Source organism: Pectinophora gossypiella, chromosome 10 (genome assembly GCF_024362695.1).
Source record: "Pectinophora gossypiella chromosome 10, ilPecGoss1.1, whole genome shotgun sequence".
Taxonomy (NCBI): domain Eukaryota; kingdom Metazoa; phylum Arthropoda; class Insecta; order Lepidoptera; family Gelechiidae; genus Pectinophora; species Pectinophora gossypiella.
Window position 1 is genome coordinate 1405897 of NC_065413.1, and position 288358 is coordinate 1694254.

Below are 288358 nucleotides of genomic sequence, written 5' to 3' on the forward strand. Positions count from 1 at the left end.
AACGAAATGACGTTAAAAACTCAAAGCATTCCGCTGCGTCATAGTGTATCATTAATCATTTTGAGTGTGAATTAATAACGCGGTGGCGCGACGAAGTACCGCGGTGAGGACGCCATGTTATTGAATGAAAAGCAAATGGCGGCGGCTTAAAACAAAATGGCGCACTTATGACGACAAAATCTTGTGACGACGTAAACATTACAAAAGACCGCTTGGTGCGGAGTAATCCTCACCGTGGATTGGCGGAGATATTCAAACATTGTCTTTTTTCTTTGTATATTCCATTTCTCTGTCCTATCGTCTACAATAACATTAAAAAAAAATACCGACGAAAATATTTATTAAAATACAATACAATACAAAAGACTTTAAAACACGGATAGATCAATATCAAAACCAGTCGGAGCAGTCTTCACGTCATAGTTGTGACGTCATCATTACGAGGTGGAGGGGGCCTGCAGGGAAGCCTTGAGTCTGTTGTTTTCTGCAACCAGCGCAGCGACCTTCTGTTCATATCGCTCTCGGAGTTCCTGGAAATAGGAACGGAGTTCTGCATAAGGCTACTTATAACGAGGATCGCATCTTTACTTGTTCAGAATACACCTACGCTGAGCGACTTACAGGTTGACCAGTGTACTGAGCTACCATGAAGCCCTGCCCTTTTGCAATGGATTCCAGAAGGGGGATAGCTCAGTCAGGACTTGTATTGTACAGGTTTTGTATTGGCTGAGTTATCATGCACGCCGCTCACACATATCCGTCATACAGATTTCTGCTTCCATCCCTCTCTGACCCCCAATTTTGAAAGTCTCTTGGGCTCTCAGAGGCCTTGCTTATTAATTACACTACATTGGGACATCCCAAGGGCATACGCCCGGTTTCCTGCTTGTGACATTGAGCTTCATAATGATTTCACATACTCAACTTTGAATATAGCGAGCTGTGTTTATGATACCCTGAATATAGCGGGGAGCGCCTGTTTGAACCCCGGTACTGGACTTGCACCAATGAGTTATTAATTTATCTTAAGTGCAGTTTTCACTAACACAGTTGGCTCGATCATTACAGACGGCGATACGGCTCACCACCTATCACGTTGGTCTAACAGAAAGCTCGGTTAGTTTATCTTGCGATGGGTGTACCTCTGAGTGAGAGCCGAGGTAGCCCAGTTGGTAGAACGCTTGCCTCTCACTTTTGAGGTCGCAAGTTCGAATACAGCACAGGCGTAAACCAATGATTGGCGATTTTGTTTTCAAATTCATGTTTTTTTGTTTGTTGTGAATGATTATCACGTACTCAGCGGTGAAGGAAAATATCGTGAGGAAACCCACATTCACGAGAAATGCATTTTCGGAGTTAAACTTGTATTGGGCTGGTCTTCCCTTCGCGGGTTGGAAGGTCAGACAGGCAGTCGCTTCTGTAAAAAACCGGACCTGTCAAATCTTCAGGGTAGGTAAGCGGACCTTTTGAAAAACGGGATAATGCTAGGGACGTGATGATGGGTGTACCTCTGGGTACCGCAATTGGGGTATAGTCGTGAGCGGTATGTTACGTTTTATAAATAAAGATAGCATCTGCGCTCATTTTGACGGTTCTTCTCTACCTTGTACCGGCACAACATAACATAGTGTTACCTTGAATATAGCGAGTTGTGTCTCGTACTCCTTGCGCAGGTCATCGTTGATGTTGGTGCTGGTCTGAGCACGCTGCAGCACCAAACTGTGACGCTCTTTCTCAGCCTTGAATCGCGCGTCCATTGCTTGGAAGCGCTCCTGGAAATTGTGCGGATGTAAGAAAAATGGAGGCACCAAAGAAGATAAGATTCTTTATTTGCCATAAATGCAGTGTGACAGATGTTACAAAAAAATATAGTTTACCGTGCATTTAAGCTTTCGGTGTTTAGTTGGATATACCTACAGTAGACTGCAGTAAGTACGAAACAGAGTTGAGTTTCTCATACTTAAACAAGTCATATCTTCAAGCATTGGAGAAAGGCTTTTCCTTAGCCAACAAGAGGGGGATGGAGCTTGTGTTGTTTACCACCATAATGCTCTGCGTAAATTTTGGAAAGTTCCTTTTCTAAAACCAAATCGAACCCAGGATGTCTGGATTAGTAGATGTCGTCTATGGCATTACTGTTTTACATTATCTTAAAATTTGCTGGAAATTCAAATTAGCAAATGTATTGCGCTGAGGCGTAAATTATATTATTATCAGAATTTTTGTTCTATCGTGAGGGTTGTGAGGTGGATTACCAACCTCATTAACCCTGGTAACAGGTTACTATTGAGCCGTCAAAGGCCCCTAATGAGACTCAAGAAGAAGATCACAATTTTTAGCAAGGATATTATCACAAGTATTAACTTTCATCAAAGTATTTCTGGTATCAGGTACAGAAACTTCCATAGCTCTAAACTTTACAAAGTCAAGTATCCGTATCGCAAAAGTTACTTATAAGATTAAAACGAGGGTTTCCAGGTCAGGTAAATCAAGTTAGGGAAATGTCCGAAATATATTCACAATCTTTTAACAAAATGGTTCAGCAGAAATATATCGGAAAAATATGTCTTACTTACTTATATATTTATAGGCGCCAGGAGGAGAATATTATTTATATTTGTATTTGAGAATATGTTTTGGACATGAGTTTATGTATATATACAAGTACCTACGTCTTCTTTTGCCTAGCTCAGTGTCAAGATCCACTTTTCTCTTATCAATCTTATTTCGGAATCCTCAAGGATGAAATTATTATCCTCCACGTTCCAATGTTGTACCGTTGTAACCAATGCTATCCAAATACTATTATCTATATGCTATATGTATATCAACCAAAAAAAAATACCTCCATAGCCTTCACCTCTCCGTTGCGTATCTCGAGCAGGTCCTTGGTGATCTGGTTGATATCCTTCAGCGACTGCACCTGCGTCGTCAGCGCCTCTATCTGCAACTCCTGGTTCTTCACCATCTTCGTCTTGTCGAAGATCATGCCGCGGGCTTTGCTCAGCAACTGGGGATGTGACAGTAGCATAATCTTTTTTTCGAGTCAATGGCAGACTTGTATGGTGTGCCCCCAATATTTGGCTATGGAAATGGCATTGTCAGTAGCCAGCATCAATTCCTCCCACGTGCAGGTGCAAGGACCAAATGGCAGTAAGTACCTTATAAGGCAATCGAATTTAAAAAGTCACAAATGACTAGGGCCATCTGCTGTTTTTAGTTCGGACTGGCTGTTTAGGGACTGTTTTATCGACTGAGACGTAAAGCGCTAGATATTCAAATTTAGAAGTTATTGGCAATAGACGGTCTTTTAGCCCAGACGGTCTTCACCACATTGACCTTACCTTATAAGGCAATCGAATTTAAAAAGTCACAAATGACCCAAAGTAGACATCTGTCAGACAGTTAAACAGTTCGTATCAAATAAACCGTCAAGGAATAAGCCAAGTTGCAAATGTTCCTATTTCGACATTTTACTAAAGTACCTATAACTTGTGCCAATTGATACGCATTGCTGGTTCGCATCACTCTTGAGGCAAAGTGTTCATTGAAGTCGGACGGGTTATACGATAGTTTACATATAGATACATTTGCAACTTGGCTAGGCCCTCTGGACAATTAAAGAAAAATATTTTTAATTCTACCTATCGTCTTTACTCTCATGCTTACCTGCTTCTTGGTTTGTCACACAACAATTACACAAGTTTTATGGCAGTCAGTTTAATATGCACCGGTATGATTTTCAAATGCAATAATCTACTTATACTATTTTCCCTCTAGCATAGTGTGTATGACAGCAGGATAGAAAGATAGAGTAAAGCTTAGTGCGAAGAGACAGATCGAAAAAAAATTACTATTTTGACAGTTGTTGTCCACAATTGGCTTGCACAGCCATAAGAAGTGCACCACTTCAAGTCAATGATGTCAAAATTATATCGTCTGAAACGGACGTTTGAGGCGCAAGAAGACAATATATTCATACTATAAAACATGAGTAGTACCTCCTCGTGTTGTTGTTTGATGCTGTCGATAATCTCCTGGTTCTTGCCGGTGGGTTTCGACAGCGCCGCTTGAAGCTCCGTCTCCAGATTCTTCACACGAGCCTTCAGCAGGTCGATCTCTTCTTCACGGACCTGGCAGAGAATATATTTGGTAACGCCATAAATCTTAGAATGGACAACTCGGAAGTGACGGAGAGTTTTTTTTTGAAGTGATTTTTTGTAGATTTGCCACAAATGGCATTAACTACGTGACCATTTCGTTTGGATAGCATATCGTATTCTTCGGAATTTTGACTTGTCATCGTAGTGAAAGTATGCACCAATCTGAGTGGTGTATTTCGCAAATTGCCCATAATGAGTACTACCGTTATTTATCAACCGAGAATCTACCTGTCAGTCCTAAAATAATATCGTGGATAAACTCACTTTCAATTCCAATCGAAGCCCATCTTCTGACCTTTGATTTTTGATCTTCTCCAATTCTTCAATTTTCTTGAGTAGCTCTTGTTCCCTCTTCTGCCAATCACACTGCACAGTAAAAAAATGCTTACATATAAGTAGGTACCAAAACACTTCTTTTTTTGTGTAGTATGCAATGTCGTCAATGCATCTGAGAACTGTTATGGAAACTTAAAATTAGTAATAGGTATTTTAATTATATCCAACAGTCTTATAATGTACCACCACTTTGGAACGAGAACAAACGGAAACTGACACCCACATTTATCTACTTATTCTAAGTTTTTTAATTAATCCTGTTAGCCCAAGAGCCAGTGGCCCAATATTTGCCTTCCACCTCTGTTTTTAGTCTTTGACGACTCAATAGTAATCCTGACAGCAGGGTTGGTTACGCCAAAAATCAGAAATCAGAATCATTTATTCAATGTAATTATCATGGATAAACTTGTTGAAGGCCAATATACGTTATTTCAACTTCAACAAGCCTTCAAGATTGGCCTTCAACAAGTTTATCTTATATGTAGTATCATATAATATAGTAGTATAATATATAATATATAGTAGTATAATATAGTAGTCGTATATGTAGTAAAGGTGTTATGGCTGAGGAGGTTATCCACCTTACAATCCAAACGAATGAAAAACCTTTGACTTACAGTATCTTTGGCATCCCCATTGCTCTGGTTGTCGGTGGCTGGTGAGGCTGCCGGCTCTGCTGGAGGCGCGACAGTGGCTGCGTCTGTGGCTGCCGCAGCCACTTCTGTCATGGACCCCGAGTCCTTCTTCGCCTCTTCTACTTTTGTGTCTGTCTGTAAAGAGGGAACTTCTTGTAATTATAATAATTGTATTAGAACTCCGCTCAACTCATGAATATACATTATTGTACAAATGGAAGGAAGCTTGTACTATAGCACAGGTTGTACCTATTGTAAGTATCAGCAGTGCTTTAAAATTGTTAATCTTCTAGTATTATCTAACTGTACCAATAGTTATTCAATTGTTTGGAACAATAAATACATTGTAAGTATTGTATTATTATTATAATTAAATGAACATGTGAAAAAAATATTGTATCGTAGTAAATAGTGGATTTTTTTCTAAAATTTAATTTTTGATTTAAGTAATTCTCTTCGTTAAATTGTTAGCTGCTATCTTAAAAAAAGTGATTGAATCAACTTACGGACTTAGTATCGCTACTACAGTTTGAAGAAGTGTTGCATAGCTGCACGCCCTCCCCGCCGCCCGTTTGCTGCACTTGAGAAGGCTCAGACTGCAACACAGCATAATGCGTAATATAGAGGATGAAGAAGAAGAAGGAAGTTTTAGCCACATTGAAAAAAGTAAGATCGCATAATATGGGCATATACATAGACACAACAGATACCACATCATCATCAGCCCATTAACGTCCCCACTGCTGGGGCACGGGCCTTCCCTATGGATGGATAGGGAGATCGGGCCTTAAACCATCACGCGGGCCCAGTGCGGATTGGTGGTTATTAACGACTGCTAATGCAGCCGGGACCAACGGCTTAACGTGCCTTCCGAAGCACGGAGGAGCTCGAGATGAAAACTTTTTTTTTTGGTCACCCATCCGGCCGGCCTTTCCGAAAGTTGCTTAACTTCAACAATCGCAGACCGAGCGCGTTTACCGCTGCGCCACCGAGCTCCTCCTGCGCCACCGAGCTCCTCAGATACCACATATTGAAAGTAATTTTGGAAGGGAAAATAGACGGAAAACGGGGAATGTGAAGAGGTAGATTTCAAACTGGCTGGATAATACCAAAAAATGGACAGAATACAGGAACGCAGCTGCGCTCTTTAGACTCCCTCAGAAAAGGAAAGACTGCGTTGGTGGTCTGGTGACCGACGCCCGGGGCGTGATAGTTATAGAAGAAGAAGAAAAATAACAAAAGAGAAATTACGATTTCACCTTGAAGAAACACCTATATAATATTGCAGTAGCAGACAATTGGCTGCAAGATTAAGCTCGATGCAAACAGAGCCAGAAAAGCGGGACATACAAAATCCCGCGCCTCTGGACCCACATCTTTAGTGAAAACTTATGTATCCTATCCACAATGAAGCGGTTTTTTTTGTGACTTACCGAGTTGGTTGTGAAATACTTAATGCTCTCTGGCTGTTTGAGTGAAGGTATATGCCCAGTGGTAGACATCATATTAAAAAAGTGGTTTGTCAGTTCCTTCTAAGTACGTGTTTCCGTTTTAGCTTTCCCTTTGTTGAGTCAAGTCAATATAAGACAAATTGCTGCTTATTTTAGTATTTGTGACTTTGCCAGATCGCTTACAATACATCCGTTATATAAGACATGATAATAACTCACATAGACTAATTCACCATCCATCCATCGTTAATTAAAATCAATCACAAGTGTAAAATTATACCCTGCTCTACATTTAGCCCAAAATCAAATAGGTACTACCTATTCGAATAATGATAATAACCTTTCATTTTAGACCCATTAGAGCAGATTGTTCAATAAACAGAACACACATTTTTCATGGGAATTGCAAGTTTTTTATAAAAACATCTGGAAGACTTTATTCTACGAATAGACAGCGTTCATCATTGACGTATAAAAAGTATAGTACTATAATAATAGTAGTACTATAGTATAGTAGTAGCATTGTCGTACAATATGTTAAATACTATATATAGTACTATAATAATAGTAGCATTGACGTCTAATATGTTAAGTACTTACTTTAGTATACGACAATGATGAACGCTGTCTGAATATTGAGAAATCGGCCCTTATACTAGCTTAAGGACTATTATGTCTAGACAAAGAAGTCTAAAATAGCCCAATACGCAATCTGTTTAAAATAGAAAATTTTATTTGAGCTGAACAAATGTATAATATTTGTTTGAGCCCGCAATGTTGACGACGAACTAAGTTAGAACAAACTTTCCCAAGCTTAACCCTAAACACACACCAGTAACGCAAACATTAAAACTCGGCCTGTGTCTTGCGTTAGGGTGGATTTAGGGAGTAAATTAGGAGTCATAATGAATCGACCTACAAGCTTTTATAACGCGACGGCGCGGGAAAATGTTAATTTATATGAATTACTGCCACATGGTTTACATTTTAAAGGTCTATAATATACTTTATTGCACACGCGGGAAGTAAAAAATTACAAACAAAAGAGAAGTAGAAGAGTAATTACAAGAGTGAAGTGGATTGTTTTGTGAACATTCTAAGTGATGTTATTGTCGTGTTTTTGTGTTTATTATAATAAACAATTACAATATGCGGTCTTATTGATAAGTAGCAATCTCTTCCAGGCAACCTTTGGTTATAGGAGATATTGAATATGATACAGGCGTATAGTGCAGCGTAATACTATGTAATAATTGGTAGGTATCATGTAATGAAGCCGTGGTAGCTCAGTTGGTAGAACGCTTGCCTCTCACTTTGAGGTCGCAGGTTTGAATCCAGCACAGGCCTGATACCAATAGTTGTCGAATTCATGTTTGGGTCATACATGATTATCACGTGCTCAGCAGTGAAGGAAAACATGGTGAGGAAACCCACATTCCCGAGAAATGCATTTTCGGAGGTATGTGACCTAACCTGTATTGGGGTGGTTTTCCCTTCGCTAACCTAACCTAACCTAACCTGTATCGGGGTGGCTTTCCCTTCGCGGGTTGGAAGGTCAGACAGGCAGTCGCTTCTGTAAAAAATCTTCAGGTTAGGTACGCGGACCCTGTGAAAAACGGGATAATGCTATAGAGCTAGGGAGATAATGGTAGGTATCATGTAAAATCTTATTACGGAAAATGAGAGGGTTTCCCACAAACCTTCTAAATCCATTTCTGTTGCACGTTAAACGAGCGCGACGCGTGACGAGGCATAATTAAACAAACTCATTATAATTACGCGTACAATTTGCTCACACTCACAGCTAAGTCTAATGTTCGGGCTTATTTGACACGCTTTCACACACCACATTTTCATAACATCGCGCTTTAGGCAGAGGTATATACGCTGTTAGTGACATCGTAACGAAAACTTTGAGGGATGATTCAGGCCATGATTCGGCGTTGATATCAAGTGGATTTTCCTGTCGGAAAATTCTTGAAAATTTCAGGGGTTTATTAAATTATTTTCCGTTCCATATTGTAGCGACGGAAAATTCCACTAGATCGGTATTTGTTGCGATATCACTAACACCAAACCGCACTTGTATGGCTACCATGGGGTGTAAGTAACATAGTAACGAATACTGAGGCGGATGATTCAAACCATGAGTTGATATCAAATGGAATTTCGGTACGGATGATTATCCCTCAAAGTTTTCGTTACGATTTCTCTAACATCCTGTATACTTAGTACTCGTATATCACCCACTCCTTGCCAACTATGTTTAAATCCCATGTACCTAATAGAGGGTCTACCTATTGCCATTAACCGGGCGCAAATCCTGGACTGGAAAGCACCAGTGATATCAATTATCTATGACCAAAACATGAGTTTTACTAAATCTTTTAAGGGGCAATGTATACGTTTTTACAATAAGATTCCCATTGTCATTCAGAATTTGCCATTCAACTGTTTCAAGACAGTAGTCAAACAAAAACTTTACAAAAAAGGTTATTATAAAGTTGGTGATTATTTAGATGATATGAATGCATGGAATTAACTGTCTGAGAACTGATATTAGGCAGCTAAATTACTCAATTGTATACCAATATTTTATGTTTATTTTTATTTTTTTTAAAGAACGTCTAGGGCCCTGTGCTGAGGTTTTTCTTGCAGCTTCTTTTCCCCGGCTATACAGGTTGTGAGAAGCTGCAGTAGTTTTAGGCGGATGAGACGTTCGTTATGTAAAAATTGACGATTCAAAGTGTAACTATGTTACCTACTGAATAAAGATATTTTTGAATTTGAATTCAAGCTCATAAACTCCAATTCAGTGGTTTAGATTCCGAGTCGGGATTCTAACCCGTAACGCTACGATTGAAGTCACGGGTTCTACAAACAGGGCTATCATGGATTCACATTTTCATCATCACTACATAGTATAAAACAAAGACGCTTTTTCTATCCCTATATTCCTATGTACGCTTGAATCTTTAAAACTACGCAACGTATTTTGATGCGGTTTTTTTAATAGATAGAGTGATTCAAGAGGAAGGTTTATATGTATAGAAACATTCATTAAATAGTAGAGAAATACTGTTATTTTTGAGGTTTTTAATGTGATGTCGTAAATAATTTCATTTTTTCCTCAGCATTGCACCCGAGCGAAGCCCGGGCGGGTCGCTAGTTGTTTATTTTATTTATTTATTTATTAAATCTTAATACTTAAAATACAATTTGTCAATGCCCTGCAAAACTGTTTAAACAGTTTGTCTGCAGGAAAGAGTCTCTACTAATAATAATGTTACATTAATTTATCATGTTGCTTATTATTTTTTATATTTATTTTGACATGACTTACCTATTGTAGATTTGCCGCAAATGGCATTAACTAATTGGCCGGAAGTTGCTTATTAGTATGCTTGTAAAATACACTTACTTATTCAAAGTAGCTAAGGTAAACGCTCCTATTAACGCCACCCAAAAATCGACATCGTTTACCGCCACCTTTTTTAAATTGCGGATATTTTGAATTGTGTCCGAGATAGAAAATTGATTCAAATGTCAAAAGATACATGTATTAATTGACCATGAAACGAACATACCCCTGAGCGTGGGCAACAACAGTCTAATTTGTGATTGGTCTGTAAGTGTGCAGTGTCCGCTCAAGCAACGCGCTCCATACAAGCCACTACTGAAATGCATAAGCATACAACATTTTTTTCTTAAGGTTTTGTGTCCGATGAAACATATTTTTCTTCATTTTAGTAATTATAACTACTTGTTAATACGTTTAAGAACTGAGAAAGCATGCTATATTTGACATTTGTGTTAGTTTTAAATGATTAATTTGAGTTTTAAAATGTGGCGGTGATAGAAGCATACATTTGCAGTTTGGTTACTATTACCGCCACCTATGGCGGCGATCGATATTTGTATGATATTTGTATTTTTTAGTTATTTAAGGTAACATGCCAATCATTCATAATGTTATCATCTTATTTTATAGTATGGTTCATGAACTATATTAAAATCTATTAACGCCACACATTTGGTGGAATTCAAGTATCCTGTGCTGCATATAAGTTAATGTATTTTTTTAAGAAATGTATGAACAAGTAGTTGAAGTAATTATGAATTTCTAATTTAAATACTTTATATATTTATTAAAATATGCTTTGAAACTGGTTATTACATACGTAGCTCTCATTTTGAATATTTATTTGTTTTCTTAAGGCTAATTTTTATGTGGCGGAAATTGAAACACAGAAATTACATACATGTTTCTATTACCGCCACCATAGATTCCCTCTTATGATTTATAGACAGGGTGATGCATTATTCTTCGGACTGACAGAGACGGACGGACAGATAGAGACAGATGGACGGACAGACCGAAACGGACGGACAGATAGAGACAGACGGACGGACAGGGACAGACGGACGGACAGAGCCAGAAGAACAGACAGAGACAGAAGGACAGGCAGAGACAGACGGACGGACAGAGACAGACGGATGGACAGACGGATGGACAGACGGACGGACAGAGACAGACGGATAGACAGAGACAGACGGGTGGACAGACGGACGGACAGAGACAGACGGATGGACAGAGACAGACGTCAATTATGTATATAAATCTATGAAACCAAAAGATTTTTCTGTAGTTTATGTCATAATTCATTTAATAAAAAAATAACAATAATAATAAAGTTTATTGAAAACTCCTCATACAGAATCATTTCGTCGACTCCCGAAATCCTGAGGGAGATTGGGAGTTTCTATAGACAGCTATATTCCACGAAAACATCAGGCGAAAGCACGGCTCGAGACCCTCGAGCCAAGCTTACCCGACACTACACTGAAGATATCCCGGACGTCAGCCTGTACGAGATTAGGATGGCCCTCAAACAGCTCAAAAACAACAAAGCGGCAGGAGATGACAGAATCACAGCAGAACTTCTGAGAGCGGGCGGAACGCCAATACTCAAAGCCATCCAGAGGCTCTTCAATTCCGTCATATTTCAGGGCAAAACGCAGAGGGCATAGAGCGGAAGCGAGGTGATCCTGTTCTTCAAGAAAGGTGATAAAGCCCTACTGAAGAACTACAGACCTATCTCGCTTCTGAGCCATGTCTACAAGTTGTTTTCGAGGGTCATTACGAATCGTCTCGCTTGCAGATTTGATGACTTCCAGCCTCCCGAACAAGCCGGTTTCCGAAAAGGCTTTAGCACCATAGACCACATCCATACGCTGCGGCAGGTTATACAGAAGACCGAAGAGTATAATCTGCCACTTTGCTTGGCGTTTGTGGACTATGAGAAAGCCTTTGATTCGATCGAGACCTGAGCGGTGTTGCAGTCTCTTCAGAGGTGCCAAGTGGACCATAGGTACATCGAAAAGCTAAGGGACCTCTACCAAAATGCCACTATGTCAGTTCGAGTACAGAACCAGAGCTCTAATCCGATCCAACTGCAGCGAGGAGTGAGACAGGGAGATGTCATCTCTTCGAAACTGTTCACTGCTGCATTGGAGGATATTTTTAAGCTTTTGGACTGGAAAGGATTTGGCATCAACATCAACGGTGAGTACCTGACGCACCTTCGATTTGACGATGATATAGTCCTAATGGCTGAGACCCTGGAAGAACTGAACACCATGCTCGAGCATCTCAGTAACGCATCCCAACGAGTGGGTCTTAGCATGAACATGGCAAAGACAAAAATTATGTCCAACGACCATGTCGCACCCACTCCAGTTTAGGTTGGGTACGTTACACTCGAAGTTGTAGACCAGTATATTTACCTAGGACAAATAATCCAGTTAGGTAAGTCCAACTTCGAGAAAGAGATCTCTCGTCTGTCGAAGCTGCGGAATATCTTTTCGTCCAAAATACCAGTGTCTCAAGACGAAAGTCTTTGACCAGCGCGCGTTGCCAGTGATGACCTACGGCAGTGAGACGTGGCCGCTTACTATGGGTCTCGTGAGGAGGCTCGGTGTCGCTCAGCGGGCAATGGAGAGAGCTATGCTCGGTATTTCCCTGCTTGATCGAATCAGAAATGAGGAGATCCGCAGGAGAACTAAAGTCACCGACATAGCTCGGAGAATTGCAAAATTGAAGTGGCAGTGGGCAGGACACATAGCGAGGAGAACCGATGGCCGCTGGGGCGGAAAGGTTCTGGAGTGACGACCACGTGTCGGACGACGCTCAGTGGGTAGGCCCGCTACAAGGTGGACCGACGATCTGGTGAAGGTGGCGGGAAGCCGCTGGATGCGGGCAGCGCAGGACCGATCGTTGTGGAGATCCTTGGGGGAGGCCTATGCCCAGCAGTGGGCGTCATACGGCTGTTGATAATGATGATTATTGAAAACAGTTCGTTTACAGTTTTTGTTGGAACGCTGTCTTTCAAACTAGATGAACCTGTATTTTAAGAGACAGTGCCTTCCCAATTTATGTATCTATTAACTACATTAACAGTGGTAAAAATACGGTATTAAAACAACTTTTTTTTTAAATAAAGTATTTTATTGTACCTGAATAGTTGTTTAGATATCTCGTTGGCGGTATTCGATGCAGCAAAGGCGGTAATAGAAAGAAACCGCAATTTATGTGGCGGTAATAGAGGAAAGTGAGTTTTCGGACATAAAATAATTTTTTATCCAAAATATTCACTCAAAATTAAAAATTCTTGATGTATTTAGCAGAAGACAGTCATAACAATACAAATAAAATAAATAAGCTGCACTAGCAAATACAGAAGTACTTAATTTCTGAGAGGTAATCAGAGCATAGCTTAACCTGGCGGTAATAGGAGCGTTTACCTTAGGAGCATTTATTAAATGTTATGTTGTTTATTTACTTCCAGAGCAGCAAAGAATTGCTGACAAATTGTGAAATCAGATTCTGATATCTTTTTTTTTATTTATGGTTGTGATTGTGTACTGTAGTGTATTGGTCTCAATATAATTATATAAATAAATATCGGCTCGTTGCCACACACTACGTCTTCACTCCACCCCCGTACATACCCGTACAGTTTACTTTTTAATTGTGGCCACCGCGTAGTGCATTACCCAAAACGACAGAATATATATATGTGAATCGATTATATCGATTCAAGTATTTTATAATATACTATACATATGCCTGCAGTGGGACACTGAGTGTTACTAATAATAATAATAATAATTACATATTTATTTATATATTTAATTATACCTACGTGTATTACAATAAGATGTGTTTATATAGTTATGTAAACACTACATGTACTTTTGTGTGAGGGGAGGCCTGTGCCCAGCAGCAGTAGGATATTTAAATAGGCTATTTATGGTTACGTTTGTTTGTGTTTGTGTAAACATCATAGAAGGGAAGCTACAAGGAAAGCGAGTAAGGGAAGACCAAGAAGAGCTTACATGGAACAAATTAAAGAGAAGGTGAACGTCGTGTCTTACAAAGAAGTGAAAGAATAGGCCTTTGATAGACAAGAATGAAGAATGCTACACCGACAAACTCTCAAATTAATGATGTTTATGTTATGTTATGAGCAATCAAAACACTTCGCGTGTGCAAATGTTTTGTAAAATTTGTCAATGTAAGTATCTATGTTACCTAAGTAGAGACATTGTGCGCGAAACGTAGGTACGTATGTGAAGTGCGCACCGCGAAAGAAGTCCGCAGATTTTAATGGAACTAATTGACAAGTCTAATTCTTTGGTGAATCTGCGACATTAGTGCCGCGACAACGGGACTTCTACCGTGGCGCGGACTAAGTATACCTAATTATTTAAAACGTAGAAGTAGAAGTTTATTGTGTTTTGTCGCATGTTCAGACCAAAAATAATCAAAAATTCTTCGTCTTAGTACCTAGTATGTCGATAATATTTGTAACACACAGAGAAGGAATGGAGCATACTCCACCACGCTGCTTCACTACGGATTGGTGGAGAGACAATTTAAGAATCTTAAATAGGTATATACATCTTCTATGCACTCTACCTAAGTACCGGCGCTCTTACCCTCCCCGAGTCAAAACCGCGTACTCGAGTCCATATCGACCTCATAATCAAATCTGGGTGGTCCACATTGTAGAATCGCGGGCTAAATGTGTGCTCCGACGATTCAGCCATCGAAACTAATTAATATAAAACACGTGGGGTAATTTTGACAATATTTTGACGAGAACTGAACTGACAAGATTGAAAGAAAGCCACCTAATCTTCTGTAAAGAGATCGAATACCAGAAATAATAAAAATAAGAACTATTTAGACTCACCATATTGAATTCGAAATTTAAAGATATGAATATCCTTTGTATGTGTTTGTTTTTTAAGAACTCGGAAGGAATGGACACAATATGCACAAGTCACGCTCGAAACTAAGACAACATCTATTTCTGGAGAGTCGACGCCGTGGTAAAAATAGAATTTGGTGTGCCGTGAAATTCTCTATACTTACTTTCCCGCGCAGTAATTTCGATGCAATTTATATTGGAATGTTCTACTATTTTTACTATTGCTATTATGTTTTTTAACAAGAGATTCTTTAAAATAAATACTTAGGTATTTACATCATTAATGTATAGGTACCATTAGGTACGCTCTTCGCAACTTTTTAAGTTTTTAAGCCATCAAAAGAAACAAGCGAAACATTAAATCGTTGTTGTTATTAAATAGGTACCTTTACTGCACTAAAAATACTACACTAAAAATAAATTTAATACTGTTGTTTAAATTTCGCGCCACGCGACATAAAACTGACATAAGTGGTCAAAATAAACCAAAGTAGGTAAGAACTTATGCTCTACGAATAAATAACTTATGCATAATTTATGTTAAATGGTTTTTATGGGCAACTGTTATGTTGTAAATAATAAATTAATAAATAAATTCAAAATGTACTCAAAATTCAAAACCTTACCCTTCTAGGCGACAAGAAAAGGAAATTAATTTCGCTGTTCTATGGGTTACACACTTACACATACCTAAACGCACGCAATAATTTTTCAAGGCGATCTAACCAGTGACATCAGAATAAAATCTCTTTTTTTGAATTTCCGTTCTGAAAAGAATAACATTGTTTCTAAACGACAACCAGCTGATTTTGACATTGACAGCTGCTGTCCGTGTTGCGCTGACATTTCAAATTAGCATTTTGCCGTTACTAAGCGTCGTATTTCGCAGTAGATTTTACTTTCGCGCCAGTAAATTCTAAGTTTCTAGGGAAAAAAACTCCAAAACGGAATACAACACAGAATACTGTAAGTTGATTGATAATTATTTTAACTATATTAAAACGCTTACGGTTGAAATAAACAAGACATACTTACAGGCAGTAACATCATTATTCGGGAATAACTCTCACCGGTTGTTTGTTTTCTTATTTTGAAGTTTATTCGACACCGTATCAGTGTGGCCAAGAGGCTGAGCATTTATTTGTCAGCCAGCTATTACAAAATCCTAGTAACAGTAACTTTTACGCCATTCCACTCTTTTTATAAGACTTGACAATGCCTTCTAATAAATTTTTAGTGCAAACGAAGCTAGCCAGCAAGATAGTAGATCTACACAAGTTACGTGCTCTTTTGCGCTACGTCAGTACGAATCCTGCTTTGTTACTTGTTTCCAGCACAAGAAAAATGACTTCAGAAAAAAACGCACAGCTCGGCCAAGCGAGGGAAGCATTTCAGATGCTCTACCAGATATCCCAACTCCTCTGCACCGGGTTGGACCCAGAGACATTGACAACATGTATCAAACTATGCGAACTAGGTGTAGATCCCGAGGTCCTCGCTCATGTCATTAAAGAGATCCGAAAAATTGGAGACAATACCGCACCAACTAAATCAGTATCATTGCAACCTTGAAACTAAGGTTTTATACTAAATTCTTGATTTTTGTTTCATTATCTAATATTTTTCGTGTAATGAGACTTTTTGTTAATTAACTCTTATAACCAACAGTCTTCTCAGATAATTAATGACTTGTTAAAAAATATAGTAATTTAATGTGCTTTAAAAGTATTGCATATTGCCCCAATATTCATAATATATGTGATGACTATTTTCAGAGTATTTGTATTATACAGGGGGTCTAGAAAGCCCAAATTAATCTTTCGAACGCCGGAACGCGGATCTCGACCAGACACAATGTAAAATCTATTGTGTCTGGTATCTCGGCATATGAGAGGTTAAAGTTCATCTAAAAAAACAATATATTGCAAAGTCAACAAACTATGTAAAATGGTAATATTGCTTTTTATTTAAGACTCCCAATTTAGAGTTTCATTCTTGTTAAAAACTGTAAAATTAATAATTAATACCAAAAATAAGATAGTTTATCAATTTAATTATTAAGGTTAATAAAACAATTGTTGTAAAAATCAGTTTTATTTTTTAACTTCTGATTACAAAGTGTTTATTTACATAGAATATTGCATGGGAACAGGTACAATAATATAACAAACAATAGTTGCTACTTTCCAACATTGGGTGTTTACACCAATCAGAAGACTAGGAATAAATATTATCTTCATTACTATTGGCCAAGCACAACCCAACCCTTTAAGTAACAACCACACGTCACTTCCAACCATATAGGAAACAAATAAATAAGTCAAAAGTGACTAGAACATGCAATATTCTATGGAAATCGTTTTTAAAATAATGATAAATTAATTCTGTTACTTTTGAACAAAATATGGTGTGCATTTCACAACAACGGTTTCGAGTGAATCATAGAGCAATCAGTACGGAACTGAAAATATCACAGATGCGTAATCCACTCAATCATCTAGGGAGGGGTTAGAATTCAGACTACTTGAAATAAATTCAAATTCAGCTAACCATACAGTCTAAAGTTGAAGAGTACAGAGAAAACCTTCAGTTTTAGGTGTAATCAGTGCAGTAGTAGATATAAATATAGACAGTTATATTTAAGATTCACTTCCCACAAAGTAACTTAAGACTGCACAATCCCAACTATCCTATTAATTAGTTGAATGTCACTCGAAAATTACGAATAAAATAGATTTATACTCGAAAGATAATTTTAATCATAAAAATAATATTGAAATCAATTGTATTTTCTATTAATGACATGTCGGAAGATAGTAAGAGATAAAGGAAACAGTTAACAAAAAATAACTTTCAAATGACATTCAATTATCAAGAAGTCTAAGTCTAGGAGAACTGTTGAGGCTGTCCCTGGCTTTGACCGAGGACCGAAGGGTCCTCAAATATAGGCTGCTGTGGTTTGAACTGCTCAGCTGATAACCTTGTGAACATGATGCCGATGCCTTCTATCAGAGCGAGCAGGATGCCCCCCACCAGTGCACTACCGGCCATTGCAGGTACACCTGTGGAAAATTTCCATAAAAGACTTAAGAAAATATCTGTGATGGTGATTGGCAACTTAATATAACGCTATTTGTGAACTTCACAAGACAATGATCTACATAAATATTCCCATTAAAATATACCTAAACTTATCAAAATGGAAAATAAATCTATCAAGATAAAAGGTATGAAAGATGACATTGCACTATTTATTACTATTAATATTACAAAGCTTAGCCAACTCCCTCCTATCCTCTTGGGACATAAAAAGACTGAAACGTGTGAATGTACTTACAGACTAATGGACAATGCAGTGCTGGCTGTGTAGTTCAAAACAGTGAAAATAACAGAACAAATCTGATAATAGTCTAGCGACTGATGGCAGATAACAAGGGAAAAAAAAATTATTACAAAGCTATTATGTCTCACTGTTGGACACAGGCATTCCCTCAACCAACTTGAGGGTGTATGGAGAATACTCCACAATACTGAGCAGTATATCCACAACACTGCAGGTTGGTGGAGAAATAAAAACAACAACATTAAATTCTAGTTACCATTTCTAGCAGCGAGAATGCCACCAGTGAGAGCCCCACTCATGATGGAGTTCCAAGGATCTTCTTTTTGCCGTAAGTATACCAGAGAGCAGTCAATGGTTGAAAACATGCCACCCCACACGGCAAAGTTGCCCCCCACAATCGGTGATCGCTCTTTGACTGCTGCTAAACTGCCAATCTGAAAGATAGCATAATAACTTAAAAGGAATGTTGTCGATAAATGATGAAATTTTCTTATTTATTGTAAAGAGAGCTGTAGGCCTAAGACAATAAACATGTAAGATTTGAGTTTAATAACCTAATAAGTTTCTATAATACATTGAAAAATATAATAAATACCTACAAAAGTTACATTACAACTTTGCTGACTAGTCTAGTGCCTGCTTACTTATGGTCACCCTACATGGGACTATGTGTATGACCTTTTATATATTTCTATATATGCTTTTTAAAGCTACTTGCCAACTTTATTTCAGGCTAATGCTTTTGTAAGATATCAAGAGCCGCAGAAGTGCAACTTACCATTTTTCTACTAAATCCGATTGGAGCATTTCTGAAACCCTTTATGGAGTGAAATATGCCGCCACCAATGGCGCCCATAATGAATGCGCCGCCAGAATCATCCAGAATACGCCAAGGGCAAGGTTCTCGTGAATATTCATCCATTTTTTATTGATCTGTGGCCCTGCACACAAGTGTTAGATAAGATATATAACCTCAAAATTTCACAGCAGCAATAATATGGAAATGAAGTAAATTCAAACTTCACACTCACTGTAACTTAAATTTTATTTATTAGTCTTTATTTGAAATCACGGTTGGATGTTTATTATATTATTTTATTGAATTTTTAGTGTCACATTAGTCGCACCATGTTGCCCTTGCGAATATTTTCTTAAAAAGAAACTTTTCAATTAATTTTAGGTTTCGGATTAGTACTAAATTTGTGTTGTTAAAAGTAAACTTGTATAGTGCCACATAAAAAAAGAACGGCAGGTGAATAAGGTGGTTTTTCTAAGGGGTTTTCTTCCTACTTCTTTTATATTGTTTTAAGAGCAAAATAGCTATAATAAAGTTTCAATTTTAATTTAACAGAAATACAACTATGCAAGTTATCGGGCTTAAAAAGCTTGTACCCCAGAAAAGAAATATAAAATATTTTATGACGTAAAACGTCAAAAATTGAAAAATTTTAACAACCTTTGTGACTTTGTGGTATTTTGAGTTTATAGTTTTGTTAAAATTATTGCTTATGTCGGTATAAACTACAAAAATGACGATCCACAACATGTATATTTTTGATCGATACGGGACCTTGCTTTATTACGGCGAGTGGAATCGAACCAAACAATCAGGAATGTCTCTTGAAGAGGTAAGTGGCACTCCGCCCCTATTCCCCTGTTTTGTGACATACTGACTCCATAGCATTAATAAATACTGAGTATATTGATTTGTTAAACCTTCATGTAAAAGGGCATTTGAGTATTACACGAGAAAAGCTGTACTCTGTAGGTACTTTATGCCTCATTTACTCCTCTCTGTACCTGAGTCTCTCATGCCCTTCTAATTTATATTTACAAAAACCTTTCCATATTACTTATTTAACTACTATTTTATATCTTTTCAGGAAGGAAAACTTATGTATGGAATGTTATTTTCAATTAAATCATTTGTTACGAAGATATCTCCATTGGACCCAAAAGATGGCTTCATGCACTACAAGACATCCAAGTACACCCTACACTGTCTTGAGACACCTTCCGGCTTGAAATTTGTTCTAAATACTGACAACCAGGCCCAGGGTGTGAGGGATTTGTTGAAAAAAATATATGCTGAGATTTATGTTAAATATGCCATTAGAAATCCACTATGTGGTATTGGCGAGCAGATAAATAGTGAATTATTTAAAACCAAACTTGATGCTTTCATAAAACAGACCCCTAACTATGCAGTCAGGGCATCTTGATACTAGTTGTGTAGAGAATGTGTGTAAATATCTCAATGCTTGAAAGTAAATGTGTATTGTATTTTATACTTTAGACAATGTTTAAGTTTTAAATTAAGAAAAATTATAGTTGTAAAGTAAGAAAATAAATGTAATTAAATATATTGAACTGTTTCATTTATTAGATGATTTATACAATCTTGTTGTTTCAGTGAATAGAAGTGAAAAGCTGTGTTTGGCCATGTGGAATCCAAAAAAGCCTTTTAGCATCATGAATGTATAAGGTGTTACTTTTGCCTGTAATAACAGGATCCAAAGAACACAAAAGAACAGGATCAATTTAAAAAATCAGGGTTGCCAAATTAGATGTGTTACCTCCTTTCTAGGCAAATTGTGTACAGTAGTAGAAATTATTATTAATAATAAATTATTATTAGAAGTTACTATCGCCAGCGTTGACGATAATGAGGGACTTTCCAGGCTACGTTCCTCTAAAACAATATAGATGGCGCTATACAGATTTTCCTTAGTTTAACCTTCTAATTTCATCTTTTTTTTTTTGAAATGATGACCCTTTTTGTAAAAATAAAGAGAAGCAATATAGGTAGCAACATTTCTATACATAATGTGATCCAAATATCAAGTTACAATTATTTTTATATAAACTTCTGCCATTACAATGTAGGTAGTTTGGAGTAATTGTGTACTCGAATAATGAGAAAATAGGTAATTATGACGTTAAAGCTGTACAACGCCATAGCCGTATAACTGTAGCCTGAAAAGTACCTCATTAGGTACTTTCACATGTTTTTCACAAACCGACAAAAATCAAAAATTAGAAATATCAAACCATTTTCAATTTATTTGTTTCTCGTTTGGGATAATTTCTTCGAAGAGTTGGCAACCCTGATGCTTAGTGACACTGGCTGAGGCTTTTTGGCGGGAAACGGGAACGGGACAGTTGCTTTCTTCATTGAATGATCTAAATAATTAATACGAAGTGGTGTTTTGTGGTTGATGATCGCATTAAGTTAGTCGGAAGACATTCGCGAGTGTTATTATATTGGAGTATTCAATAAACAAAGTGTATCTGCCTATTTTCGCTTCGTGTCAAGAAGCCGCTTCATAACTCGAAAGTTTATGCGGACTTTCGAGTTAATTCGTTTGGGGTTCGGAGTAGGAGTCTACTCCGAGGGTGGGGGCTTAGGTTTCATCATCATCACCTTTCATCATTTCATCATTCATCAAGAAAAAAAATACGTAAGACATGGCTGTATGGGCATAGTTCCCTTTGCCTTACCCTTCGGGGAAAACCAAAACAAAAAAAAAAAAAAAAAGTGACACTGGCTGAACTTCAACTGACGTTTGTTGTTTCACAACAACAAACCATCGCATTGTTAACGAATTTTTTAATGCAATTTTCTGTATGTGTATTCTTGATAATATTTAATTAAGGACACAGAGAATCATTACTGTTAAAGTTTATTGTATAATGGCTCCGATTTCCATCTTCAGAGTACAGAGTAGTTGCTGGGATGAGTGAGACAGACGACACCGATGTTTTGCTGCTCATCCCGCCGAACTTCTTCCTTGTGCACAGCTCGGGCTCTGAAGATTCGCCGATAAACTCCTCCAGAACAGTAGTGCATAAGCCCCCTTCTTGTACAGCCCAGGTTATCGGCAAGTTGGTGAACCAAGTGCACTCGCTAGAATCGAGGTTGGAATCTTTGGAAATAAACACTACGGTAACCGATTTGAGTCTCGGCACTATTCCGAGACGCAAGAATTGGGACACAGACAGCTTGGACAGTCGAAGTCTTGATAGTAAGTACTTTACCTTCCCACGACGACGACGCAGGAGAACTATAAAAAAAGAAAAAAGAAACGATTTTTCGCTAGCAAGTTTCGATTCTTTAAGCAATAGTAAAACTGTTCCGCGCCTAAAGCTTAAAGAGTTTGGGCTAGCAACAGTGGAATCGAAGGATACTGTGAGCATAAATGACTCACACAGTATGGATGGAGACATCAGTAGCATAGTTTCAACACCAAGCAAGAAGAATGACAAATTACTTCTCCATGAAATTGACGAATTCCTGACCAAGGTGGAAGCTTATGAGACTCCTGATTCTAAATGTAAAGACTTAGAAGCTTCAGTGAGTCCTGAAAATGTTATTAAAGCCACCACAGACTACATATCAAGCAAATTTTCCAATCAAGACTGTAAAATAGATGAAATTAAACTGCCTAGTGGCAGAACAGTGCCAAGTAATGTTTTAGACAGGTATATTTATTTGGTGAAAAGCAATCCATCATCAGCTACACATAGTGAGAAGGCGCTGCCTTCAACAAGTGCATTAAAAACTCAATCCAATGATGATTCAGCACCCAATCCGTCTAGTATCACTTCAAGTGACTCGAGAAAACCTTCAGATGCCTCAAAACATGTAACGGAGGTCAAGTCCCCTAGTATTCGTAGGCTAAACTTCTCAGACAAGGATGTGCAGCCCACGTCAACACCAAAACGACCGCAGCCGTCTTCCTACTTAGATAGCTTTAAGCCATCTTCAAATAAAATATATGATAGAGCTTCAAAAGTTCTTGAGCAGTATAAGTCCCAGAATTACAGTCGTAGTAATTCACATTCTATGACAGATAGCTACTTGTTATCTAAAGAGGAGTTCAAAATGCCACAGATGAGGCCATTTGTATCAGAAAACAAGGAATCATTGAGGAATAGAATGATGGAATCCATTGACACAGATCTACTGAGTTTGAGTGAGTTGTGGGGAGAGAAAGTAGATAAGGGGGAAAGAGGAGACACTCTTAAATTGGAGGAAGAAAGATTAAAAAGAGAGGTAAAATGACATTTATGTAATATTTTAATAATAATTTAATGCTAAGAATGTTTTATTTTGATACCACATACAGTTAAAATTGTTACATGAATTAGCTTACCTTTAACTGACAGTACATAATTAACTATGGTTTTTTTTGATAACTTCTTGCTAAATGATATACCAAAGAGGGACTTTCCAGGCTACATTCCTCAAAAACAATATAGATGGCGCTGTAAAGATTTTCCTAAAGATAATGATCCTTTTTATTACACCCAGAAACAATTACATCCAGATCATCATTAAACGCTCTAAACTATGAGGCTGGCATAACCACCAAGAGTGGCTCAAGCCTTGAAAAAATTAGATAAAAAAAAAATTACATCTGCCATGCATTATTATTCTGATCAAAATAAAGAGAAGCAATATAGGTAGCACCATAATTCTACAGGGTGTTAGTGACATCGTAACAAAATCTTTGAGGGGTGATTGAGGCCATGATTCTGAGATGATATCAAGCGGAATTTTCCGTCGCAAAAGTATGGAATTGAAAATAATTAAAAAAAACACAAACATTTTCAGGAATATTCAGACTGAAAATTCCACTTGATATCAACTCAGAATCATGGTCTGAACCATCCCCCTCAGTATTCGTTACGTTGTCACTAACACCCATACCTACTTGTATGGCTACCGTATGTACTTGTGTGGGGTGTAAGTGACATCGTAACGAATACTGACGGGGATGATTCAGCTGATTATTCTGAGTTAATATCAAGTGGAATTTTCCTTCGCAAAAGTATAGAATTGAAAATAATTAAAAAACAAAAAAAAACATGAATTTTGCGACGAAAAATTCCACTTGATATTAACTCAGAATCATGGTCTGAATCATCCCCCTGAGTATTCGTTACGATGTTACTAACAACCTGTATAGGTACATAATGTGATCCAAATATCAAACAACAATTATTTTTATATACGCTTCTGCTATTACATTGTATTTTTAAATAATTAAGTATGTACCTGAGTCATCAGAAAATAGGTAACAAACAAACACATCTATATTATTTTTAGCATGCATAACCTGGAAAGTCCCTTATTGTCATAGATATGCAGAATCATATTTAAATAAAGTACCTACGTAAAAAAATAAACATCACACATATTTACTTTTTAGCATTGTGAGGATATGATCCAACAACTGCAAAAGAAAATACTCGATCAACAAGAGAAGTTGGCTGTGGCCATTAAGGTGGACCGAGCTAAGGATGCGGCCATTACTAAACTACGAGAGGCCTGGTTGAGACTCACGGGGAGTCTGGATAAAGCTGAGGAGAGACACAGAGCTGCCCTAGACAAGATGCTGAGGGAGGTAGACAACTTTAAACAGGTTGCTAATGAAGCTCAAAAGGTGAGTTATAACTGAAATATAGAAGTTCAAAATGCCACTGATGAGGCCATTTACATCAGAAAACAAGGAATCATTGAGGAATAGAAATACTATTTTCTTTTTGGGGAATGTAGCCGGGAAAGTCCATAATTCCGTTAAAATCCGCGGGACGTCTTTCATGGCACGGACTCTACTCTTGCCTAAATATATTTCTCTTTATTAAATAATTTATAACTGCTAGCTATACATTCTCTCTTCATTAAATGAGGTCTAAAATAAAAAAGTAGTCTAAAACATCATTGACTGGTACCCCAGAGATGGCAAAAGGCGAAAAAAGGAGACTAAATAAAAGGTGGGAAGATGACCTACCACAAGGTTGGAGAAGGTCAACACGCGGTAGATAGGAGTGTAACAACGTGCAACACGTTTTTGCCATTTTCTTTCCATCCTCTTAAGGAATGAAAACTATCCTATGTTCTTTCCTAAAATGTAATCTATCTCTAAATCGGCTTAGCAGTTTTGATGTGAAAGCATAACAGACAGATAGAGTTACTTTCGCATTTATAATATAAGTGTGGATTTCAATCACCTCACTTGAGTAGATATAACAAGGGTGAAACATTTTCCAGAAAACCAATCACTTCGAAGAGGAACTGTACAAAGCTTTAGATTTAGCTCACGATTACCAAGACAAGTGCAAGCAACTCTCAAACCAGATACGCGACAATCAGGAAGCCGTCGACAAAGTCGTAGCCAGCAAGCATGAGGCTCTGGCTAGAAAAGACGAGGAGATTCAAGTACTGAAGGATAATTATGAAACTGTCATGAGGTTGAACAAGCAGTCCACAGATTGTGTGAGAAATTTAGAAGAGGCTTTGGAAAAGGTAAGCTTATCTCTTTATTTTGATCTGAATAATATTGAGTGGAACATGTGTTGTGCCTGGGTGTACAAGGGTCATCATTTATACCCAAAAACAAATATAAAATATGCATAGATCTGTTATCCATGAAATTAGAAGTTTGAACGAAGGCAACTTTGTGCAGCGCTGTCTATATTCTTTTTGGGGAACGCAGTCTGGATTGTCCTTCATTGACTCCGTTAAAATCCGCGGGATTTCTTTCGTGACGCGGACTCTTACTCTTGCCTCTTTTATCGTAACAGGAACGCTCAGGCCACGAGGTAACAAAGAGCAAAGTATCGGAACTCCTCCGTAAGATGCAGTCAGTGGATGATGAAACAAGCCTGGTGCAACAAGAGAGGGACCTTCTAAAAGACAAGGTCAATGAAGAGCGAGCTCGGGCGAACTTGTTAGATAGGCAGCTCAGCGAGAAGCAGAACCAGAATAGTGAACTGATGCAGAGATGCGTAAGTACTGTGTCCTTAACTGGTTAACACTTAAATCAAATCAAATATACTTTATTGCACAATAACAGTAACATTGCAGAGTGCTGCGGGGCGGAAGGCAAGAGGGAAAACACTGCCCTATTTTTCCCTAAAAAATTAGCATGGAGAATGCTACACCGAAAAGAGCGTGGCTCTTAAATTAACGACGATGAACAGTAACATTCAAGACTTTATTATATTCACAGTTAAAACACCATAATTTACTATTTCTGATGTTTTCTTCTTTTATGTGGTTTGTTGGATTACCAACCTCATCAAACCTGGTGTCAGACTATGTACTGTACTTACATAAGAAGTAACCGGGAACAGGGTTCCGAACCACGGATCATCTTTTTTTCGGACTGGGTGATCAGCCTGTAATGTTTCAATCACAGTAGGAATCACAATGTGATTTTTATGATATGTCCCCCACAGGGACCTAAAGGAAGTGAGCCCAACGCTTAACCAGTAGACCATGGACGCTATTACCACTAGAATTCATCAAATAAGAATAACATGTTTATTCCGTGACCTCTATTGGCTTTAAGTTAGTAGAGTAATCACAATTGAAAGCCGTGAGTTTATATGTACCTTGTAGGACTCCCTAGAATCCGAAGTCAAAACCCTTCACAAACACCTGGAGCTCCAGAAGACAGAGCTTAAAACGCACTATCAGAAGCAGCTGGAAGACGCGGTGTTAGCCAAGCTTCAAGAGTTCCAGCAGCAGCTCGACCTGGCGGAGAGACAGATGGAGCACGACGCGAGGGTCAAGGAGAACGATGTCGTTGACAGCTTCCACAAGCAGATAGCCCGGATTGAGGAGCAGTAAGTTACATAAGTCATAAGACGAGGACCACTTCCTACCAATTGTTTCGCCTGCTCCTTACCTTGATCAAAAACGCGAGTTTTACCAAAAACCGGGGTTTTATCAAAAACCGGGATTTTATAAAAAATCTGGGTTTTATCAAAAATCGGAATTTACCGAAAACCCAAAAAGAACCAGATTATGATTTCTGTAGATTTTGCATTTCCAAGTAAAGGTTTTATGTTTATCTGTGCATGTTTTGCAGATTTTTTTTATTTTATTTTTTTCAAAAATTGTCTTTTTTTGTTCCAGACATAAACTAGAAGTGAACGTATTGGAAGAGAAGCAGCGGGAAGAGATCAAACTATACAGGTTACAGCTGGCACAGGCTAGCGAGAAGATTGGCTTGCTTGAGGTAAGATATGACAAGGATGTAAAGAAGGCAAAATTCACGCGAAAAAGTTACGCGTGGAAAGTTAGCATGACATGAAATGAAAAAATGATTATTTTCTTTTACAATAAAACCATAACTACTGGTGGAACGTCGTGTCTTATAAGGAAGTCAAAGAATTGGCCTTTGATAGGCATGAATGGAGAATGCTACGCCGACAAAACGTAATAAACGAACATAAATTCTCTTGAATTCATGATGATTATGTAAATTAAGAGAAATCGAATAGAAATCTGACTCGGACGGGACTTGCAGCAGCTCTCGAATTCCACATGGACAGGAGGAGTAATGGTTAACACGCTCGTCCCGGCTGGACAAGACCTACGAGTTCAAGTCCCATCCGAGCCAGAATTTTTTGGCCTGTGCTGGGTTTGAACTTCCGACCTCAAAGTGAGAGGCTACCATGGCTCTCGCGGGCAAGTGCTATAAAAAACAAAAATCTGTTAAATAATCAAATCTTTTTTAATTAAAATGGGTTTGCTCTTGACTTCGTTCTTCCACGAGGAGAAGAAGAGATTGACGTTGGAACGAACTTACCCAGAAAATGCCTATTCACCCGTGATTTAGGACCCCAGGGTATAAGATTCTATTTCATTATTTTCAATTTCCAGAACAAACTGGACACGTACCGTCGTCGCCGCGGCCAGATAGCTTCGCAGCTGCATAGCGTCATGGAGTCCCAGTGGCGGCAGGCGCTGCTCATACTCACCAACGGGAACCCCAGCGTCTCCTCCCTGGACCTCACTAGGGCTGACAGCGGTAAGAGAATAGGCCAATTTCCAACTAGTCAAATCAGCTATCCTAAACGTCAAAACACGAAATTACTATGGAATTTGCATGAAAAGCACACTTTTTTTTTTTTGACGTGCCTTATTGTAGATTTGCCGCAGATGGCATTAACTACTTGGCCGGACAAATGGGGAGCGCTGAAGGCTTTCACCCGGTACAACGTTTAAGACAACAGGCCTGAGGGTGCCCAGTTGGGCGAAAAGCACACTGTGACGTCATAGAAAAACGTGATAAAATGTCGGATTTATTATTACGTTTTTTGCACTGATATCCTTGAACAAATAGAGTCACATTCGCGGAGTTTTTCCAAAAAAGCGTTTGAAGTTCGAACCGTGTCGTTTTGGCTGCTCAAATAAAGTGCAATATGGGTTGTACAGAGTCGTTACACGCCGTTACTTGTGACAAGATGCGCCGCGGACACTTTATACCGACTTCAAAAAAGGAGGAGGTACTCAATTCGACCGTATATTTTACAGAGAATGTTTGGCTACTTATTATACGAGGTTTCGTCATTGAAATGTATAAATATTTTTAGAATTCTGATTCTGTTAAAATAGAAAAAGAAAATTATTTTCGTCAGTTTTAGATCTGTTTTTATTTAATCATTAATCTTTGACCTAGGATACTGCATATTACCTTCTTGATTAAGATACTGCCTTTCGATTGACGTTGATCGATGCCGTCGATCGATTTATCGATTGATCTGGCGACACCTTTAGGCACACACTGGTTTGTCCGAAATAACATACACACATAAACTCACGCCTATTTCCCACCGGGGTAAGCAGAGACTATAGAATTCCATTTGCTTCGATCGTGACACACTTCTCTTGCTTCCTCTACATTCATCAATCGCTACATGCATCACACACGCACGCCGGTTCAGAGTAGATCGTATTAAACCTTTTCTAAGGACATCTCCAATTTCCGAAATAAACGTTTTTATTATTAAGTACTTTTTTGTATCGTTATTGCGTGGGCGCAGTATCGACGCCGGCGGCGCAGGACTACGCCCCGCCGGTGCTGCCGCCGCTGCCGCTGCCGGCCTTCGAGCAGCGCGGCCGCGCCCGCCCCGCCGCCAGCGACCAGGGGTTCAACTTCGAGGCGCTCAGCGACACCGAGCTACAGCAGTACGTCAAACTGGTAATCCATTACTGTTCTTGTTTTTATTGTGTCATTTTTTATCCCATTATAAACAATATTATACAGGGTGTTATTGACATTATAACGAATGCTCCACATTTTATAGCAATCATGAATTTAAGCTGGACAGTATGGAGAACTGTCAAAGTTTAGGAACACTCAACAATGCTGCCGCCTATATTTGAGCTTCTAGTTTTTATCCTTATTTTTGCTAATATAACTTCCACAGCTACTAACAAAACCGCCGAACGTGTCGGGCGGTGGCGACACGCCGCCCAGCCGCGGCAAGCCGGCCGACGTCGACGAGGAGCCCACCAGCGACCGACCTGACAAGGACAGGAAGCCCAAGCGCAGTCTCGGACACAAACCACCCTGGAAGGGACCATAGCGTGAACTACTTACTGGAAGAAAAGTAGACCACCTAACCTACCTCTACCTCTCTACGAGGCAAAATATTGTCAAATGCAAACCCAGATGTTTAAAAAAAGATTTATTTTTACTCTGCCAATGTTTCGTCTCTGAAGCCATATCAAATATGGAAAAAAAATAAGCATAATATAACAGCATCAGCCTCGTACATCTTTTCCAGATGATTTATGCAATGTCTATGAGGCTTTTTTCATGGCTATACAGGGTGTTAGTGACATCGTAACGAAAACTTTGTGGGATGATTCAGACCATGACTCTGGCGTCATATCAAATCCAATTTCTCGTCTTATTTATTCGTTCCGTCATATTTAACGCGATATAGGCTCGCGTTAAATAATAATTTAAAAAAATGGATTTAAAGTACTTTTCTGGTTCTTTACGTCGACGACTTCTGATTAGTACCACTAAACCGTTTTTTGCTTTTCTTTGCTGTCGGCTTGTCTGTCAGAAGGTCTCAAATTTCAAAAACCAAAGGAAAGTTCATCAAAATTGAGCCTGTCCCTGGCAAATAAGAACTGAGACGCTTTATTCTATATATCAAAACGGCCGTCATAGCGTGTCGCTAGTTTCGCAAAATGTCAGGCAGAGCCGGCTCAAAGTCGCTATTTTCTAATTTAATATTCAGATAAACGGATACTCATTCGTATATTTTTCTTACAGATAAAATCTATTATTCTATTCGTATATTAAACTCGAATGAAATTCTATTTTATTAATGCCCCAAGTAGGCCTTACCACGTGTCTTATTCTTATATAAATTAACAATAATTTTATAGTAAGTTAATTTTATTCGTGTTTTGTATTGTTACTCGGATGAAATACATTCCTGTCTTGAAACACTCCATTTTAATGTTGGAATTATTATATTAATTTTGTAACTTATTATTGTATTTTTATTTATAATACTTTTGCTGTTATACTGGCATTTGCAGCTTCAAACTTTCGCTTTACCTTAGCACCCAACCCAACCGTTGTGGTTCAAATGTGGAACCACATTTGGTAGCACCTCATAGCACTTTCCTATGCTTCTATCCTTTTCTGTTATTGGGAACCGTCATTTGCTAGAACAAGACAGAGCGAGCTGCCGCCTACATTTGAGTTTCTAGTTTTTGGGTGACCAGAGACAAAAACATCAATAGACAAAACAAAACACATGTTTATAATAATTATAACGATTTATTGATGGAGGTAAATGCGAGTTAAAAATATACATAATTCATTTCTATATGATAATACAATGGCATCGATTTCTATACAATTTCTAAACAATGTACACTTATACAATACATCTTCATCACATGTTCTACGATATAAGGCAAGAACTTATTTGATCTGTGAATGATTAATGAAAGAGGAAAATTAAATTAAGAAGAAAGGACACAGCCAGAATAAGAAATTATCTTACAATTAGAAACTTACTAACAAAAGTATAAAAAATCTTTCTGAAACAAGTATGAAATTCTGTTTTAGAAAGTACTTTACTCATTTCTCAATAGAAAAAAAAAACAATTAAAATTTTCTCTCTGAACATTCTCCCAAATATTGGAAATCAAATGGAACTCTTAATAAAATTTTGTATATTCCAAATTTGCGCAAGACATAAGAATAATTTACTTACAATTATAAAACACGAAGTCTAACATAAAATAGGATTTTAAATATAAATCACTTACACAAGTAAACAAACATTACATCGAACTAAGTAGAATATGGGGTTAATGGGCGCTGACCTTTATAACCAATCATATTGGCGCCTATTCTGGCAGCACAAACTTAATTTTAATTTGGTTTGACAGCACTATAACTAGTTCTATCTCTGTCTCATGGTATAAGAAGACCAGGTATACTCAATCGTATGACAAGCTGTCATTGCTAGCCCTTGACGTAAGTGTTACCATTAAATTGGTATCTGCAACATTCCATAGACGTAAATTTTTCGAGATAATTAATCGAATTACTGAGTAATGTATTTAATAACTATTATTTGTCACATATATAAAAATGATTATCATCATCACCAGCCCATTAACGTCCCCACTGCTGGGGCACGGGCCTTCCCTATGGATGGATAGGGAGATCGGGCCTTAAACCATCACGCGGGCCCAGTGCGGATTGATGGTTATTAACGACTGCTAATGCAGCCGGGATCAACGGCTTAACGTGTCTTCCGAAGCACGGAGGAGCTCGAGATGAAAACTTTTTTTTTTGTGGTCACCCATCCTATGACCGGCCTTTGCGAAAGTTGCTTTACTTCAACAATCGCAGACCGAGCGCGTTAACCGCTGCGCCACCGAGCTCCTAAAAAAAATTATTATAACTGTACGTAAATCTTTTACTAAAAGTTCAAACTTTCCTTGCAAAGTAAATTAAAAACATTGGACGTGGGTATTTTTTTTTACGAAATGGCAACTTAGGGTAGAAGGACATCAGCTGGGCTAACCTTGGAATGCTAGCTGTCAGTTTTGAGCATACGTGGTTTTCTTATACCATGCTCTGTCTTAGACTCATCGTAAGTGAATGATGGAAGTATTTTAGTGCTACCAGACTAAAATAAAATAAATTTTAGTCCGCTAAAACCGTCACCATTGATAACCCAATAATTGTTTCTACATAATATATTGCAATGGTTAATTGTGTCAATTTCAACACTATTGCACATAAATGTTAATTTATTACTGATATTTTATTATAAAAACTTTCGCGTACCTTTCAAGGTACCTCGCGGGTACGCTAACTACACAGGTAATTGGGAACCGCTGATTTGTTATAATTTGTTACGATTAAAAACAATGTTCTGAGCTTGTGTTTATGACAATGTAATGTGAAACAAGTTTTGAAAAGACTTCTTTAAATAATTATTGCGATAAAATCAAACTTAGGCATGAGTTTTGTCGCTAACAGAACCTACCTATCAAATATTTTTTATAAACCATATGTTTAAGTAAACTATTGTAATTAGCTCTTCGGTATTTATCATAGATAATTTTCAGATGGATCCACGAGATTAGTTATAATATATATTTAGGATATAGTTTTGCGCCTTACCACCAACACTTGATGGATGATGTGATGTATGATGAACCACGTTGATGTAGGACTTTTCATCGATTTTAATATATCGACTTTATAACCAAAAAGTAAAACAAAATATAATAATGTAGGTAACAAAAATGATCCTGAATCGAATTCTGCGTTTGGTTGATAATTTTGCATTTCCATTGACATGTTTTAGTATTGTATATCGAGAGCAGATTCTGACACCTTTATTAATGTCAAATATTTTCCTACAGTAACACGATACCCTGGTTAAAACAGCCGTGACATCTTTTAGTTGTGATAAGGGGTTACTCCAGTTATTAAATAACTTGTAAAGTATACCTAGATTGATTTAAAAGATGTGTTGCTGTTGCAGTTGTATGTAATTTCCTATCCTCAATCATAACACCTTGCGAAATGACGTAGATTCATAAATTATAAATTGACTTTCAACATGTTTATCCATAATTACGTTGAATAAATGATTATGATTTCTGTACCATGTTTTAGGCATTTAGAAGTATGAGCATACATTTAGAAGAATATACAATAGTGCGTGCTATTGTAAAAAGAAACAAAGGAGATCATCGGATTTCGGCCCAGAAGTCAAAGTGCCGGCCAAAAAATAATTTTGCTATATTCCGTTAGATCTTATCCGTCTGAGTATTTATTACTATGGCACCAAAGCTGTAGGGTCAATATCTTCGGTTTTATTCGAATATAAAGAACTGTATTTTTCATACATTTTTGGTGAAAATGTAAAGTGCCGGCCAAGTAACAATAATGGTATATGTCCTAAGAACTTATCCGTCTGAGCATTTATTACTATGGCACCAAAGCTGTAGCGTCAATATTTTCGGTTTTATTCCAATTAAAAAAAACTTGTATTTTTCATACATTTTGGTGAAAATATGAAGAGCCGGCCAAGAAACAATATTGGTATATCCCGTTAAAACTTATCCATTTGACCATTTATTATTATGGCACCAAACGTCTATGACCATTATTTTGGCTTTTATTGGACTTTACGTTTTAGTTTCTATGTGAAAAGTGCCGGTCAGCAAAAAACACACGTCAAAACTACCGAAAAGATACCTGTAAACATTATTCACTATGACAATAAACGTGTATGTCCATTAGTTTGGCTGTTGCTGGATTTTTAAAATCTCGATTTTTGATTTATTTTGTTATAAAATTAAATATGACAGGTGCGTTATTTGAAGGATCGTCAGAATGTTTATTACTATGACATTAAACGTCTATGACCACTATTTTTAACTGAATTCGATTTCTCAAAAATCTGGAGTTTTCATAGATACAATACAATACAATACAAAGACTCTTTATTGCACTTGAATCACATTAAAAATGCATTAGTATTATAATTAAATTGGAAGTACAACAGGCGGCCTTATTGCTAAGGTAGCAATCTCTTCCAAGCAACTCCTACCACCAATACCAATAGTGTAGGCAATACCTACACTTTGGCGAAAAAAGTTTTATCTGGCGATAATTCAGGTAAAGGCATAATATCGTGGTCGTCTTTGGACACATTTTTCTAAATCAAAAATAGGTTTCCGTTTGACCACTATCTCACCTGATGGTGATACACGCTTTAGAAGCTTATTTTTTTTTCAAGAAAAGTGAGGTACTATGCTATATCGGCCGAGTACCACCAGGACAATTGTGATCGGCATGCATGCAAAGTACAACTGCCCGACTCCTGTCTTCCCTAACAGCTACTTCAGACGTCATGCCAAAATACGATTTTCGCCACTAGATGGCAAGCTTATCTTTGGAGGGTGGTAACCATCTACGGTCAAGATGAATCAATACCATAATTCAACCTAAACTTAGGCCGTAACGTTGAGTCGAATGCAAAAACTACAGCCAACGTCGTATCTAAAATCAGATAGTATTAATATAGAAGTTCACCTAACAACACACAAAACAAAAACACAAAGTATTTATCTGACTAATAACGAGTCATTGGGAAAGCTCTGCTTGTTGTCATTGTTATAATGTATATAATTAGTCCAATAAAAGCCAAAGTCGACATTTGGTAATATAGTAAAAAATACGTTTCAAGTCGTTTTCCAAAAGATTTGACTTATTTTGTTTCGCTGGCTGGCATTTTCCCATTTGAACCAAAACGGAAAGAGAGACGAATAAAAGTCAAAATAACGGTCAAAAATGTTTCGCGCCAGTTTATTAAATGTTCTAAAGGTCCTTTGTAATCCGCCGTACCACAATTTATGCCCAAAGCACTTTATTTTTAAACAAAATAAATAAGAAATCAAGATTTTTAAAATACAATAAAAGGCAAACTAATGGTCATACACGTTTGGCGCTATAGAAAAAAATGTTAACAGGCATCTACTCCATGCTCTCAACATGGTATTTTTGCTGGTCGGCACTTTTCACATTTGAACTAAAACGTAAATTCCAATAAAAGTCAAAATAATGGTCATAGATGTTTGGTGTCATATTAAAAAATATTGAGAAGCAACTATTAGACAGACTTGACGTATTTTTTTCGATGGCCGGCATTTTAACATATTAATCAAAACGGAAAGTCCAATAAATGTCAAAATAATGGTCATAGAAGTTTGGCGCCATACTAATAAATGTTCTAACGGTCCTTTGTAATATACCTGTATACCTCTTTTTCCTAACGAGCATAATATTTTTTTTTACAAAATGTATGAAAAATCGTGATTTTTAAAATCCAATTAAAGCCAAACTAATGGTCATACACGTTTGGTGTCATAGTAAAAAATGTTCAGAGCAATCTACTCGAAAGGTTCGATACATTTTTTTTCTCTGGCCGGCACTTTCAAATTTGGGCCGGCGAAAGTATGGAAAGCCGATGATCTCCTTTATTCGCTTTTCTCGAGAATATTTATAATACTCTAAGAAGGCTTAATTTTCCAGAATAATAAAGATTTTACTTATTGTGGCCGGTTTACTGATAAACATGATCTAAGTCAAAGTTTCATATGACAAAAGATACTTTTACGTGAGAAACAACTCTTTCTTCGATAATTTGCTTGCGTTAATTTAGCCATTGCGATATAGATGTTATTTGTTACAAAGGAAATATGATATAAGTACAGGGGGGGCTAAAATTATCACATCGAAGCAATTCATCTAAGAAAGCAATATTGCTTTGTGACATTTCTTTGCATTGCGCACTTACTTTTATATGCGCAAATTACAATATTGCTTTCTTAGATGAATTTCTTCAATGTGGCCATTTTAACCCCCCTGTTTTTGGTGATTCTCCTAATTTTTAGATGTCAAACTGAGACATCGGCTAACCAAAAATGTATTAATGTATGCTGGACCTATTGGCCCAGAGTTACTTTGGATAGAACATAACTTATCAAAAAAAAAATCGAAACACCTCGTAATGATTATCAGAAAAATATTACGAGAATCGAGTATTAGGAATAAAAAAATACATTTTACAGTGGGTAATATAATGTTTTTAACTCCTAATATTATTGTTCCAAGTTTAAAATTTCACTAAAATCGTGTTTTGTTGAACGAAAATTCGAAAGTGTTCAATTTTTTTTAATGAAAAGTATGTAGGAAAAGATTTTTAAAACGGCGTATCCGCTCCACTTAACCGGAATCGGGACAGACTAAGGGTAAGTATTTCTTCCTTCGTGTTGATTCTATAGACCGGAGTTCGCTAAATTGGCAAGTCCATGCCGATACTACGTACGGTCTTATTCCACTCAAGTAGACGCGTAGCTTTCAGGTTCCAGGATACAGTGTCTACAGGCGATCTCCTGATTGCAATCCTCATGAATGAAAGTTAAATGACCCGTGGTCTGTGTCACGGAACGTGTTAACGGCAAACTTTTAAAGATGATGGTACAACATAGTTCCGATGGTACAATATTGTGGTACATTATAGTTATGATGGTACAATAATACGGTACATTACAGTTACGATGGTACAGTGTAGTTACGCGAGTGCAGAGGCGGGTAACGAGCTGTGTTTGGGCTTGGCTTTGTGGACGAACACCTTGATGCAGCCGTTGAAGTCCGCGCTGACGAGCACTTGTCCGGCGTTGGACGCTGGCACCATGGCTTCTGCGCCCTTCTGTGTACATAAATAATATCATATTATAGCTAACAGTTGAGCCAATGCGAGGTCTGCGAGTGGCTCGATCTCCTCATCAATTCTGGTGCCAGGGTTACTAATGAGCCACTAAAGGCCCCCGACATAGCTCATGTAACGAATACCTACTCACTTAAGTAAATAGTAGCCGGGACCGACTGCTTAAGTGGCTCGATAACTTCGGCGAATAATTAAAACTGATTATCTTAAGAAGCCGTTTCCATACTTTCATAGAATTTCATTTATAAGCGCCTGAATATCCGATCACTGGTGACAGGTTATGATTCAGCCCATCGCCTTAAGAAATAGTTCTTTTTTTAAAGGACATTGTCATGCATTCCCGATATGGAGAAATTAAAAATAATGAAATAAGACTCACGACATCGTCTCTCTCCTCTCCCTCCCTGTTGGCCCTCTCCTCCTCCTCCCTCTCGGCGATCATGCGGATCATGTGGTCGGGGTTGGGCGCGAACACCGCACAGGTCACCACGGCGTTGTGGGCTTTTATACCTGGACATTTATCGGAATATACATGAAGCTATACAATTTTAAGGACGTTACCTGAAGAGTGAAGACTGAAGACATTTTCTGGGTGCTTCTCCAAAAAAGACTAAGATGACCAAAGACAAGGCTGTATGGGCTAAGTTCCCTTTGCCTGCCCGAATGGGCAAATCGAAAAAAAAATTGGCCCCTGAATAGAAGCGATCTACCGAGCCAATGTAACGTTCCAAATGGTTCCATACCTTCCCAGTAGTCGTTCCGGTCTCGCCTCACTGATGAGAACTTGGAGTAATCGTGGTAAGTCTTCCAGATGTAGATGCACTGGTTCTCCGAACCGCTCACTATGTACTTGCCGTCGTGAGAGAACGACGCCTAAGGACAAAGGTTTATTTTAAATACACTTTAAAGAAAATAGGGTTGATTCTGGCTCCGGCTAATTCAAATTCAAAAATATCTTCTTTCGCTAGGTAACATAATTACACTTTGAATCGCTATTTTTACATAACGAAAGTCTCATCCGCCTAAAACTACTGCAGCTTCTTACAATTTGTAAAGCCGGGGAAAAGAAGCTGCAAGAAAAACCTGGGCACAGGGCCCTAGACGTGCTTTAAAAAATACATAAAATTTAGTTCTACAATTTGGTAATTTGGCTGCCTAATATCAATTCCCAGTCAATTAATCCCATGCATTCATATCTGTCGATAGCCAAATTAGTGGTTTGCAGGTGGCTTGAAAACTCTCGTAAAATGTTTTAATTACTACCCTAAACCATAGGATAAAGAATAATACTACGTATAGAACGGTAACTCTCCGCTCCGCTCCAATTCGTATCGAGGGCCGAGCTAGATTTACCTCACCCCCTTTGGGTCTTACACGTACGAATAGGCCATCCTTTCACCTTGATCACAAAGAAATAGTTGTGTTTTGGGTAAATTTTCTTGGTATAAAAATCAGTGTAGTTGATCCGCCATCTTGGTATAATTCCATTAGCGTCGGTTTATAGCGACATCTATCGGTACGACGGAATATTACGTTACATTTTTGAATACTTTTGGAACAACATGAACGTAATGATAATACACAAATCCGCTAGATGGCGCTGTCCGGGACATTTTTTTTAAAATGACAGGACGTGGTAATTAATCAGTCTGACCTTGATCTGGCTGGAGACGTTGACGTATCCCTTGTACTTGCAGGAAAGGTTGAGGTCGCGCAGGTCGTACAGCCGGATGCGGCTGTCGTTAGAGGTCACGAGTATCTTGTCGTCTGTCGGCATCGGCTCTATGCCGCTGATCTTGCGACCCGTCGAATTCTTGCCCCTGGGGAGATAAGAGTGAGTCACTGCGGTCCTGTGGTACATAGCCTTGCTTCTCAATAGGGCGGTTCGAACGCCAGTAGCCCAGCACTGGACTTGCATCAATGAGTTAATAATTTGTGTAGTATAATAAGTGCGGTTTTCACTAACACAGTTGGCAGGATCATTATAAACGGCGATACGGCTCGCCACCTATCACGTTGGTCTAACAGAAAGCTCGGTGAGTTGTGGGTACCCAGTTCATACAGTCGTAAGTTTATGTTCTGAGAATAAAGATGGCATCTGTTTGACGCCCACGATAGATGACATACGATGTCGGACAAAGCTAATCCATTCCGCAGTCTATCCTGATACGACAAGTATGCCTACCTGGTAGACCGTACATCAATCTGCGTATGATATTTCAGCTGGTCGGTGGTGTAGAAGATGCAGCGTCCGTCGTAGGTACCAACGACGGCGAACTTGCCGTTCTGACAGAAGTTGGCCGCTGTTATCAGCTTTGTCTTGCCGTCCACCTCGTTCCATACTGCCACCTGAAAGTTAGAGGAATTTTAATATTTCTGCCGTTGCATTAGGAAAAAATCGTGAGGAAACCGACATTTGCTGGCTGGTTCTCCCTCCGCGGGTTGGAAGGTCAGATAGGCAGTCGTTTGTGTAAAAACCCGGACCTATCAAATCTTCAGGTAAAGCAAGCGGACAAACTAGTATGTCACATGTATGACAATGCTATTTGGATAGTTAGAATACTGCCACCAGCATTAAATGACGATTAAAAGACGAGAGAAGTTACCTTCTTGTCTGGTATGTTCCAGAGGCGCAGCTTGCCGTCGAGCGAGCCAGAGAGGAAGTAGCGATCGTCTCTCGGATGGAACACGATGGCCGTCACGAAGTCTATGTGCTGGAAGCAGCAGAGGCACTCGCCGCGGGATATGTGCCATAGCCTGCAATTGCCCATTTGGCCGGCCAAATAGTTAATGCCATTGGCAAATCTACATAACGTCAAAAAAGAAGCTTGTTTCTCGAACCACTTATTGTGGCTCAACCTTTATCAGATAGAAACCTAGATGACAGGTATAGTCTGGACCCAGCCCTGTCTTTTAAATATTTCAGGTAAAAATTTTATAGAGATTTTTTCAGAGCATATGACTCTGCTCAGCATATGCCTCAGAGATATTCCATACAAAAATCAAGACATCTGACGAAAATCGATTTTATTTTCTCTAGGCCATCGTGTCCCACTACTGAGCAAAGGCCTCCCCTCTTCTCTTCCACAGTTTCTTATCCAGGCACATGTCTTGTCAGTCCCCTTAAAAGGCATCCAGATCGTCTTTCCATCTTCTTTTGGGCTATTTATTCAACGTAATTGACAAAGAAAACATACATAGGTACATACAAAAACTCGCCACGCTGCTCCAGTGTTGGTGGAGGTTTTAAATTATCAATGTTTAATAGTAAATTGGTGCTGATTCCTGTCCACACCAACTAATTTTATTTTAAGTTATACCTGTCATTTTCTTATCGGTGGCAATGGAGGCTATATTTTGATTTTGACAGATCTCATTCAAGGTGGGAACATTACGGAATAGGTTTACAGGACGTAGCTTAGCTTAGCTACGTCTATAATTCCCCTTATAGTAAAGACAATGACAATTAATAATGCGTACAAAAATGTCACCCCAACTCACCTAACAGTCTTATCCATGGAACTAGACAGCAAGAAGTAGTTTTTGGACCAGGACACGTCGAGCAGATCACTGGTGTGTCCACTGTACACGCAGAAGGGACGCGGGCAGAAGGGAGCGGAAGGGGGCAGGGGCTCGGAAGGCATCGGGGGCGCGGGGGGGAACGATGCGAGAGATTCCTGTGAGGGGGTGGGGGAGGATTTCTGTTCCGCGTTGTATTTTGTTCGCATATCCTGTTGGGGTAGAAAATACAATTTATTTATTTGTTCAAAGGTTTATTACTGAACTACTGTATACTCGAAGGGGTAAGCGGAGTTACAGTTATACACCTACTTTTCGCCGGGGACCGCCTTTTAATACCCCAGTACCGGACTTGCCTCAATGAGTTATTGATTTATCTTAAGGTGGTTCGATACGGTTAGCTAGGCGCTCAAGCGTCAATAGATGGCGTTGGTGCCTTAATTTGACATAATTATTTATTTTTGGATTTTATACACAATATTGTTTCAAAGTTATACGTTTGCCGGTAATAGCGTAATATTTGTCATGATTTAACTAAATTTCAATTGAGTTGCAGTTCACGTAATACTTTTATTTGAATAAATAAAAGTTACCACCAAAAGCCGAACATCTCACACACACATTGATAGTTATGTTTGTTTACGAAACCAATTACTAATTTCGCCAGTTTAAACGTCAACGGAATAGTCTAGTTGGATGAATAACAGGATTCTATATGAGATGGGTCTGGCTGGATACTAGGGTTCCAACCTCGCTTTATTATTACTTTTTTCTACTCCTCTACTTTAATCTGGCATTTAAATAACCAAAAAGTCTAATATAAGTACATACATAATTAAACTCTTTGAAAAAGTGTACGCTCTATGGCCTATAAAAGCATTGTTTACAAAGTGTAACTGTACTATAATGTCGCCAAAAAAGCATTGTTGTTGTTTTTTTTTTTGACCTGGAAACTGGCACCTTTACTTTGTTTGGTGCCATAGATATACTATAAAAAAAAAGTATACATTTGCCGCCATTTTCCCGCGCGTTGGAAAATAAATTGGAAAATTTTTGTGTTTCGTTTCAAAACACTAAAAAGTATAAAATAAAAAGGAAAAATGACGTCGTCGTAGAAAAAGTATTGTATGCAACGTTGTATAACTAGGTCAAAAAATGCTCGTGGCGTCTCTTATTGCGATGTTCGCCAAGGCTCACATCGCAACTCACGCCACTCGCATTTTTTGACCCTTCTTATACAACTGTTGCATAAAATACTATTTTTTTATTGTAACATTTTTTTCCCATTTATCCTGCTTAGTTTTTGCTACAAATTGCTGTTAAAATATTTGATTTTATTTCATATTATTATTTATTATAATATATATAGCTACAAACCCATGTACCTATTGACTGACTGACTGACTGACTCACTGACAGGGTTGTTCTCCCAGAAGAAGCGTCGGAGGGTCAAAATGATGTATTGGGGGTGTGATCAAGATCTTCCGATGAGTATGGGAAAACTTCCAGATCTTGGAAAACTGCTCCGCATCAGGGAGACACCCTACAGTCTGGCGCAACTATTATACCTGGATCAAATTTTTTTTCGCAAAACCTATTTAAATCTTGGTCAAATTCTATCGTGGGTGAAAAAAAATCCAAATGGCGGAAAAACAAGATGGCCGCCATACAAAAGTTTGTTTTTCCAGAAAATGTTTCGTTGGTAAAAATTGTGTATGGGAGTGTAATCGGAACGTCTTGTTGAGCATGGAAATACTGCTAGATCTTCGAAAACTGCTCCGCATCAGGGAGACACCCTACGGCCTGGCAAAACTATAGCACCTAGAACTTTTTGGTTTTCACAAGACATATTTAAACCTTGGTCAAATTCAAGTGGCAGTGAAAAAAAATCAAAATGGCGGAAAAACAAGATGGCCGCCATACAAAATTTTCGTTTTTCTCGAAAATGCCTCGGGGTGAATGTGATGTAAGAGTGATGAGATCAAAATGTCATATTGAGTATGGAAATACTTCCCGACCTTCAAAAACTGCTCCTCATCAGGGCGGCACCCTACGGCCTGGGAAAACTATCGCACCTGGAACGATTCTTTTTTCACCAAACCTAATAAAATCTTGGTCAAATTTTATCGCCGGTAAAAAAAAATCAAAATGGCCGAAAAACAAGATGGCCGCCATACAAATTTTTGTTTTTACAGAAAATGTCTCGGATGTAAAAACGATGTATAGGGTTGTTATGGGAACGTCTTGCTGAGTATGTAAATACTTCCTGATCTTCAGAAACTGCTCCGCATCAGGGAGACACCCTACGGCCTGGTGAAACTATCGCACCTGGAACTTTTTAGTTTTCACAATACCTATTTAAATCTTGGTCAAATTCAATCGCCGGTGAAAAAAAATCAAAATGGCGGAAAAACAAGATGGCCGCCATACAAAATTTTATTTTTCCAGAAAATGTCTCGTGAGTAAAAACTGTGTATGGGGGTGTAATCGGAACGTATTGTTGAGTATGGAAATACTTCTCGATCTTGAAAACCTGCTCCGCATCAGGGAGACACCCTACGGCCTGACAAAACTATCGCACCTGGAACGATTGTTTTTTCACAAAACCTATTTAAATCTTGGTCAAATCTATTCTCTGGTGGTAAAATATCAAAATGGCGGAAAAACAAGATGGCCGCCATACAAAATTTTGTTTTTCCAGAAAATGTCTGAGAGGTAAGATTGATGTATAGGGGTGTGATCGGAACGTCATCTAGAGTACGAGTATACTTCAAGGTTTTCAAAAACTGCTCCGCATCAGGGAGACACCCTATGGCCTGGCGCAACTATCGCACCTGGAACGATTCTTTTTTCATAAAACCTACTTAAATCTTGGTCAAATTTTATCGCCGGTGAAAAAAAATCAAAATGGCGGAAAAACAAGATGGCCGCCATACAAAATTTTGTTTTTTCCAGTAAAAGCCTCAGGGGTAAAAATTATGTATGAGGGATTTGATCGGATCGTAATGTTGAGTATTTAAATACTGCTCGATCTTCGAATTGCTCCGCATCAGGGAGACACCCTACGGCCTGGCGAAACTATCGCACCTGGAACTTTTTTGTTTTCACGAAACCTATTTAAATCTTAGTCAAATTTTATCGCCGGTGAAAAAAAAAACAAAATGGCCGAAAAACAAGATGGCCGCCATACAAAATATCGTTTTTCCAGAAAATGTCTCGGAGGTAAAAATCATGTATGGGAGGTGTGATCGGAACGTCATCTTGGAAAACTGCTCCGCATCAGGGAGACACCCTACGGCCTGGCAAAACTATAGCACCTAGAACTTTTTTGATTTCACGAGACCTATTCAAGTCTTGGTCAAATTCTATCTCGGTAAAAAAAATGGCGTAAAACAAGACACGCGAGCAGCTTGCTGCGAGCGAACCACGCGACATCTAGTTATTATTATAATATATATAGCTACAAACCCACTGACTGACTGACTGACTCACTGACTGACTCACTGACAGGGTTGTTCTCCCAGAAGGAGCGTCGGGGGGTGAAAATGATGTATGGGGGGTGTGATCGGGACCTCCCGGTGAGTATGGGAAAAATCCCAGATCTTGGAAAACTGCTCCGCATCAGGGAGACACCCCACGGCCTGGCAAAACTATCGCACCTGGAACGATTCTGTTTTCACGAAACCTATTTAAATCTTGGTCAAATTCAATCACCGGTGAAAAAAAACCAAAATGGCGGAAAAACAAGATGGCCGCCATACAAAATTTTGTTTTTTTAAAAAATGCCTCGGGTGTAAAAATTATGTATGGGAGGTGTGATCGAAACGTCAAGTTGAGTATGGAAAAACTGCTCGATCTTGAAAAACTGCTCCGCATCAGGGAGACACCCTACGGCCTGGCGCAACTATAGCACCTGGAATGATTCTTTTTTCACAAAATCTATTTATTTCTTGGTCAAATCCAATCGCCGGTGAAAAATAACCAAAATGGCGGAAAAACAAGATGGCCGCCATACAAATTTTTCGTTTTTCCAGAAAATGTCTCGTGGGTAAAAACTGTGTATGGGGTTGTAATCGGAACGTCTTGTTGAGTATAAAAATACTTCTCAATCTTGAAAAACTGCTCAGCATCAGGGAGACACCCTACGGCCTGGCTAACCTATCGCACCTGGAACAATATTTTTTTCGCACAACGTATTTAAATCTTAGTCAAATCTAATCGCCGGTGAAAAAAAACCAAAATGGCGGAAAAACAAGATGGCCGCCATACAAAATTTTGTTTTTTCAGAAAAATGTCTTAGAGCTAAAAACAATGTAAAGGGGATGTAATCGGAATGTCATGTTGAGTATGGAAGTACTTCTCGATCTTTGAAATCTGCTCCGCATCAGGGAGACACCCCACGGCCTGGCAAAACTATGGCACCTGGAACATTTTTGATTTCACAAAACCTATTTAAATCTTGGTCTAATTTAATTGCAGTTGAAAAAAAAAACAAAATGGCGGAAATTCAAGATGGCCGCCATACAAATTTTTCGTTTTTCCTGAAAATGCCTCGGGGGTGAATATGATGTATGAGGGATGTGATCAAAATGTCATGTTGAGTATGGAAATACTTCCCGACCTTTAAAAACTGCTCCGCATCAGGGAGACACCCTACGGCCTGGCGCAACTATCGCACCTGGAACATTTTTGTTTTCACGAAACCTATTTAAATCTTGGTAAAATTTTATCGTGGGTGAAAAAAAAAACAAAATGGCCGAAAAACAAGATGGCCGACAAATAAATTTTTGTTTTTCCAGAAAATGTCTCGGGTGTCAAAATGATGTATTGGGGTGTGATCGGAACGTCATCTTGGAAAACTGCTCCGCATTAGGGGTCCGGCCTGGCAAAACCATAGCACCTAGAACTTTTTTGATTTCACGAGACCTATTCAAATCTTGGTCAAATTTTATCGCCGGTGAAAAAAAAACAAAATGGCGGGAAAACAAGACACGCGAGCAGCTTGCTGCGAGCGAACCACGCGAAATCTAGTTATATTATATATAGCTACAAACCCACTGACTGACTCACTCACTGACATAATTGTTCTCCCAGAAGGAGCGTCGGGGGGTCAAAATGATGTATGGGGGGTGTGATCAAGACCTCCCGGTGAGTATGGGAAAAATCTCAAATCTTGGAAAACTGCTCCGCATCAGGGAGACACCCTACGGCCTGGCAAAACTATCGCACCTGGAACGATTATTTTTTCACGAAACCTATTTATTTCTTGGTCAAATCCTATCGCCGGTGAAAAAAAAACAAAATGGCGGAAAAACAAGATGGCCGCCATACAAAATTTAGTTTTTTTAGAAAATGTCTCGGGAGTAAAAACTGTGTATGGGGGTGTGATCTGGACCTCCCGAAGAGTATGGAAATACTGCTCGATCTTGAAAATATGCTCCGCATCAGGGAGACACCCTACGGCCTGGCAAAACTATAAAACCTGGAGCAATTTTTCTTTCGCGAAACATATTTAAATCTTGGTCAAATCTAATCCCTGGTGAAAAAAAACCAAAATGGCGGAAAAACAAGATGGCCGCCATACAAAATTTTCGTTTTTCCTGAAAATGCCTCGAGGGTAAAAATGATGTATAGGGATGTGATCGGATCGTCATGTTGAGTATTTCAATACTGCTCGATCTTGAAAAACTGCTCCGCATCAGGGAGACACCCTACGGCCTGGCAAAACTATAAAACCTGGAGCAATTTTTCTTTCGCGAAACATATTTAAATCTTGGTCAAATCCAATCCCTGGTGAAAAAAAAACCATAATGGCGAAAAAACAAGATGGCCGCCATACAAAATTTTCGTTTTTCCTGAAAATGCCTCGAGGGTAAAAATGATGTATAGGGATGTGATCGGATCGTCATGTTGAGTATTTCAATACTGCTGGATCTTGAAAAACTGCTCCGCATCAGGGAGACACCCTACGGCCTGGCAAAACTATAAAACCTAGAGCAATATTTTTTTCACGAAACCTATTTAAATCTTGGTCAAATTCAATCCCCGGTGAAAAAAAACCAAAATGGCGGAAAAACAAGATGGCCGCCATACGAAATTTTCGTTTTTCCCGAAAATGCCTCGGGGGTAAAAATGATGTATGAGGAATATGATCGAAACATCATGTTGAGTATGGAAATACTTTTCGATCTTCAAAAGCTGCTCCGGATCAGGGAGACACCCTACAGCCTGGCGAAACTATCGCACCTGGAACTTTTTTGTTTTCACGAAGCCTATTAAAGTCTTGGTCAAATTTTATCGCCAGTGAAAAAAAACAAAATGCCCGAAAAACAAGATGGCCGCCATACAAATTTTTGTTTTTCCAGAAAATGTCTCACGAGGTAAAAATGATGTATTGGGCTGTGATCGGAACGTCATCTTGGAAAACTGCTCCGCATCAGGGAGACACCCTACGGCCTGGCAAAACTATAGCACCTAGAACTTTTTTGATTTCACGACACCTATTTAAGTCTTGGTCAAATTCCATCGCGGTAAAAAATGGCGGGAAAACAAGACACGCGAGCAGCTTGCTGCGAGCGAACCACGCGACATCTAGTTATAATATATATAGCTGCAAACCCACTGACTGACTGACTGACTCACTCACTGACATAATTGTTCTCCCAGAAGGAGCGTCGGGGGGTGAAAATGATGTATGGGGGATGTGATCCAAATGTTCCGGTGAGTATGGGAAAACTTCCAGATCTTGGAAAACTGCTCCGCATCAGGGAGACACCCCACGGCCTGGCGAAACTATCGCACCTGGAATGATTCTTTTTTCACAAAACCTACTTAAATCTTGGTCAAATTTTATCACCGTTAAAAATAAAACAAAATGGCGGAAAAACAAGATGGCCGCCATACAAATTTTTGTTTTTCCAGAAAATGTCTCGGGGGTAAATACTGTGTATAGGGATGTAAGCGGAGTGTCTTGTCAAGAATGGTAAATGTTCTCAATCTTCAAAAACTGCTCCGCATCAGGGAGACACCCTACGGCCTGGCGAAACTATCGCACCTGGAACGATTCTTTTTTCACGAAACCTATTTAAATCTTGGTCAAATTCTATTGTGGGTGAAAAAAAATCAAAATGGCGGAAAAACAAGATGGCCGCCATACAAAATTTAGTTTTTTTAGAAAATGTCTCGGGGGTAAAAACTGTGTATGGGGGTGTGATCTGGACCTCCCGAAGAGTATGGAAATACTGCTCGATCTTGAAAATCTGCTCCGCATCAGGGAGAGACCCTACGGCCTGGCAAAACTATTGTGTCTGGAACTTTTTTGTTTTCACGAAATCTATTTAAATCTTGGTCAAATTCAATCACCGTTGAAAAAAAATCAAAATGGCGGAAAAACAAGATGGCCGCCATACAAAATTTTCGTTTTTCCCGAAAATGCCTCGAAGGTAAAAATTATGTATAGGGATGTGATCGGATCGTCATGTTGAGTATTTCAATACTACTCGATCTTGAAAAACTGCTCCGCATCAGGGAGACATCCTACGTCCTGGCAAAACTATAAAACATGGAGCAATAATTTTTTCACGAAACTTATTTAAATCTTGATCAAATACAATCGCCGGTAAAAAAAACCAAAATGGCGGAAAAACAAGATGGCCGCCATACAAAATTTTCGTTTTTCCCGAAAATGCCTCGAAGGTAAAACTTATGTACAGAGATGTGATCGGAACGTCATGTAGAGTACGGGTATACTTCCAGGTTTTCGAGAACTGCTCCGCATCAGGAAGACACCCTAAGGCGTGGCAAAACTATCGCACTTGGAACATTTTTTTTTCCACCAAACCTATTAAAATCTTAGTCAAATTTTATCGCCGGTGAAAAAAAAAACAAAATGGCCGAAAAACAAGATGGCCGCCATATAAATTTTTGTTTTTCCAGAAAATGTCTCGGGTGTAAAAATGTTGTATAGGGGTGTGATCGAAACGTCATCTTGGAAAACTGCTCCGCATCAGGGAGACACCCTACGGCCTGGCAAAACTATAGCACCTAGAACTTTTTTGATTTCACGAAAACAAGATGGCCGCCATACAAAGCTTCGAACTAATACAGGACACGCGAGCAGCTTGCTGCGAGCGAACCACGCGACATCTAGTTATATTATATATAGCTACAAACCCATGTACTGACTGACTCACTCACTCACTGACAGAGTTGTTCTCCCAGAAGGAGCGTCGGGGGGTAAAAATAATGTATGGGGGGTGTGATCGGGATCTCCCGGTGAGTATGGGAAAACTTCCAGATCTTGGAAAACTGCTCCGCATCAGGGAGACACCCTACAGTCTGGCGCAACTATTATACCTGGATCAATTTTTTTTTCGCAAAACCTATTTAAATCTTGGTCAAATTCAATCGCCGGTGAAAAAAAAATCAAAATGGCGGAAAAACAAAATGGCCGCCATACAAAATTTTGTTTTTCTAGAAAATGTCTCGGAGGCAAAAACAATGTATTGGGGTGTAATCGGAATGTCATGTTGAGTATGTAAATACTTCCTGATCTTCAGAAACTGCTCCGCATCAGGGAGACACCCTACGGCCTGGTGAAACTATCGCACCTGGAACTTTTTAGTTTTCACAATACCTATTTAAATCTTGGTCAAATTCAATCGCCGGTGAAAAAAAAATCAAAATGGCGGAAAAACAAGATGGCCGCCATACAAAATTTTATTTTTCCAGAAAATGTCTCGTGAGTAAAAACTGTGTATGGGGGTGTAATCGGAACGTATTGTTGAGTATGGAAATACTTCTCGATCTTGAAAACCTGCTCCGCATCAGGGAGACACCCTACGGCCTGACAAAACTATCGCACCTGGAACGATTGTTTTTTCACAAAACCTATTTAAATCTTGGTCAAATCTATTCTCTGGTGGTAAAATATCAAAATGGCGGAAAAACAAGATGGCCGCCATACAAAATTTTGTTTTTCCAGAAAATGTCTGAGAGGTAAGATTGATGTATAGGGGTGTGATCGGAACGTCATCTAGAGTACGAGTATACTTCAAGGTTTTCAAAAACTGCTCCGCATCAGGGAGAGACCCTACGGCCTGGCGCAACTATCGCACCTGGAACGATTCTTTCTTCACAAGACCTATTTAAATCTTGGTCAAATTCTATCGCGGTAAAAAAATGGCGGGAAAACAAGACACGCGAGCAGCTTGCTGCGAGCGAACCACGCGAAATCTAGTTTTTCCTGATAAGTAAGTACATATAAAAAGAAAACCAGTTAAGTTTGCAGTAAGTTATATTGTTATTTTATGTTATTTATTTACAAACGGCAATATCAAACAGGCTAACGAAAATTATTGATATTTGAAGTAAGATTCAGATTTCGTTTATTCAGATTAGGATATAATATTTATCTCTTTCTGATTGTCACTACTTTATACAATGCAAAGCAAACAGCGCGCTTGTTCACAAAGTAGTAATAAAATAATTGCTACCACATAATTGAAATATCAATACATTTTTGTTTTTTTGTTACTCTTCGAAGTACTACCTCTGGCAAAATACAATTTTTATAAAATGTTACTAATTTTGGCATCATATTTTTAATGAAATTTTCGTCACGCTGTACTTCCAACACTGTGATGTCAAAACTTGGAGAAACATAGCCAATGAAGTAACATTTCATCATTTTTGAAACCCGCAGTTGACCCTGGATCTGCAATCAGAACACCCGTTTTTGTAAAAAATATTATATTATTACAAGCAGTATTATATCTGCTATAATAATTACAATATACCTGATAGTAATAGTTGTGTTTTTTATTTATTTGTAATGCACCAGTGTCATCAACCAAAAGGGGAAAGTTTTTACGATCTTTGGCCGCAGAAAAAATGTCTTGATTGTTGCGAGCCAATGAAGGAAAACATTTTATTTCCAAAATAGAATTTTCTTCTTCTATTACTCCTGAAATACATAAAATCATATAAATAATACTATCATATAGATAACTATGGACACATTAATAATGTATACGTGAAGGCATATGTAGGTAATATCATATAGTATCACATACCATCTGGGCTAGCTCCAAGAAAACCAAATTCTTCATCAATATATAACCCAGCAGGCCGTACGGCTTTGTTCATTTTTTCTATGAACAAGGTTCTGGCCACTGATTCATGGTTTTGGCCGTAGGCCATGTCATTGGTCAAGATATTGTTTTTATATAAAACACTCTCCACTTGGTTATGGCATGGTGTTGTAGATTTTCGCTTGCATATCTGCAACAAAGTTAAAATTACATAAATCATAGTTTTTTTTTTAACTCTGACTCTGCTCCACATGGGAAAGTATTTATACTAATAATTGAATTTACCATTCCGAACTGACTAGCGGTAAGCCTGTCGCATCTATATGTAGTGTAGACATCATTATCGTGTTGTCCAATTGTTGCACTTTCAATATATTTTATTTGATCTATTGTCGTTTCGAAGTCTTTCAGTTTTAGAAGACACGCTTCCTTTAGATCTTTCCCTAAAACTGACTCATCTACATCTTTGGCGTTTGGACCATAATTGTGGTCAGTTTTGGGTTTAGGCGCAAAAAGTCGCCTGCGAATGTATTTTTTGCGCCTTTCCTTGGACTTTTCCGACTGGGCAATGTACTTTTTAAAAGTTTGTCCAGGGCTACTTCTTATATGTTTCTTCCAAGCATTTGTGTGCCATTTCTGACCACGAGAGTGCGAGAGACCTGTTATAAAAAATATCCTTAAAAATTTTCTAAGTCTTTTATCCCATAGTGCCTTGAAGGCGTATAATATTATGTGAGTATAAAAAATATTGTGTGTGGATAAAGTATGTATGTATATAAATAAATATATATACTGTGAATAATATAGAAAATGAATTGAACAAATGCAATAATTACATAACATATTCTTACCAGCAATATATACTCTTCGCTGATATGAGCCACCCTTGTACAGACTCAATCTTTTCCCGCAGACAAATTTGCTGACAACACTCATGAAATTTTCAACAACATTTGTTGTGTTGTTTGATAGTCGATGGCATTTTGACATGACTGCCTCGTTTGCTGCACAAATGTGGGCCCAAACTGCAGGTGCCTTAGTTTTAAGGTCGTCTAAAGAATTTGTGTCTTTTTCATCACTGTTCTGGCAGAATCGACAATAATATGCCTTACAATCTTGGTGGCAGCCAAATACATGAGATGGGCCATTTTTGAGATCCTCTCTCATTGAATTATGATCAGCTTCCATAATTATCTTTCTTGAAACCGCTGTAAGTTTTTGTAATTTTGGCTTGAGAATCTTCCGGCCAAATAATGGTAACTTTGTATTTCCTATAATCTGAAATAAAAGGTTATCTAAATATATAAAAGGAGAAACTGACTGACTAACTAGCTGACATATTAACGAACAGCCTAAACGGCATGCAGGTACCTTTGTAAACTTAAAGCTTAGTTGCAACAGGATATCGGAAACGGGAGTTATTGGGAAAAAGCATTTGTATGAAAAAATCTAAAGCACGTAAGATAGATGATTTCAATCTAGCATGCATACATGCATACCTTAGTAAATATAAAGTTTACATGGTCAATTAATTTATCATTAGATCAAGTTTAACATAAAATAGATATACTAAGAAAAAAAATTCACACTAGATCTATGATGGATCTGGAGAATGGATCTACTGAGATTGAAGGTTATTGACTGTGTTTCGAACTAAGTGCACTAAGATTAAAAAACTTATGAGAAATTGGTAAGGCAGAATGATTGTATTTTATTTTCATTGGTATTTTACCTTGTACAATGCTCCAGTGTAATTCTTAATCACATGGTTTTTACATTCAATTTTTTTTATTTGGGTCCCATATGAAACCTTTTCTCTTAATTGTGCATACACAGATGAATCTCCATCTCCTATAAATATTAAATATTTTACACCATGCATCTCTTGACTCCTCTCAAACCCTTCTACTAGGATGTCCGCCTCCATTCCCGTAGATGGTCCTTCGTAGTTCTTGAAACACATATGCTCCGAAACTTGTTCTTTTTTTTTTCATAAATGTGACAGTGGTAACAATATTTGTTTTTTATGCCTAAGAATAAGCATTTCTTGGTCTCTTTTCCAATAATGCAGGCCTAAAAAAATTAAATTTTATAAATAATGCTTACAAACAGAATTTACTGGATAAACAAAAGATATTAGTAACAAACTTTATAGCTGTTATACTTACAAAATATCTGTATTTTCAGAAACAAACTTACCATGCCTGATGGAGAGCTATAATCATGGCCATATGATCGTTTAGGCCAGCCTCCATCCACATACACTGTTATGTATGGAATACCATTTGCATCTACATTATTTTTTTGCATAGCAATAGCCTTTTCTCTTTCTCCATTTTTTTGGATCTCCTCAGTTAGTTCATCTTTCCAAACTTCACCTAATAATTTTTCTGTCTCTCGGAATTTGGAAGCTGATATTGTAGGTATATCCATCAAGTTGGTGATGTGTGCAGCCTGTGCATAATAGCTTCCAGCTGTTAATGTCCCCCAAACAAACGCTTTGTTAAGATTTTCATCTTTTTCATTGCAGTATCTAAATTGTTTCTCACACATACTGCATTGGAAAGTAAACATACTGTTGAAACCATTTCTAAACTCCTCAACAAAGACTATGCTGCTACCACCACATTGCGAACGGTGTCTCTCAAGTTTGAAAGCCCACATAAGGACATGTGGTAGATCAACAAACCTGTTACCAGACAGACTACCCAAACTATCTGGTGCATATTCCACAGTTAACTCGTGGCTTTTAACAGTGGGATCAATCAGTGGCCAATTTACCTCCAAAGGTTTTGATCGGGGGGGCTCTTTCTCAGTTCTTTGCTGAGTGTCAGTAAAATTTGCTTCCACAAGATTTTTTTTTTTACTTCCACTGTAGGTTTTGAGAGTATTATTTGCTCTAAAATTAATAGAGTGAAAGTTACAAAAGAGAAAATGTTAAAAATACTTATAAAATATAAAAATAAAGTTAAGTTTTTCCCTTACACAGATTTGTTTGAAGGCACGTCGTTTTCGTCATTTAGTTTTTTTTTCTTGCACCATACGTCGCTACGGCTGTAAAAGTAACGAAGAGATGTACAATTTTCAAAAATCTAAGGTCGTGCGTTACGTAAAGCACGGTCACGACGCGTGCTCCAAGCGCTCGTATCTTATTCAGCACAATACAAGCACAAGCACTTCACTGTACTGCACAAGTGATCACTGCATTGCACTTACCTTTTTATTTCTCCATGATAACGTTTCATTTGTGCTTGGCTTCGTTTTCGATTTTTCCGGGGGCCAGAATACTGGTGGTTTAAGTAGTCTTTGCGACTAGTTTGAGGTTCCATATTTTAATCCGCCCGGCCCCACAAGTTTCACAAAACTCGATGAATAAATTATTTAATAAAACAAATAACCAAACTATTACAATATAAATTGGAAGTGGAAAAGAAACGAATGACATGACATGACAGGAACAGGTTAGTTTTTTTTTTGTTTTGGTTTTCCCCGAAGGGTAAGGCAAAGGGAACTATGCCCATACAGCCATGTCTGACGTATTTTTTTCTTGATGATTAATGAAATGATGAAAGGTGATGATGATGAAACCTAAGCCCCCACCCTCGGAGTAGACTCCTACTCCGAACCCCAAACGAATTAACTCAAAAGTCCGCATAAACTTTTGAGTTATGAAGCGGCTTCCCGGCACGAAGCGAAAATAGGCAGATACACTTTGTTTATTGAATACTCCAATATAATAACACTCGCGAATGTCTTCCAACTAACCACAAAACACCACTTCGTATTAATTATTTAGATTACTCAATGAAGAAAGCAACTGTCCCGTTCCCGTTTCCCGCCGAAAAGCCGGAACAGGTTAGGTTATGGTCGCATTCAGAATCGAAAAAGATTCATTTCGACGTATAACCTTACCGATTCATAATGAGCGGGTTGTTCGATCATCTGGCAGCAGAAATACTGTTATTATAAAACGTTCGGGTGAACGTAATTTATGAACGCTTCTTTAACGAAGGGAGAGGGCAAGTGACACACCGTTTCACACACGAGCAAGAGCGGCAACGTCGCATTTTCAGCGAACTGACAACGTAGCTACGCACACTAATGGATATTCCGAAGCGTATGACACTGTAACCGTTCACTAATACATTAACAAATTTTAAACAAATATTGATCTCGTTTTTACGATGATTTAACAGTATTTTCTGTTGAAAAGCAATTTCACGCAAATATATACAAAAATAAATGCAAACGAAATAAGTTTCAATGTAAAATTAAGTGGCGTGTGCCCATATTTGAATAAATAAACTAGTATGGAAATCGAACCACCTTAAGCGCAAATTTCACAGTTGCTCGACCATTATAGACGATACAACTCACTACCTATCACGTTGGTGTAATAGAAAGCTCGGTGAGGTGTGAGAACTTAGGTCATCTTGTGATGCACCTTTGACTACCCCAATTGGGATATATCTTGAGCTTATTGAGCTGCAGACATGAATTCAAACTCATAAAGTCGAATTCTGTGGTTTAAGAGCACGAGCCGGTAGACGTAAATTTAGGTGTATTGTGACCTGGAACATGTGGTAGGCATCCCTGGTGACCCAGGTGCGCAGCAGCTTGTCCTGGCCGGCGGTGGCCAGCAGGCGGCCACACACACTCAGCTTGCAGCACCACACGGCGCCGATGTGGCCCGACATCTCCTGCAAACACAAGTGTTATCAACAGTTACATATAAGCTATTTTTTCTATTCTTTGGTGTGATTCTTTGTAGATTTGCCTACTTGGCCGGACAAATGAGGAGCGCTGAGGACTCCACACGGTTACACATAACCACACCCCGGACACTATACAAAAATCCCATTCTTACAGTATGTTGTGTAACGCTTATACCTGGTATTAAATGTGTTCATCTAGTTATTAAACAACTTGTAATGTATACCTGCATTGCTTTAAAAGTTGTGTTGCTGTTGCAGTTTCTTGTCGTTTGTTCTCCTCAGACATAACACTTTGCGAAATGACGTAGATTAAAAAAAATTGACCTTCAACAAGTTTATCTATGATAATTACGTTGAATAAATGATTCTGATTCTTAAGCGCGAGATAAACAATTCGTGCACTCTTCCTTACTCTTTAAGACTAAAGTAAGACCCATAGGGGGTGAGGTCAGGGTATGAGTCAAGGGGGCTCAATACTAACCCTGACCAGGGTTGATGAGGTCAATCACTGATCTCACAACCCACATGACAAGTCATTTCAAAAGGTATTGTGGTTGCAGATAATCAACAGGAAACTGAACACATATTATTTTTTTTGTAACATCGCAACTTACCTGAACATGTCTAACACATCCATCGAAGTCATACGGCCCTTTATGCGAATTGGATGCTTTTAGCTTAATGTTATGTTCGCCTCTGACGTCATCTGCTATGTCTGCGACATCTTCCTTATGTCGCGCGTGAGACACCTCTTGTGCTAGCGATTTAGCAGCATCTACTGTCTTCTTTACCGTACTGCCGAAGAATCGCTTTAACCTGGCCACAGAAGTTTGACAATTAAAAAAGAAGTAAGTCTAGAAAGTAAAAACAGTTAAAAGGAGAATGCTCCAAAAGATCTGAAAGTAGTGCCAATTAGTGAGTCATCATCAGACCTCATACATCTTTTCCAGAAGAGTTATATAGAGTCTAGGAGGAAATGGTTCATAATCTGCTATTAAATCAGTATCAGTAAAACTGATTCCATGGGGTTTAAACACTGGCCGCGATCGGCGATGATTATTGCGTCCATACGTTTCAAGTATATATTTTGTATATTATTTTGTTACATAACTTCTAAAACCCATGAATTGGATAGTTTCCTAGGTCGAAGATAAATTATCGATTTTGGATTTATCGTCCATACATTTTGAGCATTGTCCTTTTATCTCAGAGAAATTATAGACGGGAGTTGCCAAGCGTACGCGTTCAACTCTGCCAAAGTACATGAACGACCCGTACGTATTTTGTTATTTCTGTGACAGTTTGTTTTGGTATGTTTTTATAAAGACCATGGTATAAGAAAACCAGGTATGCGCAATCCTAAGACAAGCCGCCATTTCAAGCCCAAAGGCGTAAATTTTATTATTGAAAATTAAGTGAATTACTGACTAATGTATTTAATTACTTTTTTTTTGTCGTGACTTATTGTAGATTTGCCGCAGATGGCATTAACTACTTGGCCGGACAAATGGGGAGCGCTGAAGGCTCTCACCCGGTACAACGTTTAAGACAACAGGCCTGAGGGTGCCCAGTTGGGCGCGAACCTCGGTCAGTGCGTCGTCTGAGAGGAAAAATATTTGAAAGAATTAATCGACCCTAGTGGGTCGATAGCGATAAGCGCTGAATGAGGGAAATCGTCGACCACGCCGGCGGGGTCGGTATCGGGGTCCTGAAGTGTTTGGTGTCGCGAGCTGATTGGCTGCCTCTATGGCTAGAGTAATAAAAAGAATAGGTAATACTTTTCAGTACCGTCCCTAAGCGGAATGTATTTGGAAGTATTTAATTACTATTACTCTTGTCATATATATAAAAATCATTAAAACTGTAACTCTTTTACTAAATGTTTAAAATTTCCTTGCAAAGTAAATATAAAAACAATGGTCGCAGGTAATTTATTTTTACGAAATGGCAACACAGGGCGGGATGACGTCAGCTGGGCTAGCCTTGAAATGTTAGCTGTCACTTTTGAGCATACGTGGTCTTCTTATACCATGATAGAGACGACGATTTTTCTTATGAATGTGTGGCAGTGAGTAGATGTGTACTGTACGTGTATACCACAACTTTACTCCTACAAAAAGTGGCAGAAAAAATTAGTGAAAAGCTAGCCCAAAGTCAACTCCCGTCTATAATTTATCTGAAGATTCCAATATCAAAAGCTTTGCACATGTTATGTTGTAAAAAAAAAAAACAAGAAAATGCTAGTTCTTTTTTAAAGTAACCAAAAATCTTTTGTTGGTGTATGTTAGAAAAAAAAACCACTATAAAAGCATGTTTCAAAGACTCACACTTATTCAGAAACTCGCTTTAATGCTAATATTGAATGCGTTTTATAAGCTGGATAAAACAATAGGCTATTTGACAACCTAGTCAAATGGGATACTTTTTACGAAACGTCACAACGAAAATTTTCTTTACAGTTTGTATAGAAGTACTGGTCTGTGACGTCATCAATACAAGCGGTCTGTCGTCATACTCTCCATTGTTACTTAATCCATAATGAAAATTCGAAAATAAGCCACAAACCGTTGGTTTTCTGTTAGACCAACGGTGAGGTGTGGGTACTCAGTTCACCTCTGACTACCCCAATTGGGATATAGTCGAGACACTCGTGAGTTTATGTTATATGAAAATAAGCCCATAAATAAAAATTAGATTGATTTTTGTTCTTAGACTGGCTTCTATTTCTAGATTAGCATTTTATAATTTATTTTTGATCCAGTCAAATACCCTATTGTGGACTATTACTAAAGCATAAGATTTCAAGCTAAAGCCGTCACCTGGCATTCATTTCGTGAGTGAGTTTCTTGTTTATGTTGTCTTGGGAATGACTTTTGACTAAATTTGTAGGTGGATACGTTGGTATTCTAAATTGGATAGATACAAAGATAGATAAATGAATACGTTTTCATACATTTTATAATAATAGTGTTGCGGTCAATACGTACTTGTGGCATGGAGTAACTAATATACGTAATACAGACTGTTCCACGCCATACTAGGAAAGTTGCGGTGCAAATGGAGCGAGCCAGAATTTGTATTACGTATCAAAGTGTTTATGAGTAGTTCTTCGAACACCGGAATCTATATCATTACCGTAAAAGATACAATATCCTAGAATCTTTCGCTTTTTGCAAATATCCAGTTAGACCTTTTTTTAGTTTGCTGTATAATTCTAATTGTACTTTATTTTTCAATACTTACCTTTAATGGTACGCTGTCTCAATACTTTATAAATAAATAAAAATAGACCTTACCTAAGTTGGTTACATATTTAATTTCTAACTGGATATTTGCAAAAAAAAAACAAAAGATTCTAGGATATTTTATAGTATACATAAACTGCCTATATACGTCCCACTGCAGGGCACAGGCCTCCCCTCAATCAACCGGAGGGGGTATGGAGCATACTCCACCACGCTGCTCCAATGCGGGTTGGTGGAGGTGTTTTTACGGCTAATAGCCGGGACCAACGGCTTAACGTGCCCTCCGAAGCACGGAATCATCTTACATTTTCGGACAATCAGGTGATTCAAGCCTGAAAAGTCCTTACCAAACAAAGGACAGTTTCACAAAGTGATTTCGACAATGTCCCCATCGAGAATCGAACCCGGACCTCCAGATCGTGAGCCTAACGCTCTAACCACTAGACCACGGAGGCTGTTATATTTTATAGTATACGGTGCATATATTCAGTTAGGACGTCCGTGAGTTGGTGACATACATACGTTCTCATTGGATATTTGCAAAAAACATAACATTACATACATACATACATAAACTCACGCCCGTAATCCCAAATGGGGTGGGCAGAGCCACAAGTAATCAAAGACAACTTGCAGCCACTGTTGATACGAAGTCCTAAGATGGATATGATGAACCTTATGGTGATAAGGGATCAGCCTATCGCCCATAACATTAGTCCATCATGTTAGAGGACGCAATCCCTCTGTCGGTAACATAAACATAACATTCTAGGATATTTTTGCGTTCACGGTAATGATATTTGACTTCTAGTGTTCGAAGAACCACCAATGATACCAGGTTCCCAAGATACATGGTCTATCTAGTTTGGGTTCCTGTCTTTCACACACGACGTATGGAATTGGTGTAGACTGGTATTTGGTAGCTAGCGCGAAAGAAATATTTTTTTTTATGCGACACACCATCTCTAAATAAAATTTATTTCCATATGTAAGTTTACACGGTTAGCGCCATCTAGTTACTCCATGGCATAAACGTTTTTTTTTTTGTTTTCCCCGAAGGGTAAGGCAAAGGGAACTATGCCCATACAGCCATGTCTTACGTATTTTTTTTCTTGATGATTGATGAAATGATGAAAGATGATGATGATGAAACCTAAGCCCCCACCCTCGGAGTAGACTCCTACTCCGAACCCCAAACGAATTAACTCAAAAGTCCGCATAAACTTTCGAGTTATGAAGCGGCTTCTTGACACGAAGCGAAAATAGGCAGATACACTTTGTTTATTGAATACTCCGATATAATAACACTCGCGAATGTCTTCCGACTAACTTAATGCGATCATTAACCACAAAACACCACTTCGTATTAATTATTTAGATTATTCAATGAAGAAAGGAACTGTCCCGTTCCCGTTTCCCGCCAAAAAGCCTCAACCCATGGCATAAACGGCCACAACGAACAACATTTGCTTGCATTGTGCACTTACTTTTAAATGCGCAAATGTCAAATGGCAATATTGCTTTTTTAGATGAATTGCTTCGATGTGGCCTTTTTAACCCCCCAGGTCGATTAGCCGGTGCATATTGCCAAAGAAAACTTGAGCTTATCTGTTCTGTGTGTGATGTCATTTTATTTAAAAAAAAATCGGCGAGGCTACCGACTGGTGCCGGTCCGACTAACCTAAATATTTCATCACCAGCCCATTAACGTCCCCACTGCTGGGGCACGGGTCTTCCCTAGGGATGGATAGGGAGATCGGGCCTTATACCACCACGCGGGCCCAGTGCGGATTGGTGGTTATTAACGACTGCTAATGCAGCCGGGACCAACGGCTTAACGTGCCTTCCGAAGCACGGGGGAGCTCGAGATGAACTTATTTTTTTTTTGTGGTCACCCATCCTATGACCGGCCTTTGCGAAAGTTGCTTAACTTCAACAACCGCAGACCGAGCGCGTTTACCGCTGCGCCACCGAGCTCCACTTAAATACACTTCTCATCAAAAAAATCGAAACACCTTGCAAGTTTACGTTTTGTCAGGATTATCAGAAAAATGTGTACATTTAGGAATAAATGTTAAATGTCATTTAATAGTGAGTAATATGAGCTTATCAAATCTTAATGTTAATGTTCTAAATTTAAATGAATTTTTCATAGGTTTCGTATTTTGTTAAATGAGTCATTTTTATTCCGTATGGAGTATAAAGGAAATGGATAAAACAACACACGTAAATGAAAAAAAAAGCTAAAAAACGTTTATTTAATAACTTGTATTCCCTCCCCGAGCTCTAATTACTGCTTCCATACGGTTCTTCATCGATCGGATGAGAGTCACGATCACATGCTGTGGTATATTGTCCCATTCCTCTTGGATTGCATCTTGCAGCTGGCTAAGTGTTTCTGGGGCAGGATCTCTTGCTCGAATTCGTCTCTTTAATTCATCCCACAGATGTTCAATGGGATTCATGTCCGGGCTTCTTGCTGGCCATTCCATAATAGAGATATCGACTTCGTTAAGATAATCTCGTACGACGCCCGCGGTGTGAGCCCTAGCATTGTCGTGCATGAATATGAAGCCGTTGCCAATAAAATGTGCATAGGGCATCACATGAGGCTCGAGACACTCTTCGACGTACCGATGACAGTTTAGTGCAGGCAGACGTGGCCCAGACACGAAAGCAAGCTCTGTCTTACCGTCGGCGCTGATTCCTCCCCAAACCGTCCACGAACCGCCACCGCAGCTGACCTTTACTTCAATGCAGCATTGTGCATAGCGTTCTCCGTCTCTTCTGTAGACCTTGTTCCTTCCGTCGTTACCATACAGCATAATTTTACACTCATCAGAAAAGAGAACTTTGCTCCACTGTAGGTATGACCAATTTAGGTGCTCACGTGCAAAGTTAAGGCGCGCTCTTCGATGGTCTGCAGTTAATTTCGGCCCATTTGCTGGCTTATGCGGTACCAGTCCACGATCCTTCAACCTTCTTCTAATTGTAGAGTCACTTACAGCCACCCTTCGTACAACACGAAGCCGCTGCTGCAGTTGAAAAGCGTTAAGGCGTCGATTTCTTAAAGAAGTTGTTACAATAAATCGATCATCTCGCTCAGAAGTGACCCGATTCCTGCCAGATCCTGAACGGCGCGTGAACAAACCAGTCTCCCGATAACGTTTATAGACTCTATGAACAGATGACAGGCTTAGATGCAGTCTTGCAGCCACAACACGCTGACTAAGGCCAGAATCCAGCAATGCCACAACTTGGGCGGCTTCTGTGGGCGAAGTATCCATACGTTTTAGAAAAAAAACCTTTTTTCAGACGTCCCAAAGTCACAGTATTGAAATAAAAAACAAAAAGTTTAAGGATAGGCGCCAATTTTTAGTTTTTAAACGCTAAATGTACTCCAACCCTAAACACACATTTGTCTCAAAACAGTGATTCATTTCGTTTATAAGATAAACAAATGAAATTCTAATTTTGAATTTAGAATTTTCGCTTATTACTGTAATGCCCAAACTGCCAGCTATACATTTATGTATTTTTTTTCATCGTATGAATTCTTTTTTGTGTTAAATTCGGACAGAAACAATGAAAACGGAAGTGTTTCGATTTTTTTGATGAGAAGTGTATTTATGTATATTTTTTACCTACCTAGTATAATAATATTTACTAACATAGTTTTAAGGGCATTGTTACTAACACTCTATGGACTTAAGTTGTCTGAAAATAAACATTTTATTTATTTATATTTTTTTCATTACGTGTGTCAATGTTGTATGTTTTCCCGGCATGTGTTAGCTACTAGATTGGATGATGGCAATAGGATGATGGTGTCAAAAATGAAGTACTTACTTCTCAGTCTTACGCTTAATGGCTGTGGTCTGTCTGTCCGTGGCCTCACTCTTCTTCTCTTTAGTCTCGTCTTCTGCGCCGCCCGCACACACGCTCTCACTTTCCTCGTCAGTTTCCCTATAAGAGAAAGAGATAAAACATCTACATACTTCTTAAAACAACTAATAGGCTTGAAGCTTTGGAGCAGTAAGGGCCTGTTTCACTACTCTTTGGTTAATTGTCTGATCTGAATAGGGCAGTTGATTGGTTTGTTTTTCTATTCATCAATCAATTCACGTGAAAATGCCGATTAGTCTGAAAACCGTTTTTTAATATTTTGTCTAACGACGGAGATATTGATAGTTAAACGTCTGTGATAGGGGAATATTCCGTCCCGTTCTAGCTTATGGTATTTGTAATGTAGCTGATTGTAGCTTGTATAACATGTGACGTCACACATTTCTATTGCCATTAATTTATAAATCTCAACTTAATCAATCAATAATACTTTATAACTCTCTCTCTCTCTCTTTTACTTTTTTTTTTAATCTCTGATTTCGGATGACTGTAACTATTAAATTTTTCAACGAATTTCGATTCTGTTTTCACATTTGGCTATCATTATAAAAAGTATAACGTTTGATACTTATCAACTACCCTATTGGAGACAAAGTTTCGGATAGCAGAGGTACCGTCTGTGAGATAAGTTCTGGATAGGCTATCATACACTTATCAGTAAGCAGTGAAACAGGTCTTGAGAGTCCAATGTTAAATATGCGAAGATATTTATTTATTTAGATATTTTAATTTAGTCTTACAAATTGTTTTTAGACTTTTGGATTAGACAGACTATTAGCATTTTTAATAACTTTTCATAAAGTAATATAAGTTAAGTTAGTAGTTTCATAAGTAATATAAGTTATATACACTACTTTAGGGTCAGCGCATATCACTGAAAAATTATCATTATTACCATTCTCATAAAATGCAATACTGTTTGACAATGACAAATTGCTCGCGTCGGCTCGAGGCGACTCGAGGTGTTACTTGGTCCCTACTAATACATAAAGTGCTTTCTTGTCCCTACAAGAGAGCACTTTATGATAATGTTGATATAGTAAACTATTTAATGTTTTCAGGAAGTGCTTGCCTTTTACTGGACTCTTAATGTATTACAACCAAACATTTTGGCAATATTACATAGAACTTTAAGAGACAAAATGCGTTACAGGAGTTGCACTAAACTGTAACGACTATACTTATTAAGTTAGCGACTGCCTAAAACGTTTGTAGGGCCTGAAGTTGGTAAAATAGAATAAAAATTCAAACTGAATAAAATAATCTTCGCATATTTAGCCTAGAACATAAGCACACGTTATAATGTAGCCCATAATAAGCGAATAGTTCCCAGCAAAACCACCATATTAGGAAGTGATGAAAATGACCCAAAAGACAACATTACACAATTCTTTTAACTGATAACTATACGACAATAATAAGAAAAAATAGGTACATATATTTCTATTGTAATAAAACTATAACTACTAAAGTGAGCCTATGTTCCGCTGAATAATTATACGCAAATTTTCATTTCCCAAAATGTTTTGATTGCCAACCATCGTCTCGGGTAATAATGTTTGCCGCCTGTTTCATTTCCCAACAGCAGCGCACGAGTTGAACGAGAGACGTTTTCTTTACTCCCACAGGGAAACGATAAAGCGTTATGTATATTTAGTCTAATTTAAAGCAAAAAGCAATGTCTTCTTCTATAGTGTGGGTTGTGAGGTGGATTACCAACCTCATCAACCCTGGTGTCAGGGTTACTATTGAGCCGCCAAAGGCCCCTGATATGGCTCATGTAACGACTACTGACTTACATCAGTAAGCTGTAACCGGAAACAACGGTTTAACGTGCCTTCCTAAGCACAGATCCCCTTACTTTCGGATAATCAGGTGATCAGCGTGTAATGTCCAAACTAGGGATCACAAAGTGATTTTTGTGATATGACCCTACCGGGATTCGAACCCGGGACCTTCGGATCGTGAGCCTAACGCTCATCCACCGGACCACGGAGGCCGTTAAACAATACCAGTTAAAAAAAATAGAAAAAAAAAAGAAATGGTATAATAATACCGATTTTCGTTGTAGGTTCTATCAAAATATAATTAAAACCATGGTATAAGAAAACCAGGTCTGCTCAAAAGTGACAGCTAACATTTCAAGGTCAGCCCAGCTGACGTCATCCCACCCTGCCTTGCCATGTCGTAAAAAATATATTACCTTCGACCAATGCTTTTAACTCACTTTGCAAGTAAATTTTGAACTTCTAGTAAAAGATTTACATTTTAAATTATTTTTATATATGTGACCAGAAATAGTAATTATATACATTAGTCACTAATTGACTTAATTTTCAATAATAAAATTGACGTCCTTGGGATGTTGGAGATACTAATTTAATGGTAACACTTACGTCATCAAAGAGCTAGCAATGGCGTCTTAAATTGAGCATACCTGGTTTTCTTGTACCGTGATTAAAACTAAAACGCTAAAGATAGTTATAGCTTCACCAATAGCTGTGACAAAACTCACAAAATCACCCATAAAACAAAACACCTAAATCACAAACATCACAATCCACACAAACTCAAACGCACAGTGAATGAGGGTGCTAAAGCCGGAAGAATAGATGTTAAGACCGCTAGATATGTAGCATGGTTTAAACTCAATCCATCTAGTGTGACTTTTTTATAAAACTTAGGAAGCCTGTCACATATTGGTGCTGATACCAGCGGCCTTAGCAACGTAAGCACGCGACTCTTTCTCGCCGCGACAGAGATCATCTATCTCTTTCTGTGCAGTACTGTGAGAGAGTGACGGGAGATGCATGTCGAGGCGAGAAAGATTCGCGCGCTTACGGTGCTAAGCCCGCAGAAATCTGTATGTGTGACGCCTCAGGGCTGCCAACTACAATACCTAATTTAACCGTCATTACTTAGGTAGGTACTGCTACTTACGCAAGGATATTTTACAGTCATAAGTCAACATTAAAAAAATAAACTTTTCAAAATAAGTAATTCGAATCAGAATAAAAAACTGCGCCGCATTTCAAAATTCGAACATTTTACCAATTTTTATAAATTAAAAAAAACAATGGTCCACGCGCTGCCCTCACGATTGAAGACTAAAGTAAGACCGAGAATACCACCTAATTTGATGAATTTGAAACATTTTTAGTTGATGATGTCCCGTCTCATTCTTTTATATCGGATTAGAAGACAGGAAATGTTTGTCGTAATCAACACCAATTGATTAATGTTTTACAAAATATAAGACATATTTAGAAGGGAAATTAAATTATTATTTAAAAGGGAATTTACTTAAGATCACACAAAAGTCCACGCTACATTCCACGCAGTCTAAACACGACCATGGACACGCTTCATAAAGCTTTAGTAGTAAAAATATCGAATTTTCGCTGTAGCCAATAGCAGGCGCACTATTGTTGTAAATTAATTATCCAGTTTCCAGAAAGGTCTCTGTATTTCGCCGTTCTTGATTTGTGCTGACTTTTACTGCTAAAACCCAACCCGCACAATGAAATATACAACTCGTTTATATGTTAGTTAAAGAGATAAAAGGTACTACAAGAAGTGCACAAAACACTTTTAATCGACCAAACTAAGTTAAGCTACTTTAGTCAATCACCTTTCACCTTTTATCTCGTTAACTAATAAATAAACAAGTTGTATATAATATTGTGCGGGTTGGGTGGTACAGTAAGGGTCAGCGCAGATTAAGAACGGCGAAAAGGCGAGAACTTGAGAACTGATTAATTAATTTACGGGGGCCTGTTGTATTTCCTAATGTTTATAGTCCTAAAGTCGATTTTCCGAACATCATTTTCCTAATATTTAATTGTACTAATGTTCGATCATCCTAAATATTGATTATCCTACCGTAATACTTGTCCTAATATTCTTTAGTTCTAATATTAATGTCCCTAAAGTTTGAAATTCCGAATTTTTCATTCCCTATATGATCTATTTGACATATTTTGGTTAGTTGTGACCATCGAGGCCCGAAGGGCCGAGAGGCGGCGGTGAAGATTTGTTTCGTAACGACAGCAGTCACGGGTGCGAGCGAAGCGAGCACGGAAATTCGCGGCACCCCGACACTGTAGATATAGGTTACGAAGGCTGTATGGCAGGGGGCGAGCAAAGCGAGCCCCCTGCCATATAGCCGAGTGGGTTAGGTTACTTGTGACCATCGAGGCCCGAAGGGCCGAGAGGCGGCGGTGAAGGTTCTCTATTGTATTCCCTAAAATTTCTTATCCTACTTTTTATTTTCCTTCACATTTTATTTAGGACTATACATTTTAGGAATATAAACGATTGTAACTATGGACATTAGGGCTTACCATCATTAGGATGAAAAAAAATAGGGCAATGAACACTAGGAGTTAACAAAATTGGACTAGGATCATTAGGACATTCGATACTTAGGACTAAAATGTGAAGGAAAATAAAAAGTAGGATAAGAAATTTTAGGGAATACAATAGAGAACCTTAATTTACAATAAGAGTGCGCCTACTATTTATCCATTTATCAAGTCTTGTAGCAATGGGGGGTTAAAATGGCCACATCGGAGCAATTCATCTAAGAAAGCAATATAGCTATTTGACATTTGTTTGCATTGCGCACTTACATTTATACAACCAAAAGTCAAATTGCAACATTGCTTTCTTAGATGAATTGCTTCGATGTGGCCATTTTAACCCCCCTGGCCTAAGATAACGCCTCTATGAAGCGTGTCCTTCCCGAAGTAAGATCAGTGTGAACCTAGTAGTCCGCGCCATGCTGGCCAGCGAGTACAGGCTGACGGACAGCCGCCGGCGCCACCCCGCCGCGCGGCCCGCGCCGCCCGCGCTGCAACCAGCCGCGCCTCCACGTCTTAGCTACCTTCTTTTTTTGATGTGACTTATTGTAGATTTGCCGCAGATGGCATTAACTACTTGGCCGGACAAAATCTTAGCTACCACACCCCGCACACTTCATACGAAACACCTCGTTTTACGCAGACCCTACACGTTATCGTACACGCGCATCTGTGTGTATGACATCTGAGGGCTGCCAACTAAAATACCTAATTTAACCGTCATTACTTATTTACGCAAGGATCTTTCGCAATCATCAGTCAATATTACAAATTCTATTTTTTTTTTTCAAATAAGTAAATCGCATCAGACTAAAGAACTGCGTCGAATTTCAAATTTCAAACATTCACGTATCAACCTTTATAAATTAAAAAACGGCGGTCCGCGCGCTGCCCTCACGGTTGAAGACTAAAGTAAGACCAAGCGGGGTGAGGTAAACCTAGCTCAGCCTTTGGGAGCGGAGAGTTGACTTTGCCCCCTCAAATGTTTGTTTTCTTAACTTTTGCTTTTCCCGCCCTTTCTCGCTCTGTGTGCAGCGAGAGTGCTGGTTTCTACCAAAGCGGAGACGAGAGGAGACGTGGAAAAAGAGAGCGACAGAACATCTTCTCTCGCTCTATCGAACGGTGTGATTAGGCGATTCCGCTTGTCTCCGCTCCTTTCCTCTCCTCTTTGGAAAAATCCACATTTCTCGTTAGTTTCTGTGACACTCTATTTCCTGTGTGGGCAATACTATACAGGGTGCTCAGAATATCAGTCCTATACTTTATGCAGAGTTAATATCAAGTGGAATTTTCCGTCGCAAAATTCATGATTTTTCAATTCCATACTTCTTCTTCTTCTATCGTGTTCTGGTGTCAGGGTTATTATTGAGCCGCCAAAAGCCCCTGACATGGCTCATGTAACGACTACTTACTTACATCAGTAAGTAGTAACCGAGGCCAACGGCTTAATGTGCCTTCCGAAGCACGCATCATCTTACTTTTTGGACAATCAGGTAATCAGCCTGTAATGTCCTAGCCAAACTAGGTAACTAATCACATAAAGTGATTTTTGTAATATGTCCCCACCAGGAATCGAAACCAAAGCCCTACGCTGAGCCCAACGCTCGACCACTGGACCACGGAAGCCGTTAATCCCATACATGCGATGGTAAATTCCAATTGATATCAACTCAGAATCATGGCCTGAATCATCCCTCTAAGTTATCGTTACGATGTCACTAACAGTCTGTATATGTTATAGATTCATGGTAGGCCTCTTGTACGCAGTTAGTAGGACACATTATAAAAGATTTTTTTGATAATTATACTAGTAATTACCTGGTGTTCTCCTCGTCATTCTCTCGTCCGATGTACTCGGAAGTGAGTCTCATTATGTGCAGACTCAGAGGGTTCATGCATTGTGGAAGTTTGTGTTCCGCTATGCTTAATGGCACTCGTTCGCCTGTGAAAGTTTAAATAATTGGGTAGTTTCCTAGGTCAAAGATAAAAAAAATAAAAATAAATAATATTTATTTCTCTCACTAGCTTAGAACTTAAAATACTGGTGTCTCTGATAGGCGCAGGCCTGTGTTACAGATCACCAGGCCCCAATCTTCGGACATTACGGAATACATAATATGCTTATACAGCGAGCTATTACTTTATACGAGAAAGAACATTTTATACAACATACATAAACAGCCTATACACGTCCCACTGCTGGGCACAGGCCTCCCCTCAATCAACTGGAGGGGTTATGGAGCATACTCCACCACGCTGCTCCACTGCGGGTTGGTGAAGGTGTTTTTACGGCTAATAGCCGGGACCAACAGCTTAACGTGCCCTCCGAAGCACGGAATCATCTTACTTTTTCAGACAATCAGGTGCTTCAAGCCTGAAAAGTCCTTACCAAACAAAGGACAGTCTCACAAAGTGATTTCGACCATGTCCCCATCGGGAATCGAACCCGGACCTCCAGATCGTGAGCCTGACGCTGTTACCACTAGACCACGGAGGCTGTTATGTGGGTGAATGTGTATGAGTTTTTATGTGAGTGTGTGTAAAAGTGAGTATGTGACTGATTGATAACTGATTGCTAAAGACAGATCTAAAGGTGACAAAAACGTTTCCTTTTTCCTATTTAACTTATATCTGAATTTTCAATAAAGAAAATTATATTAAGTTCGAAATTTTATCACGATATTTTATGACGTCACAGTGTGCTTTTTCATACAAATTATGGAATTTGTATGAAGAAGCCATTTCGCGTTTTGACGTTACGAGTTTGTACGGAAATACTGTCCTGTGAGGCTGTGACGTCATGAACAAAAGCGGTCAAACGTCGTACTCATTGTTAGTTAAATTACAAATGAGTCGAATAGTAATGTATGTACGAGTACGAGTACTGCATACACACACACACTAAACACGCACGCACGCACGCACGCACGCACGCACGCACGCACGCACGCTCACACACACACTCACACACACACACACACACACACACTTGACACACATGTGTACACTTTGAATCCATGTCACATTTAACTTTTTTGACAAATTAAACCGTAAGTCTCATTAAATGTCAAATATGTTAGTGCGACAGGGTTCTAAAGTGGGTACATGATATTGCTCATGACTGTACCTGTGTCGAGGTTGAGCACGCAGACCTGCTCGAGGATCTCCATGTCGGTGAGGCAGTGCCCGGAGGTGGTCCTGGTGCGCACGCCCAGCTGCAGCTGCTGCTCGTCGCCGGCCGAGCGGCGCCGCCCGCCGCCCACGCTGCTGGTGCCGTCTGAGTTGCTGCGTCTGTGGACATCATAGTCGTAGGACATTACAGGCTGTTCGTTATTTTAACATTTCCCACGCATTTGAAATTCCCGCCCTTTCCTTTTGCCATTTGACAAGGACAGACGGAACGACCGCCATTTTTAAAAGATACCACTTCTTCCGATTGCCGCGCGGACGACGCAAGTACCTCGCATCAAATATTAAAGAAAACGTCAAAAACCTGAATAAAACCTACATGGAATGCATTCCCGACGATTGTGAGTGTTTATGAAGTGAAAACAATATTGGATTTAACATTGGCGAGACAAACTGTAAGTTTTTTCCTAATTCTTCCACTGTCGCAACCCCCCTCCATTATATTTCATACACAGGCTGATCACCTGATTGTCCGAAACGAAGATGATCCGTGCTTCGGAACGTTAAGTCGTTGGTCCCGGTTGTTTATGACCAAATCAACCATAAATATTTTTGTACTACAATAGTTGGGATAGTCTATGGCTAAAACACATAATAACGGGTTCTTACCGCGTTCAAAATAGGGATATGAGACTACCGATATTTCGACACAGTTGCAAGTGCCTTGATCACGGGATGACTGAACGTGGTAAGAACCGGTTATTATGTGTTTTAATTATGATAATAACCGCGTAAACTTAAAACAATGTATAGTATATGGCTAGTTAAAAAAAAACTCAATGTTATAAAATGGTGTAAGTTTTTTCGTGCCACAAAATAAAATATCGTGATTCTATAAATCCGCCTTTTTTCTATGTTGCCCTCATCGAGCTACTCGAAGGACTTAAAATTATACATGTAGGGTACACCGGTTACTAGTTAGTTACTGATGTAAGTAACTAGTCGTTACATGAGCCATGTCAAGCCTTTGGCGACTCAATAGTAACCCTGACACCAGTTAATGAGGTTGTTACTCCACCTTGCAACCCACACAATAGAAGATTAGAAATATCCCGTCTAACCTGGTAGCAGAACCAAGACTGGAGGTTCCGGTGGTGGGCGCGGTGCGGCCCTCGCTGTGTGTTCTCAAACCGTCACTGCGCACGCGTTCATCGTCCAGAGGCTTCACTACGTAGTCACCTGCAGTATGGATGCATACGTAAGAGCCATATGATAGTAGACAGTGAGTCCATCGGTCACGGAGGCCTCACGACCCGGAGGTCCCGGGGTCGAATCCCGGTGAGGACATAACACACATAATCACTTTGTGAGCCCTGGTTTGGATAGTTAATGTCCTAACATGACAGGCTGAAATAAAGATGTTCCGTACTTCGGAAGGCACGTTCAGCCGTTGGTCCCGGTTACTACTTATTGGTATAAGTACGTAGTCGTTACATGAGCCATGTCAGGGGCCTTAGGCGACTCAATAATAATTCTGCCCTGACGCCGGGTTGATAAGGTAATCCACCTCATAACCCACACGACAGAAGAATAGTAGACAGTAGACTGGGAAAGGAATAGACAAGCAGGATCACGTTTTTGTCTCTTTCACTCAAAGCGAGAAAGCGAGACGTTTCAGTGCCAAGGAACGTTGCGCCTTTAACTTTGTAATTGCAAGTTTAGATAGATAGATAGATAAATGATTTATTTGGTCTACAGACACACATGCATACAATACAAATCAACAACAATACACACCCCATACAAAATGTTTGACACACGCTAGGTATGTATGTGTGTGTCGGGTCGGGGTCGGTCGGTCGGTCGGGAAGTTTGGTATCCATAATGTGGTCTTACGCATTTTTTTATTTTATTTTTTTTTTATTTAAGGAAAACATAAAGCTTAAAATAACACACTTAAGGTAGTACAGAAGCCAATTAAGTTTTCACCAAGAATTAATGCATGCACTTGGTTATACAAAAAGAAGTAAAAATAAAACACATATAAGTAGGATGATTAAAAGATAATACGAATCTAGACATAATAGTTATAATATTAGTGAGTACAGTATATCTTTGAGTACTTACTCTTCAGTAGTCAGTTTAACTTACTAATAACAAACAAAATAAAGAAAGAAACAAAACACACATACTTATTTTAATTCATCTATGACTATTGGGTAGTTTCCTAGGTCAAAGATAAATTATGAAATTCTAATTACTAAATAAATACATATCTAAAGGTGACAAAAACGTTTTCGTTTTTCTACTTAACTTATTAAATAAATAAATAAAATAAAAAGAGTTTATTTCGGACATGTTCCATAGTGGTTAGTAACAAGCAATAAACAACTTAATCTAGTGTTAGTAATAGAACGATAAAAATAAAATAAAATAAAATAAAATAAAAATATTTATTTATTATTTATGAATTTTCAATAAAGAAAAAAGTAATATTAGTGCGATATTTTGTCTCGTTTTTCGATGACGTCACAGGTTGCTTTTTCATACATCACCATCACAGGCCTTTACATCTTTATCAGATGATTCAAACAGCGTTTCTGTGGCAGCTTTTAAAATGGCTGTAAAGTCCGATGCGAGAGCGACAGTAGCGGCCGCACGACTGGCATTGTAGTTGAGGGTTATTAGACGGCACAGGTGGTAAATCAGCCCTTTCATTTCTATGTCGCCTCTCGCGTTTTTCATACAAACTAGGTTTAAAGAAACTTTATTCTCATTAAAGATAATGAATCACTTACATGAGAAGGAGAACTTAATTACATTAATATGTTGTCGTTCATATCACACTTACATCGCACTATTGTAGGTCACACATAACACTCGTTAACACAAAAATCGGTATATAGGTACACATTATAGTTTGTTGTATTGGGATTTATATCAATCACCTCCTCACAACTACTATTTAGGTAATTTGCTTAATATATTCGGCTAATTTATGCTTAAATTCATTAATTGATTCATATTTTTTTACATGTGAGGGTAATTTATTATAAAGTTGTGCTCCCTCGTTAGTAAACATTCGCTTACCGTAGTTAGTTCGGATCTTCGGAAGTACCAGTAAACTGGCCCGTCTTGTGGAGCGTTTAGATGCGTGTCTCTTTTGTGTGAACTTAATTGACGTGTGGATAATTCCGCTTGTTATTTTTCGAATAAGAATGCATGTGTAGTATATAACTGTTTTATGTTCATTAGATTACTCTGTTCGTACAATTTGGCTGTTGGCATTGAATATGAATACGGATAGTGAAAAAGAATTTTGATAAGTTTGTTTTGGATTACTTGTAATTCGGATAGTTTGGTTTTGCATGCACTACCCCAGATTTCTATAAGATACATAAGGTGCGACTTAACTAGGGCATTGTAGATGGTCATTCGCACTTTACGGGGAGCACAGCGTACTAGATCTCGCAATGAACCTATTAAGGAACATAGTTTTTTTCCGACAGCCTCAATATGACAAACTCCATAGTAATTTCGTGTTTCGACGTTTAGTGAAGAGTAACTGATTTGACTAGTTGGAAACTACCCTATTATGGGTTAACAACAAAATAGATGTGATCTTATGTATACACATACATACATACATAAACTCACGCCCGTAATCCCTAATGGGGTGGGCAGAGCCACAAGTAATCAAAGACAACTTGCAGCCACTGTTGATACGATGTCGTAAGCTGGATATGATGAACCTTATGGTGTATGGTATTCCAAAAACGGACATGAACAATCTCTCTCTCTCTATTTAAGAGCTGCGCTCTTGTCGGTGGAGTAACCGCCATTCCTCTCTTCTTCCCGCCAAAACCTTCACCTCCCGATACGACACGACCTGCACCTTCTTATCCCCTTCCTCTCTTCCCTTAATTTTTTCCTTCTATAATGTTTGTTATAAATGAACAATCATGACATGGCTATTGAAAAATCATGCATCTAATCAATTCTCGGTGAGGAGCTCGGTGGCGCAGCGGTAAACGCGCTCGGTCTGCAATTGTTGAAGTTAATCAACTTTCGCAAAGGCCGGTCATAGGATGGGTGACCACAATAAAAAAAATTTTTCATCTCGAGCTCCTCCTTGCTTCGGAAGGCACGTTAAGCCGTTTTGGTCCCGGCTGCATTAGCAGTCGTTAATAACCATCAATCCGCACTGGGCCCGCGTGGTGGTTTAAGGCCCGATCTCCCTATACATCCATAGGGAAGGCCCGTGCCCCAGCAGTGGGGACGTTAATGGGCTGATGATGATGAATCAATTCTACTTTGTATTACAAACGTGATAAGAGTTTCGTGCTGTGATCATGATCATCTAAAGTGTAAATAAGTTTTATTTTATAATACCCTGTGGTCGTGGAATGCCCGCCTCTACTTCACAGCCATAACACGTCCCGGATTAGAAATAAAAATAAAACAGTTTAAATAAAACATTTTCAACGTTTGAACGGACTCGGTGGTCCAGTGTTTGAGCGTCGTACTCACGATCCGGAGGTCCCGGGTTCGAATCCCGGTGGGGACAAATCACAAAAATCACTTTGTTTGGTAAGGACATTACAGGCTGATCACCTGATTGTCTAAAAAGTAAAAAGTACCGTGCTTAGGAAGGCACGTTAAGCCGTTGGTCCCGGTTATTACTTACTGATGTAAGTACGTAGTCGTTACATGAGTCATGTCAGAGGATGGCGGCTCAATAATAACCCTGACACTATGGTTGATGAGGTTGGTAATCCACCTCACAACCCACATGGTAGAAGATAATATAATTATAATAATAAAAAAGTTTATTTAGGTAAAATCTACGACACACATATACATTTTAAGCATTAAAATATACACACATTAATATTTAGTTGGAAAACATAAAGGTATATGGGTGCCGCAGCTTATCAAAAAAGGCCAGGGTTCAGTGAAAATTTACCCAGAGGGCAACACTGATTTTCAACCCACGCCGATCGGTGAAACGCGAGTAAAAAAATAAAATAAAGAGTACAAAAAAAACGACTTAGTGTTACACATAGAAGGTAGAAATAAAATACTCAAAGGTGTACCTCGGACAGCCTCCTTGATGTCGAGGGCGGAGTCCTGGTGCCTTCTGGCAATGCTTCCTCGCGACGAGCCGCTGCCTCGCTCACTGCCGCGGGACTCGTGCAGGCTGCTCACTGACCGGTCCATTGCTACGGACAAACGAATCAATTACTTAACATAACATATTATACGTCCCACTGCTGGGCACAGGCCAATCAACCGGAGGGGGTATGGAGCATCCTCCACCACGCTGCTCCAATGCGAGTTGGAGATGTTTTTACGGCTAATAGCCGGGACCAACGGCTTTACGTGCCCTCCGAAGCACGGAATCATCTTACATAGCGAAAAGAACAAAGGAATCAATTAATAATAAATAAATAAAATAAACTTAATTGCATCAATCATTAATATACACAATAGTGTTAGTAACATCATAACGAAAACTTTGAAGTGGAATTTTCCATTGCAAAAGTATAGAATTGAAAGTAATTTAAAAAGCTTAAAAAAATTGGGTAAAACCCACTTGATATTAACTAAGAATCATGGTTTGAACCATCTCCTTCAGTATTCGTTAAGATGTAACTAATACCCTACGTAATTTTTGACGATTTTATTGAATTTTGTACAAGGACATGTTTTCATCTTTTTTTAAATACTTCAATGTGGCCGGTTTGGACCCCCGGATCCAGTATCTCGATCGAAGTACCTTCACCTGACGCTGCTCGAATTATATCCTACAAAAAGCTTTAGTTTGTGGCGGACCCAACTAGTTGTCCACCTAGTTCCGCCCACATGCAACAGATGGCGCCACATTCAATAATGCAGTCTTCAAGCAGTCGTGAAACGCGCTATCGAAGTTTACACATCGAGACGCATATATACAACTTCGAACATAACACCGTTGGATCGTCGATCCCTAGTCACACTACTAACTTGTGACTAGCGGGGTACTATGCTCAGTTCGGTACTACGATAACATCCTTTGGCGGCAGCACGTCCTCGCCGCCAAAAGTTGATGGTATTCTTACCATATTTAGAGTGCGAGAGTTCGAGTGAGTCCTGGAACTCCCTGGTCAGCGACTCTATGGTGCTGGCGGGGCTCGGTAATGCCATGCTCTGGTTCACCACGCTGGAGAGAGGCGGCTGCAACAAGATGGTAAGGTTAGACAGAGACAAAAAAGTTTTCTAAAATGGCGTCTAACCTCTTATGACCTCTACCTATCTATGTATTTGACCTGACCTAACCTAGTTAGATAGACAGTCGCTTCTGTAAAAACCGGACCTGTCAAATCTTCAGGTTAGGTGAACAGACCCTGTGAAAAACGGGATAATGCTAAGGAGATGATGACTATGTATAGAACGGCAACTCTTCGCTCCCCACAAGCGGATGAGCCAGGTTTACCTTGCCCCCCCTCGGTCTTACTTTAGTCTTTAATCGTATAGGCGTCAGACGTCACACAGATACGCGTGTACAACCTTCAGGATAGGTAAGCGGACCCTGTGAAAAACGGGATGACGGTAGGGCCTCCGTGGTCCAGTGGTTGACCGTTGTGCTCACGATCTGGAGGTCCCGGGTTCGAATCCCGGTGGGGACAAATCACAAATATCACTTTGTGATCCCTAGTTTGGTTAGGACATTACAGGCTGATCACCTGATTGTCCAAAAAGTAAAAAGATCCGTGCTTCGGAAGGCACGTTAAGCCGTTGGTCCCGGTTATTACTTACTGATGTAAGTACGTAGTCGTTACATGAGTCATGTCAGGGGCCTATGGCGGCTCAGTAATTACCCTGACACCAGGGTTGATGGGGATGGTAATTTACCTCACAATACACACGATAGAAGAAGAAGAACGGTAGGGAGATAATGACTACGTACGCGGCTGAGCTAGGTATAGACTCCCCCCCCCACCCTTCGGTCTTACTTTAGTCTTTAACCGTATGGGCATCAGACGTCACACACAAAAAGGGATAACCCTAGGGAGATGATGGTGATGGTAATGACCTCTACGACGAGAGACTCCAACGTGGGTTTGTCGGGGCGGCGCGGCACGTAGCGGTAATCGTCAGTGTCGGTGGTACAGACACTCAGGTTGTCGCCGTCGGCCGTCGACAGCGATTGCGAGCCGTGCAGCTTATCTGAAATAATAAGTTCATTCATGTAGCAACGCAAACCAGAGGCGGTGGCTCCGATTCCTGCAGACACCTCCTAATTTTATTTTAAGTTAAACCTGTCATTTTCTTATACGCCGAAAAGGAAAGCGACGGATAATTGTCAACCCGAGCGAATAAAATAGACGAGATCGCTAGTATTGTAATCCGTTTGACGTGCTGTCTATTTAACTCTGTCGGGTTATTGGCTGATGTAAAATTTTTTGACGGTTGTTTTAGCTTAAAATTGACGTGTATTCCATAAACTATATGCCTGTCGATTACCCGTCCCTTTCTTTTTTAACGGATAAGAAAATGACTGGTATATACTGGAATTAGCACCAATGTGTATGTTATTATATTATTAATGTCACATCGCATAAACAAACACCGCAATCCTTCTTTCTCTTTTCTGACGCATAGTATCGTCCTTGCTTTTCTTTACTAGAAGGTACCACTCGAGATTATTCAAGAAAAGAGTCGACAATTCTGGTACGAGACCAGTTTGTAAAGCGATCGGAGCAAGAAGAAGTAAAAAAAGTGAAAGTAAAGAAAAAATGGATGTGAAGGACAGTGTTTTGAACAGTGTTAAGTGTAGTGTCAAGCGCAGTGTTAAGCGCAGCGTTAGTGTAGTTACCTGTATAGTAAGTATTTCAAGTGTGTGTTATATGTCTTTTGATGTGATGTTATTGTAATTTATACTATATAAATATGTAATCCGTGTCTAAAATAATAAATGTTTCTTTCTTTTTTTGTTTAAGGGTGTCGTCGTCGACGGATACGTCTGGGAGGACGTCATCATCACCATGTAATGTGTGTTACAGTTACTTCGTTTCTTCTTCCTGGGCGGCGCGACGGGCCCGGGCGGCGGCGGGCGCGGCTCGGCGCACGCGGCGACGGCCACGATGGCGCTGCCGCGGGACTGCTTCAGGCTGTTGGCCTTCGTACTCGCTATCACATCCGGCTCCGCTAGCCCGCCCACTGGAAACACAAATTAGAATTATTTCTTTATTATTGATGAGTAAATATGAATAATTTTAAATTTCGAATGGCCGGGTGCATGAAAGAGCTATTCGACTGAATTCGCTTCAGCCGAATGTTTTTCTTTTTTCCGCTGATTACATTTTTTTAACTTTAACACGAATATTATTTTTTAATTATTTTGATCGAAAATCATTGCAGTAAATTATTGCCATTGGCTGTCTGTTTTATATTTTAAGGTGTATTTTGTATCACTAGCTGCAGATCTTCCAATAATTGGCACCAGAGTTGAACACATACCATTTTGATTTCTACTGTCGGAGGGTAGTGGGTCGTCAGATATGGTGGAGGGTTCCCTGGACGACAGCGACGGCGCGGGCGCAGCGTCGCGTATGTTCGCTGAGAAAAAAAAATGATTTAATTGGTCCATAGATTATTAGTTACAACTGCAAGTAACTTCTTTTTTTATGGGAGATAGGCAAGCTTATGAATACAATCTTACCTGATGGTGACGAAAGTTATATAATAACTTTAAAAAAGAAACATCTAGAAAAAAATACAAAGTAAGAGGGATGACATAGAAATATGACTTATCGTATTATTTCCTTTCCACATCATTCATTGCTTCTTTGGTATCGCGCAACCACAACTAGCGCTTGTGTTACTACGCAATGAACGGCGGGTAAATCAATGTAGCGGTCCAGCCAGAAGTGTCTTGGTACGACCGATTCACAGGCGACATGCGGACTCTTTTAATTTAATGCTGAATATTTCTCTTGTTTATGATCTGATAGATGTAATAAAGTGATACTTACGATGAGATTCGGAAGCGCCGCTCAGTATTCTGCCGATTCTCCCTAGAGAGGTCATACTTTGCAGACTCATTGTATCGTGGGCTATTATTCTGTAACAACATAATAATTATGTAACCATATACAGGGTGTTAGTGACATCGTAACGAAAACTTTGAGGGATGATTCAGACCATGATTCTGAGTTGATATCAAGTGGAATTTTCCGTGGAATCATGGTCTGAATCTTCCCCCTCAGTATTTGTTACGATGTCACTAACACCCTGTATACAAGTTTAGCCGTTATGGATCTGCCAAGAGGCCACCAATCTCTCCTCTGGAATAATGTAATAATTCTCAAGTATTAATAATAATTCTTAAGTATTCTTGTCGAACATTATAAAGAAACAAAAACACAAGTGCAGTGACGTACACGCATCAGTTTATGCTGCTAGTGTTCTTAACCCTTTCACGGGCAGAGACCATGGGTCATTGGTGGTTCATAATAGATAGTATGACACCTTGGAATCGGGACGTCATTCATTAGCCGTTCAGTCCTTTAAAGTGTTATATAATAATAATACTAACTTGAAAGGCTGTTCGAGCGCGTACTGGTGGTCAGCAGAGCCGGTCTCGGGTACCTCGTCCTCCTCCTCCGTCTGCATGCAGCGCCGCAGCTCCTGAAACCTCTTGCGGCCTTGGACCACCTGCAAAGGATATATACAAAATAAAAATATATAGGAAAGCAAATGAGTAAAACCCCTCCAGCAGGTGTCGGCCAATACCCGTATGACGTTTATCTGCGCAGATAGTATTCGCTGCGTTTATTGGTCAAAGATTGGTCTAACAGAAAGCTCAGAGAGGTGTGGATACTTAGTTCATCTTGCGATGGATGTACCTCTGACTACCTCAAATGGAATATAGTTGTGATATGTTATGTTATTAGCCACAACCCTCGATATAGTTGCTGTGCTGCAGCTGCTGGGGTTTAAATGTGTAATAAAAAAACGCAAGCCACGCCCATTAACTGTACCAGCGGGGTATGCACGGAATGTGTTGTCGCTCGACCACTAGACATAGTGAATGCTGTCTGGCGCGATAGGGTAACTGTAGGGATAGTTTATCAGACTATCACCAACATTGAAAAGGATGTTATTGACAAGTTGGGTAAGGATATAATTAATTCATAATTTTTATAATACCCCAGAATAAACAGCTGAGATATTTTATGCTTCAAAATCAAATCATACATCCTTTATTGAAGATAAGACAATTAAATATACATTAAAAGAAGAGCTCTTTTCTTACTTCTTGTTCTCCTAATAAACACTATAAACCTCTGCCTACCCCTATAAAGATACAGTGTGATGCTATGTTACTTTATGTATTGTCGTTACTTCTTATTCAGTGTTGATTTAATTATAGTTTTACTAGCTAGAGAAGCAAAGTACATTTTCAGTTTTCCTTCTTCCCATCTCATCCTCTTGAAACACAATAAATAACTTACATTTTTAACAGTAGTCCTGTCATCTTCGACGGGAGTTACTTCGGTGGTCGGCACAGCATTGTCTCCAGATGCTGCAGGTTCTGTATTCCTGCTGCCTGACTCCTCGGATTTACTTGTTTGTGGACTCTTGTCCTGCCCTGTCCTCTCCCCTGACCCATCTGGTACCTTGACATTCTTGCATAATGATGATCTTCTGTGAAGAGCATAAAAAAGCATAATATATATTATGCTACTTAGTGTGAGACATATTTGTGACGCATATTTATGAAACACAACGTCCGTGCCTCACCCAGCAGGGTCTACATAATACCAGCTGCGTGGTTCACTCCGCGACTTGTGCTGAGTAAGGCCCTTTTATCTCAGGATGTCCACCACCACCTTATGATCATTCTAATGAACATCCTCCTATGCTTTTTGTAATTATTTTGTGAAAAATTTTAAGTATTTTAATAACATTGTCTTGTCTTTATGTGTGGCGTCCTTTTATAATAAATCATTTCTATTCTATTATTTAGACAGATGCTTCAATCAATAGGATGGGATGCAGCAAAATCTGTTTATAACTGTTATTTACTGTTTATTACTATTATAGATGAGACTATGACCATGTAATTTATGATTATACATTTGATAAACATGAGTCTATCTCTAGGTAGGATTGGGGTGTAAAGTTCCTAGTGGCTGTGAGGGCTGATTTTCTGAGGATAAGGCTCAGATGAAAACATCCAAACTCACTGTTTTTAATTAAAATTCATACAAACATTATGATACAGTAGTTTGATGGAGTACAAAAAGAACGGAAGTGAAGATACAAATGTTGTCATAGTAATAAAAATATAAATTTAAAGTTGGGGTTGCCAACATCTCTTCAGAGATCAACAACAAAAATTCAAAATTATTTTCTGATGATCACAAATTCCATTCAGAATCTATCTTATCTCAAAATGAGGTTCTGTTAAACATTCTTACAATTATTGTTATCTATTTATCAGTTGAATGATGGACAGTTATATTCTTCTTTTTATCATGTCACATCTACAAACTAAATAATAAATATTATATGAAGAAGAAAGTAAACAATGAAAGATATTTTAAGCCCATATTTATTAGCATTTTGATCAAAAAGGCCTCCTCTGTCTCTCTATCTGTATAGTCCTGTTTTAAATAAAACAGACTTGAATATGCCGTGATGTGGAAACTTTCCCGCTAATAATAACCCCTTATCAGTAAATTATTCTGACATTTCTTCTTTTGTAAACCACGGACCTTTCAAGACATAGACATTTTGAATTTATCAAAAGATGACAATACCCTACAAAGACAGTTTGAAATCAAAAATAAACATCAAAGATGACTTTCATTGATTTGAAAATCGCATGCATCAATACACAATAGTCATACACCGCGACCTGTCGCTCGTCAAGGACGGAACAAGATTGTTATGAAAAACATCTGTTATAACGATCCTTATCCACCTCTATTTGCATCACATTACATACGAAAAATAACCCAATAGAAGACTTTAAATCAATAACAGTAGGTCACGAAAGGTTCAAACATAAATTATAACACAAATGAAGCACCATTAGTCACATAAATCAAACGTTGTGTAAACAAATTACTTACTTAGACCCCTTTATAGGTGTGAATTCTTCAGCATCATAAAACTCGTCTGTGTCACTACTATCACCCATTGTGGACCAATCGACGGGTAACAACAAACACTAACTACGATTGTCAATGATAATATTTACTTCATAATGCTGAGAGAAGTTAATTTTTGCAAAAAAGGAAAGTTGAGATCCACCACTCGTTCATTTAACAATTTGACAGATCCGGTTGACAATGATGACAGTTCAACGTACGTTCAGAAATTGAACAATATGATACGTCGTATCGTAGTCGTGTGGAAAAGTTTTTACTCTACTTCAAAAATAAAATGAGCAGAGATCCATGTTTTTTGATTAATTATAAAAAAAAAGAAAAATAGATATAGGCATAAATTATTTCTTGAAAGTCCCAATTCACTTCTCAAAATAACTTGAAGATAACAGAAATGAAATGACTACCTACCTACCTTATTCATGCTTAGCGTACAAGTAGCGTAAGTTTAGGATGACGTGTCTATCCAACTGGATCACTTTAATCTCGTCATCACCCGTAACATGGAATTCCCCAAGTTAAGTGACCAGTAAATGACGCGTCAGAAAACTCAAAAAATGTTATTTAGCATTCCGGTTTGCGGACAGTATCATATCTTAATACCTACTAAAGAACGAGGATCACCGTGACGCTGTACAAGAAACTTAGTTTTAATTTAGCGTGCGTGCAGCTTTTTATCAAACGAGATCTTAAAGAAGCCTGTATTCCTCAGTATCTAAATTATCTTCAATTTCCGTAGCATAGCACGCGGCGCGGCGCGGCGTATACCTATGAACCGATGCTATTAAAGTATTAAGTATAAAGGTACTATGCGGCACGAAAGAAGTCCCGCAGATATAAATATTTCTATCCAGACACTGCGACTTACTTTCGTGGTGCAGGTTCTAGGTTTCTAGCTACGCGGTTAATAAACCAACTCTATTTGGCTAAAATATCGATGTACTTGTACTACCTAATACCTATAATTTTACGGCTATAAATTACCTAAGTATAGAACAAATTAGGTAATATTTAATAGGTAGGTAGGTACTATATTATTAGTTACCTACATAGGCAGGTAGAGCCACTAGACACTAGCTAGGTAACTATCATAGTTACATCCACCACCCTGATAGGGATTGCGGGAGAAAGTCAGCCTGTCTGGCATTCATCGTTCAAAAAACAAAACAACACACACAGACTAAGCAAACCAACACTCGTGACAAAAGATTTCCCTGAAAATGACACTATTCGAGGGTATTGTGTGGACACTGAGCTGTGCGTCGTCACGGCCCGTGGCGCTGTATGCCTGGCCATCCTTGCGCGGAGGTCAGACGACACCGGAGCCTCAGCCTTTGACCTCGGGGTCGGAAACCTGTCTCGTTGAAGGACTGTTTTGTTTAGATACGTCTGACGACTGTTGAGGTGTTGTAGAAGAGCAAATGAGGGAAGGAATGGTACCGGACTTGCACCAATGAGTTATTAATTTACACTAACACAGTTGGTTCGACCATTATAGACGGCGCGCCGCGATACGGATCACCAGTCACCACCTATGGTCTATCCATTTTACGATGGATGTACCATAAAATCATCCGGAAAAGATATATGAATGTATGAGGCTTGATGATGATATACGTAGGTACAAAGTTTGGGTTGCGCCTGAAAAACTAATAAAGCAAATATTCAAATATACAGAATAGAATGTCGATTCGAATACGGATTAAACTTCGGTAGGTATATAATTTAATATTTCGTCCTGTTCTTTTATTTAGAGATAGAAAAGGACAGGTATGAAATAAGTTTAGTCCTGTCGAATAAATCAATTGGATACTGCGTCATAGAGTTTCGAATCGACACCAATTACCAAAAATAATACAGATAATGTTATCGATTCTGTCACGCTTCACGTTACAAAATATTAATTAGATATAAGGCTAAAGTAATGTGATAGAGTATCCACTCTACAAATATTTATAGAGTAAATACCATTTACGACCCACTTTATCAATTATGACACATTTTATCCGCGATGTTGTAATATTTGTAATAAGTAGGTGAGTAGGTACGATAAGCTGCAAAAGTCCAATCAGTTTCTTGCAAAACAATAAATTAACAGGTTGCACTTAAGACCTCCTGTAGGCTCTGCACGGTAACCGCACCGCGCGCGGTTAGAATTATATCGAAGCCTTCGACCAATAGCCGTTTGACGTCCATCTACGTAGATAGCATTCGTATCGTTTATTGGTCGAAGCGCTCAATATAATTCGCGCCGCACGCGGCGCGGTTGTCATGCAGAACCGGTAGGTTGGTTACATGTCGTTTCTGTAATAGACCAAAAACACCTACAAGAACATAAATTTTATAATTATGACAACTAATGGTTCATAATTTTATCACTGTTTACAAAGAATTCGTTGGGCTCAGTGACTAAACTTTTGCTATTTGATTGAAGGTAGGTAAGTACATGTAATGTACCCAGTATGAATGAATGGACTCATTGTAATGGATAAATACTATATTGACATTAAACCGTTGTAAATCCCGGGTTTGGTTTCCGCTCGGATCAATTTCATTGTGTTTCCTCTACCCACCCCCTTTGGGATTTTGGGCGTGAGTTTAAATGTGTAAAAAGTATATTTTATGTCCCACTGCTGGGCACAGGCCCTCGACCGACTCTCTATGTAGGATTATTGCATTATTTTACCTTAAAGGTTGACTGACTTTCAAAATGTTTTCAAAACATGAACAACAAACAAACTAAAACGTAAACATTTTTTTTGCCCTCAGCTATATTTCAGATAATAGTCACTAAAGCAGGAGCCTCCTACCTACCTAACCTCGTATAAATTTGCCGGTGACAAGTCCGATTTTAATGTATTTTTTTCTTTTTGAGGTATATTTTTTTAAATAAGTAATATTTAAAATCAGAAACATTTTCAATATCGATATCATCAAAGTCATTTTTTCATGACTAAGTTCGTAGGTAACGTTTTTCACAAGTCATTATTCATTGTTGTGAATAAGTAGGTAGGTATTTAAGTACAGATAAGACGAAAATACATTCGATTTCATCATGAAAACATTACTTACAGATCTGTTAACAATCGTCCGGTTAACATCCGTCCTCTGAAAAAATGCGCAAGTCATCATGAGATTTGTCTGAGAACCTACAACAACTAGACGATGTAGTTCTGTGTCATGCGACTATGCGTGCGTCCCTCACTTAGTATAAAACGCAAGCCCTCCCTCCTCTCAGTTATTCAGTCACTAAATTCCGTGCTGGCTGAACGTCCAGTTGTGCTCGTGCCCGGATTTTGTCTTAAAAAAAGTAAGTTAACTTTTTATTTTTACTTTTTAACATTTCTTTGCCGGAAATAGTGCAGTGACATATTCGGAAACTTTATCGATATTATCGACAGTTTTGTGTTTTTATAAACGCTCGTTGTTCTTAATTGCATAAAGAATTAAGATAATAAAAACGCACGGATGGTTTATGAACACTAAGACGCCAATTAGAATCCTACTGTATAAATGACATACGGTATTACGTGAGGAATATTATCAAGTAGGTAGGAACTACACCCTACTTATTTAGCACGATACAGTTTATTGTTTGTGCGTACCTCTACCGACTGTAAATAAAACAGTTTCTGTAGTATCTCACCTGACTTTTACTCGCGAGGCAGCTTTAATTTCGAAAGTGCTCTATATTCGGGGTCAAAACAATGGTTTCGGTCATTTCCAACTATCGTACCACTGTGAAGTGAAAGGTAGTAATAAACTGGTTAGTTGAAATTGATTGGCATGCCATGACAAATTCGTTATCTACCTACGTGTAGATACCTAAGCCTCCCACACGTCATTTTACCTGTAATTAACGTTCGTTTGTTAACCAACTGACCAACTACCCACATAGTCCCTATGTCGGTACATGGACATAAAAAGACCTTACGAAAAATGCCAATTTTAATTTAAATTTATGGAAATTAAATCATTATAAAACTAAACAAGGACGTGAATGAAAGGAATATTTGAATGTTGTTTCAAACGCCGGCCGGTGTTTTTATGGTCGGCGTCGTCCATAAATAGGATGCTGTTTTTTTAGATATTGTGAACACACGTCTGTGATTGATGACAAGATACGTTAGGGGTTAGCGTCAAATTACTATTATTATTAACTCATTTTTATTTCACTGGAGACCTGAATAATCTGAGTTAGGCTTTTTATTCTAAGTGGCGATGGTATTCTCTTCTACTCATATTTTCCAGTTATTTAATTAATCTACTTACAGTTAGAAGAAAATAATATGTGCCTAGGTAACAAGTTATCATACTTTTCTTAAATGAAAATAACATTGTTTAGTTTCGTAAGTATTTTCCGCCTTTAGTCATAACTCTCTAAAAAAATGCAAATATCTTTTACACAACTACAAACCGCAACGGTAACGGGCGTAATAGCGGAACGTGTAGTTTCAATATTATTCAATGTCTGTTACAAGTAGCAATTTGAACACCATTTTCTTGCCAAGGCCACAATGTTTGTTTGAACACAGAAAATGACCCTAGCAACCAAGCCAAAACCGTTATGTTTTTTTAGTAAACATGATTAACTAAAAACTTTTTGGACTTTTTGGAATGTAACGTAACAATTTAAAACTTACGAATTATAAAAAAATGTTTATACATAGCCTATAGGTTATTTTACCTACATAATTTATATAAAGTAAACAATGAAAATCATAGGCTTTTAGAACACAAAAGTAATGGTTTTTAGCCGTTTATTTTCGTTTAATGAAACATAAAAGCTTATTGGAAGGTTTTGTGGTGGTTTTTCCAATTACATACCAACTTAATGCCACTATCGATCGGATGGCCCTTTAATATTCAACATCCATAGTTGTTGTGCCTACTATAAATTATACGTTAAAGCTGCCAGCATACTACGTTGTTTCTTGTTAGTTTATTATAAATATAATAAATACATTTCAGTTCTTATTATCTACTGGTTAAAGTGCTTCAGGGACTGGACGGAATATAATAATGTGCTTAATACGAAGGCTAGGTGATCCACAAGTACTAAATAACACGAACATCATCATCAGACCATTAACGTCCCCACTGCTGGGGCACAGGCCTTCCCTATGGATGGATAGGGAGATCGGGCCTTAAACCATCACGCGGGCTCAGTGCGGATTGATGGTTATTAACGACTGCTAATGCAGCCGGGACCAACGGCTTAACGTGCCTTCCGAAGCACGGAGGAGCTCGAGATGAAAACTTTTTTTTTGTGGTCACCCATCCTATGACCGGCCTTTGCGAAAGTTGCGTAACTTCAACAATCGCAGACCGAGCGCGTTTACCGCTGCGCTGCGCCACCGAACTCCTCGATGATGACTACCTACTTACTACCTATCGGAAAAAAACACTTCAAAAATAAAATATTTCAGTATCTAATACAAATTACGCTAATTATAATACTGACTCACCCATTAATCTTTCTGCAGTATACTTTAAAGATTTTTGCATTTTTTGCATGCTTAGTAGATGATATCCGGTATTTTTAACCTTGGTTTTCTTTTTAAGATTTCTAGCGATTCGCTAACAGAATTACTAGCAATATCTGAATTGTAAAATATGTACTATCGACAAATCGGTTGTATATTTTATCGTATATGTTAATTATGTGTGTCAGTCGGTAATGAAATAATTGTATCTGATTCGAAGTAATACTACCGTAAATAAGTTTTTTAGTTCAATAATACTACCTACTGTAAATTATTTTTAATTACTTTTTAATTTACAGCACATGGCGTCATGGCCTCTAGTTCTCATTATCATTGTCATGGTCTACAACAACAATAAAGCATATAAGTTGAAAGTAATTGCTAAATTCTATCAATTTCATTGTCGCAGCCTTACTTTCATCAAATTCCATGGCCAAAGCCTTCAAACTGTACCTATTCGTATACTGGTTGTCATTATGGCAGCTAAGTTAATAGTGTAAGCCTATATTTATTGAATATAACAGTTGGTACGTTGAGTTGACATTCGTAACGTACACACCTAACTTATACTGTACAGTCATGAGCAATATCATGTACCCACTTTAGAACCCTGTCGCGCTATCATATTTGACATTTAATGAGACTTACGGTTTAATTTGTCAAATAAGTTAATGTGACATGGTTTCAAAGTGTATACATATTAGTACTCGTGACCGTACACAGGAATCCCGCCTATATATACTGTTTTCATTTGTTTTACAAATGTTTATATGTTTTGTTAGTGTGCAATAAAATATATATTTTGATTGATTCATTGAATCCCCTTCTCCATCGGAGAGGGTACTGAGCACATCTACGCCATGTCCTCCGGGTACGGTACGGGTATGGGTTAGTGGAAGAAGAAATAGATGAAATCATTCATACTCAATTAATATCGTCCGCTAACCAACTACAATATATGGTACTGTTCCAACTCAGTAAAGAAATCCGAAAGTCAACTATATGTCATCACATCAGAGAGATCACACAAGAGCCACGCTCTTGTCGGTGTAGCATTCTCTATTCTTGTCTATCAAAGACCAATTCTTTCACTTCCTTATAAGACACGACGTTCGCCTTCTCTTTAATCTGTTCCATGTAAGCTCTTCTTGGTCTAACTATAGGTATATCATGTGAAATGACGCCGAAAAACGTATTATTTTTTACTAGGCCTATATTATAAACGTTTTTGTTACAGCACAATGACCATCGACCTGTACTACGTGCCGGGCTCCGCGCCGTGCAGGACCGTGCTGCTGGCTGCGCGTGCGCTCAACATCAACCTCAACCTGAAGCTGGTAGACCTGCACCACGGCGAGCACTTGAAACCTGAATATTTGAAGGTAAGCTGTTTAATATATATATATACCATTTATTTCAGGCTACAAAGAACCATACTTACAATAAATACCTTAAACTGAGTATACAAAACAAAATGATAGGTAAATGGTAGGTATTAAAACTTTAATATAAAGAAATAAAATATGTACGCATAAATTATACTTAATACGAAAAGTATTACAATTTACAACAAAATAGTTCACAATTCGTTCAACATTTTATCGATATCGACTTTTGACATGCTCGATCATTCCTATCCCCTATCTCAGATTCAGGCCAGAAACAGAAACCCCACAAAAAAAACTACAATAATATAAAACTAATAAAATTGTTTTGAGGATTTGTAGAACAACTTATTATACCTATTCATTAGGTTATTTACAAATTATATAGTAGGTTAGGTATCACTTGTGGCAGCAAGGAAAATAAATCACATAAATATAAGTTATTGTACCTACCTAGTACTGAGGATAAATAGTTTTCATAACATAATTAAATTGTTTATTAAAGGGATTGGTTACCATCAGGATATTCCTTACTTACAGGAAATTTTTCAGGAAGAATTTGTAGTCAAATACCTACCTAGATATAATAAAAACAATTGATGACATAGAACAGATCCGTACCTATTCAGTAAAATTTGCGCCGCCTTATAGGTATGTAGGATATAAGTAGATAGGTAACCTACGTAGATACCAACATAATATTTATTTTTGTTTCCGTTCACATAGGTGTCTAAGTAGGTAAGTACCTAACAACGTACCTATTTCTAATGGAAATTAAAATACTTATGTAAATTAAAATAAATATGATCTTTTGTCACGGAATAAAGATTCTGTGGTAGGAGTAAGGTACCTACATTGCGTAGATAAGAACTTACCTACCTAAGTTTCATTTTTAAATATAGAGTAGATAGGTAGGTTCTTTTCTACGAAAAATATCAGTGAAAATTATAATATGGCTTTATCTAGAATTTTCTTAATCTATATCCTAACTAGGTAAGTACCTATCTGTTGTAACGAGACTTGCTTGGCATTCGGCCAGCATTTCCCGTTGAGTTACCAGACTCAATAAGTCTTATTTACGATTTAAACTGAGAGCTAAATTCCACTTTAACGTGTAAGTACATTCTATGGCACAGCACAAGTTGCATAGCCATGAATGCAAGGCCAAATAGAGTTGTTGAATGACGTAATTTTGCGGTAGGAATTTAAGGGCGATGAACTTTTATGGGGACATGGTATTTGTTTCCATTATCTACCAGAGCAATAAACAAATAAGATTTTGCTACGAGAATAGCATCATTTCATATTTATCTTTGAGTTTTCAAGATGATGTTCAAATATGGGTTTATAATGTTTTTCTACGATAACGAAGTTGTAATTATAATGCTAGTCATTGTTGATAAAATTACGTAATTCTTAATATAGATTGTGAGAATGTGATTTATAACAGGTACCTAAGTACTTAATGCTGTTATTTATAGGAATATTTTGTGGTGAATATACCATAACAAAGCAGGACGAAGGACAAAATACTAGGTGTTAGTGACATCGTAACGAAAACTTTGAGGGATGATTTAGACCATGATTCTTAGTGAAAATAATTAAAAAAACACAAATTTCATGAATTTTCCTACAGGAAATTTCACTTGATATCAACTCAGAATCATAGTCTGAAATATCCCCCTCAATATTCGTTACGATGTCACTAACACCCTGTATAATACTTAGTCTTGCTTTGATACATTTTTTTCTGTCAAATGTGTGCATTATCCGGTTGGCAACCAACCAAGTTACTTAAAATTTTTGTCCCTACACGATTTGAATAAAAAAATATTTTTAAACTACATAGGATCTAAAAAGCTTTTTATTGACGATTAATTATTATTGTATGGACAGTGCCCTAATTAAAGCGACCACTTGTTTTAAAAGTGTCCTAATAATTATGTAAAGGTACTTATGTTAGTGTAGTGACTGTAAGGAATGTACGAATGAGAGCCCACAGACCCTGAACGCTCTCCAAGTCCGGCCAAGCAGTCAATACCATATAATATGAGCCTAATCTACACGACAGAAAAAACCAGTATCTGTCTGTTCCATGGAAACGTGACGAAAACCCACTTCCTCCGACAGCTACTCGTAGTACCGAAATCTCCATGAACCGGTTGATTGCAGTTACAACACGTAATTACCTGAATACCTGTTCCGAGACTGATACCGTTCGTTGAGTCAAACTGCATCCATCCATACTAATAAGTATGAAAGTAACTCTTTCTATCTCTTGCCTTTTCACGTTAAAACCGCTTGACCGAATCTGATGAGAATTAGCACTATGCAGACATTAAGTACCTACCTACATTGCATGAGTACGTTAACTACGCAATTCACGTAGGTCACGAGCATTAATAGGTATGTATACATTTTGGTACCATGTCACATTAACTTTTTTGACAAATTGAACTGTAAGTCGCACTAAATGTCAAATATGTTAGTGCGACAGAGTCCTAAAGTGGGTACATTATATTGCTCATGACTGTACTCGCATATTTAGTTAGTGAATTATACTCGCTCCCTGTTCGAGACGGTTTACAGTGTATAGTCTAAGTCTTATGCTCCAGCATCATCGTAAACTATAGATACACTGTTAACCGTTTCGAACAAGGAGGTTCGTATAATTGAGATAGAACTTCAATTACAGGTGTTCGTTTAATCTCTTAATAATACTACCGCGCCTATCTATACCTGGGTCGGAAAAACACGAATTCGTGACTCATAGCCTTTTTGTAAATAAAACAAACGTTTCCTAGTTTTTTACTTTCAAATTACTAGACTTTTAAGAATTTGACAAGGTCATTATAACTACCTATGTGTAGGCAATTTATTTACGTATTGGTAATAATATTTTATAGGTAATGGTAATAACTATATTACTAATCGTATCACGCGGATACTGACTTTGAAAGCGTTGAAAAATTTCCGGAGTTGGTACCTACTTCTATATTATAATATAGTTAGTTACTAAAATGCGGGGCGTTTGGCGATGTCAGGGTTATTATTGAACAGCCACAAGCTACTTCAGACGACTAAAGCGCAAAACAATTCTGCTTATGACTAAAGCCCATAGCCCAAGCCCGTAGATGTATACGCATTACGAGAGAGGAAAATACGCTTGCATTTTGTTAGCACAAAGACTGCAAAATAAGCAACCTAATTAAAAAATGTCTACTTACTTACATTGAAAGAATATCAACTAAGTACTCGTACAATCTAACGATTTAAATCTCCCTTCTAGCTGAACCCTCAACACACAGTCCCAACTTTAGTCGACGACGGCTTCGCCCTGTGGGAGTCCCGCGCCATCATCACCTATCTGGCCAACAAGTATGGCAAGGGCTCCGCCCTGTACCCTGAGGACCCCAAGGGTCGAGCCATGGTGGACCAGAGACTGTACTTCGATATCGGCACCCTGTACCAGAGATTCGCTGATTATTTCGTAAGTATTCATTTAACCTAAAATAACAATTATATTCACTCCTACGTCATTTTGCAAGGTGTTATGGCTAAGGAGAAAAAACATAGAAGAAATGACAAAGAGCTTAACATCACATCTTTTAAATACTAATACGATAGTGACGATATTATCAAAGTAAGACGATTCCGTGCTTCGGAGAGCACGTTAAGCCATTGGTCCCGGCTATTAGCCGTAAAAAAAATCACCTCCACCAACCCACAGTGGAGCAGCGTGGTAGAGTATGCTCCATACCCCCTCCGGTTGATTGAGGGGAGGCCTGTGCCCAGCAGTGGGTCGTATATAGACTGTTTACATACATACACATACATAAACTCACGCCTATTTCCCACCGGGGTAAGCAGAGACTATAGAATTCCATTTGCTTCGATCCCGACACACAAACTCTTGCTTCCTCCACATTCATCAATCGCTTCATACACGCACGCCGGTTCAGAGTAGATCGTATTGAACCTTTTCTAAGGACATCTCCAATTTGGTCATCGTAAGTCCTTCTCGATCTTCCTCTGCCAGCCCTACCATCAACTTTCGCTTTATATACCGCTTTTGCAATTCTATTATCCTTCATCCGCTCTACGTGTCCAAACCAACCTAACATTCCCTTCTCAATCCTAGTCACTATATCGTCTTTTACACCACATATCTGTCTAATCACACTGTTTCCTCACTCTATCACTCAGCTTCATATAGGCTATAGGCTGTTTATGTTAATGTGTTTCAACTATCAACCTTATAAATTTAAAAAGTTCTGTGCTTCGGTCCCGGGGTACTAGACCCCTACCTCCTTCGGTTGATTGAGGGCAGGCCTGTGCCCAGCATGTGGGACGCATAAGGCTACTTACGTTATATGTAAACTACTAAGTAAATGAAAAAGCTATCAAAAAACATACTAAGTATTCGCCGGATAGGTTCTCCCTAGGCCAAGTACCTAAGTGGCGAAGCAATCCCTAAGTATTCAGCTTTGGAATGTTCGTACGTTGCTTACGTTTGTATTCTTAATGGTTTTACGTCTATAGAAGTGATTAATGTATTTTGTAATGAACAACCATTGCTATTGACCTTAATTGTGCCAGACGGTTAATTTTTTTGTCTGAAAATAGCTTGTGAAGTAGCATGACTATGGTTTTATATCTTCATCTAACTGATTCATGGTTGAAACCCTTCCATTGAAGTACTTTTGTATAAATGTAAATATCAAGGTTGACCTAAAACCAACGCTGATGGTATTACGATAATATGGTTTTGTATAAATACTTTCGCCCACCTATAAATAAATTGCGTTCGTGACTGTTGATGGAGATCGGTGCTATTAGTACCTAATAGTAGAGTAACTGTAGTAGTCTCTCTCTGTTAGCTCTAAAATATCTATTTTTCAACATCATACTATAAAATGAATCCATTAAAAATAGGTATCAGTGCCCACGGCATGGGGCTTTTATCGAAAGGCTTTGACCAATAAGCGGTTTGACGTTTATCCACGTAGATAGCATTCACTGAATGAAATAAGACCGCTTTTTGTGTATTTCTTATTATATTTTTTGTATTTTCTTTGTTCTCAATAAAGTATCTCTGTCTCCTATACACATCGTTACATATAAAAGCGAAAGATAACTGACTTACTGACTGCCTCACTCACTCATCACAAAATCTCAGAAACTACAAGCTCTAAAAGTCTCAAATTTCGGCTTCCTTTCAGGAGGTAGGTGCCTACTAAGAGGTATTTTTCGAAATTCTTCCCCTAAAGGAGTGAAAAGAGGAGGCAAAGATATATATGTGTCTTATATTATTACACCCTTATATATTTATTATGTTGCCTTTGGCGGCTCAATTATAACCCCAGGGTTAATGAGGTTGGTATTCTACCTCACAACCCACATGATAAGTAGGAGAAGATTATTACATAAACACATTTTTCAGTACCCACAAGTGTTCGGCGGCGCGCCGGCTGATAAGGAAAAGTTGGCTAAGATCGAGGATGCTCTGAAGCTGTTGGACACATTCCTGGACGGCCAGAAGTACGTCGCCGGGCCCACCCTGACCCTCGCCGACCTCAGCCTGGTCGCCTCGGTGTCCAGCTTCGAAGCCTCCGATGTCGACTTCAAGAAATACTCCAACGTCAAGAGGTGAGCTAAGCATAATAAAAAAAGTAATTAATTTCATGGTGGTTAGGTAATTAACTTAATGTTGTTAGCAGGGAAAAATTTGAAACTGTTTCCAGGTAATACCTACGTAACTTTAATGTGCGCTGTTTGCATGTTTTTCTAAAGTGTTGACTACAAATCTTCTTCTTATCGTGTAGGCTGTAAGGTGGAATACCAGGCTCATCAACCCTGGTGTCAGGGTTATTATTGAGCCGCCAAAGGCCCCTGACATAGCTCATGTAACAATTACTCACATACATCAGTAAATAGTAACCGGAACGGTTTAACGTGCCTTCCGAAGCACGGATCGTCTTACTTTCGGACAATCAGCTGATCAGCCTGTAACGTCCTAACCCAACTAGGGATCACAAAGTGATTTTTGTGATATCTTCCCACCGGGATTCGAACCCGGGGCCTCCGGATCGTGAGTCCAATGCTCAACCACTGGACCACAGAGGACTACAAATAACTCGATCGATAAAAAGGTTATATCATCACAATGCGTAATCAAATCACTGTCATACGCGCATGCCCACTCGTCCTCTGAAACCCATGATTTTTCCTACCATACATGGTTGTGTGGGCGAGATTAAGAGAAATGAAATGAAATAAAATTTATTCGCTCTAGAGACAAAAGCCCTGATGCCGGGCAGCAGCGGTATCAGTACTGGTTGGAGGCCGAGGAAATGAATTCTGATAGGGCTCTAGCTAGAACATCACCGATTGAGAAATTGGTCGGTGTACTGCGGAACGGAAGGCGATTGGGGCAACCACCGTTCTACACTCCCTATCTATGGAGTAATGAAAATGGAGGCGATTACTCCACCGACAAGAGCGCAGCTCTTAAATAAAGGGAGTGATACACAGAAGATCTTAAATATATATTGTAACAAAAACTCCATCACTCAACCATATAGCCTCACCTTTTATAATATATTTCATTGTTATGACTTATTTGTTATGTGTACAATAATCTAGAATATTCCCGCAGCAATTCACATGCCATTTTCCCATCCTTAATTTAAATATTTTATAAGAAGACAATATTCTACTCGTTATGCATAACATTAACGCGAAAAAGTGAAAAGTTATTTCCCATATTAATTTAATAAAATATATATCTAAATTAAAACGTAAGTGTTATAATGCGTCGTTTCATTGTTACAGATGGTATGAGACAGTGAAGTCGACAGCCCCAGGATACCAAGAGGCCAACGAGAAAGGCTTGGAGGCTTTCAAGGGCCTGGTCAACAGCATGATGAAGAAGTAACATCACCTACCATTGTCGCAAGAGGGGGTGCAATTAGCAACTCAAGTTTTTCACTACAAAATCTGTAGGCGATTAATAGCAGGAGCGATAAACGCTCACTTAGTACGGCCCAGGACTTTGTTCCAATTTCAAAAATATGAAGTCGTATTTCCAATCTCACCTTTGTTCTCACACTGATTTTCAAATTCTAATTTCTGTTACTGTTTTATTATAAGTTAGATGTAAGTCACAACACAATAAAATTATTTAAAATGTTTATTTGAGATTTCATTTTTACATTTATAAGCGTTTAAATAGGCTAAAAAGCACATGATCATCTTGCTAAAGTTTATGCCTCTCAACTTAGGGTCCGCTTAACCTGACTTGGAATTATTTAAAGGTGCGAATTTTTACAGAAGCGACTACTTACCTAACCTCCGAACTCACCAGCAATTAGTATCCTATAGGCAATACTTTTTTGGAATAGGGATTCGAGAATAGAGCGTTCCAAATTAAGTATCATTCATTTCTTAGTCGGAGGCCGAATTGGTATTTTAGCAGTGTTAAAAGTAGAAACTCCAGGATTGGATTGTGTATGAAATATGAAATTCCCATTGGACAGCCTACGAGCTTGAAGGATCTCCGATTGACCGTTTAGGGAGCTGTCAATTGACGAGTCATTTTCCGGCTTGATGAGCTTGAAGTGGGGATCTTCTGGTACGTGGATCTGATGCACAAGCAAGCACATTCGGTTCAGCAACGCAGACTGACTTATAGGCCACCTGCTCGGTTGAGTTACATAGTTGACATCACTTATATTTGACATCCCCGGCCCTGATTGACTGCGCGCCAACTGCGATTTTACTTTTTTAAACTCGGCTATCAGTTTAGTGAACTCTTTCATGCATTTTAGGTCGAATACCTTGTATCCTGGAAAGGTGTTCTTTATGGATTCCCACCACCTGAAAAAAGATTCCATTTAAACGTAATAACATAACAGTCTTACTTTCGGACGACCAGGTGATCAGCCTGTAATGTCTTAGCCACACTAAAGTGTTTTTTGTGACATGTCCCTATCGGAATTCGAACCCAGGACAGGACAACGCTCAACCACTGGACCATAGAGGCCGACTCCAGTGGGTAACGTCCTTAAGTCGAGGACGAAAACGTCAACTTAAAATACCTAGCAGAATACTCGCCGAGTTGCGGAAGTTTCCAGTAAACATCTTAGAATACGGATGCAAAACTCGACAAAAAACGCAGCTACCGACTTACCTCTTGACATTAGAGAAGGGGTCAAGGTCTACGCCAGCAGCAGCTATCAAGGAGACGGTGACCACCAAAGCGAGGTCAGCGAGGGTCAGTTCAGGTCCCGTGACGTACTCGTTACCCTCCAGGAAGGTATCCAGGTACTTCAATGATTCCTCCAACTTCTTCAGCTGAGCGACCTTCGGCGGCGCGCCGGTGAGTAGAGGTGGGTACTAGAAAAGACATCTATTTTTTTAAAATACAGACTTATGCAGTCATTTCTCGCGCCACGCGGCGTGAATTATTATAGCCGTACACGGTACGACATCTTTTAAACATCACTATACGGGAGAATTTCAGAGAAACATACATACATACATACATAAACTCACGCCCGTAATCCCAAATGGGGTGGGCAGAGCCACAAGTAATCAGAGAAACATATCTGCCAATTTATTGTTTCATACTTTTAAGAGTGTGATTTTCCGTAGTCGTGTTTTAGTTTTTAAACTTTTGCATGCTATAGATTTTATAAGCTAAACAGGTTAAAAGCGACATCAAAATTAACATCTGTACAACCCTATTTGCGAATAAAAAAATGATATTGAAAGTGAATTTGCAAGTCATGTCGCTTTGCAAAGAGTAAGTAATTGTTTTATAGTCTAGTCAGTGAAACAAAATAATGTGAAATAGGTAGTGTAGACGGGTAAATACTAGGTACTTACCACTTATATAATAGCGTATAATAGCGTGCGTGTGTGCGTGTGTGTATAGGTCATCGCATCATTATAATGTAGTCAGCCTTGCTTATAGTTGCTTGGGTTATTTACTGGTTTATTATTTATTGTCTTAGTAGGTACTTAAATAAATGCGAATAGTACTTAGTAGACGGCGTCATTGGTCTTTGGCACACGTAGGGGGAAAGAGGGGGGAGGTGCTCAGCAGTGAGCAAAGACCCTCTCATCTTCCACAGTTCCTTATCCAGACAGATGTTTTGCCATAATAATTCCTCTTCAAAGGCATCCAGATACCAAAAAGAAGTGAGGAAAGAAAGCAAGGAAAGGGACCCAGATAGTCTTTCCATCGTTTTGTAGGCCAAAGGTATTCCCATTTCCAACAAAAGTATTCGTATACTTACAAAATACTGCGTAAAACTGGGGTTCAGAGTTCCCAAATCGAAGTCCAAGCGTTGGTCAATCAACGCTCTCTGCTTCGGGTCTTTAGGGTATAGAGGGTGGCCTTCGCTGTACTTGTTGACCAGATATCTGGCTATGGCCCTGGACTCCCATAAAACGAACTCATCATCCACTATTGTGGGAACCGTGTGTTGAGGATTCAGCTGAAATTTGAATTGTACCGTCTCATCATCTTCCTAGAATTAATTATCCCGTTTTTCACAGGGTCCACTTACCTAACCTGATTTGACAGGTCCAGTTTTTTACAGAAGCGACTGCCTGTCTGACCTTCCAACCCGTAAAGGGAAAACCAGCCCAATACAAGTTAGGTCACATCCCTCCGAAAATGCATTTCTCGGGAATGTGAGTTGCGCGAAAGCGCCTGTGTACAGTCATGAGCAATATCATGTATCCACTTCAGAACCCTGTCGCACTATCATATTTGACATTTAATGACGGTTTAATTTATCAAAAAAGTTAATGTGACATGGTTTCAAAATGTATACCATATTAATAGTCGTGACCGTATCTATAGGCGCTTTCTGTGACGGCCTCTGTGGTTCACTGGTTGCGCCACAGGGTTCACCGTTAGGCTTACGATCCGGAGGTCCTGGGTTCGAATCTCGTTGGCCTCATATATTCACAAATCAGTTACCCCAAGTTTGTTTAAGACATTACAGGCTGAACACTAATTGTGCAAAAGTAAGATGATCCGTGCTGCAGGCACGTTAAGCCAGGTTACTACTTACTGATGCAAGTAGTCGTTACCTGAGCCATGTCTGGGGCATGTGGCAGCTCAATAATAACCCTATAGTAGAAGAAATCCACACGATAGAAGAAGACCACTTTCATCAAAAAAATAATGCACGCTTGCCTAGAAGGCGGCTTCTGATCACAATACCTTCACAAACTCCGGTTTCAGTTGATCCTTGTTAATCATATCAACTAGATGATGGTTGCAAGTTATATTTAAAGCTGCCAGCACCATAAGCACCAATCCACACGGCGGAGACCCTAGAGAGTAATACAGCTCTATCATTTTAATGGTCTTCAGCAAAGGTTCTTCATTTTGTTCCGTCGGCGAGTCATGGTGATTAGGGAAGATGAAAATTATGAGATAGAGTTTGTTATTGTTTACATTTTTTGATATTTTTGTGGTGGTGACGTATGTCATCGGAACAAGACGTGTCTGAACTCTGAAGAGGTCCGAAACCTGAAGGTAGGTAGATCATAGATATTCCCAGTTTTCCTTTAATTCCTGAACATCATCATTTTCCTAGCGTTATCCCGTTTTTCGCAGGGCCCGCTTACCTACCCTGAAGATTTGACAGGTCTGGTATTTTATAGAAGCGACTGACTATCTGACCCTTCAACCCGCGAAGGGAAACTCAGCCCAATAACTACAGGTTAGGTTACATACCTCCGAAACGCATTTCTCGTGAATGTTTTTCTATGCATGGTCAGGAATGAAACCTAAATAGGAAAATAAATAAATTTAACAGGGTGTTACTGACATCGTAAAGAAAACTTTGAGGGATGATTCAGACCATTATTCTGAGTTAATATCAAGTGAAATTTTCCGTCGCAAAAGTATGGATCTGAAAATAATCAAAAATACTGAAAAAAATTCATGAATTTTCCGACTTCCAATTCCACTTGATATCAACTCATAAGCATGGTCTGAATCATCCCACAAAGTTTTCGTTACGATGTCACTAACACCCATACCTACTTGTATGGCTACCTGTATGTACTTGTATGGGGTGTAAGTGACATCGTAACGAATACTGAGAGGGATGGAGCAGCTCATTATTCTGAGTTAATAGCAAGTGGATTTTTCCATCGGTCTGAATCATCCCTCTCAGTATTCGTTACGATGTGACTGTATAGGTAAGTATCTAAAAACATTTCATTTTAAGTAAAAAAAGTTGAAAACGTGACAGTGTTTGATCCACAAAAACGACCAGCCAGACCAATTCTCTATAATTCGGATAAAAACAAACACCACTTTATTAAAAGCCAGGCGTGAGAAGAAGCTTACAACTAAATTTGTCAGCATTATAACACAGTGGGCAATGTACGAGTTGTTCAAGGTTGCCGGCGCCGGCGCTGCAAGAAGATAACACTTGGTGTTGTTGTTAGTTTGTTGCCGGTTGATATACTAAACGCGCGCGTTCTGTGTGGTAAGTTACTTTAATATTGTTTCTTGCTTAGGTAGGTACTTTTAGTTAAAGTTAACGTAGGTATAGGCCGGACTTAGTTATAATTCCATATACCTATTATTATAGTTTAAGGTCCATAATAAATAAGTCATAATTTAATTTAATTCTGGCATTTAACATTAGACGATTTCAAGGGACTACTTTCTTCTATCGTGTGTGGGTTGTGATATGGATTACCAATCTCAGTACCTAACCTACCAAGGCAATTATTAAGACGCTGAAAACCCCTGACATAGCTCATGCAAAGGGGTAAAGGTGGTTAAAACTCAATTTCTCTAGTATAACAGAGCCTTTAGTGTGAAGTGCATGTGAGGTATTGTACTAGTAGTAAGTACTTATCTATTTTATCATAATATCATGTTCTTACCCTAGGTCTCAAACGATTTCCGTACTAAATTGCATCAAAATCGGCTCAGCAGCAGGTAACAGACAGACAGATTTTCGCATTTATTTCCAATATTATTAGATAATAGTGTGGATTGCTATGACTAATCAATCGTATCGAGTTGCAAAATAGGAAGATAATTGGACGAATTGTATCCACAAAATAATACTTCTCATTTTAATCTCTTAACGCCGAGATTTCCAGACACAATAGTTAAACAATGGGTTTTGGATTTTAAAAGAACATTCGGTCTTACTACTTTAAAAGCATTGCATAATATTTCATAATCATTACAAAAGATTAGGTAGGTACGAATATCAAAAAGGAAATTATACTTTATTTATCGCTAATCGACCACCATCTTGTTATCGTATGTCTAGGTAATTAATTTAGATAATCATAAACAAGACATGACATATTTTAGGATGTCACAGAATAAAGGACCTCACTCAGTAAAGCCAGAAACAGCCATAATGCTGTGTCTAGGTGAACACGATAGTCATAAGTGGCCATATACCATGTCCAGGTACCTAATCAAGATAATGCCGATCCTTCTACCGGGTAAGCTGTGAGGTAGGTGACCAACCTCATCTGCCAAAGGCTCCTGACATGGCTCATGGCCATAATATATGTCCAGGTAATCAGGATAATGCCATAAGTTGCCATAATGCTGTGCCCAGGTAACCAAGATGGCCATAGACCTGTACTACACGCCGGGGTCTGCGCCCTGTCGACTAGTATTACTAGTGGCAGCAGCTCTTAACGTGCCGCTCAACCATCATCTAGTGGACCTGCGTGCCGGAGAACAGTTCAAGCCGGAATTCTTGAAGGTAGGAAGATGGTTAGGGGTTAGGAGAGTCGTGGTAGCTGAGTTAGAAGAACGCTTGACTCTCATAAGGATCGCAATAACTAATTATTTTCGAATTTAGGTATGTTTGGATCATAAATGATTGTCACGTGCTCGTCGGTGAAGGAAAAGATGCATCGTGAGGAAATCCACATTCCCGAGAAATGCGTTGCGGAGGTATGTGACCTAACCAGTATGGCACTGGTTTTCACTTCGCGGGTTGGAAAGGTCAGAAAGGGAGTCGCTTCTAAAAAACCGGACCTGCCATATCTTCAAGTTAGATAAGTGAACTCTATGAAGAAAACGGAATAACCTAACGCTAGGGAGATGAAGGAAGGTGTTAGGTAAAAGTTCGTGGAAGAAGCATAAGAGGTGTCAGGATTGTACTAACTCTGGAATTCTGTGGTCTGTGTGGCGGGAAATTGAACTCACGTAGTTTCCAGAATCTGTGCCCGGCTTGGGATAGGGGACTATCACATGGCACTTAAACATAGCTGGCGCGGAGTGGGTGTATGCTATACACCTCTACCTACTCCTTTGAGGATATAGGCAGGTGAAATGCTATGTTATGTCCGACAACAAAATTTAGGCTAGAAAACACATTAGCTTTTCGCCATGCATTACTCATAATAATAACTTTCCATTTTCAGCTCAACCCTCAGCACACAGTACCAACGATAGTAGATGAAGGCTTCTCTCTGTGGGAGTCTCGAGCTATCAGCAGATATCTGGTCAACAAGTACGGTGGGGACAGCAACCTGTACCCATCAGATCCTCAAGCCAGGGCGCTGGTGGATCAGCGACTCGACTTCGATATTGGAACTCTTTATCCGAGATTCTCGCAGTACTTTGTAAGTGGTAAAATCCTAATTTATAGATCCCAGAAACTAAATTAACTCAGCCCCCAAAGCATGCTTGCTTGAGCCAATAGATTGGTTATATCGGACGATATCGCGGTGTGTGATATACCTCCAGTGGAGCAGCTTGATTATTATTGCTTATGGCAACAAAAGCAGCTTGATGGAGTGTGACAGGGCTCCAACCTTATTTAGCCTGGAAAGACCCTCGTTGTTACGCGCAGAAAATAGTTTATTTATAATTTCTTCGCCAGTTAAAAAAACTTATCTCAATTTCTTTCGCAGTATCCTCAACTATTCGGCGGTAAAGCCGATCCAGCCTTGTTAAAGAAGCTGGAAGAAGGGCTGGTGTTCCTTAACACGTTCCTGGCCGACCACAAGTATGCTGCCGGCTCAGCACTGACCCTCGCCGACCTGAGTCTCGTCGCCTCTGTATCGACTTTCGAAGCTGCTGGCATCGACCTGCAACCATATCCTAACGTTTTGAAGTAAGTTTAGTTTCACATAAATATTATCTATCATGGACGTCAAAAATACAACAAATAAAAATGAAGATGTATTTTTATGTCCATGCATATTATACGTCAATGCATAATTAATTAATTAGGTACCACATAGTCGCGCGTAGTTTTAGGGTCTGGTAGCACGCTATAGCGTGCTTACATAAACTGCCTATATACGTCCCACTGCTGGGCACAGGCCTCCCCTCTATCAACCGGAGGGGGTACGGAGCATACTCCACCACGCTGCTCCAATGCGGGTACCTATAGCGTGCTTAATACACGCAAATGACGTCGTCGATTCTGTGTGCGGTCGCTCTTTCTCGCTTTAGCAAATGACGATTCTGAGTAACAGAAAAGGATAAGAGCATAGGAAAGAGCGATGCAGTGCTGGCAGATGTGGTTTGACTTTTCTGTTCTGAGGGTTTGACCGGTGAATAGGCTCTTACGTGGTATTCACTATACAACGATATAGTCACGCCCGTATCCCTACCGAGGTGGGCAGAACCACAAGTCATCAAAGACAGCCCGCAGTCACTCCTGATGTTCCGTTAGGCTGACGATCTAGACGTTCGGGTTCGATTCCCGATGCGGACATTGTTGAAATCACTTTGTGAGAATGTCCTTTCACCTAAATCACCTGATTGTCTAAAAACCTAAGATGATTCCGTACTTCGGAAGGCACGTTAACACCTCCACCAACCAGCAGTGGAGCGTATGCTCCATACCCCCTCGGTTAATCGAGGGGAGGCCAGTACCCAGCAGTGGGACGTATCTAAGTATATGGGCTGTTTATCTATTATGTAAATATAACTTATTCCAGGTGGTTCGACCTGGTCAAAGCCACAGCACCGAAGTACAAGGAGGCGAATGAAGAAGGCATCAAACAGTTTAAGGAATTCATAGCCAACTTGAAAGCTAAGACTGAACTTTAGTTTCTGCAATTTAAGATTTTTGTATCTACTTTTCTAAGAGTCTAAGTGTTTTTTTTTTATATTTTTAAATAAATGAATCGGTAAATATAATGGATACAAAAAATTTAAATGTTTTAATAAACGTAGTACCTACCTATACGGGCTAGCAACTTTCGTTGCAACGGACCCTTCACATACTTTGATGTGTAGACAATCAATAGTGGCCTATTGGGGTCTATAACACAGAGCACACTTTGGTGGCAATCAGTCCCTAATTCGAAAATAAAACAACATACAAGACAATGAGGGACTTCGTTCCAAAAAAAAAATAGATGGCGCTGTACAGATTTCCCTTCATTCAACCTTCTAATTTCATGGATGACGGGCATCATCTTTTATCTTTGTTTGTGTGCGTCAAGCTAGCGGCCTCAAAAAAAAAAATGGGCACGAAAAAATAATTTGACCATACCAAAAAATAGTACTCTTATTGAAAAAAATAGTACCTGTTGTAAAAAAAATAGTACCATCACGGTTCTGGATTTATAGCCATGTTTTATTGCACTTGCTAGCTTGACGGTGAGCGAAATTTGGCGAGAGTTAACGACAAGGTCTTTCGCTTTGATTTAAACGCCAAAAAATAGTACCGAAATAGTACTCACCCCCTGCAAAATACCGAAATGAGTACTTCAACGGTTCCAAAGTTATAAAGGCAGTTCTTTGATCCCGCTGGCTTGACGTTTTGAAAATACCTATTATCTAGGGAACGCTTGCATACTTCAGTTTGTAACTAATGTCAATAAACTCGTATGAAATAGTACTCCCTACCATCATAATTTGGAACTGATTCTCTTTGTAGAAATATGTCAAAAAGTCATTATAACCTATGTCATACATTTATCAAGACAGGTACCGTCGCGAACAAAATTATTACACATGCTCAAGAAGAATGTTGTCAGATTTTAGTATTTTTTCCTCATTTTTGGGTAAAAATTCGTGAAGTGCCAGGGTTGTCAGATGAAAGTAATATCATTGTTGAAACTCTTTGAGTTATTCTACAAATACTGCAAATTGTTTATTAACAAACACTTCGATCCGTAACAAATTGAACATGAAGGTATAAATTATAAAATAAAACAGTAGATTAAAAATTTATTATAATGTATTAAAATCACAGATTGTTTTCAATAAGAACTAGACCCATGCAGCCATTTTCTATTAAAATTATTGCATATGGGTGTATGCAATAGCAATTTTTTGTAATAGCAACACTCTGAAGTGCAAAGAAATGGTAGGGTAGACCTCCAAAATGGCAATACTGGCGATGGCAATACTTACGAATAAATTGTGAGGTTATGTAATTGTCTACGTGACTGTATCAACAACAAATGTATGGCATAGGTTATGATGTTTTTTTAACATATTTCTACAAAGAGAATCGGATCAAAATTATGATGGTAGGAAGTACTATTTCATACGAGTTTATTGACATTAGTTACATACTGAAATATGCAAGCGTTCCCCAGATAATAGGTATTTTCAAAACGTCAAGCCAGCGGGATCAAAGAACTGCCTTTATAACTTTGGAACCGTTGAAGTACTCATTTCGGTATTTTGCAGGGGGTGAGTACTATGTCGGTACTATTTTTTGGCGTTTAAATCAAAGCGAAAGACCTTGTCGTTAACTCTCGCCAAATTTCGCTCACCGTCAAGCTAGCAAGTGCAATAAAACATGGCTATAAATCCAGAACCGTGATGGTACTAATTTTTTTACAACAGGTACTATTTTTTTCAATAAGAGTACTATTTTTTGGTATGGTCAAATTATTTTTTCGTGCCCATTTTTTTTTTGAGGCCGCTAGCTTGACGCACACCTTTGTTTTGGGTATAAATGATAACCCTTGTTATTACACCCAGGCACAACACATCTTCCACCCATTATTATTCCGATCAAAATAAAGAGAAACAATATAGATACCAACATAATTCTATATTATATCTGATCCAAATATCAAGCATCAATAATTTTTAAATATGCCTTAGCCATTACATTATATTTTTGATTAATCTCTTCTTCTTATCGTGTGTATCTGGTGTCAGGGTTATGACTGAGCCGCCAAAGGCCCCTGACATGACTCATATAACGATTACTCACTTACATCAGTAAATAGTAACGTGTGCGTTGCTTCTATGCTGTTCTGGGAGCAAATAAAAAACATAGAACACGTTCAGCTGCTTGTCTTCCCGGGCATGTCGTAAAAACCGACAGAGGGATTGTGTCCTCTAACATGATGGACTAATGTTATGGGCGATAGGCTGATCCCTTATCACTATAAGGTTCATCATATCCAGCTTACGACATCGTATCAACAGTGGCTGCAAGTTGTCTTTGATTACTTGTGGCTCTGCCCACCCCATTAGGGATTACGGGCGTGAGTTTATGTATGTATGTGTATGTGCGTTACCCCAACAAGAAAGTATCTCCTAGAGTTATATGAGTAGAACGTATAGTTGGTGCCTTATCTGCTGTAAATGTGCCCCCACATAAAAAATGTGTGCCCCCCTGTCGTTTCGAAAAAAAATCGAAAAAACGATTCTTGCTGGGGTAACGTTTTTCTAGCAGGAAAATTCTAAACGAATGATCGGAGAGAGAAAAACTGTGCATGGCCAGATAGCTTATATGTGTGCCAAAATGTGCCCCCAAAAATAAAATCTGTGCCCCTTCAGATTTTCGAGATATTGCATTTCCTGCTGGAGTAACGTTTTGATGAATAGTATATCTCTAAAACCATTGCATGTGCCCCTGTAGAATAAACATACGCGAGTAGCTCTTAATGTGTGCCCCTTTGTGCCCCAATTAGATTTTAGAAAATATTTATAGTTTTCAAGTTATCGCGGTTTTATGAAAACCCGAAAAAACATCGCAGCGCCTAAATGAGACAAGGCATAACTTCGCTGAAAACTGTATTCGGTCTTTCTTGACGCTAATAATAACCATACAAAGTTTCAAAAATGTTCATGCATGCGTTTTTGAATAAACTTGCTAAAAGTAAAAACGATGGTGTCATAACTTTGACGGCAAAATACAAGGAACTGGCACAATCCCAGATGTGTAGGTGTAAACCAAAATCTTGTGCCTTTAGTCAAAAATATATGGTGAAAATATTGAGCTTCAAATGTTACGCATTAAGTAAATATAAACAAAAAACCAAAATATGTAAACAACGGCTGGTTATCCGACCAAACTGAATGACTACTAAAAAGCGACGGATTCATACTTAACCAACGGCCAACGACCAAGCGCCTTCCGAAGCAAGGACAATCAGATGATCAGCCTGTAATGTCCTAATCAAACTAGGGATCACAAAGATTATGTGCCCCGAGCAATAAGTAATTATAACGTTAAATCTGTACAGCGCCCTCTATATTTTTAGGGAACTTTTTCTGGAGTTCCTCATTAATTTTATAACGACGATAAACAATAAGAACAGCAAGAAATTTACATTATATTTTATTATCTTTGTCTTTAATAAAGTAAATTACAGATAGGCACTAAAAAAATAACCATGCATATGTAAGACCATAATACAATAATATATTTCTTAGATACAACGAACACCTCTCGTTTGAATAACCAAAGGGGACCAAATATAGGCCTATGTACCGTGTGGGACTATTTGAATGGCTCCACGCCCGGCATGAGTATTCACTGTTCAGTGTTCTTCCCTGTTACGACGGCACTAGATCTAAATTTGTATGCAACCAACGTTTGCATGTGGAGGCACGAGTCTTTAGCTGTGTGAATTTGAACTTTGCGACTAAGGTGCAACGCTAGTACTGTCACGAACTTTAGTTAGGACCCTATCGCATTAACTTGTCAGACAAATTGGAATCAAATACCTGCTGAATGTCAAATATGTTAATGTGACAGGGTTCTAATCGTTCGCAACCGTAAATGTATAATGAAAGTTGGTTAGTACTCAAGCATACTTGGTTAAGAAAGCAGTATTAGTAAGTAACAAGGAACAAAAGGTACTTTTTTCTTGTCGATAGTGAGTTTGTATAAACTTGAGTACGACCGTTGCATCTTAATACTGTTCGAAGTGGAATGCTAAGCCGGCCGTAGCCGATTCGACTAGGTTTTGTTAGTTTTGATACTGGCGATACCAGCATCTATTAACATGGCAGCGTTAGTGCTTAGACTCGATAGTGCAGGGGTTCCCAACCGGTGGTATTCGAATATTAATTAATCGACTTCGGGAAAATAATCAATCTCGGTGAAACGCGGGATGTGTCTACACTCAGCGGGATCCCCTGTCTGGGAGACATAAGAGTGATGCAGAGAATTAGATCTGAATTTGTTCTACTGAATTATCCTGAAAACAGAATTTGTTCCGTTAAAAAAACGGAAATACAAAGTTTTCTAACCGACCTCCAGCCAGCGGGATATTTCCCAAAGTTAAGTCTGATGAAGTATAAATTGGTATTAACTTTTAGATCTGTATTTATTCTGTTCAACAAAACAAAAAAACTACTTCTGACGTCCTTACTTCAGCTATAATCAAGCTGCAATGAAACCTCCAGTCAGCGGGATATTTTCCAAAGTTAAGTCTGATGAACTAAAAATTGATATTAACTTTTAGATCTGTATTTATTTTGTTCAACAAAACAAAAAAAATACTTCTGACGTCCTTACTTCAGCTACAATCAAGCTGCAATGAAACCTCCAGTCAGCGGACTTTTTCTCTCAATGACATTCTTTTGTAACTTTTACACTAAAATAATATCGTTCAAATTCTATACATTTTAATTTAAGCACTAGATGTACGAATAGGTAATTTAAGTGAAATTATAGTCGTAAATAGGTAATTTTTTATTAGATTAGTGTAAAAGTTACAAAAGAATGTCATTGAAAGAAAAAGTCCGCTGACTGGAGGTTTCATTGCAGCTTGATTGTAGCTGAAGTAAGGACGTTAGAAGTAGTTTTTTTGTTTTGTTGAACAGAATAAATACAGATCTAAAAGTTAATACCAATTTATACTTCATCAGACTTAACTTTGGGAAATATCCCGCTGGCTGGAGGTCGGTTAGAAAACTTTGTATTTCCGTTTTTTTAACGGAACAAATTCTGTTTTCAGTATGATTCAGTAGAACAAATTCAGATCTAATTCTCTGCATCACTCTTATGTCTCCCAGACAGGGGATCCCGCTGAGTGTAGACACATAAACGCGGGTACTTAGCTGTACCTTTGACGACCCCAATTGGGTATATAATGAGTTTTATAATATTATTTATCTAGTAGACTTCGAAGTTGTGTCTATAGTTATATGACGGCCCTTTGTATGAGCGATGGGATGATCACCTATCACCATATGGTTCATCATATCCTTTAGGACTTCGTATCAAAAGTGGCTGCAAATTGTCTTCTAGTTAATTGTGGCTGCGCTAAGAGTCACGGGCGCGAGTTTATGTATGTAAATTGTTAATATTGAAGTGAAGGATTTAGGTATTTTTGAAGATAAAAACGGTTGGGACCACTGCGTTAGTGCGACACAATGAAAACGCGACTAGTGTTAAAAAAAAAACTCAAGTCGGTACGATCAGTCAGACGGTACTATTGGAAATAAACGTGTAGGTGTAAACAGAGCTGTTCCATCCACCCCACATATCAACTTTAACGAGGCAAAAACGAAACAATAAAAAAGCTTTAATAAATTGTTAAGACGGGGCCACATCAACACATACGACGCGGCATGCGTTGAGTTTCAATGCGAAGATAAACTTGTCTCAAAGTTGCAGCGCACAGCGCGCGTGACAATTGACGTAGTCCCGGCTTAACATGTCTCGCCATATCCACCGAAGGCACGTAATATCAGTAAAGAAAAGACTCCTTTTAAAAAAGCTATATCGACACTTAGTTAAAAACTACTGCTAGTTTATTACAAAACAATTAAGACGTACTTTTAATTATGAAGCTATGATTTGTGTGATATTTCTTTTTTTATTTTTATTATTTTTCTTCGCCGTCCAGTCCAATTATTGCTCAGTATTATTATCATAACGTCTTCAAAATAAGAATTTCATAACGAAAACGAATGTTATCTAGCAATTTAAATTCACTAAATAAATAGATATAATATGAATTATCTACTAACTCGAAATAAAAATGTATTTCCCCTAAAAAAACTGCAGGAATAATTTACGCGTTATTTTTTCTTTAAATAACTAGGAGCGCCAAAATATATATCGTGGTTGAAGTGCTACAACCGAAGCTGGATCTAACTCGTGTATATTGAACCTTCTCTTCACGTTTACATTTAATTATTATAGATTTTAACTTTATTCGTTTTGGACACTAAATATCAATAATTACACAAAGCTATCTACATGAGCCACTCTTATCTGTTTTTGATGCCCCGTTTGAACTGACTTTAATTTTCGCTATTATTTAACAAATTATTGCTTTGACATCAAGCCGGTGAGTCGTCACAGACGTACTCACAACGTAAGCATGTGCTAGCTAATCGGAACAGATACTGGAAAACTCATCAGTTCAAACGGAGTAGTGTTGCCAGTCGAAAATATCTCGAAACAAACTGGATAATTATTGCAAGGTTCTATTACGTATACAACCATTGATTTTGACGGATTGTGGGATATTGTTGGGAGTGGACATTTTAGGCGTACGGAGATATTTCCGCGTGGCAACCCTGGTGTATCGTAGTCTGCGGTCGGGAATGATTCGTAATGATTGCGTTTAGTTTGCCAGCCGCCCGTTCCCTCATCGGCTCCGTTAACTGGACATCCTGAAACAGAAAAAAATAGTACAAGTTCTGTGCAGGGATTGCAATCCGGAAAAACGGATCCGGTGCTATCAGTTTGTGGGAAAATAATATAGCTGTTTCATGAGTAGGTACTTAAAATGCGTTGTGCGTAGTGTTCATGCGTGCGAGTCATTCGTCGCAGTCGCACCACTACGCTTCGCCAGTACCACCCCACTCACTCCCCCACATCCGCGTCGCGCCACCGCCAGACAGTAATTGTTTTCTTGTTGTCTATTTGTCTTAGCATTGGTTAGGAAATAAAGTCGATTTTATATATTTGTGATTTATTTTTTATAAACTACCTACATATAAGTGCAGTGACACTTGATTAACTCACTTATTTTGTACTAAAAAGCGAAAATCATTTTGATTTAATCAATCCGGCCGGATTGATGGGAATCCGGTCATATCCGGCCGGACTGAAAATGACGCCGCATTGCAATCACTAGTTTTGTGCTTCGGAAGGCACGCTAAGCCGTTGGTCCCGGGCTACTAGCCCAAACACGACCAACATCGTGACCGTACTTGTTCATAGCTGGCTGTTTGATTTCGCGAAACGTCGATCGATGTCCTCTTTATTTTGCTTGCTTGAGATACTCTTTATTTGCAGTCCAACAGACAAGTACATAGGAAGAACAAGTGTTATTACCTGTGGTCGCCCCCCCTCACTGGCAGCACTGCTTGCGCACGGAGTCAGCCTGCGAGGGCCGCACGTCCGCCGGCTCGGCGTCGGGTCGGATCACGTCGCCCTCCGGCGGGTCGCGCATCTGCTTCTGAGACACGATCCTGTAGATTTCTGCGGGGATAAATAATCACTTGTTAATGTTCTACCGTTGCATTCCGTGACTGGAACCGACATAAGTCGGATCGTTACAGACGGTTCACCGAATTTCATACGGTCCCGAGCATTAATATGTATACACTTTGGTACCATGTCACATTAACTTTTTTGACAAATTGAACTGTAAGTCTCACTAAATGTCAAATATGTTATAACATCACGTCTATTTCCCGTTGGCGTAGACAGACACAACAGAATTCCACTTACTACAATCCTGACACACCACTTCCGCTACTACCACTTTCCTCAACGATCTCCGTGGTCCAGTGGTTGAGCGTTGGGCTCACGATCCGGAGGTCCCGGGTTAGATTCCCGGAGGGAACATATCACAAAAATTACTTTGTGGTCCCTAGTTTGGTTAGGACATTACTGGCTGATCACCAGATAGTCGTGCTTCGGAGGGCACGTTAAGCCGTTGGTCCCGGTTACTACTTACTGATGTAAGTAAGTAGTCGTTACATGAGCCATGTCAGGGGCCTTTGGCGGTTCAATAGTAACCCCTGGCACCAAGGTTGATGAGATTGGTAATTCACCTCACAACCCACACGTTAGAAGAAGACCATTTTCATCAAAAAAATCATGCACGCTTGCCTGTCTAGACTACTCTAGCGTGGTGGTGGGCGCGTAGGCTTTCTGGGGAAAGGGGCAAATATGTACAGTAAAATTAATCATCTGAAGGACTGTAGAAAGACTTCGAGAAAAAGACAATAATATGGTATATGCTCGCTGACACTCACAATAGGAAAGTGACGTGTACATAATAAGTATTCGTGACTAATTGAGCCAAACATTTTATGTGACATATTTATGAATCATTAAATACGTGGTCGGTTCCGGCCTACGAGTGTTTATACTGCCGTCACAAACGAATACCAGTTGGCAGTCCAAATTTAGCATTGTAACTGTAACTGGTCGGTCGTATGAATAATTGATTGCTAATCATGAATGGTTGGAACTATGTAGAGCTATTTTATGTCTCACTAAGTAAATGAAAAAAAAAAAGAAAAACAGCATCACGCCTGTATCCCTGAAGGGACAGTACTGAGATGTATAGAATCCACTCCTCGCTAATCCCATATAATAGGGCGCCTTAGGAAATGTCCTTAGGAAAGGTTCAGTACGATCTACTCAGAACCGGCGTGCGTATATGAAACGATTGATGAATATGGAGGAAGCAAAAGAAGTATGTCAGGATCGAAGCAAATGGATTTCCAGTCTCTGTTTATCCCGGTGGGAAATCGGCGTGAGTTTATGTATGTATGTATAATAGGGCGCCTATTCCATTCCTGTCCTGTCCTTTAACCGGGCATAGCACGAAATTTTGAGCTTTGGAATCACAACCCGGAGGCCCCGGGTTCGAATCCCGGTGGGGACATATAACAAAAATCACTTTGTGATCCATAGTTTGGTTAGGACATTACAGGCTGATCACCTGATTGTCCGAAAGTAAGATTGTTCGGAAGGCACGTTAAGCCGTTGGTCCCGGTTACTATTTACTGATGTAAGTGAGTAATCGTTACATGAGCCACGTCAGGGGCCTTTGGCGGCTCAATCATAACCCTGACAGCAGGGTTGATGAGGGTGGTATTCCTCACCCATACGATAAGAAGACCGGGCACAAATTGTGGAAACCACGTGGTATAAATTATGTATGATCCAAACATGAATTCAAACCCACTGCGATGTAAATTACGCCTTCTCCGAACAGGGCAATCGCCGATTTACTTGACGCTGAGGTCGTCAACCTTGTGGAGGCTGCTAATAAAAATGAAACAAAGTGGTCCCTAATCAAAGACAGGTTGGAAACCACTGTTCCCTTAGAACTAACTATACTCGTAAATAACACGTCTTGTTTCTATGGCGGATGTACACTTGAGTTGTAATCGCAATAACAGCCTAATTAATGATTTATTGTCAAGATTGATTATCTTGATAACAGTGAATACAGATGGCAATTAATGAAACAAAACGTAAAAACATTTTATAAATTGTAATAAATAATTTGTTTTGTTAATATTCTTTATCTTATGTTTGATTAGTCTATTTCTTTACTGTAAGTAACTGTTTTGTTTATGGTAGAATAAAATACTCCATTTTGTATTCTTTGGGAAAAAAAAAATATACCATAACATAGGATGATGAGAATGACATATCTTTCGTCTTTTTCTTAGTACTATATATCTGACGGAGGGACGGGTAGATCCATCTCATTCTCGGGTTCACACATTGTCTTTTATTTAAATTATACCATAAACGTCCAGTAACAAACGTGTATTCAAATATCACAATTGTAATCACAACAAATAATGGCGAATGACACTGATACGAAACGATTAGAAAACGCGGCGAGTTCGTTACGGGCTGGCTTGACCACCGATCCGATCAGTCGCGAACCGAGTCCCGTCAAACTTGTCAAAGTGACAAGTTGTCCTTCATTCATTCAACTGTTCATCTGTTATGTTGTCCATCTTGAACCTAGTACAGGTGTGACAACTTGATAACCTAATTATTAATGTTGCCATTTCTTAACCAGCCCAGTAGCGACCTCACCCAAGCTAACTGCTTGACGTTTTCGATTCATAATCGAAACAACTGCTTTACAATTTCGGAACTAGATGGCGACACTATACGCACTCTCCGACATATCTATCCTGTTGTCATGCTCATGCTACGTTAAATATGGTGTAGTTTGACAGTTCTATTAGCTCTATCTCTGTCTTACACTCGTCGTAAGTGAAGGACGGCACTATTATCAGAGCTGACAGATAGTGTCTAGGCCGTATTGAAGCAATTCATCGCATCTTCATCGCCTCATTAGCGTTGTCCCGTTTCTCACGGGGTCCGTTAACCTCAACCTGAAGATTTAACAGGTCAGAGTTTTTACAGAAGCGACTGCCTGTTTGACTTTCTAACCCGCGAAGGGAAAAACAAATTCGAAAATCATTGGTTTACGCCCGTGCTGGGTTTCGAACCTGTGACCTCACAGTGAGAGTCAAGCGTTCTTTTAACTTGGCTACCAATGCTATCACGGAATTCATCTAAAAAACAATTGTACGGTCATGAGCATTAATATGTATACACTTTGGTACCATGTCACATTAACTTTTTTGACAAATTGAACTGAAGTCTCACTAAATGTCAAATATGTTAGTGCGACAGGGTCCTAAAGTGGGTACATCATATTGCTCATGACTGTACGCGTCAACAAATGTCAAATAACTATTTATTTATTTATTAATAATTATTTATTTATTTATTAATAATTATTTATTTATTTATTAGCAATATTGCTTTTTTAGATGAACTTGCTAGAAAAAACTCGTATCACATTAGAGGAACTACCCGCATTTGCTATTATCTACTATTACTTCATTAGCATTCAGCTTTGTCCTCCACCTACTTCAATTAGGGTTAAAGTCCATAAAAATCGATATGGGCTTAGCAATATCGGGCATCTCTGAATTAATGTAGGAAAGTGAGTAGAACGGAACGTAAGATTGATAAGTAAGAGAGAATACTATGGAAGGACTAGCTTTTGCCCGCGACTTCATCCGCGTGGCGAGTTATAAAAGAGAAATCTTTGTGTGTGTGTGTGGGAGTGCATATCAAATTTCAAACATCTAATTTATGCAGTTTAGATTTTTCATACAATGTTTTTTTCCCGCTAAATCCCATTTTTCAAAATACAGCCATAACTAAACTTTATATTTACTAAGGTATGCATACATGCTAGATTGAAAATCTATCTTACGCGGTTTCGATTTTTTCATACAAATGTTTTTTCCCGTTAATTCCCGTTCCCGTGGGAATTCCGGGAATTCCTTTCTTAGTGCACCTCTACGGTACCTAAGCTACGTCCCTTCCAAATTTCAAGTGCCTACGTTTAGCCGTTTAGGCTGTGCGTTGATATGTCAGTCAAGTCAGTTTCTCCTTTTATATATATTAGATAGATAATGAATGGGGATTTGGCTGTCTATGATTATTGGGGTCGGAGTGTGAAGGTGCATTTGTTTTTTGTAAAAAAAGGAAAACATAAAAGGAATGAAGATAAATAAAATATCCCTTTTAATTATATATCCAACATGAATGAATAAACACTTGGTTGCTCATGCTCACACATTAATAGGGCATTTAGGACCACAGTGCAATTTATTTAAAATATCTAATCTTAGATATTATCACACCTCGGACACTTCATACAAATAACCTCATTTTACACAGACTCTACACATTGACATAATCGTACACGCGCATTTGTGTGTGTGACGTCTTGACACCATACGATTCCCGTGTAAACTATGTTCGAGGGGGAATGAGGTAAACCTGGGGCGCTAGTGGGGAGCGGAGACTTGCCATTCTATATGTAGTATTATTCCTTATTCTATGATATTACTCAGCTGATCGCAAAATCTGGAAATACCTTGTATTGTTCACTTTAGCTCCCATTGCGTTGCTAGATCGGGCTTATACTTACCAGTTAGAATGTTCTGGAATGCAGGCTCCACGTTGGTAGAGTCGAGAGCGGAAGTTTCAATAAAACTAAGTCCGTTCCTTTCCGCAAACGCCTTCGCCTCTTCTGTAGGGATGGATCTGAAAATTACAACATAACCTATATATACAGGGTATTAAGGACATCGTAATGAAAACTTCCGAGGGATGAGTCAGACTATGATTCTAGACTATCAAGTGGAATTTTCCGTCGCAAAAATATGGAAATGAAAATAATTTAAAAAGACATTAAAATTTTCATTAATTTTTAACAGGAAATTTCACTTGACATCAACTCGGAATCGTCTGAATCATCCCCCTCAGTGTTCGTTACGGTGTCACTTAAAGACCCATACGTACTCGTATGGCTACCTGTACGTACTTGCACGGGATATAAGTGACATCGTAACGAATACTGAGAGAGATGATTCAGGGCAGGATTCTTAGTTAATATCAAGTGTGACCGGTCTCTATTCCCCCATACATTTTATATCTACACCCGATGCATCGGGTCATATCGATTGGGTAGCATAATACCCCTTTATCATTATTATGATTACTTCCGGCCCTATGGGCGTCTTGTATATCGTGGCTAACTTTGCAAACTGACGTATCCGAAATTTTTTGCTAAAATAATTTGCGTCTTATTGACAATTCTAAAGGTGCAAATCATATTCGCCAAAAAAATCTGATAAGTGAGTTAGTGACGTCAGCGACTTGCCTTTATTTTTATATGCAATAAAGTGTATGTATACATACAGATCTCTAGGCTAGAACGGTGTCGCGATTGAAATTTAAATAAAGGCTTGGGTTCATTTTAAATTCAAATAGCTGAAGTTTTCTTGAGTGCAAACTGTTACAGTCTACAACTGAACCAGATTGTGGATGTAAGGTCAGAATACAATTTGTACTTCGCCTTTCACGTTGAATGTATTTTTTTTACCTTTCAAGATGTAGAGAGACAAAAAAATATGATTTTGATTATTAATAACTACACATCATCCCCCTAGAATTATCCCTTTTTTCACAGGGTCCTCTTACCTAACCTGAAGATTTGACAGGTCCGATTTTTACAGATGCGACTGCCTGTCTAACCTTCCAATCCACGAAAGGAAAACCAGCCCAATACAGGTTAGGTCACATACCTCCGAAAATGCATTTCTCAGGAATGTGGGTTTTCTCACGATGTTTTGACGGTGTTTTTTGTTTGTGATTATTAATAACCACACATTTGATGAAAACACTTTTTCACCTTAATCACTTTTTGTACCTTAAGTTTGGTTAGGACATTACAGGCTGATTACCCGATCGTCTGAAAGTAAAATGATCCGTGCTTCTGAAGACACGTTAAGCCGATAGCCCCGATACAAATACGTGTAGTCGTAGTCGTCGTCGTATACGTAGTCGTTACGTGAGCCATGTTAAGGGCCTACGGCTCAATAGTAACCCTGACACCGGGGTTGATGAGGCCCGTTTTTGACGTCACAACCAGAACCCATTCGAGAGAAGCTACTTTATTCAGTAGAATATAATAGAAATAGTTTATTATAATTTGGCACACACAAAAGACAATACCATCATTTAAAATTTTCACATAACAAGTAGTCGAAATGATCATAAAGTGTGGTGGACGTCCTAAGACAAAAATGCCTCACTCAGCACAAGTCACGGCGTGAACCACGACGCTGGTATTATGTGGATCCTGTTAGATGAGGCACGAACATCGTGTTCCATAAATATTCCGCTCGTATGTGTCTTACCTGAGATGCCTGAGATCGCTCTTGTTGCCCACCAGCATGATAAGTATGTTCTGGTCGGCGTGGTCGCGCAGCTCGCGCAGCCATCTCTCCACGTTCTCGTAGGACAGGTGCTTGGCTATGTCGTAGACCAGTAGCGCGCCGACCGCGCCGCGATAGTAGGCGGATGTGATCGCGCGGTACCGCTCCTGCCCCGCCGTGTCCCAAATCTGGGCCTTTATGGTTTTGCCATCGACCTGCAAAGAGGGTTGGGTTTGGTAAACACTCTTAAACTTTGTGTACACAGTACACACGCGTTGTTTGTACATTTACAAACATGTGCCTACTTTTAGAGATGCAAATATCGCGATTTGTTTCGCTCTTTGCATGGATATTTTTTAAATTTTAACACTTTTATATTTAAGCAACCGAATAACGGGTTCTTACCACGTTAAAGTCACGGATATGAGACCCCGGTATTACGTGTTTTAATTACGATAATAATCGCGTAAACCTCAATGTTTAACACCTTTAATCCTTTAACTCCAGCCGTCGCAGCACGAGGATCTTTTATGCGTCTATTGGTCGAAGCCCTCGATATAATTCAAGCCGCGCGCGGGGCGCAAACCTCGCTGATATGATAGAATTATTTAATCGCGTCGCGCGCGACTTAAAAAGTCTTTTTATTGTTGTTTTGTTGCAGATTATGTTGTTTTATGCTGTTTGTGGTGACCTTTAATAATAAACGTTTTAAATTGTTTCTTTCTTTCTTTGTAACGGTCCCTCTCATGCTGTCACTGCAGTTCTAATTATCACATACAGTACCTATATTGGTCAATAATTTTATCATTCCCGGAGAGACGTGTTAGTAAAAAGTGAGTATGTAATTAAAAAACCCATAACCGACATGTTTATCTTATTTTTAATATAATATGATAATCTCATTTACAAAGTTTGCCTTCCTGATAAAGTCACTGGTACGGATCAAACATTAAAATTTAGGTAAGTACGTCAATTTATTATAGACACAGACATACATAAGACCGGGGTAAGCAGAGACTATGAAATTCCATTTGCTTCCATCTGGACACACTTCTCTTGGTCCCTCCACATTGATCATTTCATACACGCACGATGGTTCAGAGTAGACTATAGACAGACACAACACAATTCACGTGGGATAATATAGAAGTAGTTAAACATTGGTGCTAATTCCTGCAGACGCCATCTAATTTTATTTTAAGTTATACCTGTCATTTTCTTATCCGTTGAAAAAGAAAGGGACGGGTAATCGACAGGCACAAAATTTATGGAATACACGTCAATTTTAAGCAGAAATCTAAAACAACCGTCTAAAAATTTTACATGAGCCAATAACCCGACAAAGTAGACAGCACGTCAAAGGGATTACAAACCAGCGAGATGCCTATTTTATTCGCCCGAGTTATTCAATGGTTTTAAAATTAACTTGTTGACAATCATCCGTACCTTTCCTTTTCACAGATATAAAAATGACGGGTATAACTTAAAATAAAATTAGGAGGTGTCTGCAGGAATCGGGGCCATTGTAAGTTTTTTAAATGTAATAAACATATTATTTTTAATGTATCCCATCAAAATTTATAACTAAGCTAGATTAAAACTCGCGAACTCTGATTTCACTTTTCAAGTACACAACAAACTTCGATGTTTATGTATGACATCATCATTTCTAGATGAAACAATACAATACATGTAATCTAAGTTCTTACTTTACTCTATGACTTTGTGAGTCAAATCAATGTTCATCGGAGAGTACCTATGTTGAATCACGAGCACAACAGTTAGAAACAAGATGATAAGAAACGTATTATTTAATGAATTTATTGTTTGGTAGAACTTACATACATACACGAACGCAAGTCCGTGACCCATTGGTATTCATGTACAGTCATGAGCAATATCATGTACCCACTTTAGAACCCTGTCGCACTATCATATTTGACATTTAATGAGACTTACGGTTTAATTTGTCAAAAAAGTTAAATGTGACATGGTTTCAAAGTGTTTACATATTAGTACTCGTGACCGTGCATAGATACATTAACATAAATAACCTGTATATACATCCCACTGCTGGGCACAGGAATCTCAATCAATCAATAATACTTTATTGCACAACGACATATACAAAGAACATAAACATACGAATAAAAACATAGGCACAATAGGGTATTTATGATTACCGCCTCCGTCCGAGTTCGATTCCCGACGGGGACATTGTCGAAATCACTTTGGGAGAGTGCAACACATTTTTTTTACATTTCTTTACATTTCACGACTTTACAGTGCAGAAGCGCCAATGCGCCGTGAAACTTTCAATATAAACAATAATATAATTAAACATGCTTCTCCTATGTGAGGTAAACCTAGCTCAGCAGCTGGTGTGGAGCGGAGAGTTGCCGTTCTATCATCATTCATCATCATCAGCCCATTAACGTCCCCACTGCTGGGGCACGGGCCTTCCCTATGGATGGATAGGGAGATCGGGCCTTAAACCATCACGCGGGCCCAGTGCGGATTGATGGTTATTAACTACTGCTAATGCAGCCGGGACCAACGGCTTCACGTGCCTTCCGAAGCACGAAGGAGCTCGAGATGAAAACTTTTTTGTGGTCACCCATCCTATGACCGGCCTTTGCGTAAGTTGCTTAACTTCAACAATCGCAGACCGAGCGCGTTTACCGCTGCGCCACCGAGCTCCTCAATATAATTGCCGTTCTATTCGTAATATTATTCCTTATTCTATGACCGTAGTCCAGATGACAGTAGATGAGAAATTTAGAAGTCACGGGGAGGAAGCTAGTGTTTCATAATCTTTGCCATGGCAACAACCTACCATAGGAGACGAATACAATTCATTGATTGAGGTTAATTGACGCAGATTTTGGACAGACCTTTGCCCTGTTCAAATTTTGTCCATATCGTGTCGTTCAGACATCCGTATACAATTATTTCTCATAAAGGTGGCTGGCTGCAAGCGGGTTTCCGGCGAGTTGACTACTGCCTAGCCTACCCTTATATGGATCACGGACGTAGTTTTCTTAGTACGACTTTATGTGATCAGTCATGATAATAAATCAATTATTTACGGACTTCTGTTCGAAGTATCAAGCCTTTATGCATATCCGGCGAGCATGAAGACTGATTAGAGCGGAAGAATCGAAAGTGGTGTGTCAGGATCTTAGAAGTGGAATTGGGTCGTGTACTAGGTTCAAGAGGTCCGTGAGGGGTTTAGCGGTGTTATTTTATTCTTTTTTGTTAATTTTTCGTTGTATTCAATAATAAAAAAAAAGAAAAGATAAATTATGACATTCTGATTACTAAGACATGATTACTAAGAAGACGGATTTTAATCGTCCTGGTTCGACTCCTAGACTTAGAATTTTGTTTGTGAGTTTGAATTCATGTTTGGATTGGTCCATCACGTGGGGGTGATCACGTGGTATCCAGGACACACGCCCGGTTAGCGGTAATAGGCTCGCCCCCTACATGGGACTTAAACATAGCTGGCGAGGAATGGATGCCCTTTAGGTACAAGAAGAAAGGGGAGAGATAATTCCCGCCCGTAACTTTCTATTCACCACCTCTAGTCTTCAGGTTTAGTGGCAGACGATCTTTCCTCCGCGTATGACTATTCCGGAAGAGATATAGCGTGAACACACGCTTCTATGTAGGAAAATGAGCCATTGTTAAGAATACTTTCTTATGTGAAAGAATCTTTCGCAAATCCGGCGAAGTATGTCGGTAAATGAAAATCGTGTGGAAATCGATGCATTATGGAATCTATCTTCTAGGTGAAATTATGTGAAAGATAAACTAAGAGATAAGCAACGGTTTACGCTGGGGATGGGCGCTGGAAACAAAATTTCTTGTTCTTAGAAAAAGAAAACAAAAAAGCGCGAAATTAATTCCATTCAAAATCAAAAATAACGAAAAAAGGATTGCTTATTTTTCTGGTAATTAGGTATGTAAGCAGACAAAGAACCAATTTTAATTAAATAAATAACAATTCAACCACAATATTAAATGTCAGTATTGCCAGTCACAGGAACTTTCCTGCAAACTAGGGTGGTATTAACAAACAAATCTCAGCTGAACCTGCCCTCAAGATCATGCTAAAGTCCTTGTTTTTATATAAAAACTGTCACATTGACATGATATTGAGGGCAGTCTCAAGGCTGAGATCAGTTTGTTAATACCACCCCTAGTTCTGATATTTTTTTCTGAAAGTTTTTTTTTTTTATTTCAGTGCACAACAGGTGTTAGTGTAGTTTTATTAATATAAAATAGCTATTCAATGCAATATGAACTCTGGACTGCAGTATAAGTGTACCAATTCCAGTAAAAACCTAGTTTTAAGTTATACTCATCATTTTCTTATCTGCCGAAAATATCTTTATTATATCTAAATAATTTAAATTAAATAAACATCTATTTCTAATATAAAAACAGTACAGTGTACAGTGATACATAATTTCCTTTAAAAAGTTATAATGTATAAAGTAAGTACAAGGAAATAAATAGGTAATTAAAAAAGAAAGTCACAAATATGCTTTAAAAGCCATGCTCTTGTCAGTGTAGCATTCTTCTCCATTCTTCTTTCAAGAGAAAAAATTGAGCAGTGGTTTCTCCCTTGCCTTCCAAGTGGTTTCCTTCTTGAATGATTAACTAATATAATTAAGTCTTGAATTACATTTATGTAAAAAAAAAGTGATGCTAACTAATTCAATTTACTCCACTAAAATGTCTAAATATGGTGTGAGCTAAACAATGTAACAGATTGGAGAAACCAGTCTAAACAACACACAAACAGCGATTATTCATTAATGTTACCATAATGACATCAATACATTCTCAGTCTCAGGCTTGTCATCAAATAGTTACTTTGTTAGGTACTACAAGTACAGATGCCTACCTATGCAACAATAAAAAAGCTACAAGCAATTAGTAAAAGGCACTGTTTTTTTTTCTTAATACTGGCTGCCTTTATTTTGATCTTTATAAATATAACTTAATGAAATAAATTAAAATAGCAATATAAATCAGAAAATGGAACTGTATGTAAATAATAATTAGTTACAGGGAGCAGGCAAACAAAAACATGTTTTTTTTTTAAGACAGGGAGTTTGCTGCCAACATGCTTGAAAACAAACAACAAAAAAATGATGGAAACTTTACTTATTTGTGACTAAACTAAAACATAGATAGTAGAACTACAATAACAGGTATTATTAATAACGACGTATCAAATTGTGACGCTAATAAAGAGGTCACCACAAGTTCATTACACTTAGCCCACAAAACTAAATAAAGACTCACCTCTATACTTCTAGTTGCAAATTCCACTCCTATTGTCGATTTTGACTCTAAGTTGAATTCATTTCTAGTGAAACGCGAAAGAAGACTGCTTTTTCCCACGCCAGAGTCCCCTATTAGTACAACTGGAACAAAGAATAACACACATTCAAATCTTAACTATAAAAAAAAACAATATCTAACCTATTATAATAGTTTTATTACGGGAAAACTATGTTTGATAAAATGCACGGAGATTAGATCATACAAGGATTTCGGTTCGTGACTCAGTCAAGATTTTACGAGAAATCGATCGTTTCGTACATAATCAGCTGTTACAAAACATAAGTCTGTCTTAATACTAAATTGGCCATAAGTTGACTAGTTTTAAATATAAACTTAACATAAAAAAGACTAAGGAGAGTCCTAATATGTAACAAAGGGAATAATAATAGCAATTTACAATATTTTCTACGTCATTTATAACGAACAACGATAACAAAGAAACAGCTGGAACCGTCAGGATTGCGATTGTGTTTGATGAGAAGTACATTATTTATATAAATTACGGGTTTACCTTTGAACAAATAATCGTATTCGTCCTCTCTTGTGCCCATTTTGATTATCTAGAGCTCTCTTCTTCGACGTCAAAATCGGTCAGATAAAAAACGTCAAAGATGAACGTAAACAAAAATAATTGCAGACACAAATATCACAGTTCTTTGAAACACTGCACAGCTTCCAAAATATCACTTTTGCACAGGGATTATTTGGATATTTGTGGGCTTATTCTAATAAAATTCTAAATTCCAAGGGACAAAATGGCGGATTGTTTTACGCCCCTCTTGAGTACGCTCATCAGTATAACTCATAGATAATGATGTTGTTTTAGAGTTTCAAATGACAATAGGAATTAGATATTTTTTCTTACTAAACAAAGGTGAATCTGTTGGAAATTGCATCAACTAGATTCGTGAAGGCAACACATTGATTGCGTTATTCATTTTAATAATTTAATGTTATTTTTAAGATTTATATCCAACTTAAGAACAACAGTGAATATGGTTTTGGAACGGACCTTACAGATGGAAAAAGAGATGACAGCGCATGCGTTGACGTTTCACAAGAAATGACGTTTGCAACATATGGATGCGATCAAAATAAACAAATTATTTTTTTCGTTTATTTATATTTAACGACAACTAATTATCTACAAGGGTTATTATCAATCTATGCTGTAGCAGCTACGGCGGCTGTATCGTCTTCATCGTCACTATCTTCTCGAACTTCCTTTGGTATTTCACGTTCGACATGCACAAAGGGATCTATTTTTAACTTCTCCGGAGAGGGCGGGCTTCCGATTACGCACCTGTTCAATTAAACAATAATTATAATGTTTACACGTTTCAAGTTGATAGGTATTAAATTATTATTGTTACATGTGAAAATTATTTTTTTCCTGTTGAACCATCTCTAGAACTAAGTATGTTGGAAAGGGTAATGATATAGAAAATAATACCTAGTTATGAAGTCTCCTTCTCTCTTAGGACGCGCAGACTGCAGGTCTTTCAATAGAGCATCAATATTCTCCGCCACTTGTTTAGGCTCCATATTCAACTGCAAATACAACCAAAAAATAAGTTTTTCTTTCACAGTGAATAAATGAATTTTGAATTTTAATTTTAATAAAGGATAAGTATTAAATCAGACAGAAGCCTAGTCTGAAGGCCCTTACAAACAAGAAGCTGTAGGAAAAAGAGTCATTAAGTGTAATAAATTGATATTCACTAAGAGTTGAACTAACTACACCTGGCTGCACCGCATCGTACTTTCCTATGTTTTCTGTCAATAATAATCATAATAACTCTGACGTCTGGGTTGATGAGGTTGGTAATTCACCTCACAATTCACACGATAGAAGAAGCCTGAGAACCGTCATTTGCTAGAGCGTGATATGAGCGGGACTGCGACCTCACTTCAACCGGTTCGTCGATTCTGCCGCGTGCGGTCGCATTATCTCGCTCTAAGCAAATGATTCTAAGTAACAGAGAAGGATAGGAGCATAGGAAAGCGGTTCAGCCAGATGTAGTTCAATCCTAAGTGGGCTTGAACAAGGGGATTGAACAGTGCACCGCAAAAAGAGAGAGATAGCATTAATAACAGTAATAAAATATTCACGCATACACATACCCTCCCCACAGGTATCTCAACCTTCCCAAAGCTCTCCTGGGTGTCATCTTTCGACACTCTGTACTGTACCCCAGCAGCAAATTTCTTCACGAGTTCTGCTAAATCAGGATCCAGAGTTCCATTTCTGACGGTAGGGAACTTCCGCTTCAAAAGACCACGGATTGGGACTAAGTCTGTGATGATGTTGGGATGCGCGATTACATAGTCGTAGTCACCTAGCTTTATCTCGCCTTCCTGTGGGGAAAAATATTATAATATTTTGAGTACTTACAGCACTAGCATAGTTATCTTGTTGAGTGCCTGCAATTAACAACCAATCAATAATTCTTTATTGCACATATAACATATAGGACAGTCATAAATGGATGAAATAATTACAACAGGTGACCTTATTGCTAAACCGCAATTTCTGTCAGCAACCTTAGAGCACATTATAGAGCACTGGCATCAACTAATCCAATCTAGTGTATCAAATCCCACTGCAGGGTAAATAGCTCCCTATTTTTTTCCAATTTTTCACAGTTTTGTGCATAGAATACTCACCTGAATTTTCTTAATAAGATCAGAACCACCGGCCATCTTGGCCCCGGCGTCGGTAGCTTCCTTGATCAGCTCAGCACCCTTACAGAAAGCGAGAATGGATCGCTCTTCATCTCTAGGGAAGAAATGAGGAAGGAGAGTCAGACGAGTGAAGTTCTCCATGTAACGATTCTGTAAACCAAGTAAACGTGAAATTAAAAGATATGAATAACAACAACAACACAGGTAAGGTAGATAATTAATTATAACTCATTTATTTATGACAAAAAGAAACTTGGTATGTATGTATTACTATGCTATTGCATTAGGGTAAAATTGTAATGGTAGATGTAAGTGAAAATAAGAAAAATTGTACTGATTGTTGATAATGTGTTTTTTTTTCAATAGTGGTGCATCTAGACCAATCTAAAGCAACTTTTCACATCTTCTATGTTACCTAAACCCAATTAAAATAGCTTTCTTAAGAAAAAAAAAGAATCAAGAAGAAAAAAAAAGAATCAAGAAGAAGAAGAGTTGTATCAGAATAATTTATTTAATGTCTTTTTCACACTAAGCTGTAGCATAAACTCTCATCTTTTGGACATCCTATCATTCTAAACACCAGCTACTGTCATTTGTTTTTTAACCAGAGTATAATTTAATTTAATGAGAATAGTTTTTTACCTTTTTTACAGCAGCCATATTGAAATGTATCTCTGCAAAAACAAGTGCATCGGGCACATTGTACATGGTGGGATGGTGAGTCTGTTGATGGAGTTTGACTGCTTCTTCAGCCGAGTACACTACCCAACGGTAGTATTTAATGGGGAAAACATCATCCTTTGCTAGTTGTTTGTACGAATCATCTACAAATTTTGATACACTCAGTTTTGCGCCCCTGAAATTGAATTGTGTAACAGCATAAATAATTATTAATTACATTAATAAATGAATAATAAATACAGCTCAACACAAGTATAAAATTTATTAGCCCGCATCTTACTTAATAAAGTTTGTACTTACTTGTCTTTTCCTCTTTGATTGTGTGGTATAAATCCCACTTTAGTGACTTCCACTTTAACTTTTTTTGCACGAGCCTTGGCCCTAGTGCCTTTACGTGCCGCATAGTATACCGTTGCTGTATGAACTGATCTCTGCAAAAATATAAGAGTCATTCTCCTATAGGGTTAGCATAAAAAAACTAATTTATTTGCTTGATTAATTATTTGAATAATATATTCTTTGGAATGTAATAAATAAATTGTAACAAAACGTAAGGCATATCCCTATTCTGCCTTTCTTTATATCTTCTATATTTACAAATTAAAATTAAATTGTTGCGATTTCGTAAATGACTTACCAAACATGTAGTGTTTATCTTACAAAAAGATAAGGTGTTATTCAACACTGAACCTGAAAAATGTAATAAGAATGTTATATATTTATAAGCATTCTTGTATGATTCTCATTAAAATTTATGAATAAAGATAGATAGTAAAAGTTATGAAGTGATTGATAACTTACGAAATAACGTCCCAGCCATATCTAATGGCTGTAATAGTTAAAATTTTAAATAAACATAAAAGTAACTTATATTTATCGCAAGAACCTTTTTTAAATTCTTTGAGGTTATATTTGTTTTTTTTTTAAATGACAACTTTAGAAATGGCAACAAGGTTAGTGATATTTCAGCCTTGTGACTTGCAGTTGTTGTATTTCCCGACAATATAACAGTATAGACGACGCGACGGTCCGCAATTTAATTATTTTTTAAAATGTAATGAATGTAACAGAACTAAAAATATAGTGATGGCAGTTGAATCTCTTGACACGCTCTTGATTTTATTGTATTTTTGGTTTATTTATATTATTTTACTTTATCGTTAAATTATTTTGTGCGTGGAACGGAACGCTGTGTGGTTTCTTGTCTATGAATTTTACAGATAATAAAATACTGTTCTAAATATATGGATAGTACTCCTTGTTGACTCCTTGTAATAAACAACTTTTTTTTACCGCCATCTATGAACAACTCCTGGGTCGTGGGACTATTCTTATTGCAATTTTTTTAAACCGAGACCAAAGACCGAGACACTTACCTTGTTGCGTGGACTCACAGACTACTAAGAGAACCTAGTTCAGACGAACGTCTCTCATACAAAACAAAAGCCTCAGAATTTAGAGTTTGACACTTGATTTGACATATTTGAAATTATATTGCCACACGTAAAAATAATTGTGGGGTTGCCATGGTAATGATATGGCACGGCTAGGCAGAAGTGGTTTTAAATTATTTAGATAACTTAATTTTCGATGACAACTCACATAACACTGGCGAAGCTTGCCTAATGCTAAGCCTTCGCAAATTGTCATCACACAAACACTGTAACTTCTGCACTTCTAGAGTTCTTCCTACCTCACTTTTAGGAACTGGTGAAATATAGCGTCTTTTCGTCTTTTCGCTTACTTATCTTACACTCATACTGTACGGATATCACAGTTTTCTAGTTGAGAGGCTAAGTACGGAATTAATTCAACGCAAACTTCACTCGATCACTTACAATTACAAAACTGCAATGTAACAATGATTGATTTTGGATTTTGTTTGGTTAAAACGCTGGGCGGGCAGCGCTTGCCCTTGTGTCTATGTTTATATCCTAAGATTGTCCCAAGATGGCGGAGGATCTCAGAGGGGTGAAATGAAGTAGGAGAGGGGTGAAGTAAATGTCATTTTCTAAATTCTGTACGTTTGCTCTAAGGTACAATTTTTTGTATGAACATTTCCGGCCGTGGGTTACCCTTCCTCCATTGGTTGACTCTATGGTCAATCAAACGGCTTTGTCAATTTGTCAAACGAGCGCAGCGCAGCCGCAGTCGAAACAAAACATTTATTTTAAATTCATAAAAGAAAATTCCATTATTTACTTTATAAAATGTATTAACTGAGTAGTCTTTAAGTGGAAGTACGTATTTAAGTGAAAATGGAGAAAGTTAATTGCACTTTATTATTGGTTTCGCTGTTTGTTTTGCTTTGGGGTGTGGCCGGTCAATATGAATGGCAAACTCGCGATGCTTTTGATGATGTCCGGCTTAAAATGGACAAGGTAACGGCGGATAACTGCTTTATTACGCATCTGGACGACTTATACCTGCCCGAGGACTCCGTGTCTCACCACCCGGATGTGAAAGAAATCAATATCAACCCCGTATTCCCGAATCGAACTGCGATGTTGCACCTCCACAACATGGCTATGAATAGGGCATTTTTCTGGAGCTATATACTCCAGTCGAGGTTTATTCGTCCAGCCATAAACGATACGTACGATCCCGGTATGATGTACTACTTTCTTTCGTCGGTAGCCGATGTTTCGGCGAACCCGTACATTAACGCTAGTTCGATATATTTTTCACCGAACATGTCCTACACTTCTTCGTACCGTGGATTCTTCAATAAAACGATGCCGAGATTTGCACCACGAGCGATCAGAGCCGACGACTTCAATGACCCTGTCCATCTACAGAAGATATCAACGTTAAACACATTTTATGTGGAAGATTTGGGTGCGTTTGACCCGTCAAGTTTATCAAAGGACTATACGTCAGACTTCTATCGGATCAATGAGTGGTACCAATTATGGTTGCCTGATAAAGTGGCACAAAGGCATGACACTAAGACTACATATCAAGTGGAGATCAGATATGCAAACAATACTAATGAGACTTTTACATTCCATGGACCACCTGGGAATGATGAGGTGAGAAACATTTTTTACTCTAATTTAAAAAAAAAATATTTATTCTTTATTTTGTTCTAAATTAAAAATTATTGAGACTGAACACCCTGGGTGATCATGCCAGCCTCAAAAGTGCTTTTGGATATCCCTTAGGCAAAGAGTTGGTCAACCAGATAATACCTTTAAACTAAAAGCTTTACTTGTTACTGGTTCTGCTAATCAGCAATTTATAATTTTCGAGCCCTATTGGTCTAAGGCCAATCAGAAGTCGCTGTTCCGAGAAACTGTGTAAATAAACATGTTTTTATACAGAATATGTTAAGATAACTCTAGTAACCTATGTAATGATATGCATGTGTTGAAGTTTCTACAAAATAACTTTTAGGTAGGTATTATAAAATATATATATATATTTTTATAATAATAAAATGTATTTATTAGTCCAAACGACTTAATAACTATTGATACAGTTGGATAATAGCAGAAGTACAACCTGCACTATAAATACCAGCTATCTCCCATTGATACAATAATACATTATCTGCAATTTGTTAATCTGCAATAAATTTGCAACTCTAAAACTATATTCGGCTTTGTTCAGCATTAACTGCAGAATAAGCTAGTTTCCAACAGTAACTTCAAAACACGAAATTACCATGGAATTGTATGAAAAGGCACACTGACAAAAACATGATAAAATGTTGGTTTTTCTTTATATTATTTTCTTGATCATTATTCATAAATAAGTAAAATTAAAATGTTTTTCGTCAGTTTCAGATCTGTCTTTATTTAGTAATCAGAATTTACATACATACATACATAAACATACATAAACTCACGCCTATTTCCCACCGGGGTAATCAGAATTTAATAATTTATATTTGACTTTGGACACTACCCAATTCTCTTCTAATCTTTTTATCCCCTGTTGGGATGTAGGGCTTGAAGAACAGAATTCCAATAATAATAATAAATAATAATAATAAATATACTTTATTGAGTACAATGGACACAAAATATAGAGATAAGGACAGCATATACAGAAAAGCACAACAGGCGGCCTTATTGCTCATGCAGCAATTTCTTCCAGGCAACCTTTGGGTACAGGAAAATCCTCCAATCCTCGTGATCTTGCAGCCCCTGTAGCTTGCTCCCATGATGTGCGCAGAGTTTTTGATTCCCGGTCAACCGAGCGTTGCCTGGCCTCTTGGCCCACTACTTAATTAATTACACCTATGATTTGTGCATAATTACTTTTTAATAAAATAAAAAACAAAAATAGCCTTTATTCACCGATATTATTACATAGTTTTACTTTATTACTTAATTATTTATGTTTAATTATATGTCGGGCTGTCCTAGGACATACGCCTCCTCCTTATTGCGCCACACCTGTCTGTCGCCTGTTGACCTGCTCCAACCTTGTGGTACATCATCTTCCCACCTTTTGTTTGGTCTCCCTTTTCGCCTTTTACCATCTCTCCCCATAGATGGTATTACTTTTCAGGACTGTTTTATTTATAAACCTTTTTTGTAATTCAGTCTCCAGGCCCTGTGAACTGGACGAAGCCATATTTCGACTGCGGCAGGCTGAACAAGTGGTTGGTGGCGGCTGTCTCGCCCGTTGCTGACATCTACCCTCGCCACACGCAGTTCAGACATATTGAGTACCCTACGTAAGTATCACCTCATTTTACAATTATATTTGTTGTCACACAATATAAGCTCGTGTTTATATCCCAATTGGGGTAGTCAGGTACATCCATCGGAAGATGAACTAAGTGCCCACACTGCACCGACATTTTTGTTCGACCAACATGTGTTTTTGCTATGGGGACATTAATTACAACACACATAAGTTGATTTAATCTGGGCACACCATATACTATTTTCCTTTTCTGTCAGTCAGAACCGTCATTTGCTAGAGCGAGATAAAGTGCGGGAGTGCGACTGCGCTCCGACCGCCACGTAGAATCCGCCGAGTATGGTCGCATTATCTCGCTTTAGCAAATGACGGTTCTGAGTGATAGAAAAGGATAGAAGAATAGAAAAGTGCGGTTCTGCCGGATGTACTTCAACTCTTCGGGCCTTCAAATCAGCAGCTGCTTGGATGAATTTATTAATCTGTGCGATAGGAGCATGCGAACCCCGTTACAAACACGCGAATTCAAAAGTCAATTGAGAGAGAGAGAGAGAGAGAAAATTTATTGAACATTATACAATATTCTCTTCAGTTATATTCTACTATTCCTATTGTGTTTCAAAACATTCTCGTCAGTAGACAGTCATGGAATAACAATAGGAAATGTTTTATTGTGACCATCCCTCGCGGCACGGTAACTGCACCGCGCGATTCACTGCGTTTATTGGTTGAAACCCTCGATAGAATTCGCGCCACGCGCGCTTCAGTTACCATGCAGAGCCTGCATGTGTTCAGGATCACATGTGGTGTGATAAAAACCACAATGGTCAAAGTTATTGTGAATATTTTATTTTACCCGCAGGTACACAGCAGCAGTGGTCATGGAAATGGATTTTGACAGAATAGATATAAACCAGTGTCCACCGAGTCAAGGCAACGATCGACCGAATAGATTCGCCTCCACAGCACGATGTAAAGTAGACACCACAGAGGTAAGATTATTTGTCCAATAAAGGATATATTGGGACTTACTGAAATAAGGAAGTCAAAGAATTGACTCAAGATAGACAAGAATGGAGAATGCTACAAGAGTGGAAGTCACGGAACTTCCTCCCAAAAATACACTGGATCTTATCAAGCAGATTGGTTTAGAGGAGGACTTGGGTACAATAGATCTGGCAAGGTCGCAGTGGCTATTTGCGCTTTATCAGTTTAGGAGTAGGTCTGGCTCCGGACTCGGCCACCATCTCACGCCGGCCTACTGAAGTGAAAGGCGCAACCCCCGCGGCAAGGGCCCGCCGAACAGGAATTGCCCCAGTGGACGGCAGAGAAAATGACTCTTTCCCCCTGGGGCCGGGTAATGGTCTTGAATGAAACAAAACCGTATAGTAGGTTATGGTATTGTAACTAATAATATCTCAGTTACGTCGTACATAACTTATACTTATAGGGTAATATAAATAATGTATGTGCTAAGTGTGTGCTAAGACCCGTTTACACTCTGCAGTGCGAGCCCATCCACGGCTGGGGCTTCCGCCGCGGCGGCTACCAGTGCCGCTGCGCGCCCGGACACCGCCTGCCGCGCCTCGTGCGCCGCCCCTACCTCGGCGAGGTCATCGAGCGAGCCACCTCCGACCAGTACTACAACAACTTCGACTGCAAGCCTATTGGATGTGAGTTTACAATCCATATTAATATTATAAATCGGAGTGTATGTATGTGTCTGTCCGTTTGTTTGTCCGTCTTTCACGGCAAAACGGAGCGACAAATTGACGTCATTTTTTAAGTGAAGATAGTTGAAGTGATGGAGAGTGATATAGGCTATTTTTGGTGAGGGGGGTGAGGTAAACCTAGCTCAAAAGCAGCTAGCTCTGTTAGATAGAAAATAATCGATCGACTTAATATCGACTGATACATCACTATGCTCATGATCATCACATCACTAGTAGGTATTTTGGCAGATCTAATTCGTACCGCGCATTGAGACGATTGTAAAATGTTATCTTATTGAAATATAATAACGGCTTCCATGGTCCAGTGGTTGAGCGTTGTGCTCACGATCCGGAGGTCCCGGGTTCGAATCCCGGTGGGGACAAGTCACACTGAACACCTGATTGTCCGAAAAGTAAGATGATACGTGCTTTGTGAGGCACGTTAAGCCGTTGGTCCCGGTTATTACTTACTGATGTAAGTACGTAGTCGTTACATGAGTCATGTCAGGGGCCTATGGCGGCTCAATAATAACCCTGACACCATGGTCGATGGGGTTGGTAATGCACCTCACAATCCACACGATAGAAGAAGATTGAAATATAATCAACAATTGTACTGACTGGTCGTTCTGTTTAATATTTCGTCGTTATTCCTTATTCTATGCTAGGGGTCCAACGGATGCCAGTAGAGTGGGTGAGGGCCCACCCGTTCACGCGCGCGATGTACATGGACCAGTACTACGAGTATGTGAACGCGACGCCCGGGCCCGCCGCGCTGCATACGGAGCGGGTCAACGTCTATGAGGTGCTCAACTTCATACGAAGCGTCCAGCCCAACAACTGCACCAAGTAAGTACCGTGCCACGATCAGTGATATGCCGACCATGCTATAACAAGACCAGAGGGCTTAGCACAGTAAGCACACGACTCTTTCTCGCCGCGACAGAGATCGTCTGTCTCTTTCTGGGCAGTACTGTGAGAGAGTGACGGGTGACATAAGTCGAGGCGAGAAAGCGTCGCGCGCTTACGGTGCTAAGCCCGTAGGTATGCTCAAAATTGACAGCTAGCATTTCAAGGTTAGCCCAGCTGACGTCATCCTTTCCTGCTTTGTCATTTCGTAAAAAATAAATTACCCACGTCCAATGTTTTTAATTTACTTTGCAAGGAAATTTTGCACTTTTAGTAAAAGATTTACCTACAGTTTTAATGATTTTTGTATGTGACAAATAGTAGTAAGTAATTAAAATACAGTTTCAAATTACAAAAAGTCAAATAATCCAACTTAAAATTACTTAACCTAGAACCCACTCCGTGTCAAACCTGGCCCAAAAGTGCCCATGACACTAGCAGCGTTACCGCGCTGGATTGCCACGGACAACCTCTGAGCCAAGTAAGACCCGGAGCGGGGGTCAAAGCCCTGCTCTCTAAGGCGACGGCCCACGTCCACGTCGGTCGTCGTCGTCAGTAATTCACTTAATTTTCAATTAATCAAATTTACGCCCTTGGAATGTTGGCGATACCAATTGAATTGTTACCATTCAGTTACGTCATCAATGGGCTAGCAATGGCGGCTTGTTATAGGATTGAGCATACCTGGTCTTCTTATACCATGGTGCCGACAATAAAAAGTCGCAAAAGTTATTATAAGAAATAATCTAAAATAACAGCGCCATCTAGCGGTTGGCGATGGGACTACGTCGAAGACGAACAGATGGCATTGACAACGCAACGGTAATACTACTGAGGAAATACAGATGGCCTTACCTACCGTTCCAGGCCGTCACATGTACCTGGTCTACTTACTGTGTACAGTCATGAGCAATTTCATGTACCCACTTTAGAACCCTGTCGCACTAACATATTTGACACTTAATGAGACTTGCGGTTCAATTTGTGAAAAAAGTTAATGTGACATGGTTTCAAAGTGTATACATATTAGTACTCGTGACCGTACCACCTTAACTGTATAGGTACTTGCAATGTAACTTGCAATGAATGCATATGAAAATGAAAATTAATAAATATACCAAATCTTTCATTTTTTGATGCTGTCTGTAAAAGTTTTATATATGTTGCTGTATGTGTACCTAAATAAATATATTTTTAGGTACAACCCGTCGGACTTGTACCTCAACGGCGACATAGCGTGGGGCGCGGAGGAGCAGCTCGAGAACCAGGCCAAGATGGCTGTTAGACTGGCCAACTTCATCAGCGCTTTCTTACAGGTATGACAACATACATAACATAAACAGCCTATATACGTCCCACTGCTGCGCACAGGCTTCCCCTAAATCAACCGGTGGGTATGGAGCATACTTCATCACGCTGCTCCGCTGCGGGTTGTATGATTCTGATTTCTGTAGGTCTGCCGTGATCTTGAAGAGGTTGTTAGCGAGCGAAATCACACATGACCAACTCAGTATTAGTAGTTTAGTAGTTTGATGGGTACGTTTGAGCCAGGAATGATCCGGGGCGGGCTATTCGAATAATGACGAAGCTTGTTTCTGATTTCGGTTTGTATTTTGACGAAACATTTGTGGATTTATGGTTTATTCTTGTTTTTAGTTCCTTTTTGACGAAGCCTGTGGTGGATTTAATGATCTTGTTTAAAATCTTTTTGAATTAAATTAATTTTGTATTAACGTATAATAAAAATTTATATTGTTTCGCTGTACTAACATAGTATTCTTAAGCTTTTTTTTTACTAACAGTCTATGGATTTGTAATTATCTGAAAATAAACAATGTTTATTTATTAAAGAGTAAAAGATCGCAAAATTATATAATGTAAAAAATCTTACTTTACAACCCGTTGCTATGCGCCATATAATCAACAATACCTAGGCAACGGGGGTTGCCAGATCTGACGCCAACAGAGGTCATGTACAGCCGCACTTGGTATATGGAAAATGTCATTGCAGGTGTCAGATCCCACGGAGGTGTTCAGCGGAACGCGCGTGGCCGACAAGCCGTTGACGGAGGACCAGATGATCGGCGAGACGCTGGCTGTAGTGCTCGGGGACTCCAAGATATGGTGCGCAGGTCAGACATAAATAAATAAAATAAAATAACCTTTAAAAATACGAACAGAATCACGTGGCATGCATGTTAGGGGAAAAAAACTTATCGATTTCGACAAAATTTATTGAATCGATCGATAATGTTATCGATCGTATAAAAATAATATACGACACTGTACTGGTGCTAATTCCAGTACGCACCACCTAATTTTATTTTAAGTTATACCTAATAAAATTAACGTGATAAAATTATCGATCGATTCAATAAATTTTGTCGAAATCGATAAGTTCTTTTCCCCTCACATGCGTGGCACGTGATTCTGTTCGTATTTTGACAGAACGACATGACATATTTGGGTTCACGTATAAGCACCAGTCGACATAACGACACAATTATATCGTCAGAGACCAGACTCGATAAAATGACCGTGACGAAATTTTATCACGTTGCGCAATGTTAGCCCTACTGGTCTTATACCATGGAGGATAACTTAGTCTTAACTTTGGACTAAAAAAATATACCTCATCATTCATCATGTCACAATTTTCTCTAACGCCGTCACCGATCATTGTAGGAACATTCTGGGACAGAAACAAGTTCACCAACCGCACGTTCTTCGCGCCATTCGCCTACAAGACTGAGCTGAATACCAGGAAATACAAACTGGAAGATCTGGCACGACTGAACAGTACCGGTAAGATATTATTAAATTATTATATTTCTTTGTACAATCTAAAAAACTACATCAAAGCTGTAATAGTCTGTAGAAGAACGCCTCTAAAGTCGCAGGTTTGAATCCAACATGGGCCTTGACCAATGATTTTTGAAAATCCGAAAAGAAAAGGGATTGGTAATTTACAGACTAGTCGTGTGCTTATATTATATTGTTACAATAGAAAGATATTGGTGCTAATTCCTGCAGACGCTATCTTATTTTATTTTAAGTTATACCTGTAATTTTCTTATCCGTTGAAAAAGAAAGGGACGGGTAATCGACAGGCATAAAATTTATGGAATACACGTCAATTTTAAGTAGAAATATAAAACAACCATCTAAAAATGTTACAGCATGTCAAACGAATTACGTACCGGCGAGATGCCTATTTTATTCGCCCGGGTTATTCATTCGTTTTAAAATTAACTTATTGACAATCATCCGTCCCTGTCCTTTTTGGCGGATAAGAAAAGACGAGTATAACTTAAAATAAAATTAGGAGGTGTCTGCAGGAATCGGGGCCAATGTTTAATAATAATGTGAATCAAGTCTAGTAAATGTTTGTTAGAGCAATAAGGCCGCCCAAGTTGTACTCTATTCAATACAATACAACTACACTTTATTGCACCAAAATAAACAGAAATAATTACAAAAAGTCTCTTATCTAAGTACATGGAAAATGGCGGCCTTATCGCTTAAAGCGATGTGTATTCATGTGTGAGTCTGAAATTATATTCTGTGCAATGAAGTGTATTTGTTTTTTTTTTTCCCACAGAGCAAGTCTACACGAACAAACCCTGGTTCCAGTTCTTGAAGCAGCGTTGGTCTACCAATTTCGACAGCCTTGAGAAATTCTACCTCAAAATGAAGATAAGAGACGACGAGTTGGGAAAGTATTTGAAACGCTACGAAAGATACCCTACGTTCTATAGGGCTGCCAACTTGAAACATGGACACTGGACCAGGCCTTACTTTGACTGCGACGGACATCTCAAACAGTGGGTGGTTACATACGCTGCCCCGTTCTTCGGTTGGGATAGCGTTAAAGTCAAGCTGGAATTCAAGTGAGTTTAAATACGAACCGCTTTATCGTTTATACCCTGCTAAGATTCTTCAAATCCTACCTCTTTTTTGACGTGATTTATCCGATTTATCCGGGGCTATAGGCGTGATGTTATTGTCTATTGTAAAAAATAAAACCGTGTTTTTGGTTGCTCGTATAGGCATGTACCAACACCAGCTCCAGCTACTCAAATAGTTTTCCATAACCACTTTTTTATATATGTCGAATTGTAGATTTGCAGCAAATGGCATTAACTATTTGGCTGGACAAATGGGAAACGCTGAAGGCTCTCACCCGGTACAACGTTTAAGATAACAGGCCTGGTGCCCAGTTGGGTGCGAACCTTGGCTCAAGGCATCGTTTGATGGGATAATATTTGAAAGTATTAATCGACCCTAGCGGGTCGATAGGGATAACCGCTAAAAAAGGGAAAGGGTCGACCACGCCGACGGGTCTCGGGATTCTGAAGTGTTTCTTGTCGACATAAGTAACAGTGAGTACGATGTTTGACCATGATGACGTCACAGATATTTCCATACAAACTCCAAAGAAAACTTTCGATTTGACGTTTCGTAAAAAGTATCTCATTTGACTAGGTTGTCAAGTAGCCTATTCACTATGTTTGTAAAAGCTGCTAAGGACTAAAGTAAAAGGGCGAGCACGCGCGGACTGTCTTGTCTCGCTCGCATTTACGCGGCAAAGCAGCGATTACAATGAGATTTTTGTATGGAATATTCGAGGTGTGAGTATGACGTAACCAAAGCATATTTTCTTCCGCAGAGGCGTAGTGGCGGTGACGATGTCCCTGATGTCTCTGGACATCAACCAGTGCCCAGACAAGTACTACGTGCCCAACGCGTTCAAGAGCACCGATAAATGCGACAGGACGTCTTCTTATGTCAGTATACATTATATCATACAAATACGTCTATATACATTGGTGCACACACACCCAGACATGTAGTCACCTCACACACAAACGCACGCAAGCACACACGCTCGCACACGCACACACACACACATACACGCACGCACGCACGCACGGGTTTTCGCTGTAAGATGACGATTTGGTATTTGTAGCAGTGTTTTGAGTAGTTTAGAATTGTCCATTGACCAGCTATTTTTTATTTATTTATTTAAAGGCACATCAATAATACAAGCACATTACACATAATCACATACACTATTTTTGATCATTAGACAGTTAATAGTGAATTGTTCGTTGGCAGTGCGTACCGATCCTGGGTCGCGGGTTTGAGGCCGGCGGCTACAAGTGCGAGTGCCTACAGGGGTACGAGTACCCGTTCGAAGACCCCGTCACCTACTACGACGGCCAGATCATGGAGGCCGAGTTCCAGAACATTATTATGGACAAACCCACGCGCCTTGACATGTTCAGGTAATCTTCTTCTATAGTTTGTCAACCACGTGGGTGGGTTAACGTCGTGTCTTATAGGGAAGTCAAGGAATTGACCTTTGATAGACTGGTATGGAAAATGCTACACCGACAAGAGCGTGGCTCTTAAACTGATGATGATGAGTGTGTCAGGGCTACATATTTTATAATCTTCTTCTATCGTGTGGGTTGTGAGGTGGATTACCAACCCCATCAACCCTGGTGTCCGGGTTACTATTGAGCCGTCAAAGACCCCTGACATGACTTATGTAACAACTACTCACTTACATTAGTAAGTAGTAACCGGGACCAACAGTTTAACGTGCCTTCCGAAGCACGGATCATCTTACTTTCGGACAATCAGGTGATCAGCCTGTAATGTCCTAACCAAACTAACGCTCTAACAACTAGACCACGGAGGTGTTAAAAAGACTTAACGGATTTTGTATAATTTCAGATGCAGGCTAGCCGGCGCCGCGTCCGTGCAGGCTAGTATGGTACTGCTATTTGCCGTTTTGTTCGTGCTTTTAAGGATCAGATAAGTACTGACTAAAAGAGAACAATAGTAACTCGTCTGAAATCTTCACACAAGCACATTGGTACAATGATTTTATATTATAAAAAAAAACTCGTTTAAAAGGCGGAACGAATTATTGTTATGTATATTTGTCCTTTTGTTACCAAAGTGCTAATAGTGGGTCGGTTTATAGTGAAAATTTCCTAAGCGCCTTTTTCTCTTCTATCGTGTGGGTTGTGAGGTGGATTACCAACCTCATCAACCTTGGTGTCAAGGTTATTATTGATCCGCCAAACCCGCCGGCGTACATACATCAGTAAGTAGTAACCGGGACCAACGTCTTAACGTGCCCCTTTGAAATATCACATTAGGATGTATTTTTTGTGAACATAATCAATCAGTCAATTTAAACCAATCCATAAATTAATTGAAAGAAAACTACGTTTTATTAAAGAAAAATCACACCAGAATGTGATTTTACAAAGCCGCTTACGAGATTCTCACTATAAGAAGACGTTACGAAAGTAATCCATGAAAACGACTCGCATTTATAAAGACAGGCATACGCACCAAGTGTATTTTAAGAGTTTATTTTCATTAATAGATAGTGAACACATTTAGGTAACGAGAGATTATGAGGACGCGGTGCGTCGCTGCATACCATTTGATCGCGCGTAAAAGTGTTTCTGCATGAACGCTCTTTTACATCGCCATGTGTTTGTTTCCATCGCGCGACGGGAAATTAAACGCTCCGCGCCGCGTTTCCATAAAACAGGTCATAGCTAGTGATGGACAATTGTTTCAAAAATTAACAATCGAATTATTCGAATAATTCCATGCATGGTATTCGTTATTCGAATGAAAACAAATCATTCGAATACTAATTCGATATTCGAATGAGTTTTGACCAAATGTGTGCAACATGATATATTTTTGGTTTATTGGTTACAATTATTATTTACGCAAATATTTTTAAAAGTTTTCAAGTTACGTTGGGTAAATAATTTTTGAAAATTATAAACAAGAATGATGAAAACTTATTCGGATTTGATACTAATTCATTCGAATGATCTTTTCATTTGAATACCTGCCCATTTGAATGAATCATTCATATTTTCCCATCACTAGTCGTAGCATTTTAGTGACCAAAATCTACACTATTTACTTACTCAGTCAGTCTTTACTTAGTCAGTTTTGTAGAATCTCAAGTTAGATTTAATTCGTGCAGCTATAAATCGTGGTAGCTTGGCTACTCAGTATTGTAGTGATTGACTTCATATCAGATAGTTATAAACAATATACTGAGATAAAAAATATATAAGATTGTGCCTTTTATAATGTCTATTAATCTTCTTCTATCGTATGGGTTGTGTGGTGGATTACCAACCCCATCAACCCTTGTGTCAGGGTTACTATTGAGCCGCCAAAGGACATGGCTCATGTAACGACTACTAACTTATAATTAATGTCTATTAACTAGTAAGTATGACTTTTATCTCCGAACTTTTTTACGAAGATTACAAGCCATGGCTAAATATAAGATTTTTTTAAGAAACATTTTTATACATTCAGATAGCAATAGTGTTCTGTATCATTGATTATGCGAATAATTATAATTTCTCGTCTTTTTATGCTAAGTTTTGATTATTATATTATTTTAAAAACGGTGCCTATTCGGGCGGACACAAACAATCTAATTTTACGTAACGATAATGCAAAAAGGAGGGGTGTTCAGCAGCTATGTCAGGACATCATTTCCCACCTAACTTCTATACTTCTTACACGAATTTAACAAATAAGATAGCTATGGTTGTATGTCAATCTGCCCTTAGATTTCACTTCCTACGGTGTTCAACCACGGCTGTCTTCTGAACATCACTATACCACACTATATATATTACTTCACTACATCATTACTCACTATTAGTCAGAACAACTGGTTCAGTACAATTAATGATTATATTTCAATAAAAACAAGTAAATAGCTTCAATGCGCGGTACGGTCACGAGCATTAATGTGTATACACTTTGGTACCATGTCACATTAACTTTTTTGACAAATTGAACTGTAAGTCTCACTAAATGTAAAATATAGTGCGACAGAGTAGTAGTTAGTGCGACAGAGTCCTAAAGATACATTATATTGCTCATGACAGTGTTGGGACGTTCATTGGCATAGTGATGTGTCAGTCGAGATTAGGCCGATCGATTCTTTTCTATCTAACACTACCTATTGAATTCAAATGGAATGGAATATTTTCTTGTTTCATACTTTTTAGAGCGCGATTTTTCCGTAGTCGGGTTTTAGTTTTTAATCTTATTGAAGAAATAGATAATCGATTTGGATATATTTGGTTGAATATAATGAATATAAGGGGCGGTAAAATAAAACGGCGTCGTTCTTGCTACTCCATTTTGTTTCTATTGTTTTATGATAAAATATGTGGCCAGCTAGCTAAATTGTTACACCCCGTTTTCGCTAGATGGCGCTTGTCCGTGACACTTATTGATTTAGTTTGAAAACTTTTAAATTCGCTTAAATGCCGTTCTTTACTTACACTGGGTACAAGAAAGAGATAGACCTACTTTTACTCCTGTCAAATTAAGTTTGTGGTTGCCCGAATTGGCATCATTATAATTATGTACAAAAAATGAGAACTTTTTGATCTGATTTTTATTTTATATTTCACGCTAAGTACTTTCTATACTCTTCTATTTTTATGATATGTTTTTATAATTATTATTTTATTATTCGACATTTATTATGTTAAATTGTGAGCCGTCCATATTAGACTGATTTATGTTATCAATATACTTATCAATTATAATGAATCTCAACTTTTTTAACAATTTTGTGTATCAATCGTTGCACTACTAAAAATAATCTTATAAAAATAAGATGTCCAGGGGCGTCGTCCTTTTAAGACATTTTACCCCATGTTGTGAAGTCGTCTTAAAGTTGAGGAGGAGATGGGCCTCCTTTTATAAATAAAAGTCCGAACTATGATGGGTATCCTCTATTGTTCATCAACATACACGGATAGGACAGAATAACAACACAATCACGATAATTTATATAAAAATCTCAGAGCGAGTTGAAAGTGCACCTGTCGCCTAGCAAGCCTTTCACCCAAGAGAGAGAGGTGAGGTGCGGGGGCGAGCGGTGTGACATATGGCCAAGCGTGAGTCGAATTTATTTGGCACTGGCTACAACATCATTCAGCCTTGTCATACGCCACAAAGTGTATATTGAACTATAAGTAGCATATTTTACATCAATGATTTAAATTAACAATATGGATAAAATCTGCCTATTTCTCCCATCAGTTGTCGCTACTGGTGAGTGTTCTTCAATTCTGACATTTCCCTGTGCTATTTGAGTAAACAAACATATTGTTTTGGTTATATTTTTACCAGCGCCTTTGCGCAGTGTTTAACTACCAAATTATACAGTTGAAGAAATCCTTGGGTGTCGGGACGGTGAAATTGATTTTATAAAATAAAACAGCAGCGTCTTGTCTTGTGTTGTATTGAGAGAAGGGGCGAGCGAAAGCTCCGCGAATGAATGTGATCACAACAGTGTTTCCATATTTAAAAATATTAAAATATATTATATGTTTTCAACAACAGTGTTACTACAAAACAAAGACTAAAAGATATACTATGTTTAAAATATAATCCGTATACGAAAGAAGTCCCGAACGCCGCGGCGCTACTGTCGCAGATCCTGCATAGAATTATTATGGCTTGTCAAGTTAGTTTCATTAAAATCCGCCGACTTCTTTTGTGGCGCGAAATACTATTTCAAACCTAGTTTATTTTTAGTTTGTGTTTTGTAGTAACACTGATAGTGTTATATTTATTCCTTAAAGATGGGAATGAAGAAAACTTATTTTCAATCAAAACTGCCCTTTTCTAATGGCTGCTTTTCTTTTTCGCAACTCATCCTTCAGATGGGATACACGCATACTCCACGTTGCTCCACATTTTATAGCAATTCATCACGAATTTTAGTTGGACAGTATGGAGAGCTGTCAAAATTTAGGAACACTCAACAGTGCTGCTACATTTTAGCTTCTAGTTTTTATCCTCACTAAATACAAATTATGAATTTTAGTATTAAGTGCCCAGTCCATAAGGGTTAAAAAGGCGACATCGAAGCAATTCATCTAAAAAAGCAATATTGCAATTTCATATAAAAATATTCAATATTTTTAGATGAATTGCTTCGATGTCGCCTTTTTAAAACCCCAGTAGTCTATAAACAAGATAAAAAAGGCAATGTATTTTAAATCAATTTATTTGTCACTTAGTTTTTAGTATTGTTACGTAGCAATAAAACATAATTACTTATACGATTTTGATATAAAGATATTTTACATGGTTTCATACAAAAATGTATTTACTTTAAGGGTTTATGTAACGGAATCACTAGCTTTCTCTTTATCTAACTTATTTGTGTTATTCTATGTTAGATAGAGAGAGCAAACTTTTATGTATTTTAGTGGAATTCGCCGGTTTTGTTGATAAATCATTGTTTGGAGTCCTAAATGCGGAATATTTATGTCAGAAATAAACTGAATAAATATACCAATATAAGCTTTAAAAAACTTAGTAGCATTTGAAATCATTAACATTGATTTTTTCTATAAATGTACAAGATGACAACACACATTTCTTTTACATTGGAAAATGCGAAAAACTGAAGAAGTTTTGTTTTAAGTTTATTGTTTTAAATATTTCGCTTTTACGACTCAATGGTCCTTTTTCACGACTCACTAATAAATTGACTGACAGCCTATCTACCTAATTAAAGTCTGATAGCTGTACTACTATCTGCTAGATAACTTCTAGACAGATTATCAGCCAGTTGTTAGCAAGTGGTGACATAGGCTTTTGAAGATTATATGCAGCTTGAAATTATAGTATACAGCCTAGTATTAAAGTCATATCTGTTGTCTCTCTCGCACTAGGGTGTATACTATGGCTCTGTCCTGCTGTCATTAAAAAATGAGGTACATTTAGCACAACGTTTTGTAACATTCCACTAAGTGTGAATGGTTAATCCGGGTCCCTCCGTCCATTATGAGTGCCTTTACAATTTCGTAATAAAGTTTTTAAAATATCCACACTTGTTTTGCTATTGTTGTGGTTGTTGGCTGACCATTTCCCAGGCTACACTGTAAATGCAGAAAAATAATAATTAAAAGTCGCGTCACTCACTAATAGTTACCAAAACTATTACCGTAGCACGGAGCACGCATATCGCGACGTGATACATTAACCAACGCTATTGGTTTTGTGATAAATAAACTAATTCTATTGGCGCAATTATCGCGTCGTTGTGAGCGATATACGAGCTATTGGGAGGTATATGGAAGCAATGGGGTATAATAGTTGATAACACGTAGAACGAAGCGTTTGAAGAAGTCTGTTACGCTAAATAAGGTTGCCAATTGCCTTGTATTAGATAAGCCTTTTAAACCTCTGTTATTATCTTTGTGCAATAAATAATATTTCTACGGGGACAGATTTTAGCCCATCGACCATTATAATGGTTCATTAGTTTGGACGGGCGCAATCCCTCTAGTTTTTACGACATGGGAAGATAAGAAGCTGATGGTGTTCTATGATTTTCCGCGCTCAGTCTAGCAAAGATTTTTCTAGCTGTGGAGTTTTCGAGAAAAGAAAAACTTCCTAAAATAAAATTAAGAAGCTACGTAAGGTGCGGCATAGCGCTTGCGGTCAGACTATTGCAATATACCAATATATTTTAGGGCCTCCATTTTCCTGAGCATGTGAAATCTCCACACGTACACGTGTCTTCTGTTCCGCCCAGCCTGGAGAAGAAAACCTTATCACTTCACTTGCCAAGTTCAAAGCAGGTGAAGGAGTTGTAGTAGGTGAAGCAGGTGAAGTAGTTTTAAGGGACGACGCGCTACGATACGATTGCGAGGTAGGGGATTCGAAAGAAAGAGAGGGAAGAAATAATTAGGCATCTTCTGCGTTAGCTCGTTACACTGTTGACACTTCCTTGACCTCTTTAAGAGGCAGAATGGTGTCAATAGCAAATCCATTTAAGAAGAAATTAGCTATCTGCCCTTACGCTTGTACACTCACGGTGTATGATAAAATTGGATGAATGGCATATTACAAAAGTGACCGTGTGTGAATAGGGGTAGCCCCTACTATATCCCGCCAGAAAATGGAAGGTGTGAGTGCTGTTATGACATCTGACAGAGACGAATGGCATGTTCTCTCTTTCATTCAAAAACTCCCTCTCTTTTTGACTCTCTGCTAACCCCGGTGGGAAATAGGCATGAGTTTATGTATGTATGATTTATATAATCCTAAACTCTTTTATTCTGTATTAACCGAAGGACCAACGCTGTACTTCATACTGCAAACCTGAAAGATTAAAAATCCTTTATACCTTGATATTACATACTTGTCGTCCTGTATGATAGCTGTTCTTATGTATACTAGGGCTCCTATCAGTCCTAAGTATACAAAAATGTATATCAACATGTAAAGGACAACCAGTAAACGGAATAACCCCATATTTTTCACGGAGCCTTTTCTATTTCAGCATTTTCTGTTTGTCTTGAGATTTTTAACTAATACATTTGCATTTTCGGGGTTTCATTTTTATAAATATTTATTGTAAAAGTGACAATACATTTACTTGATTGACAGCTGACAGTATCAGTAGGCTACGCCCGTAGTAGGCATCGAAAGCAAAATGCGTATGACTGTATAAGCTACGCTTTCTTTGCCTATAATTAAGGGACAATAAAAAAATGTTTGACAACTTTGACGTGACATTTGATGACATTGACATTTTGGGAAAAAAAAAAAGGCGCGGGACAATACGGACGTGTTTTAAATTTGCATTTAAATAATATTTCGGAAAATTTGTATAATACTGTATATATTTATAAAAATAGGATTACAATTAACTTAATTCTATAGTGTAAATATAAAAGATTGAGTGAAGATGGGGAAAGGCGCAAAAAAACGTAAAAAGAAAATTGATTCTGAGGAGGCCGGGTCTGATAGTTCGGCAGACTCAATGAAGTCATTTGAAGTAGAACCTCCAAAGGATAAGTATGAAGTCTTCAAGATTCCTGATTATGTTCGATATTATCCAGAAGATGGCGGCAACTTTGAATATGTTGTCTTCATGGAAAGTACGAAGCCTGAGCAACCTCTGGGTGCTCGAGATATGATGTCCCTTGCAAATTCCCTGAAAAGATACAATAAAGGAGTGAAACAGCTGCAAAGAATAAATAAATTTAAAATTGGAGTCATATTTGAGCGGCCCGGCCTGGCGAATGCTGCTCTAACAAATAAAAAATTTTTGGATTCGCATAATCTGAAAGCGTCGATACCAGCGTCCTCAAGTGAGGTCACTGGTGTAATAACTCACGTGCCTACAGACCTCTCTAATGAACAAATATATTCTGCATTGACATCAACCAAAAACATTGTCACTATTCGAAGATTTATGAGGCGTGTCAAAAACGATTTTGGAGAGTTCAATTTAGAGCCAACAAAGACTGTATCCATAACTTTTTCATGCCCAAATTTACCCGAAAGTGTTGACCTCAACAGCTGGCGGTTCGAGCTTCGTCCGTATATTCCACCAGTTAAACAATGCTTGAAGTGTTTGCGGTATGGACATATCGCAAAGTTTTGTAAAAATGCTGAACGCTGCTCCATCTGCGGTGAGTCTCACAATTTTAAAGTTTGCACCAAGCTACCCAAGGATGCTTCTTGTTGTCACTGCAAAGGAAATCATATAGCTATATCATCTCAATGTCCAGTCAAAAAAGAACAAATAGAATTAAACAAACAGAAAGTGGAGACCAGATCGTATGCCTCTATAATTAACCAGAAGTCCTTCCCTCCGTTGAAGCAACATCCAACTGACCTCCTAGCATCTTTACTTAACTCAGATCAAATACTAAACATGGTTGTGGAATCAGTGGTGAAGCTGGTTGCTATGCACAAAAATAGTGAGGCATCAATTTGCTCACAAAGTATTAAGGACACACTCTTGGATACTATAAAGAGAAACAAGAAATCCCAATAGTTTATTCTTTCTTTTCTTTTTATTATGGATTATTTAAACATAATTAGTTGGAATGCTCAGAGTTTGACTGCTCATAAAAATTTACTAGTTCATTTTTTGAAAGAGAAAGAAATCGATTTAGCTCTGATTTGTGAAACTTGGTTAAAACCTCATATTAATTTTAATATTAAAGGATATAACATTGTAAGATTAGATTCTGGTAGTCGTCACAATGGCGTAGCCATTTTAATTCATAATAGTTTACAGTTTGACAAAATAAACACTTCTTTTGACGATTCTTTACAAAATATAGCTGTACGATTGAAATATGGCAATAAGGAAATTTCTTTTGTTTCTATATATAGTCCTGGCAGTAATCCTTTATTTTCTAAAGTAAAGTTCGATAATTTAATCAGTAATATACCTGGTCCCATGCTGATTGCTGGTGATTTTAACGCACTGCACACAGCATGGGGTTGTAGTGCCATTAATGCACGTGGTCGTGGCATTCTTGAAAGCATTAGTGACAATGATTTAGTTTTATTAAATGATGGCGAATTGACTACAGTTGGCTCAAGCAGTTGGCAGAGGAATGCTCTTGATCTTGTAATGGTTTCTTCATCACTGGCACTTAATTGTGAGTGGTCAGTTCACAATGATCCGCTTGGCAGTTATCATTTACCTGTAATAACAAAGATTGAATTTAGTGATAACAGTTATTCTGATATACATTATCTTACATCTCCCACTCATTTTGATTTTCGTCTAGTAGATTGGGTAAAGTACAGTCATAATTTAGAGATTTTGTTGCAGAATTTTTACTATGATGATTCAGATCCTTTAAAATGTTACTCAGATTTGTTACTATTGTTGGATCTTGCATTGCATCATTCTGTCACAGCTAGTAGGAAGTCCACACAATCAGTTTTTACATACAAAACTCCTCAATCCAGATCTCGTAGGAAATATGTTCCACTGCCTTGGTGGAACAGTAATTGTACCAAAGCTGTGGAGGATTCTAAGGCCGCATATATAGAATTTAAAAATAGTCTGTCAGAGGAAAGTTTCCTTAATTTTAAAAAGATGCAAGCAATTAAAAAACTTGTTTTAAAAAAAGAAAAAAATTCAAGCTGGCTTTCTTTGTGTGAGACATTCAATCGTTGTACTCCCATATCTAGAATATGGAGATTTGTTAAAAAATTTAAAGGTTGTTCTGCTCCATATAAAAATGTCTACAATGATTGGTTACATGACTTTTTGAGAAAATATACTCCTGATACTGTTGAGGCCCCTTTAAAATATGACCCTATTTACAATGAATGTAACAGTCAATATCTAGTGAAACCCTTTAGTTTACAAGAGTTTAAAACTGCAGTTCTTTCACGACGCGATACAGCTTATGGCCTTGATGGTATTCCATATAAGATGTTAAAAAACACAACAGATAAATCTAAGGCCATAATTCTACAAATATATAATTTACTTTGGTCTAGTTCAGTTATACCTTTGGATTGGAAAAAAGATTGTTTGATTCCTATATTAAAACCAAATAAAGATAAAACTAAGGCTAATTCTTATAGACCAATTGCTTTAACTTCCTGTTTAGGAAAAATTTTTGAACAATTAATAAAGCAGAGGCTCGAATTTCATATTGAAAAAAATAACATTTTACCTTCAAATCAGTTTGGCTTTCGTAGGGGCAAATCTTGTAGAGAGAGTATAGCTCATCTTCAGCTTGATATTTTTGACTCACTTAAAAAAGGTGATATTCTGATTGGTGTTTTCTTTGATATCATTGGTGCTTTCAATAATGTTAATCATCATATTCTTTCTTGTGAACTCTTTTCTCTCGGTATACCTGAAAAAATTGTAAGTTGGGTTTTTAATTTTTTGCATGGTCGTGAAGTATATGTGAAGTCTAATAATAAATTAATAGGTCCACGTTTTTCTTATAAAGGTGTGTGTCAGGGTGGTATCCTATCACCTCTGTTGTATATATTGTACATACATAAACTGAATAGCATATTAGGAATACAAGTGAGCAACTTGCAATTTGCTGATGATTTAGTTATATATTTTGCTGGGTCTGATATCCAGCATGTATCATCTGTTATTAACTCTGCTCTTGATAAACTAAAAAAATATTTTGGTTACTTAAATCTTGATATAAGCCCCGAAAAATCAAAAGTTGTGGTTTTTGGTGAGTGTGATTCTGATGTTGACGTTATATACAATAATGTTAGTCTGCCAATTGAAAATGAAGTTAAATTTTTAGGAATAATCTTTACTAAAAATCTTTCCTGGAATAGGTATGTTGAATCTGTGTTGGGTAGAGCATTTCAAGGCTATAACATCTTGAAGTCTTTATCAAGTATTGATCCAAAAATCTTGTTAATGCTGTATAAATCAATAGTGAGAAGTCACTTTGAATATGGTTTTTTGAGTTTTGCTTCTGATCCTAAATTGGTACATAAGTTAGATGTTTTACAAAATCATAATCTGCGATGTATTACAGGAGCAATGAGAACTACTCCAATTAATTCCTTGCAAATAGAATGCAACATTCCACCTCTATCACTCAGGTTTAAGTTTTTAAAGTTCAAGTTCATGATAAAATTATCTTCAATGCCTTCTCATCCTTTATTTAAAAAAATTGATTTTTATCATAGATTGCATTGTCCATCTAATCTCTCTAAAGTACCGTATGTGTTTCATGACTTCTCTAACATGATTGAATACAGGCAACAGCATACAATATATCAAACTAATAATAGTTGGATCTGTTATACTGGACAGTATGAGAGCAATTTTTACAATATTAACATCGTTATTGATACTCACTTAAAATGCAAAGAAGAGGTGTACGAGCAAATAAGTAAATTTCCTTCACACAAGCAGATATACACAGATGGGTCTAAAACTGATAATAGTACTTCTATGGCCATATACATACCTAGTCGAAAATATAGCCAAGGTGTTAAGCTTCCAGAACAGATGAGCATATTTACTGCAGAATGCCTAGCTATTTTTGCTGCACTTCAATTTATTGAACATAATATTCGTGAATCCAAACTTTGGCTTATCTTAACAGACAGTATGAGTAGTCTGCGTGCTCTTCAAAATTGCAAATTTAACTCAAATTCCAACTACGTTTTGCATGATATTAAACAATTATATTATAAATTGAGCACTCAGAGCGACATCAATATAACTTTAATGTGGATTCCTTCTCACATTGGTGTAGCTGGAAATGAAAATGCCGATACTTTGGCTAGAGCAATTTCAAATTTTTCAAACGACTCAAATGTCAATGCAACAACCAGGAATGTTGCTATACCTCACACTGATTTACTTCCATACTTAAAACATAAATTGATGCTGGACTGGATGCAGAATTGGGAGGAAACTCTCAAAACTAAAGGACAGTGGTATGCCAAAATTAATAAAATAATTAGTCGCCCGTGGTTTACAAGATCAACATATCTTCATGAGAAAAGATTTTATAGTATCATGTCACGTCTAAGATTTGGACACTGTCGATTTAAATCACATTTATGTAGAATGAACATCATTTCATCACCGAAATGCTCAGCATGTAATACAGATCAAGATCAGACCCTTAATCACATATTTTTTGAATGCCCAGCTTTTAGTATTCAGCGATTGATTCTGGTTGACAGATTATTGCATATTTATGGAACATCAGAAAGCATCCCGCGCGACATTCAAGACGTTTTGGCAAATATTGCAACATACAGGGACTTGTATGCTTTTATAATATCTTCTGAAGTGGAGTTATAAAGGGGATTTGTATACTTTTCTTGGATATAAGAAATTTGGATATGTCATTTTTATTACAAAGGATTTGAATTGAAAACATGGATTGAACATAATAGAACATGGATTGTACACGGATATTAACATGAAGAAGACGTGGCTTCGGCCTTGAATATATTAGATAAGACACTTTTATAAAGGACTTGAAATAAAGAACATTGACAAATACTCACACAAGACGTGGCTTCGGCCTTATTAAGATTTGGACATGACAAAAAATACATTAGACGACGGCTGCACGGCTTTGCCTTTGCCTTTCCCCAAAGGGATAAAAAAGTTAAAAAAAAAAAAAATGACATTTTGGACGAGAAGAAATTTGCACACTCGTTATCACGAATTTTCCAAAATAACTGTGATTTGTAGTGATAATTGTAAGGACTTAGAAGACAATTAGATAGAGTAAGTATTTTTATTAATTTTAACGTACATTTCACTTACAATTCTTGTCAGTGTTCATACGTTTCTGTTCTTTGAACTATTATAACCTTGACTTTAAAATACTTGATTACATGTTGAATAATTTGAATGAGAATTTGCATAACTCCTCAGAGCCACACGACCTCCCTTAGGTATTATGTAGAACGCTGCTACATTTCTATTTCTGTATTCACGAAGCAAGTTCGTATTATGAACACTACATGCATGAGGAGAGTTTCATCAATTTTTTTTTATAATAGGTATTTCTACAAAGTAGCTTCCTACTTTGAAACTATTTTAAATACCTACCGAACTCTTATTTAGCGTAGAAGCTGAGTAAAAAAACTACAGTTAATATTTATACCAGTAAGAGATAAAGAAGAAAACATGAAAGAAGAGAATTATCTACTTATGTCAAGATTAAAATAAATGGAATTTCGTAGTTTCTGCTTACCCTGAAAGGATATAGGCGTTTCTGTATCTGTATGTATGTTTAATACTAAGTTTATTACTGTTTTTAATTAAATTTGTTTTATATTATCCAGATCAAAATGAGTAACATGATGAGAAATCTGTTTAACCAGCTGAAAAGCAAAGAATTTAGACAATATTTGATGAGGTAAGTGTATGAGGGGATAAGTATATTATTTACTTTAAAAAAAGCATGAATATATTATTTTTATTATTGGCAAAAATTTAACTATTGTTCTGTGTTTATTTGGGATTTTTCTTTGCTGCTTAGGGTGTGTGAAATTGTTGATGTTAGTTATTGATACTGTTCAATAGTTGTTAGCCCAATTTAGAGGCTGAGGCCACTTGTGAAAGCTGCTGGGTTATGTGGGACTCTCACCCACTAAACCCCCCCCCTCTGAGAGTGTAGTAGTGTAATTGTTCACTGAGTAGGACTAGCTAATGGGATTCTCCATCCTACTCTGCTGAGTGGAGTGAATTGTGTAGCCTGAGGGTGCTTTGAAAACTGGCAATTATGTGGCAAAACTTTGTATTGTATGTGTATGACATATTATAACATGAGTTCACGACTATATCCCACATGGGGTAGTCAGAGGTACATCATTCTCAAGATGAACTAAGTACTACACCTCTGAGTTTTCTGTTAGATCAATATGATAGGTGTTAAGTTGTATGTATAATGGTCGAGCCAACTGTGTTAGTGAAAACTGCACTTAAGATAAATTTATAACTCATTGGTGTAAGTTGGGTACTGAGATTTGAATCAGCGCTCTTAATTTGAGAAGGAAACCGGTGAACCTATTTATCATCAGCCCATTAATGTTCCCACTGCTGGGGCACGGGCCTTCCCAATGGATGGATAGGGAGATCGGGCCTTAAACCATCACGCGGGCCCAGTACGAATTGATGGTTATTAACGACTGCTAATGCAGCCGGGATCAACGGCTTAACGTGCCTTCCGAAGCACGGAGGAGCTCGAAATGAAAACTTTTTTTTTGTGGTCACTCATCCTATGACCGGCCTTTGCCAAAGTTGCTTTACTTCAACAATCGCAGACCGAGCGCGTTAACCGCTGCGCCACCGAGCTCCTCCGCCACCGAGCTCCTCACCTATTTAATTGTATTGTATATTTATATTGTTATATTTCAGTACACATTTTTGGGGTCCAGTAGCTAATTGGGGTATACCTCTAGCAGCTATAGCAGACTTAAAGAAAGACCCCACCTTTATTAGTGGCAAGATGACAGCTGGTAAGTTTCCATTTTATTTGTACTTATACACTTCTCATCAAAAAAATCGAAACACTTCCGTTTTCATTGTTTCTGTCCGAATTTAACACAAAAAAGAATTCATACGATTAAAAAAAAATACATAAATGTATAGCTGGCAGTTTGGCCATTACAGTAATAAGCGAAAATTCTAAATTCAAAATTAGAATTTCATTTGTTTATCTTAGAAACGAAATGAATCACTGTTTTGAGACAAATGTGTGTTTAGGGTTGGAGTACATTTTAGCGTTTAAAAACTAAAAATTGGCGCCTATCCTTAAACTTTTTGTTTTTTATTTCAATACTGTGACTTTGGGACGTCTGAAAACAGGTTTTTTTTCTAAAACGTATGGATACTTCGCCCACAGAAGCCGCCCAAGTTGTGGCATTGCTGGATTCTGGCCTTAGTCAGCGTGTTGTGGCTGCAAGACTGCATCTAAGCCTGTCATCTGTTCATAGAGTCTATAAACGTTATCGGGAGACTGGTTTGTTCACGCGCCGTTCAGGATCTGGCAGGAATCGGGTCACTTCTGAGCGAGATGATCGATTTATTGTAACAACTTCTTTAAGAAATCGACGCCTTAACGCTTTTCAACTGCAGCAGCGGCTTCGTGTTGTACGAAGGGTGGCTGTAAGTGACTCTACAATTAGAAGAAGGTTGAAGGATCGTGGACTGGTACCGCATAAGCCAGCAAATGGGCCGAAATTAACTGCAGACCATCGAAGAGCTCGCCTTAACTTTGCACGTGAGCACCTAAATTGGTCATACCTACAGTGGAGCAAAGTTCTCTTTTCTGATGAGTGTAAAATTATGCTGTATGGTAACGACGGAAGGAACAAGGTCTACAGAAGAGACGGAGAACGCTATGCACAATGCTGCATTGAAGAAAAGGTCAGCTATGGTGGCGGTTCGTGGACGGTTTGGGGAGGAATCAGCGCCGACGGTAAGACAGAGCTTGCTTTCGTGTCTGGGCCACGTCTGCCTGCACTAAACTGTCATCGGTACGTCGAAGAGTGTCTCGAGCCTCATGTGATGCCCTATGCACATTTTATTGGCAACGGCTTCATATTCATGCACGACAATGCTAGGGCTCACACCGCGGGCGTCGTACGAGATTATCTTAACGAAGTCGATATCTCTATTATGGAATGGCCAGCAAGAAGCCCGGACATGAATCCCATTGAACATCTGTGGGATGAATTAAAGAGACGAATTCGAGCAAGAGATCCTGCCCCAGAAACACTTAGCCAGCTGCAAGATGCAATCCAAGAGGAATGGGACAATATACCACAGCATGTGATCGTGACTCTCATCCGATCGATGAAGAACCGTATGGAAGCAGTAATTAGAGCTCGGGGAGGGAATACAAGTTATTAAATAAACGTTTTTTAGCTTTTTTTTCATTTACGTGTGTTGTTTTATCCATTTCCTTTATACTCCATACGGAATAAAAATGACTCATTTAACAAAATACGAAACCTATGAAAAATTCATTTAAATTTAGAACATTAACATTAAGATTTGATAAGCTCATATTACTCACTATTAAACGACATTTAACATTTATTCCTAAATGTACACATTTTTCTGATAATCCTGACAAAACGTAAACTTGCAAGGTGTTTCGATTTTTTTGATGAGAAGTGTATTTGTCATTGGAAATAAGAATTATTAATATGTAAAGGGCATTTCATCTAAAAGTGCATTATTTCAAATTGACATTTGCACATATAAAATTGCAATTTTAGATGAATTTACGGCTTCAATGTGGCGTTTATAAGCCAGTTCGATGACTTTTATAAATGTCTATTTTACTACATCGAAAAATCTTGAAATTTCTTAAGTATACCTATTGAATAAAGATGTTTTTGAATTTGAATTTGAATATATCTCCTAGATATTTTCACTACAATTTGTTACTCTGCCCACCCTGATAGGGATTATGACGTGCCTCGTGTGATACTCTTCAATGACCAATGACCTCGCTTATCTGCTATATCTAATGATGTTCGCATGCTCGTAAGTAGGTAAATTGTGTGACATTTCAATGTTAAACATTCAGGTTTATGATTCTTTATAAAAACATATTATATTCTTCAACAAGCGCCCAGCTTCGGTTAGTCTAAATTTGTACCACCTTTCTACTAAAAGTATTCTTGGAGAGGTGCACATTAATAGCAAAAACTTCATGCAAATACATCCAGGGGTATTCGAGATTTGTCCGAACATAAATGAGGACGAGCTTCCTTTTATATAATTTTACATATAAATACACTTCTCATCAAAAAAATCGAAACACCTTGCAAGTTTACGTTTTGTCAGGATTATCAGAAAAATGTGTACATTTAGGAATAAATGTTAAATGTCGTTTAATAGTGAGTAATATGAGCTTATCAAATCTTAATGTTAATGTTCTAAATTTAAATGAATTTTTCATAGGTTTCGTATTTTGTTAAATGAGTCATTTTTATTCCGTATGGAGTATAAAGGAAATGGATAAAACAACACACGTAAATGAAAAAAAAAGCTAAAAAACGTTTATTTAATAACTTGCATTTCCTCCCCGAGCTCTAATTACTGCTTCCATACGGTTCTTCATCGATCGGATGAGAGTCACGATCACATGCTGTGGTATATTGTCCCATTCCTCTTGGATTGCATCTTGCAGCTGGCTAAGTGTTTCTGGGGCAGGATCTCTTGCTCGAATTCGTCTCTTTAATTCATCCCACAGATGTTCAATGGGATTCATGTCCGGGCTTCTTGCTGGCCATTCCATAATAGAGATATCGACTTCGTTAAGATAATCTCGTACGACGCCCGCGGTGTGAGCCCTAGCATTGTCGTGCATGAATATGAAGCCGTTGCCAATAAAATGTGCATAGGGCATCACATGAGGCTCGAGACACTCTTCGACGTACCGTTTAGTGCAGGCAGACGTGGCCCAGACACGAAAGCAAGCTCTGTCTTACCGTCGGCGCTGATTTCTCCCCAAACCGTCCACGAACCGCCACCATAGCTGACCTTTTCTTCAATGCAGCATTGTGCATAGCGTTCTCCGTCTCTTCTGTAGACCTTGTTCCTTCCGTCGTTACCATACAGCATAATTTTACACTTATCAGAAAAGAGAACTTTGCTCCACTGTAGGTATGACCAATTTAGGTGCTCACGTGCAAAGTTAAGGCGCGCTCTTCGATAGTCTGCAGTTAATTCCGGCCCATTTGCTGGCTTATGCGGTACCATTCCACGATCCTTCAACCTTCTTCTAATTGTAGAGTCACTTACAGCCACCCTTCGTACAACACGAAGCCGCTGCTGCAGTTGAAAAGCGTTAAGGCGTCGATTTCTTAAAGAAGTTGTTACAATAAATCGATCATCTCGCTCAGAAGTGACCCGATTCCTGCCAGATCCTGAACGGCGCGTGAACAAACCAGTCTCCCGATAACGTTTATAGACTCTATGAACAGATGACAGGCTTAGATGCAGTCTTGCAGCCACAACACGCTGACTAAGGCCAGAATCCAGCAATGCCACAACTTGGGCGGCTTCTGTGGGCGAAGTATCCATACGTTTTAGAAAAAAAACCTTTTTTCAGACGTACCAAAGTCACAGTATTGAAATAAAAAACAAAAAGTTTAAGGATAGGCGCCAATTTTTAGTTTTTAAACGCTAAATGTACTCCAACCCTAAACACACATTTGTCTCAAAACAGTGATTCATTTCGTTTATAAGATAAACAAATGAAATTCTAATTTTGAATTTAGAATTTTCGCTTATTACTGTAATGGCCAAACTGCCAGCTATACATTTATGTATTTTTTTTCATCGTATGAATTCTTTTTTGTGTTAAATTCGGACAGAAACAATGAAAACGGAAGTGTTTCGATTTTTTTGATGAGAAGTGTATATTGTTTCCCCCCAGAACGTCGAAGTCATTGGTGCTAATTCCAGTACACACAGTACACACCATGTAATTTTATTTTAAGTTATATCTGTCATTTTCTTATCCGCCGAAAAGGAAAGGGACGAGTAATCGACAAGCATAAAATTTATGGCATACACGTCAATTACGCACAAATCAACCCTATTAGAAATTTACATTGGCTAATAACCCGACAGAATTAAGTTGACAACACACGTCAAACGGTTTGCATACCAGCGAGATACCTTTGTGATTCGCCCGGGTTATTCATTCATTTAGGCGATTCTTACACTGCCCCGCATCATGCTGCATGTTGCGTGTCGAGGCACCTACGTGCGTACTTGCGGGAGTGCAGATCTGCATCATCGTGCAGGATTTTTACGCACTCACGCGCGTAGGGGCGTTTTGTAGATTAACGCACGGCAGCTCTCATTTCATTCAAAGCCGTTCCAAAGTCACGCGCGGCACTGCGGGATTCGGTGTGCCATACCTTGCGTCTCGTAAGAGTAGCAGTAAGAACAATTTGAAAAAGAAAAGCAGGTAATGTCCTTACTATTATTATTGCGTATGGCAGACAGCAATAAAATATCCTTCGTGGATCATATATCCAACTTAAGCTCCCCTAACCAAGTCTCTGCCGCATCCGTCACATAATGCAGCTCGGAAACTAAGGAGTTAATGTTATCTTGCTGTAAAATAAAACAATATTTGAGCATATTTTGTAAACATTAATAGAACCTGACGGATATTTCGTAAACAACGCAAGATTAGACGTGTGTAGTTAAAAAATAAAATACGTCATCAGCTCTATTCTTTAGCTCTATTCTTATTACGTATAGTCTTTGGCGGCTCAATCATAACCCTGAAACCAGGGTTCATGAGGCTGGTATTCCACCCCACAACCCACACGATAAGAAGCTCTATTTTATAGTACGGTCACGATCATCAATATGCATACACTTTGGTACCATGTCACATGATGTTTTATGACAAATTGCACTGTAAGTCTCACTAAATGTCAAGTATGTTAGTGCGAAAGAGTCCTAAAGTGGGTATATTGCTCATGACTGTACATACGCGCTGTTTCCCACGTGTGAGGGTAGGCAGAGGCCATAGAGCTCCTCTTACTACGATCCAAACTACGCTTCATCCACTCTCAAAATACTCTCGTACATTCATAAATTCACGCTCGTAATTCCTAATAGGGTAGCCACAAGTATTCAGAAGTCAATCTGAGCCACTGTTGATACTCTTTATTGTACACATTAATACATAATTAATGACAAAAAAATAGGTACAAAAGGTGGACTTGTAGAGATACAAGATATCTCTTCCAGCAACCCCGTATAATTTCCTATCATTCCTATTTCCGAATAAATAGTTAGTCTGTGACTCAGAGAAATTATATAAGTACATATAACAACAATCCGTTCGTTTGTTATTTGTATGAGGGTTTTGATTTGCTATGCGTTTATGGAGACGTAGAGTTTTTCTTATCGCCATACCCAGATCGAAGGAATTTTACATGGACAGTAGTGCTAATATGTGCAACGTGATAGAGTTTTGTCAAGGTCATTTTATAGATTGAACGAAATAAGTGGTTTGTCCATTGGTGCTTATACAGGGTGTTAGTGACATCGTAACAAATACTGAGGGGATGATTCAGACTATGATTCTGAGTTGATGTCAAGTGGAATTTTCCGTCGCAAAATTCATGATTTTTTTTAGTTTTTTTTTTTAATTATTTTCAATTCTATACTTTTGCGATCAAAAATTCCACTTGATATTAACTCAGAATAATCAGCTGAATGATCCCCTTCAGTATTCGTTACGATGTCACTTACACCCCGCACAAGTACATACTGTAGCCATACAAGTAGGTATGGGTGTTAGTGACACCGTAACGAATACTGAAGGGGATGATTCAGACCATGAGTCTGAGTTGATATCAAGTGGAATTTTCAGTCGGAAAATTCATAAAAAAAATGTTTTTTTTTTTTAAGTTATTTTCTGTTCACTAACACCCTGTATGTGAACCCAAATAAGTCATGTCGTTCTCTCAAAATACGAACAAAATCACGTGCCACGGAAAAAGCAAACTTAACGATTTCGACAAAATTTACTTAATCGATGACCAAATTGGGGATGTCCTTAGAAAAGGTTTAATACGATCTACTCTGAACCGGCGTGCGTGTAGAAGCGATTGATGAATGTGGAGGAAGCAAGAGAAGTGTGTCAGGATCGAAGCAAATGGAATTCTATAGTCTCTGCTTACCCCGGTATGAAATAGGCGTGAGTTATGTATGTATGTATGTATGTTACTTAATCGATCGGTAATTTTAAGGCAATAAGGCCGCCTATTGTGCTTATGTTTTATTCGTATGTTTATGTCCTTTGTATATGTTGTTGTGGAATAAAGTATTATTGATTGATTGATTGAATTTTATCACGTTGCGTATGTTTGCCCTGCAGGAGGACGACCAGGGGCCTGTTCAATAAAACTTACAATTGTAAATTACAACGACAATTTGATGTTCATTGCGTAGCTAATATGAAACTGCAAAATATTCATGATCACACACTCCGCAATGTACATCAAATTGTCATTGTAATTTACAATTTGTAAGTTTTATTAAACAGGCCCCTGGTCGTCTTCCTGCAGGGCAAACATACGCAGCGTGATAAAATTCAATCAATCAAAGAGCTGCGGATTCAAGTCCCGTCCGAGTAAATTATTTTTCGATTTAATTTTTTCTTTCTCTCTCTATTTAACAGCTGCGCTCTTATCGGTGGAGTAACCGCCATTCTTCTCTTCTTCCCGCCAAAACCTTCACCTCCCGATACGACACGACCTGCACCTTCTCTTTTATTTGTTTCATAAATGTAAATGTATTTTTTTCTTTACTAACGATATATTGCAACCGTTCTAAACATTTCCAACCTTTATTGAAGAACAATCATTATCTCTTAGAAGTAGGTACCATAAATCCATTCAAGTATTATTTTATTCTTTATCTCGAGTACGCCATAAAACTTATCATAATGCAGTGTGCGCAATCTGTCTGGATTTTCTGTCGTACAGATAAGCTTCATTGTTACAATATTGTAAATTTTTTACGACATTTTCAACAATTTCCCGCGTAATTGACGTCTCTTCTTTATAAATCTTCTTCTTATAGGTAGAAAATGTGTTTTTTTAATAGATGTAAGTTTTTTTTTTGACGTGACTTATTGTAGATTTGCCGCAGATGGCATTAACTACTTGGCCGGACAAATGGGGAGCGCTGAAGGCTCTCACCCGGTACAACGTTTAAGACAACAGGCCTGAGGGTGCCCAGTTGGGCGCGAACCTCGGCTCAGGGCGTCGTCTGAGAGAAAAATATTTGAAAGAATTAATCGACCCTAGTGGGTCGATAGCGATAAGCGCTGAATGAGGGAAATCGTCGACCACGCCGGCGGGGTCGGTATCGGGGACCTAATAGATGTAAGTAAGTAGGTACCTCGTCGTAGGAATCTTCAGGCTAGGTAAGCGGACCCCGTGAAAAACGGGAAAACGCTAGGGAGATGATGATGATGAACTAGGTACCTTGTGTACGTATACATACGGGTTCTCTATGAGAGACTTACCAGGCTATGTTCCCCAAAAACAGTATAGATGGCGCTGTACAGATTTTCCTTCGTTTAACCTTCTAATTTCATGGCATTCCGACATATGCATCTTTGATTTTGGGTATAAAATGATAATTACACCCTTTTTATTACACCAAGGCACAATTACATCTTCCACTCATTATTATTCTAAATAAAGAGAAGCAATATAGGTAGGAATATAATTCTATACATAATGTGATCCAAATACCAAGCAACATTGTATTTTGCAAGTCCGCTACTGGGGTTCAAATTCAAATTCAAAGATATCTTTATTCAGTAGGTAATATAGTTACATTTTGAATCGTCAATTTTTACATAACGAACGTCTCATCCGCCTAAAACTATTGCAGCTTCTCACAACCCGCATAGCCGGGGAAAAGAAGCTGCAAGAAAAACCTCGGCACAGGGCCCTAGACGTTCTTTAAAAAAATAAACATAAAATATTGTTATACAATTGAGTAATTTAGCTGCCTAATATCAGTTCTTAGACGGTTAATCCCATGCATTCATATCTTCTAAATAATCACTAATTTTAAAATAACCTTTTTTGTAAAGTTTCTGTTTAACTACTGTCTTAAAACAGTTGAAAGGCAAATTCTGAATGTCAATGGGAATCTTATTGTAAAAACGTATACATTGCCCCTTAAAAGATTTAGTGATCTTAAATTCGATGTTCGAACCGGACATCATTACGAGCATTGTCCTTGTTATGTTTTTAAATAATTTCTCCTTGTCTGTTCCAGCGTTAACCCTGTACTCGGTAATGTTCATGAGGTTCGCGTGGCGCGTGCAGCCGCGCAACCTGCTACTATTGGCGTGCCACGTAACCAACACCGCCGCGCAGACCACGCAGGGAGGCCGCTTCATCAAGTACCACTACCTGGACAAGTAGGGCCATACTGCCTTATGTAATACGACGGACAAATCAATAGCTCATTAGTTACGTTTCAGTAGATTTGCCTCGGAATTTACTACTTAACACAAACATACATACATACATACATACATACATACATACATAAACTCACGGCCGTAATCCCTAATGGGGTGGGCAGGGCCACAAGTAATCAAAGACAACTTGCAGCCACTGTTGATACGATTTCGTAAGCTGGATATGATATACCTTATGGTGATAAGGGATCAGCCTATCGCCCATAACATTAGTCCATCATGTTAGAGGACACAATCCCTCTGTCGGTTTTTACGACATGCCCGGGAAGACAAGCAGCTGAACGTGTTTTATGATTTTTACTACTTAACCGGAACAACAAACTCAAACTCTATAGTAACCCTGACACCACGGTTGATGAGGTTGGTACTCCACCTCACAACTCACACGATAGAAGAAGACTTAACTGGTCATGAGGAGCGGTAGTGGGTACCACGGAATAGAAGAAAGAGGTTGGGAGGGCAAAGTGGGCGCGAAACAAGTATGAGCAAATAGTTCATACTTCAACTTTGCACTCCATTCGCCCGCAAACTTTACGACACACGGAGCTCCGCGATAGTATATCAAAAGGTTGTCTTGTGCATTTTAACCTGCAGGGAAAAAAATCTAATATCGACTATCGTGCAAGGAGATCCCTGCTTATCACAGGAAAGCTAGCCTTAGTATGATTGGCTATTTATCAAAAAAATACTTTTGTATGCAGTATCTTACGAAAACTGAGGATAAAATTGCCGCCTATCACATAAAATATACATTGCCGGTAAAGTGGCTGTGGAATTTGAGAAGCTATAGAGCTATCGTAGTTATCTGTTTGCAGGAGTAGTAGTAAAAGAGAGTGGGGTGGGGGGGCAACGGAATCAGAATCATTTATTCAACGTAATTATCATGGATAAACTTGTTGAAGCTCAATGTAACATTTTTGAATTTACGTCATTTCGCAAGGTGTTATGGGCTGAAGAGAAGAAATGACTGTAACTGCAACAGCAACGGTTCGGGCTTTTCCAACTTCTTTCTTCTATTCCGTGGCGGATACCACTTGCTTTTTCATGTGTCAGCGCTTAAACGCTGGTAACTCTAGGTACTTCTCGCCAAAGAACATGAACTAGCTGGCTGGCTGTCCATGTGAAATTTTGAAGAAGGTATATGAACTTAACACATAAACATCTTATTTACGTCCTACTGTTCGCCACAGCATCGGCGGGTGCAGAGTGGATGTGACGTTATGGCGTTTGTACGCGTGAGGTCCTTAGTGTTGCCAGCATTTAGGCGCTGACATACGTTGTCCTAGCACTTCGCAAAGATCCAAAGAGGCTATTCAATCAATTGTAAATAAAATAGATTTGTACTTCGATATCTGGTCGAAGCGTCGAACTTGAATTTTAATTTGTTAGATAATTAATCCTGCCATCAAGGTTACAGGAACGTCAAATTTGTCCGTTGAATTATAAATTAAGCAAAAGACCCTGGCTTACTTCCGACAAGTAGTTGATATTTTGAACGTAGAACATGGATTATGAATTTATGATCAAGATTTCTGTTTGTGTTGAAGAAAACACAAAAGTTGGGTTTATTATTTGTCTCTCTTTAGCTAATGTGAAGGTATATAGGCATAGAGAGGGAGATAGAGAGAATTTAGTACTTACTAATCTCTTTTTTCTCTTCAGTATAAAGTAAATAAATATTCTTTGAAGTAGGAAATGCATGGTCCATGTTCTATTTTTAACTATTTTCTAGATTTAATGGCAAAAACTAAAAAGGTGAACAAGGTTGGGAAGTTGTGAATTTTAAGAGAAGAGATATATCGAATATTGTCGTCATGTAGGTACAAAATTTTAGCTAATTTGATGTGTTCATTGCGATAAGGTTTGTAAACATGTATCGACATGTATTTACCAACTTTAAAATATAGGAGGTTATGGCATCAATAATAGGGAATATGCGCGTGTTCTTGGTCGTTCTTGAATTTTATTTTACATTGAAGATGTTGAATTTACTTTGTTGTATATTTTCTGATAAATTGTTAAACACGTGAAAACCCCAAGCTTGTGATCACGAGTATTGGGGTAGTCAGAGGTATATCTATCGCAAGATGATCTATGAGTACTCAGTTCATCAACACCTTGAAGTCGCCTCTATTGAGGACGGAGACATCTTAGAAGAATACGGATGAAAAGGTCCCAGAATTACTCAAGAAAGAATGTAAGATCTACTGAGTCTGGAATTTAGACTGTCCTCTTTGAAATTGGATTCAATTTAGAATGGTTAAAGAGAGTTTGGCTACTATAATTTTAAGGGTGAATATCAAAATTTCAAGTTTGATGGCGAAATTTCATATTATTTTTCGTGAAAAATTGGGTTCCGACATGAAAAAGATCCAAAAGGATCCTCGGTTTCGGAATCCAATTTTTCACGAAAAAATTATATGACAGTTCGCCACCAAACTTGGCACATTTTGATATTCACCCTTAAGCTTATTCTGCAAAGCCGGTAACTGCAAAACTCACAATGAAAATGAATATACGTAATCAACATTTCATTATGAAGTCGTTTTGACATTAAAAATAGTCAATATTATCTAAGTAGTTCAATATTTATCCGAATATTGTCAAAAGTAGAAGCGTGCACTCAATTCAAGTTATAATCACGTAGAAAAAATGTAAAAAAGAATTTCATCGATATATTTTTGTCTATGGTAGTGAGCCTTGAAGAATTATAGACGGGGAGTTGTCTTTAGGCTAGCTGCACACTACATTAAAAGGTTACCTACATTTAAAATTGTAGAGTAAAGTGACAGCCGTGATAGCCCAGTTGGTAGAACGCTTGCCTCTCACTTTGAGGTCGCAGGTTCGAATCCAGCACAGGCCTAAACCAATAATTGTCGAATTTGTTTTCGAATTCATGTTTGGGTAAATGATTATCACGGGCTCAGCGGTAAGGAAAAACGTCGTGAGGAGACCCACATTCCCGAGAAATGCATTTTCGGAGGTATGTGACTTAACCTGTATTGGGCTGGTTTTCCCTTCGCAGGTTGGAAGGTCAGACAGGCAGTCGCTTCTGTGAAAAACCGGACCTGTCAAATCTTCAGGTTAGGTAAACGGTCCCTGTGTAAAACGGGATAATGCTAGGAGGATGACGAGCTTGAAGTGAGTAGTCACTGCCGCACATTCAAAAGAAAAAAATTATGTCTATAAAGGCGTACCAAAACTGTCACACAAATAACATAATACGAACCGATTGTTCATGAACTTCGGTAGACGGAAACGCGTGCGCTTGACAACTCCCGTCTATAATTTGTCTTGAGTAGTGAGCTAATTTTCTATAAATGGCGACCGTTTAAGTAAAGTCATGAGCAATATCATGTACCCACTTTAGAACCCTGTCGCACTATCATATTTGACATTTAATGAGACTAACGGTTTAATTTGTCAAAAAAGTTAATGTGACATGGTTTCAAAGTGTATACATATTAGTACTCGAGACCGTACGTTGCCAAATGATTTTATTGCTGAAACTAATTTTATAAAAATAGGTAATCAATTTTACTATTTATTAATCTGGAAACACTGTGAGTGATTTGACATTTCGTTGAATTATGTTGTGTGTTATGCGACCATTACAGTTTAATTTGTGAAAAAAGTTAATGTGACATGGTACTAAAGTGCACTTGGTTCTAAAGTGCACTTGGTACTAAAGTGCACTTGGTACTAAAGTGCACTTGGTACTAAAGTGCACTTGGTACTAAAGTGCACTTGGTACTAAAGTGCACTTGGTTCTAAAGTGCACTTGGTTCTAAAGTGCACATGGTACTAAAGTGCACATGGTTCTAAAGTGCACATGGTACTAAAGTGCACATGATACTAAAGTGGACATGGTACTAACGTGTTCATGCACGTGACCGTACAAACAAACAGGTACAATGCTAAACTTCGAAAAACTGTGGGAGTGAGCACACTGGGCTGGTTGACCGTCATGGACAGGTGTACGTAAGTGTACGAAAGAGCCGAATTCGTACTAATGCGCATCGAAAGTGAGCGCGGCCTTATTTGATCGTGTAGTCTAAGGCATTCTTCCTATATAAATATAAATATTTTTCTTCTATATACGTAGCTAATTATACAGTAATTTTAATGGTAAAGGACAATTTCTGTAATATAGAATTGATGACACTTGTCCTGCTGTCGATGAGGAAGCGATTTGAGTGGACTGTTCACATTGCTGTCGAGAATTCTCTCCACTATTTTGTCTCGGCGACAAGAACGATTAAAGAAAGTATCGATCAGCAAAGATACCTTGGCGATTAAAAAACTGAACACTCAGCACGTAGCCTCATGTATAGTGTATAGTCCTAACTTAGCGATGCCACAGTAGGTTGTACAGAATTTATTTAAATATTACGTACAAAGTGTACAGGAGTATATTTTTTATAGTGTATTTATTGCCAATTATACTCTACTGTTGATCTGTTCGACGTGTTTTATTTGATACCCCTTCCGCTACTATTTTTGAACGGCCTTCGTGGTCCAGTGGTTGAGCGTTGTGCTCCCGATCCGGAGGTCCCGGGTTCGAATCCCGGTGGGGACAAATCACAAAAATCACTTTGTGATCTCTAGTTTGGTTAGGACATTACAGACTGCTCACCTGATTGTCCAAAAAATAAAAAGATCAGTGCTTCGGAATGCACGTTAAGCCGTTGGTCCCGGTTTTTACTTACTGATGTAAGTACGTAGTCGTTACATGTCTTGTCAGGGGCCTATGGCGGCTCAATAATAACCCTGACACCAGGATTGTTGGGGTTGGTAATTCACCTCACAATCCACACGATAGAAGAAGAAGACTACTTTTGTGAGGTGGAATACCAACCTCATCAATCCCAGGGCTGACACCAGTGTCAGGGTTATTATCGAGTCGCCAAAGGCCTCTGGCATGGCTCATGTAACGACTACTTACATCAGGAAGTAGTAACCGGAACCAACGGCTTAACGTGCCTTCCGAAGCACGGATCATCTTACTTTTGGACAATCAGGTGATCAGCCCGTAATGTCCTAACCAAACCAGAGATCACAGTGATTTTTGTAATATGTACCCAACGGGAGACTTAGGAGAACATTTATGAAACAAATAAAAGAGAAGGTGCAGGTCGTGTCGTATCAGGTGAAGGATTTGGCGGGAAGAAGAGAGGAATGGCGATTACTCTACCGACAAAAGCGCAGCTCTTAAATAAAGAGAGAGAGAGAGAGGGAATGATAAAATGATTGACCAATATAGGTACTGTATGTGATGATTAGAACTGTAGTGGTAAATAGGCGTGCGTTTACGTATGTAAGAACGTCTGCAAAATAATATAATAAACGTTGCAAATGCAAATAGTTTTGGTCTGCACCACCTGTTTATATTCTAATTAAATAGCCAGTGTGTTTGCTTGTGTATGCTTTGTGAAACGGTAAAGGGACGTTTGCTCGTTTATGTTAGGTATGCTAATTTTATTGTTCACGTTATTTCACTAGCAGAGATGGAATTTCTTTGCGAATTCGTTTGGACCCGTCCTGATGAACGTAACGTCTGTTTGTTCATGTAAAATTTGTATTTCCTAGTGGTTTTAATCTTTTAATTGTATTAAGATTTTTCACGTAGAGCGGATGAAGGATAATAGGATTGCAAAAGCGGTATATAAAGCGAAAGTTGTTGATAGGGCTGGCAGAGGAAGACCGAGAAGGACTTACGATGACCAAATTGGAGATGTCCTTAGAAAAGGTTCAATACGATCTACTCTGAACCGGCGTGCGTGTATGAAGCGATTGATGAATGTGGAGGAAGCAAGAGAAGTGTGTCAGGATCGAAGCAAATGGAATTCTATAGTCTCTGCTTACCCCGGTGGGAAATAGGCGTGTGTTTATGTATGTATGTAAGATTTTAGAGCGTCTGGTATTCGTCCAATTACAGCCGTTTTCGCGTCGCGTGCGATGATGTGCTTTTCCGGGGAATGCTCCCATTGTAAAATCTCTTTAATAGTGGCTGCTTTTCGTCATCAACACTGGTGTCAGGGTCATTATTGAACCGCCAAAGGCTAGTGACATGGCTCATGTAACGACTACTTTCTTACATTAGTAAGTAGTAACCGGGACCAACGGCTTAACCTGCCTTCCGAAGCACGTTACGGATCATCTTACCATATCAGGTGTTCAGCCTGTAATGTCTTAACCAAACTAGGGATCACCAAGTGATTTTTGTGATTAGTCCCCACCGGGATTCGCACCCGGAACCTCTGGATCGTTAGCACAACGCTCAACCACTGGACCACGGAGGCCGTTACGTCGGGTCGGGTAGCATAGTTGCAATAGTCGTACAGTGAAGCGAGCCTTACTATTTATTTATTATTGTGATGCTATTATTTTCAAATTAATATAGAAATAGTATTTTATGCAACAGTTGTAGCATTTTTTGACCTAGTTATACAACGTTGCATACAATACTTTTTCTACGACGACGTCATTTTTCCTTTTTATTTTATACTTTTTAGTGTTTTGAAACGAAACACAAAAATTTTCCAATTTATTTTCCAACGCGCGGGAAAATGGCGGCAAATGTATACTTTTTTTTTATAGTATATCTATGGCACCAAACAAAGTAAAGGTGCCAGTTTCCAGGTCAAAAAAAAAAAAACAACAACAATGCTTTTTTGGCGACATTATAGTACAGTTACACTTTGTAAACAATGCTTTTATAGGCCATAGAGCGTACACTTTTTCAAAGAGTTTAATTATGTATGTACTTATATTAGACTTTTTGGTTATTTAAATGCCAGATTAAAGTAGAGGAGTAGAAAAACAATATAATGACAACAGTTTACACCGGACGAACGAGGGGAGAGCCTATAGGGCATTGTGTCAAATACACGAACAAGATGCGTTGCTATAACATTAGCGGCAGGCGTCCACATTTCCAACACTGCGTACACTTAGATGAGTAACTCTCCATCTCACACAAACTCGTATCCGACATCCGAGCAAGATTTACCCCACCCCCCTGGGTCTTATTTTAGTCTAAATGGCCTGAAAGGTCGTCCGTCAAACGAAAAAAAAAATACCTTTCATACTGGTATACAGTCCCTGCTGAAATTCACTCACCTAATCGAACTCAAAAATATCTTTGTCCAATTGGTAACATACCTACACTTTGAATTGACTAAATAAATAGAGTAAATTATATTTTTTGTAGAACATTTCATCAGCGTAAAACTACTTAAGTACTGTATCTTCTCACAACCTGTACTGCCTCAGCATAGGGCTTTAGACGTTATTAAAAAAAAAACCACAAAACCATATTATGGTAACTAATGAAACAACAATACAATTTCAGAAAGGCTGCTTAATATCTGTTTTCAGACTGATATTACCCAAGCATACCTAGATAATATTGTACCCCACATTCCCGTGAAATGCATTTTCGGAGGTATGTGACCTAGCCTGTATTGGGTTGGATTTCCCTTCGCGGGTTGGAAGGTCAGACAGGCAGTCGCTTCTGTAAAAACCGGACCTGTCAAATCTTTAGGTTAGGTAAGCGGACCCTGTGAAAAACGGGATAACTATAAGCTTATATTACACTTATTAACTTATAAGTCATACTATTAGTAAACAAGTATTATAATAATAATAAAAAATATCTGTGAAAAAAAAGCGGTATTTTATAAAGTATTTTTTTTGAAGTTTTTGGTGTTAAAGAGTCCATAGTCGATTTATTTTAATTTTTTTTGTATTATTTGTAATATTGGTATTTTTTTTGTAATATTAATCGAGTCGCGAGCGGCTGATGCCAGACATGGCATGGTAGCCATATAAGGTCAGGTTCGGGACGAGTGAAACAGCCGAGTATCATCTCAAGACTAATTATTAATGGAACCATTTTACTCATCATACATCAATACATAACTTATAAATACATATACTACTACACTACACCAGTTTCATAGGCAACACTGAATCTGGCAATATTTACCACACTTCCTCCAATATCAAAGACTAAAAATACTTTCTCCCTTTCTTTCTTAATAATATTTTTGTTTCTAGGCGAGCGTAGGACACGCACATCGTGCTAGCAATGTTAGGAACGGTTGAAAGCACAGAGATAGGTGCTGACTTTAATTATTATTAATTAAATGTTCCCGCGTCGTGCACCCGTCCTATTCGGTTATTATTTAATGTGCAACGTACATTGCAATCGCTCTCGACGCGTTTCAACTTTCTTGAAACCTCGTTTATTCTATAAAAGAAAATATTTTCTTACAAAAGAACGATATAGGACACACTCCGCAAAGCGTTCGTCTCTGAAACACACAATTTTATACTCAAAGACTGAAAGAAAAATGCTTTATAAAATCCTTTTAGAACGGAACGTATAATGTATGATAGAAAATCAGAAATTTGTCGCTGGCATCGTTCTATGCATACCTGGGTCTTCTTATACCATGGTTCTATGTTCTTGCATAGTTTGGCCAATGAATGTAAATAGAATGTACGGTTGGGACGGGTCACAAGGAAACGAATCGTTGCAAATATCTTGAAGAATCTTATAAGTACGAAGGCATTATAAGTATGTACAAAAAGAACAGTCACTGAGCTAGCCGGTTATTTGAAGCAGTGGTGAAATATGAACCATTAGTCGTCATAATTATAAAATTGGGGGGCCTGTTGTATTTCCTAATGTTTATAGTCCTAAAGTCGATTTTCCGAACATCATTTTCCTAATATTTAATTGTACTAATGTTCGATCATCCTAAATATTGATTATCCTACCGTAATACTTGTCCTAATATTCTTTAGTTCTAATATTAATGTCCCTAAAGTTTGAAATTCCGAATTTTTCATTCCCTATATGATCTATTTGACATATTTTGGTTAGTTGTGACCATCGAGGCCCGAAGGGCCGAGAGGCGGCGTTGAAGATTTGTTTCGTAACGACAGCAGTCACGGGTGCGAGCGAAGCGAGCACGGAAATTCGCGGCACCCCGACACTGTAGATATAGGTTACGAAGGCTGGGTTAGGTTACTTGTGACCATCGAGGCCCGAAGGGCCGAGAGGCGGCGGTGAAGGTTCTCTATTGTATTCCCTAAAATTTCTTATCCTACTTTTTATTTCCCTTCACATTTTATTTAGGACTATACATTTTAGGAATATAAACGATTGTAACTATGGACATTAGGGCTTACCATCATTAGGATGAAAAAAAAAATAGGGCAATGAACAGTAGGAGTTAACAAAATTGGACTAGGATCATTAGGACATTCGATACTTAGGACTAAAATGTGAAGGAAAATAAAAAGTAGGATAAGAAATTTTAGGGAATACAATAGAGAACCATAAAATTGATGTCTTTGTATGTGTTTGTGGTCTATTACAGAAACGACACGTAATCAGGAGGTCATAAGTGCAACCAGTCTGTTAATTTACTACTTTGCAAGAAACTGATTGGACTTTTGCAGCTTATTGTATTGTTATAGTACGCCCGGTACGTTCCTTATTTATGAGTCGTGCAGTGCTACAAGAGCAAAAAAGGTCTGCCAAAGAGCAATGGAACGCAGTATCCTAGGCGTTAAACGAATCGACCGTGTGCGAAACACTACACTGCGCTCCAAAACGGGTATCACTGATGTAGGGAAAAAGTCCGCCAAACTGAAGTGGGACTGGGCCGGACACGTTTGTCGGATGCATCCGGAGCGGTGGGCACGAGTCGTTACTCACTGGATACCTCAGGGCGGGTTTAGAAGTCGAGGCAGACCGCGTAAAAGATGGTGTGACGACCTCAATGTTTATCGCAAGGATTGGCCGGAGATCGCGCAAAGTCGAGAGGAGTGGAAAAATCAAGGGGAGGCCTTTGCCCAGCAGTGGGATCGTATAGGCTAAATAAGATAAGATAAGTTTTAAATCTTACGTGATGGTAAGTGACGATGTGGTCTAGGGTGGATCACGCTTACCTAGCAAATGCCTATTACTATAAGAAGTTGGAAAAACTGATGACGGCAAGCAGTTCCAATCCTTCGCTGTTCGCATCAAAATGAAGAGGCGAAACCTTTAGGGTATATCCATAACGTACAATACAATACAATACAAATACACTATATCGCATCAAAATAAAAAGAAATAATTAGTCTCTTAACTAAGTACATGGCAAATGGCGGCCTTATCGCTTAAAGCGATTTCTTCCAGACAACCATAAGGTGAGGAAAAATGTAAAAAAATAAAATAAACATAAGGAATAAATGCCCGCCACCATAAGGTTCATCATAATCAGCTTACGACATCGTATCAACAGTGGCTGCAAGTTGTCTTTGATTACTTGTGGCTTTGCCCACCCCATTAGGGATAACGGGCGTGAGTTTATGTATGTATGTATGTAAAAAATGCCCGCCGACGCGACGTCAAGTTGTCCGTAGATGGAACGGAGTGGGTGGAATTAACTCGTGAAGTTCCTGCGCACACTCACCGAAGTCCTATAAAAAAACCGACAGACAAACTACCCATCGTCTGTGGTCTAGACTTTGGAGTCGAGTTTCCACTAACGAGTCATTGTCTATGAGCTTTATTGCTAGTCAGTCCACCGAGTCGCTTAGCTATTTTTTTTAAAAGGTCGGTCTTATTTATTCAGTAGGGAGTCTTCTCACATTAACAAAACTTACGAGAACGTTGACCGATTTACGACCACTTACGAAACAAATATTTCTCTGCCATCATCACATTATTAGTCACGTTAAGACGGAAGCTAGTCGGAAAAACATCTCTGGTGGACCCATATAAAACCAGTAAACAAACATATTAGGCTATATTACCGATCCCTATATTTCTATAATAAAATAGTTTTTGTCGCCTATCAAAAGTTGGCATCAGCAAACGAGTGAGTTGTACTGCGCTAGTTTTAGTGGTTGAATTTGTTTGATAACGGAAAATCGTTTCAGGTGTTTTTCTTTTTTCTTAGGAGCATTAGGTCGATGGGCGTTGGGCTGATCACCTGTACCATAGAATAAATGATTATACTTTATACTCCGTGGTAGACCTCGAAAGAGACGGCGTTACGACTTGGACGCTTGCCGGAGGAAATGGCCGGAGTACGCACAGGACCGCGAAAAATGTAAAGAGGATGGGAAGGCCTTTGCCGAGCAGTGGGATCTTGTGGGCTAGATTAGATTAGATTAGACTTTATTTAGAGTTTTAGATTGAGAAGGGAATGTTAGGTTGGTTTGGACACGTAGAGCGGATGAAGGATAATAGAATTGCAAAAGCGGTATATAAAGCGAAAGTTGATGGTAGGGCTGGCAGAGGAAGACCGAGAAGGACTTACGATGACCAAATTGGAGATGTCCTTAGAAAAGGTTTAATACGATCTACTCTGAAGCAAGAGAAGTGTGTCAGGATCGAAGCAAATGGAATTCTATAGTCTCTGCTTACCCCGGTGGGAAATAGGCGTGAGTTTATGTATGTATGTATGTATGTAGACTTTATACTCCGCACTAATTCGTATCGGTGCCGAGCTACATTTACCTCACCCCCGCGGCCCCGTTGGGTCTCGCTTTAGCCTAAAAGGCGGTAAGCCGTTAAGGAGTACGGAGGCGCGTGTGGACTGTCCATCTCGCTTGCACTTACGGTAAGAACGAGATTTTTGTACGAAGTGTCTAGGCTGAATCTGTACGGTAGCTACGGTTAAATAAATCCATCTTTAGACGTATTAAAAGTGGTTGCAGTCTGACTTCTTACTAACCTACTTGTGGCTTTGCCATTCATCATTAAGAATAATGAAAATAAGTTGATATACCTAAGTAAGTTTAGGAGTTTCAAATGAAACGTAGCATGAAACACATATGACACATAACATATAGATAAGTACATAATGAATTAGAAATCAGAATAAAAAAAATGCTCAAAAAGACAACTTTAAAAAGTACCTAAATAATAAATATGTAGATCATATTTTTTGATCCTTTCTCCCCACAAAATAACCTTTCAAGTAACATAGGCAGGAAGTACATTACCTAAGCTTTTTGTAAGATGGCACCGGATGAATTGGCACCGTTATAATACACCGTTATTTTAGTTGAACAGAAACTTTACAATAAAGGTTATTATAAAGTTAGTGATTATTTAGAAGATATGAATACATGGGATTAACTATCTGAGAACTGATATTAGGCAGCTAAATTACTCAATTGTATAACCATATTTTATGTTTTTTTTAAAGAACGTCTAGGGCTCTGTGCCGAGGTTTTTCTTGTAGCTTCTTTTCCCTGGCTGTAAGAAGATGCAGTAGTTTTAGGCGGATGAGACGTTCGTTATGTAAAAATTGACGATTCAAAGTGTAACGATGTTACCTACTGAATAAAGACATTTTTTAATTTGAATATAAAATGTCAGCAGTCCCACATGACCGTGTGCTAACTAACCTCCTGACACGAGTTCACGGGCGATTGACTCTTAAGTGAGAGTTTCTGGACGCGCCCGACCCGCCGTTTCCGGAGCAGGCGCCGCCGCGTCTCCGTCCGGTTGCCGTTCGCGCCAAATGAAGACAACATGGCGGCTTGAACACCGGACGCGGGAAACTCCACTGTAAGTATTTATGTCTCTTCAATGAGGGATTTTCTTTTTATTTATTTTTAAATTTCTGCTGGATAGATGGCGCTGAACTTAGTAGGTTACTTCAAGGAACGGAACGTTATATTAAGAATTTTTGATTTTCTTCGATGTAATTTTGAAATCATAAAACGAAAGATCATCTCAGGCCTTTACATCTTCATCAGATGATTCAAACAGCGTTTCTGTGGCAGCTTTTAAAATGGCTGTAAAGTCCGATGCGAGAGCGACAGTAGCGGCCGCACGACTGGCATTGTAGTTGAGGGGTATTAGATGGGAAATCGGCCCTCTCACTTCTGACGAAACGAAAGATACATATCACAATAATTTTATCAAATCAAATACACTTTATTGCATAGAACTTAAAGAGCCGTGATAAGGTCGGTCATTGACCTCAGCTTACACGAGAGAATACCAGCTTAAATAACTTAAATAACTATTAAAGAGTAATTAAGCTATTTTTATTTACGAATGTAAATAAGTATAAAAAATGGTTACATGGGCGCCATCGGTACGGCAAAGCAGTACGGAAGGGGAAAGTCACAGGGACTACCACCTGGAACTTCACAGAAGGCAGCAGTAACTGTCAGTATTCAGAGGCGGAGGACAGGAGTCCTAGTACGGCTTTGAAATATACTACTCTGGGTGCATCCCACTCGCGACAGAGTACTGCTGGGCAGAAGGCAAGAGGGAAATCACTGCCTTATTTTCCCTAAAAAGTAACAAGAGAGGAATGCTACACCGACAAGATCGTGGCTCTTAAGAGCCACTAACTTAAGTTAGTGATGATAAAAATGATAAGTAAATAAACTGTTTTATGTTTGTACGTACCTACCTACTTAATTTTATAAAAGACAAAGTGTCTCTCTATCGTTTAGTAACAAGGTACAGGTAATTGTTTAAGTAGGTATATAAAATGTATGTAAATAGTAAATATATACCTACCTTTTTATTCTTTTCACATTGTTTTTCTCTGGCCAAGTATAGTTACCATTTGCCATTTGTGGCAAATCTACAATAACACACGTCAAAAAAAAACTATTGTTTTGTGTGCACTGAAATTTATTATGCCACCTGTACTTTGTAAACATATAATTTAAGTACTTAATAATAATATATTCTAAGTATATTATATTATATGTTTATTTATCTGTTTCACTTATATTTTTCAGTAAATCAACATTGACAATTATTATAAACGTTCTTAAAAATATATTTATTTTATTCGTGACTTTAAAATGAATCATAGTAATTAATCAATTAAGTACTTAGCTATTTATTGGTGGATGCCATATATAAACTCACGCCTATTTCTCACCGGGGTAAGCAGAGGCTATGGAATTCCATTTGCTTCGATCCTGACACACTTCTCTTGCATCCTCCACATTCATCAATCGTTTCATACACGCACCGGTTCAAAGTAGATCGTACGGAACCTTTCCTAAGGACATCTCCAATTTGGTCAAGGTAGGTCCTCCTAGGTCTTCCTCTGCCAGCCCTACCACCAAACTTCGCTTTATATGATAATACTTTCGTAATCTTATTATCCTTCATCCACTCTACGTGTCCAAACCAACTTAACATTCCCTTCTCAATCTTAGTCACTAAAGCATCATTTACACCATATCTCTCCATACACATACATACATACATATTTTAAATTTATACATTGCCACATTAAATATCTACTCTTCTGGATAGCACGTCAAAAAAATGAAGATTTGACAGGTCCGGTTTTATACGGACCTCTAGAAATTATTTTAAAAAAGCCAAGAACAGATGCAACAGAAGTTCATTACCGTTGAATACTGTAGCACAAGTGTAATCAATAATAAATTAACTTACAACAATGCATGTTGTCGAATGAGTGTCAAATGGTTATTAATATTATTTACTTATGCCTTGTTTTTTTTACACAGTGCCCTCTGCTTTGTGCGATGAGACTATATAACCGTGATGACATTAAAAAAATACATATCCATTCGTCATGAGGCTTGCCATCAGTCTACTTGCTTTAACGGTAAGAATTACACATAATATAAGCTTACGACTATATCCCAATCGGGGTAGCCAGAGGTACATCGCAAGACGAATTAAGTACCCACAGCTTACCGAACATCCTCTCTCTCTTTATATAATAGCTGCGCTCTTGTCGGTGGGGTACTTACTCCATACATTACTTTATGGCCCCTAGTTTGGTTAGGACATTACAGGCTGATCACCTGATTGTCCGAAAGTAAGACGATCCGTGCTTCGGAAGGCACGTTAAGCCGTTGGTCCCGGTTACTACTTACTGATGTAAGTACGTAGTCGTTATATGAGTCATGTCAGGGGCCTTTGGCGGCTCAATAGTAACCCTGACACCAGGGTTGATGAGGTTGGTAATCCACCTCACAACCCACACGATAGAAGAGAAGACTCCATAGATAGGGCGTGTAGAAAGGTGGTTGTCCCAATCGCCTTCCGTAACCGAGCATCCTGTAAGAATAAATAAATAAAAAACATCACCACCACCGCCCGTAAGTATTATTCTTTATTCTATGACCACCCGTCACCAGTGATGAAAAAAAACTCTAACATTATCCAGTAGTAATTTTTTTTAAAATTATTATTTCAGGTGCTTCTCGCGACATGCGCACAAGGCTTTCGTTGTGAGTAAAATTACTTACTTAAATATGTTTTTAAAATCAAAATATTTTTACAGCTTTTACATATTTGATACCTACTGTTAGATAGAAAAGAACCGATCGAGCTAATATCTGAAAGATCACTACACTACGCTAACGAACGTCACAACACTAGCTTACTTACTTTGACATATCGAATTCTTCCCGCCTATTGAGATTATTGTAAAATGTTAACTTATTGAAATATAATCTCTAATTGTACTGAACAAGTCCTTCTGTTTAATACTACATAAACATCGAATCTGACCGTACATTTATCTACCTAATTATCACACGTTCTGTATCATATTATGTCAAACTGAAACGGAAATAAGTAAATCAGAGGAAGATTACTAATTTAGTAACTCACAAAGGTCAACTTCTTACTTATCTAAATAGGTAACATACCTAAACAAAACTTATATATTACAGTTACTGGCAGTCATGATAATCAAATCCAGTCGAAGCCAGTCTGTCGTTGCACCTGCTATGCCGATAAATCGTTAAATGATAGCAACGATAATGATGATGATGGAAACGAAGATACCCAACCTGCGCCGAGTCATCCAGATCCTGAAGACAGTATACAAGCAACAGTTTTAAGCGATAATGATGATGATAATAACAACCCAGAAAATCAATCCGAAGGGGAACCCAATGATCAAGATCAAGAAAACCAAGCCGGACCAACTCAACAAGACTATGTAATTGTCGACCGACCACCCCCACCACCACGTGAAAGTAATACTTATGAAGGCACGAGCCGAACTAAGTCTAGCTATGATTCGAGCAATGACGGTACATCGCAGAGTGACAACAAAAGTTCATATGTCCAGAAACCAGATGGATCATCCAAATCAACCAACGAGTATAAGAACAAGTACGAAGATTCTGGAAAGTCAAAATACGACGACGAGTCAAGCAGTAACGATAAATCAACGACAATTGGAGGAGGACAGAAAACAACAACGGAAACCGATTGGAAGTCAAAGAACCAAGGAACCAACGAATACAAGAACAAGAACGTTTCGAAAGGCAAAGACACCAGAACCGTAGATGCTGACGGCACTATCCGCCAGGATTCGGAGAATTCGTCTAAAGGTACTTCATCCTCCAGATCTAAATCTAATTCGGACTATACGTCAACAACCAAGACTAAAACTGAACCAGTCAACAAGAGCCCTCAGGACAGTGGGCCTGTACCCATTCAAGAAAAACCAGCTGGACCGGCAAGACCGGACACTGTAATTATTGGCCCACCAATTGGACGTCCATATCCTCCACCTTATGATAGTAGCACTTATGAAGGCACGAGCCGAACTAAGTCTAGCTATGATTCGAGCAATGACGGTACATCGCAGAGTGACAACAAAAGTTCATATGTCCAGAAACCAGATGGATCATCTAAATCAACCAACGAGTATAAGAACAAGTACGAAGATTCTGGAAAGTCAAAATACGACGACGAGTCAAGCGGTAACGATAAATCAACGACAATTGGAGGAGGACAGAAAACAACAACGGAAACCGATTGGAAGTCAAAGAACCAAGGAACCAACGAATACAAGAACAAGAACGTTTCGAAAGGCAAAGACACCAGAACCGTAGATGCTGACGGCACTATCCGCCAGGATTCGGAGAATTCGTCTAAAGGTACTTCATCCTCCAGATCTAAATCTAATTCGGACTATACGTCAACAACCAAGACAAAAACTGAACCAGTCAACAAGAGCCCTCAGGACAGTGGGCCTGTACCCATTCAAGAAAAACCAGCTGGACCGGCTAGACCGGACACTGTAATTATTGGCCCATCAATTGGACGTCCATATCCTCCACCTTATGATAGTAGCACTTATGAAGGCACGAGCCGAACTAAGTCTAGCTATGATTCGAGCAATGACGGTACATCGCAGAGTGACAACAAAAGTTCATATGTCCAGAAACCAGATGGATCATCCAAATCAACCAACGAGTATAAGAACAAGTACGAAGATTCTGGAAAGTCAAAATACGACGACGAGTCAAGCGGTAACGATAAATCAACGACAATTGGAGGAGGACAGAAAACAACAACGGAAACCGATTGGAAGTCAAAGAACCAAGGAACCAACGAATACAAGAACAAGAACGTTTCGAAAGGCAAAGACACCAGAACCGTAGATGCTGATGGCACTATCCGCCAGGACTCGGAGAATTCGTCTAAAGGTACTTCATCCTCCAGATCTAAATCTAATTCGGACTATACGTCAACAACCAAGACTAAAACCGAACCAGTCAACAAGAGCCCTCAGGACAGTGGGCCTGTACCCATTCAAGAAAAACCAGCTGGACCGGCTAGACCGGACACTGTAATTATTGGCCCACCAATTGGACGTCCATATCCTCCACCTTATGATAGTAGCACTTATGAAGGCACGAGCCGAACTAAGTCTAGCTATGATTCGAGCAATGACGGTACATCGCAGAGTGACAACAAAAGTTCATATGTCCAGAAACCAGATGGATCATCCAAATCAACCAACGAGTATAAGAACAAGTACGAAGATTCTGGAAAGTCAAAATACGACGACGAGTCAAGCGGTAACGATAAATCAACGACAATTGGAGGAGGACAGAAAACAACAACGGAAACCGATTGGAAATCAAAGAACCAAGGAACCAACGAATACAAGAACAAGAACGTTTCGAAAGGCAAAGACACCAGAACCGTAGATGCTGACGGCACTATCCGCCAGGATTCGGAGAATTCGTCTAAAGGTACTTCATCCTCCAGATCTAAATCTAATTCGGACTATACGTCAACAACCAAGACTAAAACCGAACCAGTCAACAAGAGCCCTCAGGACAGTGGGCCTGTACCCATTCAAGAAAAACCAGCTGGACCGGCTAGACCGGACACTGTAATTATTGGCCCACCAATTGGACGTCCATATCCTCCACCTTATGATAGTAGCACTTATGAAGGCACGAGCCGAACTAAGTCTAGCTATGATTCGAGCAATGACGGTACATCGCAGAGTGACAACAAAAGTTCATATGTCCAGAAACCAGATGGATCATCTAAATCAACCAACGAGTATAAGAACAAGTACGAAGATTCTGGAAAGTCAAAATACGACGACGAGTCAAGCGGTAACGATAAATCAACGACAATTGGAGGAGGACAGAAAACAACAACGGAAACCGATTGGAAGTCAAAGAACCAAGGAACCAACGAATACAAGAACAAGAACGTTTCGAAAGGCAAAGACACCAGAACCGTACATGCTGACGGCACTATCCGCCAGGATTCGGAGAATTCGTCTAAAGGTACTTCATCCTCCAGATCTAAATCTAATTCGGACTATACGTCAACAACCAAGACTAAAACTGAACCAGTCAACAAGAGCCCTCAGGACAGTGGGCCTGTACCCATTCAAGAAAAACCAGCTGGACCGGCTAGACCGGACACTGTAATTATTGGCCCACCAATTGGACGTCCATATCCTCCACCTTATGATAGTAGCACTTATGAAGGCACGAGCCGAACTAAGTCTAGCTATGATTCGAGCAATGACGGTACATCGCAGAGTGACAACAAAAGTTCATATGTCCAGAAACCAGATGGATCATCTAAATCAACCAACGAGTATAAGAACAAGTACGAAGATTCTGGAAAGTCAAAATACGACGACGAGTCAAGCGGTAACGATAAATCAACGACAATTGGAGGAGGACAGAAAACAACAACGGAAACCGATTGGAAGTCAAAGAACCAAGGAACCAACGAATACAAGAACAAGAACGTTTCGAAAGGCAAAGACACCAGAACCGTAGATGCTGATGGCACTATCCGCCAGGATTCGGAGAATTCGTCTAAAGGTACTTCATCCTCCAGATCTAAATCTAATTCGGACTATACGTCAACAACCAAGACTAAAACCGAACCAGTCAACAAGAGCCCTCAGGACAGTGGGCCTGTACCCATTCAAGAAAAACCAGCTGGACCGGCTAGACCGGACACTGTAATTATTGGCCCACCAATTGGACGTCCATATCCTCCACCTTATGATAGTAGCACTTATGAAGGCACGAGCCGAACTAAGTCTAGCTATGATTCGAGCAATGACGGTACATCGCAGAGTGACAACAAAAGTTCATATGTCCAGAAACCAGATGGATCATCCAAATCAACCAACGAGTATAAGAACAAGTACGAAGATTCTGGAAAGTCAAAATACGACGACGAGTCAAGCGGTAACGATAAATCAACGACAATTGGAGGAGGACAGAAAACAACAACGGAAACCGATTGGAAGTCAAAGAACCAAGGAACCAACGAATACAAGAACAAGAACGTTTCGAAAGGCAAAGACACCAGAACCGTAGATGCTGACGGCACTATCCGCCAGGATTCGGAGAATTCGTCTAAAGGTACTTCATCCTCCAGATCTAAATCTAATTCGGACTATACGTCAACAACCAAGACAAAAACTGAACCAGTCAACAAGAGCCCTCAGGACAGTGGGCCTGTACCCATTCAAGAAAAACCAGCTGGACCGGCTAGACCGGACACTGTAATTATTGGCCCATCAATTGGACGTCCATATCCTCCACCTTATGATAGTAGCACTTATGAAGGCACGAGCCGAACTAAGTCTAGCTATGATTCGAGCAATGACGGTACATCGCAGAGTGACAACAAAAGTTCATATGTCCAGAAACCAGATGGATCATCCAAATCAACCAACGAGTATAAGAACAAGTACGAAGATTCTGGAAAGTCAAAATACGACGACGAGTCAAGCGGTAACGATAAATCGACGACAATCGGAGGAGGACGGAAAACAACAACGGAAACCGATTGGAAGTCAAAGAACCAAGGAACAAACGAATACAAGAACAAGAACGTTTCGAAAGGCAAAGACACCAGAACCGTAGATGCCGATGGCACTATCCGCCAGGATTCGGAAAATTCGTCTAGAGGTACTTCATCCTCTAGATCTAAATCTAATTCGGACTATACGTCAACAACCAAGACTAAAACTGAACCAGTCAAAAAGAGCCCTCAGGACACAACAGGGTCTGTGCCCGTTTCAAGCAACGATCAAGTACAACCAGCTGGACTGGCTAGACCGGGCACTGTAATTGTTGGCCGACCAATCGTGCCAATCGTTCGGCCATATCCTCAACCAGATGAAACTCACACTTATGAAGGCACGAGCCGAACTAAGTCTAGCTATGATTCGAGCAATGACGGTACATCGCAGAGTGACAACAAAAGTTCATATGTCCAGAAACCAGATGGATCATCTAAATCAACCAACGAGTATAAGAACAAGTATGAAAATTCTGGAAAGTCAAAATACGACAACGAATCAAACGGTAACGATAAATCGACGACAATCGGAGGAGGACGGAAAACAACAACGGAAACCGATTGGAAGTCAAAGAACCAAGGAACAAACGAATACAAGAACAAGAACGTTTCGAAAGGCAAAGACACCAGAACCGTAGATGCCGATGGCACTATCCGCCAGGATTCGGAGAATTCGTCTAAAGGTACTTCATCCTCCAGATCTAAATCTAATTCGGACTATACGTCAACAACCAAGACTAAAACTGAACCGGTCAAAACAAGCCCTCAAGACAAAGGGCCTGTGCCCATTCAAGAAAAACCAGCTGGACCGGCTAGACCGGGCACTGTAATTATTGGCCCACCAATTGGACGTCCATATCCTCCACCTTATGATAGTAGCACTTATGAAAGCACGAGTCGAACTAAGTCCAACTCTGATTCGAGCAATGATGGTACATCGCAAAGTGACAACAAAAGGTCATATGTCCAGAAACCAGATGGATCATCTAAATCAACCAACGAGTATAAGAACAAGTACGAAAATTCTGGAAAGTCAAAATACGACAACGAGTCAAGCGGTAACGATAAATCGACGACAATCGGAGGACGACGGAAAACAACAACGGAAACCGATTGGAAGTCAAAGAACCAAGGAACTAACAAATACAAGAACAAGAACGTTTCGAAAGGCAAAGACACCAGAACCGTAGATGCCGATGGCACTATCCGCCAGGATTCGGAAAATTCGTCTAGAGGTACTTCATCTTCTAGATCTAAATCTAATTCGGACTATACGTCAACAACCAAGACTAAAACTGAACCAGTCAAAAAGAGCCCTCAGGACACAACAGGGTCTGTGCCCGTTTCAAGCAACGATCAAGTACAACCAGCTGGACCGGCTAGACCGGGCACTGTAATTGTTGGCCGACCAATCGTGCCAATCGTTCGGCCATATCCTCAACCAGATGAAACTCACACTTATGAAGGCACGAGCCGAACTAAGTCTAGCTATGATTCGAGCAATGACGGTACATCGCAGAGTGACAACAAAAGTTCATATGTCCAGAAACCAGATGGATCATCTAAATCAACCAACGAGTATAAGAACAAGTATGAAAATTCTGGAAAGTCAAAATACGACAACGAATCAAACGGTAACGATAAATCGACGACAATCGGAGGAGGACGGAAAACAACAACGGAAACCGATTGGAAGTCAAAGAACCAAGGAACTAACGAATACAAGAACAAGAACGTTTCGAAAGGCAAAGACACCAGAACCGTAGATGCCGACGGCACTATCCGCCAGGATTCGGAGAATTCATCTAAAGGTACTTCATCCTCCAGATCTAAATCTAATTCGGACTATACGTCAACAACCAAGACTAAAACTGAACCGGTCAAAACAAGCCCTCAAGACAAAGGGCCTGTGCCCATTCAAGAAAAACCAGCTGGACCGGCTAGACCGGGCACTGTAATTATTGGCCCACCAATTGGACGTCCATATCCTCCACCTTATGATAGTAGCACTTATGAAAGCACGAGTCGAACTAAGTCCAACTCTGATTCGAGCAATGATGGTTCATCGCAAAGTGACAACAAAAGGTCATATGTCCAGAAACCAGATGGATCATCTAAATCAACCAACGAGTATAAGAACAAGTACGAAAATTCTGGAAAGTCAAAATACGACAACGAGTCAAGCGGTAACGATAAATCGACGACAATCGGAGGAGGACGGAAAACAACAACGGAAACCGATTGGAAGTCAAAGAACCAAGGAACTAACGAATACAAGAACAAGAACGTTTCGAAAGGCAAAGACACCAGAACCGTAGATGCCGATGGCACTATCCGCCAGGATTCGGAAAATTCGTCTAGAGGTACTTCATCCTCTAGATCTAAATCTAATTCGGACTATACGTCAACAACCAAGACTAAAACTGAACCAGTCAAAAAGAGCCCTCAGGACACAACAGGGTCTGTGCCCGTTTCAAGCAACGATCAAGTACAGCCAGCTGGACCGGCTAGACCGGGCACTGTAATTGTTGGCCGACCAATCGTGCCAATCGTTCGGCTATATCCTCAACCAGATGAAACTCACACTTATGAAGGCACGAGCCGAACTAAGTCTAGCTATGATTCGAGCAATGACGGTACATCGCAGAGTGACAACAAAAGTTCATATGTCCAGAAACCAGATGGATCATCTAAATCAACCAACGAGTATAAGAACAAGTATGAAAATTCTGGAAAGTCAAAATACGACAACGAATCAAACGGTAACGATAAATCGACGACAATCGGAGGAGGACGGAAAACAACAACGGAAACCGATTGGAAGTCAAAGAACCAAGGAACTAACGAATACAAGAACAAGAACGTTTCGAAAGGCAAAGACACCAGAACCGTAGATGCCGACGGCACTATCCGCCAGGATTCGGAGAATTCATCTAAAGGTACTTCATCCTCCAGATCTAAATCTAATTCGGACTATACGTCAACAACCAAGACTAAAACTGAACCGGTCAAAACAAGCCCTCAAGACAAAGGGCCTGTGCCCATTCAAGAAAAACCAGCTGGACCGGCTAGACCGGGCACTGTAATTATTGGCCCACCAATTGGACGTCCATATCCTCCACCTTATGATAGTAGCACTTATGAAAGCACGAGTCGAACTAAGTCCAACTCTGATTCGAGCAATGATGGTTCATCGCAAAGTGACAACAAAAGGTCATATGTCCAGAAACCAGATGGATCATCTAAATCAACCAACGAGTATAAGAACAAGTACGAAAATTCTGGAAAGTCAAAATACGACAACGAGTCAAGCGGTAACGATAAATCGACGACAATCGGAGGAGGACGGAAAACAACAACGGAAACCGATTGGAAGTCAAAGAACCAAGGAACTAACGAATACAAGAACAAGAACGTTTCGAAAGGCAAAGACACCAGAACCGTAGATGCCGATGGCACTATCCGCCAGGATTCGGAAAATTCGTCTAGAGGTACTTCATCTTCTAGATCTAAATCTAATTCGGACTATACGTCAACAACCAAGACTAAAACTGAACCAGTCAAAAAGAGCCCTCAGGACACAACAGGGTCTGTGCCCGTTTCAAGCAACGATCAAGTACAACCAGCTGGACCGGCTAGACCGGGCACTGTAATTGTTGGCCGACCAATCGTGCCAATCGTTCGGCCATATCCTCAACCAGATGAAACTCACACTTATGAAGGCACGAGCCGAACTAAGTCTAGCTATGATTCGAGCAATGACGGTACATCGCAGAGTGACAACAAAAGTTCATATGTCCAGAAACCAGATGGATCATCTAAATCAACCAACGAGTATAAGAACAAGTATGAAAATTCTGGAAAGTCAAAATACGACAACGAATCAAACGGTAACGATAAATCGACGACAATCGGAGGAGGACGGAAAACAACAACGGAAACCGATTGGAAGTCAAAGAACCAAGGAACTAACGAATACAAGAACAAGAACGTTTCGAAAGGCAAAGACACCAGAACCGTAGATGCCGACGGCACTATCCGCCAGGATTCGGAGAATTCATCTAAAGGTACTTCATCCTCCAGATCTAAATCTAATTCGGACTATACGTCAACAACCAAGACTAAAACTGAACCGGTCAAAACAAGCCCTCAAGACAAAGGGCCTGTGCCCATTCAAGAAAAACCAGCTGGACCGGCTAGACCGGGCACTGTAATTATTGGCCCACCAATTGGACGTCCATATCCTCCACCTTATGATAGTAGCACTTATGAAAGCACGAGTCGAACTAAGTCCAAGTCTGATTCGAGCAATGATGGTACATCGCAAAGTGACAACAAAAGGTCATATGTCCAGAAACCAGATGGATCATCTAAATCAACCAACGAGTATAAGAACAAGTACGAAAATTCTGGAAAGTCAAAATACGACAACGAGTCAAGCGGTAACGATAAATCGACGACAATCGGAGGAGGACGGAAAACAACAACGGAAACCGATTGGAAGTCAAAGAACCAAGGAACTAACGAATACAAGAACAAGAACGTTTCGAAAGGCAAAGACACCAGAACCGTAGATGCCGATGGCACTATCCGCCAGGATTCGGAAAATTCGTCTAGAGGTACTTCATCCTCTAGATCTAAATCTAATTCGGACTATACGTCAACAACCAAGACTAAAACTGTACCAGTCAAAAAGAGCCCTCAGGACACGACAGGGTCTGTGCCCGTTTCAAGCAACGATCAAGTAGAACCAGCTGGACCGGCTAGACCGGGCACTGTAATTGTTGGCCGACCAATCGTGCCAATCGTTCGGCCATATCCTCAACCAGATGAAACTCACACTTATGAAGGCACGAGCCGAACTAAGTCTAGCTATGATTCGAGCAATGACGGTACATCGCAGAGTGACAACAAAAGTTCATATGTCCAGAAACCAGATGGATCATCTAAATCAACCAACGAGTATAAGAACATGTATGAAAATTCTGGAAAGTCAAAATACGACAACGAATCAAACGGTAACGATAAATCTACGACAATCGGAGGAGGACGGAAAACAACAACGGAAACCGATTGGAAGTCAAAGAACCAAGGAACCAACGAATACAAGAACAAGAACGTTTCGAAAGGCAAAGACACCAGAACCGTAGATGCCGATGGCACTATCCGTCAGGATTCGGAGAATTCGTCTAAAGGTACTTCATCGTCCAGATCGAAATCTAATTCGGACTATACGTCAACAACCAAGACTAAAACTGAGCCAGTGAAAAAAATATAAAATTATGGCTGTCTTTATTAAAGTAGCATCAAAATTGTTTGATACCTGAATTTTAATATCGTTTAACATTAATATGTTCATACTTACCTAATTTCTTATTTTGTGTTGTATTAAATGATAAGTTTTTCGGCTTGAAGGTTTGGTTCTAATGGTTGTTTTATTTCATTCTTCCACAATTTTTTAGCAAGTACAACATTTTTCAGTTGTAGCCTCCTTCCAAACAAATATATTGCATCCACAGACTGCGACATTTTGTGTGCTTGTTGTTCCGCCTTGAGTGAGTCTTCACTGGAAAGGCAAAATTATATAAAAGCCAAACTATCCTAAAACAGCAGTCCATGTTATAATATGTACTGTTAGACATAGAAATTTAAAAACAATGTAATTTTACGTTGACGTCACCCAAATTTTACAAATTGGTAAAAAGTTATGGTAAAAACACGAAAAAAAGTCTTTAAACTGATTTTCTTAAAATGACATTTTGGCGCTTACGTAATTGTACCTTTTTAGTGACGGTATGCTTTTAAACAGTATTCAAATTCCAAATTCAAAAATATCTTTATTCAGTAGGTAACATAGTTACACTTTGAATCGTACATTTTTACATAACGAATGTCTCATCCTTCTAAAACTACTGCAGCTCCTCACAACCTGTATAGCCGGGGAAAATAAGCTGCAAAAAAAACCTCGAAAGAAGCTGCAAGTACTGTCCGGTCAAGTAGTTGATGTCGCCTACAAAATACCAGGCAAAAACACAATCTGTCCCAGTCAGCGGCTATGCGCAGAACCTGTCGCATAGGCTTAGGAAATATCAATATCGCTGGTGAACTGCCCAAAGATGGTAACGGTCTCCGTGGTCCAGTGGTTGAGCGTTGGGCTTACGAACCGGAGGTCCCGGGTTCGAATACCGGTGGGGACATATCACAAAAATCACTTTGTGATCCCTAGTTTGGTTAGGACTTTACAGGCTGATCACCTGATTGTCCAAAAAGTAAGATGATCCGTGCTTCGGAAGGCACGTTAAGCCGTTGGTCCCGGTTACTAGTTACTAACGTAAGTAAGTAGTCGTTACATGAGCCATGTCAGGGGCTTTTTGCGGCTCAATAATAAACCCTGACACCAGGGTTGATGAGGTTGGGAATTCACCTCACAACCCACGCGATAGAAGAAGAAAAACGTAAATAAACGGAAAATAGGCAGATAACATTCACCCAATTGAGTTACCTGGAGATGCACGCCAATTAGTGTTGTGCAATCGTGGTATCGATGATTTTATCTCGATATCGCCCTGAGGGACGCCCACGGAGCGTCATAATTACCGAGCTCGGTAACGATTGGCGCCCTCTAGTGAATTATGATGCGAGACATTTACTGATGCATTTATTTATGTATTGGCCGGTAGGTTTGGATTCTGCTATAGAAACAAAAGTATCTTTATACATTGTTTTAAGTTTAAGAAAGAAAGAAAGAAACATTTATTATTTAGGACACCACAGACACGGATACACACGACACACGGACACGGAGTTTACACGGTTTTTATCATAATTAAAACACATAATAACGGGTTCTTACCGCGTTTAAAATAGAGATATGAGACTCTCGATATTTTTCGACACTGTTGCAAGTGCCATGATCACGGAATGTCGGACAGTGTTGAAATATCGGGGGTCTCATATCCCTATTTTAAACGCGGTAAGAACCCGTTATTATGTGTTTTAAAAGTATCTTTGTTCAATTTAAATTGAACGTGAATTTAATTACCTACTTACTTAATTTCTACTAATTAGTTGTTCTGTAAGTACCCAAAGACTAAATAAAAAACGGGACTTTATTACTAAGACTCCACTGTCCGTCTGTCCGTCCGACTTTTTTTTGACCTTTCTTATTGCAGATGGCATTAACTACTTGGCCGGACAAATGGGGAGCGCTGAAAGCTCTCACCCGGTACAACGTCGTCCGTCCGACTGTTACTAAGCTGTATCTCATGAATCTAGATAGTCAGATAGTTGAAATTTTAACAGATGATGTATTTATATTCCCGCTATAATAAATACTAAAAACAGAATAAAATAAATATTAAGGGGGCTCCCATACAACAAACGTGTTTTTTTTTTGCTCGTTTGCAGCCGTAATAAGTAGACGCTTGAAATCTTCACAGAATATTTAGTTTATAAATAATTAATAATTAAAATTAAATTAATATTTAAGGGAGCTTCGATACATAATGGCCGCTTGGCCGTTTTTTTTATCACCTTTCGCCGGACGCCTATTTCTCGTCATCCTAGTCATTAGATTTTTCATTCCAGTTTTAAGATCACAGTCTTCAAATCCGTAAATACATTCACAAAAAAAAAAAAAACATTTGACTGCGATGGCGTTTCATCCCAATGTCGTCTATCAGTAAGAGACAAATTGATGATGTGCTTCAAGATGGCGCATGAGCTTCTTAGAATGAAAAGGCAAGGAGATTTTAGGAGTATTCTAAAAAAAGCTCACGACTATATTATTCCCAATTGGATTGGATTACGTCTATCTTACAATTCTATTTCAAGTAAGTTAACTCACTACACCCTTGGAAACAGAAAAAGTGTCCCGCAAGATCTTATAAAACAACAAATAATAAAATCCGACCAAGTGTCACATAACCTAATAATATAGAGTTGACTAAACAAAAAATCAAGATACGGAATACTGTGTTTTTTTATAATTAAAACACATAATAACGGGTTCTTAACGGGTTCGGGGTAAGAACCCGTTATTATGTGTTTTAATTATGATAATAACCGCGTAAACTTAAAACAATGTGTTTTTTAATATGAGTAAACGGTATTTTTAGTTATAATTACATAATAAATAGGTCAAAGGTATTTTAAACTGAAAATAAAATGTGTAAAGGTAGAATTTTCGGGACCGAATCGAGACATCGGCCATTTTGTTCACTGACACATGCACAAATGCTCTGAGCTATCGAGCCTCTAATTTAGCTCGGTGCGTTCGGAAACTCACTAATTGTTCCAAGAGCAATTACGTCTACAGTACTATATGCGTCCTAGAGCCTGTGCTTGTAGAGTCTGTAGGCACTAGTAACTATCTCTTCGGAATTCTTCTTCGACAAATATTGTCATATAGGTACAAATACAAATACAAAATGATTTATTTGTAAAACACTGGTAGAGTAGGGTGTTATACATAATAATATAGGTAAGAGCGCTGTGATCTGCCAGTTGGCGTTCAAATATTATAATAAATTAATTAAACATTAGAATTCTCTACTAATTATGCTTGCCCTTTTATATTTTTTTACATTATTAAAGATATAAATTTATTATTAATAATTGTCACAATAATATAAAAGTCAAAGTATAAAAGATTCAGTTCATTTCAAGACAAAAAATTCGTCAACCGAATAGAAGGTGTTGTTAACCAGAAACGTAAATAGAACGTGAGGTATACGTGAGGTATTGTGAATTATTTGTCTATTTACTTCACGGTATTTTACTGCACAAAAATATCTGTAAAAGTTAATAAAAAGACCGCGATAAAATCATAGAAACAAGGGAGATATGTCTTCAGTACTAAATTAAACGAGGCCGCATGCTGCCGTGTTGCCCATATGCTGGCGTGTGCAGCGGCCGCACCAAGATATTCCTGGCTGGACCGCTACATCGGGAAACCCGATGTGACATTGTCAATCCGTCACAATATGACTTCGGTAGCTTCGGTATCGCGCGACCACAACTAGCGCTCTTGTTACCAATGTATACGCAATGAACAGTGAGTAAACGGATGTAGCGGTCCAGCCAGGAATATCTTGGTGCGACCGCTTCACACGCCAACATGTGGGCAACAGGGCAGGGTTTCCTACTTGAAACCGAATACCGTTTGATCGAATATGAATTGCTCGAAAACGATAGCTCGAGTACCCATGAGATCGACAAATTTTAATCATGAACTCGATAGCTTGTCTCATCGAAGTATCAAAATCTCGAAAGAACATAAACTCGATGGATCGACGCCATGAAGGATCATTAGTTTAAAACTTAATTTATCGAAATATCGTGAGATTGAATATCGTAAAATAAGTTTATTTGTAAACCATGCTCTTCTTTGGGTTTCAAATTATCTCCATACCACATGTAAATCAGTTCAGAGGTTTAGTCGTGGAGAGGAAATTACGCCATCTCCTTGCTGTTACTTTATGTAAGATTACTATACTATATAGTCAAGCGTATAGAGAGTGGAGGAGCTCGGTGGCGCAGCGGTAAACGCGCTCGGTCTGCGATTGTTAAAGTTAAGCAACTTTCGCAAAGGCCGGTCATAGGATGGGTGACCACAAAAAAAAAGTTTTCATCTCGAGCTCCTCCGTGCTTCGGAAGGCACGTTAAGCCGTTGGTCCCGGCTGCATTAGCAGTCGTTAATAACCATCAATCCGCACTGGGCCCGCGTGATGGTTTAAGGCCCGATCTCCCTATCCATCCATAGGGAAGGCCCGTGCCCCAGCAGTGGGGACGTTAATGGGCTGATGATGATACTATATAGTTGTAACGCTGGCAGTTCTTTTAAAATCCAAACTCCATTGTTTTACTATTGTGTCTGGAAACCTCGGCTTTACGAGGATATATAATAATTTGTATGTTTGTTGTTCTGTTATGTTGACTGGCATAATAATATCTTAATAACAGTTTACTGATTGCAATATGACTCTTGTTTTTCTTATAATTTGACCTCAAATAAACAAAAAAGTGTTCTTAACTTTTACAGTTCCGTGCTTCGGAAGGGTCCCGGCTGCATTAGCAGTTGTTAATAACCACCAATCCGCACTGGGCCCGCGTGGTGGTTTAAGGCCCGATCTCCCTATCCATCCATAGGGAAGGCCCGTGCCCCAGCAGTGGGGACGTTTATGGGCTGGTGATGATGAAACAAAAAAGAAGAAAATCGATCTCATGAACAGAAAAGGGTTTCAACCAAACCAGAGCCGTTCAACCCTTTTTAAAGTTCCGGATGCTGAAAGAAAAAAATACGGACATTAAATCGAGAAGCAATAGTTTTAGAGAATCCACTGGTACGAGAACACATTTTAATGAATAAGTTTTTTTCAGGTTCGTTAGTGTTACCAAATTGGAAACTTATAACTAGTACTTGGCTTAAAAGTTATACAAGATTATTGGATTTTACAACGCTCAACCACTGGACCACGGAGGCCGTTTTGTTTGATGTCTTAAATGTTGAACAGCTGAGAGCCCTCAGCGCTTCTCATTTATCTGGTCAAGTACTTAATACCATCAGCGGGAAATCTACAGTTAGTCATTTCATAAAAAAAAGGAATCGTTTGGCGACCGTTGCCTAAAGTGGTCTTAATAATAAAAAAGTTTATTCAGGTAAAGTGGTCATGTCAATGAGGTGTGGTCATTTTGGTTTTCATTCATTGTGGTGAGTCCATAGAGTCACTTAAAACTCCAACAACAAGTTCTAATTTTGAACATGCTGACCACAATGAAGTTTATTAATTTAATATTGGACTCATTTTAGTAACCCACACTAAATTGAGTATAAACCACAGATAGAACCAAACCGCATTAAATTCATACCTATTCAATTAATTAGCCCGCATTGTTTTATGCATTATTATAAGTTTGACAACGATCTCTCTCCATTTATAGGATTATGGTTTGAAAGTGCGTATATTAAACTATAATAAACGTTAAAACTAAAAAGTGTCCGACAACCCTATTACTCTATAGAGGCGACCAATCAGCTCTCGAGAACAAACATTTCAGGGTCCCGATACCGACCTTTCAATTAACGCTTTACTCTCACTATAAGGTCGCAGGTTCGAATCCAGTATTGGCCTAAACCTATCATTTTCGAAATTGCTTTTCGAATTCGTGTTTGGTTCATAAAGGAAAACATCGTGAGGAAACCCACATAGCCGAGAAATGCGTTTCGGAGGTATGTGACCTAACTTGTATTGGGTTGGGTTTCTCTTCGCGGGTTGGAAGGTCAGACGGGGTTAGTCGCTTCTGTAAAAAACCGGACCTGTCTAATCTTCAGGTTAGATAAGCGGACCCTGTGGAAAAGGGGTAGCGCTAGGGAGATGATGATGAGGGTAGATTAATTCTTCGAAATATAATACTCTCAGTGCGTGGCACTTAGCCGACGTTCACGCCCAACTGGCGGCACCCTCGGACCTGTGAGAGCCCTCAGAGGTTCCCACTCATCCGACCAAGTAGTCAATACATTGACAAGTTTACCTCAACCCCAATGTGTAGTGTCTGTGTAAAACGAGGCTTTTTGTATGAAGCACACAAATACATTAGTACATCCCAACTATTAAAACATATTCATTAGTACTAATGTAACATATTCATTAGTACTAATGTATAAAACATGAATATGTTTTAATAAAACAATAATAAAATAAAGAATGATGGTAGTAAAATTTTATTACTGGTTTAAAACATATTAATGTTTTAATAGTTATGATTTGTAACTCCTCCTGCCCAGCCTGACGTAAGTATCAAAGACACAATTTAAAAAATATAGTTTTCAGAATTAAAGTAAATTGAACCCGTAACCTCCAGGGTTGGTCGTGCAAAGTACATCTATTAAACCACCGAAATCGTAAAGCTTCCATTATTACAAAACAGCAATTTCGTAATCAAAACACAAGGGCAATAATAATCATAATTTTGTACACAAAATTGTGCCAGCGATTTAAACAGCGTTCGTAATATTAAAATGCCGTTTATAGATGCAAATTTTGGAATAACTTGCAACACCAGAGCGCGTTAATTGGCAACTCTGGCCGCCGGCGATCTAATTGTCCAAATTACCGACAAACGGATGACCGTCCGGTCCAGTCCGGACGATGGAACCGATGCTATTTGCGTCGGATTAGGTGATAATGCGATTTGGAGCACAAAGGGATCGTAGTTTACTCTTATTATGTTCCCGGTATCGAGTTACCTTGATCTAGGTGTAACAGCCTAACAGGTAACTCTCTCTCTACCCCGATACCGACCCTGCTGTCGTGGTCGACGACTTCCCCCAATCAGCGCTTATCGCTATCGACCCACTAGAGTCGATTAATTCTTTCAAATATTTTTCCTCTCAGACGACGCCCTGAGCCGAGGTTCGCGCCCATCTGGGCACCCTCAGGCCTGTTGTCTTAAACGTTGTAACGGGTGAGAGCCTTCAGCGCTCCCCATTTGTCCGGCCAAGAAGTTAATGTCATCTGCGGCAAATCTACAATAAGTCACGTCAAAAAAAAGGGTAACTCTCTAGGTGTTAGTAACACCGTAACGAAAACTTTAGGAGTTACTTTAGTCCATTCTTAGTTGATATCAAATGGAATTTCCTGTCGGAAAAATCTTAAAATACTTAGCGCTTTTTAAATTATTTTCAGTTTCATATTGTGCTTTAAGCTGCAATATTTACCCCAAAATATAAAAATAAAAATGACAAATTATTAAAAACCTTCAATGTAAATAAACAATGTGAACACACACAATCTTTTCAAAAACATTTCCAACAAAAAAAAAAATAGAGTACCATCGCTGGTACAAACAAACACAAGTAGGCGCTCCAATGTTTTTTTTCATTACGGAGCAGGTGTCACTAATATACCCTGTATGATTCTTTTTTTTATGACATAACTCATTGTATTAACTCATTATATACCTATCATATACATACATAAACTCACGCCTATTTCCCACCGGGGTAAGCATGTAATCGAATGAACTACTTAAGTACTAATCTTTTGTTTCTCTCTTTTTTCTGTGTCCATCCATTTTTGTGATCTCGAAAATTGTGTTTCCGTAAGTACTTTACTATATTTAACGTTAAAGAAGTTGTTTGCCACTATAATTGTAGTTATTTAGTTATGCTGTGTGCACTATTGTGGATATTAGATTAGTTCTGGGGGGTTACAATGGCTACATCAAAGCAATTCATCTAGAGAAGCAATATTGCTATTTGACATAATTTACGTACCTATATATAAGTACGTGCGCAATGCAAACAAATGTGGCCTTTTTAATCTCTCTATACTCTGTATTCTATAGTTCTGTTATGTGTTATCTATTTTCTTTTTGTGTACCTAATATATAAAATAAAAAATAAAATAAATATAGATTACCAAAACAGCACTCCCAGTACCCAGTAATCCGAAAATTGGTTCGTTAGTATTATTTAAATAAATCAGAAATGAAACAAGGAAACGGAAGTCCATTCAAATTTATAAAGCGAGCGCCAATGTGACTGCAATGAACTTTGGAAAATTTTCCTATTTTTTTTCTTCTTTCCTTTAATTGTGCCTACAGAGCGGAACGGAGGGAATTATTGAAAAAGTTAGCATTTTTCTACATTGCCATTTGTGCTGCGTAGACGGGCGTTCGGAACGCTAATATTTTTTTATAAACGATGAGTAATTATGATGGACTGTTAGCAAATAAATAACATACGTAACACAAATAAATGTAAATGAAAAAAAAAAGTAATGAAATGATGTGAATGATGCGGAATAAATAAAATTGAAATTGAATTGTTTCGTTCATCTACTTAACTTTCCGGGCATATCGTAAAACCCTTCAACATCAGTATTTTATCTATTATTTATATATTAGTATTCCGTACTTCATCTTGTTTCGTCAAAAGTGACCGCTAGTTGTCTTCTTACTTGTAGCTCCCCATTAGGGACTATGGGCGCGTTTATATATAGATAAACTCAAAATTGCGCATATAAAAATGTAAAGTAAATTGATTGGTTAACAAAATACGATATTTTTCTCTTCGGGTGTTTTCCGTGAAAAAAACTAGTTTATTTATGACTACGTGGCGTTTATAAAACCGCGGCGTTTATCCGCCCGTCTGTACTCCCGGAAATGGAACCGCGGGTTGGTCTCGACTCGTTTACGTTTCCACCTTGCCGGCACGTAATAGACGCAAAATCGTAAGGAAAACAACTTTGCCCATTACACCCTGAACCGTGCAAGAAAGAGGGTATTGGGCATAAGCGGATATAGGGTTCCCTGATTGGATTCTGCGGTCTGTTTGTCCGCACGGAATATGACGTTAGTCCGTGAATTTTATTAAAGTTCAAGCTAAAACCCGATTAAAGCGCCCTGTCCAAAGACATGAAAACTTGCTGGATGGATAATGCAAGAATGAGAGAAACTTTCGCCGATTATTATTCTGATCAAAATAAAGAGAAGCAATATGCTTAGGTACCAACATAATTTTATACATAATTTGGCGGTTCAATAGCAACCTGACACCAGGGTTGATGGGGTTGGTAATCCACCTCACAACCCACAGGATTGAAGAGAAATCATTTTTACATATTATGCTTCTGTCATTCATTACATTGTATTGTGGAATAATTATGTACCCGAGTAATAAGAAAATAGGTATTATCACGTTAAAGCTGTTACCTGTTGTGTGTACCTTTTAAATAAATAAATAAATAAATAAATAAATAAATAACGCCATCTATATTGTTTTTGGTGAACGTAGCCTGGAAAGTTCCTCATAACTCCAATATCGCTACATCTCATCCATTGCACCACAACTAATGCCCCTCTTGGAATCACGTCCTGATTTTTAGAACAAAAAACGTAAATGTATTATTAAAATGAATTGGTTACTTTAGGAAGTCACTGCTGGGGCGCGATCCGAATGCTTTGTTTTCGGTAAAACCGGTAAAAACGGTATACGGTTAAACCGTTGAACCCCGGGAAGTGGTAACTTCGCCCGTTAGTTCCCCTTCCTTTCCAGACTAATAAAGTTTTTGTTACTAAACTGGCACTGAGTTTTCTTTCGATATTGTGAAACAAATGAGTTTTGCTACCTATAGGAAAGGTAGGTAAAATGAAAGTGGTGTTATGAAAATGCAGATATGTTTCAGAAAATTTATAAAGTGGTGTTTACCTGAAGGGCACAGCTAGATGTTATAGACCGGTGAGCATGAGACAAAGAAAACTCCCTTGAATTTGTACAATGTATATTTTTAAATCTACAAATTTCATTAACCATAGGTAGGTCAAAAACCCTATGGAGGGAGACAGGTCGCGCTTTGGTCCGTCAGGTTAATTGTCACTCCGTAACAACCATGGGATATCACTATGTTTAAAACACTGTCCGTACACCTGTAGGCGCCTCACTTACTCGAGGACCTCCGACTATCAGGCCTACCTGAGGCGTTCCGGAATACCGTACAGGTGATGAGTTGAGGCCGGCTCAGGCCAGGGCGTGCTGGACGATGGCGGCGCAGCGGGCCAACTGTTACGCAGCTGGCGGGCTGCACGTCCACCGGTCAACCTCGCAGACCTTCACCGGGCCTTATCCGGAGTGTTGACAAAAGGAGAGGCGCGGCACACCCACATGCGCGCCGCACAAAGGAAAGCTTCGACGTGCAAACAACCAAGGCAAGCTCCGCCGTAAAGAAGCTTGAAATAACTTGCAAACGCAGAAGAAAACAGTAGCAATCTTCATTCACAAAATTTGTTGAAATAGTCTGATCCAATCATAAACTTCTTCTTAGATTAAAACTTGCAAAAACGTTAGACGTTAAAACTTGCAAAAACGTTAAAACATTAAAACGTTAAAAACTTAAAGAAAACAAAAACAAAAAACTTTAAAACTTTAAAACTCTAAAACTTTAAAAAAACTTGCAAAAACTTAAAGAAAACCCCATCTGCAACAAGGAATGGTAATGATTAGCATGTGTTCAGCTGACAGCGTGGCAAGGCAACTCACGAGCGTAAAACAAAGAAAATAACTTACAGGTTCATCCGGGATAGTTGGGCATCGCTCGGATGAAACCTAATCCCACCCACTGGACCTTAGGCGATGGGATTTCAGTGATGTTGCTGAAAAACAAAGGACCTCGAGGTTATCACCAAGTTGGTGCAAAAATATGCACGAAGAATTGCGAGGACTCACCATCTCGGTTAAGTTGTTTATTTAAATCGAGACATCGGCTCTTGATGTCGCCGATAAATCGTGGCTTTTAATTTGCCCACATTATTGTTACGGCAGTGGAGTCTCCGGCGCTCTCGCGACGTCCCCACCCCACTTTCCATAACCTGTCTCAGCTCAGCCAGCTGTCAGTCTGACACAAGAACCACGAACAAAGTTCCAAACTAGAAAAAATCTACCAAACCATAAATTCGCCGAATCAACGACAATAATCGATCGACTTGTTTGATCCAAAACCTAAATATAATATAATTTCAATAAATGTTGCAGATAATTAAATATACCAAATTTAGAAAAACGAAAAGAAAATTATTAAAATGTTCGGGCCCATCGATAACCCTGCAGCGCCATCTGTGATGTCCTGCGGGTAAAATATAAAAACAACGTTATATCGCAAGAAACCACTAGATGTCGCTACAAGGCTCGTTGGTCCGAAATGCTTCGTTACAATACCCCCCTACCCACGAGAGGTTTCGAACTGGGTGAGAAACACGGCTGCCCTCAGCCATAGAGCCTGGAGCGCACAACCAGTCTAAATTTAAAAAACTGTCTCTAAAGACGAGACGACAAAACAATTTATAAAAAAAAACGTAACGAAGCACAAACACCAACATCTAAACAGCACAACCCTAAGCACAACAATTACCCCGACCTGTTATTCATCACCATTCATTGATCACCTTTCACTTCTTTCATATAGTAGCACCCAGTATCCATTTCACTGGATGTTACCCACATTCATACCCCTGTTGAGCTGACGACTCTCATAGTGTCACTCGATACCCCAATTCTAAAGACAAAGACAAAAAACAAAACAACAGTTGCTAGAGGCTTATTTAAGGAGTCACTACCCGCTCCGTCGAAAAACAAAAAAAAAATAGTCGACCTAATGAGGTTTCCTATCTAAATGAATTTCTAATAAATGGCTACTATAAAGCCTAAAAAATGTTGTCACGAGCAACATGAAAACTATATTAAATAGTTGGCTATAATCGCCTATAAAAAAAAACATAAAAATATGAAACGCTATATTGGGCGTTCATAAAAACGCTGCGTTGCAGACGCAAGTGTGTATGGGCCTTATCAGCGCACCATAAACACACTAAAAAAAAAACATTAAACATAAACAAACATAAAACATCTATTGGTAAATAAATGTACCTAGTTATTTTAAAATCAAAAGACTTAATTGATAGTCTTTAACTACATAAATAAAACGTGTTTGTTATAAAAAGGTTGTTATTAGGCCACTTACGACACAAGTAACCCCACCAAATTTTTTCTAAATGTTATTGAATGCTAACCATGAAAAGGAAAAATTCTCCAATGAGTGACCGCAAGCTTTAAGATTCCCATTCTGCTTCGATTGGATGTCCCTATCGACAGACTCCGTGCATACTACACGCTCAAGACGGTGATGAAGATGATTATACAAAGCCTTAGCACGCATAAGGTGATGACGGTCCCTAGACTTCACTGCTAAATCAAGTTTTGCCTGCAGCTCCTTCAGCTTTTCGGTGATGATTGGGAATTCAGCCTGTGGTTTTCTTTCATCGTCCATTATTTCATCCGGAGAGAAACCAGTGATCAACTCCCTAAGCTGTTTCTTCAATTTGAGAACAGTATCAGCTGGTGCTTCAGCACGAATACTCACCTCATAAATTAATTCATCACGGAGCAGTGAATGTAAATAAACAGTTTGGATATCCATGGTTGTGTTTCAGAGTTATAATTTCAAGATTGAAAAGTGGTTTGAAGTAAACTGAAGTAAATTTATGTTTCAAAATGTACCCGTCTGCCTCCAAAACTTAATTTCTAAAATATGTACAAAATTTTCATATAATATAACCCAAATAAGTGTAATTATCACACAACATCAATTCTCAGTCTATCCCTGTAAATAATTTTCAAAACAATAAAAGAAACAACAGTGTTTTTTAATTAATTTTGTTTAAGGTTATGTTTTAAATATATTAAATGTTTATTGTCACGTAAATATATTGTTGTAATTATATAAAGATTGTAAAGCAAGTGTACTACTATATATTTCTCAATAAATTTGTTATTGACAGACAGTTCTATAAAATTATTTCCAAAACAAATAAGCAAAATGTTTGCCAAGCAGCGGCACAACTAACAATATGATGATGAAGCAAAGCTACAAAATATCAATTTCCACTCAATGTCCTGTTGTAAATGTTATCAAAAAACTATCTTTATAGCTGATGTTTTGAAAGTAATATTGTTTTAATAATAAATGGTAAATTATGTTTGTTTTTTAATTATTTATGTCCAAATTTTATCAAAACAACTCAATACTGATAAAAAAAAAATATAGCTAGTAAGTATCAAAAAAAATGTTCAAATTTGGTTTTAACCTGAAATTTATACAAACAAGGTTAAAAAAGTAAACACAAATGTAGTACTAAAATGACAATAAGCCCTAGACCAGTTTGGTCATAAAATTGGGTTTAAAACTTATTGTACAAAATAAGTATTTAAGTTAGGTCTCTTTAGGAGGCCTAGAACCTTACTTATACTAAGAAACAGACACAACTTAACCTAAGATGCAAACAAAACACAAACAATTCACACAAAATCCCATCACTTTTAATAATAAAAAAAAATACACTGTTTTCACTAAATTTATTCTTAAAGTTTATGCCAACACCACTTATATACTAAAAAAAATGGTTGTACAAAGCGACAATTTCACCAAGAAGGGCGCCACTGAAACACTACTTTGTAATTCCAATAGAATAGAATTCAATTAATGAGAAGTGGGCCGTTAGGTAAAGTATCACTCTGTGACATGACCATGTGCTAGCACTATATTTAAAACACTGTCCGTACACCTGTAGGCGCCTCACTTACTCGAGGACCTCCGACTATCAGGCCTACCTGAGGCGTTCCGGAATACCGTACAGGTGATGAGTTGAGGCCGGCTCAGGCCAGGGCGTGCTGGACGATGGCGGCGCAGCGGGCCAACTGTTACGCAGCTGGCGGGCTGCACGTCCACCGGTCAACCTCGCAGACCTTCACCGGGCCTTATCCGGAGTGTTGACAAAAGGAGAGGCGCGGCACACCCACATGCGCGCCGCACAAAGGAAAGCTTCGACGTGCAAACAACCAAGGCAAGCTCCGCCGTAAAGAAGCTTGAAATAACTTGCAAACGCAGAAGAAAACAGTAGCAATCTTCATTCACAAAATTTGTTGAAATAGTCTGATCCAATCATAAACTTCTTCTTAGATTAAAACTTGCAAAAACGTTAGACGTTAAAACTTGCAAAAACGTTAAAACATTAAAACGTTAAAAACTTAAAGAAAACAAAAACAAAAAACTTTAAAACTTTAAAACTCTAAAACTTTAAAAAAACTTGCAAAAACTTAAAGAAAACCCCATCTGCAACAAGGAATGGTAATGATTAGCATGTGTTCAGCTGACAGCGTGGCAAGGCAACTCACGAGCGTAAAACAAAGAAAATAACTTACAGGTTCATCCGGGATAGTTGGGCATCGCTCGGATGAAACCTAATCCCACCCACTGGACCTTAGGCGATGGGATTTCAGTGATGTTGCTGAAAAACAAAGGACCTCGAGGTTATCACCAAGTTGGTGCAAAAATATGCACGAAGAATTGCGAGGACTCACCATCTCGGTTAAGTTGTTTATTTAAATCGAGACATCGGCTCTTGATGTCGCCGATAAATCGTGGCTTTTAATTTGCCCACATTATTGTTACGGCAGTGGAGTCTCCGGCGCTCTCGCGACGTCCCCACCCCACTTTCCATAACCTGTCTCAGCTCAGCCAGCTGTCAGTAGTCTGACACAAGAACCACGAACAAAGTTCCAAACTAGAAAAAATCTACCAAACCATAAATTCGCCGAATCAACGACAATAATCGATCGACTTGTTTGATCCAAAACCTAAATATAATATAATTTCAATAAATGTTGCAGATAATTAAATATACCAAATTTAGAAAAACGAAAAGAAAATTATTAAAATGTTCGGGCCCATCGATAACCCTGCAGCGCCATCTGTGATGTCCTGCGGGTAAAATATAAAAACAACGTTATATCGCAAGAAACCACTAGATGTCGCTACAAGGCTCGTTGGTCCGAAATGCTTCGTTACAATTGGTGGCAGTGACTATAAGATTCCGGAAAATTCTAAGAAATTATATTATTAGTTTTTCATTTTCTTTGCGCGTTTCTGCACTCTATTAAAATGTTATTTTAATTGTGTTTTTCTGTTTGACTGAGAGAAAATTAACATGAAAAATAGTACAAGTTCATCTACTACTACTACTTATAGTGAGTGATATACAGGTTGTGATAAGCTCCTAAGTTTTAGGCGGGTGACAGGCATAACAGGTAACGATATTTTAACTAATTATATAACAGTTACGGTGTACATAACATTTAAATAATGAAGTGACCGCGTCAAAATGCATGGAACATTTTTTTGACGTGACTAATTTCTAAAAAGCAAATTTGATATTTGCAATCTGATGACTCAAAGCTTACCCCGGCTTTTGGCGGCTCAATAGTAACCCTGATACCAGGGTTGATGAGATTGGTAATCCACCTCACAACCCACACGATAGAAGGAGAAGAAGATGATGAGAAGAAGATATTTAGCTACTTTTTACTTACTTGCAATATTCCTTTTTAGATTAATTGCTGGAGTTGTTAGCAAAGAAGACTCCAGAAAACAAGTTTTAGTATCATAATATACCTGCAATGTTTATTTATTCCGACCCCATTATTTTACCTAAGCACCTCATAACGGCAAACTACGGCCCACATGAATTTAAGTCTCATCATAGAGTTTAATCTAAATTAATTGCAAGTTATAACTGTCCCGAAAACGATTAAGCACTATTGTCCTCACAATAATGGGGACGGACCTTCGGACAGGTCCCCGGATTAGTTAGGTCCCATGTTACCGTCGGATTCCGGGACAATTCGCTACAACACTAATGTTTTATGTAACCCTATTTCTGTAACAGGATGACTATTAAATTTTAACGGTTAAATAGTATTTCTAATTTAAATGCTTTTAGGGATGCGCAGGAATAGTTTCACGCATGCTCTGGGACGAAGAGTTGTGTCCTGAATGTTCCGTGCACCATTTCGTCGCTGACGTCGCTAACTGACGTATCTGAAATTTTTGGAGAATTTTGCACCTTTTGCTATTTCCAATAAAACAGAAATTATTTTGGAAAAAATTGTAGATACGTCTGTTTGAAAGGTCAGCCACGATTTGTCCGGCTAAGGCCAGGCGCGTACTACGAGGTTTTCGCCGCGCGGCAGAAAAGAGCAGTGGCATAATGTCGCACTGTAAGACTGCGCCGCTGCGGTGGCTCTGCCGTCAAGTGCGCGCAATACAATTTAAAACTGTTTGGTACAATATTACAGTGCGACATCATGCCGCTGTTTTTTTCTATCGCGCGGCGAAAAACTCGTAGTGCGCGCCTGGCCTAAGTAGTTAGAGCCTGTTCACACTGGCGACTTGTCCGGCGATTTTTCAGCGATTTCACGGCGAGGCGTGCTCGCCTCGTGCCCGTCGCGATTTACTCATCGCCGCGTGCCCGCGGTAGAGCACACCGAGATTTTGCCGTTGTCACTGTCACGGGCTTTCTTTATTCACAAAATTGCTACTAAAAATAATCGCGGCGAAATTGCGACGTGCTCGCCACGAGCACACGGCGATATCGTGGCGATGGATAAATCGTGGCGATTTCGCCGCGTGCACGCCGAGATGTCGCCGCGTGTACGCCGTTTGCAACAAATCTATGTAGTAACGTAAAGTTTGTCATATACACATAAGCTTACGAGTATATCCCAATTGAGGTAATGAAAGATACGTCCATCGCATGATGAACTAAGTACCAACACTTCACCGAGCTTTATGTTAGAGCAACGTGAGAGGTGGTGAGCCGTATCGCCGTCCATAATGGTCAAGCCAACTGTGTTAGTGGAACCTGTACTTAATATAAATTATTAACTCATTGGTGCAAGTCCGGGACCGGGGTAGATGTGATTTTATGGTTGATGATAATATGATAGATAACATAACATTAACAACCTATATACGCCCCTCCGCTGGGCACAGGCCTCACTTCAATCAACTGGAGAGGTTATGGAGCACTCCACCACGGTCCTCCTCTGCAGCTTGGTGGAGTTGTTTCACGACCGGGTGGGCGGTGGGCGGGCCCTCCGAAGCATGGAATCATCTTACTTCTAAAGAAAGAAAAAAATAAAAAGAAAAAAATAGAAAAAGAAAAAATCTTTTTATAAAGATTCTATCTATTTATCTATCTATCTACTTTTTCGGACCATCAGGTGATTCAAGCCTGTAATGTCTATACCAAACAAAGAACAGTTTCACAACGTGATTTCCACAATGTTCCCATCGAGAATCGAACCCGGGCCTCCAGATCGTGATCGGGCACGGATCATCTGAGACACGGATCGTCTTACTTTCGGACAAACAGGTGATCATCCTGTAATGTCCTAACCAAACTAGAGATCACATAATGGTTTTTGTGATATGTCCCTATCGGGATTTGAACCCGGGACCTCCGGATTGTGAGCCCAACGCTATAACCACTAGACCATATGATATCAAGTATTTTATTTAGTTACAGAAGAAGATTATTTGTAATATTACAACACTGTTGTCTTAAAACTGGGGCAAAGAACAAAAGGAAGGATCCGTTTTCAAGGAAGACTGAACAAACAAAAAGTTATCAACGAGTTTAGACTCAAACCTATTGGAAATTCACACTTTTAATCCCGATGTTTTGCACAACTTAGATTAAAAATGCAGTGACAAACACTTGGGGGTGAGTACTTCACATGGGGGTGGGCAGAGCCGTCAAATGAGTAGGTAAGTACGTCTTAGTAGAACTCTGATATTAGTTTGGCTAAAAGTTGACTCAGTATTACATTTGTCAAGCTAAGTATAACATTTCGAAATCAGGCCTAATGAATGAAAAAGAAAAAAAAATGCCTACTGAATAAAAATATTTTGGAATTTGAAACATAAAATATTTTAACAAATAAGAAAAAGTAAGATGATTCTGTGGTTATATATTAGCCTTAAAAACACCTTCGCCAACCCGCATTGGAGCAGCGTGGTGGAGTATGTATACCTGCTACGGTTGACTGAGGGGAGGCCTGTGCTCGCATACACACACACACACACACACACACGCACGCACACACACACACATACACATACAAGCATTTATAGATTTGATATTTTCTTTTTAAGAAATATTTTATGATTTAGTCTAACAATTAAAAAAAAAACTTTATTTTTTATATTTTGTTATTTTTTCTTGACCATAACTTTTTGGGGGTGGAGGCCTGGAGTCCTAAAACACAGCGTATCCTAGTTTAGGCTCTAGCCTCTACAAATATTGTATTTTTGTATGTATTTATGTATCCATGTGTTTTATTATTTGTAGAGGAAATAAAGATTTTACTTTACTTTTAGTGGGACGTATATAGAATGTTTATATTTATATTTTTTTTTTTTTATTTATAACATAACATAATAAATACTTTATTGCACAAACAGGAAAATACAAAACTGCTGCTGCGGCTGATACACATAACACAAACAGCCTATACACGTCCCAATGCTGGACACAGGCCTCCCCTCAATCAACCGGAGGGGGTATGGAGCATACTCCACTACGCTGCTCCACTGCGGGTTGGTGGAGGTGTTTTTACGGCTAACAGCCGGGACCAACGGCTTAATGTGCCCTCCGAAGCACAAAATCATCTTACTTATGTTATGTATATCACGTTCGTCTACAGGGGTTTAAAATGGCAACGTCGAAGCAATTCATCTAAGAAAGCAATGTTGCAATTTGACATTTGTGCATATAAAAGTTAGTGCGCAATGCAAACAAATGTCAAATAGCAATATTGCTTTCTTAGATGAATTTCTTCGATGTGGCCATTTGAACTGCCCTCGAGGGGACTTAGTTCATCTTGTGATGGATGTACCTTAGTTCATCTTATGCGTATATTCTTAGGATGTTACTATTATGTATGATGTATTTTATTTGTTTCAATACTTGTTTTATATGTGTGTGTTTAGTCTATTATTTATTATTATAGTTTCCTTAGATTAAGGTTAGGTTAGGTTAGGTTAGTAAATATGTATTATAATATATTTATTGAGTATTTATTAATATTATATATGTATAGAGTATATTAACTTTAGTTTTACTTTTAGGTATTTATTTTTTGTTACACCATCCCGCATCCAAGTTGTTTGTAAATGTTTGTTTCCTTTTGGTGGTTGCCTGGAAGAAATTGCTGTCGAGCGATAAGGCCTCCCAAATTGTACATACTGTATTCATGTGTTATGTGTGATTGTTGAAATTGAGTTCTGTGCAATAAAGTATTTTTGATTTGATCTTGATTTGATGTACCTCTCCCATGTACCCAATCGTGAGCTATGTTGTTGTTATGTATGTGTGGGTGCTTATATACTGCAAGCATAGAACTACCTTCCGGCCATAATCCAACGCAACATAAAACATGAAGGACTACCCCAGTTTACTACGAGCCCCTACAATAACTATGGCTTTATTCCTTCGCGAATGACGTCACAAATCCTTAGGGTTCCGTAGGCATAATCGTAAAACTCAGCGCGGCGCTATGAATTGTTTCCACCCCGATTTAGTGAAAGTGCTCAACTTAGGAATAGTTTGGGAATTGTTAACATACTATAGGCTTTATATAAAGTATGTTATAGCCTGGTAATAATAATATATAGCCTGGTAAAGAATAAAGTTAACATCAAGAAATGTTAATATTATTTTTTTTGCTTTTAGATTTATGTTAGAGCATCTATCTGGTCCCGGTTTAGAATCCCTGTGGGGACATATCGCAAAAAATAAATTTATGGTAAAATTAATGACAATCAACGTATGTGCCTTAACACTTTCACGGACACAGAACACGGGTCGTTGACTTTTCATTCATAATATGACACTTGGAATACAGACGTCGCCTGTAGACGTTCTGTCCTTAAAAGTGTTAAAAAAGTGAAAAAATATTATGTTCTAAAAATAGTATGCCTACTAGGTTCATGCTTTTTTAAACGAATCGAAAATAGAAGACCTTTTACGGCTCTTATAAGGTGGGTAAGGAAGCTTACCAGCTTTAACAGGTTCAAAACTAATGAAATGTTGTCAATAACTTCTAGAAACTTCCCTAAACTAAAGGTAGCCAAGCCGTCACTTACACCTGATCACACAAGCACATATTTACAACCACAGATAATAAAAACAAGGGAGATATGCCTTCAGCACTAAATTACACGAGTAGAGTCACGGTATTAAGACAGTAGTTAAACAAAAACTTTACAAAAAAGGTTATTATAAAGTTAGTGATTATTTAGAAGATATGAATGCATGGGATTAACTGTCTGAGAACTGATATTAGGCAGCTAAATTACTCAATTGTATACCAATATTTTATGTTTTTTTTTTAAAGAACGTCTAGGGCCCTGTGCCGAGGTTTTTCTTGCAGCTTCTTTTCCCCGGCTATACAGGTTGTGAGAAGCTGTAGTAGTTTTAGGCGGATGAGACGTTCGTTATGTAAAATTGACGATTCAAAGTGTAACTATGTTACCTATTGAATAAAGATATTTTTCAATTTGAATTTGAATTTGAGTATCACAGTTACAAAAACGGTTGACTCTCACTGTGACGTCGCAGATTCGAATCCCAGTAAGCGCCAAACTTAATGCTTTTCGAATTTGTTCTCGAATTCACGTTTGCATCATAAATGATTATCACGTGGTCAGCGGTGAAGGAAAATATCGTGAGGAAACCCTCATACCCGAGAAATGAATTTCGGAGTTATGTGATCTAACCTGTATTGGGCTGGTTTTCCCTTCGCGGGTTAGAAAGGAGGCAGTTGCTTCTGTAATCAACCAGTCCTATCAAATCTTCAGGTTAGGTAAGCGGACCCTGTGAAAAACTGGATTATAGTAGGGAAATAACAAACAAAACAAACATATTCAATATTAGGGAAATTCTGATGAATAACATCCGTGGGGACATATCATAAAAAACATTTTGTGATCAGAGATCAGAATCATTTATTCAACGTAATAATAATAACCATATTTGAATTTACGTCATTTCGCAAGGTGTTATGGCTGAGGAGAAGAAATAACAAGAAACTACTGCTACAGCAACACATCTTTTAAAAACCAATGAGGGTATACATTACAAGTTATTTAATAACTACAGGAACACATTTAATCCCTATCCCTAGTTTTCCCTAGTTTCGATCCCTAGTTTGGTTAGGACATTACAGGCTGATCACTTGATTCTCCGAAAGTAAGATGATCTGTGTTTCGGAAGGCACGTTAAGCCGTTGGTCTCGGTTATTACTTACTGATGTAAGTGAGTAATCGTTACATGAGCCATATCAGGGCCTTTAGGGGCTCAATAATAACCTTCACACCAGGGTTGATGAGGATGGTAATCCACCTCACAACCCACATGATAGAAGAAGACTGTTGTGTGCATACTTCGGTCGCACCGGCTATGCTCCCGCGGCATTTCTCTACAGTAACAACTCCGTGTTCACAACACTCTCATTGCTTCGAGAAATTTCGCCAGAGCAGTTTCGTTACAATTTTACATATATTTTTAATTGTCTATTTGTTTTGTTTGTTGTTTTGTTGTTTGAACAGCCTCCGTGGTCTAGTGGTTAGAGCGTTAGGCTCACGATCTGGAGGTCCGGGTTCGATTCCCGATGGGGACATTGTCGAAATCACTTTGTGAGACTGTCCTTTGTTTGGTAAGGACTTTTCAGGCTTGAATCACCTGATTGTCCGAAAAAGTAAGATGATTCCGTGCTTCGGAGGGCACGTTAAGCCGTTGGTCCCGGCTATTAGCCGTAAAAACACCTCCACCAACCCGCATTGGAGCAGCGTGGTGGAGTAGGTATGCTCCATACCTCCTCCGGTTGATTGAGGGGAGGCGTGTGCCCAGCAGTGGGACGTATATAGGCTGTTTATGTATGTATGTCTATTTGTTCCATTTATTATTATTATTATTTGTTGTTACATTATGGTACAGTTTGTGGTGAGCTCTATCCTATCCAATATACATACAGGTAGGGTTGCAATCCTTCGATTTTACTTAGTTTAAATTGCACCCGGGCGGGATTTTAATTCAATTCCAGGTTTTAAAGTTCGCGTAATAATAATTAATAAAAAAGCTATAAGTTTGACATTGCAATTTATTTTTAACAGATACTAGAGGTATACTACTGCCTCATATGTATACTCTAACTCTTACGTCTGCGATGACGATATAACGAAAACTTGGTTTACTAATTAAAACTGTATTTGATTTTATTGATCAGTAGTAAAAGACTGTTTGAATTTCCGGATTGTAAGCTCTACGATCCGGGGTTTTCCCAGTTTTTGTCTTCGATACCGACCCCGCCGGCGTGGTCGACGACTTCCCTCAATCAGCGCTTATCGCTATCGAACCACTAGAGTCGATTAATTCTTTCAAATATTTTTCCTCTCAGACGACGCCCTGAGCCGCGGTTCAAGCCTGGTTGACAGATGTTAGAGATGGCAACCCTAGATACAGGTAACAAATAGGCATATTTTTTCTTGTTTTATTATTCCCGAACGAACTTCAATACTGTATAACTCCTATTTTCCTGTCGAATGAAAGAAAAAAGAATAAACTGTATAAAACGTGAAAACAAAAATCCAGTTGCAAAGTTAGCGCGTTCGGCAGGTTGCAAAAAATGTGTCGAAAATGCTCAAAGTGGAGGCGAAATATATACGTGCAGTAAATCAAGTAAGTACGAAATACAGATACGTTTATTACGGCGAGGACGCCGCAGTGACAATATAAAACACAACATAGGCTAGCAATCTAAATACAATAACAGAGGCTTGTTGGCGAATAATATATGAAATAATAAATATATATATGAAATAATAATACAGGCTTCCTGCATAAAAGGGCCTCCCTCAGCATAAGTCACGACGATGGTATTCTGACTTTATTGCTTAAAGATAAACATAACAAATAGGACAAATTTAATATGTATTACTTTATAATAAACAGAAGAGGTACAATCGGCGGCCAAATTGCTAAATAGCAATTTCTTACAGGCAACCTTAGGGTGAAAGCAATGGATAATTGATTGAAATGTTTATCATAGTATATTTGAGAACTTAGATCCAAGTTGAAGAAGTGGCTGCGATCGTCTTCTGATTACTTGTGGCTCTACCCACAGGGCGCCTAATTATTGCTTATTGCTTATTGGGCCGCCTTTGCCCACCTTAGAATAAGTTTACCCTGTAAATGTTTTGTGAATTTGTGTGCAATTAAGTGTTTTATTATTATTATTATTATTAGGGCGTGACTTTGTGTATGTAAGTTAAAATGCATGCCCTTTGTTGTCATACTGCGTGTATTTATCAATTTTATGGGGGTCCATACTTTAGCCAGGGTTGTACTCAAAGCGATTTACCTAGTTCAGCTTGCGTTTGCTTAGTTCTACCAGATACGGACTTGGTATTCCGGGATTCAAATTACTTTTGACCTGCACGAACTCCGTGGGCCAGTGAGTTGAGCGTTGGGATCCCGGGTTCGAATTGGGTAGTTTCCTAAGTTAAACTTAAATTATAAAATTCTGATTAATACTAAATAAAGACAGATCTAAAAGTAACAAATGAACAAATAACATTTTTTTTCTCTATTTAACTTATTTACGAATTCTAATAAAGAAAAATGTAATAATAAGTGCGACATTCTGTCACGTTTTTCTACGACGTCACAGGTTGATTTTTCATACAAACTCCATTGTCATTTCCTGTTTTGACGTTTAGTAAAAAGTAATTGATTTGACTAGTTGGAAACTAGTCTAAAAAGCATTTTGTGATTCCTAGTTTGGTTAGGACATTGACACCCGATTGACTCCCTCCGGTCGGTAGAGGGGGGAAGCCTGTGTCCAACAGTGGGACGTACACTAACCTTTTATGTTTGTTAGGATGATCCGTGCTTCGGATGGCACTTTAAGCAGTCGGTCCTAAATACTGTATAGTTAAGTATGTAGTCGTTACATGAGGGCCTTCTAGGGCTCATTAGTAACGTGGGTTGATGAGGTTTTCTTTTTGACGTGACTTATTGTAGATTTGCCGCAGATGGGATTAACTACTTGGCCGGACAAATGGGGGGCGCTGAAGGCTCTTACCCGGTACAACGTTTAAGACAACAGGCCTGAAGGTGCCCAGTTGGGCGCGAACCTCGGCTCAGGGCGTCGTCTGAGAGGAAAAATATTTCAAGGAATTAATCGACTCTAGTGGGTCGATAGCGATAAGCGCTGATTGAGGGAAATCGTCGGCAACGCCGGCGGGGTCGGTATCGGGGTTGATGAGGTTGGTTATTCATCTCACACGAGGGAAGAGAAAGATGATGGTAGCAAGTTGACTTGGCTCTATCTGATGGGAATGGGAGGGAGTCATATATTTAAACAATCTCAGGCTTCCCTAGATCCACCCCAAGTGTTGCTCTTTATGCTGTTGGCTCTCATTAAAACTTGTGTAGTTTTTGATATATAGCGTGTGCTGCGACGAGGTGCGACGGATGCGGGCAATATGCTCACAACTTTGTTTAATTCCCTGCTCATGGAATTCGCTTCGCACAGTCGCACAGTCTTTCCATACAATAAGTATACCTATAACGTTGCTACATAGTGCCTTTCTGTAAATTGGTATTATGCGGGGTGTTAGTGACATCGTAACGAATATTGAGGGGAATGATTCAGATCGTGCTTCTGAGATGATATCAAGTGCAATTTTCCGTCACAAAATGCATGATATATTTTTTTAATTATTTTCCAAAAAGTTCATGACTTTTCCGACAGGAAATTCCATTTGATCATTCAGAATCATAGTCAGAATTCGTTACGGTGTCACTAACACCCATACGTACTTGTATGGCTACCTGTAAGAGCTATGGGGTGTAAGTGACATATAATAAAAAAGACTAAAAATAAAAATAAATAAATTAATTAATCAAATATTATGTTTTTAAGGACATCGTCTTCATTTTGACGTTGTGATTGCGTTCCTCCTTGGTTATATTTCCGTTACAAACGTTCCATATAAAAATCATATATAAATCTACTTTTAACGGAATCGCTCATATAGATTAATCGAAGAAAAAACCTTATCTAGTTCTGTGGAATAGCCCACTATAGCCACAGAATTACATTTAGAACGGAGTTACTTATGAATCAAATCCCATATCAAACATTGAACATTGGGACCCGCAATTTCGCGCCGGGTAATCCCTAAAGCTAATACGGTAAACCAATTCGAGACCTCAATACACTTTCTTATTTACCGATTCAATTCAATATTTCTTGTAGTGATGTGCCTAGCGATAGTGATGAATCGGAAGATTTGAGTGACCAACCTCACACGAGACTCACTCGCAGTTGTATTTTTGTTTATATCGCTCGCGTTTGATTACAATTTTATCAAGTGACGATGTGGCCTACGGAATACGCTTACTTAGGAAATACCTTCAAGAATCATATTCAGCCCTTGCGATACGGCAACCGAAGCTTTCGACCAATAGCCGTACGACGTTTATCTACGTAGGTAGCATTCGCTGCGTTTATTGTTCGATGCCTTCGATATAATTCGCGCTGTGCGGTGCGGTTCGGTTGGCGTGTAGACTCTGCAAGGAACAGATACTGCGGCAGGCTCTTCCAAGCGATGTGCGGTCCCCGGGAAAGTTCCCGAAGTAGGAATGTTCCTGTTGTAAAAACTCTTTAATAGTAAGGACACTGGCTGCCTGATCTTTTTTCAAATTGCTCTTTCTTGTCTCTGGTCTTATCTACCTAAAGGCTAAATAATAAAGCTCTTTTTACATCATTTATTGCGCCTTTTTACTATCTGCATATAACTGGCTGTATCAGTCCTTTGCTGTTCGCGCTGTTAAAAAAAAGAAAAGAGCGCTATGTGTGTAATTTCAGATCACTCGAAGTTTTTATGCGAGAATACTGTACATTGGAAATCGTGTTTGAATACCTAGGTATCAGAGTTCTGTTTTGGATCACTCGAGTACTTATGCGAGTACAATTCTTGTTTTGTAATTTCATCTTTATCTACAACGTGGAATGGCAATAAAGTTATTGAGTATTGAGTGTTAGAGTCGGTACTTGAACTACTCGAGTCATGGCTCGGCCCACCTCTAATTTCTTGAGGGTAGTCGATTTGTGTCGATCCTGCCTGTTTGATCCCAGGTACGACCCGGTACTTCTTTTGGGGTCCAGTTCACCGTGAAATTGACTCCCCTGATTGTCTGTCGCTTGTAAAAAGACTTGTTTGTGGAAACGGCTTGGCTGAAATTATTTCCTGACTTCGTTCACTTTCTGAGCGTTTGAGGTCAATTTTGTTCAGTGTATATAGTGAAGGAAATGCGATGTTTGGTCTATGTTACAACTATAGAATTGGGATTTTGTGGTGCAACATTCTAAAAACGTCATAGATAAAATATTTGTAACAAATGCAGACTATGCAGAGGACATAGCAGAGGCGGACTTTAGACCTCCTTCGTTTGAGGAGAAGGGGACGATAAAAAGCTTATCTCGTTTTGTCTAGTGTCTCGTGTGTATAGCGTTATCTCGTTTTTACACATTATTTATTGTAAGTTAAGTGTGTAAAAAGCAGTCTGACAATTTGTTAAGATTAAATAAGCGGACCTAATTGGTAGACTCTGTTGCTTCAGTGAAATCGAGCTAAGTACTATTTAACAGAACGACTAGTTTATATTTATATTTGAATATACATAATTGTTTTCTTAGTAATTACTATAGTTTCAAAACTTTAACGGGGCCCATATGTTGTATCACTAGCGGACAAGCTAAGTTCAGCAGCACATGCCGTCAGAAGGATCCGACAACTCACAGATGTACCCACTGCTAGACTTGTCTACTTCAGCTACTTCCACAGCATAATGTCTTACGTTATTTTGATGTGGGGTCGAGCTGCTGATGTAGAAACCATTTTCATTATCCAAAAAAGAGTATTTATAATCTGCGTCGTCGGGACTCTCTAAGGGAGCTGTTCAAAGAAATAAATATACTTACGGTCGCAAGTAAATATATTTATGAAAACATTATGTAGGTAAGTAAAAATGTATCCATCCTTCCGAGAAACTGTGAAAGGCATACGTATAATACAAGGAATAAAAATAAAATTTCTATTCAAAATCTTTTTTGGGGTTATACGTTTTCACAATAAAATAGCAGAAAATATGTTGAATTGGTCAGAAAATAAAATTAAATTTAAAGCTTATGTGAAGCTTACTTTGTGTAAAAACGCTTATTATAAGATTAATGATCAGCTAAATAATAAAAATGCTTCGTATTAAAGTGTACCTATAGCTGAAATGTATTTGTAGTTTCTTGTAATTTCTGCTTCTCAGCCATAACACCTTGCGAATTGACGTAGATTATAAAATGTTAAATTGACCCTCCTCAAGTTTATCTATGATAATTACTTTGAATAAATGATTCTGATTTTAGACATAACATTTTACAATAGCTTCAATGCGCGGTACGAATTAGGTCTGTCAAAGTGTAGAAGCCAGAAATGAAAATAATTATTGTGTAACAAAAATATAGTTTTATTCAATATACAACAAGAAAATATACAGGATTTTTAAACGATCCAAAATCACTTTCAGGCAATTCCTAATAAATAATAATGACAATGATACTTCATGACTTCGTAGGGGATTGCACTTTTACATTATCGTGTACTATTATTGCTCATGGTATAAAAAACCAGGTACTTATGCTCAATCTTATGACAAGCCGCCATTGCTAGCCCTTTGATGACGTACTAAGTGACTTACCATTAAATTGGTATCTCCAACATTCCAAGGACGTTAATTTTATTATTGAATATTAAGTGAACTACTGACTAATGTTTTAATTTACTATTACTTGTCATATACTTATATAAAAATAATTAAAACTGTCAGTAAATCTTTTACTAAAAGTTCAAAATTTAAAAGTTAAAGACTAAGGCCGAAATTCGGTTTCGGGTTCGGCCCTTAAACATAGTTTCGGTCGGACATTCTGTTGCATTATAATTTTGAATAATTTGAAAAAAAATAGAAAACTGGAAATTATCACGTAGGAGTAAGACAGCGCCATTTATTGTTTGTCACTGGAAAGTCACTCATTTACCAATGTAACACGTCACTGAAGTATGTACTCTCTTAAAAAACCTCTCTGCAATAACCTAACCAATCTTTTTTATAACCAATTGGACACTGACTTGGTATGTAGAGTATGAATCTGGAAGTTTGTGGATCTACGCAGTTTCCGTCTGTGTCTTTCTGCGTTCCTTCTGGACATTCCGTGTTCGTTCTAGAAGCTTCTGCTGTTGTGGTGTTTGTCGACTCTGTTGCTTCTTCTATTTTCCCGTGGTAAGATGGTTCTAAGAGTTCTACGTCATTTTTCGGATTGTCCATTTTAGTTTCTGGTTCTTGTGTAACAGGAGTATATGTAGCCGGATCGTCGTCATTAATTTCTCCCTCATCGGTGACTTCTGATCCCGTATTGGCACGTTTGAACAATTTGTCGTAGAAATAAGCTTTGTACAACCGAAGTACTTCGCTGAAGCATTTATTTAAAACGTTCCCTTTGTTATCTTCGTTTCCATTCTCGTTTTTGTTCGTTATTTTCGTCACTAATACATCCGCTAAGATTTCGTTCCATGTCACAGTTTTCACTTCGTTTTGTTGGAAATTTTGCAATTTCCTTAATAGTACCTTTTGTGTTTCATCCCTGGTGTATTCATCCTTAATATTTGAGTCCACTTTTCCTGCAAGGATCGCGGTAAATGCAAACACGAGTACAATATTCATTTTTTTTGTGTATATTTATTGTTATTTTGGTTGTTTTTTTATGTGTAACAATGGTGGCACGGTAGTATTAACTGAAAGGTTGAACTTCCATAGATAATGGAGATAAGATGTGTTACTGAATACAGTCAACAACAGATTTACTTTTGTTGAGATATATTTTATACAAATCGCTTTTAAAGATATTACTTTTCGTTAAAGAGTATCTGATTTTGTATTTTCAAACAAAACAATATACATTTGCTCAATGCTTTTTAAAGCAAATCAAAACAAGGTAAAGTTGGGCAGAATGAATAACTTCATGTCAAAATAACGTTAAGAAAAGATTTACTTAAATAGAAATGTACTTACGTAAATAGTAGGTAACAGAATTTTCTTATAAGAAAATAACGAAAGTTCAAAGATAAATATGTTTGATGTTATAAACACAAATAGATAATCATGTCTTCTGTTTCTGACTGTACTTGATACGACGCTGATAGCGATAGCAGCTAAAGTAAACATTTACTAAATGACGTACAGTTAACACCATTCAGTAAACCAATTTGCAGCATGAAAATAGTTTTATCGAATTTTTCAAGTGGTCAAAGTATATCAAGGACGTTGCTTTATATCTTTACCAGTGTATAGTTTAGTGCTTCAATTATAATTAATAAGTATGTTCTAACATGATGGATAATATTATATATAAATAATAATGATGTGTAGATATAGAACCGTGGTAGCCCACTTGATAGAACACTTGACTCTCACTTTGAGGTCGCAGGTTCAAATCCACCACAGACCAAAACCAATGATTGTCGAATTTGTTTTCGAATTCATGTTTGGATCATAAATGATTATCACGTGCTCGGCGGTGAAGGAAAACATCGTGAGGAAACCCACATTCCCGAGAAATGCATTTTCGGAGGTATGTGACCTAACCTGTAATGGGCTGGTTTTCCTTTCGCGGGTTGGAAGGTCAGACAGGCAGTCGCTTCTGTAAGAAACTGGACTTGTGAAATCTTAAGGTTAGGTTAGGGGACCCTGTGTGACGCGGTTGTGTGCAATTGCGTTCCCGTATCCCTGCCACACGGCGGCAAGGAGGAACACCGTTGGGTTTTAGTGGGTATATCGGGTGGCGTCACCCGGGGAGTCCCACATAACCACGTTGCCCCCCCGGGCGGCGTGGTATGCGTAACGCATTTCCCAACGATAAAAAAAAGGGGACCCTGTGTAAAACGGGTCGATGCTAGGGAGATGATGATGTGTAGATATAGAACGGTAACCGTCCTCCCCGCACCAATCCGTATCGGGCGCCGAGCAAGACTTACCTCACCCCCTCTTGGTCTTACTTTAGTCTAAATGGGCGAGAAAGAGAAAGAGGGAGCGCTCGCGGACTGTCTGTCTCACTAGCACATACATACACACATAAACTCACGCCCGTATTCCCCGAGGGGGTTGGCAGAACTACAAATAATCAAGAAACTATTTCCAGCTTTTAGAAAGAAAGAACGCAACGTTTATTATAAAGGGACACCACAGTAACAAATATAAAACACAGGTATATTATAAAACACGGAGTAACACATAATTTACAATCAAAACACATAATAAAAACAACTTACACGAGAAATACAAATAATTGAGTGTATGAACTGGTCAACGATGGTGGTGGTGTCCTTTATAAAAGGGCCTCACTCAGCATAAGCCGCGGCGCGAGCCACGACGCTGGTATTCTGTGGACCCTGCTAAGTGAGGCACGGAAGCCGTGTCTCCTACAAATACAAATTCAATCAATACATAATAATATTTACTTAAACTATGACAGTGTTTTGATACATAGTCCTAAGGTGGATAATGATAAACCGTATGATGATAGGGGATCAGCCTATCGCTCTTACAGATGAGCCATCATGTTGGACAGGACGCCCACAAAACTCACTAGTACACACACAAAAAACATAGTCCAATAAACATCTCATTCTCACTATGTACCGTCTAACGCGTATGTGTGAGCGAGATAGATAGTCCACGCGATTACTTTTCTTAGCAGCGGCCATTTTGAAACTAAAGTAAGATCCGTTCCGCGTCCGTTACGAATAGGTGCGGGGCGGACGGTTACCGGTCTATACGTCGCATTATTGTGTAGAGGAAGAAAGGAACTCCGTGGCGCAGCGGTAAACGCGCTCGGTCCGCGATTGTTGAAGTAAAGCAACTTTCGCAGAGGCCGGTCATAGGATGGGTGGCCACAAAAAAAAAGTTTTCATCTCGCTCTCCTCCGTGCTTCGGAAGGCACGTTAAGCCAATGATCTCGGCTGCATTAGGAGTCGTTAATAACCATCAATCCGCACTGGGCCCGCGTGATGGTTTAAGGCCCGATCTCCCTATCCATCCATAGGGAAGGCCCGTGCCCCAGTAGTGGGGACGTTAATGGGCTGATGATGATGTAGAGAAAGAAAAAGTGTTACGTCGACCAGTGTGGGATATTTCTATCGTTAATGAGTCATTATTATCATTAAAGTCTACACTGGCGTTTCTACGTCAGTACAAACATAAGATTGTAGACTATGTAAACTCGCTTCGCAATATGATAAATTTTCCTCAAAGGAAGCTGAAATTCAAATCGCTTATTGCGTATTGTAGCGAAAAAATTATAAATATTATGGAATAAATAAGTATAATATATACGAATAGTTGAATTTATCTTAAGTGCAGTTTTCACTAACACAACGAACTCCGTGGTCCAGTGGTTGAGTGTTGGGCTCACGATCCGGAGGTCCCGGGTTCGATTCCCGGTGGGGATATATCACAAAAATTACTTTGTGGTCCCTAGTTTGGTTAGGACATTACAGGCTGATCACCTGATTGTCGGAAAGTAAGATGATCCGTGCTTCGGAAGGCACGTTAAGCCGTTGGTCCCGGTTACTACTTACTGATGTAAGCAAGTAGTCGTTACATGAGCCATGTCAGGGGCCTTTGGCGGCTCAATAGTAACCCTGACACCAGGGTTGATGAGGTACTCCAGCTCACAACCCACACGATAGAAGAAGAAGACTAACACAGGTGGCTCGACCATTATAGATAGCGCATACGGCTTACCACGATGATGCCTCTGACTACCCCAATTGGAATATAGTCATGTGCTTGTTATGTTTTTGACATTTGTCGACATTGCGCAATTACTTTTAATATGTGCTCAAATCTTCTTCTTCTATCGTGTGGGTTGTGAGGTGGATTACCAACCCCGTCAACCCCAAATCGCCAAAGGCCCCTTACATGGCTCATGTAACGACTACTAACTTGCATCAGTAAGTAGCAACCGGAACCAACGGCTTAACCTGCCTTGCGAAGCACGTCTCATCTTACTTTCGGTGATTTTTGTGCTCAAATTGCATTTTATTTTTTTGATCAGATGAATTGCTCCAATGTGGCCTTAGTCACAATCACTCGCTTGACTTGTGGAGAGTCCAGTCTCCGTGAAATTGGTTTGACGTATAGGTTTACTATTGCCACTATGGTCGATTAATTATTTCAAATATTGTCCTCTCAGACGATGCCAACCGAAGTTCGCGCCTAACTGGGCACCCTCAGGCTTGTTATCTTATATTTAGTCGAAGTCGCCGTCATTGTCGTGGTTGTCTAAAAAAAAGGTATGTAGTGTATTACCTTCAATATAATATATTATGTCGCAGGGATATGATAAAAACGGGGATTCCCTAAGGGATTTGATCAAATCACGGAAGATGTTAAAATAACAACACGATTTTATCTTTTCCCTAAACAAATCTAGTGAATTGAACAAATCCCTAAATTGGTTCAGTGGAATGACAAAAATAATTTCAAATCCCCGTTTTTATCATATCCCTGCGACATATAAATAAATAACGGCTCGTTGCCACACACTACGACTTCACTCCACCCCCGTTCGGTCACGAGTACTAATATGTATACACTTTGAAACCATGTCACATTCACTTTTTTGACAAATTAAACCGTAAGTCTCATTAAATGTCAAATATGATAGTGCGACAGGTTTCTAAAGTGAGTACATGATATTTCTCATGACTGTACATTTATTTATTTATTCATTCCCGTACAGTTTACTTTTTAATTGTGGCTACCACGTATACAGAATATATACCTATGTGAATCGATTATATCGATTTAAGTAGTTTATAATATATTACACATTTATTTATATATTTAATTATACCTACGTGTATTAAAATACGATGTGTTTATCTACTTATGTAAACACTACAAGGTAAATGATTTTTACCTTATTTAACACGTTGATCACGTATCGACCCGTTAAAATTTAATTTAATTATTAAAAGAAAGAAAAAACATTTATTTCCATATTGGAAGCCACATTAACAAACTTAAAGAAGATGAATCGGCTTCGTCTTAGCTGGTAGCCCCTCTGGTCATTTCTGGTCCAGGCCCGGCGCGAAAGACTTGCAAACCGTTTGACGTGTGCTGTCAACATAATTCTGTCGGCTTATTGGCCAATATAAATTTTTAGACAGTTGTTTTAGATTTGTGCTTAAATTTGACATGTGTTCCATAAATTTTATGCTTGTCAATTACCCGTACCTTTCCTTTTCGGCGGATAAGGTATTGACAGATATAACCTAAAATAAAATTAGATGATGTTTACAGGAATTAACACCATTGTCGAATTCAGTGGCTTAGAGCCCGACCTTGGATTCGAAACTGATCAATCGATTGCTTACAATCTCCACTAGTATGTATCGTTCCCTGTTGCCTGCAGAGTATAAGGTACACGAATTGGGTGAACAAACACTCCGCAACCAATAACATAGAAAATGCAGCGCGATTGGATTCCTCGCCCTTTTCATTTCATTTTCTAGCATTACTAGGGTTGGCAACGTTTAATTCAATAAGTATCTATTTTACTTTATTTTATTTTTTTATAAGTAATTAAGCTATATTTTTATTACAGGCTTGAATCATCTGATTGACCGATAAAGTAAGGTGATTGATACCGTGCTTCGGAGATATATACATAAACTGCCCTATATACGTCCCACTGCTGGGCACAGGCCTCCCCTCAATCAACCGGAGGGGGTATGGACCATACTCCACCACGCTGCTCCACTGCGGGTTGGTGGAGGCGTTTTTACGGCTAATAGCCGGGACCAACGGCTTAACGTGCCTTCCGAAGCACGGAATCATCTTACTTTTTCGGACAATCAGGTGATTCAATCCTGAAAAGTCCTTACCAAACAAAGGACAGTCTCACAAAGTGATTTCGACAATGTCCCAATCGGGAATCGAACCCGGACCTCCAGATCTTGAGCCTAACGCTCTAACCACTAGACCACGGAGATATAGAATAAAGATAATTAGATAATTTCTTACCGCGTTTAAATGGGGATATGAGAGTCCCCATTTAAACGCGGTAAGAACCCGTTATTATGTGTTTTAATTATGATAATAACCGCGTAAACTTAAAACAATGTTTAATTGACGCCTGTATTTCTGAATATCTACTTCAATAGGGAGTGTATTTGTGTGTTATGTTAAGAACTTACATTTTTGTAGATGGGCTTCTATGCTGGACTAGAAGCGAATAAAAAACATAAAACACGTTCAACTGAAAATTCCACTTGATATTAACTCAGAGTCATGGTCTTAATCCCCCTCAGTATTATTTACGATGCCACTAATACCCTGTATTTAATCATTAATTAAATATGTTTTTTTAGAACAACAGTGATTAACGCGTCATTTTCGATATTTGCCAAGTACCCTATCACAGCCGTGTAGATTCTCAGCATACCGTCAAAACGTGTCACTAAACTTACAAAATAATGTGTATAAATTTGAATTTGGAGCGAAGGACTAAAGCCTCGTTTTCACAAAGGGGTCCAAATTGGATTTGCTAGCAATGCGTTCAGGTCACAAGCTCACAATAATGTTAAGCCGTGAAAGCTGATGCTGCGTTTAGATAGAATGGAGCTCAATAGTGGTTGTGTATGCTTTTGAACTATGTGATGATCTTTCAAGTGCATGCGACAATATGACAAAGCCATTTGGAATTTCTGAATTTACTGTAACATGAGCGTTAGGCTCATGATCTCGAGTTCGTGAGCTCGATTCCCGGTGGGGACAGAACGAACAAAAATAAATTGTAGATTAAACTCGGCTGGCATTCACTACTTTCCCCGTCAACTGGAGAGCAATAGTATAAGGATATTTTCATGTTATATACTTTATAATAATACTTCATAATAAAATACTTTATTGCACACTTTACATGACATTTACAGGAGAAAATTATTCTAAGGTGGGCAAAGGCGGCCTTATCGCTAAAAGCGATCTCTTACACTTTAAGAATAAGAATACAATATACTTTTTGCCACTTCTCATCAAATAAAACGAAACACTTTCAAAAACACGAGTTTATTTAATCCATATAAACCAGATTTAAAACAAGGTTTAAAAAAATATAATATCCAGCAAAGTGTGCTTTTTGGTTGGGTTGGTTAATTAATTGAATGTCAAATTTGAATTTGGAACATTAGAAATAATTCCTTTACATACACACTGTAAAATGTTTGTTTTTAATTTATTCCTAATACGTAGTTATTTGTATTTAATATTTTTCAGATAATCTTTACGAAACTTTGAGTAGTTTCGATGTTTTGATAAAAAGTGTATGTTTTGTATATTGCGATGTGCATTATTTTTTACATTATTGTCAACCCTAGTTCGTCCGACGCAAGTCCGTTTACGTATTTTTGCTTTTCGCGCATTCGTGTTTGCTCGCCTTAATTGGAAAGTTGTTTGGAAGCGATTGTAGGCGCGACTCTCATACTTATGCTGATTTTCCTCATTGGTAAGCGGAAGGAAGCACTTTTCTCCCGATCGGTTTTCGCAGCCTATTTTCGTAATGAGTAGGTGATACAGGTACAATTTCACAAACGTTAAATAATGTTACTTATAAATAAGTAGATTGATAGAATTTCGCATGGACAAGAGGAAGACTCGGTGGTGTATTGGTTAACACGCTCGTCCCGGCTTGTCAAGAGCTGCGGGTTCAAGTCACATCCGCGTCAGATTTCTTTCAATTTAATTTTCTCTTTGTGAGTTTCCCTGGACCACGGGTGTGCTATAAAAACAAAAATCATATAAATAAGTAGTCTATAACTAAAAAATTAGTTTTGGCGTCGTGGGTGTGCTGCCGCCAAAGCATGTTTTCGGGGTACCGTACTGAGCATAGTACCCCACTAGCCACAAGTTGGTAGTGTGACTAGGGATCGACGATCCAACAGTGTTGTGTTGGAAGTTGTATATATGCGTCTTGCTGTGTAAACTTCGATATCGCGTTTCACGACCGCTTAAGACTGCATTATTGAATGTGGCGCCATCTGTTGCATGTGGGCGGAACTAGGTGGCTAACTAGTTGGATCCGCTACATAGTCTATAGTCTATAAAAATCATATAGTAACGGCCTTCGTGGTCCAGTGGTTGAGCGTTGGGCTCACGATCCGGAGGTCCCAGGTTCGAATCCCGGTGGGGACATATCACAAAAATCACTTCGTGTTCCCTAGTTTGGTTAGGACATTACAGGTCCGATCCGTGCTTCGGAAGGCACATTAAGCCGTTGGTCCCGGTTACTACTTACTGATGTAAGTACGTAGTTGTTACATGAGTCATATTAGGGGCCTTTGGCGGCTCAATAGTACCAGGGCTGATGAGGTTGGTAATCCACCTCACAACACACACGATAGAAGAAGATAAGTAGTTTTAAAACTATGTGGTTATTTACTTATTAATGAAGGTGAAGGATGATTGTGGTTCTGTGCTTCACTGGATTGCTTCTCAAACGAGAAGCACCGGCTCGAACCCCCGTAACGGAGTTGCATCAATGAGTTGTTAAGTTTTCACTAACTCAGTTGGTTCGACAATTATAGACGACGATACGGCTGACCACTGGTCTAACAGAAGGCTCGATGAGGAGTGGGTACTTAGTTCATCTTGTTATGGAAGAGGTACATCTATGACTATCACAATTAAGATATCGTCGTGAGCTTGTACAGGGTGTTCAGACCATGATTCTGAGTACTTTTCAAGTGGAATTTTCGCCGCAAAAGTATGGAACTGAAAATATTAATAAAACACTATATCATGAATTTTCCGTTAGGAAATTCCACTTGATACCAACTCAGAATCATGGTCTGAATCATCTCCCTCAGTATTCGTTACAATGTCACTTACACTCTGTACAAGTATGTACGGGTAGCCAAACAAGTGCGGTTGGGTGTTAGTGATATCGCAACAAATACTGAGGAAGGTGATTTAGCTCATTATCCTGAGTTGGTATCAAATGGAATTTCCCACCGCAAAAGTATAAAATTGAAAAAAATTTAAAAAACAAAAAAAAGGAAAATTCCAACTGATATTAACTCGGAATCATAGTCTGAATCATCCCCCTCAGTATTAGTTACGACACTCTGTATTATATTTTGAATATATTTTTTGTTTTTGGAATACGCATATTTTCCGGCCTCTAAACATTGTAGTAGCATTTTGTTGGCGCGGAATAGAATAGTTTCAGTCACAATGATACAAGTGGAGCGTGAAATCGAGCCGGATGTCCGACGTCCGGTCGTCCGGTCCGTATGGTCCGGCGACAAAACCGCCGCCCGTATACGGCTTTTTGTTACGTTTTTTGACAAACTTCAAACAACGCTTGATTTGTTTAAAGTGTACTTTCCAGGTTACTTCCCCCAAAAAATATAGATGCCGCTCTACAGATTTCCTTTCGTTTAACCTTCTAATTTCTTGAGCTTTTATCTTCGTTTCTGGGTTTAAATGATGATCCTTGTTATTCACCCAGGCACAGCCACATTTGTGTTTTTTAAAATTATTTTCAGTTCCATACTTTTGCGATGCAAAATTCCATTTAATTTCAACTTAGACTTATGGTCTAAATCATCCCTCAAAGTTTTCGTTACGATGTCACTAACACTCTGTTATGATGATCTCCAACCGATTTCGGCCATGGCGACCACTTCGACTCCTGCTGATGCGCCCGAAGATGGCTTATGTAGCTTATCTTTACAGTGAACTCCCGCGCACAGTGAGGGCACGTGAGCACGAGTGGCGAACGTCGTGTCTTATAAGGTAATCAAATAATTGGACCTTGATAAACAATAATGGAGAATGCTACACCGACAAGAGCGTGGCTCTTAAGTTAATGATAATGAGCAACAATCGAAGCCGTATGTGGCAAACTATTTTATTAGTCGCAAATGTTATAGAAAGTTGCTGAATGTTAGTATAACTCTGGCGTAGATGCACATTTATGTACGGAACTTCGTTCTATGTGGAATTCCGTTTTGTTTCACGGTAATAGTGATGTTAAGCGGTAGAAATACGTCGCGGTATACGAGCAGAATACACGGATACCCCATATTCGTGGTCCGGGTTTGATTCCCAGTGAGGACATGTCAAAACTTAAAATCTTTTTCTTAATCAAATGGGTTTGCTCTTGACACAATTCTCCCTCTTAAAGAGGTTAAGAACGTGTCGAAGGTGGATGTATCATCACATCATCTCCTTCGCGTTATTCCATTTAATGATAATTATTTACGTAAGTATATGGTCCAAACATGAATTCGAAAATTATTCGTCCATGCTAGGATTTGAGATCAATATAATCCAACCAAAAATCCCAATTAGCAATTTTCAAGGTTTTAAGACCTCATTAGAGAAATAGGCACCAATTAACGGATGTCAGTTCAACTAAAAGTTAAGGTTTACTTTGACAGAAGAAGTTTCGAGAATTTTACGACTTTCGAGACATTCTCAGATTGCCCGAAGTTGTCAGTTATCTCGATCCTAAAATTGTGAAGGTCAATGCACTTAAGTTGTTCTGATGTCAAGTCATTGAAGATAAGTGCTTCTAATTTAACTAGTGTTGGGTAAAATAAGCATCTTATAATACTTACAAGTATTTTAAGATTATACACTATATGCTATTACAGGCTTAAAATACTTGTAAGTATAGTATTAGACTGTAATAGCAGATAAAACATACTATGTAAAAAAAAAAATTGACGTTACTATTTGTAGATTTGCCGCAGATGGCATTAACTGCTTGGCTGGACAGTGGGGAGCGGTGAGGGTTCTCACCTGGTACAAAATTTATGACGACAGGCCTGAGGGGTACTATGTACAAATTGCATAAAGCGTATAAAATGTCTTATTATCTATGTTCGAAAGCAAACTAAATGCAGCTGCATATCCTTTTCAATATGAGAACCTATTTTATTCAATATTATGTAACAAAGTTACACTTTGAATAGTCATTTGTTATTTAATTTCTACATCTTCTCAACTCTCTCCCTGCTTAGTGAGGAAAAGTAGTTCTTTGCCAGAAAACCACGGCGCAAGGCGCTTGACGTTCTTAAAAATATTGTAACTAGTTACTACAATATCAGTTTTTTTTGACGTGACTTATTGTAGATTTGCCGCAGATGGCATTAATTACTTGGCCGGACAAATGTGGAGCGTTGAAGGCTCTCACCCGGTACAACGTTTAAGACAACAGGCCTGAGGGTGCCCAGTTGGACGCGAACATAATTTCAGTATTTTGGGTGCCTAGTATTGGTTCCTGCTCAAAGTCGCCCCTAGTCGTTAGCGCTCAGCAAGTCGGTTGAGTGACAGTCGCGCGGCCTACGGTAATTAGGGCCGGTAACTCAGGTAAACTATCGCACTGAACCCTCGTGACAGCTGGACACCTCTTTGGAGGCTGGAGGTAATGAAATTTGGTTAGCTTAGTTTAGCTATATGCCTCTAGGTATATGCTTGTTTAGCCACAGAGCACGCAACCTAATCACGCTACGTTAGTCTATATGCGCCTTTATGGAGACTGCATATCGTCGCCTTATAGTATAAAACAAGTAAGCACCTTTTTGAAAAATTACATACAATTATAATAAATTACATACTGATGTGATTTTATTTTTGTTTTGAAAAGCCGTGATAGCACAGTTGGTAAAACGCTTGCCCACTTAGAGGTCGCAGGTTCGAATCCAGCACAGGCCTACTTAAACTATTGTCGAATTTGTTTTCGAATGCATGTTTGGATCATGAATGGTTATGCGGTGAAGCCCACATTCCCGAGAAATGCCTTTTCGGAGGTATGTGACCTAACCTGTATTGGGCTGGTTTTCCCATCGTGGGTTGGAAGTTCAGACAGGCAGTCGCTTCTGTAAAAACCGGACCTGTCAAATCGTCAGGTTAGGTAAGCGGAAAATCGGGCTAATGCTAGGGAGATGGATGAACTTTTGTGATAGCAAATTCCAGTTATATTAACTCAGAATAATGTCGACCTTAGCCTAGCTAAGTCGGACCTTAGGCTACAATATAAAAAATATATATTTTATGTTGTTATAAATAAATTTCAGGACTCACCATTGAACTTGGCACCCATTTAGATTTCACTTCTTTTGTCGTTGAAGTCAACAACCAAGGCATAGGTATCTCATAATATTGACCTTGGCTCTCATTTCCCATTTATGTTTTTGATGGTTAATTCTTTCTTTAGCGATCTTATACTGGCCACTACGCCACTAACGGTGGCTGACAAGCCGCGGGCATCATATCATAATTACATATGTACACGCAGATGCTCGTCTCAGGGGAAATTCGTTTCGCTTCACCCACTCCCGTTATTACGTCGCGAAGATATGTAGCGGAGTAATAGAAATAAAAAGTTATGTTTTGTTTTTGCTGTGACCGTCTGTCGTCGTAGTGCCACTGGTTTGAATCCTATCTCGAGTACTAAACCACAATTAATACGAAGTGAGTTTTGTGGTTAATGATCGCATTTAGTTAGTCGGAAAACATTTGCGATATGATTATCATAGCCGAATCCGGGGGCACGCCCGTGCCCCCGCCAAGACGAGCAAAGCGAAGCGCAAGGGCAGGCACTACCTACCTTTTCTCGAAACGTTTCGCCGATTTTTTGGACCCTCATAACTCAGGTTTGGATTACAGTAGACAAACTAAACTCTCAGGATATGTTTTCAATTAACAAAGTGTACCTAGCTATTTTCGCTTCGTGGCAAGAAGCTGCTTCATAACTAGTTTATGCGGATTTTTGAGTAATTTGTTTGGGATTCGGAGTAGGAGTCTGCTCGGAAGGTGGGAGCTTAAAGTCTGCTTAGTTTTCATCATTCATCGACATCATCTTTTATCATTTAATTTATTTAACCTCTCATATGCCGAGATCATATCAATGTCATATGTGTCTGGTAAGACACAATAGATTTTACATTGTGTCTGGTCGAGATCCGCGTTCCGGCGTTCGAAAGATTAATCGTCAAAAAAAAAACATAAGACATGGCTGTATGGGGCATAGTTCCCTTTGCCTTGCGCAAAAAAAAAAGTCCAGGCAGGTATTGTTTACCTGTCAACTTTTTACAATGTTTAATATTTATTCGACGGACGTTTTATGTCGTCACACGCCGTTGGGAGCCATTTTGACGAGTTGTCAAATATCCGCCTATGGCCGCTCTAATAAAACTAACTTGTAAAAATAAGTGCCGCATTTTACGATCGCTGCTAAACTGTCGGCTCGATAAAATTTTATCTTGAATCCATAGACATTGGGGCGGATTTGGAGTGCTAGTTTCGGTTTCTAGGCTTTTGGGAGTTGATAAACATATTAATCAGAATCATTTATTCAACGTCTTCTTCTTCTTATCGTGTGAGGTGGAATACCAGCCTCATCAACCCTGGTGTCAGGGTTATGATTGAGCCGCCAAAGGCCCCTGACATGGCTCATGTAACGATTACTCACTTACATCAGTAAATTGTAACCGGGACGTATTATATGATCTGTGCCGGGACCAACGGCTTAACGTGCCTTCCGAAGCACGGATCATCTTACTTTCGGACAATCAGGTGATCAGCCTGTAATGTCCTAACCAAACGAGGGATCACAAAGTGATTTTTGTGATATGTCCCCACCGGGGTTCGAACCCGGGGCCTCCGGATTGTGAATCCAACGCTCAACCACTGGACCACAGAGGCCGTTATTTAACGTAATTATCATGGATTGAAGGTCAATTACATTAATGAATATACTTAGAATAAATGAAAAGAAACTGCAATAGAAACACATCTTTTAAATCAATGTATACTTACACTTTACGAGTTATTTGAAACTAAGTAAATATTAAGTCAGAATCATGAGCTAAATCATCTTTCTCCGTATTCAGTACGGTGTACGTACACCCTGTATACTGTTACGGAAGTGAGTTTCGAGATTGGAAGGAAAACTCACTGAGGGTGGTATTAATAAACTAATCTCAGCTGAGACTGTACCTCAAGATCATGCTCAAGTCCCTGTTTTTATATAAGAACTGTCACATTGACATGATCTTGAGGGCAGTCTCAAAGGTGAGATTAGTTTATTAATACCACCCTGAGTCCAAGAAGAAACGAATTTATTCACTATACACATGGTACAGCTTGCGCACATGGCTTCGCGGTATAACTCCGTCACCGTCACTTCACTTTATTTCGCGACACTCGAACACATCACGAAACACTTCACTAGTGTTGCACTAACACTGCGCTTAACACTGCACTTGACACTACACTTTTCCAATTCTTCCTTTTGCTCCGATCGCTTTTAAAAACTGAACTGCTCTCCTTACTCTTTCCGCTCCTTATATTATATCCTATGGTCTAGTACTAGGATTATCGACTCTTTTCTCGAATAATCTCGGATGGAACCTTCTAGTAAAGAAAAACAAAAGAAAAGCGTCAGAAAAGTAAGAATTTGTTGTTGTTGTTTAAATTCGCCTTATGTATAAGGCAAGCAAAGATCTGAGGACCATACAGCCTTGACTTTAGTAACTTAATATCCGAAAATCACGATCAAAATAGGCCTAAGCCTTGTCTTCAGTTTTCAGTGAATTTACGGTGACATTCCAGAAGTCTCTGGTTGCAGAGTTAGTTTAGGCGATGTGACATCGCCAATCCGTCACAATACTATCTGCCTATCCCTTTGGGGATATAGGCGTGATGTTATGTGTGGCCCCTGGCCTCTATCCAACTCCAGTCCCGTGCTTCACAGGGGTAGCTCAAGGAAAGGGTTCCTGGAGAGTATGAACTTTTTTATGACGGGACGTGAGTGAAATTATATGAGTTTACGTTTTAGAAGAATTGCCGTTTTACTACCTCTTTCTTATTGACTTTTTAGTTGAGATCTCGTAAGTATTTATTGGTAAATTTATTTCAGTTTCGTGGTACATAAAGCACAAGTTCCTACTATGTAATGAGTTTGAAATAGGTACCTCAAAGTTATGAGCTCGCTGAGGAGCTCGGTGGCGCAGCGGTAAACGCGCTCGGTCTGCGATTTTTGAAGTTAAACAACTTTCGCAAAGGCCGGTCATAGGATGGGTGACCACAAAAAAAAAGTTTTCATCTCGAGCTCCTCCGTGCTTCGGAAGGCACGTTATACCGTTGGTCCCGGCTGCATTAGCAGTCGTTAATTACCATCAATCCGCACTGGGCCCGCGTGATAGTTTAAGGCCCGATCTCCCTATCCATCCATAGGGAAGGCCCGTGCCCCAGCAGTGGGGACGTTAATGGGCTGATGATGATGATGACCTCAAAGTTATAGCTGTAATGTGGGAATTTCCAGGCTACGTTCACAAAGAACAATATAGATGGCGTTGTGCAGCTTTTACATGATAATTACTTGCTTTCTAATTATTCCAAAATAACATGTGATAGCAGAAGCGGTTCTCTATTTTTACGCATAATTTTTTATGTAATAATTTACCATGGCATAATATTACTTCTCCTATTGTTAATTACGCATAGTATTAATTTGTCATAACTTTTTAAGCATAATTTTGAAACTCATAACTACTTAAGCATAATAATTAATGACAATTATGATATATAAGCATACTTATTATAAGCATAAAAACTATACTCAGAATAAGAAAAGTTTTGGCACAACTTTGAACATTTCCGAAACTTACTTTTTCCTTGGCTGCATTTGGTTCATGATTGTGACATTTTATATTTTTTGACTGTATTTCATGCTGTTGGTCATTCAGCATACTTTTCGTGTGTAAGATAAACATGCTGGCGGCGTAGGGTTGGCCCTTGGGCCACCCCCGTCGCACCCTAACCTACTGTTATGCCTTGTAAAAATTATGACAAAACACTATTATTCTAAAAAAGAAATTATGGATACATATTTATATGCGAATCAAATTTATACCAACAAATATTAGTCCAAAAATAAGTTATACCTAACAAACCAGTATTCTTACATGTTATTATGGGAAAGTACTATTATGCTTAAAAACATTATGCGAAAAGGATTATGATAATTAAAATTATGACAAAACCATTTATGCATTTTAAGAGAATCCCAGCAGAAGCATATAAATTGTTGCTTGATATTTGGATCACACTTATAGAATAATGTTGCTACCTTTATTGTTTCTCTTTATTTTGAACAGAATAATAATGGGTGGAAGATGTGTTGTGCCTGGGTATAATATTTAATAAAAGTCGTCATTTATACCCAAAAACAAAGATAAAAGATGCATATGTCTGTTATTCGTGAAATTAGAAGGTTAGATGAAGGAAAATCTGTACAGCGCCATCTATATTGTTTTTGAGGAATGTAGCCTTGAATGTCCCTCATTGAAGTCTATTTATTTATTATACCTATATATATAAAAAAGGAACGCCAACAGTTTATCTAATAAAACATAAAAGTTACATCAGGAATTGAACTGTTGCATAAGCTAATTACAGGGTGTTAGTGACATCGTAACGAAAACTTTGAGTGATGATTCAGGCCATGATTCTGAGTTGATATTGCAACATTCGCAGTGTAAGACAACGTAATCGTTTAGGTAGATAACTACATTATAATTATACATTTAATTAAATAAATAAATTAAAAAGTTCGATACCATTTATAAATGATGTTTCTAATATAATATTGTATACCATTTCAGTAAAAGTAAGTAGCAAAAAATCTTACAATTCACACACACAATTTCACGACGGAAAATTTCACTTGATATTAACTCAGAAACATGAGCGGGATCATCCCCCTCAGTATTCGTTATGACGTCACTAACACCCTGTATTTGGCTGTCTGTTATGTCTGTCGTAAAACTGCAGCGAAATTGTAGACTCGACTCAAAGGCGATTTCGAGTTTAAAAATACGACATTCGCTTTCAATCCCGAAAAATCTTTTCAACAAGCAAGCTTGTCACATTTTACCACTGTGCCAAGATATCGCGGTCCTCTCGTCCTTCTTAGTATTCGGGTATAGTCTGTCACACTGGGCGCCTGTGCATACTATATTCAGCACATGTGACCGCCGCGTACAACGAACGAAAGTTTGCATAAAAACTTTGGAGTAAGCATATGGAGCAAAGTTATCTAGACGCGTGACGGGGAATCTGCGGAAATATTGCCGCGTCCCGTTTGCATAGGATAAGGTTAAATGTTACTTATTCAAGCCCACAGGCAGAGGTATAAAAAATATGAACACGCATCAAAAACGATCCTGACACGTTTTCCGTCATTTCTTTTTTGTAGATAAGTAAGTACTTATACATACAAAAACTCACGCCTATTTTTAGAGACTATGGAATTCCATTATCATAATCATCATTATTATTAACGTTATATTTTACGTGACTTGTGACAAATTGAATTTCATAGCCTCTGTTTACCTCGGTAGGAAATTTTATGTATCTTTACGTAACTCATTATAGATTTGCTGTAAATATTAATATATGGCCATACAAATGTGGAGCGCTGAAGACTCTCACTCGGTACAACATTTAAGACAACAGGCCTGAAGGTGTCCAGTTGGGCGCGAACCTCCGCTCAGAGCGTCTGAGAGGGTTACATTTGAATGAACTAATCGACACTAGTGAGCCGATAGAGGTAAGCGCTGAATGAGGAAAATCGTCGACCACGCCAGCGGACCTAGGGAACGAATTCCGTCATAACTACTAGTTAATAAAGTATATTTTTTTCATTACTTGTATCCCTTTCTCGTTTGATCTTATAATGTGAGTGATCTTACAAGATTTCCTTTTTTTCCTTTGAGGTAAAGAACCCTAAAAAGTAAAACATCAATTTGCTTTTAAAACATTTTGCTTTGACAAGAATCCTTGAGGATGCAGTTAGCAAAGTATAAATGAAGAACGACAGCATATGTCGGCACGTGCAAAACAATTGAACAACAATTTACTTGGTTGTCATTTGGTTTTTGGTAGAATTTAAATACAATTGAATGTTTAGTGGATCACAGATTAGAAGAAAGAGGTTGGAAGGGCCAAGTGATCGCGAAACTAAATTAAATATTGTCACTAACAACCTGAAAAAAAATAGTAAAACCAATGTAATGTACCTATTTAAATTTGATTATATCGACTATTATTTTGCGTTAGCTTGATAAATAATTTTTGCATGCCAAATTGCGGCAAAACACGAGATTCTCACATTTATTGTAAAACCTTTATTATACCATGTTTTATGAGCAAATAAATAATTTTGAATTTTTTTTTTAATTTTGAAACGCGGGCCATACAAGTATGTGCAAATAGTTCATATTACAACTTTGCACCCCACTCGTTCGTAAACTTTACAACACACGGAGCTCCGTAATGGTATATTAAAAGGTCGTTTTGTGTTATAACCTGCAGAGCAACAAATAACATATTGACTATGATGCAAGGAGATCCCTCCATATCACAGGAAAGCTAAAAATCTTAGTATGATCGGCTATTTATCAAAAAAATACTTTTGTATGCTACTGCATACAAAAGTATTTTACATACGAAAAGTAATGATAAAGTTGCAGACTATCACATAAAATGCACATTGCCGGTAAAGTGGCTATGGAATTTGAGAAGCAGTGTAGAAAAATTATAGAATTGAAAATAATTTCAAACATGAAAAAAACATGAATTTTGCGACGGAAAATTCCACTTGATATTGAGTCGGAATCATGGTCTAAATCATCCCTCTTAGTATTCGTTACAATGTCACTAACACCATTTATTCACACAACTTCACAAGTTGCAATTAGTCTTACCTACTAACTTACCTCATTTAAGTATTACCTACAGCTATAAATCATTTGTTTACATAGGTAAAGAAGGAAGTAATCGAGTCATTTCCGACGCAAGTCTTTATAAGTTCGTAATGGAATTAGAAGTTATGCTCAGTATTTCCCTGCTCGATCGAATCAGAAATGAGGAGATCCGCAGGAGAACTAAAGTCACCGACATAGCTCGGAGAATTGCAAAGCTGAAGTGGCTGTGGGCAGGACACATAGCGAGGAGAACCGATGGCCGCTGGGGCGGAAAGGTTCTAAAATGGCGACCACGTGTCGGACGACGCTCAGTGGGTAGGCCCGCTACAAGGTGGACCAACGATCTGGTGAAGGTCGCGGGAAGCCGCTGGATGCGGGCAGCGCAGGACCGATCGTCGTGGAGATCCTTGGGGGAGGCCTATGCCCAGCAGTGGGCGTCGTACGGCTGATGATGATGATGATGAATGGGAAGACTTATTAAAAAATTATAATAATTATTTGAAAAATAAACTTTTGTTTATTTATTTATAAGTACATCAATGGTTAATGAAGTCCATCACCACCGTATGTGTATTTTATATATTATTATTTTTCTTTTTACGTTTCTGTTAATTTGTAATTTATTGCGTTTTTATATTGTTACTGTGACGTCATGTAATAATAAATTAAATACATTCTCTCTTTCTTTCTTTCTTTCCTATATTAATTATTATTTTGAGCAACATCATTTTGATTCAGTCATGTATTTTTTGTAAGTTTTGTTTTTTTTTAATCTTGGTAGAACGCTTGCTTCCCATTTTGAGGTCCAAGGTTGGAATCCAGCATAGCCCTAAACCAATGATCGCCGAATTTGTTTGGCGGTGGAGGAAAATATCGCGAGCAAACCTACGGTCCCCAGAAATGCATTTTCGGAGGGCTGGTTTTCCCTTCGCAGGTTGGAGGGTCAGACAGGCAGTTGTTTGTGTAAAAAACCGGACCTGTTAAGACTTCAGGTTATGTAAACGGACCCTGTGAGGCGTTCTTTAAGACCCCTATGTACCTGAAATAACTGTCTTCGAATTACTTCCATAGATTTTTTTCCATTCAAATACAATATAAATCATATAAAAATTCATATAGCGTTTTCTCAATATATCACTTAGCACATAATGTGAGTCATTACGAGGGGCACAAATTGCTATTCGGAATAAAAATAAAATATTGTTCAAAAGACACTGAATATTCCAGAAATTACCATGACACATGATTTATGTAAGCAAATATACGGAATGGATGTGTTTTTATATAGAGAGTTTTTTTATTTGCCCTTGAAGGTTTCAAGGGGCATTGTGGAAAAGATTCTGAAGAACATTGTCCAATAAACTATCCATATATGGTATTTTTCGAAAGATTAAGTTGTGTATCTAAATTGAATCTTGAGCGCAAGAGTTTCAAACGAGTTTTGTTTATTTGTTTTAGTTTTAATATTATTTTTGTTTTGTTTGATATTACTGTTTTGTAAGTAACTGTGTTGTTTATGGTTTCAGATGACCTTATCTTTGGATTGCGTTGGTTTAGAAGCTTAATTTTTTTACAGGCTCAAAAGACCACAGACAAGGATCTTGACAGGCAGACGGAACTGGAACGGTGTCAGGAACACGCTGGGACCAGGGAGAAGTGGAAGAAAACGAGAGAGATCTTTGCCCTGCAGTGGGACGCACATGGCTGCCAATAATAATAAAATATATTCACGGACCATTCGTAACTCGTGGACCTCCTTTGAGTGTATCGCGACTTCATACAAAATATTCTGGATCAAAGGCGGCAGCGATGCATCTCCAATTGTAATTCCTCCTTCCAAGTCCCCATGTCGCGTGTTGAAACCTTGTGGGCACTCAGGACTATCACATTTTTTGGTTTATTCAATGCTAGTGCGTTTGAGTTCGATTATAACTGGATGTGCCTCTGACTATCCCAGTTGGGATATAGACTCACGACTATCTACTGCATAAGAACATGACTATAATAAGTACGCTTATATTCTGTTAATTTATATTAAATACCAAATAATAACTAGCGAAGAGGTGTTAGTGACATCGTAACGAATACTGAGGGCGATGATTCAGACCATGATTCTGAGTTAATATCAATTGGAATTTCCTGTCGGAAAATTAATGCAAATGGGTGTATTTTTAAATTTTTTTCAGTTCCATACTTTTGCGACGGAAAATTCCACTTATATATTATTATGTGTATGTTCTGACTCATCCCTCAAAGTTTTCGTTACGATGTCACTAACACCCTGTATACTTTACACCTCTGTCTACCCCTTTAGGGATGCAGGCGTGATGCTAGTTGAATATGTATCTTCTCGTCGTTCTTCATTCTAATGGCATCACAAACTAAAATCTAACTAATATTAATTATGATAGATTATTCGAGGCTATGACGTATCTGTTAATTTGTAACGATATTAGGTACTCCAGCTAGCCCCCGCGGCACAGCAACCGCGCGGTCTAATAACTCGGTGGCGCAGCGGTAAACGCGCTCGGTCTGCGATTGTAGAAGTTAAGCAACTTTCGCAAAGGCCGGTCATAGGATGGGTGACCACAAAAAAAAGTTTTCATCTCGAGCTCCTCCGTGCTTCGGAAGGCACGTTAAGCCGTTGGTCCCGGCTGCATTAGCAGTCGTTAATAACCATCAATCCGCACTGGGCCCGCGTGATGGTTTAAGGCCCGATCTCCCTATCCATCCATAGGGAAGGCCCGTGCCCCAGCAGTGGGGACGTTAATGAGCTGATGATGATGATACTTTATAGTTTCTACTAGGCTGGCAGTTTAAAAAAAAACACAGATTGCGTTGAAATAAAAATCATCCCGCGCAAGTATAGAAACTCGACTCTTTCTTGTGGGTTGTGAGGTGAATTGCCAACCTCATGAATGATGAATAGGAAGATGGATGATGAATTATCCAGTTCAATTTATCATTTTTACAAATTTTATTTATTTCTTCTCCTCCAACCCGCAGTGGAGCAGCGTGGTGGAGTATGCTCCATACTCTCTCCGATTGATTGAGGGGAGGCCTGTGCCCAGCAGTGGGACGTATGTAGGCTATTTATGTTTTATGTATTTATTTCTTATGTATATTTATATATCAAAATGGTCTAGATAAAGAAATGAATAATCTTATACAAGTTCAGGGCGGATTAGTACGGGTTCTGAAAATGTTGACAGTTTCACTTCGTACATCGCCTTAAGAAATATGTTAGAATCACTTATGTAAGTACTTTAGTAATATAAACATACTTACATAAAACTATAAGTACAGATTATAATAAGGTATTTGACTGTGGCTGTGTAAAGCCGGTCTATGATGACGACCTATTTTCGATTTTTATTTATTATGAATTAAGTAACAATTAGTATGATGTTTGACCGGTTTTATTGATGACGTCACAGGACAGCATTTCCATACCAACTCCAAAGAAAACTTTCGTTTTGACGAAGTATCTGCTGTTAATATTTATTATTATACCGTTTCGGTCGTTTTTAATTCTTTCAAGGACAGAACGTCTACGGACGTTCCGATTCCAAGGTGTCATCCTACCTATTATGAACCACCAATGACCCATGGTCTCTGTCCGTGAAGGGGTTAATAATATTTTTTCTATTTATTATTATATGTTATAGCACTAAGTAATTGTAAGCGGATTATAGCGCCGAGACAAACCCGTGAGGGGTTTAGCGATGTTATTTTAATTGTTTTGTTTATTTTTCGTTGTATTCAATAATAAAAAAAAAAATCTCTTTTGACTAGGTTGTCAAATATGCTATTAGAGTACTTATTCATACATAACAATGGTGCAATCAGTTGTTTTGGACAGCAGGTGGCGGCAGATACTCAGAATGGTATACTCTCCAGTTACTACAATATTATTTGGCGAATTTCCAAAATAATTACTTACGTACCAGTCGTTCAATCCGGCTTCGGTTGCTATCGGATTATGCGCAGCTCGTCATAAATGGATGCGGTACTGGTTTATTCTTTAAAGAAACCTGGGGGGTTAAAATGGCCACATAGAAGCAAAAAATGGCCACAAAAAGACATAATAGCCAGAATTGCAATAGCCAAACAAGCATTTTAACAGGAAAAAATACATTTCGAAAACCAAAAACATATCATTAAAAATAAGGAAACGGTTTATTAAATCATATATTTGGAGCATTGCACTCTATGGAAGTGAAACGTGGACTATGACACAGAGAGACAGAGAGAGGTTAGAAGCGTTAGAGATGTGGTGTTGGCGAAGGATGGAGGGTATAAGCTGGACTGAAATGGTGTCAAATGAAAAAGTGCTGGAAAGAGTTGAAGAAAAGAGAACCATATTGAAGACTATAGAGAACCGGAGAGGAAATATGATTGGCCACCTGATGCGACACGATTCATTTATAACAAACATTATAGAAGGAAACATTGAAGGGAAGAGAGGAAGAGGTAGACCTAGGATAACATTTATGAAACAAATAAAAGAGAAGGCGCAGCTCTTAAATAGAGAGAGAGAAGCAATTCATATTATAAGAAAGCAATATTGCAATTTGACATTTGCGCATATGAAAGTAAATACACAATGCCAACAAATATCAAATAGCAATATTACTTTCTTAGATGAATTGCTTCGATGTGGCCATTTTAACCCCCCTTATGCTCATTTGTCGGTTGAACGGTGACAACACGCCTATCTATGGTACTAAGTGTCATTTACTTCAAGGAAAGTAATTCCGTACTCTCACTGTTTCACTGGCGTCTACGACAAAATGTTAGGCGCACAATCCGGAGGTCCCAAGTTCGAATCTCGGACGGGACACATCACAAAAATCACTTTGTGATCCCTATTTTGGTTAGAACATTACAGGTTGATCACTCCATTGTTCGAAAGTAAGATGATCCGTGCTTTGGAATGCAGGTTAATCCGTTGGTCCCGGTTACTACTTACCAATGTAAGTACAAAGTCGTTACAATATGAGCCATATATGAGGCGTTTGGCGACTCAATAATAATCCTGACACCAGGGTTGATTAGGTTGGTAATCCACCTCACAATCCACACGATAGAAGTAAACTTTTTTGGACGTGACTTAATGTAGATTTGCCACATATGGCATTAACTACTTGGCTGGTCTAATGAGGAGTGAAGAGTGCTCACACACACATAAGCACACGCCTTTTTCCCACCGGAGTAAGCAGAGACTATAGAATTCCATGTTTCGATTCTGACACACTTGTCTTGTTTCCTCCACATTCATCAATCGCTTTATACACTCACGCCGGTTCAGAGTAAATCGTATAAGAGTGCTTTCACCGGGCACAAAACAAAGACTGGTTGCCATTTTTTTTTACGAAATAATTTACCGCATCAACGTTTTATTAATCTGCGTCCACGAACAAGCTCCAATACGGGCGTTGTATCAAATATTCATTATCTCATCGTAAAGGGTGCTCCGACGAGTAATTTGGCAGAGCACCGGAATTAAAATGATGGGAGAGGATTAGCTGATGCAGTCGGGTACAGTGTTTCTGTTTGTATTATACTACCTTTTGTACGACTTCGCAACTTGGGTGTGCTATCGACCCAGTAGAGTCGATTTATTCTTTCAAATATTTTTCCTCTCAGACGACGCCCTGAGCCGAGGTTCGAGCCCAACTGGGCACCCCCAGGCCTGTTGTCTTAAACGTTGTACCAGGTGAGAACCTTCAGCGCTCCCCATTTGTCCGTTTGTTAATGCCATCTGCGACAAATCAACAATAAGTCACGTCAACAAAAGAGCAACTTGGGTGTTTTGTCCGACCATCATCATCAGCTCATTAACGTCCCCACTGCTGGGGCACGGGCCTTCCCTATGGATGGATAGGAAGATCGGGCCTTAAACCATCACGCGGGCCCAACGCGGATTGATGGTTATTAACGACTGCTAAACTTTTTTTTTGTGGCCACCCATCCTATGACCGGGCTTTGCGAAAGTTCAACTGCGACTTCAACAATCGCAGAACGAGCGCGTTTACCGCTGCGCCGCCGAGCTCCTCACCAACTTTCATAGAACAAAGAATAATAGTACTTATAGAATGGTAACTCTCCGCACCGCACCATTTCGTATCGGGTGGCGACCTCATCTCCTCTGAGTTTGACTTAAGTAAGTAAAAAGAGTAAGGGGGGGAAGACGCGGTCTGTATCTCCCCCGAAATTACGCGGTAAAGCGGCACATGGTCTTCTTCTCATCTCCTCTGACTACCCCAATTGGAATATAGTCATGTGCTTGTTATGTTATGTTTTTGACATTTTGTCGACATTGCGCAATTACGTTTAATATGTGCTCAAATCATCCTCGTCTACCGTGTGGGTTGTGAGGTGGATTACCAACCTCATCAACCCTGGCTTCATAGTTATCATTGTGCCGCCAAAGGCTCCTGACGTGGCTCATGTAACGACTATATGTAAGTAACCGTGACCAACGCCTTAACGTGCTTTCCGAAGCACGGATAATCTTACTTTCGGAAATCAGTCTGTAACGTTCTAATCAAACTAGGGATCACAAAGTGTATTTTGTGATATGTCCCCACTGGGATTCAAACCCGGGGTCTCGATCTCGTGAACCGGGATCACATAGGCACACGGTAAGAATGAGATTTTTGTATAAAGTGTCTGGGGTACTCTTGCGCGGGTGCGCTCTTTGGTAGGAATTTCTATAAGTTGATTTTCTGTCATTTTCATTTTCACATTGGATTTTACAAGCATTACAGTACTTGAAAAAAAAATCAAAAGGCCTCTAAAAGGAAACTAAAAAGGCCAAACTGGGTCAAAGATAAATTATAAAATGCTAATCTAGAAATAGAAGACAGTCTAAGATGATCAAGATTCAATCTAATATAATTTTCGACTTATTTTCAAATTTTATTACCGACTTTTTATGTACTTAACATTGAGTATGACGTTTGACTGCTTTTATTGATGACGTCACAGGACAATATTTCCATACAACTGGTCTGGACTGACTACTGAAGAGTAAGTACTCAAAGATAGTCTGTACTCACTAATATTACTCGTATTACTATTATGTCTAGATTCGTATTCTCTTTTAATCATCCTATATGTGTTTTATTTTTACTTCTTTATACCCAAGTGCATGCATTAATTCTTGGTGAAAACTTAATTGGCTTCTGTACTACCTTAAGTGTGTTATATTGATACACGTGTTATTTTAAGCTGTATGTTTTCCTTAAATAAAAAAAAAATAAATACAAACTCCAAAGAAAACTTTCGTTTTGACATTTCGTAAAGTGTCTCATTTGATTAAGTTGACAAGTAGCCTATTGTTGGTTCGAATGTCGGCTCGTGCTCTAAACCACTGAATTCTAATTCATATTTTTTGTCCTGAACGGAGACTTAGATAGTAGGTATGTACTGTTGTTAATAAACGCAATGAACATGATTCTTACGACACAGGCTTCGCTTAGTGTAAGAATCATAGATATTGTCTCTGAAAAAGTAAACTCAATAAAAAATTTAAACTTCACTAAAAATGGCCCCGATTCCTGCAGACACCGCCTAATTTTATTTTAAGTTATATCCGTCATTTTCATATCCGTCGAAAAGCAAAGGGACGGATGATTCACAGCTCTTAATTTTAGGAAGAATGAGTAAATGAATGAATAACCCGGCCGAATCAAAAGGTACGTCGCTGGTATGCAATCCGTTTGACGTGCTGTCTACTTAACTGTGTCGGGTTATTGACGGATGTAAAATTTTTAGACGGTTGGTTTAGATTTGTGCTTAAAATTGACGTGTGTTCCATAAATTTTATGCTTGTCGATTACCCGTCCCTTTCCTTTTCGGCGGATAAGAAAATGACAGATATAACTTAAAATAAAATTAGATGGTATTTACAGGAATTAGCACCAATGTAATGTTGTTTAAGTAAAAAAATTGAACCTTTTTTCTGAATAAATATTATTGTTATTATTTGGATCATAGATACATACATACATAAACTCACGCCCGTAATCCCTAATGGGGTGGGCAGAGCCACAAGTAATCAAAGACAACTTGCAGCCACTGTTGATACGAAGTCCAAAGATGGATATGATGAACCTTATGGTGATAAGGGATCAGCCTATCGCCCATAACATTAGTCCATCATGTTAGAGGACACAATCCCTCTGTCGGTTTTTACGACATGCCCGGGAAGAGAAGCAGCTGAACGTGTTCTATGTTTTTTATATGCTCCCAGAACAGCATAGAAGCATGGATCATAGATAATAATTGATATCACGTGATTTTAAGGATTTGTGCCCGGTTAATGGCAATAGGCTCGCCCCCTATTACTTGGGGCTTACACATAGCGCCGAGCAGTACCTACCTACTCAGGTAGGTACATACTAAACACCTCTGCCTACCCCTTCTGGGACACAAGCGTGATGTTACGTTACTTATCTCCTTATTGATAACTCCTAGAGTTCTCCCTGTGGTAATGCAGAACGTGACCCAACCCAAACACGAGGGTAAGGAAATAGTTTTCAAGGGCGCTTTAAAAGGGCATCCTTTCACTCAGGAATTTCATTCCAGCATTGTCTGGTGTGAAAACAATCATTCATCTTGCTCAGGGTATGACGCGAGGATTCTGACTGGGAGACAGTTTAAATTGGATCTGAGGGAGTTCGCGCGACAACTTGATCAGGGATGGATTTGGGTGGTACTGAGTCCCGGACACTTCACCGAGTCTTGTCTGTGTAAACTACACATTGGCGTTATCGTACACGCGCATGTGTGTGTGAGGTGAGGCGCGCACACGATTGAAGACCAAAGTAAGACCGAGGGGGTGAAGTAAACCTAGCTCAGCCACAGGTGGGGAGCGGAGATTTGCCGTTCTATTAGTAGTATTATTCCTTATTCTATGATTGAGTAGAGGCGCTGAGGTGGTTTTTTTACATAAAATAAGCTCAAGATTATATCCCGATTAGGGTAGTCAGAGGTACAGTCATGAGCAATATAATGTACCCACTTTAGGACTCTGTCGTGTAACATATTTGAAATTTAGTGAGACTTACAATTCAATTTGTCAAAAAAGTTAATGTGACATGGTACCAAAGTGTATACATATTAATGCTCGTGACCGTACATACAATGCAAGATGAACTTACCACACGAAATCGTAACGCATACTGAGGGGGATAAATCAGCTCCTGATTCTGAGTTCGTATCAAATAGAATTTCCATCGCAAAAGTATAAATTTAATAATTTTCAAAATTCCAAAAAAAATCATTAATTTTGCGACTGAAAATACACTTATTCAATTTAGATACATGGTCTGAATCAACCGTCAAAGTTTTTATTACGGTGTCACTAACACTGTTTTTGTAGTTTTCGCTGTTTTTTTTCTGGGTCTGTTTCTGTGTTTGCGTATTTTTTGTATAAATAGGTAAAGTATTTTATCATATATTTATTTTTTTCATCATCAACTTAAGAGCTACGCTCTTGTCGGTGTAGCATTGGTTTCCCTCTTGCCTTCCGCCCCGCAGTACTCTGTCTGACGCAAGTGGGATATTTACCTGTATATTATGTGTTTTTTTTTATACAGGTATAATATAAAATACCTTATTTTACTACAAAAAATACAGAATTAGCGCCCCCGGCCCCTAGTCTGAGCCCGTCCCTGTGTTCGCGACAAACGTGCCTAATGTAGAGTTTCGTTGTTTAATTGAAATTACGGCTCACTGTTGGAAGAGCGAGTAAATTAAAAAGTTAACACAATTTTCAGTACATTACGTCACAGGGGATACTGTGAGGTTGATAATTTAATAAGTTACTTTGTTCTTTGTTTACACATACTATATACCTCTACCTACTCCTCAGGGGATACAGGTATGATGCTATGTTATAGTCGTATCGCCCTATAGTAAAAACGACGTAAGCGCTTTTTTGAGAAATTACGTTTGGATGTGATTTTTGTAAAAACACCTCGAGATCATATTTGAAATAGATAGGCCCTCTCGATAGACCAAGTCTACCCACCCATTTAGAGATTACGGGGTGAGCGTAAAATCCCCAACCTGATTGGCCGGACTCCAGCGAGATGGACTGTTTACCCTACCCTCAGCTCTCTCAAACTTCTTATTGCGCTGTATCGATTCTGTTCAATATCTTTTTTTTAAAGCCGCTGATTGTCTTCTCAACTGTTTTAATAATAGTGGATCTGTTACTGTCTTTTTGACGGGACTTTTGGGTTGGCTATTGCTAGATTCAGTAAATAAATTTCATTTTGTTTTAGACTTATGTCATTGACGTACTAAGGGTTATGTATACGATTTTATGCATACCTTATGTAAAAAAGCTTATTGTAAATTAAGATTAATGATCTTCTAAATAATCAAAGTGCCTTGTATTAAATGTGTTCCTGTAGTTATTAAATAACTTTGTATACCTACATTGATTTAAACGATGTGTTGCTGTTGCAGTTTCTTGTCATTTCTTCTCCTCAGCCAAAACACCTTGCGAAATAACGTAGATTCAGAAATTTTCAATTGATCTTCAACAAGTTTATCTATGATAATTTCGTTGAATAAATGATTTTGATTCTGAATGTCGACGTTGGGTGACTTTAGCTTTCCAACTAGTTAAATCAGTCACTTTTACAAAACGTCAAAACACGAAATTACGCACTATGGAATTTATTACTATGATTTATTATTACGTTTTTCTTGATTACAATCCATAAATACCTAAATAGATAAAAAAAAATATTAATCATAATTTTTTTTAATTACCTAAGATACTATATAATTTCGACTCAAGATCCGGATGAGAGAGAGTTCAGCGTTCTCTACTTGTGCGGCCAAGTAGTTAATGCCATCTGCGACAAATCTACAATAAATCACGTCAAAAAAAGAAACTACTCAAGATCTAGTCTCAAGAGATGCACTAATTGGTGTCTACGTGTGTCGTAGGTTTTACCTAAATAAAGTTTTTTATTATTATTATTTTTATTATTAATTATATAGGTACTTACCTCGTGGTCTCGTCTGGTCAGACATTTTCTAAAATACACCGCATTATTAAACCTGCCAGACCCAATTATATCAGTCCAAAAACTCCTCAAACAAAACGGCTTATCCACTACAACTAATTGGCTGGCCCGAACCACTAAATAAGATCCCCTATTACATTGGATCAGGCAAGATTAGCCTTCTAAATTAAAATCGGCATGTCGCAAAATCTGGTTATAAATAATTCAATCGACAGAGAGCCATCAATACGTTCGTTGAATACTGTAGGTCCTTAATCCTTGAGCGAAAGCGATTGTGTTTTGATGCGGGGCTGCCCGAAACTGCGATGTTGGTTTAAGTCATAAGAGATTGACGACCTGAGGCCTTATTTTTAAATTGACGAATCCGCAAATATTGGAAGGTATAGGCCTCAAAGTACCTAACACAAGACTGCGTAGGGGGCCACGAAATGAGGTGTTTGTGGTTCCGACGGCGAGAACTAACGTGCTACGCTATGCGCCTCTCACCACTGCCCTCCATATAATTAACGCAGTGTCCATGGAATTGGATGTATTTGTTTGTACTCTGTCGAGATTTACGGTTGTCACTTTAGAGTACTTAAGTAGTTAAATGGAATTTAAGATCTAGGAACTAGGAATTCATTGACTAATTTAAAATATCAATTGATTGTAAATTTGACTAATTGTTAATTTTTGAAATAATAATTTAATAATGTTCTAATTTTTTGTTTTTATTTATGGGAATTATTAATGATGTATTTGATTATTATTTTTGTTATCTATTGATTTATGTTTAGTTGTAATTGGATTATATTAAGCATTATCGAATTGGGCCTGGCCTGTTATGATAATGTGTGTGAATATGTAATAAATAAATAAATAAATAAATAAAATAAATAAAATTGCTCACCATCGAAAATATAAACCCATTTCACGTAGCACATCTGAACTTCGCATTTGCAAGATGAGACAGATATACGGAGTGTTAGTGACATCGAATACTGAGCAGGATGATTCATCAATCAATTTAAGAGCCACGCTCATGTCGGTGCAGCATTTTCACCATGCTACTTTTTTAGGGAAAAATAGGACAGTGTTTTCCCTCTTGCCTTCCGCCCCGCAGTACTCTGTCTGACGTAAATGGGATGGCGCCCAGAGTAGGAGGGGAAGTTTTACATCATAGACCCGAAAAGGTAAATAACAAAATAGAAGTTTAAAAGAGTCAAATTTGCCGCTGATGTCGCAAACTGATTGTAAATAACACACAAGTTACTATAGCAAAAACTTACAGATACGTCAGTTAGCAAAATCAGCCACGAATTGTAACATCAGTATCATAAAGATATTATCATCTGTACATATTATATCTAGGCGATAACATCTCGCTTAAGCCTATCGCTTGTACCCCACACTAAGAGCGGGATTACCCGGGATTTTTTCCCACTAAGCTGGACGTAATTGGATCCTAAATTGACCGTGGGCCAACACAGTGCCGAATCGGGAACGATTGCCGTTTCGTGCTACTGTTCCAGGACTTAGGACTTAGGAGTAATTTTCTACGTTAAATGATTTTCGTATATTTTCTTATCGAATTATACTTAATACGAGTATGAGTCTATTTTGGGTTAATGACAATACAATACATTATGTTATTGCATAAAATGAAAATAGATCTATAGAAGGGCTTAGTACTGAACCCACAACGCAAATGTAGCTCACAATTAGTATTTAACCTCCAATTAACAGTTCAATTAATATTAACATAATCTAAACACCTAACCGCAAACGATTTCCAATTAAACGGTATACAAATACATTAAATTTGACAAAGCTTGGTTGCCTAGACGACAAACCAACAATTGCATGGAAATTGCAGTTAATAACAGTTGCGTTTCCGTGCGAAAGCATTTATGTTGGACCGCTTTTACGATAATGTATCGTTATCGACGATGTCACCTCTAGACTCGTAACAGGCCAACGGATTCTGTCAACACTTCTGACTCGTAGGTCAGATATAAGATGTCTCACGACAAAGTTCGACCAATCTTCGTGACTTTTTGATGTCTTTAGTATCTTTAGTGCGCTAATCAGAACACCGCAGATCGCTTTCTAGTTGACGTAATAATTCATATGTAACATGATCCGTGCTGCGGAAAGAACGTTAAGCCGTCATCACCACTAATTTAAGAGCCACACTCTTGTCGGTGTAGCATTTTCCATTCTTGTCCATCAAAGGCCAATTCCTTCACTTCCTTATAAGACACGACGTTCACCTTCTCTTTAATCTGTTCCATGTAAGCTCTTCTTGGTCTTCCCCTTCCTCTCTTTCTTTGTAGCTTTCCTTCTATGACGTTTTTAATTAATTCGTCGCGTCTTATTAAGTGTCCAATGATCTTGCCTCTTCTGTCCTCGATAACTCTCAATATTAGCCTCTTTTCCCTTACTCTTACTAACACTTCCTCATTAGTAACTCTTTCAGTCCAACTTATTTTTTCCATCCTCCTCCAACACCACATTTCAAAAGCCTCGAGTCTCTCTCTGTCTTTCTGTGTCAGTATCCACGTTTCACATCCATAGAGGGCTATAAGCTGTAGGTCCCGGTTATTGTTTACTGATGTAAGTACTTAAGTAATCGTTGCATGAGTCATGTCATACGAGTACATGTTGATTACATTCAAAAAATCAAAATATTTATTTCTTTAACAGAGATGGTACATAATAATATTTGCAGTTGTGACCTCCTAGTAAGTGTGAAACACCTGTGACAGAAGGTCACGCTCCTCCATATCCATAAGTACTTGTTGATACCAAAAGCCTGAAGTATACCTACATCGTATTATAAGTAAACAATAAAGAAAAATAAATATGAAAACAAACGTGTGTGTGTGTGTGTGTGTGTATGTGTGTTTGTGTGTGTATGTATGTGTCAAGGACACTAATTAGGTCCTCTACACTAATACTAATTAGGGATAAGTGTTATACCAAGTATTCGAAAAGCTTTTCTATTTCCTTATAATCTAATAATTTGAGCCATGCAGTAATCTTTTTTCTACATTCGAATTTAGATAAGAAGTAGATTTCTAGTTTTTCATTGAGTTGGTTATTGGTATATATACATTGGTCATCTACCTCACATCCCACACGATAGAAGGTGCTTATGCGAAAAATCATACATGAGGCGTCTATTTGGTTGTATCGTCGATGACGATAATGTATAGTCCAATGCGTGCTCTGAATTTGACAGTTCAATTCGTGGCCAATTTGTTTGTCGCCGATAAAATTTGGCTATTGAAAAACTAATGGGGGCTGTTTGAAGGGATGCGGGTGCGTAACCTACATCATCACCTCCCTAGCATTATTCCGTTTTCCACAGGGTTCGCTCAACAAACCTGAAGATTAAACAGGTCTGGTTTTATACAGAAGCGACTGCCTGTCTGACCTTCTAACACGCTTAGGGAAAACCAGTCCAATACAGGTTATGTCACAAACCTCCGAAAATGCATTTCTCGGGAATAGGGGCTTCTTCACGATGTTTTCCTTCACCGCTGAGCACGTGATAATTATTTATGATCTAAACATGAATTCGAAGGCAAATTCGATTCGAAAATAAAAAGACGGGTAACAGTATACCTATAACACCGGTATTGCATGTAGGATTGTAATTGCTTCCATTTTGTAAGATCAATCCTGGATCTCAGAAAAGAAACGAGAATTTAAACGATTTATCGGGATTTTATTATTGTATCGGTTTCAGCTTCACTTCGTTTTACATTCCAATAAAAACAAAAAAACATATCAACTGACAACGCTGACAACTCAACCGCAATAATATTTCGTGTTACCATTTAAGAAATACTTTTACCACCTTAATCTCTCTCTCTTTATACAAGAGCTGCGCTCTTGTCGGTGGAGTAATCGCCATTAATCTCTTCTTCCCGCCAAATCCTTCACCTCCTGATACGATACCTGCACCTTCCCTTTTACTTGTTTTATAAATGTTCTCCTAGGTCTCCCTTCCTCTCTTCCCTTAAATTTTTCCTTTTATGATGTTTGTTATAAATGCATCGTGTCGTATCAGGTGGCCAATCATATTTCCTCTCCGGTTCTCTATAGTTTTCATTATGGTTCTCTTTTTTTCAACCACCTTAATACAAGATACAAAATAATAGATACTAGTAATCATAGTAAGGCGAGGAGCTCGGTGGCGCAGCGGTAAACGCGCTCGGTCTGCGATTGTTGAAGTTAAGCAACTTTCGCAAAGGCCGGTCATAGGGTGGGTGTCCACAAAAAAAAAGTTTTCATCTCGAGCTCCTCCGTGCTTTGGTCCCGGCTGCATTAGCAGTCGCTAATAACCATCAGTCCGCACTGGGCCCGCGTGATGGTTTAAGGCCCGATCTCCCTATCCATCCATAGGGAAGGCCCGTGCCCCAGCAGTGAGGACGTTAATGGGCTGATTATGATGATGATGAGTAATCATAGTAGCAGTGACGCTTACAATTTGTAGTTACGAGTGCAAGAACATTATTCATATCAACATCTACCTTTAAAACAGACAGTGCACCTCGCTCTCATTCATCACAACTCCACTAACTCGAGCCACGAAGTTAAAACTAGTAACTGTAATCAACGCCGTGTAATTGTTAAACCATTCCCAGTAATGCCTCGTTTAATCACACAGAGTACTACTAGCACAATTATTTTAATTGTGATGTAAACGTTTGAGGCGCACTTAATTGCAATAGTAAAGCTTTTGGTGGTCCGTTTGCACTAGTTCCGGAGATATTGGGAAATGGTTTTATTTGAATAGGCTCGCCCCTTTTAAATGGGACCTAACCATAGCTGGCGAGAAGTGTATGTACTTAGACATCTTTGCCTACTTCTTCGGGGATATAAGCGAGATACTATGTGATTTTATTTTATATAAGAGAGGCACGGTGGAGTATGCTCCATGGCCCCTCCAGTTGATTAAACGGAGGCCTGTGCCCAGCAGTGGGACGTATATAGACTGTTTATGTTCAGTTTAAAAGCGATCGTTGAGAAACAGATGTTTTTGTTTACAATATTGCTTTTTTACATGAATTGCTTCAATGAGGCCTGTTTAGATCGCCAGAACATAATTATTTAGTTGAGTTTTGCTCGAAATTATAAGCGTCTTAACATATTAAGTATACCTATGTTTTTATTTATTCCCATCCAAACCAGCAGTACTAATATTTGAGCTATTTTTTAAAAATAATGTAGGCTTGCGATCACAATCCTTATGGTCAGTGGCGATGTGGTCTAATGTAGATCACGCTTACCTAGCCAATGCTTATTCACTCTGACATAGTAAAGTGGATCAATTCGTTCAGTCGCGTCGATATGAACTTAATGAGGAGATAAACGTCAAAACGGCCATCATAGCGTGACGCTAGCTTAATACAAATAACACATACACATAAACACTTAATCAGCCTATATACGTCCCACTGCTGGGCAAAGGCCTCCCCTTCATCGACCGGAGGGGGTATGGAGCATACTCCACCACGCTGTTCCACTGCGGGTTGATGGAGGTGTTATAACGGCTAATAGCCGGGACCAACGGCGTAATGTGGCCTCTGAAGCACGGAATCATCTTATTTTTCAGACAATCAGGTAATTCAAGCCCTTACCAAACAAAGGAAAGTCTCACAAATACAAAGAAATCGGAATTAAGTAAATGAACTTGTACGCAGTAAACGAAGCACAAAACAAATGTTAATGATAGTACAGATATAATGTAACGACTAAACATGTAATAACATCTAGTTTAAACAATGCTGCGAGTCTGAATGGAATATGAAAATTAACAAAATGAGAACTTGCCTTTATATTTTCGGTATTATATTAAAACAAATTGTTTTACAAGGACTAATGTAACAATTATTACGATAAAACTATATATGTTCACACGCATAAACTCACGCCTATTTCCTAGTGGGGTAAGTAGAGATGGAATTCTGTTTCTTCCCCCACATTCATCAAACGTTTCACACTCGCACGACGGTTCAGAGTAGATCGTACTAAACTTTTTCTAAAGATATCCCCAAAATGGTCAATGTACATCCTTCTATATCTTCCTTTCTGCCAGCCCTACCAACAACCATCGCTGTATATACCGCTTTCGAAAACTTTGATGATGATGCTTCACAGTCGATTTCGACTACAGCGACAGCAGCTGGTGGATTCATTAACGGTTGTCATTCAAGAGCTTGGAAAGGTTTTTAGTCATACCTCCGTGGTCCACTGGTAACGGCCTCCGTGGTCCAGTAGTTGAGCGTTAGGCTCACGATCCGTAGGTCCCGGGTTCGAATACCGGTGGGGACATATCACAAAATCCCTTTGTGATCCCTAGTTTGGTTTGGACATTACAGGCTGATCACCTGATTGTCCAAAAAGCAAGATGATCCGTGCTTCGGAAGGCACGTTAAGTCACTGGTCCCGGTTACTATTTACCAATGTAAGTATGTAGTCGTTACATGAGCCATATCAGGGGTCTTTGGTGGCTCAATAATAACCATGACTCCAGGGTTGATAAGGTTGGTAATTTACCTCACAACTCATACGATAGAAGAAGAAGAGTCAAGCCTAAATTTTCTAACGTGTGGGTTGTGAAGTGGGTTACCAAGCTCGTCAACCCATGTCTCAGGGTTATATTGAACCACCAAAGGCCCCCAGTTATGGCTTATGTATCGACAACTTACTTTTGTGATTATATGTCCCCACCGGATTCGAACGGGACGACCGGATCGTGAGCCCAATGTTCAACCACTGAACCACACATTTCATGAAATGAAATGAAATTTATTTAATGAAATTTATTCTGTGCATGGTATTCAGGTTACAAACAGCTGTTATTTTTCATTGAGTATCACCAAATACTGCCTTTTCAGGCATACACACAGATTATTTAAAAACAATAACAAATAATAATATCAATTTTACAAATAATCTACACACTTAATACTTGCTTTAAATTATATACATAAAACCTGTTATTTGTAATCTAAATATTCTTTTACGCTGTAAATTGGTTTTTCGCTGTAACTTTCATGGGTTTTATTTCTCTCCCAGCATAGAAGATCGGAAAAGCGTTATGATTTTTATTTTATTACCTACGGCGGAGGACATTTCAACTTCAGCCACTAAGCCAAGACCATTCAAAGCCCAATGGACCTTGAAATCGGGACGTGGTCACAACAAGGCGATAAAGAAGCGAGCTCGACGTCAAGCGGCGTCGGGCAATAAAGCTAGTGACACAAGATTCCTAATAATATCAGAATAGACTAGTTTCCAACTAGTCAAATCAGTTACTTTTTACTAAACGTCAAAACATGAAATTCCTATGGAATTTGTCGGAAAGAGCACACTGTGACGTCGGACTTATTATTACGTTTTTCTTGATTGAAATTCGTAAATAAGTTAAATGGGAAAATTTATTTACTCATTAACTGTGTGTGTTGTTTTGGTGTTGTGTGGGTGGTTTTCACTAACAAAGTTGGCTGGCTCGCCACATATCACGTTGGTTTAATAGAAAGCTCGATAGGCGTGGGTACTTAGATCATCTTTCTATAGAAGTACCTCTGACTACCCCAATTGGGATATAGTAGTAGTACTGCAGTAGTTTTAGGCGGATGAGACGTTCGTTATGTAAAATTGACGATTCAAAGTGTAACTATGTTACCTACTGAATAAAGATATTTTTGAATTTGAATTTGAATTTGAATACTCGTGAGCTTATACGTGGTTAATTCTCCTTCTCCTCAAGTTTAATCTACCCTTTTCTTTTTTTGTCGTAAAGTTATATAAAAATAATCAAACTTATGTTAATAATACAAAAAATATCACCTCAATAATAAGTCGAGGCACGCTTTATTACGGCGTTTGGCGATCTCATTTTGACAAACACATAACTTACTTTACTTTCCAACTGTACTTAACGGACCTTCGCGATAAGGGGCTATGCAGACGGGGCCATAATTAAACTGACCTACGAACAAATAATATGAAAAAATATCATATTATCCATCATATACAGAATGTTGGTGACATCGTACAGAATACTCCGTCGCAAATTCAAGATTTTGTTGTTTTTTTTTTAGAATAATGAGCTGAATCATCCCCTCAGTATTCGTAACGATATCACTTATACTCCGTATTAGTACGTAAAGGTAGCCATTTCCTCTCGGAAAATTCAAGATTGTTTTAGTGTTTTTTTCAATTATTTTCAGTTCCATACTTTTGCGAGGGAAAATTTCGCTTGATATCAACTAGGAATCATGGTCTGAATTACCCATCAAAGTTTCACTTCAGAATATAATTTTGGTGATTCAGTAGTTTGAGCGTTCGGCTCACGATCCGGAGGTTCCGGGTTCAAATCCCGGTGGGGACATATCACGAAAATCACTTTGTGATCCCTAGTTTGGTTAGGACATTACAGGCTGATCACCTGATTGTCCGTAAGTAAGATGATCCGTGCTTCGGAAAGCACGTTAAGGCGTTGGTCCCGGTTGCTACATACTGATGCAAGTTAGTAGTCGTTACATGAGCCATGTTACCAACCTTTGGCGGTTCAATAGTAACCCTGACACCAGGGTTCATGGGGTTGGTAATCCACCTCACAACCCACACGATAGAAGAAGGTTGTGTTCAATTCTTTATAATATTCGTTCTGTTAAATCTCTTTCTATATTCAGACCGCATTGAACTGTAGAACTGGGTAACCTCGTAATTCTTAATGCACGCTAATAAAATAGTAGTATATGGTATATGAAACTTAGGTTTTTCACTTAGAACTAAAGTTAGTGACTGATGCATTGCGGAAAGCTGGAATGGTCGATTTATCTTGCGTTCAATTTGCAGTTCAGTATTTTCTCGTTTATTGATGTTGACAGCTCTTGGTTTATGGCTCAAGGTGTATTATGTGCAAATGTTTATTATTCATATATTCTTGTTATGTCAGGGGGTTAAAATGGCCACTTTGAAGGAATTCATCTAAAAAAGCAATATTGCTATTTGACATTTGTTTGCATTGCGCAGTTATTTTTATATGCGCAAATGTCAAATTGCAATATTGCTTTCTTAGATGAATTGCTTCGATGTGGCCATTTTAACCCCCCAGTAGTTTATATACGAATCAGTATTTTTTTCATATGCCGCATATATCCAGACACCACTTGTCCAGACAAATGGGGAGGGCTGAGGGCTCTTACCAGTGGTAAAACACAATTACATTACACATTATATATTTCAATTTTTACATTTTTCCTCACATTACGGTTGTCTGGAAGAAATCGCTCTAAACGATAAGGCCGCCATTTGCCATGTACTTAGTTAATAACCTTTTTATAATTATTTCTTTTTATTTTGGTGCATTAAAGCGTATTGTATTGTATTGTAAGAACGAACAAAAAGAATTAAGCTTAAATTGTTATTTTTATTCTTAAATATTTCACGTGCCATGTTGCATGGTGCTCAACAAATAAATATATATAAAAAAAAAAAACGACTGCGTAACTGAACTTATCATGGCTATTGCAAAAAATAGAGAAGATACTTCTTTTAGCAATCCATATTCCGTTCACTGTATTACTGCAATGTGTATTTAATGTATAATTGTAATGTACATAGGAGCAGGGTGTGCGGAAAGTGGACGTTTTTATTACATTACTTTTTCATATTCCGTCTAGCAGAGGAGCTCGGTGGCGCAGCGGTAAACGCGCTCGGTCTGCGATTGTTGAAGTTAAGCAACTTTCACAAAGGCCGGTTATAGGATGGATGACCACACAAAAAAAGTTTTCATCTCGAGCTCCTCCGTGCTTCGGAAGGCACGTTAAGCCGTTGGTCCCGGCTGCATTAGCAGTCGTTAATAACCACCAATCCGCACTGGGCCCGTGTGGTGGTTTAAGGCCCGATCTCCCTATCCATCCATAGGGAAGGCCCGTGCCCCAGCAGTGGGGACGTTAATGGGCTGGTGATGATGATGATGATTCCGTCTAGCAATATATTGCTATCATAGTCATAAGATGATCTGCGATTTAAGAATATTTTGGCGCTTACGTAATTTTGCCTTTCCAGTGGCAGTATTATGGTGTAACCCGCCCCGTCTGCCGCGACCTTTAAGGATGACAAAAATATGAGAAAAGTTGGGTAATACCGCGTATATTGCATCCCTCGCTTTTTATTCCGATTGCGGCCACTTTCAATTGCTCTCGTGACATAATAAGACGAGTTTCTGTTCGACTGGGAGGAGTCGGATAGTCCAAGCCATCAACAACCTTTTATAAACCATTTCCAGTACTCCAGTAGGCCTATATTGTAATGTTCCGAGGACAACTCAGATCAGTTAAAAATAAAGTTTATTTGCTAATTGTAAACTTGACCTTCAACAAGTTTGTTTTCGTTTTTTAGGGTTCCTAACCTCAAAAGGAAAATTGGAACTCTTGTAGGATCAGTTTGTTGTCCGTACGTCCGTCTGTCCGTAAGTAGTCGTTACAGGAGCCATGTCAGGGGTCTTTGGCGGCTCAATAGTAACCGCAACATTTTCCATTCCAGTTTATCAAAGGCCAATTCCTTGACTTCCTTTAATAAACCTTTTCTTTAATCAGTTCCATGTAAGCTCTTCTTGGTCTTCCCCTTCCTCTCTTTCCTTCTAGCTTTCCTTCTATGATGTTTTTAATAAACTCGTCGTGTCTTATTGCTCTACGGATATTAAATACGTAATTTTGTGTCCATATTTTTAAAGTTCAGTTACGCAGCCGTGTTTTTGTTTTTTCTAATTTAATTACTTTTTATATATATTCTCCCACATGTTATAAAGGCCCTCAGACTCGATTGCAAACACGAAGTTTGGGGTCGAGTCACTTTTGCACTTTTTATGTCCTGTTGAATATTTATTAACTAGGGAGTGCCATAATGTCGTACTTCTGTGTCACGTCTGATTCCTTTGTGGCGACTATTTTGCTGAGAAATTAGATTTATAAGTATAGATGTTGTTATTCTGAGAAACATTTCTTGTATGTTTGGCGACGAGGGTGCGCCAAAGGATCTTTTCGGGGTACCGAATAGAGCATAGTACCCCGATAACTACAAGTTGATAGTGTTACTAGGGATCCACCTTGGAATAGAGATCATCATCAGCCGTATGACGCCCACTGCTGGGCATAGGCCTCCCCCAAGGATCTCCACGACGATCGGAATAGAGATAAAAGGTTGAAAAGCGCATTTTGTTCGCTGTCGCCGGTTCAGCCCCACTCTCTTTTACTACTACTCCTGCAAACAGATAACTACGACAGCTCTACTGTTTCTCAAATTCCATAGTCAAAAGTGACTATCACATAAAAGGCTGAAATTTTATCATTACTTTTCGTAAAATACTGAACTTGAAATACCGATCATACATTTTTTTTTTAGTTTTCCTGTGATAAGGATCTTCTTGCATGATAGTCGGATATTTGATTCTTTGCCCTGCAAGTTTTAATGCATAAGACGACCTTTTAATATACTATCGCTGAGCTCCGTGTGTCGTAAAGTTTGCGGCCGAGTGGAGTGCAAAGTTGAAGTATGAACTATTTGCTCATACCTACTTGTATGCGACGAAAAATTCCGCTTGATATAACTCACTCTAAAAATTCTCTAAAAGACTCTATAAAAGTTTTCATCTCGAGCTCCTCCGTGCTTCGGAAGGCACGTTAAGCCGTTGGTCCCGGCTGCATTAGCAGTCGTTAATAACCATCAATCCGCACTGGGCCCGCGTGATGGTTTAAGGCCCGATCTCCCTATCCATCCATAGGGAAGGCCCGTGCCCCAGCAGTGGGGACGTTGATGGGCTGATGATGATGATAACTCACTCAGAATTATGGTCTGAATGATCCCTCAAAGTTTTCGTTACGATATCACTAACACTCGTTATACCATACCAGAGCGCTGAGGTCTCACACCCAGTACAAAAGTAAGACAACTGGTCTGATGCTGCCCAGATGGGCGCGAACTTCTGCTCAAAGGGTCGTCTGAGAGGAATGTACTTGAAGAAATTAATCGACTCGAGTGTGTCGGTAGCACTGAATGAGGGAAATCGTCGACCCCGCCGGCGGTCAACTAGAATAGAACAGAAATAGTTTATTATAAAAGGACGCCACACTCAAAAACAAGACAATAATTCTTCTTCTTCCTAAGCCTTGTCCCGCTTATACAGGGTCGGCTCTCCTTATCCTATTTCTATAGGTTGGTCGGTTTTGGGCCAGTTTGGCGTCCAGGTCTAATTGTTTCAGGTCCTTTTGGACCGTCGTTAACCATGTGGCGGGGGGTCTTCCACGCCCTCTTTTTGACGTCGGGATATTTAGAGCTGTTCTGACTATATGGTCTTCTGCAAAAACAAGACAATAATATCAATTAAAATTCTCACAAAACAATTCCAAAAAAGAAACAAGACGGATTTTTGTCGATGGACGTCCTGAGATAAAAGGGCCTCACACAGCACAAGTCGCGGCGTGAATCACGAGACTGGTATTATGTAAAGAAAAAAAAGAAAGAAAATATTTATTCGGCATACTTAACACTAATTAACAAAAAAATAATAATAATGATACATAGTGCCGAAACGGCTTCAGCTCAGCAAATGTCACGGCCGCTGCAGCTGTAGCAAGACTATGACGCTGATTTTCAGCTGCAGCCGGTTGGGGAATTAAAAACAGTAAAACAAAAAGAACTGGGCTCTAAAGTCTAAGCACATAATTACGTACCTAAACGTAAGAAAATAATAAGAAAAAAATAAATAAATTAATAATTCTGTATTATGTATTATACTGTATGTGTGTGTATATACTATTATGTATGTGAGTTATATATGGCTTACATGAAGCATGAATATTTTTAATAGGTTGTATCACCGCTTAACTGGCATTGTAGAAAGTGTTCTTTTACCTTTGACCGGATAGTATTAAGATTACGTAGAGGAGGAGGGATGTTGTTTCTGATTTTTGCGGCGGTGTACTTGAAACTACCTTTAAAGGCAGCAGTTTTATGTGGGGGAATTATTAGCTGGGCAAGACGAATACGTGAAGAAAAGGAAAGTTTGTGTGGAATGTGGAACTATGACGTACTTCACAACTAAAATGACTAGGAAGGCATCCTGGAACATTCCCCACAAAAAAAGAAGTCTTCTTACTAAGCAACACCATAGTTTTTATTTTATTATTTTGCAGAGAAACTTATAATTTCAAATGCACTAAGAAGCAGTGTTAAACAAACACCAACTTTGGATGTGCAGCTGGGCAAAGCTTGTTAAGAAAAAATATGCATCTTGTTAATTTTTAGAGTTCCGTCCAAAATTTGGTTGGAGGTCTTCTAGTTTTATGTTCTTGTTATGTCCATTAAAAAAAATCCTGTGGAATTACGCGCCGAAAACTTTTTCATTCTGTTAAATAAAACGGGAATCTACCTTATCTGTTCTTTTACTGAACAAATAAAAAGCTAAAGAAAAGAAACAAATGCAAAACTGAGAGCTTTGTCAATGCGTACGGTTCTTAAGAATGTGTTTTCAGCATTAATTACAAAAATCACTTTGTGATCCCTAGTTTGGTTAGGACATTACAGGCTGATCACGTGATTGTCCAAAAAGTAAGATGATCCGTGCTTCGGAAGGCACGTTAAGCCGTTGGTCCCGATTACTACTTACTGATGCAAGTAAGTAGTCGTTAAATGAGCCATGTCAGGGGCCTTTGGCGGCTCAATAATAACCCTGACACCAGGGGTGATGAGGTTGGTAATTCACCTTACAACCCACACGATAGAAGAAGAAGCATTAATTATTATGTTCTTGATTTGAAATGTTTTCAAATAAACTTCAAATGCAGTTCTTTGCATACCTCGTAGAGTAGAGTTGGCAGCTATCCCGAATTTTTGCGGGAACGTCCCGATTTCCAAAAGGTTCGAAACTCGTTCTTTGTAACCACAGCACTACCGTCTTGGCTTTAGCTATGACGTCTGTTATTTCACTACAGAAGACCTTTAGTACCCAGTTTAGTTAGGACATTGCAGGTTGATCATTCGATTGTCCGAAAGTAAGATGATCAGGGGTTCGAAGGGCATGGTAAGCTAAGTAAGAATGTAGTCGTTACATCAGCCATGTTAGGAGCCTATGGTGGCTTGGTAGCAACCCCGACATTGTTTAACGGTTGATAAGCTCGAACACTGAGCTCACGAGATTAATTTTATTCTGTTTAGGATAACTTTTCTATCAGGTGTTTAATTGCTTATCTTTGCAAAGACCTATAATACAGGTTTCCACCTAGTATAGGCATCGGCCCTCCACAAAGAGATGCTATACTCTTAACTATAAGTCAATTGCTACTGTATTTGTCTTTTTGTGGATTCTAATAAACTTTACTTTACCTTATGAGATTCCACGCCTGGCCAAAGTCCCAATATTTCTCTTTTTGATTTTGGAGCCCCCCTTTTTACGTTTTTGTCCCGGTTTATACCACATCAACCCTGGCAACGCTAGTCTTAAAGTGCAACCACACTGCCATCGCAAGATTCCACTCCAAAACTATTTACAACTAACTTCGGCTCAACTTTGGTTGCGTGTGCAAGCCAAACGTGGCTTCGCTTGAGGCTTGGAAAGGGCTGTTGGAATTACGAAGATGTACTAAATTATTTTAACGGCTCGATACGTTATTAAATTTTAAATAAGATAAAATTTGTTAAATTGATTGTTTGTTTTTATTTTGTTAGTTTATTACCCCGATACCGACCCCGCCGGCGTGATCGACGATTTCCTTCAATCAGCGCTTATCGCTATGGACCCACTAGGGTCGATTAATTCTTTCAAATGTTTTTCCTCTCAGACGACGCCCTGAGCCGGTTCGCGCGCAACTGGGCACCCTCAGGCCTGTTGTCTTAAACGTTGTACCGGGTGAGAGCCTTCAGCGCTCCCCATTTGTCCGGCCAAGTAGTTAATGCCATCTGCTGCAAATCTACAATAAGACACGTCAAAAAAATAGTTAGTTTATTGTGTTCCTTTGTATTCTTATGGACCCGATAAAAATAGTTCCTAAAGTTTACATGCCATAAGCGTGGCCAATTATTGGTCAGCAAAAATTTAGTTTCGATCGGCATCCACTCGCAAAGAAGAAGAATAGTTTACTGTGTCTAAAAAGCGTGAATCTATACAAATGATTGTTATGAGGATGCGTCTTTTAAGGGCCATAGGTCACTGAGACGCCAAGGCAACGTCGCCGATAATGTGGCCATGTTGCTTGGCCACGTTTCTGAGAATGCGGCTATTCCGTCTCGGTTAATTATGGCTCTTCAAAAATACATCTCCATAACTTCAACAGCCTTTTTTCATAATTCTTTATGAAGATACTTAGTTTCCGTAATAAGGTTCTTCATAGTCACGTTATGGAGGCTTCTACTACTGCTGCTTTGTGCGTAAGTGTCAAATTGATAACCAATTTTTTCTTTTTTTTTGTAGATGTCATAATTTCGTATAATTCCCCGTATTCATCTTGAGTACGAACGTCGTCTTCACTGTATAAAAATTATATATTTTAAAATATTTATAAAAATAAGTGAAGTATTACCGTCACAGGGACTGTAACCTGGAACCTGACGGAGGGCAGCAGTACCTATCAGTACTATTCATATGCGGAGGACAACAGTCCTATGGCTTTGTAATAGACTACTCTGGGCGCCATCCCACTTGAGTCAGATAGAGTACTGCGGGGCGGAAGGCAAGAGGGAAACCACTGCCCTATTTTTCCCTAAAAAAGTAGCATGGAAAATGCTGAACCGACTAGAGCGTGGCTCTTAAATTGATGATGATTGACATGATTGATTACCTACAAATCGTAGTTTCATTCAACGTGTTTCTCGCACTACTCAACAGCGCTTCGGCCCAACAGAAGTTCTACACGGTTCCAATATTCTCATGAGACTATAACCATAACCTTAGCTTGGAATAAACTCGTATATATAAGATGATAGACCATAGACTTTTCAGGACTTCGTATCAAGTTGTCTGATGATAACTTGTGGCTCTTTCCTGTAAGTATCTATTTTTGACTTATTTAATATTTACTTTTAACTCAAACTATTATATAAAAGAAAGAAAATAACATTTATTATTTTCGAACACCACAGACAGAGAGGTACATTACATTTAACACAGATACCACTGATACCACACGAAAAATAATATAAAAAAACATCAATATCAATTGTAACTCTCGGAAACAGTGTGGTCACTCCCAATACTAGCATATCAGATTGCTTACTGGGAGGCCCAGAAATAAGTTATTGTACAGAAATATATTATTATAATTAAAAAATTATTATTTATTTATTTATTTATAAACAATTTACATAGTCATTACAGGCAATCCCAATTCAACTATGTAATGCAATTTTACTTAAATAATATTATAAACTCAAGAGTTTTACAACTAAGTCTGTGAATTTCGTTAACGAACACGTAAATAGATCGATGTCAGTATGGAGTACGGAGATAGTATTAATGGTCTTTAGTGCGCGCGCTACTGGAGCGTAGCTGCCGAGGTTGGTGCGCGCAGTGGGCACCGCAAACGTTCGGGGAGGCCGTCTAGTTTTTCGAGCGTCTAATGGCACTAAAAACTGCAAAGTGGACAAAATCTCCGGATTGTGAATTATTCCTCTGAACACTTTATATATGTACAATACTAAGGCAGTATTTCTCCTAATATAAAATATTAAAATATTATAATATTACCGGTTATTACTTACTGATGTAAGTACGTAGTCGTTACATGAGTCATGTCAGGTGCCTATGGCGGGTCAATAATAATTTACTTTATTCCACTTAACAACTAGTTACATTACAAACAAGAAATGGACGTTTACAAGGGTGGATACCAGGGTTGATGGGGTTAATAATTCACCTCACAATCCACACGATAGAAGAAGAAGATTTTTAATATGTATCAAAGCCAATTAAAAGCAAAATATTTTCTTTTACATTTATTCTTGGAAAAAAAACTTACGGAACCGTTACTTAAATCCCCGATACAACCTTCCCTCCACCAGACACCACGGCAGAAGTGCTAATTAGAAAAATCCTTGTAATCCGAAATAATTTTCACTAATTAAATTTTATCGTAGCAAACACCTGGTTCCGCTATGGCGTATTTTTGCCTAGATTTGTGACTGCCTGTAATGAAAGAACGCAATTTGTTCCCAAACTTTACATGTAAAGAGGATTAAGTGATTCTAACTGCCTCTGTGGTCCAGTGGTTTAGCGTTGAGCTCACGATCCGGAGGTCCCGGGTTCGAATCCCGGTGGGGACATATCACAAAAATCATCTTTGTGATCCCCGGTTTGGTTAGGACATTACAGGCTGATCACCTGATTGTCTGAAAGTACGATGATCCGTACTTCGAAAAGCACGTTAAATCGGTTGTCCCGGTTACTACTTACTGATGTAAGTGAGTAATCGTTACATGAGCCATGTCAGGGGCCTTTGGCGGCTCAATAATATTATTGAGCCGTCTAATAATAACCCTGATACCATGGTTGATGAGGTTGGTAAATCACCTCACCCACACGATAGAAGAAGAGTGGTTTTCTGTAGGTTTTTTTTATTTATTCATTCAAAGTAACACATTTTACAATCGAAACGGTGACTTATAAACCTATCGACAGGTTTTTCTGTACACCGCAATTTATTATTTTTAGAGAGGGAATGTTTTTAGTGGATTCGTTAATTACTTTGTTAAAAGCAGGATGGAGGAAATGCAATGAAGCAGCAAATGGGTTTGGTACATGTCCCTATTAGTTGGTTGCGGAGAGGCCTGTGCTCAGCAATGGGACGGATATAGTTGCATCGTACGGAGCGGTTGCTATGCCGCGGGGGCTGCTTCAAATCAGGATAAAAACAATGCCGTGATGCGTTTGCAAGTAAATCCGGCGCTGAAGCAAGATTTAGGGTATAACTTGAAAATTATTAGGTATTATAGTGGAAATATGCCACCGATTTTTTGAGAATTAATTTTCCCGAAAAAATGCCATATCTCGCTTCCTATTACATGGGACATAGAGTTAACAAGGAGTGGGTGTGTATGCTATACACCTCTGCCAATCCTTTTAGAGATACAGGCGTGATGTTATGTTGTGTTATTTTGCGCTATAAAATTGTTCACCAATGTAGACTCTTAAGAGAACATACATTATCCCTTACTGTACTTTAAAAGCGATGTTGTCGACATGATAAGCAGATAAACGCTTTTCCATCCTTTCGTCTTAACCCCAGCAGTGAAGTTAGATTGGTATAGCTCGTTTATCTCGACAGAACCTTTCAGGAATTACAAAGCGGTTAAAATGCTAAATAGTTTCAGACACGGTTTATCTTCGATCGGGACCACTATCGTATTCATAGGTTCGGGAATTTCCTCGCAAACGATTTTACCTGGACTAGAGGGATATATAAATGGTGTGGTAGCTATAAAACAAACTAACGTTAGACAAGGCTGTATCTAGACGATTCTTATTAATAGGTATTTAATCATTCCAATTTTAAAGAAAGAAAGAAAGAAAGAAAGAAACGTTTATTATAAAGGGACACCACAGTTTCAACCATTCTCATGTTCTTATTTTAATTATTTTTTTATTTTAATGAATTTATTTAATTTATGAAGTTTCCAGGATTTGTGTCCGGTTAATGGCAATAGGCTCATCCCCTACTAGATCCAAGTTAAACATAGCTAGATAAGTGTGGGTGTATATACCATACACCTCTGCCTTCCCCTTCGGAGATACAGGCGTAATGATATGTAAGTATTACTATAATATTATACTAAATAATACCTGATTCTGGGGCCTATGATAAATAATAATAGTGCGTTTTATATAGGTATTAGTACTAACATAGAATTAAGTTCTATTGTTACTAACACTTTTAATACTTAATGGTGCTAATTCCTGTAAATACCATCTAATTTTATTTTAAGTTATATCTGTCATTTTCTTATCCGCCGAAAAGGAAAGGGACGGGTAATCGACAAGCATAAAATTTATGGAACACACGTCAATTTTAAGCACAAATCTAAACCAACCGTCTAAAAATTTTACGTCAGTCAATAACCCGACACATTAATTTACTCATTCTTCCTAAAATTAAGAGCTGTGAATCATCCGTCCCTTTCCTTTTCGACGGATATGAAGATGACGGATATAACTTAAAATAAGATTAGGCGGTGTCTGCAGGAATCGGGGCCATTATGTATTTAATTTGATAGTTAACTTACCTAGCAACTAAGTACATTGTTACTAACCAATTATGGATATATACTTGTATTGTCCGAAATAAATGATTTTGAATTACGTATTCTTTTGTTTTTAGTATTAGTAGTCTAGTCTTATTTATTTGTAATGTTAAGATTTAGAATATTTAATTGTTAAGTTTATATTTTCGAATTGAAATCAAATATTTGTTATAAATCTATGTCATAATGAAAAGAAAAGATTTATTGTCAAGCTACACTACTGGTTATATATCAAGGCCGGTACCTGGACGTTACTGGTACATGATACCGATAATAATTTACAGCTAAGCCGGCTTGGAAGCACTCCGCTTTACAGCCTTAAAGGCCTTTTGGCTTATTCCAGGTTATTCCTACTTTATTATAAAGCCCCATTAAGGTGTTTTGAGAGGAAGTAATCTTTTTTATTACATTTTGTTTAAGTAAAAGGCGAATGAGTTTCAAGTTTGATGTGGTACTTGTGTTTCGACGTGCGCTTTCTTGACGTAAAAACAGTAAAAAGTGTTAGTGACACCGTGTCGAAATCGGAGAGGGTTTTCGGCTCATGACTCTGAGTTAACATCAAGTGGAATTTTCCGTCGCAAAACTTTTTTGTTTGTATCATAGAAAATTCTAGGATTTATGCCCGGTTAATGGCATTGGGCTCGCCCCTATGACATGGGACTTAAACATAGGAGGCGAAGAAGTAGGTGTAAATACTTTATACGTTGAAAAACAAAACTGACTCGGACGGGACTTAAACCCGCAGCTTTTGGTCAAGCCGGGACGAGGGTGTTAACCATTACACCACTGGGTCCTCCTGTCCATGCGAAATTGTTTCGATCTATGTATCGACAGGTAAAAAAGAAAGAATTTTGCATGGACCCCCTCCGGTTGATTGAGGGGAGGCCTGTGCCCAGCAGCGGGACGTATATAGGCTATTTATGTTATGTATATGTTTGCATGGACAGGTGTATTGGTTAACACGCTCGTCCCGGCTTGGCAAGAGCTGTGGGTTCAAGTCCCGTCCGAATCGACATTTATTGATTTAATTTTCTCTTTGTGAGTTTCCCACGGAAGAGTGTTATAAAACAAAAAAAAATGTGTACTTAATGTCTGTATTTGTGACTTTATTTCAATTATAATTATAAACAAATTCATATTGTCGATAATAATAATGATTATTTATTTTGTTTCAGGAAGTTCCCTTTTAGAGGTTTCATCATAAAGAAGTACAGTTGACCACCAGGGATAGAATCTCTTTAAAGCAACAACCTAATGATATTTGCATTAAAAATTAACTCCTGTTTCAAAGATATACAGGGGGGAAATGGCAAAGCAAACGCAATGCGATGTCAGGAAAGTAAAACAATGGAAACTAACATATAGACCTAACATAGACATACAAAATGACACGTACATACACACACACACACACACACACACAAAGCTACAACTACTGCTGCTGCTATGCTAGCTACTAATTGTTATCCAAAATTAAATTCATCGCCATACAAGTACGTATGGGCGTTAGTGACACCGAATACTCAGGGGAATGATTCTGAGTTGATATCAAGTGGAATCTCCTGTCGGAAAATTTATGAAAATTTTCGTTTTTTTTTAATTAATATCAGTTCCATACTTTTGCGGCGGAAAATTCCGCTTGATATTAACTCAGAATCATGCGCTGAATTATCTCTTAAAGTTTCACTAACACGTTGTCACTACACACACGTTTTATATGTCACGGCTACGTACCTTATAACGCCCGTGTGTACCCGAGCCTGCGTCCTCGCGTCGGATTTTGTCCTGCCGCTTAAAAATTAACACTTTTCCGACCTTCTTACACTTTCCCCAAAATCCCGGGACTTGTATGAATAATAAAAACAGCCCGCGGTCGTCATTTTCGTACTTCACAACTTTGATAATGTTTTAATCATATTTGTGGCTTTATGGCCTGTTGGAGGGAGATTTTGAAAACGTTCGAGTTTGAAGTTTTCGTTTTGGTCGCCACAGTACTTCTCATTTTATTTCACTGTATTGCATGCTGTTCTTCCTTTTCTTTGTGTTAGTTACTGTTTAAAAATAGTAGACCCACTATTCATCATCATTAATTTAGGAGCCACACTCTTGTCGGTGTAGCATTCTCCATTCTTGTCTATCAAAGGCCAATTCTTTCACTTATAAGACACGACGTTCACTTTCTCCTTAATCTGTTCTATGTAAGCTCTTGGTTCTTCTTGTTTTGTTATGGAAAACTTATTTTGTTTTTTCTATTCTGGTTTTAACGTCTTAACTACATCTTGTCTTGAGTCATTTATTATTATGCTACCTAGATATTCAAAGTCCTTTACATTTTCAATCAACATTAAAATAATTCAACTGACTTCAAAATCTGTCAAATGTTGAGTAAGAAATAATATTTTGTTGAATACAATGGCCTGCAGACACCTTCTAATTTTATACCCGTCATTTTCTTATTTGCCGAATAACCGTTAATTTTAAAATGAATGAATAAACCGGGCGAGTAAGATAGGCATCTCGCTAATATGCAACCTGTTTGGCATGTGCTGTCCACTTAATTCTGTCGGTTTATTGGCCAATATCAAATTTTGGGAGGGCTTTTCAAATTTCTGTTTAGACATGTGTTCCATAAATTTTATGCCTGTCGATTATCCGTCCCTTTCCTTTTTGGCGGATAAGAAAATGACAGGTGTGACTTAAAATAAAATAAGTTGGCGTGTACTGGAAACAGTAAGTACCATCGTTAGAATTTAGATTATAAAGTCGGCGCAACCAGACCTTTATTACCTGCGAATACTGCACATGTTCCATCGTGGTTACTTTACTTATGACACACATACATAACATAACATAAACAGTTTATATACGTCCTACTGCCGGGCACAGGCCTATCCTCAATCAACCGGAGGGGGTATGGAGCATACTCTACCACGCTGCTCCAATGCGGGTTGGTGGAGGTGTTTTTACGGCTAATAGACAAGACCGGGCCCTCAGAAGCACGGAATCATCTTACTTTTTCGGACAATCAGGTGACTCAAGCCTGAAAAGTCCAAGCAAAGGACAGTCTCACGTTGTATAAATTGATTGATGACAGGAAACCTAGCATCGAGACAAACCATTCCTGGTTTACTGTATACTCAAGTTTAATTAAGTAAATAAATTTAAAAAAAAATTAACAATGTCCCCATCGGGAATCGAACCCGGACCTCCAGATCGTGAGCCTAACGCTCTAACCACTAGACCACGGAGGATGTTACTTATGACAACGGGTGGATTATACAGTTCGACTGTCTTTCTATCTATCCTCCATCTTTGTTGATGTCTATTATAAAGAAAAACAACGATTTCGGTCGGAATGATCACAAGGTGGCGGAAATCAAATTCAAAATTCAAAATTATCTTTATTCAGTAGGTAACATAGTTACACTTTGAATCGTCAATTTTTACATAACGAACGTCTCATCCGCCTAAAACTACTGCAGCTTCTCACAACCTGTATAGCCGGGGAAAAGAAGCTGCAAGAAAAACCTCGGCACAGGGCCCTAGACGTTCTTTAAAAAAATAAAAATTAACATAAAATATTGATATACAATTGAGTAATTTAGCTGCCTAATATCAGATCTCAGACAGTTAATCCCATGCATTCATATCTTCTAAATAATCACTAACTTTATAATAACCATATATTATAACATTAGCTTCCATAATTACAAGAACTATTCGGCAATGAAATAGAGGCGCCATAACGTTCCCATGTGTGGTTATCGTTATAACCAGCCATCTGCAAAATTAACCGGCTTGGCTTCCTTAAACTCAAGGTTAAATCAACCTAATTTACGCAACAAATAAACAACATTTCGAGTAAACAGAAATGTGAGCTCAAATTGAGAGGTGGAACAGATTTGTGATACGAAATAGAGTAGAATAAAATGGAAATAGTTTATTATAAAAGGGGCTACACACAAAAAAAAGACAATAACATCATATTCCTGCATCACGCACCATTCTCGGACGAAGGTATCCAGTAGCAAGAATGTGCATACAGTACAACTACTGTCAAAGTAAAAATTCTACAGTAGATATATTTGGTGACAGTCTGGCCGCTTTAGAGCGTATTTTATTAAGTTAATAACTTACTTACCTTCTTTTTAAATTTACTTCGTTCTGTAATGTGGATATAATTTCGAAAATGGGGTGAACTCCTATAATTGCCGTGCATTTCGAAATTGTACACGCAAAAAAAAAAAAAAAACTTAATGTCATGTAAGAAATGTACTGTGTTGGAGTTCCATGAATAAATAAATAAATAAATATTAAATTTCCACTAAACAATTACAAAAGTGCCAGACGGATGTTTGTCGAAATTATCATAAGGTGGTGGTGGACGCCCTGAGATAAAAGGGCCTCACTCAGCACAAGTCGCGGCGTGAACTGAACCACGACGCTGCTATTATGTGGACCCTGTTGGGTGAGGCACGAATATCGTGTTCCAAAAATATGTGTTGATGGTGTACATAAATTATAATTTAATACCAAATTACTTTCTTCTTCATCTTCTATCGTGTGGGTTGAGGTGGAGTACTAACCTCATCAACCTTGGTGTCAGGGTTACTATTGAGCCGCTAAAGGCCCCTGATATGGCTCATGTAACGACTACTTAATTACATCAGTAAGTAGTAACCGGGATCAATATCAGGGGCCTTTGGCGGCTCAATAATAACCCTGACATACCAGGGTTGATGGGATTGGTAATTCACCTCACAACCCACACGATAGAAGATAAGATATTTTATTGCGAGCCGTGGCAGTCCAGTCCAGGCCAGAAGAACGCCTTGTCTCTCACTGTGAGGTCGCAGGTACATTGAAGGGATTTTACGTGACGTATTTTCCACAAATACATACGTTACGTTGAGGAGCTCGGTGGCGCAGCGGCAAACGCGCTCGGTCTGCGATTGTTGAAGTTAAGCAAGTTTCGCAAAGGCCGGTCATAGGATGGGTGAACACAAAAAAAAAGTTTTCGTCTCGAGCTCCTCCGTGCATCGGAAGGCACGTTAAGCCCGTTGGTCCCGGCTGCATTAGCAGTCGTTAATAACCATCAATCCGCACTGGGCCCGCGTGATGGTTTAAGGCCCGGTCTCCCTATCCATCCATAGAGAAGGCGCGTGCCCCAGCATTGGGGACGTTTATGGGCTGATGATGATGATTTGCCACAAATGGCATTAACTACTTGGCCGTACAAAAGTGTAAAAACGAAACGTTCCTTTGTTGTACTAAATGCTACACGAAACAACAGACGATCTATAAGTCCACTTATCTCTACGTTTCAGCGATAAAGTTTCTCGTGCGTACAAACAAAAACTAACTTTAAATGGAGCCGATTGAATAGTTACTATTAGTCGGACAGATTAGTGGAGATGGTTTCGTGTTTAGTCAGAGGTGCATAGCTGTTGGACATTTTATAACATAACACTTCGCCATTACCTATCCCGAAGGTAGTTATTAAATAACTTCTAATGTACTTATCCACCGTTCTACACGCCCTATCTATGGAGTAATGGCGATTACTCCACCGACAAGAGCGCAGCTCTTAAATAAAGAAGAAGAATGTACTTATACCCTCATTGATTTAAAAGATGTTGATGTTGCAGTTTCTTGTCATTTCTTCTCCTCAGCCATAACACCTTTGCGAAATGACGTAAATTCAAAAATGTTACATTGACCTTCAACAAGTTTATCCGTGATAATTACGTTGAATAAATGATTCCGATTTCTGTAAACCGTTACAAATTCGGATACAAATTGCAAACTGTCAAACTGTTATCCTCAGGGACGGTACTGAAAAGTATCGTAGTATACGATCCCGACGACCCGATTACTCTAGCCATAGAGGCGGCCAATCAGCTCGCCACACCAAACACTTCAGAACCCCGATACTAAACCGGCTGGCGTGGTCGACGATTTCCCTAATTCAGCGCTTATAGCTATCGACTCACTAGCGTCGATTAATTATTTCAAATATTCTCCCTCTCAGACCACGCCCTGAGCCGAGGCTCGCACCCTCAGGTCGGTTGTCTTAAATTTTGTACTGGGTGAGAGACCTCAGCGCTCTTTTTTCAATTTTTATTTTTTTTTATTTTTTTTAATAAGTCACGTTAAAATAAATAAATCAAACTATGATCCGGTATCCGAAACACAAACCGCACCAGCATTCGACATCAAACCGAATGCGTTTTATTGTCGTCGCATGTTAAAACCGCCACGCCGCCAAAAATAAATTGTGAAAACAAAATGTTGTTTACTTCTGACGGCTTTAGTGATCCATTGAACTGTGATTGGCCGCCACTGTCAGCGGTTTAGCTGTTACATTAACAACCCATCCCTACTTAATAATAAAAACATTTATTTCGGACAAACCACAACACACGTGTATATATACTAACATAATTTAACAACATTAATTACTTAACCTTTATTAATTACTTAATAGAAAAAAAAAACACTAAATATAAATGTACATGGGTGCGGCAGTCCACCGAAAAAAAAAGGATCAGCGATTATTTGCCCAGAGGCATATAATAAGGAATAATATAATTTTATTGCACAATTAAAAATAAAACAAACACATCTTATCTTCTCATCTTTCTTCTTATCTTATCTTTTCTTATTCTAGTTCTGTGCAATAAAGTATATTTGATTTGATTTGATCTTATAAATATAACACCTACTTCAATGCGTCACATCGCATCGAGGCAAGGTTTTTTTTTGTTTTTAATTGTGCAATAAAGATATTATATTATGTAGATAAGGAATAATACTAAGTACCTATAGAACAGAAACTCTCCGCTCTCCACCAGAGTTTGAGCTAGCTTTATCTCATGTCCGGTTAAGTAGTTAATACTTAATACATTTGCGGCAAATCTACAATAATTTTAATTCAAAAATATCTTTATTCAGTAGGTAACACAGTTACACTATGACTAACGAACGTCTCATCCGCCTAAAACTACTAAAGCTTCTCACTACCTGGTATAGCCGGGAAAAATAAGCTGTAAGAAAAACCACGGCGCACAGCCCTAGACGTTCTTAAAAAAATACATAAAACATAGTTAGGTATACAATTTAGTAATTTGGTAATAGAGTTGTAGGTTTCTTGTGATAAGGAGGGATCTCCTTGCAAGATAGTCGATATTTGTTTTTTTGCCCTGCCAGTTATAATGCAAAAGACGTTCTTTTAATTATAATTATTATAGATACTATCGCTGAGCTCCGTGTGTCGTAAAGTTTATTTATTTATTTATTATGGACAACTTACAAGCTACACTCTGCACATGCAAAGTTACAGACAATAAAAAAAAGATTAAGAGCTAGCTCAATTACAAGTAGTCACAGCATGCACAATCAAGTGAACAAGAAACAAGTGTTTGCGGACGAGTGGAATGCAAAGTTGAAGTATGAAATATTTGCTCATACTTTGCCTTTCCAACCTCTTTTCTATTTCGTGCTTATCTCTCTCTCTCTCTCTCTCTCTCTATTTAAGAGCTGCGCTCTTGTCGGTGGAGTAATCGCCATTCCTCTCTTCTTCCCGCCAAAACCTTCACCTCCCGATACGATACGACCGGCACCTACACCGTGCTTATCAGTCGTAACATAAAAAAAAGGTAGAGTATCAAGTCGCTTCTCTCTAGCAGTCAGACGTTTGCCGTAGTGATCCATTGAACCGTAATAAAGGGATTTTTGGCAGTTGTAGCACAGAGATAACGCTATAGTGCGTCAAGTTCTATTACGGGTGGTAGAACTTTGTATTATGTAACTTATTTGCAACGTAACATAAGCTCACGACTATATCCCAATTGGGGTAGCCAGAGGTACATGTATCGCAAGAGGAACTAAGTACCCACTCCTCACCGAGCTTTCTGTTAGACCAACGGGATAGGCCGTGAGCAGTATCGCCGTCTATAATGGTCTAGCTAACTATGTCAGTGAAAACTACAACTAATGGTGCAATTTATTTGTAGATAATACAGATCTAATTTGGTCTCTTAACCTCGTAAGGCCCGGATTTCCAGACACAATACGATGTCAATTAAAATATAAAATAATAAATAATAATAATAATATATCAATATTAATATATATAATATATTTTGTAATAGTTAAACAATGGGATTTGGATTTTAAAAGGCATCTGGGCCTTACGACGTAAACCTAATTTCATTAGCAATTTTTTGAGTTCAAACTGTGTTAGTGATGTGGTGAAGGATGCTTGATTTTGAAGAAAAAAACAGTAATATAGGTATTCTTCCGCTGACGTCACATACACTGGAAAAATGCGTAAAAAGCTATGATAAAAAACTTTAAACAACCTTTTTCGAAATACCCTTTTGGGGCGTATACTCATTGACGATATTTTGCGACTGTTGTTGTTGTTTTCAATATACTTGATTGTAATTTCCCCGGGCCTACGTCTCTTCAAATTCTTGCCACTGTAAAATATGAATGGAACAATTTATTTTCTTCGCTATTATTTTCCTCTAGCAACAATTTACCAATTAGCAGTGCACCAATCAGAATGCAGCATCGTAAACAAGTGGCATTTAATCTGTGAATGCAAATATCGCGATAACGTTTATACAACAATTTCATAAATACAATTGTGTTTTCCAACAGCTCATCCAATTTATGTGTCCACTTCTGAATAATGGAACAATAGGTTGGAGCTGTGGTGGTGGGAACGCGCAGCCACTGTGGAGTGAGTATAGTGAGACTAAAAATTGAAAGAAATTAAAAAAAAAACGGTAATACATAGACATATTTAGAAAGAGAGTAAGATACGTTTATTATTTCCGGTCACCACAGACACAGACAAACAGTTACATTACTTTCCGAAACCACACGGAAATCAATACAGAGAAAAAAAAACAGAAACAAAAAGAATAACAAACTAAAATCATAAAAATAATAATAATAAAAGTTATTATTCTACATGCAACGCACTGACGGCCTGGTCATCCCTTATCTTCGATACCTTATCTTCGCCTAATAGTGAAATCCTCAATAGCGCCTTTTAGAAAAACCGCACGAGAACATGATTTTCTTAGAAAAAAACTCTCATTTTAATTATTTTGTAAAAAAGATTGGAGACCAGTCTTCTTCGTCGGTGACCAACCTCATCAACATTGGTGCCACTTATTTACTTATTTAGTATACTAACACTTACTACAATAAATTCATAACTGCATCATTTATTCTAATAGCATAACTAATTATAGGTGGTACCGCATACAAAAGGAGAAAGAAAAAAACAAGAAAAGAGTTTACAAAAATGCTAACCTAGAAATCAGAAGCCTGTCTAAAATGATAGTCAAAAATCTATCTCATTTACTATTCAGTTATTATATAACTAATTATGGAAGTTGGTTCAGTTATTATATAACTAATTATAACTAGTTATGATAGTTGTCACTATATGGTATTGCGTTGGATTTGCGTTGGATGTACCTCCGACTACCCCAATTGGCATACAGTCGAGCTTATGTTTTTTTTTTTTTTTTGTTTTTATGAAATCGCGTATCATAGAGTCCTCTCGAAAGGTTCACCTTCCTCCACGTCTGTAACAATAGGTTTTATACATTTCTGGAACGCGGGAGTTTTGAGGGTACAACGAGAACTTTTAATGGGCCCACGGGGCACACAATTTTGTGCATTTTGGAGATGGTCCAACAATTCTGAGCGACAGTCGTTGACACGCGGTACAAATCTACTTCTTTTTCAACTTACTTCTACATCAGCTTTGCTAAGTACACCTACACTTTCTGCGCGAGCTCGCTCCTCCTTAGGCCTCGTCAATGCCTTCGGCAAGTCTGGGGCCAAGAGCAAACCCATCAAAGGTAAAAAAAAAGAGTAAATATCGTCGTATCCTGACTGGAAAGGCAATATTACGTCAAAACATCGTAAAATAGCATTCTATATTAATAATTTATTTAGTTACATTTCACGACATAATAGTGCAGAAGTGCCAATGCGCTGTGAAACTTTCATAATAGACATACGTACAAATCAAATTACGTTGGACGGAAAAGGTTAATAATGAAGAAGTGCTAGCAAGAGTAAAAGAAGGAAGAAAAATATTGAGAGTTATTGAGGACAGAAGAGGAGATGATTGGACACTTAATAAGACACGACGAATTTGTTTAAAAAAATCATAGAAGGGAAGATAGAAGGAAATAGAGGATGGGAAGACCAAGAAGAGCTTATATGGAACAAATTAAAGAGAAGGTTCGTCAAGTCTTATGAGGAAGTTAAAAGAACTGGCCCTTGATAGACAAGAATGGAGAATGCTACACCGAAAAGAGCGTGGCTCTTAAATTGATGATGAAACATTTCATTTAATGAAATGTTTGATGGTTTTTAGTTTCATACTTTTGCGACGGAAAATTCTACTTGATATCAACTCAGAATCATGGTCTTAATCATTCCTCAAAGTTTTCTTTACTATGTTACTGACATCCTGTATAGAGCCTGGGACCTTGCAGCTTCGTAGGCTGTACTTCATACCTACGAGTACCATGACACATGGCCCCATACATAACCAATGTTTCAACGGACCCCGGTTGTGGCTGTGATTTATATGACTAGTGTTCTACAGTACAGTGTTTTTCAGTCGGAATAAAAAATAGTTTTTATGTGATGACGGCTTTATGTTCCGTGTGGAAGAACGCGTCGTTTGCTGAGGTAGCCAGGTTCGAGCCCCATCGTGATATTTGCGTTTTTTTTTTTGGAATCTAAGGGTCATGCTGAGGTCAAATTCGAAACCCATTTTGATACTTGTGATGAAACCCCTAAGGATCATCAGTCTATCTGGCGGCTCCACTATGGTTGCGCCGCCAACAAAATGTTTGTCGACACTTAGTCAATACTAAATCAGTCTTCTTTCTTATCGTGTAGGTTGTGAGGTGGAATATCAGTCTCATCGACCCTGGTGTCAGGGTTATTATTGAGCCGCGAAAGGCCCCTGACATGGCTAATGTAACGACTACTCACTGACATCAGTCCACAGTGAATTACCAACGTCATCAACACTGGTGTCAGGGCTATTATTGAACCGCCAAAGGCCCCTGACATGGCTCATATAACGACTACTTACTTACATCAGTAAGTAATAACCGGGATCAACGGCTTAACGAGCCTTCCGACAATCAGGTGATTTTATTTATTTATTCTCAAATACATACCCATTATAGACACAAATCGATCATGTATGCAATTTTACTTACTTACTAAAATAGTTTAGACTATAATGAATTCCGCCAACGAACATACATACAATATGCCGAGTTAATTATTCAGAAAAGTTCGTTCCCTAACTTGACCCAACCGACAATTGAACTTTGGACATCGAATATCTCTTTTATTCTCATAACGACAGATTCTCATAACGCCATATTCCATTACCAAAAAAAGGTATTCGAGTTATAGGCTGAATTTTATCTGGAATACTATCAGTGTTTCCAGTTATGGAGATCCATGCGTCAAAAGTAAGCTCAATACTTTATAAAAAGTAAAAAATGTCAATACGTAGTTAGGGGCTTAAACCCAGCAGTGGGATTATACAGGCTGATTGGATGGATGCATGGATAGCCCGAATGCAAAAGTTGTGTCGAATCGATATTCCATTGAAGCTAGAGAATTGATGAGAATGCGAACAAAACGAATTGTTCGCTAGCTTTACACATTGATTAATGTATGATGCGTTATCTAACGAGATAATCTTATTTTATTTTAAATTATAGCTGTCATTTACTTTTCCGCCGAAAAGGAATGGAACGGATTTTTATAGAAGCGATTGCCTGTCTGACCCAACCCGCCAAGGGAAAACTAGCCCAATGCATACATATTAGCGAACCGCATTTTTTTTATAAATAAGTAGGTACACAGAATAGAATAGTGAACTAAATAATGAATTTAAACCTTATCTCTAAAAAGGGACGTCAGCTCAGCACGATATTGTGACACATTTCTCGGGAATGTGTGTTTTCTCACGATGTCTTCACCGCTGTACGTGTATCATTTATGATCCAAACATGAATTCGAAAATCATTGGTTTGAGCCCGTGTTGGGATTCAAAACTGCCAACCTCACAATGAGAGTCACAAAGAGTTATTTGTTTAAAGACATTTCCAGAAATGAAACGGATTTCAAACCGCATATAAGCTGAGATATGCCGTTCCTGCGAATGTTCCCGTTGTAAAAACTCTTTAATATTCAAATCAAATCAAATCAAATTCTTTATTCAGGCAACTAGGCCCACACATTGCATTACATTACATTAAATAAAATATAATAAAAATAAAATAAATTAACATAAAATGGTTAGTAACTCGAACTTTCACCAATGTTCAATTTTTCATTATCATATTAAGGACATTGGCCGCTTTTCTTTTTCAAATTGTTATTTCTTGTACTCTGGTCCTATCAGCATAAAGGTCATCAGCTGACAAGGCCGACCTGGAAATCTTCAAATAGACTCCGAATACAGGTTGGCCGAAGTAAAGATAACCTGTCCAGGTGGGGTTTTCTCAACGGATCGGACCTGTGCTGCGTGTGTGGTGTTACGGCACAGACTATGGCTCATCTAACATCTTGCCCCGCGTGCCCTGATACCTGTACGCGAGAGGAGCTGATGAATGCCACCGAGTGGCAAAATACTGGGCTGAAAAAATCTGAATGCCATCGAAACGATAAGAAGAATCCTAAAGGTTAGATAATAAAGCTCTTCATACACAACTTTTACGCCCTTTTTACTGGTGCATATCATTGCATATAAGCCTATCATTTATCATATCAAATCCAGTATGTTCCATATTCTTGTAGCACAGATTTTTCTATATAAATCATGGTCATAGATTTAGAACCGGCGTTGGTAGTGAGAGCTAGTTTTATCGCTTCGTCGACGATAAACTGCACACGTCACGAGCAAGCCCGCAGGCCGGCGCTAAACCAGCTAACGATAGGGTCTTTTCAATAGTGATAATTTTCACTGGGATTTTGTTAGAACTCGTCTGCTGAACTGGTAGTGAAGAGAAATGAGTAGTTAAAAACGCCCCATTGAAGCAATGGGCTACTTGGAAATTAAGTCAATTGCTTTTAGGAAACATAACATACATAACATAAACTGCCTATATACGTCCCAGTGCTGGGCACAGGCCTCCCCTCAATCAACCGGAGGGGGCATGGAGCATACTCCACCACGCTGCTCCAATGCGGGTTGGTGGAGGTGTTTTACGGCTAATAGCCGGGACCAACGGCTTAACGTGCCCTCCGAAGCACGGAATCATCTTACTTTTTCGGACAATCAGGTGATTCAAGCCTGAAAAGTCCTTACCAAACAAAGGACAGTCTCACAAAGTGATTTCGACAATGTCCCCATCGGGAATCGAACCCGGAACTCCAGATCGTGAGCCTGACATCACCACTAGACCACGGAGGCTGTTTAGGAAACACCAAAACGAAAATTTTCTCCTATTGACAGTAGAGCTGGCATTGTTATCTGGTTTACAGGAGTATAACTTAAAACAAAATAAGGAGGTGTCTGCAGGAATCGGGGCCAATGTACCACTTATAAATTACAGTGGTTTAGTGCTTACTATCAAGAAAGTAAAGTCTAAAACTTGAAGTATGTTTATATACCTTCCTAGCTAAGTTATCTGGCTAGATAACGACCATAGCCGAAGAGTTGTCTGGCAGTAACATTTTCCATCGTACATTCTTACGACAACAAAGAGTACGGTATGATGTATTGGGAGCCAAGTGGCTTTCGAAGTCGCCCGCGCGTATTTTAATGCCCGCCGTGCTTACCAGAGAAGGATTTAGGCGATATGTGGCCCCTTCAGTTACATTATTATAAATTAGCTACTATGTACCATGTTTTTTTTTTAACAAACTCACGATTGTAATTCAATCATTTACCTGATTGGCTGAAAGTAAGATGATCCATGCTTGGGAAGGTACGTTGAGCCGTTGGTCCCGGTCACAACTTACCGATATAAGTGTAAAGTGCCATGTCAGGGGCCATTGGCGGCTCAATAATAACCCCGACACCAGGGTTGATGAGGTTGGTAATTCATCTCACAACCCACACGATAGAAGAAAAATCATTTACCTGTTGACTCAGCCACATACCTAATCATAAGATGAACTTACCTTAAACTCACCGAGCTTGCTGTGACCAACGTGATAGGAGCAGTATCGCCATCTATAATGGTCGAGCCAACTGTGTTAGTGAAAATTGCACTTACGATAAATTAACAATATATATAATAATCATTCTCCGTTCGTTCGTCGTTCCGATAACTAGTTTGCTAGCCCTATTATATAGTGTCGTAGATCTACCCTCATAATGCAAAAGTGTAATGTGTGTAACAAAAATATCACCAAAAGAAGCCCTGGATTAGTATGCTGCCGCTGTGAGGTCGCTGTTCATGCTAGCCCCGCATGTGCTGGGTTAACTAACAAACAGTTGACTGCTCTTCGCGCTGCGGATACCCTGGAATGGGTATGCATGGACTGCCACCAAGCGTCGCCCAGGAAATCATTCATGATACCACCGGAGGAAGACGATGAGGAGGTAGAAGTACAGAGCGAAACATTTGGACCAGCAATCGACATCAAGAAACTGCTGATGGAAATTAATAAAGAAGTAAACAAAATCGTTACAAAAGAACTCCAGTCAATCCTAAAAACAGTTCAATATTGTAGTGACAAGATTGATGAATTCAACATCTGTGTAGACGGTACAATTCAAAAAATAAAAGATTTAGAAAACAAACAAAAAGCTTTAAAAAACCAGAATATCAATCTCGAAACTAGAAATGCAGCTCTTGAACAACGCATCCAAATGATGGAACAGGAAAAATTGGCAAAATGTATTGAAATAGCCGAAATACCGTATGCTGAAAATGAAAACTTATACGAAATAACCAAAACGGTAGGAAGATTGATCAAGGCAAACCAAGAAGATATAAAAACGGTTAAGCGCTTGCCCGCGAAGAAAGGGAAAATTGGTGCATTACAAGTGAAGTTTAAGGATGTAACAACGAAATCTAGCTGGATATCTAAAGCACGAAATACTGAAATTACTGTATCCAATATACTACCCATGTCAGAAGGTACAATAGAGCCAGGTCTAATCTATGTTCGTGAAGCACTGACACCCATTAATAAATACCTATTAGGTAAGGCAAAACATGAATTAAAAGGAGTATACAAATACGTCTGGTGCAAGGATGGAAAAGTACTGGCTCGAAAATCAGAGAAGGAGAAGGTAATTCACATAAGAAGCGACGCTGACATAGAATTTCTACGCGCCTAACTGTTATAAAGTGGCTTAGTCATGTACCTACCGATACTAACTCATAAAAAAAAAAAAAAAAAAAAATGGCAAATTTACAAGATAATATAATAGAAATCTACGATTGTATAAACTTAAATCAATATCAAAAATGTTTGGCCTCGGATAGCTGTCTGTTAGCTATACATATTAATATAAGATCGATGGTTAAAAACTTCACAACATTAGAACACATAATGTACAATCTCGAACATAAAGATGTAGATATCATTGTGCTTACGGAGGTAAACATAACAGATATGATAAGTTCTTTATATAACATTGACGGATATTCTATGTACCCACAACTGAGAAAAAAACAAAAAGGAGGGGGCATTATAATCTATATCTCAAATAAACACCAATTTAACGTAATTAAAACAAACACTATTCACTTTGAATGCATAGTGGGAACAATAACCACCATTTCTAACTACTCTGTAATTGTATGTGCTATGTATAAACCTCCTATAAAGAACAAACACGCATTTACTCAAGAATTAGATCGTTTACTCACAACACTACCACACAATATCGACGTAATATGCATAGGCGACATCAATATTGACCTTAAAACTGAAAGCCCGACTCGGCAGGCATACCTAAACATAATGCACGGACGGGGTTTAGTGTGCGGGATCTCAGACTATACACGGATTGAAACACTAAAATTAAAAAGTGGCATCAAAATCACTAAAAGCTGCATCGATCATATTTTTGTGAGATCCAGGTTACATGATGTTCGCACAGCCGCTTTATGTACAGTACTGGCGGACCATAGAATGACTGCAGTTGCTTTGAGTGGGATGCCCCAAAAACAGGATGTTCCAAAATATGAACGACGAATAAACTCCGATAAACTAAAACAAGAACTTAGTAATATCAACTGGACACAGACCAAAGAAATGAAATGCCCAAATGAAATATATAAATTCATTAAAAATAACCTGTTAATGTGTTATAATAAATCTGAATATGTACATAAAGTAAGCAACTCAAACAGAAATCAATACCCATGGATAAATAAAAAAGCTATAACCGCATGCGAGTATACGGATGAACTATACCTAAAATGGAAAAAAGACACTAATAACATGATATTAAGAGTAGAATATAAAAAACAGAGAAACAAAAAACACAAAATATTAGAACAACAGCGGAATACATACTATAAAAAAGAAATTAATAAATACAAAAATGATCCCAAAAAGCTTTGGCAAATTCTTAATAAAATATCAGGTAAAATTATAAACTCCATAGACAAAATCGTATTGAAAGCCTTTCAGACTAGTACTTTCTGCGAGAAAAATATAGCAGACAAGTTTGCTAAGGAATTTCAAGAAAATGTCAAAAATATAGTGCCAAACTGCAGTTCAAAACTTATTGATGAATATAGTTACAGAAAACCCACCGATAAATCTATATTTTGCAAAAAAGCCCATAGTAAACAAGTATGTAAAATAATAAATGAGTTAAAAACTAATAAAGCACCGGGTATAGATGGCATAAGAGCACTAGATCTTAAAGTAATAGCACAAAATATAACTACAGAAATAACCGATCTTATCAATACAAGTTTAAAGACAGGCATTTATCCTGATGAACTTAAGGTTGGCTTAGTACGGCCAATATTCAAAGGAGGCAATCAAAAAGATTGTAGTAAATACCGCCCCATTACTATGCTCCCTGTGATAGATAAGATAGCGGAAAAATACGTCAGCAACCTAATACATGAATTTTATTGTGACCATCAAATCTTGTCACCTGCCCAATACGGTTTTCAGCCAAAAAAAAGTACTTCCATGCTTCTTTCACGGTTTGCCGATGATATCAATACATTTCTCGACGAAAAAAAGCATATACTGATGGTATTCATCGACTACAGCAAAGCTTTTGACACCCTGCGACATGATACTCTTATTCAAAAATTAGATGACAGTGGTATACGAGGCCAATTGCAAGAATGGTGCAAAAGTTATTTGAATAATAGGTCTTTTAAAGTAAAGATAGGCACGGCATATAGCGAGCAGACAAATATTACTGAAGGTACGGCTCAAGGGTCTGTTTTAGGGCCCTTACACTACCTGGCGTATGTAAATGATATTACCAATGTAGTACAACACTGCGAAATATATCAATATGCGGACGATACTTGCCTAATATCAGCTGATAGAAATCTACAAATAGCAGGAAAAAGACTGCAAGGTGATTTTGATAGAGTATGCCAGTGGTCTCATGATGCTGGGCTTGTTCTTAACGCAGAAAAAACTAAAGTGCTACATGTCCACTCCAGCCACAATAGATCTGTATGTAGGGCACAGATAGTCGCGCACACACATAATTGCTTTCACAGAAGCGATTATAATAAGGGCATCTGCAAATGTGAATCGCTGCAGCAAGTACGTGAGCACACGTATTTGGGCCTTACAATTGATGATAGGTTTAATTGGAGTGTACATATTAGTAAAATATGTGACAAATTACGAGCGGTAATGGCAAAATTTTACATAATTAAAAACAGAGTACCCCATACAATACTGCTAACTATGTACAAAGCTCTGGTGGAGAGTATTATATCGTATGGCATAACCACATATGGGCGCACATTTAAAACATATCTTAATAAAATATATAGAATACAATTACGATTACTAAAACTAATATTACCTATAAATATAAAACACAAAATAAAAACTGATGAAGAAATATTCTATTATTGCAGAATATTGCCAGTACATCTTAAATTTAAATGTAATACATTAATTGAACAATTTTTTAGAAAAGACATACAAATTCCCATTGCACATACAAAGGTCACAAGGCAGGTGTCGAATAAAATGTTATCAAAACCGCGTTTTAATAACTATTATGGAAAACGGACGTCGAAGTACATAATACCAGATATTATCAACAAAATACCCATAGAAACTAAAAATAAAATAAATGGTAATAATATACAAGCTATAGTAAAAACCTATTATTTGGAACAAATAAAATAATATCATATTAAATAGTATAATATACTACTTTTGAAAGTAAAAAAATTAATAAAAATAATTCAAAGTTAAAAGTAGCATCCTGTAGTCACCAAACGGGTTTCACTCATTACGCACACTATCGTAACATTGAATGATACCTATCCTAGCATTCTTTTGTCGAACGATCATTACGATGAACATAGCAACTTGTTATTCTTTATGTGAGGTTAGTTTGATATAGGTTTTATTATCATCTTTAGATAATAAAACTTACTGATATTTGTGAGACGAACGAACTGAGGAGACTAGTACCGAGACAAACCGTATTGTGGTTTAACGGTATCAGTGGTTTACCTAATTATGTAATACATGATATAAATAAATTAAAAAAAAAAAAAAAAAAAAAAAAAAACAACTCGTGTAAGTCGGGTACCGGGGTTCGAACCGGCGGCCCTCCTTGTTTAACGAACATCACCAGCCTATTAACATCCCCACTGCTGGGGCCTTTCCTATGGATGGATAGGGAGAACGGGCCTTAAACCACCACGCGGGCCCAGTGCGGATTGGTGGTTATTAACGACTGCTAACGCAGCCGGGACCAACGGCTTAACGTGCCTTCCGTAGCACGGAGGAGCTCGAGATGAAAACTTTTTTTTGTGGTCACCCATCCTATGACCGGCCTTTGCGAAAGTTGCTTAACTTCAACAATCGCCAACCGGGCGCGTTCACTGCTGCGCCACCGAGCTCCTCAATTTTGCATTGTTTAAAGATAAAAAAAGATAAAGATTTTTATCACTACATAGTATAAAACAAAGTCGCTTTTTCTGTCCCTATATCCCTATGTACGCTTGAATCTTTAAAACAACGCAACGGATTTCGATGCGTTTTTTTAATAGATAGAGTGATTCAAGAGGAAGGTTTATATGTATAATATAATAACATCCGGAGAAATACTGTTATTATTGAGATTTTTAATGTGATGTAGTAAATAATTTTAATTTTTTTCTTCAGGCACCCGAGCGAAGCCGGGGCGGGTCGCTAGTTGTGTATAAATTTAGGTACAGTTATAAATAATAGTCGCATTTTTAGTTGCAAATTACGTCTCACACACACGTAATGTTACATCTTACGTCTCTTTTGAGAAGCAAGCCAAAACCTTTTTTTTTAAAAACCTTTTTTTTACCTAAATAAACTTTTTTATTATTTATTTTTTTAAGCCAGTGCACCACAGGATCACAGTGATTCGTTTGTTTTTTTTCTAGGGCCACAAACGCCCTAAGTCTGTGCCTGCAATCGGGAAAGGGTGATTAATCATTTCGGGTGGACCCAGTAAAATAAAGCGGAGTCCTGACCTCTGTCACCACTGCCGACCTCTCCGGAGCAATTTATGTAAGTATACATTTCTTTGTTCATGCAGACAAGCAGATCTTTTATAGAAGGGTTATAATCTATCTATAGGTATGCTAGACAGGGAGCGACAGTGTATCGCCTTTGCGCATTGAATAATTGACATAACATAAATTCACAACTATGATATATTATCACATTGGGGTAGTTAGAGGTACATTCATCGCAAGATGAACTAAATATCCACGCGTCACCGCGTATTCTGTTAGACCAACGTGAAAGGTGGTGAGCCGTATCGTCGTCTATAATAGGATCGACCGGCGAATGTAAGCCGAATACAAATATGTATATAGGCCCGAGATATAATATATGTTTTTGTAAACTAAGTACTTTATTTTATAAGTAAATATTATTATGTATTCATTTAAGTTGTATTTGTGGGAGACACGGCTTCCGTGCCTCACTTAGCAGGGTCCACAGAATACCAGCGTCGTGGCTCGCGCCGCGGCTTATGCTGAGTGAGGCCCTTTTATAAAGGACACCACCACCATCGTTGACCAGTCCATACACACAATTATTTTGTATTTCTCGTGTATGTTGTCTTTTAATTATTTTTTTTATTATTATTTGTTTGATTGTAAGTTATATGTTACTCCGTGTTTTATATTATATATTTGTTATTTATTTTATATTTGTTACTCTGGTGTCCCTTTATAATAAACGTTTCTTTCTTTCTTTCAGATATGGAAACGACATACAAATAATAATTGAAAAATTTGTACATTTTTGATGATTCCGTGCTTAATGTGATAGGTGGTGAGGTGGGCCGTATCGACCACGGAATAGAAGAAAGGGGATAGAAAGGCCCTAACGCGCATTTTGTATGAGAACCGCTGACGCCGGTTCAACCCCAACTCTCTTTTACTACTAGTCTTGCAAACATATAACTACGACAGCTTCTCAAATTCCACAGCCACTTACCGGCAATGTATATTTTATATGATAGGCTGTAATTTTATCATTACTTTTCATAAGATACTGTATACAAAAGTATTTTTTTGATAAATAGCCGATCAAACTAAGATTTTTAGCATTCCTGTGATAAGAAGGAATCTCGTTGTATGATATTTGATTCTTTGCCCTGTAGGTTATAACACACAAGACGACCTTTGAATATACTATCGCGGAGGTCCGAGGATCGTTAATTTTGCGGGCGAGTATAGATAGATAGATAAATCATATATTTGGTCTACAGTCACACATGCATACAATACAAATCAACAACAATACACACCACATACAAAATGTTTGACACACGCCAGGTATGTATGTGTGCTGCAGCAGCGCAAAACGGTCATAGCTCAGCGCAAGTTGTTGCCCTTTCGAGCAAATCGCTGATTTTCAGCTACAACCTGGATAGAGGAAACCGCGGATACGGTAACCGAACTAATTGACGATGTTTACAAATAATAAATATATATATAAAATATAATAAAATAAGTATAGTGCAAAGTTGAAGCATGAACTATTTGCTTTTTCTCGCTCACTTGGCCCTTCCAATCTGCTTCTTCTATTTCGTGGTATCAGTGGCTGGGCTCGTCCATATAGTTCCGGCCAAGTAGTTAATACCATCTGCGGCAAATCTACAATAAGTCACGTCAAAACAAGTCCTTACAAAACATATATATAGCTGGCTTCTTTACCATAAATTTTATAGCGTTAAAGAATTTTTATCCCAAAAATATTGAATTGGAAAAATGTGGTGTAAATTATATAAATGATAATTATTGGAAATGTTTCTGTAACAATATTTGCATGCTATTGTTGATAGCTGATAAGGAGAGACTTTTATGAGCATCTATCTATTAATGTACCCTTTTCAAAAGCAAATAAAGAGTATTTCTATTTCTATTTCTTATAGTTTTAAGGAAGTCCTCAGGTATTGCAGGTCCCGCTAAGTGCTAGAAGTCTCGTAAGAATTGAAATGCCTTTCGGTTCCCCAACTGCTCGTGCATGAGTAACTTTTTCACTCTTTAGCTCATCCTTCAGACGTCGGTGACACTATCTATAATGATCTAGCCTACTACATCTGTAAAAACTGCACAAAAGATAAAATAATAACTATTTCGCTATTTATGTCTTCTTCTATCTTCTATCGTGTGGGTTGTGAGGTCAATTACCAACCTCATCAACCCTGGTGTCAGGGTTATTATTGAGCCGCCATAGGCCCCTGACATGACTGATGTAACGACTACGTACTTACATCAGTAAGTAGAAACCGGGACCAACTGCTTTACGTGCCTTCCGAAGCACGGATCATCTTGCTTTTGGACAATCCGGTGATTAGCGTCCAACATCCTACTAGGGATAACAAAGTGATTTTTGTGATTTGTCCCAGCCGGGATTCGAAGGGACCTCCGGATCGTGAGTACAACGCTCAGCCACTGGACCATGGAGGCCGTTTTTTTGTAATGTGTCTTAAAATGATCAAAGACGTTCGTCCTACCGTAACTCTCCTTTATTTTCCTATCGAATAGTTTCCCCAAACTAACGGGTTTATCGGTGATGAATATTCGCTTTAACACTTCAATCAATTAAGTACAGAACCTTCCAGATGTTGGTTCCCGCATTATTTACGCTGAACCCTTATTTAAACTTAATTTGGACCCAATTTTCGGCAAAATATGTTAATTCGCCCGAAATTGAAGGGACACTAAGCCGAAAAGGGCGCGCTTCCACTAAACGTGGTCGGCAGTAGGTAACATAAATAAAGGATCTATAAAGCTTTTTGTCTTTTCTGTTTTAGTATATTGCAGGGTTTACTATAAATAACATTGTAAATGTAATATATTTAACAATGAAGGCACGATTTAAATGTAAGTACTTATATCAAGCGACAATCGAACGTAGTTTACTTAACATATGGAGTTGTAAAGTTTACAATTAACAAAAGATTAGGGTTTAAAGAAAGAAAGAAACATTTATTATTTTCGGACACCACAGACACAGACAGATAGGTAGGTACATTACATTTAGCACAGGATACAAACCACTCGGATAATAATAATAAAAAAAAAATAAAAAAAAATACCCCGACCAGAAAGAAAGTACGCTAACAGCAGACCAGCTCAGTGGTTCCAGAAGACATTTGTGTTTCAAATGTCAGATTCCACATACGCTTGCAAGCAAACTGAGCGTGTAACATTCCTATCACACCTAACAAACGACCTGATGACATTGAAGACCTGAACCGATTTCCACCAAACATAGCTAAGAACACCATCGACTGATATACCTTTCAAACAAAAAAAAAAAACCGCATTAAAATCGGATTATCCGTTTGGGAGCTACGATGCCACAGACAGACACATACACATTTACACACACACAGACACGTCAAACTTATAACACCCCGTCGTTTTTGCGTCGGCGGTTAAAAAAGAACACTAAGAGGGACAGAGTTTCATGTCTCCGCTATAATTGGTAGTGAGGAGCTATATAGAGTATATAATCGTCATCGTGTGAAAGAGTAGAAACTAAAACTGGGTTCTCACCGCGTTGCCATACTGAAGCCAAATATGAAAAAATAAAATCGTATGGTATTGACATAAGTTGTTATAAAGTCGCCATA

The 288358-nt window shown here is 38.6% G+C and overlaps 15 protein-coding genes across 23 annotated transcripts; 7 read left to right on the forward strand and 8 right to left on the reverse strand.

Moving 5' to 3' along the window:
* Positions 1 to 323: 323 nt before the first annotated feature.
* LOC126370276 (leucine-rich repeat and coiled-coil domain-containing protein 1) lies at positions 324 to 14992 on the reverse strand. Of its 2 annotated transcripts, none has more exons than XM_050015104.1 (8): positions 14844 to 14992; positions 5641 to 5730; positions 5117 to 5269; positions 4428 to 4517; positions 4002 to 4133; positions 2846 to 3010; positions 1635 to 1772; positions 324 to 530 (listed from the first exon to the last, which is right to left on the reverse strand). In XM_050015104.1, the coding sequence occupies exons 1-8, from the start codon at positions 14844 to 14846 to the stop codon at positions 438 to 440; spliced, it is 864 nt and encodes a 287-aa protein (XP_049871061.1). In that variant the 5' UTR covers positions 14847 to 14992; the 3' UTR covers positions 324 to 437. The 2 variants fall into 2 exon arrangements, with proteins under 2 accessions (XP_049871061.1, XP_049871060.1); XM_050015103.1 differs by having other exon boundaries at positions 4428 to 4529.
* Positions 14993 to 16936: 1944 nt separating this feature from the next.
* LOC126370316 (mitochondrial import inner membrane translocase subunit Tim17-B) lies at positions 16937 to 19384 on the reverse strand. The gene is made up of 4 exons (XM_050015167.1): positions 19236 to 19384; positions 18983 to 19145; positions 18461 to 18638; positions 16937 to 17923 (listed from the first exon to the last, which is right to left on the reverse strand). The coding sequence occupies exons 2-4, from the start codon at positions 19124 to 19126 to the stop codon at positions 17748 to 17750; spliced, it is 498 nt and encodes a 165-aa protein (XP_049871124.1). The 5' UTR covers positions 19127 to 19145; positions 19236 to 19384; the 3' UTR covers positions 16937 to 17747.
* A 248-nt stretch (positions 19385 to 19632) lies between these two features.
* Positions 19633 to 20569, forward strand: LOC126370319 (trafficking protein particle complex subunit 1). Its single transcript, XM_050015170.1, has 2 exons — positions 19633 to 19832; positions 20088 to 20569. The coding sequence occupies exons 1-2, from the start codon at positions 19734 to 19736 to the stop codon at positions 20424 to 20426; spliced, it is 438 nt and encodes a 145-aa protein (XP_049871127.1). The 5' UTR covers positions 19633 to 19733; the 3' UTR covers positions 20427 to 20569.
* Positions 20570 to 21763: 1194 nt separating this feature from the next.
* LOC126370206 (centrobin) lies at positions 21764 to 29843 on the forward strand. The gene is made up of 9 exons (XM_050014987.1): positions 21764 to 23260; positions 24420 to 24653; positions 25262 to 25516; positions 25795 to 25998; positions 26615 to 26841; positions 27134 to 27236; positions 27884 to 28031; positions 29047 to 29204; positions 29434 to 29843. Exons 1-9 carry the CDS (start codon positions 21941 to 21943, stop codon positions 29590 to 29592), a joined length of 2808 nt encoding a protein of 935 aa, XP_049870944.1. The 5' UTR covers positions 21764 to 21940; the 3' UTR covers positions 29593 to 29843.
* Positions 29844 to 30789: 946 nt separating this feature from the next.
* On the reverse strand, positions 30790 to 82100 carry LOC126370199 (WD repeat-containing protein 44). 6 transcript variants are annotated; one of them, XM_050014967.1, is made up of 26 exons: positions 81893 to 82100; positions 80267 to 80459; positions 79348 to 79466; positions 78785 to 78873; positions 78270 to 78368; positions 77817 to 77969; positions 76843 to 76976; positions 75869 to 75983; positions 74864 to 74989; positions 74160 to 74186; positions 70889 to 71006; positions 69766 to 69929; positions 68457 to 68580; positions 67043 to 67129; positions 62221 to 62337; positions 57946 to 58032; positions 55741 to 55942; positions 54983 to 55111; positions 40303 to 40532; positions 39408 to 39558; positions 38987 to 39150; positions 38456 to 38621; positions 37545 to 37674; positions 37181 to 37311; positions 36597 to 36783; positions 30790 to 36545 (listed from the first exon to the last, which is right to left on the reverse strand). In XM_050014967.1, exons 1-25 carry the CDS (start codon positions 81958 to 81960, stop codon positions 36646 to 36648), a joined length of 3261 nt encoding a protein of 1086 aa, XP_049870924.1. In that variant the 5' UTR covers positions 81961 to 82100; the 3' UTR covers positions 30790 to 36545; positions 36597 to 36645. The 6 variants fall into 6 exon arrangements, with proteins under 6 accessions (XP_049870924.1, XP_049870923.1, XP_049870925.1 ...); XM_050014966.1 differs by having other exon boundaries at positions 30790 to 36783; XM_050014968.1 differs by lacking the exon at positions 74160 to 74186 and having other exon boundaries at positions 30790 to 36783.
* Positions 49598 to 54747, reverse strand: LOC126370223 (uncharacterized). Of its 2 annotated transcripts, XM_050015021.1 has the most exons (9): positions 53628 to 54747; positions 53397 to 53465; positions 52611 to 53310; positions 52144 to 52484; positions 51263 to 51689; positions 50697 to 51070; positions 50394 to 50601; positions 50118 to 50284; positions 49598 to 50035 (listed from the first exon to the last, which is right to left on the reverse strand). In XM_050015021.1, exons 4-9 carry the CDS (start codon positions 52372 to 52374, stop codon positions 49811 to 49813), a joined length of 1632 nt encoding a protein of 543 aa, XP_049870978.1. In that variant the 5' UTR covers positions 52375 to 52484; positions 52611 to 53310; positions 53397 to 53465; positions 53628 to 54747; the 3' UTR covers positions 49598 to 49810. The 2 variants fall into 2 exon arrangements, with proteins under 2 accessions (XP_049870978.1, XP_049870977.1); XM_050015020.1 differs by having other exon boundaries at positions 50697 to 51689.
* Positions 82101 to 85081: 2981 nt separating the features above from the next.
* Positions 85082 to 95992, forward strand: LOC126370301 (glutathione S-transferase 1-1-like). Its single transcript, XM_050015150.1, has 5 exons — positions 85082 to 85238; positions 88652 to 88796; positions 92089 to 92289; positions 94243 to 94448; positions 95634 to 95992. The coding sequence occupies exons 2-5, from the start codon at positions 88656 to 88658 to the stop codon at positions 95734 to 95736; spliced, it is 651 nt and encodes a 216-aa protein (XP_049871107.1). The 5' UTR covers positions 85082 to 85238; positions 88652 to 88655; the 3' UTR covers positions 95737 to 95992.
* A 59-nt stretch (positions 95993 to 96051) lies between these two features.
* On the reverse strand, positions 96052 to 99177 carry LOC126370365 (glutathione S-transferase 1-1-like). Its single transcript, XM_050015202.1, has 4 exons — positions 99040 to 99177; positions 98102 to 98302; positions 96991 to 97196; positions 96052 to 96677 (listed from the first exon to the last, which is right to left on the reverse strand). The coding sequence occupies exons 1-4, from the start codon at positions 99175 to 99177 to the stop codon at positions 96239 to 96241; spliced, it is 984 nt and encodes a 327-aa protein (XP_049871159.1). The 3' UTR covers positions 96052 to 96238.
* Positions 99178 to 100193: 1016 nt separating this feature from the next.
* LOC126370300 (glutathione S-transferase 1-1-like) lies at positions 100194 to 103987 on the forward strand. Its single transcript, XM_050015149.1, has 5 exons — positions 100194 to 100321; positions 101426 to 101575; positions 102243 to 102443; positions 102735 to 102937; positions 103773 to 103987. Exons 2-5 carry the CDS (start codon positions 101435 to 101437, stop codon positions 103882 to 103884), a joined length of 657 nt encoding a protein of 218 aa, XP_049871106.1. The 5' UTR covers positions 100194 to 100321; positions 101426 to 101434; the 3' UTR covers positions 103885 to 103987.
* A 5809-nt stretch (positions 103988 to 109796) lies between these two features.
* On the reverse strand, positions 109797 to 123948 carry LOC126370304 (ras-related protein Rab-11A). Its single transcript, XM_050015153.1, has 6 exons — positions 123665 to 123948; positions 123112 to 123233; positions 117775 to 118007; positions 116001 to 116116; positions 111335 to 111481; positions 109797 to 110667 (listed from the first exon to the last, which is right to left on the reverse strand). Exons 1-5 carry the CDS (start codon positions 123702 to 123704, stop codon positions 111351 to 111353), a joined length of 642 nt encoding a protein of 213 aa, XP_049871110.1. The 5' UTR covers positions 123705 to 123948; the 3' UTR covers positions 109797 to 110667; positions 111335 to 111350.
* A 308-nt stretch (positions 123949 to 124256) lies between these two features.
* LOC126370263 (50S ribosomal protein L1) lies at positions 124257 to 127464 on the reverse strand. The gene is made up of 8 exons (XM_050015086.1): positions 127321 to 127464; positions 127157 to 127209; positions 126820 to 126950; positions 126481 to 126694; positions 125821 to 125988; positions 125278 to 125511; positions 124607 to 124704; positions 124257 to 124456 (listed from the first exon to the last, which is right to left on the reverse strand). The coding sequence occupies exons 1-8, from the start codon at positions 127337 to 127339 to the stop codon at positions 124318 to 124320; spliced, it is 1056 nt and encodes a 351-aa protein (XP_049871043.1). The 5' UTR covers positions 127340 to 127464; the 3' UTR covers positions 124257 to 124317.
* Positions 127465 to 128642: 1178 nt separating this feature from the next.
* On the forward strand, positions 128643 to 144722 carry LOC126370215 (uncharacterized). Its single transcript, XM_050015001.1, has 12 exons — positions 128643 to 129551; positions 131073 to 131206; positions 132035 to 132164; positions 132680 to 132845; positions 133553 to 133733; positions 134992 to 135109; positions 135805 to 135925; positions 136479 to 136598; positions 137395 to 137683; positions 138463 to 138580; positions 138912 to 139081; positions 139536 to 144722. The coding sequence occupies exons 1-12, from the start codon at positions 128778 to 128780 to the stop codon at positions 139618 to 139620; spliced, it is 2406 nt and encodes an 801-aa protein (XP_049870958.1). The 5' UTR covers positions 128643 to 128777; the 3' UTR covers positions 139621 to 144722.
* A 7077-nt stretch (positions 144723 to 151799) lies between these two features.
* LOC126370327 (mitochondrial pyruvate carrier 1) lies at positions 151800 to 166647 on the forward strand. Of its 2 annotated transcripts, XM_050015179.1 has the most exons (4): positions 151800 to 151905; positions 152469 to 152542; positions 153544 to 153644; positions 161977 to 166647. In XM_050015179.1, exons 2-4 carry the CDS (start codon positions 152475 to 152477, stop codon positions 162123 to 162125), a joined length of 318 nt encoding a protein of 105 aa, XP_049871136.1. In that variant the 5' UTR covers positions 151800 to 151905; positions 152469 to 152474; the 3' UTR covers positions 162126 to 166647. The 2 variants fall into 2 exon arrangements, with proteins under 2 accessions (XP_049871136.1, XP_049871137.1); XM_050015180.1 differs by lacking the exons at positions 151800 to 151905; positions 152469 to 152542 and adding an exon at positions 152814 to 152928.
* An 11335-nt stretch (positions 166648 to 177982) lies between these two features.
* Positions 177983 to 187745, forward strand: LOC126370366 (E3 ubiquitin-protein ligase RBBP6-like). The gene is made up of 3 exons (XM_050015203.1): positions 177983 to 178042; positions 178297 to 180217; positions 183002 to 187745. Exons 1-3 carry the CDS (start codon positions 177983 to 177985, stop codon positions 187594 to 187596), a joined length of 6576 nt encoding a protein of 2191 aa, XP_049871160.1. The 3' UTR covers positions 187597 to 187745.
* A 27502-nt stretch (positions 187746 to 215247) lies between these two features.
* On the reverse strand, positions 215248 to 216622 carry LOC126370302 (uncharacterized). The gene has a single exon (XM_050015151.1). The coding sequence runs from the start codon at positions 216549 to 216551 to the stop codon at positions 215901 to 215903; it is 651 nt and encodes a 216-aa protein (XP_049871108.1). The 5' UTR covers positions 216552 to 216622; the 3' UTR covers positions 215248 to 215900.
* Positions 216623 to 288358: the final 71736 nt, after the last annotated feature.

Excerpts from the sequence above, each read along its gene's own strand:
- LOC126370199 (XM_050014967.1), bottom strand. The coding sequence starts at position 81,960 with ATGGGTGATAGTAGTGACACAGACGAGTTTTATGATGCTGAAGAATTC. Across the intron at positions 71,007-74,159 it reads GGGCATTCCACGACCACAGG|GTGACTACGTAGTGAAGCCT; the intron begins GTATTATAAAAT and ends TCCATACTGCAG. Across the intron at positions 38,622-38,986 it reads ATTGATGTACGGTCTACCAG|GGGCAAGAATTCGACGGGTC; the intron begins GTAGGCATACTT and ends TTATCTCCCCAG.
- LOC126370223 (XM_050015020.1), bottom strand. The coding sequence starts at position 52,374 with ATGTGTTTCAAGAACTACGAAGGACCATCTACGGGAATGGAGGCGGAC. Across the intron at positions 50,602-50,696 it reads CCGCTAGTCAGTTCGGAATG|ATATGCAAGCGAAAATCTAC; the intron begins GTAAATTCAATT and ends ACTTTGTTGCAG. Across the intron at positions 50,285-50,393 it reads TCTTGGAGCTAGCCCAGATG|GAGTAATAGAAGAAGAAAAT; the intron begins GTATGTGATACT and ends TATGTATTTCAG.
- LOC126370304 (XM_050015153.1), bottom strand. The coding sequence starts at position 123,704 with ATGGGCACAAGAGAGGACGAATACGATTATTTGTTCAAAG. Across the intron at positions 116,117-117,774 it reads AGCGATCTCAGGCATCTCAG|ATCCATCCCTACAGAAGAGG; the intron begins GTAAGACACATA and ends TGTAATTTTCAG. Across the intron at positions 111,482-116,000 it reads ATTCCAGAACATTCTAACTG|AAATCTACAGGATCGTGTCT; the intron begins GTAAGTATAAGC and ends TTATCCCCGCAG.
- LOC126370301 (XM_050015150.1), top strand. The coding sequence starts at position 88,656 with ATGACCATCGACCTGTACTACGTGCCGGGCTCCGCGCCGTGCAGGACC. Across the intron at positions 92,290-94,242 it reads AGAGATTCGCTGATTATTTC|TACCCACAAGTGTTCGGCGG; the intron begins GTAAGTATTCAT and ends CACATTTTTCAG. Across the intron at positions 94,449-95,633 it reads AAATACTCCAACGTCAAGAG|ATGGTATGAGACAGTGAAGT; the intron begins GTGAGCTAAGCA and ends TCATTGTTACAG.
- LOC126370263 (XM_050015086.1), bottom strand. Across the intron at positions 126,951-127,156 it reads AGATAAACACTACATGTTTG|AGATCAGTTCATACAGCAAC; the intron begins GTAAGTCATTTA and ends ATATTTTTGCAG. Across the intron at positions 124,457-124,606 it reads GAAGGAGACTTCATAACTAG|GTGCGTAATCGGAAGCCCGC; the intron begins GTATTATTTTCT and ends TTAATTGAACAG.
- LOC126370365 (XM_050015202.1), bottom strand. The coding sequence starts at position 99,177 with ATGATAGAGCTGTATTACTCTCTAGGGTCTCCGCCGTGTGGATTGGTG. Across the intron at positions 98,303-99,039 it reads TGAAACCGGAGTTTGTGAAG|CTGAATCCTCAACACACGGT; the intron begins GTATTGTGATCA and ends TTCAAATTTCAG. Across the intron at positions 96,678-96,990 it reads CCCTTCTCTAATGTCAAGAG|GTGGTGGGAATCCATAAAGA; the intron begins GTAAGTCGGTAG and ends ATCTTTTTTCAG.
- LOC126370276 (XM_050015103.1), bottom strand. Across the intron at positions 4,134-4,427 it reads GGCTTCGATTGGAATTGAAA|GTCCGTGAAGAAGAGATCGA; the intron begins GTGAGTTTATCC and ends ATTCTCTGCCAG. Across the intron at positions 531-1,634 it reads CACAACTCGCTATATTCAAG|GAACTCCGAGAGCGATATGA; the intron begins GTAACACTATGT and ends TCCTATTTCCAG.
- LOC126370300 (XM_050015149.1), top strand. The coding sequence starts at position 101,435 with ATGGCCATAGACCTGTACTACACGCCGGGGTCTGCGCCCTGTCGACTA. Across the intron at positions 102,444-102,734 it reads CGAGATTCTCGCAGTACTTT|TATCCTCAACTATTCGGCGG; the intron begins GTAAGTGGTAAA and ends TTTCTTTCGCAG. Across the intron at positions 102,938-103,772 it reads CCATATCCTAACGTTTTGAA|GTGGTTCGACCTGGTCAAAG; the intron begins GTAAGTTTAGTT and ends AACTTATTCCAG.
- LOC126370302 (XM_050015151.1), bottom strand. The coding sequence starts at position 216,551 with ATGAATATTGTACTCGTGTTTGCATTTACCGCGATCCTTGCAGGAAAA.
- LOC126370206 (XM_050014987.1), top strand. The coding sequence starts at position 21,941 with ATGAGTGAGACAGACGACACCGATGTTTTGCTGCTCATCCCGCCGAAC. Across the intron at positions 25,517-25,794 it reads TAGAAGAGGCTTTGGAAAAG|GAACGCTCAGGCCACGAGGT; the intron begins GTAAGCTTATCT and ends TTATCGTAACAG. Across the intron at positions 27,237-27,883 it reads AGAAGATTGGCTTGCTTGAG|AACAAACTGGACACGTACCG; the intron begins GTAAGATATGAC and ends TTCAATTTCCAG.
- LOC126370215 (XM_050015001.1), top strand. The coding sequence starts at position 128,778 with ATGGAGAAAGTTAATTGCACTTTATTATTGGTTTCGCTGTTTGTTTTG. Across the intron at positions 129,552-131,072 it reads GACCACCTGGGAATGATGAG|TCTCCAGGCCCTGTGAACTG; the intron begins GTGAGAAACATT and ends TTTGTAATTCAG. Across the intron at positions 135,110-135,804 it reads TCATCAGCGCTTTCTTACAG|GTGTCAGATCCCACGGAGGT; the intron begins GTATGACAACAT and ends ATGTCATTGCAG.
- LOC126370319 (XM_050015170.1), top strand. The coding sequence starts at position 19,734 with ATGACGATCCACAACATGTATATTTTTGATCGATACGGGACCTTGCTT. Across the intron at positions 19,833-20,087 it reads CAGGAATGTCTCTTGAAGAG|GAAGGAAAACTTATGTATGG; the intron begins GTAAGTGGCACT and ends ATATCTTTTCAG.
- LOC126370316 (XM_050015167.1), bottom strand. The coding sequence starts at position 19,126 with ATGGATGAATATTCACGAGAACCTTGCCCTTGGCGTATTCTGGATGAT. Across the intron at positions 18,639-18,982 it reads TCGGATTTAGTAGAAAAATG|ATTGGCAGTTTAGCAGCAGT; the intron begins GTAAGTTGCACT and ends GCTATCTTTCAG. Across the intron at positions 17,924-18,460 it reads CATTCTCGCTGCTAGAAATG|GTGTACCTGCAATGGCCGGT; the intron begins GTAACTAGAATT and ends AATTTTCCACAG.
- LOC126370327 (XM_050015179.1), top strand. The coding sequence starts at position 152,475 with ATGAGTAACATGATGAGAAATCTGTTTAACCAGCTGAAAAGCAAAGAA. Across the intron at positions 152,543-153,543 it reads TTTAGACAATATTTGATGAG|TACACATTTTTGGGGTCCAG; the intron begins GTAAGTGTATGA and ends GTTATATTTCAG. Across the intron at positions 153,645-161,976 it reads TAGTGGCAAGATGACAGCTG|CGTTAACCCTGTACTCGGTA; the intron begins GTAAGTTTCCAT and ends TGTCTGTTCCAG.
- LOC126370366 (XM_050015203.1), top strand. The coding sequence starts at position 177,983 with ATGATGATGATGGAAACGAAGATACCCAACCTGCGCCGAGTCATCCAG. Across the intron at positions 178,043-178,296 it reads TCATCCAGATCCTGAAGACA|AAACCAGATGGATCATCCAA; the intron begins GTATACAAGCAA and ends TCATATGTCCAG. Across the intron at positions 180,218-183,001 it reads TTCGGAGAATTCGTCTAAAG|GTACTTCATCCTCCAGATCT; the intron begins GTACTTCATCCT and ends ATTCGTCTAAAG.